Source organism: Notothenia rossii (genome assembly GCF_949606895.1).
Source record: "Notothenia rossii genome assembly, chromosome: 11".
Lineage (NCBI taxonomy): Eukaryota > Metazoa > Chordata > Actinopteri > Perciformes > Nototheniidae > Notothenia > Notothenia rossii.
This window is the reverse complement of record NC_136910.1, coordinates 33,301,762-33,590,119: the sequence shown is the minus strand read 5'-3', so window position 1 is coordinate 33,590,119 and position 288,358 is coordinate 33,301,762. Positions and strand designations below refer to the sequence as shown.

At 42.1% G+C, this 288,358-nt stretch overlaps 4 protein-coding genes and 2 long non-coding RNA genes across 12 annotated transcripts; 3 read left to right on the top strand and 3 right to left on the bottom strand.

The window, feature by feature from the left end:
- Positions 1 to 42,798: 42,798 nt before the first annotated feature.
- On the top strand, positions 42,799 to 47,795 carry psmd5 (proteasome 26S subunit, non-ATPase 5). The gene is made up of 10 exons (XM_079659628.1): positions 42,799 to 43,009; positions 44,652 to 44,796; positions 44,878 to 44,991; positions 45,072 to 45,200; positions 45,396 to 45,505; positions 45,656 to 45,798; positions 45,898 to 46,089; positions 46,236 to 46,345; positions 46,445 to 46,585; positions 47,001 to 47,795. The coding sequence occupies exons 1-10, from the start codon at positions 42,837 to 42,839 to the stop codon at positions 47,256 to 47,258; spliced, it is 1,515 nt and encodes a 504-aa protein (XP_079515754.1). The 5' UTR covers positions 42,799 to 42,836; the 3' UTR covers positions 47,259 to 47,795.
- A 5,695-nt stretch (positions 47,796 to 53,490) lies between these two features.
- kcnt1a (potassium sodium-activated channel subfamily T member 1a) lies at positions 53,491 to 169,335 on the top strand. Its single transcript, XM_079659799.1, has 31 exons — positions 53,491 to 53,737; positions 57,682 to 57,849; positions 80,635 to 80,714; positions 81,872 to 82,001; positions 82,350 to 82,397; positions 82,725 to 82,773; positions 83,117 to 83,176; positions 83,481 to 83,555; positions 88,669 to 88,752; positions 103,249 to 103,343; positions 103,515 to 103,695; positions 104,142 to 104,306; positions 104,654 to 104,790; positions 137,586 to 137,649; positions 137,778 to 137,886; positions 141,232 to 141,340; positions 142,414 to 142,563; positions 144,385 to 144,614; positions 145,324 to 145,525; positions 146,436 to 146,541; positions 146,677 to 146,849; positions 153,268 to 153,339; positions 153,562 to 153,696; positions 161,345 to 161,456; positions 161,735 to 161,836; positions 162,037 to 162,120; positions 162,209 to 162,337; positions 162,786 to 163,080; positions 163,873 to 163,935; positions 164,043 to 164,127; positions 167,863 to 169,335. Exons 1-31 carry the CDS (start codon positions 53,571 to 53,573, stop codon positions 167,978 to 167,980), a joined length of 3,777 nt encoding a protein of 1,258 aa, XP_079515925.1. The 5' UTR covers positions 53,491 to 53,570; the 3' UTR covers positions 167,981 to 169,335.
- On the bottom strand, positions 162,612 to 169,710 carry LOC307025186. Its single transcript, XR_013804106.1, has 4 exons — positions 169,587 to 169,710; positions 163,887 to 163,928; positions 163,627 to 163,680; positions 162,612 to 162,875 (listed from the first exon to the last, which is right to left on the bottom strand). It is a non-coding gene; the product is annotated as an uncharacterized lncRNA (long non-coding RNA).
- A 461-nt stretch (positions 169,711 to 170,171) lies between these two features.
- Positions 170,172 to 197,331, top strand: LOC307025782. 2 transcript variants are annotated; one of them, XR_013804264.1, is made up of 4 exons: positions 170,172 to 170,343; positions 171,568 to 171,689; positions 172,652 to 172,753; positions 196,560 to 197,331. It is a non-coding gene; the product is annotated as an uncharacterized lncRNA (long non-coding RNA). The 2 variants fall into 2 exon arrangements; XR_013804265.1 differs by lacking the exon at positions 196,560 to 197,331 and having other exon boundaries at positions 170,176 to 170,343; positions 172,652 to 173,424.
- On the bottom strand, positions 175,190 to 222,062 carry camsap1a (calmodulin regulated spectrin-associated protein 1a). Of its 6 annotated transcripts, none has more exons than XM_079660653.1 (20): positions 221,781 to 222,062; positions 220,141 to 220,310; positions 208,783 to 209,045; positions 200,228 to 200,389; positions 200,066 to 200,146; positions 197,947 to 198,006; positions 196,565 to 196,706; positions 188,859 to 188,998; positions 188,684 to 188,780; positions 187,911 to 188,037; positions 186,671 to 186,756; positions 185,749 to 185,830; positions 182,716 to 185,020; positions 180,711 to 180,847; positions 180,004 to 180,212; positions 179,761 to 179,823; positions 177,951 to 178,038; positions 177,743 to 177,864; positions 177,182 to 177,300; positions 175,190 to 177,076 (listed from the first exon to the last, which is right to left on the bottom strand). In XM_079660653.1, the coding sequence occupies exons 2-20, from the start codon at positions 220,307 to 220,309 to the stop codon at positions 176,786 to 176,788; spliced, it is 4,743 nt and encodes a 1,580-aa protein (XP_079516779.1). In that variant the 5' UTR covers position 220,310; positions 221,781 to 222,062; the 3' UTR covers positions 175,190 to 176,785. The 6 variants fall into 6 exon arrangements, with proteins under 6 accessions (XP_079516779.1, XP_079516780.1, XP_079516778.1 ...); XM_079660654.1 differs by lacking the exon at positions 197,947 to 198,006 and adding an exon at positions 198,428 to 198,460 and having other exon boundaries at positions 220,135 to 220,310; positions 221,781 to 222,061; XM_079660652.1 differs by having other exon boundaries at positions 220,135 to 220,310; positions 221,781 to 222,061.
- Positions 222,063 to 222,492: 430 nt separating this feature from the next.
- On the bottom strand, positions 222,493 to 263,195 carry notch1a (notch receptor 1a). The gene is made up of 34 exons (XM_079660111.1): positions 262,970 to 263,195; positions 260,125 to 260,206; positions 248,116 to 248,378; positions 247,544 to 247,882; positions 244,549 to 244,671; positions 244,220 to 244,453; positions 243,791 to 243,946; positions 243,122 to 243,307; positions 242,893 to 243,006; positions 242,209 to 242,322; positions 241,891 to 242,124; positions 241,434 to 241,544; positions 237,390 to 237,582; positions 236,849 to 236,994; positions 236,648 to 236,761; positions 235,780 to 235,899; positions 235,490 to 235,642; positions 235,175 to 235,403; positions 234,886 to 235,087; positions 233,209 to 233,362; positions 232,915 to 233,099; positions 232,569 to 232,701; positions 232,228 to 232,485; positions 232,038 to 232,150; positions 230,298 to 230,869; positions 229,384 to 229,824; positions 228,924 to 229,069; positions 228,199 to 228,412; positions 228,006 to 228,090; positions 227,737 to 227,899; positions 227,357 to 227,655; positions 226,552 to 226,699; positions 226,341 to 226,438; positions 222,493 to 224,900 (listed from the first exon to the last, which is right to left on the bottom strand). Exons 1-34 carry the CDS (start codon positions 263,025 to 263,027, stop codon positions 223,722 to 223,724), a joined length of 7,359 nt encoding a protein of 2,452 aa, XP_079516237.1. The 5' UTR covers positions 263,028 to 263,195; the 3' UTR covers positions 222,493 to 223,721.
- Positions 263,196 to 288,358: the final 25,163 nt, after the last annotated feature.

Below are 288,358 nucleotides of genomic sequence, written 5' to 3'. Positions count from 1 at the left end.
TTTCGAGGAAAACTATAATGCGATCTATAGCATAGGTCCGTGAAAGGTCCGTGAAAAGGTCCGTGAGGTAAGCCGATACGTGGTCTTCGTGAGACAACGAACTGACAATTAACAGGAGGGAGCTAACACAATATATACACAGGTAAAGGGGACACAGTTGGAAACAATCAGGGCGGGGAAAATAATCAAGGACGCAGGAGACAGAAAAGGGGCGGGGAGCGTGGAGGCCTGAAATGAGAGGAAGAAATAATTAAGGGTATAGACATAAAGCACAAGACAAAGGGACATGACAACTCTAACATAAAGAATAAACTTTCACAATAAGTTTCTTGGACATGACACAACAGTTAACCATAGTCGACTATAAAGTCAAATATTACGTGAACAGGTTTATAGCTAGTGCGTAAGGGTTCCTAACTTTAAGTGATGATATCAATAAGATAAAGCCCATAGTCGACTATAAAGTCAAATATTACGTGAACAGGTTTATAGCTAGTGCGTAAGGGTTCCTAACTTTAAGTGATGATATCAATAAGATAAAGCCAATTGTTTTCATAGTAAACTAGATAGAAATGTTGTTATTTTAAACTAAGTGTTGTTTTGGCTTGGATTTCAGGGTTTATAATACCACACCAGTGGTTTACTTTGTTACGGTTCGTTTAAAGATCACCTCGCCATTGTTTAAACTCCCACCTGAGAGCCGCATGGACAAATCTCTTTGTCTACAGGTCAGAGTGCGAAATAATCGGGTGCCATCTTGTTTACACCCCACATGTGGAAAAACAAAGACAGGGCAATCGCCATTTCGTGAAATGCAAATTCAAAGCACTCCTTTCTTTGTTCTTATGCAGCTGGTTTCACTCCAATGAGGCATTTTCCTGACCTCCATCTTGTGAAGAACGAATAATACTTCTTGTCACAGTTGGAACTAGAAGGCTGAATCAATTTTTGGATATTAAAGGGAAGGATTGTTGTATTTTCAAAGTTTTGAAGTATTGCTGCTGGCAAAAGTGTATTGGCGGATTATTTATCTAATTCTGCTGGCAAATGTGTTTTGGCGGTTTTTGAAATATTCCTGGTTGCAAATATGTTTTGGCGGTTACGTGCTGTGTTGTTTAACCATAGTGTAATGTTCTTCCTATTTTAAAGATATTTTTAAGGAAAATAAGTTTCTCCTTGTTAAAAACAACTCAGTTTTGCAACAGCTATTCCCTAGTGGATTAAGCTAGGAAATTAAAATAGCGCACTCTGGTGGTAGTACAGAATTATTACACAAATAGAAGAAACACCATACCATGTGAAGTATAATTTTAAGTGTTATAAATAAACATAAGCTTGATCGCCAGAATAGAATTGCAAAGTGGTTTCTAATTATAAGATGAGAAACTTTACATAATAACATAACCTAGACTGTAGAATATTCAAACACCACTTTATTGAAGCTAACACAAGTTGAGACATTTGCATAATTTCATACACTTCAGTATGCACTGTACACAGTGGATTTCGATTTTTACCAAAGATTTCTATTTTCATATTTCAAAGTCAAAACCATACTGCACAAATTTTATATTTTAATTTACTTTAATAATATTTACATACAACAACAACAAAAAAACCCTGATTTAAAGTTAAGATCGGAAGACATAGGATATTATTTATCAGGAACAAAGGTGTTAGTCGGAGGATTAGTGCTTCAATCTTTGATAACTTCATAATTTCATTCGAATAGGAAGAGAACATGCCACTTAAACAAACTAAGTTGAGACTAGACGCAGAGCCAGGCTCAACAGCAGATATCAAGGGAAGGATAAAAATCAGATCAGATGCTATAACAGTTCCAAATCTTAGACAAAAGACATGGAACCACATGGAGAAACTGTTGGAACAGTGGCAAACGAGAGGACTGTTTCCAGCAGATGATCAGCCTGGACCAACGAAAGCCCATAGAAAAGCTGTAGTTGAACATGAGAATGCTGAATACCTACAACAGGAAAAAGCATGGATCAAAGCCGGACAACCCTCTTGGTATGGACCTGAAAACATTGCTATGAACAGAGCTGAAAAAAGAAAATCTAGAGTTACAAGTCTGGTACTCCATCTAAAATATGTCAGCCAAGAATCAACGAACAGCATGTATATGGCTCAAGGAGCAGAGCTCACAGCAAAGGAAGATAAGAAAGAAAAGACAGAAGAAGCTCCAGTAATCCAACCTTCAAAGCTCCTTCCAAGCCTGACAAATGCGCCTCCTCCCTACATGACAGAAGAATACAGTTTATTTCAACCCCCAATACAAGCTCCAACTCTAGGTGTTTTAGGAGGAGTATTGGAGTTGGACGGTCTCCCCACAGCTACACGTGTCAAAGACTTGGAGTATGAGGTAAGACTCCTATCTGGTGAGCTCAACAGAAGATTGAAAGAACTAGGCATAAGAATGGAAGAGGAGCTCAACAGAAAGATGGAAGACCTCAGCAAAAGTATGGAAGCACAACTCAAGAGAAGAGAAGGCGAAGGTTCTCCAGACACCACAACCGTAACTGAAGCTGGAAGACTCCAGAACTGCTCAACACTCATGCTACCGCTGATAGCGGCTGGAGAAGGAGGATTGAAATACCAATCATGGACTCACAGCGACATGGAAGCATTAGCGGCAAAACTGCCTCCACTTACACAAGGAGGTTAGAAGTGGGTGAATGATCTGGAGAAATACACAGTCCAAGACCACCTGCGCTTGGGAGACATGAGGGCACTGCTTGGACGGATAGAAGGAAGACTAGAGGCAAGAGCAGTGGATTCCAAGGCCAAATGCACCAACTCTCCAGATTACATTTTCTTCAACAAAGTCAGGTCGAGGTATTGGGCTGCCATTCGTCAAATCTACCCAACAACACGGAGTTTACAGGCCCTCAACTACCTGAGAAAAGAACCGGGGGAAGACATGTATGCCTTCCTGAAGAGATGTGAAGGAGTGTGGGAGGACTGCACTGGAGAACGACATGACGTTTCACCGTCTGTCGTAATGCTGTGGAAGAACGCGGTCATTAACACCCTTCCCCAATCAGTACAGGCAAGCCTGGGAGATGTGGTGGCATTAGATGCTATACCCATTGAAGAATGGGGACAACATCTCATTTACCACGATATGAAATACCAAGCAACCCAGAGGGAAAAAGACGAAGAAATTAAAACATTACAACTAAGACTCTTGAAGATACAAATGGCTGAGAAAGATACCGAAGCTAATAAAAACAAGAAAGCGGCAAGGCAAATGGCAGCTACATCAGAGAAGGCAGGGCAGATTCCTCCAACAATTCAAGCTCAGGAAGAACCACAGAATGCAGTGCAGACATCTCAAACAGTTGAATCTCAGATAGTGCCAGAGAATCAGATGGAGAACCAACAACCAGGAGGTTTCCGAGGAGGCAGAGGCAGAGGAAAAGTTCTCCGGTTCGAGGGATGCTACACATGCAATCAGCTGGGCCATTGGGCTAGAGATTGTCCACAACAACAAATGAAATACCCACCACATGCACCAAACAACGGCCCACCATGCAGTTTCCATGATGACGACGGAGGCAGGGGGTCCCAGAGATGTCAAAGACGTACAGGATTTCCAAACATGAACCAAATGCCACTGACAGCCTGGTATCATCCACAACAATGAGGAAGCTTAAAGGACCGGACCATCTGGTGATGCATCTTCAGCACTAGAGTATTTTGAAAACCAGCTACATAGAGCCACATATGTCACCACAGGAGGGAGAGGTTGAATGTTATTTAAAAGATAGTGAGTAGAATATTGCATTTACATAGAGCATCCACCAATTAGAAGTAGCAGAGTAGAACATTTAGCAGACTATTTTTGTAATTATGAGAAGGAAAATACATTACGAGTGATGTTGTTCCCCCTCACATAAAACTATTGTGTCCACACAACTAGTGAGGTCAAGAAGACGGGCTTCCACCCAAAATATGCAAGGGGCGGCGATACACCTGACGTGAAGCTGTCCAGACCTGAAAACAGAAACTCGATTCTGCTGTGGTGAAGTCTGGCTACAAAGGGAGGTGTTCCAATAGGGTCGCTTGTCTCAAACCAGTGAAGAAGTCAACAAGAACCCAGCAGAACTAGAGAGTGACTGTTAGTGGGAGAACTGTGACGGAGCGACAGAGACTGGCCCAACATTTTCCAGCCAGTACATAGATAGACCCCGTCAGAAGACCGGGGCTGTTTTAAAGGGGAACTTCATTTATTCTTAGCCAGAAGTGCAGTTTTTAATCAAACAATTATGTGATTTATGGAGTCAGATTACATTTTTCTCATAAACACAATTTTATAATCGGTCTGAAGTATCTGTTTTAAGGCATGAGCCGCAGATTAAATAACATAACACTGATTAAGAGCTTGGATGAAGAAGTTGTAGGGTTTTTACAACAGTTTCAAGAATCAGTCTTTATTTATTTATTCTTGAGTAACTTTACTGATTTATAGTGTAGTGCGTAAGGCAATATCTCATTTGAGTGAGGGGCACCAGCCCTTCATGCAGGTCACTCTCTGTGAGAATAGTTCATATTTTCCCTCCAGTTTGGAGAAAGATTATTTTATCATATGTTAGTTCAGCAGTGTCAACCAATCCTCTAATCCTAGAATTATTGAGACGCATTAGCAACACCAGGGGTATTGGTTTTCGCAGCAACGATGATGCATAATACCATGACAAAAGCCATTATTGAAACAAGTAAATTATTAGAAGTGCTAATGGAAAATGTTTTGTGAATATGCATTTATACCATCAGAAAGCCATACATCATATGATATTTTTGTACGCCTTGTGGGTACACGGAGAATTTATATTTATTTAATGCAACGTTATGGGTTTTACATGTCCTGTTCATAATACGGTAATCATTGCAATATTAATTGAGCATTTTATGCTCAAAGGAGGGAGTGTCATGATTATACAGACATGTTGATTCGGTGACGTTGTAGTTAATAAATAATAAAATGTAGTCAACAATAGGTCTCATACCAACAAGAGGTATGCCGAAGCTTGGGCCTTCTCCAAGGAGGGAGTGGTCCAGTTTTAGATATTAGACAAATAGAAGTGGATGAATATGTCAGAACTCTGAGTAATATTATGCAAGTTTTGTCTACACAGGCTAGGAAAACTACAGAGATACCAGACGAGACACCAGAAGAGACTCCTGTTCGGCCAGGTGAATGGGTGAGGGTGAAAGTTCACAAAAGACAGTGGGCTCATCCCCGGTGGACGGAAGCGTGAAAAGTTGTAACAAACTTCACACGCGCTCCGGTTTAAAGGTAAACAAAAAGGAGCAAATTGACACCACCTCACACATTGTCACCCTTCACTGGCAACTTCCAGAACATTATTGGGAGTTAGGACTGATTTGGCAGAGCTGGAACAAAACAATAAATAGAAATAAGATAAAGATAGAAACAGCTCAAAAGACAAATTGTCTATAGATTTTTATAGATTGTACATTAATGTGAAAACCTATTTTTTTTGTTTTACATCTGAAAAACAGTCCAATTTTTTGTATGTTATTTTTGTACTCATTATTTAAATTTTGTAACGGACACAACCAGGGATAACATAGATATGATGACAAGAACAAAGCCAAACCAATTGTGGGGTCCCCTAGGGATAAGAGTCAGAATAGCATTGTTGATTGTGCTCATTACACTTGGCACCTTGTTGGTTGGATGGGGAGTACAATATCATGTAAGACATGGATCCATTAGTTCACTCATAGAGAATGCCCACATCACTAACAAGACTCCAGCTGAGTTTCAGAGACTTTCACTTATCCCCAGAGCCAAAAGATCAGCTGAGCAACAAGAGGGGGAGTTAGAAATACTCGGTCCCAAACAAGAGGCGGTTATAATCAAGATGATTCACCCCCCCTATATGCAGTTCTTGTATCAAATGATGAGATGGGTTTAAGTGATCGGGATATGTAATTGATGGGGATTTACAGATTAGGGGAATCTCTAAATACACTGGATCCATGTTTTAGTCTGTACCAGAAACACCCCCTGTTAAGTTTATGAACAACCGACCGGTGACCTTAGTAGAGTTATTGAAAATGATTACAGTTGAAACAGGCTACTAACCCAAAAGTACAGCTTTGTACGTACAAACTCTATGAACAAAATTTCCCAGCAGATAGTGGCGACATTGCAGATATGTCCAGTCACCAAAGTTACTTATGTTCTAAATAACAGTGAGATTTAAAGTGATGGAGAAAATATGGAGACGTTCCTTTATAGTGTGTGAAATATGTGGTGCTTGAAACATCTAGGTATTTAAATGTATGGAAGAAAGTGGTTTCCTGAAAGAGTTAATTGGAGTAAACATGTTACAGTGGGTGAAAACAATGTTTAGGGATATGGTACAATTATTAGAAAACATTAACTGGGCTTAGATGACATTTAACATCAAAGAAAGATAGTATGGTTAGGAAAATGCAGTGGGAAAGATTGGATTTATTTGACCTCAGTGTGTTAGAATTAACTATAGATAATGCGTCCCGAGATCTCTCTCTCTCTATCTCTCCGCCTGTCAGAACGCTACGACCCCATCGTCCAAGCAGACAAAATACCTCACCACGGAAGACTCCTCCTCCTCCATCGAACAGACAGAGAAGCAGAGCTGAACCAACAATGACAAGACTTTATCCAGAACCATCTCCACCTGAGGAATCCAGAACTACAGGCGACATAAAAAGGCACACTCTCATCGGTCCCCCACAGGACATGAAGTTCCAAGCTGAGCCACAAGATTTGGACACAAGAGCAGAGTGTGGGACATGAGAGCAGAATACGCCCTCCATGCAACAAAGTAGAGACTGTAAAGGAGGAGATGAAAAGCAAAGCAGATGGGACACTGAAGAGAGTTACAGCGGAAGGATCCAAGAGCGAATGGACTGAGGAGAAGGTGGACGGAGAAGAGGAAAGGACGGAGGAGTTGGCATGGTCCGGCAGAACGTGAGGGGGTCGTGGCTTGACAACCAGAGGGGGAGAGAAGGAAAACGGGAGTGAGGGAGTTTACACATAAACACACTTATTCACCAACGAGAAATAGAAGAAAGAAAGAAAAAGTTTTATTAGCCATGAATTAATCAATTGGTTAATTTATAAAGAGGAAACTATTAAATAACCCTAAAAACACACTGAGGGTAGAACATATTATTCAATCTTTTCATCATATGAACAAATTATTCTTTAAGAGTTTTTTTTATTCATGTGTGAATTTGGGTAAGATTTAATTTGTTACAGTATAGACCTACAGTTTAAAGGGATGGTTTTAGTAACCACTCTATAAAAGCAGACAAATCTTTATTTGTATGGAAAATGTTAAAGGTAGAGCTAGTACCAAGCCAAAGATAGTATTCCAATCTAGAGTATTGATTTCTCCATTGTAGCATGGTTATTACCTCAGGAGGGAAGATTAAGGTGGAAATAACATTTGTTTTTCGTCCAAGATGTAGAGTTTTAAAAAGACAAAAGAGAGATTGCACATTTTAATTTAAAAAAAACTAATATAATTGGGTGTAATACATGCGGGGCCTTGGATCACTCATTGTGATGGTGCATATTTTACAACAAATATCGTTCAGGGAGAAGGGGGCGCTCGACCCACCCTGCAGATGTTTTAAATCTTACTTGCAGCTTCAGAGGGAGCGCACGGCACCAGAATATGAGTTTTAAAAGAGCCCATTCAATCAGTGATGACCTGACATTTAGAGATGTTATTTAAAAGAGAAACATATCTGCCATAAGTGTAAATTCCTGAATTGAACTACAAACCATTAATGAAATGACTTCAGTTTTTAAAATCCTTGTTAAATGAGGAAGTAATTATCACATGCTCGGGCACCCAAGGTTCCACACACTGTTAAAGGGGTTAGCATAGTTATTTAAGTAGACCATAATTGAAGATAAATCAGTATAATGCGTTATTGATATTCCACCGGTTCTCACACCATTTCAGGGACTTTATCACTGCATTAGAACAGACCACCCAAAGGTAATGAGTAGGAACTTTTAAGTGATGAAACTCTACAACTGTTGTAACTGACCAAAATCTTCTCCCAGAAATGACTGTCTAGAATGCCGTACCCCAGAGTAGAACGTACCGATTGATCACGACGGCCCCTTCTAAAGAACATATTACTTTCATACCTTAAATGGTATGAAAGTAGGGAGGGTACATTTCTCATGAGGAGACAATTACAAATGCTAGCAGAACAAGACGACCAACCCCCGTATACAGATGTTGATGACAATGATGAGATTAGTTTAAATGATATGGATGTTCGGAGATGAGATTGATCAATGAATGTCCAGCTGATGTGATTCTTTACATTATGAAATCATGTGAAGAAGTGAGCAAAATAAAATGCTAAAATGGAGTGAATCCATTTCAATTTACTTTACACTATTCCAAGATAGTTTATTTTTATTTTTCAATTTACTTTGCCAATCCAAGATATTTTATTTTATTCTTTATTACTTTATACTATTCTAATATGGTGGATCTCATGTTGTAAAAATCATTGCTATTCTAAAATGGTTTGTTTCTTTTCACTTTGTAAAAACAAGTGCCTTAACCAGGGCAGGAATTTCACGAGGGCCACGAGGGCCATGGCCCTCGTGGCCTTGTGCCCTTAAAAATGATATCTGCCATAAGGCCACAGTGGCCTTGATGCCCTCTCTGACTAAGTTTTGTGGTTTAGCAGTCTGCCACTTTTCTGACACGGCTTCAACACCAGCATATTTTGAAGGAGGAAAAAAAAATCGGCGGTGCGCTTGATTTGAGCCTGGAATGCACCGCTCGGACGGTCTATGATGACAGTTGACATCAGTCTAGGACAGGGGTGGGGAACCTCCGGCCTCCGGGCCGTATACGGCCCGCGAGACCATTTGGTACGGCCCTCGAGGTAATTTATAAACACACGCAAAAAAGAAAAAAATTCAAGAAATCTAGACCGCAAAATAATTAAACAAGCTTGTTTTTCCTGGCCAAGGTCAGGGTCCTTGAACACAACACGAGCCTAACGTGTCATCACGTGGTATATGTCTCGTCTGACAGGAGTGTAGTTCTAACGGAGAGCACCAGAACGCGGCTCCGGCCCGGGACTTCACAAATTGCAATACCCATAAGGAGCTGTACACATGCCGCAGTTTTTGCGTGGCTGTGTCTTTAGTTGAAAGCCCAGTTGCGATCTGTTCATCTGTCAAACTGATCATACAGTCAATAACGTTGTTGTTATTAGCATCTCGTTAGCTAGCTATGCTAACGAATATAAGAAGCTTTTTCTCCAACCAGTGAGGTAAAGGCACATATGATCATTATAGTTATAGAAAAATAAGAGAATAAAGTAAACAGGTATACAATACTAATATGACAGTAAAAAAAAGTTGTTATTAATAAACAAGAATACAGTTTAAAAGGGAAGTAATTTGTAAAATATCCATAAAGAAATAAATCTGCTTACAGTTCTGTTTCATATGGGTGTTGAGAGATGTATCCATAGATCTCTTCATGTTGCTCTCAAAGTGCACCAGATTGATGCTTTTAACTTCAACATTTAAAAAAAAATCTTCCTGGTGGTGCATGCCCCAAACCCCCCGAGATGAGGTTAGATCCGCCCCCCACTTAAATCATGTCCACATGGATATGAAACTAAATACATTTGCACACATCTTGTGTCCATATCTTTCTGTTTTGGTGGTCATGCCCAATGCATGAATGTGCGGGTCATGGTCAAATATCTGGATTAAGAGGTTGCTTTTTCTTTGCACAGCATTAAAGAAATGCGAAATGAATGGGCTGTGATTTGAGTTTTTTAAGCAGACGTTGAGTTCAATCATTTGTACGGCCCTCGAAGGATGTTGTCAAAATTGAAATGGCCCTTGAGAGGAAAAAGGTTCCCCACCCCTGGTCTAGGACCTATCTCCGCCCACCCCCTCACGCGTCCGTGTGCGTAGGACGGTCTAGGACCTAGCTAGCTGATTCTCCGCTCAAGAAAAGGCTGAGGTGAGGTAAGGTTTTGTGATGATCCTGTTTGCCGTTAAGTTTTTCATTTGTCCGGCTTTAAGTGTAATTTTATGGATAACATTAATATTTCTTGCTCGTATGGTAATGCATAATTATAATATTTTGAAGTGTTTTTGTTACTACTTGGATAAGTTATGTTGCAGTTGTGTTCTTTTTTTATTATTATCTAGTGCTAGGCAGTATCTACCAATTGGATTTTCAGTGTTGGCGGCAGTTCTTCATGTTTGTCTAGAAGTCTTCTCATCAGGGCTCTATAAATAGAGAACTACGGCAGATATGTAATATTTAATGCAGCCGAACCGTGTATTACAATGCCGTTATGTGATGACTTTCAAAGAGAAAAGCAAGCACACTCGGAATAAAGTATTATTTTAATTTTTGTAAATGTTTTCCGTCTGTTTCCGGTATTTGTTAATGACGATGTGATGTGAGATGTGAGACTGGAATTGCACAGGGGAAAATAACGTATCTTTAGATGCAGATTTTGTTAAACTAATACGTTTGCGCTGTGGACCAACACTATTGACGGGGATTGGGGTAGCAATAAAGATAACACCTTTAAACAGTTACACAACATAACAGAAATAATATCGATAGTAGCGTCCCTAGCAACAAGTAACAAGTAGTTAATAAGAATAAAAGACATTAAGAAAAAGGCATTTTAAACAGTCATTAAAAAGCAACACAATCTACCTGCATTGCATTACTCTAAACCAGGGGTCGGCAACCCCTGGCACGCGTGGCAGCATTGGCACGCGGCACCGTAACCAGTGGCACACTAGGAATACGTGGAATAAGTGTGCAAAAATATTTAAATTAATTTTCGGATCCTGAACGCGAGACCGCCGCCAGAGCGCGTCTCCCCGTTACCTGCAGAAGGAAGCCATGCACGCAACGCAGCCCCGCTCTCTTTATCTCCAGGTGACTTTCTGCCGCTTTCCTCCGTGGTGCAGTGCTGATAGTTTCACTACGGAGGAAAGCACTTAACTAATTGCAGTACCCATAAGGAGCTGTACAAATGACGCAGTTTTTGCGTGGCTGTGTTTATTTAGTTGAAAGCCCAGTGGCGTTCTGCTCATCTCTCATCGAAATAATATGCTACAAAGGGGCGGACTGGCCATCTGTGTGTTGAACTTTCGTGTCGGCTCCCAGACCGTAGTCGAGGAGGGCAGAAGCAACAAGCTTCAGGTTCAATAACCCACTTTAGCTTAAATGACTGTAGAGAGGCGAGCTCTTCTTGGGAGGACGTTGCATTTATTTAGCTGTTCTTCTGTTTCACAAAATACATCACAGACCTCTGTTTTTCTGCTTTCCCGTTTCAGTTCAAGAAACATACACACGTTCCCTCACTGTCGCTCTACCATCCACAAACACATATGCACAAGCCACACCCCTCACTCTCTCTCTCTTAAAGGGACAGCGATCTCATCTCACTCTGCATGACCCTAATATCATAATTTGTGTGTTCTGGAGAATCACAGAACGGACGATCGTCCTTATTATTATGCCGTTTAAACCAATTATTTAAATGTGTTTGTTAAATTCGGCATCATGTAAGTTGCGCTGACAGGTCCACACACTTTTCCCCCGCAGCGAGAATCCCCCGCCCTCCTGCTGATAGTTGACGAGCGTCAAGCTCCTCAAACCGCCCCCCCCCCCCTCCCCCTCCGTTGACAATTCTCGATCGTTGGCACGCTGATAACATTTTTTTTTTTAAATGGCCCTTCATATCAAAAAGGTTGCCGACCCCTGCTCTAAACCAATAACGTGCTTTAACCAGTAGTGGTTTGGGTTAAAAAGCTGTCAAGTTTACATTGTTAACAAAATAAAATATACTGCTGTTCCTGGTTTAGTTTATGGCGGATATATTTAGTTATTGTTTTGATATTTGTAACACAAAAGCGATGGAAAAACCCACAGCAACACATAAAAGATGGTCTTAACATGACCAAGTGGTCTAGTAGTTAATAAAAAACAATAATATCAAAACAAAATATTACTGCAGACAAACCATTTATTACAATGCATTCATGTGATGACTTTCAAAGAGTAAAGCAAGCACTGCTGAATAAAGAATGATTTTATCTTTTACGAAACGTTTTTTTTTCATATGGAATGCAGTTGGAGGTGAACCAATCACAGAGCTTGAGAACTAATCACGGGGTTTGTCAAACAGAGCACATGGTGTAGTCCTAAACGATAGCTGGGGATTCTGGGTAGTGTAGTGTCTTCTGCCATCCTTTACTCCGAAAAAATATTTGTTTATACGAATCGAAGGGGAAAAATATAAAAGCATTGCACACAATTTAAACCAATCAATGTTGTGTAATTAACAAGGATAATCTGGTGTTTTTTAGTCGATGAGTAGTGCAGATATCACAGTAAAATCAATCGACAGTAAGGGGAATACTTACTTCTGGGTGTAGAATTCTCCGTTATCCAATGGGAATGGACGCTCACATTGCCTTTAAGGGCAGCCGACACAAACGAATGCCGTGCTTCCATGAGCGTCAAATCCCGCTGCAGTTGAAAGCTATAGAGAGGCGAAGTCCCTCCCCTTCCGGGAGCCTCCATGGGACCCCGGAAGCGGAAAATTATACATTGAATTCAATGGAGAGAGAAAACGTATCTTTTGATCCCGTTTGAATTGTGCCACGAATGACACATATGATGTTTGTCAATTTAAAAGAACATTTTGCAATTCAAAACCTTTTAAATGTGTTGTAAAACTGTGAAGTAACACATTTTGTTGTGTTAAGCCGCTCAGTGAACTACATGTCTCTGGTCCCGCACAATACGCGTCACCAACACAAAGATGACCGTCACATTGGCACATTTCACCTCATTCTTTCAGAATGAGAATAAAAGTATAAAACGAGGTGAAAATTACTACAAGTCTGGGCACGTTGAGAGCTGTACATACACGAAAGGGGAGTTAGTCGGTTCTGTAAGAGCCAGCATGCAGGACCGGCTTTACAAGGTTTCGGTGAGTAATATGAGTGCAATGTTTAAGGTTAATGTCAGTCAATAAGGAGGAGAATGAAAAAGAAGATGATGAACCACAGACCCGGCATATAATGACTGCAGTGTGCAGGGCTGTGTTAATTTATGTTACTGTTATCAATAGCATTAGTTGACTGAGAAAACCGTCAAGAAAAAAAGTTTATCGATGTTACGAGTCGACTAGCATAATATGAACCACGGCTGTGATTGACAACCTGGACAGCCAGTCAGAAGCTAGAATGCCAACATAGAGAGCCAATCAGAACCTAGAACGGGTGTACTGTATACGGGTGTGTATGCCGTGGATAACATTAGTGTTCACAAGAACAAGGTACACTCCCGTGTTTTGTTTTAGTTGCTCTTCAGATTGAAGCGGCCAGTTTTATATCGACTATATGTGTGATCTCCTTTTTACATCTCGTTGTGTCATTTGAGTTTATTTGCTGTGTGTAGATTCAAGGATTTTGGTTATCTTGTCAATTTGTTTGGTTATCTAGGCACAGCTGTGTGTGACTCCCTCTGGTACACTGGTATGTGTTTTCCTAATGTAGAGAGCATTGATTAATTCATAAACTACACACTGAGTCTAGATTCTGACCAGATCCTTTTTTGTTGATCAAATGTTTTTCAAAAATGTAATACACATTTAAAAAAATACAATGTACAATCACAACCAATACAACACAAATTACAAAAAATTCAGAAAAAACAAACAACAACAATCAGACAAGAGGACAAAACTATGGAAAAATAAACCCTCCCACCCCCAGATCTGGACCATCCTTGTATTGCTCATTCAATCTATTATAGCATGTTAACAAACATGGTACTTACTTTATTTGTACAGATCTACATGGGAGAGGATGGCGCGATGCAGAGCGCTGTCTGTGGTTGTGCACGGGGGATGTACAAATGCAGCCACGCTGCAGCATTGGCAATATTTGCCATGTGGCAGATCAGCTCCACAGAAGTTGAGTGCCAGTGGAGGAAGCCTGGCACTTCAAAAGTAGTCCAGCCGGTGTATCAACTCTACCAACAGCAAGAGGAGACATACAACCCACTGGCCAGAGACATCGCCACTGAGGAAGTAGACTGGTTCAGGTCTGCACTGAGGGGCGCAGCGTGGCATGGCATGGCTTTTGTCACCTGAGCCAGAGCTGCAGCCTCAACATCAGGCCATTTTCAACGTGCCGGAGCTGGTGAAGGAGCATGGGGGTCGGGGGCTTGAGGCAATTCTTGCCTCAATGCGACTGAGCAGAGACCAGCAAGCTGCCATCCAGACAGCCACCGTAGGACAGCAGACAAATCCTCAGTGGCAGTTACAAAGGCAGGGCAGGTTGACAGCCAGCAATTTTGGTGCTGTGCTGAGGTCGGGACTTTCATCCACTCCATGCGCGTCCCTCATGAAGAGGGTGCTTGGGGGGTACAATTTAGACGGAGTCATGGCTGTCAACTGGGGAGTTGTAAACGAGGTGTGTTTGGCCAGTGTGTTTGGCCTTTTAAGTGTGACACATATGTAGTGATAAATGCTTCACCTGACCACTGTTCCTAAATAAAAAAAGTTTTCTGCATCGTCAGTAATTTTTTCCAAATAATTACCAATATTTCACAAATTCTTTATGTCAACTTAAGAGCACAGCTTTGTGTCAGCTTTGCTTGGTTCATCTTACTGGGGGGCAGCTACATGGATGTTGGTGCAGTCCACAATCATTTTGCAGTTGAAGGCAGAATTAATTTATTATTGACTCAGAATGAAGCACAACTTCATGTCATACAATACATTGACTTTATTTGTAATTGTGTAAAAAAATAAAGCATTTATTAGCAAGCAGGACCTGCAGGAACAGAGAACGGTGATGGATGGAGCTGGGAAGAGAGAAGAATAAAGAAAACAGATCAACTTTATTATCGGATATTAAAAATTCAATTTCAAAACAAGTTGCCGCTCCTACAGTTTTCTAGTATGTAAAGATGATTTCACATGACCTATGCAAAATATCACTCAATACATGTGTCTCTCTGGGGGGCGCATTGTGCCTTTGATGTATATAAATAATATACCATAACCAAATACTATTACGTACAGTGGAAATCAGGTTGCCAGAGCAGGTCAGTCCAGTGTGCATGTTCCTCAGGGTCTCAGCAGTTACAGGTGAGGTAAAGAAAATAAGAGAAAAAGGTCAGTAACAACACTCTAAAGTAACAACACTGAATAATTATCTCTTTTAATAATTTTCTCTCAGTAATCACTCAACTACTGTCTTTCCAACAAACAGATTGACTCACCCTCACTGTCATCACAATGACACATGTCCAGAAGAATGTCATGCAAAGCTCCCTGCCTGCCTGCCTTCCTTCGACTCTCCCTGAACTGCTTCCTTAGCACCCGGTGGAGGGCGCAGTAGGCTACTCTTCAAATGTTTCACGAAATACTTACCATGATGACTACTCTTACTGTTTAACATTTTGGTGTACTTCATGTAATAAAATAATAACTTCATGGTAAGGCTACTAAAAATGACAAGGCTAAGTAATGTAATGCTAACTAACGTGCTCGCTACTAGCTAGGTAGCTAACTTGACTATGTTCCATGCACAACATGTATATTACCTATGATATTACCTGATATGTCTGATCCAGCGACTCCTGGTCCTTTCATAAGACGGGAAGCGATAGAACGAGCAAGTGGTATGATCACTTTTGTGATTACAACATGGTACAAAGCACACAGGCATCTTATAAAAGTGAATTTATTGGAGCAATCTCTTATATTTATTGGAGGGAATAAATCAGTTATGAAATCTTCTTCTTCGCTTTAATTACGAGTCGCAACCACTTGGAGCATTATCGCCTGTGACATCACATGCGCGACCCAGAATGGGATTTGGGATTTGTAGTCTTTGTAGTCGCGTATTTTTCATAGTCTTATATTTCAACAGTTTTATGACAAAATGTGACTTTTTTGACATGGAAATGATTGTTTAAGATTGACAAACATCATATATGTAGTTCGTGGCACAATTCAAACGGGATCAAAAGATACGTTTTCTCTCTCCATTGAATTCAATGTATAATTTTTCGCTTCCGGGGTCCCATGGACCGGAAGTAGATGGGCGTGACTTCGCCTCTCTATTTGTGTCCCTTTATGAAGCTGAAGAAGCCGAGGAGCGTCACAACTGCACGCCACGGGACCCTGACCAAACGTCGCCCCTGGACGATTATGGAGTCGCTGGCGCCGCTGCGTCAAGTAATCCTAAAATTGAAGACACTGCAATTTTGCAGATTACAGATTGATCAAATCACAACTGTGAATTTTATACCTTAGCTGGATCTCTTAAGATCCTGAGTTTAAAATGTTTTTGACTAGTGATTGCCTTAAAGTAAATCTTTAAACTGCAAGCTGGTTCTGATTTTATAGTTTGATAAGTGAGATCAACTAATGATTAAATGTTAAAACATATTATTTTAAAATAGATGTTTTTGCTATTATGCATCTGTGTTTGATATGTGTTCATTATTGTGCTTTTGTAAGAGATGATTTTTCTATTATGATTGGTTGTATCAATCATTGTGATTGAATGTTTCAATCTTATTCTACTTTGTGATGTAATTGATGTTGTGTAAGGCCACACTCAAATCTGAAGACGCCTATTGATTTAAGTATTGACCAAATTATTATTAGACTAATGTTTTAAGGTTATCATAAATGATAAAAAGAGAGGACTGTTAGGGATTAATTTTGTCTTACTCCTACGAGTCTAATCTTTTCTGTGTATTGACGTTTACGACCAACCCTAAGTCTGTTATCTGTCTTAAGGAATGGGAAGTCTCAGCTATTGTTGACATTACCAGTTTTATGACCGGTCAACTCTCGGTCACAGAGCCTAAGAGTCAGATAATTGATTCAGTGTCTCCAGGTGTTAACGCCCCATCCCCCAATATGGGGTTTAACTCTCTGTAAACTAGTTAAATGGTCTATCGAGAGAAATACTGGGCAGATTTGACATGGCAACCCACCTGTGCAGTCAGAACCTTTGACTGTGTGACTTGTGATGTAAATTTCTCCGGCCGACGCTTGTATTAAAGATCCGTGTTTGACATCAAAGCTCTGACTCTCCTCGTGTCTCTCTGAGTCCTAACTCTCCATTGCTGCAGAAGTTTCCCTTACATATATGATATGTCAATAAACCTAAGAAAATGTTGAAAGAGATGTACAAAACAGCAATTATATACAGTTTTTAATTAACTATTAGTAGAGAATAACGATTAATGAATATGCTTTATAGGGATCTGCAGATAAATGTTTAGTCTTCTCAAGCACCAACAATCAAATATCTCTCCTGATTGTTGGCACTTGACAATCACCTTTCCCTGAATTTTACACAGGTGTAACTAAAGGCTGATTTAAGGGTTGTTTATATTTCACATCATTAATCAGAATCTGCAAAGTAAATAAAATAAATGTAGTGGAGTAAAAATACCAGGTTAACCTCTGAATTGTAGTGGAGTAGAATTACAAAGTAACAATGAGCTGTCATGTGGGTATATATTAATGCTGCACATTATGGATACAAGCAATTATAACCCATTTATTAATTATATGTTTTAAATGTGATAACACCAATGTGTTTTTTATCCCCTAAACCTCCAGGGGTGTACACAGTTTAATACTGGCAACTTCTAATTGTGGGAAAAACGAAAACGTCTTTTAAAACTACAATTCCCAGGGGCTGGACCCGTTGGAGTCCAGTTTTGGATAGTCTGCCATGGTTTCATTCCATTTGAGCAGTTTGACGGTCGGCGTAACCCTGGCACACTGCCACTCCAACATCCAATCACAGAGCTTGAAGATGAATCACGGGGTTTGTCAAGCAAAGGGACTGTAGTCCCAAACGATAGTTGAGGATTATGTGTAGTGTAGTATCTTCGGCCATTCTAAACTCCGAAAAACTATTTGTTTCTCCGAATCGAAGGGGGAAAACACAAAAGCATTGTACACAATTTAAACCAATCAATGTTGTGTAACTTAACAAGGATAAACTGATGTTTTTAATTGATGAGTACTGCAGATTACTGTGCAAACTTTGAGACCGAAAATACTGTTTTCACCCCAAGCTGTTGCCTGGCAATGCAATTCCAACGTGCATTGTGGCTAAAACATCCAATCATCGCGCTTCAACCATAGCTGAGGATCTTGGGTAATCAGTTCAGTGGGTGTGTATCGCCTAATTCTGTTTCCGGTGACTTTATTTTGTAATTCTGTTCCTGAAAAAAAAGCCCGATATTATAGAATTAAACAAATAAATAAAAACAAGGATAATTGTGTGTTATTGAGTCAATAACAGTGTGTTATTTAGAAAAGAATAACAAATTAGAACGAAAAAAGATTGAAAAAATACATATTTCAGTATTCTGAGCCCCATTTATTTTCCTTGTGGACGGCAAATAAAGTCAGACATTATACGACTTAAGATAAAAACAATAATCGTGGCTTGATATTGAGTAAGAAAATGTTTTTATGAACCACACAGCTTCCGATCTTCCAAGACCCGACCGGACAAAAAGACGTGGTGCAGACACAAAACATACTACCAATAGAAATACATTGCTTTTAAAATCGTATGACAAAAAAAAAAAAGGGGGAACTAGTGTTGGTGAACACGAATCAATAGATTAAATGTTGTGACTATAACACGAAATGCCGTGAGACTGGGTATATATATGTATGGATATATAATACATATAATGGCTCATATAATGGCTCTGTTCTAGCAGTAAACACTGAATAAAGAACATGCTAAGCAATGTGCTGTATCAGAAACAATGTGAGACGTGTTTTGAAGTAATAATATGGTCTGTGTTTACATTAGCAAGCATTGCTAACACTCAGAGCCAGACCCGGCGCCAGAACAAATCTACAGAGAGGGCATATGATTTTCATTGGAGGGCACACAAAACCGTCATGTGCCGCGGCACACTAGATCCAATCAAACAGCATGGCCAACAGCATTGCGTAAAGACGCACACCTATCCCAAATAAATACACAAATAAATACACAAATAAATTAAAAATAAAATATTCTCCCGCCCGGTGGGATCCCTGGTTCCATCGACTTTAATAGAATACACCGCATCCCCTATCTCTTTGACAATATGCTCAGTCACTAAGGTGCTCATTAGTTTAATTATAGCATTTTGCATGTCGTGAGAGATGTATGTCGCTGTGCTGAGAATGGTTTCCATTATTTTGGCCAACTCTGCGTCTTAGTGCAACGTATACTAAAACAGCGATAGGAAGAGCCCACTGCCTGACTCGGACATGCTGTGGAGTGATTCGTGGTCACCTCTGAGAGGGAGTTGGTTGACAGCTAAAAAAGCTATCATATCAACCACAGCTGACACGTAATAATGGTTTTGTGCCAGCTGATCTGTGTTAGAAATTAAAATCAATGTTTTATGGGATACATTTAGTTTAAACATACCGTCAGTTTAAATGCTGTTTTATACTGTGTTACGTTCCCTTCTGAGCTAGGGGAATCAAAGAGAAGCAATACAACCAGAATGGGATTGGTAAAAGTTATACCATTTTAATGCACAACAGGTGAACAAAATGGCAGGCAAGCAGCCTGAAACAAACAAAAGAGCCAAAAACACCGGTTTAAATAACAAACAATAGAGGCCAAAAAGGCACAAGTTTAAATGGGCAACCAAACTAAGGGAGGACTCTAAAAAGTGAGTCTAAACGCATACTGGGAAAATAAATACTAATATAAAGAACGAAACAAAACCTCACTTTAAAAGTGGTACAACTAACCAAATAATCTATACAAAACACAGCTAAACTAAAGGCAACAGTCACACAATACTAACCACTCTAAACACAGACCACACAAGTTAACCACAGAACAAAGAGCAAGTAGCGAGAGGCGTCTGTTCACTCAACAGAGCCTCCAGAGTGATAACAGTCCGCGGCCTTTGTACTCCTCCCCAGCAGGTGTGCGCCGGCTGTGCGCTGCGATTGGCTGTCGTCGATCCAATCACCCTCTTCAGAGGCGGACCAGGAGATGACAGCCAATGACGTCGGGGCACCCATAAAGCTCATTTACATATCACACACACACACACACACACACACACTTCATTTACATAGAACACACACAGCTGAAAACACTCAGACGACCAGGAAGGCAGCAGCAGTAACACTCCCCCACTTAAGACACAAACCCACAGCTTTGTGAACCAAACACACTAACGAACTCCTAATAACACACATTAACATCACAAACTCAACCTAACACACTAACGAAGCTACCTATCACAAAACAAACCTACCTAATAACACACACCAAGATCACACACTGAACCTGGACAGAGCATCGGCCAACACATTCTCTGCGCCCTTTAATGACGGGTGTCTAATATCGTAGTCTCGCACAATCAGAGCCCATTGCATGAGACGCTGCTTGTGCTTGGACACGCTGGGGCAGAATATGAATGGATCGTAACATGTAAACATCACAATTGGCCAAAGGCTGGGTCCAACATGAATCTTAAGATGTTGTAGAGCTAACACCAACAACAGGATTCGATAAACTAGCTGACGCTCTCGGGTTACCGGGAGTGTCGAGAAGTCTAGAGGCTTATCTGAGCTGGCGTGTTGTGCTGGTCTCATGACATCCTCACGAGGGGGAGCCACTATTTCTGGCTTCTCCTCAGACACTGCTTTATCTGAAGACACCGGTACAATCACAGGATCAGACAATGGGACATCCGAAACACTTTTACTCGCCTGTGCACATGTATGGGTGATCAGGCCAATACCGTTTGGCGCTGTTCTTTACGCTTCAGAGCTGCGCAATTGGCGATGACATGTCCAGGTTTGTGACAGTAAAAGCACTCCCTCTCCTCTCTGGTTACATTACACACATTCAACGGTTCAGTAGATGGTGTGGCTACCTCACGGCGGGATCTGTGAGTAAAGACAGGGGAAAACACAGATTTATGCGTTAACACATACTCATCGGCTAACACAGCAGCAGCAGAGAGGGTATTTACTTTTTGCTCATTTAAGTAAACAACAATGTGCTCAGGCCAACATTTTTTAAACTCCTCCAACATGATCAATTCCCTCAGTGAAGAATAATCCGTAGCATTACATGAAGCAATCCACTTAGCAAAACACATTCCCTTTTTCCTAGCGAACTCTACGTGCGTTTGATCAGGACTCTTCCTATAGCGTCTAAACTTTTGCCGGTAAGCTTCAGGAACTAATTCGTACACTCTGAGGATGGCAACCTTTACTGAGTCATACTGCAGGCTGTCCTCTAACGTGAGAGCCGCAACTGCTTCCCAAGCTTTTCCATGTAATTTGCACGTTACCATCAGAGCCCAAACTTCAACCGCCCACTGCAACGCTGCGGCAATGCGCTCGAATGCGCTAAAATAGGCATCCACCTCAGTCTCACAGAATGTTGGCACTAGCGAAATGTTGTTACTCACGTCAAAAGCAGGTGGAGGAGGTGGAGATGGCCAGTTTCTTCCGGCAGAGTCGAAAGCACCGGATGCGCGCAGTTGGGAGTCTAGCTCCATCTGCCGTATCCGGACTTCCTTATCTGCTTCGATTTTTTTTATTTCCTTCTGAAAGTGCCTGTCTTGCTCCCTGTCTTTAGCTTCCAACTGAAGTTGCCTGTCTTTAGCTTCCAACTGAAGTCGGGCGAGGCGAGCTTTAAGTTTATTCCCTTCCCGGGGATCAGGACTACCAGGAGACGGTGGACTATTGCGAGGCAGCGCAGACGGTGCTTTACACTGCTCGCTCCCCTCGCTGTCACTACCCTCTCCTTTAGCACGGTCATTTGGCACAGTGAGCTCAGCTTGTGCAGGCAGCGCCAGAAAACCCCTTTCCACCAACTCATCCACCACAAGAGCCTTTAACTCTTTTTTTAATAATTATTTTGCCACTGGGAGACCAAAATGTTGCGCTATCTCATACAAGTCGTCTCTACGACACTGAACTAACTGCTCATGAGAAGGACAGACCAAAAACGACTCCAAATCAAAAGTTGCCATACTCAGCTAAAACTGCACACAACCTTACCAAATTGTTTTTAGCTGTACACACCACTTATAACCGCAGGAATTCGTTATTTATCCCGGACGAGCCCCCATGTGTTACGTTCCCTATTGGGCTAGGGGAACCAAAGGGAAATAACACGACCAGAGTGGAATTGGTATTAATTATAAGCGTTTATTTAAAACAGCTGTAAACAAAATGGCAGGCAAGTAGCCTGAAACAAACAAAAGGGCCAAAAGGGCACCGGTTGACAAATAACCAAACAAAAGGAGGACTCTAAGAAAGGAGTCTAAAGACATACAGGGAAAATAAATACTAATATACTAAATAAAGAACTAAACGAAACCTCACTTCAAGAGTGGTACAACTAACCGAGGGAGTCTACACAAAACACAGCTAAACTAAAGGCACTCAGACGACCAGAAGGCAGCAGCCGTAACATACTGAAAAACCAGAAGTTCTCGCGCACAATGTCTGATGTCAAGCTTTTATTCTGAAAATCCTTCATCTCCGGTTAGCATTTAGCATGTGGCTAATATTCCTTTTCCTATAGAGGTGAATTTAGAACCCAAATGACACGGAGTGATGCACACCGAAACGTACTGATTTTACACTACATCTATAGACGTTGAGATATTATTATTGCTGAATATTAAATAAAGGTAGCCTACAGTTTATTTTAATAAGTTTTGTTTACAGACGTGGGTAGCATATGACAACATCCGGAACTACCGGAAATGATAACTGCCGTGAAGTATTTCCAGTATTTTTTTAAAGTATTGATTACAGCGTTTAAAATGCAATAAATGACCAGTCATGAAAGACAATATGAGGAGGAAAGGCGTCTTTAGTTATATATTGAATGTAAAATGTCTGAATCCTCTGTTATGCGAAATAACGAACATTGAAGATCGGAGGAGGGAGGTCCCCCTTCAGAGCCAACCGGCAATACAAGGACGAGCTATAGGAGGATATTTAAACGGCGGTGAAGTATTATTTGAATTATTTGAAGTATTAAAGTAACGTGTTATGGCAGGAAAGTTCAATCTGGTATATTCATTTTAATGTCACCTTATATATATTCATGTGTGTTAAATTTGAAGAGACAAAGTATATTTTCCCTCCCCAATATATTGAGGTGAAGTCTTTGTGTTTAGAGAGGGATGTGAGCAGGGGACATCCTTATTTGGGGATAGCTCCAAAACTCTGGAATGTTTCCCTCATAAAAGAAGAGGGTGCGTTACACATGCTTAGGGCAAATGTGTGTGTTTTCATTGCAGTAAATATATGTGCTGCGTGATTACTGTTCAACTATACCTCTGTTTTTATTCTTTCATGTGTGGGTACTAAATGGCTACAAACATTGTGGAGAAATTAGCTTAAACATGTTTTATTACTTTATATGAAATGGAAGCAGCTTTTATGACAGGGACAAGAGAGCTGGGGGAGGGGACATTCTTCTTAAGATTTTCAGCATGTCAATTATCAGGGAAATCTACTTGTTTTAAATAGATGTGTGTGGTTAATTACTTTGTATTAATAATAACAGTATGTGTAAAGGAAGCTGGAAATATGCAATGTGAAACCTTTTATTCGAAGTAAAGATGTGAACAATAGCTCAAATGGCTGGAAAGGCTGCAGGACAAATGAGTGTGTTCTCTATATTGGGCCTGTGTGAGGTTTGACTATTTGAAAAGCATCTCTAATACTGCTTAAGAGCATAGGTAATGTGTTCCTCGTTATTATTGATATGAAAGTCATTTACATGTATTACGTATATTTAGCCAATTATAACAACTATATCTTAAAACATACTTTTAACTGGTGTGTGGTAACCTGAGGGGGGGGGGGGGAGATGGCCACAGGGACAAAGAGCCATAAAGGGGATGTGTGTGTGCTGGCTGCAAGATGTGAAATAAGATAAGGAAACTTGTTGTTTAGAGCAGGTTCGTTCCAGACACCAAAAGGTATCTGGTTTTCGTCAAACTGAAAGAGACTTTTTGTTTCCGGGTTTCTTCTGCTGTGTCGCGCTGATTGGGTACGACAGGCCATGTGTTGGTCTCTCCCAATAAGATGACCTCTGGGGAAAGCAACCCACACACCTCCTCCTGTGTTTTAGTATGAAAGCCTGTGTTTTCCTTTGGTTCGCTCTCTTTTTCTTCAGGCTGACCAGAGAGTAAGACAGGAGAAAGAGCAGGAAGTACTTCCTTTGTATTTGTATTGTTACTTTGTATCATTAAAACAACATTATTGTTTAACTTGCATTCTGGTGTTTCTTAATCCCTTCCTTTTTACGAATTTACCCAGCTTACCAAACGACACGCGTAGACGAGGTTGGTTTTAAACATCCTCAAATCTCCAACAGCGGATGTGTGTTTTCTCTGCCATTTCCTTTACTCTCGAGAGCCCGAGAACACAGCTGTCTTTCTCACCGAACCATATCTCTGCTTGTAACATTATCGCGCCATTTTAATTAAAGTACCCATTTGAACCTTCTCAGAGACTCCATTGGTCTCCTTACTTTTAAAGCTTCTCTCCTGGACGCGAGAATAACGAACAAAGCTAATATCTGTGTGTAGTGAGGGCAAAATGAGGCTTTGAATGAAGCATCGAACCACTTGGACAATTGTGTCGGAAATAGGTTCATTTCTCGAAGATTCAGTTACAGCGACCTTTCCTGGCGAAGTGCAAGGCTGCAGTGGGTTTAACGTATCTTTGCCTTGAAAAATATTCGATGCACATACACACTAAGACTGATCATGTTCTATTTGCAATTAAAGATTGGTAATTGTTGATAATATATTGTTGGAGCACCACCCAATGGCGGTGGTGGAAGGTTCCCCTCTGCTCCGCGCGTCCCTTGATGAGCATGATGAGCTGGTCAAATTATAAGAGAGGGGACTCAAAGCACCAGAATAAAGGTTAAACAATAATCTGTTTCAATGGTGAAAACAACAATACATAATACACAGCACTCTGCAATAGTACAAAATACAGAGTACTCCAGGCTCAATTCCACCACTGTGTGATAATGCATATCACGACAGCCAGTCAGAAAGGGCCCCGAGCATGAATATTGGACAGCTTACATACAGTTTCTGGGGGAGGAGTTGTGTCGGTTGCTCCTCCCTTCATATTTCTAATTGGTTGCTTCACTCCTGGGCGGGGCCCTAGGCAATGAGTCAGCGGTCGTTGATTCCGTCTGTTTCGCCCCATCTCCTTACAAGGAGATGTTAACAGATTACCAATGTATAGCTGGGATCACACACACACACACACACACGTGCCTGTGTCCTTATAGGGATGTTTCACTATATCGTTGCACATACTGTACATAGGACTCTTTGACAAAACGCACACACATTCTCCTTAAACATCTTTAACGCACACACATCTTAGACATGTAGCCTTCCAGATGCTTGACATGCTGTGTCCAAATAAGGATGTCTCATCTCCCACATCTCTAGTCTCCTGCCATGCAAACTGCTCCTACTTCATACAGAATAATTAAACATGTTTAAGCCAACTACTCCACAATGTTGTAGCAATTTAGTACTCACAACATGAAAGAATAAAAGAGAGAAATCAATAAAACACAAAAACAGGTATAGTTGAGCAATAATCATACAGTACATATAGCCACTGCAATGAACACACACACATCTTCCCTAAGCATGTGTAACGCACACTCTTATCCTGCAGCATTCCAAAGATTTGAGCTGTGTCTAAATAAGGATATCCCCTCGCTCACATGCTCTCCAAATACAAAGGTTTCAATTCTCATATTTCCAGCTTCTTGTTACACAGACTGCTATTATTGATACAAAGTAATTAAACACACAGATATATTTAAGCAAACTCATAACTGGACACTGTGAACACAGGTTACTTTAATAATCAATAATCCCCCTTTTGATCTCACCTCAAGAGATCAACATAACCACTGACATTCTTTTCTACTGTGTCCGTCCCCCAACATTATATAAATCTATCAGAAGCAAGGATTTAGAGCACCTTAAACATTTGGGAACAGCCCATCATAACAACTTCCTGTGACAGTGGAGAGAGACCAAAATATGTTAAAAAAACTGCGTCCTTGTCTGCTGAGCCATCATACTCATCCTCTCCCTCCGCATAAGCCAACAGGGGCATTTGGTACGGAGGGGGAGAGGCAGCTTTTCCTTCAATGGTGGAACTGATTAGTCTTATCAGAGAGAAGTAGACTCCTCTGCTTCCTTGTGATGTCCCCCAGACTGCTGACAGCGGCTTCTGGGCCGTCTGCTGTAGGGATGTCCTCAGGATCCTGCTGCTCCAGTCCACTGATGGCGGCTTCCGGGTCGAGTCCTAGACGAGAGCCAGGTCAGTCCTGATGTCGTCCAAGGTCCTAGCCGGAGGTTTCCCCCGCCCGCAAACTGGCTCAAGTGGTACCAGTTGTTCCCCTTTCCTCCTAGGCGGACAGCATGAGAGGTCCTCTGGGTCACTCGGTAGGGGCCGGAGAACCTGGGGTTGAGCCACTTAGGCCTGATGACCTTCAGCCAGACGAACTCCGCTGTGTTGGCCTCGTGCTCCTCGGGTCCCCCTTTGGCGTCAGCAACCTGTGTGGAGAAGTCTGATACCAACCCCTTAAGTTGTTTGTTAATCATATCGGTGTAGTCAATGATGATCACTTCCCCTGCCATCTTTTAGTCCTAAAAGAAAGAATCTTTAGATTTTAGTTTGAGCTTCACATTCTGCAAACCGCCAACTCCTGTGGGAATAAAATATCATCAAGTAGATTAGAAACGGGTCACATGTGCAATTTCTCCTTTTTGTGGAATTTTAGGAAACCTTTGTTTCCATTGGAGCTCCAAAATAATATGTTAGTCCAAAAACATGCTTGGTTAGTTATTGTTTTTGAATCATGCAGTTACACTGAACACATGCCGGCATTCATTCACACTCACACTGTCCGGTTGTCAAGTCAGGTTTGGTCAGGTTCACCCCAGAGTCAGTCATTGACAGTGCTTTTGTCACACTGTCAGTCAGGGTCATTTGGTCTCAGTCTTTTTGGCCATGTGTCGTGCTCTGCAGAGACTTTGATATTCTACCAGCTGGAGTTTTTACTAGTGACATCATTGTGTTGATGTCAAACAATGCAACAAAGTGTTTCCCGTGTTCGCAGCACAATGTTCTTCAGATGTTTAAAAAAATAAATTATCAATAAACTTCCTTAATATACTGCCCCTAGGAAACACAAAGCCTGACAAATGTTCATGCAAGGCATTCTTAAGTGAACCTGCGGATAACGGCCTTTTACATTAATATTCCAAATTAATCAATAAAAATAATCAATTTGATCAATTTGTTTACGACATGCAAATTACTCACACATTTTTCCAATTTTAGCATAGGCCAGTATCCTTTGTCAACAAAAATCTGTCATATGGAGCGCCATCATTTATTAATTCACGATTACAACTTTAATTTTCAAGATATCTCTAACTTTTCATCGGGACAGCTGCTTCCCACATTTCCTGACATTTGTTAGCCAAAAGTGTAACTTCCTTATAGTACTACTACTGCTGTTTATTGACACCTAATCTATATTAAAATGTCTAATATATATATTTCAGAAACTTGTGCATATCATTATCTTCTTGAATCAAAACATTATTAGGATCTGTAAAGCTCTGCCACGTAAAAAACTCATTATATTGCTTTTCCAAAATTAAATTAGCTGTTTTAAATTTAAATTGTATTTTAAACTCTACATTTTCGACGACAAACAACAGTTATTTCCCCATAAAAAGGTCTCCTGTAGTAATATATGCCACAATGGTAAAACCAATAGCTCAAATTGAAATACTGTATTTTGTTTAGAACTAGCTTTCCCTTCAACATGACCTATATAAATAAATATTTGTCTGATTTTATTGAGTGGTTACTAAAACTCTCCCTTTAAACTGTAGATGAATACTGTAACAACTTAAAACACTACCAAATCTCACATGAATAAAAACTCGAAAAGAATAATTTGTAAACATGATGAAAAGATTGAAGAATCTGTTCTACTCTGTACTCCTAACTCCAAAACACCCACTTCTGAAAGTGTAGTGAATATTTCCATCATGTTTCCCCCTTTATCCCACAGTACCTTCAGTGTGTGTTAGGATTATTTTCTCCTTTTACTTTAATAGTTTCTTCTTTACTGCTATTTTTAATTTACCAATTGATTGATTAATGGGTAATACAACTTTTTATCTTTACTTATTTATCAAGTCAATTCAATTTCTTTAAATTTGGTTCTTTAAAATACATTAGTAAATACCTTGTGAAGTATTCACAATATAACTAATCCTCTCTAGGATATGAAATCCGTTCATCTTTAAGCAGATACTATTTCCCTATTTATGTTTACTTCATGATAACAATGGTATAACGACCACACGTTTTACCCATAGCTAGTTTCTATGTCAAGATTATTATGTGTGACATAATGATCAGATGTCTTGTATGCTGAACAAGGATATTAAACTTGAATCTTTTCAGCATTCCAAACCATCATTTAAACAATCAGCCTCTCTTCTTAAACACTAAGCATAATGTTCTACACCACCCTCTGGAAGAGTCTTGCACAGTTATGCTGTAAAATCCTTGCATGATTTCTTCAGAGTCCGAACAGTCTGAGACAAGCTTGTCTCAAGATCTTGTCATAATGAGAACAGTCAGTGATGCGTTGTCCTCTGCAGCTGTAGTCAGTGGGATCAAGGAAACTCTTGTGGCACTGGGATGTCCTGAGGGGGAAGGAACCTCTGGATCAATGTGGTACAATCAGCAGACACACGTTGTCCTCTGCACAGTAGAAATCCCCAAAAACTGCAGTTCCTCTTCACACCACTGTTGCCTTGACAACGAAGCACAAGCAAAATGTCAAAACCTCCTCAAAGATGCGTTCTTTGCACAGTTCTTCTGTTTCTGTAGTGAGCAACTTTTCACCAACACACTGATTCAGAGAACCCAAAAGGTGGTGCACAACTATCCAATGCTGCTGTAATCACAGCAAATCAGCGACTGAGAAAAATTCAATTTAAATCTCTCCCCCAACGGGTTACAAAATAAAACAGCTGAGTGTCTATACGGTCAGGAATGCTGAAACATGTGAATGTTAAAACAAACTAACGGTGGTAGTCTACCTATTCTTCATTATTTCAGTTCTAAGTTAATGAGCAAAACAAGGAAACCCTCCTTAACCACTATAGATTCATCTTTAATCTTCTTGCTTATTCTATTCTTTTTCAAATAGTTTATCTAAGTCGTGTTACAAGCATGGTTAGATTTGTAACAGAATACAAAACTAACTGTATTTAGCGCTATATTTGAAAAACAAGTAATCTGATTACAGTTAATGAATATATTTTTGGAACACTTAAAGGAATTATTGGTGGAAAAGTTTCCTCACAAAATATAATATTCATTACTACAGCTAAAACCTAAAGAAATCATCACGGAACAGTTTTCTTTCCTTACTGTGCCCTGCAGCTGCCTGCTCCTGCACAAGCCTCTCATAAATCACACTTAGTCTCTTTGTGTTGTCCAACAGTGTGAGAGGGCCTGAGCAAGCAGCTTCAGCACCTCTGTCATGTTTAAACATTAACAGATTTCTTCTGACTGCCAAACTTATAAAAACCTCCTGCTTATTACTTACTACTCTTTCTTCATAAACCTATATACAATTGTGGTGAATCATTTATGTTTTCAGTTTCCTATATACTTTGAACAACCACCAAATGAGAGTCCCTGTTGTATGATAAATACAAATCCTAAATAACATTACAATATATATTTCTTACAGTGAGTTTGTTATTTAATGTTTAACAAATTATCCTCTTTCTATGACTTATTCTAGGTGGAAAAATCCACTATTATATTTAATTTTAATAAAACCTTACCCTTAATGTACTTCATATACTCAGTAAACCTCTTTTTACTTTCCCTTAACGTTACTGTATGTAATATAATGTTTTCCCTTGAAGTATAATTAAGTACAATTCTTAGTTAATGACAAATACCATGAAATTCACAATGCAATGTAATGGTAACAATCAGTTCTCAAAACTTCTCATAAAAACCACAATGTGACGTAACTGTATCCTACAAAAACTATGTTAAAAACAACACATTATAGTTTCTTATTTATTTCAATATATCTACTACTTCAAATCACTCATTGATCTATTAATTTTCAATGTATTCACTCCAACTTCAGATCACTCGATCTTTCACTCCTTGTTTTAAATTCAACACTCAGCAGCCTTCTTTCAGGCATATAGACGAAAGAATAGGCAGACACACTCCGGGCTGCTGCTCTCACAAGAGAAGGGGGGGGACACATTCACAGACAAAGACAGCACACCCCGGCTGGAGCTCTCAGCCTTTTCAAGAGAAGGGGGCTTCTTTCAACAATTTACAACAAACTATGGTCTACCAAAACATTTATCAACATAAAACAAGACCTTTACGAATCAACACTGACAACCAACAGACAGAATAATCAACAAACAGATTTCCGAATGTCTTGTCGGCTCCTACTCTGTCTTCGGCTATCATTTTAATGCGTAGGAAACGGAGATCTGCGGAGGACTTTTTACGATCCGCCGTTTTAATCCCAATACTAATCAATTTTTCCTGCTTGAGCCCATTGGTCCCTAAGGGTCCCTGGTACTAGGGCTCCTGACTCACGCTCTTCTCGTTCAAATTCTCCTTCCCTTATGACTTAGTTTCTTCTTATTTGTGTTCACCTTTTATACTATTTTCACAGAAAATTATTCCCCGTACAGTCTATCCAGTTTTTATAGTGCGATACAGATTGAGAGACCTTCAAAAGCGCTTCTACAAAGCCAACTACTCCACAATGTTGTAGTAATTTAGTACTCACAACATGAAAGAATAAAAGAGAGAAATCAATAAAACACAAACACAGGTATAGTTGAGCAATAATCATACAATACATATAGCCACTGCAATGAACACACACACATCTTCCCTAAGCATGTGTAACGCACACTCTTATCCTGCAGCATTCCAGAGATTTGAGCTGTGTCCAAATAAGGATATCCCCTCGTTCACATGCTCTCCAAATAAGGTTTAAATTCTCATATTTCCAGCTTCTTGTTACACAGACTGCTATTATTGATACAAAGTAATTAAACACACAGATATATTTAAGCAAACTCATAACTGGACACTGTGAACACAGGTTACTTTAATAATCAATAGTATTGGGTTATTGAGAAGAGAGTAGAGAGTGCTGGACATGTTTTTGGGCGGAGAGGGCCTTTTATCATTTATTAAAGTATTAAAGTTGAAAAGAAATGATTAAAAGTTTAACTATTCCGGGCACTGAAACAGCTGCACGGAGTACATCGCCTCATCCCGGCCGCCGGCTCTATCCACTGGGCTATCTATTCCTTAGACAATTGAAATGTTTTTATATTACTCATTGTCTTTTTGTTCACAACTTCTTCACATTTCTTAGTGTTTCACGAGCCAGAACGACCTATTTTTCTTCCTGGCTTGCTCTATAATGATCCAATTCAAATGCAATACCAACAATAGCTCAACAGCAACAACGCAAACTACAACAACAACACATTGCGCATTGTTTAGAGCGGTTATAACGTGTTGAAGCGCTCAAATCTGAACCTGTTTCAACCTGTCAGAATCGAGACGAGGCAATGCATTGAATCGCGTGATTGGACCGCGAACCAGTGAGTTGATTCATTCAGGAAATGAAGCAGTTGCTGGTTCGGACGTCACATGTCACGTGATTTGAAGCAGTTGCTGCTTCGGACGTCATATGTCACGTCACGTGATTTGAAGCAAGCTTCGAAGCACTGCTTCTATGGAATAGGTTGAAGCTCCGTTCGAAGCTTCAGTGTCAAACTGCCATCACTATCTGTGTGCACCAAAGTACTTATTTCCTTACTTGTTTCTTCGCGTATCTGTCTCTCTCTCCACAAACTCTCACATGAAATGTGTTCTTTTGATGCGGCATGTCTTAGCAGTCCTTTATCAGTCTGTAATGCATGTTTCCAGTCGCAAAAACCTTTGACAGTAAAAGCCAAATAAGATGAAGACATATTTACTTTAAACTGTCTACAGGGGAAACTGCTTTAACGAATATTCAAGCCATGGTCAGTTGTTGTACCATGCAGTGGCAAAAGTGCGCTTCTTTCATGAAAATAATTTCCCTGGATAACGATCCAGTTTCAACTGTTTGGGTTTATTAACCCCAAGATCATCTGGGGCTGTTGGTTTATGAGCGGTTGCTGGCCCAATAGTACCTGTTGATGTGCTGCTACGTAGCGTCTGTAGTGGAGGCACCGGCACGGAGGAGGAGGATCCTGGCGGGTGTGGTACAGGGTGTGGCAACGCTGGTGGTGATGGTAGGGGGACAAGGAGCAGTGCCTCGGAGGACAGCGTTAGTGGTGGCCGCTTTGTTGGGTCAAGGATCAGTGGCGTTTTCTCCTGGAGGCCAAGGGAAGTCAGGCTTCCCCTGTTTTTTCGGATTGTAGTTATAATTTTAATAAATAAATAAAAACACTTCGTTTAGTTTCGGAAATTCTTTGTTGTGTGTTGCTGCCGGCCCGTCTCTCCCCCATTCTCATTGAGTATTTTACAAGGAGTGAAACAGCGCCCCTCTAGATGTTATGGTGAACCAGTAGATTGCACTCTCTGTTGCGAGAGGAGGCCAGCCGAAATGTGCTTCCCTTGGTGAAAAAAAATGGAGGGATTGACCAATCAGATGAGGCTCATGTCATGCCCCTGCCAACCTGTGATTGGTCAGGGCCATGCCAAGGGAAGCCAGAGGCGGCTGGCTTCCCTTGCCTCACAATCCAATCAAATCGCATCAATTTAGTGGTGCAGTGACGCGTCCCAAAAAGTGGAAGTAAGCTGCGCTCGGTTTCCCTCGACAAAATAGCAATGGGATTTCTCCATAGGATTTTGGAAAATAGCTCGAAAAAAGGTCAGTGGAAAACGAACCTGTTAGGTAAATGCACGTTTTGTTCAGTCGGATAATACCCACATGTCTACCCTACTTTTATAATTTTCGAATCATAAATCTAATCTATAGAAGATAGATAGCGTCACTGCACCACTCTCACCGCCGTTAGAAAGTAGCAAGCAACTGAAGCAAGTGCAATTATGGAGGGTGGAGATTTGGAGTATTTAATCAAAAATAATTGTACTAAACTTCCGCTGCAGCAGCAACAACAAATACAATCTGATGACAGGCCAATGCCCAAACTGTAGCTGTGTACAGCGAGGAACAAAGGAGCGAACCGTACGTAAAACGTTAAAGGTCTCCTGATTTAGTTTGTGAATGAATGCCTATTAGAGTTTCGGCTGGAGAGTGCGTGCGGACCATTCGGTCAGATAACAGGCGTGTGTAAGTCCTGCATCTGTATGATACAAATGTGTGTAAAATGATACCGGGCGCTGTAATCACTCATCTGGTTACGTTATTACATTGACCACCACACCACACCCCCCCCCCCCCCCCCCCCCACCCCAAAAGAAAGAACGTATTATTGGCTTCCCCTCATTTTTTCCCCACGCCACGCTACTGTCAAGGATTGGGCTCGCTAACTCAGCCCCGTCGTTTGCGAGATCAAGTAACATTAAGGCGTGCTGCTGCAATGGCAGGTGCAGGGTCGCCAGCAGCACAATCGGCTGCAGTTCTTTCATCGCGATTTATTTTTAATAAATCCTTAGAGCAGTGACCACCAACTGGCGGCCCGCGGGCCACATCCGGCCCGCCAGACATTCTCATCCGGCCCAGGGCGCCGGAAGCAGGGGGGGCCAGGGGGCCATTGGCCCCCCCACTTTTCAGCCCTGCCCCACATTTTCGCAGCGACAGATGCCGCGGAACACTGTACAAATCCTGTTTCAATAATTCCCCTCTACTCTAAAGTTGCATCTAAAACACGATCTGATCTAGCTGTGTATATTTTGTTATGTTTGATTGTTATATTCAATCTCATTAGCTAGAGGCATTTTTGAAGCTTGTAAAGGGAAGATGACAGCTCTCACTCGCCACTCTGCTGTTCCTCAGCGCCGCTCCCCCTCCCTCCCGCTGAAATTATGAATGTAAGGCATATAGTAAAAGATAACACGGCAGGGTCCGTTACAGTTTGTTTTTATCTGATTTCAAATAAACAAAGGCTTGGCTTTCAGAATATTAAACTTGTTTCGGCAAATTCAGATGATAAATAGCCTACAACTTTGAAGCTTGTAACGGCATAATTACAAGCGGAGAACGGAGTAACTTAAAGTCACAGCAGGCATAACAACAGCCGGTGTTTCTCGTGAGTGTTTTCCCCAGGAAACAAACACAATAAACACACAAACTCAAAAAATAAACAAACACACACACGTATACACACAGCGAGGAACACTAAAAATCCCGTCGCATCTAAAACGCGATCTGATCTAGCTGTGTATATTTTGTTATTTTGTATTGTTATATTCAATCTCATTAGCTACAGGCATTTTTGAAGCTTGTAAAGGGAAGATGACAGCTCGCCTCTCACTCCCCACTCTGCTCTTCCACAGCACCGCTCCCCCTCCCTCTGCTGAAATTAAGAATGTATAAGGCATATAATCACACGGCAGGGTCCGTTACAGTTAGTTTTTATCTGATTTCAAATAAACAAAGTCTTGGCTTTCAGAATATTAAACTTGTTTCGGCAAATTCAGATGATAAATACAACTCTGAAGCTTGTAACGGCATAATTACAAGCGGAGAACCGAGTAATTTAACGTCACAGCAGGGATAACAAATGCCGGTGTTTCTTACACAAACGCAAAAATACACAAACACACACACGTATACACACACACTCGCGGGTTTCCCCCAGACCAGTAATCCAAACGAAAATATCTTCCCTCCGTACTATTTTTGATCATTTGCTCCGCTAATAATCAATCAGATCGATGGATTCCAGAGAAGAGGAAACTTTAAAGGCCTTTTTCTCAAAATTATGACTCGGTGACAGTCATTATATAATGTGACATGTTTTGCTTAATATTTGGAGTACAAAAACAATCCTGATATCATTAGAAAGCTAGGAATCTCCTCTTTCCAACAGTGTATACAACTCAAAATGTGTCTTCGGGTCAATGCGACTGATTTCGATATAGCAGCAGGTCACTTTGCATTGTAAAGTGACCTTTATTGGTAAAATAAAGCAGGCAGACATAACAGGAAGTATACGTACATTTTAACCCAATCAAATAGGACATTGTCACACCATTCGAATGTATCCATGTAAATTACAACCAATAAAAAAGCTTATTTGTTACGTTGTTTAGTTTATTTGTTACGTTGTTCTGTGTGTGTCAGCCGTTAACCTATAGAACAGTGGCGGCTGGTGGAAAATATTTTTGGTGGGGCTGTTGATATAGTGAGTCAACATTTTTTTTGGGGAGAAATGACCCCTTAAATTGGGACTTCTGGTGATGTAATGGCCCCATAAAATCGTGGTTCTAGGACCAGGAATAACCAGGCTGAGTCGGGCTGAGTATGCTAAACTAGAGAGAGAATCGCTGTCAAGGGGGCTACAACTACAACAAGATGAACATATTTGACCGTGATTTAATTGTAATACACGTTTCAAAATGATGCCGAAGTAACAACATACTGATACCGGATAGTAAAAACCATGAATTAAGGCTTTGACAAGTCTGCAGACAGACGGCAGGCGAAAAACCTTTTAAAATGCGTGTTTTGTAATGGAGATTTGGCTAAGCTAACGTTGTAAATGCTCCGACCGTCCACACTCACAACAACGGCCTATACAGACATAAATAAACCAGCGACTGTATTCGCCATGACACAGACAGTATGTGGTTTGTACTTGTTTAACTTTTGTCTAGTTTCTGAACAGATATGAAGAGCTGTGAGCTCTGAGTGCTAAGAGCTAACGGCTGTGTTGTTTTTCTGGGGAGCTCATTGAAGATGACTTCACGGCTCCGCCTACACTGCGTTACTATACTACCCCAGTTCCTCACGAGTCTAAAAAACAACTCACGTCAACGCACGTAAGCAACGTGGGCGCCAATGTGAGCGCCCTCGTGACCAAAATATTTGACGGCGCTGATTGGCTGAAATTGTGTTTCGGCGGCACAGTTTACTATTGAGACTTTTGCAACGTGCTGGTTGCTGCTGTTTGGCTCGGGGGCAGCGCCCCGTAATGATAAACTAATGCCAAGGGCAAGGCCAGGCAGGAAACATATGACTTATCAGTAACTTTAGACATCGTAACACAATTTTAAACAAGATTTTATTGTAGATTATACATTTTACTGATACCAATTGTATGATATTTACCTTGTTCATTAAAAATAAAAAATATAAAATATATATATTTTTGAAATATATATATATTTTTAAATATAGCCTATTTTTTAAATTTAATATTTTTTTAAATATTTTTTTTTGTATGTGGGAAGAGGTGGGGCGGCGCCCCTAGCGCCCCTATGGGCTGGCCGCCACTGCTATAGAAAGAATATATACACTTGCAAACATGTCAGAAGAACCAGCGCCGAAGAAAACAAAATGCTGTCAAACTAAATTGAAATTCAACAACTTGAATGTCACATCCCTTACATCCGCATCTCCGGAGCTTGGTCCTTCAACTATAGAACTAGCGCAGCCAGATGAACCCAAAAGCAGCAGCTCTGCGCTGCGGCCGCAAAGGCTGTCAAAACCGCCGCCGCCGGCATCGTTGAACCGAAACAGGCTGGTTCCGACTGCATGGAGGTTTGTTGTCGGGACATTGAGACGGGCAAATAAAAGCTTATTTGGGCAAAGAGAAAGGTACTTCAATGCAGAATGGTACAAAAACAGAGAGGGGTTAAATATTTGCAAAACCACTAAACGAGCCTTCTGTGAAATATGCAGATTTGCTGCTGTCATGTAACTTTCCCCAGACGTGGAGATGACAGCATTGTAAGTACCGAGTTAATAACTGGAACTTTTCACAGAGCTTACTTCAGTCAAACACCAGTCAACATTCAGCTTGTCAAACAAGAGTGTAGGAAAAAAGAAGAGAGGGAATGAGCAACTGCGCTGTCGTGTGGGCTGCTGTATAGTTTAATTTACAGGAAAGGAGGTAGCAGAGGGTTGAGTTGTCCATTCTTGTTCTGTTTTCTCTGACTATCTTCCTCCTGAACACCCTCTCAGACTTTCATTTGCTAGCGCTACTAAGAGACACGTTACCATGGAAACCAAACAATGGTGTAGCTGTATTGAAGTCCGAGTGGAAACAGTAACATTTGGTGCGTTATGTTAGAATGAAACAAATCGGATTTAGTCATGAATCGGGAGAAATGCGGAATAAATATGACCCCGGGAGGAAAAGGGGAGTCTCCCGCAAAAATCGGGAGGGTTGGTAAGTATGTCACATACACACGCACTTTTTGGCCCCCCCTCTTCTGAAATGAATCCTTTTACAACGTCTCGTGAGTAAGGTGCAGTACCGGAGTCCAACAGAGAGGCAGCAGCTGCGGGACAGTAGACTGCGTACTGCGAAACCTTCCCTGCCTTGAAGAAGAAGTGATCCTTCGTTGTGAAGAGTCTGCTTTGTGCGCTCCGCACCACAGCAGTAGCCCCGCTGCGACAGAGTCCAACAGAGAGGCAGGGGCTGCGGGACAGTAGCCTAGAAGCAGGGTTTGTCACACTCCTAGGCTCATGTCACGTTGGTAGTTTTGTATGTTTAGGTTATGTCACGTTCTATGTTAGGTTTGGGTGTTTTGCTGTTTTCCCTGTCATGTTTTCCTCCGGTTTATTGTCTGGTCCTTTTCCCTTTGTTTTTTCTCCTGTCGTTAGTTTCCCTGGTGTGTCTAATTGTCTGATTATGTTCACCTGTGGCCCCTGTGTTTCCTCCTCCCTCCTCACCTGTGTCTTGTTGTGTGATTAGTCTTTTCTGTATTTAAGTTCTGTTTTTTTTGTCTGTCTTTGTCGGTTCGTCTTGTGCCATGACTAGTTCTGCGGTGAGTGTTGTTTTGTCTTTGCTTATATCATAGCCTTGAAATAAAGGAGTTTTTTCAGTTTATATCTGCATTTGGGTCCTGCTTCCTTCACAATCCGTAACAGAACGAACCGACCAGTGATATGGGCCCAGCAGATCCGTTTGAGCAGGAAGTATTGGATTATACCTTTTCTTTGTCTGCCTGCGCTCATCGATGGATGGGAGCGGTCAGGGTTCAGCAGCGAGAGGCTGCTCTGGCAGATGCATGGAAGCTTACGATGAAGAATCAACATTTGGTTAAATTCTTACCTGCCTGGCTTTTGGATTACCTCACGGTTTGTTTTCCCGATTCTGATAGACCCAGGTCTCCCAATTTCCTTTTTGATACCACACGCATCGGTGTGGTCCGTCTGGCGTCAGCCCCTGCTTCTCACCCAGTGTTGGCTCCAGAACCGGTCCCAGCAGCCATGGTTCCGGCCCTGGTTCCGGCCCCAGCAGCCATGGTTCCGGCTTCAGTACCGGCCCCAGTAGCCATGGTCCCGACTCCAGTTTCGGCTCCAGGACTGGCTTACCGGCCAACGCCAGCTCCCCGAGTCCTGTCGGCGGACCGGCCGACTCCAGCACCTCGTCTCCTGTTGGCTCTCCAGCCGACGCCAGCTCCCCGTGTCCTGTCGGCGTACCGACCGACTCAAGACCCTTCTCAAGGCCCTTCTCAAATCCTCTCTCAAGTTCCCTCTCAAGTCCCCTCTCAAGTCATCTCTCAAGTCTCCTCTCGAGTTCCCTCTCAAGTCATCTCTCAAGTCATCTCTCAAGTCCCCTCTCGAGTTCCCTCTCGAGTCATCTCTCAAGTCTCCTCTCCAGTTCCCTCTCAAGACTCCTCTCGAGTCCCCTCTCGAGTCCCCTCTCAGGTCACCTCACCAGTTCCCTGTCAGGTCACCTCTCGAGTTCCCTCTCAAGTCCCCTCTCGAGTTCCCTCTCAAGTCATCTCTCGAGTCTCCTCTCGAGTTCCCTCTCGAGTCATCTCTCGAGTCATCTCTCGAGTTCCCTCTCAAGTCTCCTCTCCAGTTCCCTCTCGAGTTACCTCTCGAGTCACCTCTCGAGTTCCCTCTCGAGTCACATCTCGAGTTCCCTCTCGAGTCCCCTCTCAAGTCTCTTCTCCAGTCTCCTCTCGAGTCCCCTCTCGAGTTACCTCTCAAGTCACTTCTCGAGTTCCCTCTCAAGCCCTCTCTCGAGTTTCCTCTCGAGTCAACTCTCAAGTTCCCTCTCAAGTCACCGCTCGTGTTCCCTCTCAAGTCTCCTCTCGAGTTCCCGTTCAAGTTCCCTCTCGAGATCCTTCTCAAGTCACTTCTCAAGTCAACTCTCAAGTTTCCTCTCGAGTTCCCTCTCAAGCCCTCTCTCGAGTCCTCACTCCAGTCCCTACTCAAGTGCCGTTGGAGGTTCCGCTGGGGGTCCTGCCAACTCCATGTCCTGTCCCGTTGGGGGTCCCGCCGACTACTCTTCTACCGGGGGTCCTGCCAACTCTATGTCCCGTGCCTTTGGAGGTTCCGCTTGGGGTCCTGCCAACTCCATGTCCTGTCCCGTTGGGGGTCCCGCCGACTGCTCTTCTACCGGGGGTCCTGCCAACTCTATGTCCCCTGCCTTTGGAGGTTCCGCTGGGGGTCCTGCCAACTCTATGTCCTGTGCCGTTGGAGGCCCCGCCGACTACTCTCCCGCCGGGGGTCCTGCCAGCCCTATGTCCTGTGCCACTGGAGGTCCCGCTGACTACTCTCCTGCCGGGGGTCCTGCCAGCCCTATGTCCTGTGCCGTTGGGGGACCCGCCGACTGCTCTTCTGCCGGGGCTCCTGCCAGCCCTATGTCATGTGTCACTGGAGGCCCCGCCGACTACTCTTCTGCCGGGGGTCCTGCCAGCCCTATGTCCTGTGCCGTTGAAGACCCCGCCGACTACTCTTCTGCCGGGGTTCCTGCCGGCCCTGTGTCCTTTCCCGTTGGGGGTCCCACCGACTACTCTTCTACCGGGGGCCCTGCCAATCCCATGTCCTGTTTTGTTGGAGGCCTAGACATCACCTGTATCACTGGGGGTCCTGCCAACTCCTTGTCCTCTTCCGTGGAGAATCTTGCCAACACCCGTTCCACCGGCTCCGGTTCCTGTCCGGTCAACACCGGCTCCTGCCCGGTCCCCTGAGAGCTTTGGTCTTCGCCCCTCCTCGAACTCTGCCTTGCCCCCGGGCCGTCCGCCCGAGACCCCATCCATGAACTCTGCCTTGCCCCCGGGCCGTCCGCCCGAGTTCCCCTTTTTGAACTCTGCCTTGCCCCCGGGCTGTCCGCCCGAGACCCCCTCCTCGAACTCTGCTTTACCCACGGGCCGTCCGCCCGAGACCCCCTTTTTGGACTCTGCCTTGCCCCCGGGCCGTCCACCTATCCATGTGAACATATTTTAAGTGGAGGTGGACCTCAAATTCTCTAGGGGGGTCCAGGGGAATGTTGGACTTAAATCCATCAATCTGGTGCACTTTTAGGGGGAAATGAAGAGACTACACCCATATGAAACAGAACTGTACACATTTAAATAATCATGAGAACATGGCCATAACCAATAACATACCATATCCAATATGAAAAAACATTGAAACTTGTTTATTTATTTGTTTTTGGTTCATTTATAGTTGTAAGTGTGTCTGGGCTCCTGAACCAGCCTCACCTGTCTCCCTCCTCTCCTCCCTGCTCCTCTTGGAGGCAGCAGCAAAGACTAGTTTTAGCTCTCAACAAGTTTTTAAAGTTTATCTTACCTTTTTTCAACTAGTTATTTTTTTTTTTGTATTACTACCCCTTTAAATGGAAATATGTGTTTACATAAATGGTGACCAAACCGTTTGAGACCCACTGAGAACTTAGACTAAGTTAACTATCTAAACACTCAGAGAGTCCTTTACCTCATCTGAGCTGTAGTTATCAGTCTCTCAGTCTGACAGGAGAGGACTCTCCTCCATAGGGTTGCCAACCGTCCCGTATTAGCCGGGACGCCCCCGTATTTGAGCCAAAAGGGGCGTGTGTAAAGGGAAAAATAAAATATATCTTTCTGTTTGCGCGCAATGCAGTGTGTCTGGCTGCGTGCCGGTGCTGACTTTTCGTACAATGTCCCACTTTCTGGCTGCCTGCATAAAGTAAAGTGCTCGGCGCAGTTGTCGGCGAAATCTCGCTCCTCTGTTTTCATTTAAACAGCTCCTTATATCTGTAAGCGCTGCTAGCTAGTACCAGATGCTAACAACAACAATACACGTAAGGTCTCTCTCTCTCGCGCCACACATACACACACCCTCCCGGTCCTCCCGATGGCCAGTCGGTGCCTGCCGGTGAGCGTGGAAGTGTGGTCTGGCGCAAGCAGGCAGCTGGAGCGGGGCTGTCATCATCAGCTTGTAGATTGTATTTTAAAGTCGATGCGCTCTGAAACTACGGGGCGACCGAGGACAAAAAATACATATGCGTTAATCGCGTTAAAATAATTACTGGCGTTAAATTTTTTTTGCGTTAACGCGTTATCAACGCGTTAACTTGACGGCCCTAAAACATATTAGTTTAAAATAAATGTTTTTGCTATTATGTATCTGTGATTTCATATGTGTTCATTATTATGCTTTTCGACAAAAGATGCTCCAAACACTGACGAGAGATGATTTTTCTATTATGATTGGCTGTTTCAATCATTGTGATTGAATGTTTCAATCTTATTATGTTGTTATTAATGTGATTGTTATTGATGTAATTGATGTTGTGTAAGTCCACCCTCAAATCTGAAGATTCCCATTGATTTAAGTACTGAAGAAATTATTATTAGACTAAAATGTTTAGGTTATCAAAATTGATAAAAAGAGAGGAGCTGTTGGGGAAATATTTTCCAAGGCCCACAACTTTGACCCAGTTCATCAGTTCATACTGTCCTGACTGAGCACACGCACCTGTAGCCTTATCTGCTGTGCTCTCAGTGTTTTGTCTCCCTGTTCCTGCCTGTTGGCCTCAGCTGATAGAGGTGTTATCATTCTATCTTGTTATGCAGCATGTTGATTATTCTCTCTGAACTAGCTAAATACATGGGTCTGGGGTAGAGTTCTTCAGAATGTATTGTGGCATCTCAACCGTGTGGTCAAACCGTGGCCCGTGACCTGTCGTGTGAATTCTCCGGCCAAAGCTCCAAATAAACCATCAATGTTTTCCATCAAAGCTCCAGCTCTCCATCGTGTCTCTTTGAGTCCTGACTCCAATTATTTCAGAAGTTTCCCCCACAGGTATAACATACTGTATACGTGCTGATATTTAAATGGTTTGTGATACTATTCACAGGTGAACAGTACGAATTGGCCAACTGTGTGTTGTTTGATTACATTTGATTTGACCATATTGAGGGTTAAAGGACAATGTAGGCTACTTTGTCAAAGTTGCCCTCCAGGACACAAAAGAAGACATTGAATAGTAATAAAGAATTTAGGGAATAGTAGATTTCAATGTATTTTTAACCAATATTCATATTAGCCCATAGTGGACAGGTTGAGGCAATGTGAAATCACATGCAGTCCCTCACTCTGTGCAGCTGGTGGCAGTAATGCGACATTCAAGATAGATGTTAACTGCCTAATTTATGACGTAGAAGAAGAAGTTCCCACAACATTGAAAGTCATGGCGGCTTCCATCGAGAGTTTACTGGAAGAAATCTCCGGCGTCGATGATCCAATTGAAGAACTACAATGTTTAAAAACGGCTTTATCATCCATTCCTCTGCGGGACCTGAGAGACTCGGTGAGCGGGCAGAGATTCAACGTGATCTTCTCTCTGTTACACTCAGAGGACAAGTGGGTTCATCACAATGCGTTGTGTTTACACTGTAAATAATGCTGAGTCAGTCAGCTGTTCGTGTTTAATGTTGTTGTCGCAGTAGGTCCAAAAGAGGAAGATAATTTTTGTTAGTGGGGTTTCTAGCTGTAAAAGGCGTTATTTTACCTTTAGTAGTAGGTGTAAGCAAGCTAGCTAGCTTACTGTTACTACAATGCTACAGCCCAGATGTAAACACTGACACATGTAATCTGTATTATTGGCTTTAAAACGGAAAAGCAATCACTGACTCAACTTTATGGTGTTTTGAATGTGTTTGGATGTACAACAGAGCAGAATTAGATGCCTTTTTTCAACACGGTCCCCAAAATAAATGTATTCAGTGCATATGCAGAGAAATTGACTGCTACTGTTTATTTGATATGATATTGAGATTTACAGACTGTGCGGCACCCTTCCTTTGCTTTGACAAAATACTCTTAACGTAAATAATCGCTTAATTTAAAGTTATGTTTGATTACAGAACCAATCAATAAAAACATGATGCTAATCTTTTAATTAACCTTACATTACATGTCACTTGTTAGATTATTTTATCCAAAGCGATTTACATACTCAATACTGTGGACAATCCCCACATGAGCAATTTGGGGTGAAGTGTCCAGGGACACAATGACATGCTGCTGCAGTGGGGTTTGAACCTGTGACCATCTGATCCCCAGACCAAGACTCTATCCACTGCGCCACACGCTGCCATGGCAAACTTAACATCATGTTAATAAAAGGGCCATATCTCAGCGGTTTCACTTTCTGAAATGTGGACACTTGCTGGTTTTTACTATCTATGTCTACTATGAGAGACACACTTTAGGCCTTAATGCAATTTAAATAGGCCAGTTTAAGCTCTTAGTTTTTGTGATGGTACTTTTCTTTTTTTTAATGAACATTTCATAGACCAAGGGATTGTGGATTCTTTTAGAACAGTGTTTCTCAAACTTTTTCATACCAAGGACCACTTAACCAATAAAAAAACACTCGCGGACCACCTAACTCCACAAATATAAAAAAACACATCGTTTTTCTAGAACAGATTACAAATCGCCTGAAAATGGTACAAACAAGTGGCAACATGTGTGATGAAGGTGTTGCGCTGGGCTATATCATGCAATCGAAAGTTAAACTTAACCTCGCCCCATTGCGAAGATATTCCCGCGAGAGTGCTTAAAGCTTTAATTAATTAATTTCAAATGTTACCAATATACTCACGGACCACTAGGGGGCGCTCACGGACCACCAGTGGTCCACGGACCACACTTTGAGAAGCACTGATTTAGAAAATAATTGGAAGGCAGCCGTTAGATACATTTAATAATTGTCTTTAAATCCCCATGCACCAATGTTATAACAATGCAGTTATACCTTTCTTTTATTCTTCTTGATTTTTATTTCATTGCCATTATTATCATAATGTACACAGTTATGTTTGCACTATCATCTCATTCATCATCTTTATAATCATAATTTGTACATCTTGTTTTTACATTTACATGTTATACTACTAATATTTTGTGGACAGCCTCTCCTTGCATATTCATGTTTTTTTTATTCAAAATGTCCCCAGGAGATAAGTTGAGTTGTTATTGACACGAGCTGTGTTTACAGGGAGCAGGTTGAGCTGTGTGTGGGAATCCTTGAACGCATCTTACTGGCCCTGGGCCCCGTGACCCTGGCCCAGAGCTACAGGGCAGAGCTGCAGGGCGGGCTGACTCACCCTAATGACACCGTCAAGATACTGGCTCTGACGCAGGTAGGCTGCCGTCACACAGCACAGAAATATATTGTGTTGCTTTTAAACCGCTCACCTTGAACATGTATGTTTTTTTCTCAGATTGGTCGAATGGTGGAGCATCCAGAAGCTTCCACAGAAATCCTCAACAACCACGACATTCTTGCAGCAACCATCTGCTGCATTGGGGAGGAGAAGATGGACGTGGCAAAGCAGGTAAGGACCCAAGCAAAGAAATATGTTGCATGGGTTTTCAATGATGCTAGAGTGGGTGCAATCATTGTTTTGTTTTTTAGGCCATTCAGTCGCTGTCCAAACTGAGTCACTCCAAGCCCGGCTTAGACAAACTGTTCCAAACCGACCTGCTGAAAGTCATCAAGGATGTGATGGCCACAAGTGACATCATCAGATACAGGATATATGAGGTACGTCAATTATTTGATTGACAAACAATTGTATTGCAAACTATATTTATTTTAATGGAATTGGTGGAAATGAAGACGTATCACGTGTAGAAATGTCGCCAGAATGTGTAATCTTAGAATCAGTAATATTAATATACACACGTATAACATCTCTCCTATTGATTCCCTGACAAATACTTTACATTCTGGTTGCAGCTGGTGGTGGAAATCTCGTCTGCATCTCCCATTTCCCTCGGTTACTGCGCCAAAAGCGGCTTTATTGCTCCGCTGCTTGGAGAACTGACAGGAGACGATGTATTGACCAGGTGATCAAATGAATCATAAGAGACAGCAACTGAGAAATGACTGCATGATAAGTGATGCTACAGACTGATGCAAGTTGGCCTGACTGCTTCCACAGTATTTACTTTTCTGACATTCTGTTAATGTGTATCTGTTGTTGCCTCTTTCTCCAGAGCTACATCCATTGAGATGGTCACGTCTCTAGCGTACACTCAGCATGGCCGCAAGTATTTGACCCAGCAGGGAATAATGGACAAGGTCTCCAACATGATCAAAGGAGCGGACACCGACCCCTTCTCTGCACTCTACATTCCTGGTGAGTCTCTTATAGAAAACTGCTCTCAGAAAAAACAGGAATACTATGTTTAGGTGGCGTATTCCTTCATTTAATACACACTGAATATAACTCCTGTAGGTTTGGTGAAGTTCTTCTTAAACCTGGCCATCATGGACAGCCCGCAGCAGGTGTGTGAAACCTACCCGGTCTTCCAGAACAAGGTTTTTGAGATGGCTCTGGATCCCGACCCTGCGATGATCGGGGTGGCTCTGGACACTTTGGGACTACTAGGATCTACTGTGGAGGGCAAGCAGGTCTTTCTCAAAACAGGTTAGCTTGGCATCTTTTACTGAAGTTCTCCCAGGTTTCATTTCATAAAAAACAAATGAGAAATGTCCCCTTTAAGAGGGTTAAACCTCTTGTATTTATAGCTCTCATTTTGGGTCCTTTGTAACCGTTGTTCTGTTTGTTTTAAGGAGAAAGGTTTAAGGCTGTGTGGTTGAGGATGAGTAAGATTGCTGGCGCTGGAGCTACAGAGCTCAGAGTACGCAGCCTGGACGCCATATCACAGCTTCTCACTCTACAGGTATAAAAAGAATCATAATCTTAAGTAATTTCCTTAAAAATAAATCATTTTCTGAAGCAAAAAAGTGGTTACTTATGCATCAATTATGTTTTATTGCAGCCGGAGCAGCAGACAGAGGACCTGTTGGCCCTGACGGAGTCCTGGTTCCTTCTTTTGTCTAACCAGCCCATGGACATGATCCGCAACATCAGCACTCAGCCGTTCCCAGAGCTGCATTGTGGGGCCATGCGGGTATTTACTGTGAGTAATCAGCTGTTTATAACACTGTCCCTGTGTCCCTGACCCGTTAATAACCCGTACAAAAACAAAGACTATAACTGTAACATTTGAAAGACTTTAATAATAATAATAATTCATAGCATTTATTAGAGCGTTTTTCTGAGTGCTCAAAGTGCTTTACATTACATATTAGACATGTAACAGTGAATACTCTGGACAATACCCACAGAAGCAAATTGGGGTGAAGTGTCTTGCCCAAGGACACAATGGCTTGTCTCAGTGGCGGCTGAGGCGGGTTTTGAGCTGATGTTCCCCAACGCCCCCTGATCTGATGATCAACGCTCTAGCCCACTGCGCCAAAACCACTTTAGTCTTGCATAATGCTATTTACAGTGCTGCAGTAATATCTTCATCATGTGTATTTGTGTCTTTCCAGGCCATTTCCACTCAGCTGTGGGGTCAGAAGTTGATGATCAGCACTCCCAGCTTCATGGAGTTTATTTTGGATCGTTCCGCGGGGCAGACAAAGGATGCCAAAGACGCTAAGTTTGATCTGGTGGGCTCTCTGGTGTGTTCGTCGACGGCAGCGGAGATCCTGGGCAGCCAGCACTACATCCGTCTGAAGAGTTACCTCCGAGAGGGGGCGTACTACATCTCTGCTGTGGCCGCCGTCTGCACCGAGGGCGCAGACTGATCCAACACTCAGAAACTTCTTCAGAAACAATCAGAGTTTCTGCTTAATGCTTAAGTACTCAGTAAGTGCCTTGTGCAATCTAACTGTGGGTCAACATTTTATACTCAGCTATTGTTAAGTGATACATTATGCTGTTTTTTATTAAACAGCAATAATATAATTTTTGGTAGCAAATAAAATAACTTTTATGGTATGATTGAGGACATTATATTAATAAGTGAACTTATAATATATGACAAAATCAATGGAACCTGAGTGGTTATTATAATTGGTGTTGTAGGAACATAATGTTTAACACACGATTAGTTACTGAGTCTTTACTGAGTACTTAAGCAATCATTAAGCTAGAGGCTTATAATTGATGTACGCTCAAATGTTTACCATTCAGGCACAAATCCATACCCTCATATTTTACAGTTCTTTTAATCTCATTAATCAGACTCCCACACTACTAATTCTTCAGAATTGTTTTGTGTCACGAATATTTTTGTTAATTAAACGGAAGGATTTTTTTGTAATAAAGAAGATGCATTCTGACGCCCTACGTGTTTTTTTACTTTGATTTTGTACAATAATTGAATAACTAAAGTTCACCCAGAAAAACAGTTCTAGAAAAAGAAAGAAACACCACACTAAATAACTTATATAACTAATAATGTAATGTTGTAATTGAGGAGACTTTTCTCTTAAGTACAAGTTTAGTCTCACGTCAGTAAGTTAATTTAAATATAAAATCTTGTAACAATAATTGATAATAATAATAATAAATTCGATTTTTATAGCGCCTTTTAAGAAACCCAAGGACGCTTTACAATGGGAGATAAAATAACCTGATTGAACCTGGGTGATTCTTAAGAAGCTTTGTTGCCCTGTGAGGACAGAAACATTGCAAAATACTTATTGTTGACATTTTTTCTGAGTCTGCTTCCCCCTCTTTACAAATGGGTATATAGCATTTACACTTCTTTAGGTGATCATCTTCAATTGGAAGTGCATTTGTATTGTATCGTGATTGTTGGAATGTAGCACCTAATGGTCCTATTAGCATATGAGCAGTTATTTGTATTCGCACCTAATGGACATTCCTCACATCTTCCAGAATCAAACTCTTATTTTCTATATTAATCTGCTTTTTAAAACCTTTATCTTTATATAACTCAGCTCAAATAATTATACAGACAATAAAGAGTCCTTTTCAACACTTTATTACACACAGTGTACAAACATTAGTTACAGAGGTTTATTTGGCTTGAACGTCCTCCCCCCTTGTACTTAACATGTGGTTGTATTTAACCCCAGATTGTTCCACATAGGTTGGCCAATATGTGAATGGGAGTGTGGGAAGCTTGGTCAATATGAGCACCTTGTATGGCAGCCTTGTAAATGTAAAAGCACTTTAAGGGGTCGTAAAAGCAATTTAGAAATGACCAAAACCAAGACGTTTGGCCTCTGGGTCAACTTTTCGGGGGCTCCTCAGTCTCTCGTTGATCTTGTTCCTGATCCTGTGCCACTGATCCCCTGACAGAATTGGAAACCTCTGGTACACATAGAACTCGAGCTTCTGCTTCACAGAGTGAGGGATGGCCATCTTCCCGTTGGACCCGCTCCAGTTTGTCTTTTTGGCCCAGCTCTTGTAGGCCTCAAATGGAGTCAGAGCCATGAACAGCTGAGCAGCATACCCCTCAGGACGAGCTTCCCCTTTCACAACACAGTTCCTGTATAGTATCTCCTCGCGTGCTTGAGAAACGGTTCTGATTTTCACATCTGGCAAGGAACCTCGGACTGGTTTGGGACCTTGGACTAGTGTGGATATTGGAACTAGTGTGGAAACTGGGACTAGCTTTGGACCTGGAACTAGCGTGGGACCTGGCATTGTTGTAGTAGCGACGAAGCTAGCTGGGGCAGCAGGCTTGGATGCTGCTGGCTCTAAAGGTGGAGATTCTTCTGTTTTGACCGTGAATAGCTTCCTCCTGGTGAGGGTACTGGCGTCCAGCTGCTGGGGTGCTGGGGGGGTTTGTTTCAGCCTGCACTGATCCTGAAGCCCCTGAAGATTCCGTGTCTGGGCCTCCAGCGAGGAGCTCATCTCCTCCAGAGAAGACATCAGGAACGCAACCTGCTGCTCTGTGCCACTCAGACGTCTCTTCAGCTCACAGATCTCTGAGCTGTCGGGGGGGTACGGGCAGGACCTCTGCATTGCACGGATTGCAATCCCTATGGAAGCCTAAAAAAATGAAATGATTAGTCCCACTGAGAAAACAACACTTTATGCACTTGATTGAGTTATGGTATTTTTGCTAACCTGTGCTGCATGACGTCGTCTACGCTTGTAAAACATGGATGACCCCCTTCTTCTATTGTTTGCTTCTAGCTTTATGGCACTGTTGACAACAGATTGGTCCTCATCTTCTGTTGTCTCATCCTGCAACATCTCCTCACATTCGCTCTTTTGAAGCTCTTGCATTCGTCTTTCTTCTTGGCTTTCATCTCTTGTCCTCGAGGTGAAGCCCCTCTTCTCATATTTCCAGCCCAGCTTCCTGCGGGCCAAGCGTATAGTGCTCAGGCCGAGGAGAACTCCAAAATCTGCTTTAATGAGGTGCTGCAGATCCTTTGCACTCAACGTGTTGTTTGTTTGGTCATCAATAGCCGCCAGGATCTTACTTTGGGAGACAATTAAGTAAGTTAACATCAAGTAAACTTTGCTCCTCAGTGGTGGAGTATGATTGAAAACAGGTATTTTACTTTAGAACCAACACACTGCTACTACAAATGTAAGGAAGTGGTTTTCACTAGGCAAGGGAAGGGGAAGCTCAAATGTAACCCTGAAAATAGGTTTAATAAATGTACTGAAACGTTGACTTTAATTAAATGTATAATGTCATCACATAAATGTATTAGGTTCATTGGAAGCAATACTTTTAAATGCTTTCAACTAACTCAACTTTGTTAGGATAATACATTAAATCAAAGTAACCGTTTCAGTTTTTCAGTGTGTTATAAATAAAGTTCTCACCGGTGCAGTTTGCGCGGCCCGGTGCGGCGCGCTGGTTTCTCCCTGAAATGGTTCCGCAGAGCGCTCAGGGAAATGTTGATATCCAGGCTGACGAAATGCTGCTGGATCTCCCAAGTGGATTTTCCATTTTCCCTCATCAGACGAACGTCTTTCGACCTCTCTCTGTTGATGCGAGTCATCTCTGCTGTTTGGTGATCCTGAGTTATGTGAAGCTATAGCCGCTTTACGCACATTAAATGATAGCGAACAATAGTGGGTGTATTCCAACACAGCCTTGTGATTGGTTAATATGTGCAGGAAAAGCAGTTTTTCCTCTCTTTTCAAATGTATATAAATAATTATACCTGTATTTGAGTGATCAGGTTGACTTGAAGGTATAGATAGGCCTAGCAGTTATTTTCTGTTGATAACGATGAACGCTGAGAAACAGAAATAAAATAGTAGGCCTATTTACTTAAACGACGACATGCCTCTTTCCAATTGAAATGTAGGCTTCACATTATGATCTTCCTCAGCTTGATTTGGATATTAAGATATTGTCTGCTGCTTTAATATTGACTGAAACTGTGGAATTTAAAACACATGTTCATAACCAGATTAGTTGACGAAATATTCTGTTTATTAAATCAGTGTTATCATATTTGATTGTATGGAAGGAATGTTTATTTAAATAGCATATTTCCGTTACAGGGGAATTACATTTTTTTATAACAAATATCTTAAATGCCTTTGTCTGAATGTCTTTCATTTTTGTAAAGCACCTTGAATTGCCTTGTGTTGAAAGGTGCTTTATAAATAAACTTGCCTTGCCTTGCTTAAAAGCATTAAAACATATGAAAGAGAAATCCATTACTGATTTTAAAGTATTTGTAGAAATAAAACAAGACACAACAGGTAACAATACAAGAATTAAAGATAGTGGAAATATGCATAGTCATAGGTTTAAGTAAAAGAGAGCAGCAAACACAAAGTCTAAATGTGTTTCCCACACAGAGCCTTTCTTTTATTTGAGTAGTATAATCTAATGTAATCAGTTCATGGAAATATTACTATACTGAAACTTATTTAGCAAATTGGTCATGTTATTCTCAGTGATTCTGACACAGTTTGATGAGCCTGAAACCCTTCATTAACATTACAGGTCACCTTTTAGTCGGCGGCGGATGGGCCATCAGTGTGGGAAGTAGTGATATACAGTGCAAACATACACTACCATGTCACACTATTAGCATCAAAATAAAGCCCACCAAAAGCAAAAGTATTCATTGGGGAGAGAGGCTCATTTCAGAATCAAATGGGCCATCATGGAAGATGTGCCAGATACAGTTGGACATTTGAGCTCTTTCAAATCCTGCAGCCCATCACAAAGACTGATCCTGTTTTGTTGTTCAACACTGAATTTCATACATTAATGCTTTTGATTGGTAAGATAAGATAAGAAAAACCTTTATTGATCCCCGTAACTGGTAAGTGCATGCATGGTGTTAAATGTAAAAGTGTGTCAGAAAATTATTATGTCAACATTGTGGCAACTGGCAAAGCATATATAACACATAACTAACAAGGGTGATAATGCAAATATAAGTTATCTGCAGCACAGGCAGTATGAGAAAAAGGAAGACTCTTTTAATAATAATAAAATAATAAAATAGATTTATTTTGTTAGCGCTTTTACAGGTGCTCAAAATCGCTTTACAGAGATATTGAAAAGAAACCTTTTGAACCTTAAATCATGGAAACATGAAGAGTAGAGGCACAACATACTGATATGAACCTGAACATGAGCAGTGTAGGCCCCTTTAAGCAGATGCTGATGCCAATACTTGCATACAATATTTTCTTGTGCAGGTTCAGGCTTTCTCTTGTGTTATAACCACATCCTTCAAGTTTTGCATTATGACAATTAAAAGTAGGCTAACCTAAAGAAAAGAACCCAAATAATCATATAAAAGTAACATGGCTCTATGAAAATATACAACATTTTCTTTGAATCTGCTGGCATAACCCATACCCTGCTGGGATAATATCACAGATGTGACTCCTATTAGCAGAAAAATGAAAGAAAAATACTTCCCACTCCAGTCACAGCCTGACTCAATCCCAAACATCCATCATGATGTTTAAACTCTTCAACCTCATGCCACCATCACCTCAGTGAATCAGTCTCCTCTCCCACGTCTCCTCCATACTTTCTCCAGTTTGCGTCATCAAATAGGCAAAAATAATAATAATGAAACCTCCATTCAGTCAATCTTTCCTCCTGACGTCTTATTTGTATTTCTCCTTCTCGCAGTTCTGTGAGCGTGATGTCATTCGGCTTCTTTCCCTTCTCACATATTTTTATTTCATTTTCATCACTGTCGCTTAGTGATTTTGGCTCTTTGCTGAGAGATGAATTTCTAAAACAGACACTGAAACCATTTAATATTGCAAAAACATTTGTACACCCAGTTTGTCTGAACATGTCAGCTGTTTCTCTTGTTAGGATTTACCAAAGTGAGGCTGTGGTTCTGCACTGAATGATGCACCGTCAGCATTATCTCTTATCCCCAGAGCAGCCTTAACTCGGGATAATATTTCTTCAGAGAGCATGAGATTCCTCTGGGGTTTCATGTGTGTGAAAGGTCAGGAGGGATCATCTCTCCAACACATTTTTATGTAAAAAACATCTGCTATGGATTCTACATTATTAAGGCTCCGTTTTACATTTATAGATAGGTCTGCATGATAAAAACAATATGCGCTGGGGTGAATAATAACCTGTTGTAGCTCATAGTGTTTTTTTATTTCAAGTGTTGAATCAGCTGTGCTTTTTAAAATAATGTCATTTCGTGATTCATTTTAGGCTGAACATCATTTTCTCTTGTGTGACATCTTAATCGTATTGTTCCCATTTGGAACTGATGTTTCCATCCCAGAGAACTGGACAGACTCCTGTCCTCCAGCAGGTGGCGCTGATCCCTCTCTGAGCTCCAGGGTGAATGTGGTAATTCAACAGTTATGCGATTAGTTGTTCAGATACCTCAGTCAGCTCCGGTATGTTCCTGCTGCAGACCTCTCTGCTCCCCTCCTATCAGCCTCACTCACTGACACATCTTCACATTTGTATCTTTTAGTTGGTCTGTAGATAGAGTTCCTCATCCGGGGGTCACTTCTTGCAGCCTCTCCATCTGCGTGTGCTGAAAAACTCTTCCTCCAACATGCACCTGAGTAGGTGAAGGGAGCATCCAAAACGAAGCAGTTATCATCATTTTTTCCCCTTCTCTCCGGGTCTGTACTCCTTTCTGGCAGATCACCCTCCGATGCAATTAACCCAGGAAGAAGACTTTGTAAAGGGAGACTCGACGCCGACCACCGCAGCTCTCCAGTCCGACGGCAGCGCCGAATCTCCGGCCAAAATGTGCAGTGAATGTTACGTGAACCAGACATTTGTGCACGACGATGGCACCGTGAACGACCACAAGCCACGGTAAGAGAAAACACAGGGGAAAGTCGGGGTGCAAACTTTAACTATCATAATGCATGTGGACAGTCATGCTTCAGATGCATAAACTATGAAAAGTGAGTCATATCTTTGTTTTGTGTGAAAACATGCCTTTTTGTTGTATCAGTGATTTGCAGAGCTCCATTCATACACTGTGTGCTCATGTTCTGCTGTCACCATGCTGTGTCCCAGCTGCCAGTACAGACCATTATCTCCTGCAAATATACTAATGCAACTCAATTCAACAGGGACGTGCACTGACATTTTGGGGGGCAGGAGCTCAAGTGAGAAAAAGGGTACTTCCCATACTAATTTAAAGGTGACCTATCATGCAAAATGCACTTTTGTACGTCTTTTATACATGAATATGTGTCCCCGGTGTTCCAGGGAACTCACCAAGTGTCAGAAAACACAACCCTCTTTATTTTCCTCCATACCCAAATCTCTTAAAAAGGGGCTGCAACGGATCTGATACAGACTGATCCAGATTTGAACACTTCTATGACGTCACAAAAGTGGCGCTACGGCTATTGGGCCAACTTCACCAATCAGGAGGAGACAGCCACGTACATTGCCGTTCGAAAGCACTGGAAACGCATATGCCAGGCCTGTAGATGATGCTGTTCTCACAGAATCAGCCCATGCAAAGACAGTGTTAAATTGAGCGAAATGAGGAATGGCTAAAATGCATGATCTGTTTGGTATTTTGAAAAATAAAAAGTATAAATATGCCTTATATAGGTATGGTCCTACACTATATTATTCAAATATAGCATGATAGGTCCACTTTTAAAAATAAAAAAAAATAAAAAAGTTAAATATAGTTGCATCTCTGACTTACTGACCGATTAATTTTAATACCCTGACACTCAACCAATTGTTTAAAGGTCCCATGTCATGCTTTTCCGGTTATTACCCATCCCCTTGTGTGTTATGAAGGTTTTTCTGCATGTAAACGCTCTGCAGAGTGACAAACCCTCAAAGTACACCCTGTAGCGAGTAAAACTCAAACACAGAAAATACCTGTCTGCTGCCCCAGAACGCCTCGTTAGAGATTTCTCTTTTTCTTCCTGGGCACAGTGACGTGCCCATACCCAAATGGACCCATTGGTCCAAATGGACCAATCCGTGGAGCCATTAAGTTACGTCTGCGGAGCCATTACGTTAAGTCTGTGGATTGGTCCAAATTGACCAATCAGCGGACTTCCTCACACACTCGATCTTTTCTCAGCTGCAGCAGTGCCGATTTCTCCTCCCTGAGACGGCGGGACGCGGCGAGGCTGTGAGTCGGTGTGTGAGCACACACACAAACTCCCAGCCAGGCTGCGGGTGGGCATGTAGGACAGAGAGTGAATACACGTACTATACAGAGATTCTGTATGAGAAACCAATGTGATTTTGGAAAATTGCACAATATAAATATATTCTAGTAGACCTCAACAATGGAATTATGATCAGTAGAAATGGCCATGACATGGGACCTTTAATACTCAACATAATTCTACAAAAGAATCAGCTAACACAGAGACAATGGTCTTCTTTAGTATTCACTAAGCACAAGAGCAAACAACAAAATAGTAAAAGTAATAGTTATTAAATGAGCAGCCATCAATCAAAATTATGAATGACTGTTTAAGGACATTACAGGCAAAAAGATAGTTTTTTCATGTACTTGTAAATGTTGTTATTTTTGGTCTATTTTGTTTCCATGTTTTCTTTCAGTCTAATGAAAAGACAACTTCAAAGAAACACATAAAAATGGTGTTCGTTTTACTACCATGTCTGAAGTTATCTATAGATTTAAAGCTAATCGGCATTTAAACATAACATTTCAGGGGAAATACTGACTTGACTTAAGTAACTATCTGGGGAAGTTGTGCGGTGATTTTTGTTTTGTTTTATCCTTTTCACCTGAAATGCCTTCCATGCAAAATTGCGCATTTTAATTAGGCCTAGTTAACGCCTAATTTGCATATCAATGTGGCGATTGTGATGACGTTATTATAGATACACATTTTACTGTATTCACCTGTAGTGTCTCCCCTTAAGTACAGTACATTAGCCTGTATGCCCATGGTAAATTGCCTTAGCTATACCTTCAGCTAACTTACCCATTAGCTAGTAGCCTACCTTAGTTAAAATATTTGTTTTTGTCTTTTAGCTAATTAGCTGTAAACTCGAGGCACTGGCAGTTTAGTAATTTGTTCATCACCACTCACCTTCAAAATAAGCCAAGAAAAGCCGGCATAACATGGGACTGTAAAGTGGGAGGTGCTGCTACCTGTCTGTCAAGTGACTGTAAGGTGGGAGGTGCTGCTACCTGTCTGTTAAGTGACTGTAAGGTGGGAGGTGCTGCTACCTGTCTGTTTGAAGTGACTGTAAGGTGGGAGGTGCTGCTACCTGTCTGTCAAGTGACTGTAAGGTGGGAGGGGTGCTGTTACCTGTCGGTCTGAAGTGACTGTAAGGTGGGAGAGGTGCTGCTACCTGTCTGTCTGTCTGAAGTGACTGTAAGGTGGGAGGTGCTGCTACCTGTCTGTCTGAAGTGACTGTAAGGTGGGAGGTGCTGCTACCTGTCTGTCAAGTGACCGTAAGGTGGGAGGTGCTGCTACCTGTCTGTCTGAAGTGACTGTAAGGTGGGAGGTGCTGCTACCTGTCTGTCAAGTGACTGTAAGGTGGGAGGTGCTGCTACCTGTCTGTCTGAAGTGACTGCCGATGTCCGCACCGCTGTGCTCGAGACGTGGAGGGAGGGAGGGTAGAGAGAGCATCGGAACTTCACAGTCTAATCTCCTGACCTGATATTTTCCTTTTGTATTCAATCAATATATTTTTGGAAAGAGAAACTGTGTGCAAACAGCAGTAGATATATATTCATTTATTGGAGAGAAAAAAAGAAGAAAAGAAAGCACCCCAAAAAAAAGGGCAGGGGCTCAAGCCCACTTTGATGTCTATGTGTGCACGTGCCTGCAACTCAACATATTAAATAATGTTGTAATGTGTTCAACTCTGCATCTGTTTCTTCTTTGGGACGTTCGTGTTACTTTTCCATTAAAGTCCCAAGGAAGACAAACTAATGTTTTGTTTGGCATACAATCTGCAACCATAAAAACTCTTAGCATTGTCTTCTCTCTTGTGAGAACTCGGATGCCTTAAATGACCCGTAAGCTCCGGTGTGTTTTATGAGACTGTCGCTCTTGGGTTTTTTGTTTGATAGATGGATTTCACTATCCTCATGGGAAATGTAGCCTTCATCTTTAATGCAGTCGCCTTGACAAGCTTAATGGAGGGCTTTAGCAAACAGGCAGAGTGAGGGGAGAGAGGGTTAGAGCTGATAAGACTTTGTGATCTGTTTACTGGAGACTCATCATCAGCAGTCTTTAACACCATAACACTTCATTTGAATCGTAACATACATCTGTTGCATCTCCTTGATGAGCAATATTCAAGCAAAGGATGCAAGGAGGTATAAGGCAAAACACTCAAAAGTTTATCAAAAGTTTTAGGATAAAACATCTCTCAACTTGGGGTGTCTAAGTTATGTGATTCCTTTCACCAACTCACACACACATCCCACTGTACTGTGTTTCTCTTTGCTTGATACACAGACTGTGATTGGATAAGACCTGGAAGAGATGACTCAACATCTGCAGTCACCAATGTCACACGTCTGTCCTTCAGGATAATTACATGAGTAGGCGCCGAGGCTCAGAGACTTCTTACCGGGCGAAAACAATTTCTCTCAGATTGTGACGCTATCTTTCTTCTTTCCCATTTCCTTTACTTTTCTGCATTTCCGCATCAGACTTTCTGCATTTTCCCACCCCTTGCTCCTTGTTTCTCTACAGCGTTGCCTGTCCTCCTAGTTGCTTTCTCCTCCTCTTCTCCCTTTATTTCCTTCCTGCTCCTTTACTGTCCTCCTCTCTCTCCTGCAGCTCCTCCTCAGCTCCTCTCCAGACCCACAGCAGCAGCAGTGGGGTGATCCTGGACATCTCTGCCCTTAACATGGAGCAGCAAGAGAGCGAAGAGGTGCCTCCGCTGCCCCCCCGCTTCCGCTTCCGAGACCTGCTGCTCGGGGACCAGAGCTTCCAGAATGATGACAGGTAGGCAGCAGACAAAGAGACAGACACCTTCAGATTATGTTGTGTATTTGGTGATGTGCAAAGTGAAAACAAATTAGAAATTGTGAGAGACATACCAGAGTTTAACGGCCTACTAATGCACTGCTGTTAAGGCTTTAAAGCTGCAACAATAACCTCATGATCTGTTTGGCCAGTGACCTTTTTGTCAGATGCACACTTTCAATCAACGCTGGCTTCCCTTCTTTATCCATACACTTGATCATCTAAATGCAGTAGTCCAGAGTAGTGTTGACCAATCACATTCAAGCAGTTTGTGTGGAGAGAAATCCATAAACATATTCACAGAAAGTACAATAAAATCCAGTAAAAAAATGGTACTTGCCCCGTGTAGTTATACAATGCTGCATTGACTTTGAGTCATAAGGTCACATGGCATGGGAGCCATTGAAAATATATGAGAATTTAAAAATAAGAATTAAAATAAAATGTTCTAAAATCCAATAAAAAGAGGTGACTTCATGGAGTCTTTAGGGTGCATGATGTAGAACCTAGTGAAAAAATCCAACCTTTTCATATCATAAAAAGACCATACAGATTAAAGGTCCCATGTCATAGCTATTTCTACTGATCATAGTTCCATTGTTGAGGTCTACTAGAATAGATTTACATTGTTTAATGTTCCAAACTCACATTGGTTTCTCATACAGCATCTCTGTATAGTATGTGTATTCACTCTCTGTCACTCACCCCCCCCCCCCCATGAGCCCACTGTGCTCTGATTGGTTAGATCGCCCACTCTGTTCCGATGAGTCCACCACCGTTACAGCAGAACATCAGTGATTATGTGTTACAATGTCGTTTGTTAGCAACCAGAAAATGACACCAGTAATGACAAACGGATGAGAATGCTGCATGGGGTCTGGGTGCTGTGTTGGCGGGACGTTGCGGGCCTCGCTGCTCCGCCCTTTGAGGCTCGAGGAGCGGACAGTGTGAGCTGGGTTAGTGGTGTCGTTTTCCTGGTTGCTGCGTTCGGTCAGCGAGACAGCAGGACACCGCGGAACTCAGCCTGAGCACACACTCACTGTGAATGTGTGTGTGTGAGGAGCTCCACGGATTGGTCCATTTGGACCTGGGCATGGTTACGTCACTATTCTCAGGAAGAAACAAATGGAAACAGAGAAATCTCCAACGAGGCGTTCTGGGGCAGCATAGACAGGGCTATTCTGTGTTAGAGTTTTACTTGCTACAGGGTGTACTTTGAGGGTTTGTGACTCTGCAGACCGTTTACATGCAGAAAAACCTTAATAACACACAAGGGGACGGGTAATAACCGGTAAGGCATGACATGGGCCCTTTAAGCAAAGTAAATAATCAGCTATTTATCTACACTTCCCGTTGGTTGCAAATCTAAAACACTATATGGTAAAGGAAATGACTTGCAGTAATTCAAAATACAGCTACATCAAATTCAAATTCTGTTCCTTTTTTGTGCTGCCATGTGTCCACAATCCAAAATAAACTTTTAGTTTGAGCAGTGAGCGATTATTTGACGTCATCCCATCTATCTGTTATCTAATGCTGCTCTCACCTACCAGAAGAGCTGATTACTGGACCTCTTCAGTTCAAGAGCCCTCGACCCTCTTCAGTGAAGGTGTCTGCACTTCCTTTAAACTAACATCAGAGCAGGGAGGGTTTACCTTCCTGCAGTCTTTAGCAGCAGTACAGGGAGGACTGCTCGTTGAAAACATGCTCTTTATTGAATTTGACACATTCTAACACAACACAATGCACGACACCAGGGTCCTTCTTAATTTTCTTTTTAAATATCGCACTTATTCCCCTGGGAATAAATGCCCAGAATATACGAATTGACATACGAATTGACATTCCCAAAAGCAGTGGAAACTTGTCCCTCTATGAACACATACAGGGGAAATGGAACAGTCTATGTTAGGTAAGGTGACAGGAGTAACATGCAGTCTGTGAAGAATGTTATACTGGGTTTCCCTCAGTCTGTTACATATAAACGTGGTTCTTATTAAGTTTATAGATGCTTGCAAATCATCTTCAATATGTTCAGTTCCCAAATCATTCTCCCATCTACGGGAAATATTTGGCAGTTGGTATGTGCAAGCAGAACCAAGGAGTGAATAAAAGGATGAGATAAAAGTGCTTTCCATTTTGCCGATAAACTTCTCTGAGTCACTGCAAGGGAGGAATCAATGATGTCTTGTAGCTGTGAGGAGGAGAGTTCTTTCATCCGGTTATAGGTGTAAGTGCTCTTTAGATTTGTTCAGTTTTGAATGAGAAAATAAAGCAAGGAGTGTGTAGAGCTGTCCATGGAGCTGAAAATGAGGACGTTTCTGAATCACTGCAGTTTTTTAGAGGTTGTGAAGAAGGCTGCGCTTGTGTTCGATACATTTCCCTCGAGAATGTATTCAAAACTTCAAAAAGGTCTGACAGGAAACACGCTTTCCTGCAACAACACTGTGACCTAATTCACTGTGAGAATTTGAAATGAGCTCTTGTCACCATCAGTCCTTCTGTTGTCTGTTTTCCTCATCCTTACTGTCTCCTCTTTTATATTTAGTTTGCAATTTCATTGACAAAATCAATAGCACGATTATGTTTGATATTTTAGTTATGCTTATTTTTTTCATTCTGAGATTTGAAACGCTGCAAGCTGAGCTCTTTTCTAAAAGTCTTAAAAAAGAGAGTCACAAATATCCTAAAAAAAGACAAACCTGTGTGCTTTTTTCTGTTATAGCAGAAAAAAGAAGAGTGCCTGAATTGAACCGTCTCGAGGAGTTTGTAATATGCTCATAAGTGCGTCCCTTTGAGATATGTATTCTGTATTGAAGCTGCCAGATGGACCTCAGGAGAGTAAAGATCAAATACAATTTTGGATGAGATTACAGCAGCCGAAAACCTTTGAGACGGCAGTGTGTTTTTGGAATATTTGCGAGGAAAAACAACAAGCTCTGCAAACGCTTTGAGTGAAACGTGATCCCCTCACCTTGCAACAAGCACTGTTATAGCCCCAATGAAGCGCTCCACATTCCCAGCTGCTGTTTAGACACCAGCTATAATCCCTCTGCCGTCCGTCCAGGGCCGGCCCTAGACTTTTGGGGGCCCTAAGCCAGCTTTGGCTTGGGGGCCCCCCTCACTCTAGCGTGTTCTCACTACACACAACACGGAACCAACTTTTGTCTTATGATGTTAGCATAAGCACACATATTGTATACATAAGCATGTAAACACCGTGGACCTAACCTCCTCTAGGGGGGTTCTCACCTCCTCTAGGGGGGTCCGGGGGCATGTTCTCCCTGGATCTTTTTTTAATTTTTATATTGAAGTTAAAAGCATCAATCTGGTGCACTTTGATAGCAAAATTAAGAGATCTATGGATACATCTCTCAACACCCATATGAAACAGAACTGTAAACCGATTTTTCTTTATGGATATTTTACAAATCACTTAAACTGTATTCTTGTTTTGTCATATAGTATTTCATAACTGTTTTTCATTTATTCTCTCTGGCTGTCCATCTCATATTGTTCACATAGAAACTAGCTCTCAATAGGAATATCATTCAGAAGAATTATAATTTCTTGCAAAAATCTGTCACAAAAAGAGGTTGCACATTTAAATGCAGGTGTTGTTATGGCAATGTCAGTGGCCAAACAGCAACATTTACTGCTGCAAATACGTTCAAACAGGCTGTTGACACACAGTTGCAACTATGCCACCATTTCAGCTGACTTTTTCTCAGAAATACTGTCACATAACATCCATGTATTTCAGTGCTAGGTTGATGCTTAGCTAAGCTAACTATGAAACACTTTAACTGACAGGACTCCGGATCAACTGTGTACTGTAAGGTAGCTTCTAGCTTCATGTCGAACAGTAAGTCAACATTTCCCAGAGATCTTTCTTTGAAACGCTAAAAAACATAACATTTAGATTATATGACAAAGTGTTTATTTAATATCTGGCTAGCTATAGCTACTTGCTAACGGTTTAGCTTGCCCCCGCGATTCAAAGTAACGTCAACGTAGCTGTAATTTATGCTTTGCTTACATGTTCGCATAACTTGGAAGTTTACTGACATTTACATACCTTGTTTACCTGGCTCAAGTGGTGGCTCTGGGGTTGTTGAGCCACCATGAATTGTCGTCTTTTTTAAGAAAATGTTTTCTTATGTCCATCTTCAAAAACTCTGAGTCCGACTGACAGTTTATTTTAAACATTGTCACAGCTCACAGGATAGGTACCTGTCAGCCAATAAGACAGATGTTTATTTCCATTTAACTTTCTGGTTGGTCTGGTGTCTTGCCTCTGTTGCATTCAGTGAACACGGGAAATTACAATCCTCCCATCCTCTCATGATGAGGTTCAGGTAAAGCACGGTTAATGTATTATATTATTGACTAAATAATATAATACATGACTTTGAGAGTAGGCAATCTACGCATATTAACACAATTAGTTAAACGTACTTATCACGGCGACTGTGTACTGTTTTTTCTTTGTATATATATATTTAAAAAAATATTTTTTGCTAGGGGGCCCCTTAGTGGCTGCGGGGCCCTAAGCGGCCGCTTATGTCGCTTAATAGGTCGGGCCGGCTCTGCGTCCGTCCCCGGTAGATAGTGTTCAGTGGACAGTCTTTTGTGCGTCTGTGAACTCCCTAATGTCACTGAACACATCTTCCCAGGATCATCAATCACTCACAGCTTCCTCTTTCAAAGTCAGGCATGCACGAGCAGAAAAACAAAAAAGTGTGTATGCACAATATTGACAAACTGTCTATATCTAAAGTCAGATACGCTTTCTCTGAGGTTAATTTTGAAATGTTCATGTTTTCATCAATGTTTTGCTTTCTGTCATCTTCTGTCCAATTGACTTTGTTTATAACAATTCTTCCAACATCCAAAGCTAAGTGGAGTCTCTCTGAGCATGAGTCAACGATACATCAATGCCTAGTTTTACATGCTATAAAGTTCTCTTCTGTCAATTGACTAATCAGTTTTATCATTAAATATTTGATATCAGGGCTTCAACTATTTATCATCACATGCAAAACCCAAACATATTTAAACAAAAAAGCAGCAAAACCTCACAACTGAAAAAGCTGTAGGGTAAGGTTAGGTTATAACTGCTTCAAAATAACATGAATTAAGTAAGGGATAATGTGCAGCGACTTGGTCATTATGGGTAAAAGAACAGCCGACAGGCTGATCAGGTGCTGACGCGACGCGGAGGGATCTTGATCAGCATGAAGGGTGTTCTTTTACCCATAATGACCAAGTCGCTGCACATTATCCCGCTTATTACAAGGCCACATTCTCAACAAAGTAACCATATGACTCCAAATATTAATTGAAATGCTTTTATAGATTTAGAAAATGTTTTTATTGATTTTAAATGACATGTATCCGCTAAGCAAAATGGTCCGTTGTTACTGCTTGAACTACGTAGCAACGGCAGGAACTGCTTCGATAGCGTTTTTGAGGAGCTTTTTGATTACAGATTTGAAAACATCGTTTCTTGCTTTAAAAGTAGCACAATTCATTATGTCAAACCTTGGAAAGTATCTAGATATCCCTGCCCTAATGCCAAAGTAACTGCACACTGGATATGTTTTGCCGTTTGATGTCTATGTCTGGACCGCTGCGTAACAAGGACCGCAGCTCCGTGTTGAGGGTTTCTGCCCGTTACTTCTCCGCTGTTTTTTTGTCCCTCTTATATTTTTATTTTCTTCGCTGGGGACTCATCAGCCACTAACCATTCATCCAAATTACTGTGCTCTCCAAATGTATTAAAGTGGAGTGTGGCCTCTTCTGTATTTTCAAAAAGCTCTGACCCATACAGGAGGTAATCTACATGACTACTTTAGGCTTTTTAAATTAAGAGCAGACAAAGAGGTGGAAGGGAGACAGGAGGTGAGAAAAGCCTCTTTTTATGTTGAATTAATGTCAATTATTTGTATTTATCGACTTAGTTCGTATACAGATGCATTTCGTTCAGAATACAAACTCGTGATTTTACATAAAATAAAGGTTAATAAATAAAAATAAATAAAAAAGATTAATAAAATACTGATGTCTATATACTGTACATACACACGTACTCATATACATACACATATTTACACAGACGCAGTAAGCAGAACTGAAAGAGAGGGAAACATGATCAGTGTTCTGGCCCTTAAAGCATTCAAGTTGTATTTTAGTTTAAGTTTTTGCAATATGCAATCAATTTTCTCCATCTTATCAGCTGTGTGATTTTGGTTTCTAATTTGTTATGTTATCTTTTCCATAGTGTACACTTGATTGATCAGACTACCTGTGTGTGTATGGCTTGTATGTCGGGCTCCAGTTCCTGTATGTGTTATCACTTTAAGAGCAGTAGTTCTAAATGTTCTTGCCAATCATTTGTCTTGTTCTTCCATTATGTTTAGAGAACTCATAGCAAGGAGATTTTCTGAACTCAAAAGAAAAAGTGTCTGTCAGATGTGAGGCTAAAACGTCAGCAGAGGCTCTCATGACAGAAGAACAGACTGGCTTTTAAGTCACAAACACTTTACATTCTGACATGCTGCAGCTGATGATGCCCGACACCGTCTGTACATCTATTTCATTATATATTTATATGAATAATAAAAAATACACATCAGTGTTTATCATCCACTGATTTGATGGGAACATTCCTCCAGTGTCACAGTGTTAACAGCTTTCATCAGAAGCATCTATATTATTTAGGGCTATTCCGGCCATTGCAACGTTGCTGTGGCAACACAGAGAGAAAAGGAGAGAGATTGTGTACTGTTCTAAAAATATTCCAATAAGCAGTCCTCAAAATAAATCATTAACCGAATACTTGCTTCGTGTTTTTGATCTCTTTCAAAAACAGATTCTCCTTGTTTTTGGAGAGTTTGGATTTTGTATCATTTAAAGTAGAGAAAGTAGAGCCCGCTGCCAAGAAGCTCATCCAGTGTAGAGACTAGGAGAGACTAGGAGAGACTAGGAGAGACTGCACGACGCAGCGAGGTGCACTATGGATCCGAGGATCGTCCTCCCCACCTGGGGGAGTCCCCCCGGGGGTGCGTGGAGGTCGGACCTGCTTCACGTGGACGCCGGGCAGAGGTAGGGCCGCATGGAGTCTCTAGAGGAATACACATGGTGTCCTTATGATAGTGCTTTGGTGCTTTGAAACGGGAAGCAAGGGTTGAACATCGCATGAAGATTTTATAGATTTATTTGAGCTTAAGCCTATTTAAATTACGTAATGCATTTGCAGATTGAGGAAGCAACGTGGGCTGCGAGCAGCGGTTTGATGAGCGCGCCTAAAAGCTGCTGAGATGCACAGACATATCTGCGTGTGTAATCCTTTAAAGAGAGCTGGCAGTTAGTTATTTACTTTGTGGACACATACTGTATATGGGATATAACGTATCGATTGTCATTATCCATGCACAGTAAACGAATATTTCTTAAGGCGTCAGAAAGGAGTGAAAGTTGATTTATTAAAATTACTTTTTGTGTTTCAAAACAAAGATCTGTAATGTATTAGAAGACTAATCCAACCAGAAAATGGTCACATGCATTAAGCCACAACAAGTAAATTTTCTGACGGTTATTTACAAATTCTTTGCAAACCTTTTTCTTAATTCATCATGAAAAGTGTGGTATATATAATGTCAGAATTTCTCTCTAAATATTGCTTATTTTGTCCAACAAAAAGTCACAAACAACAACAAAAATAATAAATAATTTAGTAGCCAAAACTAGTGGAATTAGTGGAAAGTAGTACTTTCCTGTCCATTGACTTATTTTTCTAATAAAATATCTAATGAGGATTATCTCATGATGAATCCCATGCGAAACCCAAAAATCTTTTTTAAATTTGACAAAGAGAAGCAACAAATCTATGCAGTATAATGGAGATGGAACGAGGTAAAGATGGGTCATTTCTGCCTGAAAAAATAATGTAAATTAGTTGTTGATTAACTTAAACTTGATGTTAATGTTGCCAACTAAATATGTTCACTAAAGTCAAATCCCTGGTGTCTCATTGTATTGGCATGTGTTCAGAGAACAGGTCTCTCTGGGGTTGAAGAACACCTCCAGAGCTCATTGGACAAAGCAGTACCGATCCAGAGCTGCCAGAAGATTTCACCTGAGAAACTTCTGCAGAATTATTCATTTCCAAAGACATCATTACCCCCGGCACCTCATGGCCATGATGTGAAACTGAATTATGACTAATATCAGACCTTCTCTGCCAGTAATTGTGTGCTCAGAAGGAATTAAGGGTCATTACTTACACAGTAATGTGTATGTGGGTGGGTGGAGGGGGGAGACAGACATCTGCAGGACGCTCATGAGTGACGGCAGCTCTCAGGTGAAGAGCCTTTCTCTGGACAGCTGCTTATTTTAAATATATTTTTGAAGGGTATTTTTCTGTTATATCTTACACAGGCTCCGCCCTCTACTGGACTCTATGGGTACTACCCAAGCGGCAAACTCCGGGGCAGAGCCCGGACGCCAATAAGGAAGTGCCACAAACTGCAGGTCATCTATTGGCTGATAGGCGATGACTGCAGAAAGGATGAATTTCCATAGGCCCCCATGTTAAAATGCCCAACTTTACAGCAGAAATAAACATGTTTCTACCCCTGGATGCAATAAAAATTATTCGGGATATAGTTAGATTCCACCTTAATGATTATTAATTGTTGAATGAATTATTTTATAACGCAACCCTTTTATTTATATTAGGTCTTGAAGTGTTTGCATAAATTAGGGCGTGGTCACTAACAGCAACTTGTCCACTCTGCTAGGCTACAACGTTAGCTAGTTGTAGTTACTGTACTTGAGCCTTTAGCTGTTTTCGTGGTGATTGTGCCTTTTAGGGAATATTGTTACAAATACCAGAAAATTAAAATGTCGTGCTGTGCGGTTGAATGTACTAACAGAACTTCCAAGAAGTTAATAAAGCGTTAACGCAAAAAAGAATTAACGCCACTAATTATTTTAACGCGATTAACGCATGTGCATTTTTTGTCCTCGGCCGCCCAGTAGTTTCAGAGCGCATCGAGTTTAAAATACCATCTATACAATCCAAACACACTGCTGATGCCGACAGCCCCGCTCCTGCCGCCCGCTTGCAGCAGACCACACTTGAAAGTGTGCGAGGGAGACACCTGGACACGTCTACAAGCAGCAACTTTCAACAAAGATCGCTAAATGGGTGATGACAGCTTGTGTTGGGTTCAGAATTCCAGAAAAAACAGACAACTTCTAAGTTCAACTATTTATTGTAAAGAGAGCAAAAGATATATTTTACCTGGCCAAGGACTCATCACGTCTTTGGGAATCACAGGCAGCAAAGCTGTAATCTGTAACCACCAAATCCGTCAAAAGCCTCGAACCTCGTGTGACAATACATTTTATTGCACAGGGCGTTGCCCGTACATTTATGATTGGTCAAGACTAGCTGAAGAGATACCATGGTTTAGACTTGGTTCTCTTTGGTTGGTGCGCAGACTCAGATAGAGTCTCTTGGCAACACGATCCTCCAATCAGCATTCGGCCGGCCTGTGGAAGTCCCTCCCTACTCTGGCACCATCATACTAATTTGTTTTATCTAACGTTTCTTCAGATATAGTGGGGAACCATAATGTTGCTTCCTAGCTTTGCGGGGGAGCGCGGCTCCCATACAAAGTGAAGGCCGGTGCGATGTGCTGTTCTGACTACCTCTTTGTGTTCTCTCAGTCTCTGCACTCGACCTTGCTACTTTCAATATTGCAAGCTAAACTTTCTTCTGACTATTCCCCTCGTTGGTATCTAACCCATCAGAACCTGGGATTAGTGATTGTGTCTATTTATTCTATAGTCATAGCAATCTCATGAGCACAATGAGCATATAATGTAATAATAAGAATCAGTCTTGTAATGTTATATAAAAATAGACTCCACACTTGCAGGCCAATTAACATTGTGGATGATTAGGGACTGCGTGAGACCTCGTGGTCACAGCGGATTATTTTGACCCACAGTGGGAACTGTGCCGACACACGCACACACACACACACACACATAATGTTTTGTATTATTGTATTGTACGAGAGAGTTTCCAGGTTGAATTGAGGCGAATATTTGTAATGTTCTGAGGTTGTTGTGTTTATTATTCATTAGAATATTTGTCAGTGTTCAAAACTTGAAAAATATCCCTCTAAGGTACATTTAGAACAGTTAAAAAATGTGCGATTAATTTGCGATTAATCGCGATTAAATATTTTAATCGACTGACAGCCCTAGTATATATATACATCATGTATAAAACACGGACTTGGTACGACTGCAGCCCACTGCAGTATTAGCTAAAGAAATTATGTTGAACAAGGCTTATTAAGTGAGCATGAGCATGTGAGCATGTTAGCCTAGCTTGGTAGCTTCAGCTAGATCGGGAGCTTGGAGCCCGCCTTGTGCTTCAGCAGCAGGTCCCGCCTCAGCTCCGCCTCTTTGCCCTTATTTGGAGCAGGCTGGAGCAGGCAGGAGTTAGACTCTGACGTCACTGTCGAGCCGTTAGTGGCCGACTCTGCCTACTAAGGGCTTCTCTGCAACTCTGCGGAATCCTATGGGTGACGTCATGGACCCCACATCCATTTATATATACAGTCTGTGGTACTACCTCTGAACCATACTATGCGAGCATTCACCTACTGAGATATCTATAAACATAGCCGGCCCCTCGGGGCGGGCCTACCTGAATGCGCGCACAAGCCCAATGTATATAAGGCGGCTTCGCCTACTGACTGTCATCCTTTTCTCTTCAGCGAGCAGGATAAAACAACTGAGAACGTAAACGTGAAAGAAAGAGAAGAAAGAAACTGAAATCATGGACTCACCACTCCTTGAGCCCCGGCCCTGTCCTACATGCACTGGCTTAATCGCAGGTGCCGATCCCCACAGCCTCTGTTTTGAGTGTCTGGGGCCTGACCACGCCGCGGACCGCCTGACCAAGTCTCCGTCTTGCAATGCCTGCTGTATGCTCCCACGGCTCAGCCGCCGGCACCGTCTGGAGCACTTCCAGGCTTATTATGTCTCGCCGGAGGAGGCGGAGGACCAGGTGGACCTCGAGGTAGTGGAAATGGAGGAACAGGATGTGGCCGGGGAGGTGCCATTCGTTTTCGCCATTCCGGCAGGTCGGGCAGCCCAGTTTGTCGAGGAGGATGACGACGACGAGGATGACGACGAGGAGGATGTCGAGGAGGACTCTTCGATGTCTGGTGCTTCCGAGTCCGGCGTCCAGGAGGGTCCACCGCACAGGTCTGCACGTCAAAACTTCCCCATGGTGATTGCCATGGCGGCGGAGCGTGTCGGGCTACCGCTCCCCCACCACTGCCACCGAAGCCGGTGAGCCGCCTCCGTCAGGGGTTCTATGGCCGGTTCGTCCGGCGCAGCCGGCCTTTTGTTCGCCCCCGTTGCCAGATATCTGGCAGTCTGTGGAGGCGACGTGGCGGCAGCCACTGAGGATGAAGGCTCCAGTGGCAGGTATGGTGGGAATCCTCAGGGTGCAGGACCGCTCGGACACAGCGCTGCCCCCTCTACCTCCTCGGCTCGTACCGCGGAACCAGCTCAATACTGGCATTTGCAGGGACGGGCTGTCCGACCCCGACAGGCTTCTGCTCCGGCTCCACCTCAGCAGAGGGCTTCTGGGTGGGGTGCACCGTCCTCCCGGAGCTGACTGGTGGTGGGAGGAAGCGTCCTGGTGGAGAGAGTGACTTTCTCCATCCAGGACGTGAGGGTGAATCCCGCCTCCTCCCTCTTTGATGCAAAAATTGTGACATGCACTTTTATTTTTAATAAAAATGATTGCATTTATCCCAGTCTAAGTGTAATTCCTCTCCACAATTCCACACTTCCACATAATATTAACCATACTGATTCCACACTCGCTGCCCCAGTTGTAACTCCAGTAAAGGAAGCAGCTAGTGGGCATGCTCATGTGAGGGTAATGAACCGCAGGAAATGTTATCAAAGCTTTATGCGGGTACAGGGACATGGCCGGCATGTTATTGTCAGGAGACACACCGCGCTTAGCGTAAAAACTCAGATTAATGCATTTTACCGTCTGGGTGAAGATTGCATTATGGCAGAGCGCGCGCTCCCACGAGAGTGCACCGCGGTGCGTTCAAGGACCTCAGTAGAAAATCGGCCCTTTTATCGGCTGTAAAGTGAGGGGGCCAATGGCCCCTTGCCCCCCTGCTTCCGGCGCCCATGTTGCCAAGAATCGTTGTAGCATTTCCCTCCGAATAATGGTCGAAGACTTGACTGATGATATGAATTTATTGAAATCTCCAATATCAACGTAAGAGCTATAAAGAAACAAAAATAACAAATACATTTAGGCTCCATCCGTATTAGAATCACTTTAGCATACTACCAAAAGTTAACTGTAAAGCTACAAAACAGCATATAAACGAATTAGGACAAAACCCACATTTTTATATTATAGTTAATACCAACCTTGTGCCTCTTTGGGGGGTGCTAAACTTAAACATAAACTTTATCCTTTACTTTCTCCGTCTTTATATGTAGATTAATCTCCATTCCTTTTCTCCGTCAAGTTTCTTCCATAGCAACAACTTCCTGTCAACAGCTTAAACTCGCCTTCAAACTAAAAGCATCTAAATAACACAGAAAGTTAACCTAAATGACATTTAAGACATACAGATGTAGCGATTCATTTCAGACAGTTTGAAACGCGAGGGCCGTGATTGGTACGTGATCTGCCCTTGCTCAAGGGAAAACCTCCAGCTTGACTTGAGACCGCCCCCGTGATAGATAAATGTAATTATAATGAAGCCAGCTGCAATGGATCATTGATCCACCAGGGGGTGCAGTGGGGTTCCACACTGGAGCTCATGTGAAATAAAGTGAGATACAGTATGCTGGATGTACAGCGGAACTTTGTTAAGATCCATATGTCACGGATATCATACTACTGTGCTAAATAAGAGACATGTAATCATTTACAAAACATCACCATGTTGTTATTTAACAAAATAATTTTGTTATTCGAAAAAAACGAACGGGAGGAAATGCAGCCCGGCTCTCGATTTTTAATCCTAATTTAATCATCATCTTCACCACGATCATTTATGTTTATGTTCGCCGAATTGACATGAAATCACTGACACATATGAATATACTGTATTCAACTTCATTAAAACGTTATTAACGTGCCTAAACTCAGTAATTCACCAAAAATATGTATATTTTAATGGAGTTTCGTCGGTCGATCAGGATCCCAAAGTGTAGCGGAGGGATCCTCATCTGGATGAAGGGTGTTATTTTCCCCATAAAGAACAAGTCGCTGCAAATTATCCCGCTTATTACATGGCCACATTCTCAACAAAGTAACGACATGACTCCCAATATTAATTGAAATGCTTTTATGGATTTAGAAAATGTTTTTATTGATTTAAAAAATAGTTGTATGTATTGATTTAAATTGACATGCATCCGCTAAGAAAAATAGTCCGTTGTTACAGTTTTTTAAACAGTCTGAATGAAATGGCAGCTCTCAGCTGTGTATTTACACAACTAATGGCCCATCAACCACAGCTCTCTCCCCCCCTCCCCCCCTGATCTTTCTTCTCCAGCAGCTAAATTAACAGTAGGTTACTCTGATTGACCATAGACTGTATGTGACAAGCTTACAGTTAGTGACGTAACAACACCATAAAAGCTGGTGGGTTGAAAGCAATACGGGAGGTAAAAATAACTAGAATAATTGTGACTTATTTATTGTGGCTTTTATGTTTTTAGGTATAACATTTTATGTAATTCAGGCTTATAGTTCACCCTTCTCTAAAAGCCTTCAACAATGACAATATTCATTGTAATTTAATAAATCCTTCCAACACACATTGTAAAAAATAGCCTACTGTAAGTTAATAAATCATTTCAATATGTACATCTTCTGATGTAAAAACAATAACATTATAAATAGTAACATAGCTGAACATGGTATTGCACATTTAGCTTTGAGTGTTACTGACCTGAGATGTTTTTATTACATGAATTAAGGTGACTGAGGCTTTTTAACATACAGGGATGCAAACTCATCAGGTATGAAAAAGGTGACAAGGATCCGAGCCCCCGGCTCCCCCACCCCACGGAATGACAGAGGATTTTAGCAGTCAGAACAACTAAAGCAGCAGTGTTAATAATAACAGAAATGCCAAAGAGTCACATCTAATAGGAATATATAAAAGCATTTATTTTAAATTGTGGAGCAGTCAGTTTATAATTTTGGCAGCACTGTTGAGCATTTTGAAAATGTATTTTCATGCCTCTGTGCAAGGCTTAAGTCTTTTTATCTTTATAGCCACATGGTGTAAAGTAACTAAGTTCATAAACTCAACAAGTACTATACTTGGGCACAATTTTGAGATACTTGTACTTTATTTAAGTATTTCAATGTTTTGCTACTTTGTTCTTCTACTCCACTACAGTTCAGAGGTACATGGTGTACTTTGACTCCACTACATGTATTTAATACCTTTAGTTACTTCACAGATCTGGATTAATTAAGTGAAATATAATCAAGTGTTAAATCAGACTTTAGTTCCACCTGGAGTAAATCCACAAGCTACCCTGCAGTATACAAAGTCATTCAAACTGGCTGCACCTTTAGCAGCTTTGAGAACACTTTCATGATCAATCATTATAAAACATATCATATCTATTATTCTGAAATGGACCAATCTGCACAATGACTACTTTTACTGTCGCTACTTTCACTATATTTTGATGATAATACTTTTTTACTTTTACTTGAGGAACATTTTGAATGCAGGACTTTTACTGTAACAGAGTATTCCTACACTCTGGGAATATTACTTTTAGTCAAGTACAAGATCTGAGTACTTCTACTTTTACTCAAGTACAAGACCTGAGTACTTCTACTTTTACTCTAGTACAAGATCTGTGTGCTTCTACTTTTACTCAAGTACAAGACCTGAGTGCTTCTACTTTTACTCAAGTAGAAGATTTGAGTACTTCTACTTTTACTCTAGTACAAGATCTGTGTGCTTCTACTTTTACTCAAGTACAAGATTTGAGTACTTCTACTTTTACTCTAGTACAAGATCTGTGTGCTTCTACTTTTACTGAAGTACAAGATCTGAGTACTTCTACTTTTACTCAAGTACAAGACCTGAGTACTTCTACTTTTACTCAAGTACAAGATCTGAGTACTTCTACTTTTACTCAAGTACAATATATATACTTATACCACTTCTGTTTATAGCCTATGAAAAAAACTATTAGAAATAGAAGGCTAAAGCTAACGTTAGCAGATAGTGACAATGTATGCTAGCTAGCTAGCTCAACGATTCCTTAAATAATATTGCCATAGAAAAACTTTTCAGTTCACATCACGCTCTGCCGCTCCGACAGGGAGCTCTGCTCTGAACACCTGAACAGCCCGTTCTAACAGCTGTTCACCAGCGGTCCAGTCTGTGCCACAGTGACTCCGGACGCACAGTTAATATTAACGAACGCACCTGTAGGTAATGTAGCTGCTGAAGCTAGACCATCATCTCGGAGCAGCATAGCCTTATTATTAGGGATGTAACGATACCAAAAACTCACGGTACGATAATATCGCGATAACAAGTCCACGGTACGGTATTTATCGCGATATTGAATAATAAAGGGAAGAAAAAGAAATTCATAAAAATTTTTTTTAAATAAAACATTTTTTTCCTCGGAAAATGTTTCTTTATTACATAATAAATCTGATTTTTACAGCCTTTTTGTAGGATAGCACTATTTTAAAGTGTCAAAAACAAAGTGACAGTAACAGACTGGAACAAGAAAACCAGTGTTTTTGTACCTACTGGTACTACCAAACAAAGTAAGCATTTTCTTTATGCCACTGCATCTCACAAATAAACAAGGACATTTAATAATCAGACCCTGCAATAAAATAAATCAAGTTTCACTTTAGTTTTTCAAGTAACTCAACTCAAACTCACTAGTCACTCACTCAGCATCATCAGACAGGTTTTTAGGAATATGAGATTGTCCACATTTCCAGGTATTTATAAGCTGGGTTGTTTGGGCATTTACAATATCCCCTGCTCTGGAAACAACTCTCTCGCTTGGTACTGATGTTGCTGGGACACCAGTGGTCGCGTTAACCGAATATTTTATTTAACAATGACGAAAAAATCTGAAAGCAGTCTGTCATTTTGACAGATTAGAACAAACTCGGAACAGCGCCAACGTTTCCCCGCAGCGAGGCTCTGGTGTTATGCCGTGTTATGCATGCCCTCCAAAAGGAAATGATATAGTTCCCAAACCGTACTTTGCCGTACAGATCAATACATGTCTGGGAGGTTTTGCTTCACGCTGTGCGCGTCCCGCGAGGTGCATGTACCCCCCCCCCCCCCCCCCCGTTGACAGTTCACGAGCATGCTCTATCGTGAACTGTTCAGACCCGACGGGTAATAAGGGATTATGACGGATATTTTACGATCCTGTCTCTCAAAATGACGGACAGCGAAAAAGTCTAACGCCAGGCTTATTGACATGGCAAGATATAAATATATGGTTGGTACTTGTCAATGTCTCTAGGTGTGTAAATGTAGCCCTGTAAATACGATGTCCTTTTGTGTTATCTGTTGTTTTATTTTCATGTTGTAACCTACTTGCTGCCATGTTGGACAGGTCTCTCTTGAAAAAGAGATCGATGATCTCAATGGGACCACCTGGTTAAATAAAGGTTTAAAAAAAAAAAGTGTTTAAAAAAAAATATATATATTTTTTTTAAATCGCGGTAGATTTTGTCAGTCTCACGACGGTATTGGGAAGTTTATTTACCGCGATACCGCGATATTCGGTATATCGTTACATCCCTACTTATTATACATCCATGAGCAGAGCCGACAGGCAGGAAGACTCGAGCACACAGCTCGTACTTCATTATAATATATAAAAAAAGAACACCATGCGTGTCATGATGGCACATAACAGCTCACGGCCACAGATTACTCCGGGTCCCAGCCCCCCCCATACCCCAAAAATATTTGTATTGCAAATCTACATGAATCACACAAACGACTTATTTTGGTTTCAAAATGGCGAATTTTGCCGAAAGGTGACAAGTTTGCATCACTGAACATAGACAGAGCACAACTGAAACATAACATCTGAAACGATGTAACAACATAATACACTTGTGGGGATGCAGCTTGGGATGTGAGGAGTGAGGGACACGGCTTAGAACGGGCGTGTCGCCTGGCAGGACAGGAGAGTGTGTGCACCAGTCTGCCTTGATCTATGAATTCATGTCCGTGACACTCACTGCTGCCCACAGCTGTTTTATAGAAGGAAATTCCTTCACTTCATGAAAGTGTTTTAACCACACACACCTCTACACACACATGACGGGTGTTATTTTCCCCATAAGGAACAAGTCGCTGCAAATTATCCCGCTTATTACACGGGCACATTCTCAACAAAGTAACGACATGAATCCCAATATTAATTGAAATGCTTTTATGGATTTAGAAAATGTTTTTATTAATTTAAAAAATAGTTGTATGTATTGATTGAAAAAATAGTTGTATGTATTGATTTAAATTGACATGCATCCGCTAAGAAAACTAGTCCGTTGTTACAGTTTTTTAAACAGTCTGAATGAAACGGCAGCTCTCAGCTGTGTATTTACACAACTAATGGCCCATCAACCACAGCTCTCTCCCCCCTCCCCCCTTGATCTTTCTTCTCCAGCAGCTAAATTAACGGTAGGTTACTCTGAGTGACAAGCTTACAGTTAGACACAACACTGTCATTGCAAGTGACCCTCAGTTAGTTGACTTTTATGTTCAACTGCTAAATTCGTTACTGATAAAAAAGGGCTTCTACTGTACCTAATTACCTTAACACTAGAACCGCCAGAGGTTTTTGTATAGGCCTACCTAAACCCGTCAAATCCCGCTATTAGAATGCAATTTTTAACAACATAGGGTGCTACATAACACACTTTCAGGAAAAGTCACGGACTGGGAGACTTTAATATTTTATTGAAAAAAAGTTACATTGCACACACACAACACACATCACACAAATTGACCCGATTGGCGGTTCTCGTATTAAATAAACTCACTAATGAATGAAACCAGTTCAATATGCATTATTCTTATTCTTATCATTCTTTATGAGCGCAGAAATAGTCTTAAAATCAGATCTGTTTTTTAAATGAAATCTGACGGCAGGCAGTTAGCTCTGATCACCTATGATAAATGCGCCGCACCTAATCGCTGGCCATTCAGCCACAGACACTGTTCGAAATGGGGGGGAGCTAGGGGGAGCTTGGCTCCCCCGAAGAGGGAGGGAGCTCCCCTGAAGGCTGACTTTGAGATAAATAGGGGGAGCCCAAAAACAATCGTGCATATTTGTGTCACACAGATTAGAAATGTTGAGTTTCTGTAAATAACTGTTCTTGAAATAAATAATAGTTATTGTTCATTACAGTTTCTGAATATTTGTTTTATATTTGTGAATATGTCTGGGTGTTGCCATCTGTACGTGGCGGCGCTGCATTCTTACTTACGTTGCTATGGTTATGGCGGTGGTGCCGGCGTGGTATTTGAAATGTTCATATTGATATTTTTTTAACTCTGGCTGTGTAATAAAAAAATATGGCAAAACGAAAACAGCCAAGCGTCACAGCTTTTGGATTCACAAGCAAAGAAGCAAAGGAGTCTAAAAATGACAACGTGAACAGAAAACAACTTTTAGTTGGCCGGCTGTAAGCGGCGTTAGGGTCGAGTTTAACAGCTCCACACCGAGGGAGAGGCCTGCCGATGCGGAGCCTGAAGAGGCTTCAACAACGGCCACATCCGCCGGCATAGTGACACCGTCTGTATTAGTAGAAGAGTGTTTTTATAGCAATTGATCGCATCCGCGCTGCTGCGCCAGTCAACAGAGCGTGCGTGTGACATATTTAGTAGCAGGATGTGCTCTGAAAAATAGGGCTCCCCGAAAGCAAATGGGTAATTCGAAAACTGACAGAGCTCCCTCTATACAAATCAAACTCTAGACGGTGTGAAAGCACCTATTGTTTTAAATAATGGTCGGAATGTGACCTGTGAGCCTTCTGAATTACCGTGGGACAGCACATTCTAAACTAAAATGTTCAATCAATAAAGTAACATCTTATCTTATCTTAATAATATCTTCATATTAATAATAATAATAAATCATACAGTATGTGTCCGAAAGGGAGCAGGAGGAAGCAAACAAAAATATACTGCATATTAAAGCAAACGATTGTAAAGGTTAAAGTAGGAGCATAACAAATAAAGAAGTGTAATGTAAACATTTACATTATAATTATGATTATTTAATATATAAAGACTATATATTATTGAATTACAAGATTAGATATACTTTAGTTGATCTAAAATATTGATGTGTTCAAATGCTCTTCAAAACACAACTGAAAGTCCATGAAACTTGTCTTTCTGTATTTGTGAATGAAGCGCCATCTCCTGGTTAAAACCTGAAATTGAAAATCTGGCAACGCCCTCTTGGAAAATAGTGGGAGGGCTTAATATTCCTCTATACTGGTCTTTGGCAGGCCGTAGGCAGGAAGCTGTAAACTGGAGTCCGAAATTCAGTGCTACATCTGTACAACATTAATTCAACTCGATATTTGTTGACTTGAATTTCACTTTGAATGCTTGAATATTCTCAATGGGTGAATGAACAAATGTATAATAATAACAAAAAAAATACAAATTACACCGAAGCTTTCTTTGTGCGGGCCAATGAGTAAACTGGAGGGGAACTCCGCTGGGGTGAGTGACCTCCTACATCACGGTGTTCACAGACGCATCCGTGACAGGCTGGGGGGGGACCTGCCTAGAGAGAGCTATAGGTGGTCGCTGGTCTGTGACAGAGACTCGGCACAGCAACCTTCTAGAGCTACGGGCAGAAGTGTTGGTCCTCCAGCACTTCAAACCCTTAATACAGGGCAAACATGTGCTTGTGATGAGCGACGACCGCACCACAGTGGCGTACATCAACAGGCAGAGAGTCCGCTCTGCCGCCTTGTTTAGCACAGCATAGAACCTTATGGGCTTCAGAGAGTGTGTCGTGTCTGAGAGCCCTCCACATCCCGGGACTGGAGAACAGGGGGGCCGACCTCATGTCAAGAGGCGGGCCCCTGCCAGATGAGTGGGGGCTTCACCCGGAGGTGGTCAAGCAGATCTGGGCCCAGTTCGGGAGAGCGGAGGTGGACCTGTTCGCCAACTGGCGCAACAGCCACTGTGCCCTGTGGTTTTCCATAGCTCGGCGAGACAATCCGCCCTTAGGGGTGAACGTGTTTGCACACTAGCCATGGCCAAGAAAGCTGCTCTACGCCTTTCCACCGCTGCGTCTCATTCTCCCCCTCCTGGAGAGGGTGAGACGAGAACATCTGTCAGTCATCCAAGTGGCCCCAGATCGCTGCGGGGCGCCGTGGTTCGCAGAGGTGACACAGATGATGGTGGGCCAGCCCTGGGCGATTCCTCAGGTCTGGGGGGCGATGTCTCAGGAAGTTGGTGCAATAGGGGCGTTACCCACTCTGGGCCAACCTCTCCAGGCTTGGCTCCTGAGAGGGACAGCCTGAGACAGGGGGGATTGTCTGACGAGGTTATTCAGACTATCCAGGCAGCAAGAGCAGGATCCACCACAGCTTGTTACAGGACGAAGTGGTTGGGATTCCAGCAATGGTGTGAAGAGGGGAGTCTAGAGCCTCTATCTTGTACGCTGGGCTCTATTCTGTCCTACTTACAGATACTGATGGACAGAGGGCTGGCTCATTCCACAGTTAAAGTGTATGCAGCAGCCATTTCTTCCTGCCATGAGGGATTTGGCAGCAGGTCAGCCTTTAGTCAGCCGCTTATGACTCGGTTATTGCAGGGGGTCAGGAGACAGCGCCCGGTGGTGCATGCCTCCTCCCCGCAATGGGATCTGCCGTTGGTGCTCGAGGCTCTGGTCACAGAACCATTTGAGCCTCTGGAGCTGTCCTCTCTGAAGGCACTGTCATTGAAAACAGCTTTGCTGCTTGCCCTGACTTCGGTCAAAAGAGTGTCTGAACTGACCGCTCTGTCGGTGCACCCGAGTTGCCTTTTGATGGAGCAGGTCAGTGAGGTAGGAGGGGGCCTGGTGATGGAGCAGGTCTGTGAAGAGAAGGGGGCCTGGTGATGGAGCAGGTCAGTGAGGTAGGGGGGGGGGGCTGGTGATGGAGCAGGTCAGTGAGGTATGGGGGGGGGGCTGGTGATGGAGCAGGTATGTGAGGTAGGAGGGGGCCTGGTGATGGAGCAGGTCTGTGAGGTAGGAGGGGGCCTGGTGATGGAGCAGGTCTGTGAGGTAGGAGGGGGCCTGGTGATGGAGCAGGTTTGTGAGGTAGAAGGGGGCCTGGTGATGGAGGGCTTTGTAGGTAAGGAGAAGGATCTTGAAATGGATGCATTGTGGGACGGGGAGCCAGTGGAGATTTGCAGGACGGGGGGATGTGGTCACGGAGAGGGTGAGGGTCAGGAGTCGGGCGGCAGAGTTCTGAATGTACTAGAGTTTATTGAGGAGTCTGGATGGTGTAACAGAGTGGATGCTGTTGCAGTAGTCTGGTCAGGTCAGTATTCATAATGATGAACTGCTGTTTCTGTTTTATTTCACCTGCCTGCAGTCTATAACACTGCAGAGAAATGAAGTGTGTTGCTAGGCTACCTACTGTATGAGTTGTAATGTTTTACAAATTACAATGATATATTTTTCACAATTAAACATACACACAACACAAAACAATTCTTAACCTACAAGTTACTCCTGATGGCTTCCCTTCATAAAGCGACTTGCTATGCTAGCAAATCCATAACAACACAGCACTCTAACTTGACTGCAAACCAAATGTTGTTTATTATTGGTGTTTACAGTTTATTCTGTAATCCTGAGTAAGATTTGTATTTTTCTTTTGTCTCTATTTAATTACACTTGCATATGTAAGGAATGAATAATGAAGTTTGTATGATACCAATAATACAAATAAAAGGAAAGATGGTGAATACACAAAAAATGATATTTGATCACTTAGTATGATCAGACCATAATTAAATGTTAAAACTAAAGTTGTATTTTTTTAATTGTATTAAAATTAAGTTGCAGTTTTGAATAGTGATGGAGTCAAATTTGTATTTCTGAAATGGAAAATAGAAAAAGCTAAGATGAAAAACTGAAATGCAAATCAGAGAATCAGCACTTTGGAAACAGGGCTGAAACAGAGGGGATTATGGGATGCTGCAATACACGAGCCAAACCCTTCAGAGACATGTTTGTAGATATCTGAGACCTATAATATATTGATGAAAAACAGTATTATAGGGGACCTTTAAAGTTCTGGTGAAATGCTCCTCATCAGCTGCTCTTTGTCTCCTTTGGGTTCGCTGCGTGTCCTGCAGTCACCGTCTTGTAATCAGAGACAGATAATCAGAGACAGATAATCAGAGAAAGATCATCAGAGACAGATAATCAGAGACAGATCATCAGAGACAGATAATCAGAGACAGATAATCAGAGACAGATAATCACCAAACTCTCCTCGGGTGATTAGGAAAATGACATTATGAATATTCATGATGTGTGAAATGTCATACTTTAAAAACTGCCTGGAAGAATATCCGTGTGTCTCTTTGCTGCAGATATCTTTTGACTTTTCCTTTCCTTTTTCCTGTCCGTCAGGGTGCAGGTGGAGTTCTATGTGAACGAAAACACCTTCAAGGAGCGGCTGAAGCTTTTCTTCATCAAAAACCAAAGATCAAGTATGTTGATGGTGCAAAACATCTTCTCACATCCATGAATTGGCTGTTTCATAATGGACAGGGTGCATTAAAGGTCACCAAAATAACAAATACAGACACATTCCGTCCTAATGAAACCCTCATGCATATAGAAAAACATTTTTAATGCTTAGCAACCATATATTTAAAGAGAAATCCACACTGGTTTTGCTTATGAGTCAAAAGAAATAACATTATTGCTGCAGTGCTGATAAGTTCAAGGTAAAATGTATTTATAGAGTGCATCAAAAGTCATCCGGTTTGTGCCGAAGGGCTTTACAACAAACCTTGTTGTAAGTAAAGATTAGAAGTGCAGACACACAAACACATGCAGAGGCGTGCAGACCTTCATGCACATCAATGTGGAATGCAAATCATCTCAAGGGTCATTGCAGGGGAGTAAAAGTGGCTCTTAAGACTCTTTTCAAGAGGAGTCAAGGGATTATACTGCACTGATATTTTCAGGGAGTGTATTCCAGAGTTTTGGAGCAGCTTCTTACCAAAAGCTTCTTAGAAATCCCTGTCTCCAAAAGGTTTAGGACGAGATGATAAGTACTGAAGTGAGTTCTTCCATACAAAACAAGGAGACAGTGAAAAGATGCTACATGCACAACATGTTATTGTTGTTTGTGTCAGTTTGTTGTAACTTTTATGAGTCTCTTTTACCTGTTGCTAGCATTTAACAGTAACATGGTTGATACTAAAGCATAGAAGTTTGCAATAATGGAATTTGTCTGGAATGTAGTGCATGGATAACCTTGTGTTACTAGGAGAAGCTAGATATGACACATTTGCTAACATTTTTATACTACATTTATTTTTGAGATAGTTTCTGATGTGATTGGATAACTAGAAATCAGAAATCCTTTGATGCAATTATTGAATTTTGAGCAATAGGAAGGTTCTACTCATGGATATACTGTAATTCAGAGCTGTAAGAAGTTTTTTTGAACATCTTCGGTAGCCTTTCTATCAAACGTATATTGTATTGAATATTGTTCAGTACTGACTGATATTATTCCAAGGTTTTTGCAAAGGGTCTGGTGGAATCGAGGGGCTGGGCACTGTTGCTGGAGGAGTGTGTTGGGTGATACAAAAGCAGTATTTCGTTGTAAAACGTGTCCCTGTCTGGTCCTTAGGCCTCCGTATCCGTGTGTTCAACTTCTCCCTGAAGCTGCTCACCTGTCTGCTGTACATCATCCGGGTGGTAACCGATAACCCGGGTCACAGCGCAGGACAACAGAACGCTAACAGTGGCAACGTCAAATGGTTTGTCCATTTTGAATAGAAGCACTAATGTACAGTAGAGCACCAATGGTAGAATAAAAGATAGATACATGTTGAAACAATGGCAGCAAAGTTGCAAATATATCATTCAAAGAGTAAATGCTCTTCTAAATGACACACCCACCAAGCAACCAAAGAAATTACTTATTTTAGTAAGCTTTTCACTTTTATTCATTCATGTTAAACATCACAGTCAGCTTACATTCACTATAAATGTTTAACAGACTTATTGATATTGAAAACCTAAGGAAAGACTCTTCTTAAAGTGCTTAAGCAAAAATAACTTGACTACATTCATTTATTCACTTTCTGTTTTTCACTCTCCTGCAGTGTTGACTGCCTGTGGAACGGATCAATGCAGGACAGAGAGATTAACTGGTGAGCAGCAGGAGGTGGAATGACTGTTCATTCAGGGTCAAATGAAAAGAAAATATTATGTAGCCTCTGGTGAAAGCAACATATTCTGTGAGTGCGCTTCCAGCTCTTTTCCTGCACTCAGCTCATTACCTTACCTGGCCTGAGATGAATGTTGCACATGTTCATTTGACATATTGTCACATGTATTATCTCTAATGATACCCATATAATGCAATAATAACAGTATTATTTTGACTTTATTTACCTCAAATATTTAACAATGATAATGCATTTTGTGACGGATTTATAGGTATTTGTTGTGAATGAAAGAGTTGCTCTGTTTGACAGGGGGTTGATCTTCTGGGTGGATAGAAAAGTTCCTGTCTGGGCCATCCAAGTGAGTCACAATACATCCAGGGGAACAGGCTTTACGCGTTACAAAGAGGCCATGTTGTGTTGTGGGGGTTTCCCTTTACTGTAGAGTGCTATGTAGGTTTTGTGCATGTCAATGGTTTACAGAGGCTAACATCCCTGTGTTCCCTCCAACGGGAGTGTCTCTCACACACATAAATACTAATATGAACCTGAAAATGAGCCTGTCTTATTGAAACAAGAAAAACATTGTGTTTTTCAAAAAGTGCTTGACAACACTGTGGGTTTCATTCTCAGATAATTAATTTTAAAATGATTCTTCTGTTAACAATTGATCAGCTTGTTTCCTGTTCTTTTTTCTTGCACAGGTGATTGTTGCCATCATTAGTTTTCTGGAGACTATGTTACTGATGTATCTCAGCTACAAGGTAACACACACACACACAATAAACAGACGTCATGTGTGTCAGTAATACAGCCCGTCGATGCAATTAGTCACTTCCAGTCTGAGAGATTGACAGATGATAAGTGGCGTAATTATCCCAGGACTTTTGTCACGGCTACATTAAGGACAGGCGTAATGACAGGATCTGGTGGAGGTGAAGAATGAAGTGTTCGCCCAAATTGACAGACTACACTTAGGACCTGCATCTCTGCAGTGACTCACTCTCAGTCTATTGTGTGCCTACAGGTTCAAACGTCTGCTCATGCTTTTATTTGATTTCATTATAGGGCAACATTTGGGAGCAAATTTTCCAGGTGTCATTTCTTCTGGAGATGATTAACACAGTTCCCTTCATCATCACGGTAATGCTTCTACCACTCTCAAATAATCATTATCTATAATAACACTTTAAACTATGGTCTTTTTGTACTTTTTCATTATTTCTTTAATCTAAGCTTTTAAGAATTGAAGACATAAGCATTATTGAGACTCAGACTTACATCAATGTGAAGAATAACAATTCCTGCTATCCCACCTTTTAGCCAAAGGACCAAAGTGGTGAACATGGTGAACATGCCACCGCCTGCATTTTCTTTTTATTTAATATGTTATTGTTGTCTTTATTCTGCACTGGCTTTTGCTGTTGTAACTTTGTAAAAGTCCCTGTTGTGGGACGAAAAGAGGATGAAAGGCTCTGTCATATGAGTAGCCCAACTGTACGCGTATTAATTACATGTCGCTGTCCGTGGTGCTGAAGTAGAAAACTTGTTGATTGATTTTTAATTGATTTACATTTTTTCTCTCAGTCCCAGACTTCTGTCAGATGAATTGTTCTTACCCATTCAGCCTTTAACACATTTCTTGTGCACATGTAAATGGTTAGAAACTGAAGACTGCATCGATGTGATTTTGGGTGTCAAATTGAAGTTAACAGTGATGCAAACACAGGTATGGTGAAAAAAGAGAGAACTATTCGAAGCAGAAAAAAAACAGCGCAATATACCATCTGACAAAGGCCTGTGCTATAAGGCTTAAATTAACTGGCTATTCTTTATAATATACTCAGATCAATAGGAGACAGAGATGTTAAGTTATAAATCGAGGGTTTTTATTATTATTTACAGCAGGGGTGGGGAACCTTTTTCCTTTCAATTTTTACAACATCCTCAGAGGGCCGTACAAATGATTGAACTCAACCTCTGCTTGAAAAAACTAAAATCACAGCCCATTCATGTGGCCTTTCTTTCATGCTGTGCAAAGAAAAAGCAACCTCTTAATCCAGATATTTTACCATGACTTGCGCATGCATTCACGTGCACGGTTGTGGCATGACCACCCAATACAGAAAGATATGGACACAAGATGTGTGCAAATGTATTTAGTATCCTATCCATGTGAACATGATTTAAGTGGGGGGGACCTAACCTCCTCTAGGGGGGTCCGTGGGCATGCTCCCCCGGGAAGAGTTTTTTTAAATATTGAAGTTAAAAGCATCAATCTGGTGCACTTTGAGTGCAACATGAGGAGATCTATGGATACATCCTTCAACACCCATTTCAAACAGAACTGGAAGCAGATTTTTCTTTTTGGATATTTTACAAATCACTCCCCTTTTAAACTGTATTCTTGTTATCTTTAACAACTTTTTTGTTACTGTCATATAGTATTTTATACCTGTTTTTCATTTAGTCTCTAAAGTCTCATTATTAACTATAATGATCATATCCATGTGTGCCTTAACCTCACTGAGGTTATTTGAGCCTCTCAGGAGAGAGCTCTCTTCCACCTGGTTGTAGAAAAGCTCTTTAAATTCGTTAGCATAGCTAGCTAACCAGATGCTAAAAACAACAGATCGCCACTCTGCTTACAACTAAAGACACAGTCGAGCAAACACTGCGGCATGTGTACGGCTCCTTATGGGTACTGCAATATTTGAAGAGCTGGAGCGGCACTACACTCCTTTCAGACGAGACATAACCACGTGAAGACACGTTACGCTCGTGTTGTGTTCATGCAGGGTATATGCAGGAATCCTGAGGTCAAATTTAATACCTTTTAAGACCTTTTTTAAGACCCTTTCCATACATTTTAAGACCTCATCGCAACTTTGAGTTCTAACCGGTTACATTGGCGACACACTTTACTTCACATTTACTATATTGATTGTAAGATAGCACAACTAAACAGAGTGCAGACAGACTACTGAAGCCTCCTTACCACATACACTTCAACCTCTCTGTGAAGGTCAGGTTTAATGCAGTATGCTGCTTTGTTGCTTCTGTACTCTGTGCTCTTTCATTCCAGTAAAACTCCTCAGAAACCATTCGAAACTAGTATTTGACCAATAAACAAAACAATTGACAAAACTTTGAACTATGAAATATATTAAACTTTGGTGAGCTTCAGCGGGGTAATGCCATATAGGAGCTCCCTCACAAATACCCAGGGGTTAAATTGGGCTGGGGCTGTCCGGGGCTAAGCCCTGGCACATAGGCCGATGCTCTGACGTCATCCCCCTCACACATTTGTCGTATATTTACAAAAAAGGATATATATGTTAAGACTTTTCTCGTTCTTAATATAGACTATATTTAGGGTCAATATGTGTTGACTTTACTTTAAAATAGCAGATCTCTGTGACCAGATATAGTTTGGCTTGGACCCCGGCCCCACGAGGACGCATACGGTAAAACGCATACGCAAGCGCAAAAAAGTCTTCCGTTCACACGCATTCGATTCATTAACGTCTCCGTTCACACTAGACCGCTGGAAATGCTGGAAACGCTGTAGTACATATGCCACGCCCGTAAGTGGCGCTGCTCCCGCCACAAAATACACCAAAAGCAGCGAAGAAGACCCCGGAGCATGGTTGCCATGGTTGCCCTTCTGTTTATTCTCCGCGGTGGACGGCGTGTTCTCCTGCTGTATATCTCTCAGGTAGTCCACCAGCAGATGAAAAACACCCACCTCTCCGCCTCTTCCAAGGAACGAGGGGACCGTGCGGCAGAGGTTCCGTAAAAAAAATGTTCCGCCGGTCAACATGTCCGTTAAAGTTTAAATCTTCCGTACAAAATTAGAAAAGTGCCGGTCAGAGGTCTTCTTTGTTATTTATTGAGCTTTAAAACAAATTGATAACGACTCTGTTCTCTGTATAATAATATAAGAATATGTTATAAACAGTGCCTGCCTCTCTTTTCCTCCCCCTCTTCTGACAGCCCAGCAGCAGCAGGAGACGTGGGGAGAGGGAGGCGGGGCTATTTCATCGTTATCAGAAAATGATCATATAGGGCTTACACACGGAGCCTTTGGACCCCCCAGAGCGTTGCGTATGCCGGTCTACCCACCTTGGGACCTGGGACCCGTTATCTTTACCGTAGTTGTTTAGTGCCCCCCCTCCCCCTCCCCCACAGAGCGGAGCAAGGCAACAAAACTTAAAATAAGTAGCAGCATTTTACGGCGCGCTATGCATGGGGCCGCCTTGAGGGGGTTTCCCGACATGTCGTTTCAGTAAATTAAAGGGTGTTTCATGTTGTCGTTGCTGTGGGACTTCTTAATACCTTGGAAAATGCCGTTTAACACTTTTTAATACTTTTTAATAGATTTATTAACTTTTAATACTTTTTAAGACCCCACGGACACCCTGTCATGGAACCTGTCAGTGTTTCCCCTAGGATGGAGTCATAGCAGCGGTGCTAAGGCACGTGGGCCCAGCATAATGTGAGCGCGGAGCGCGTGGAATTTTTAGTGTGTGCGCGTGCAAAGTGCGCCCCGCCAATTTGTTTCTATGTGTCAGCCATTTGTCAGCACAAGAAAGGCTCTTGAGGCCTAGTACCAGGGCCGGTTCTAGACAATTTGCTGCCCTAGGTGAGATTTTAGGCGACATTTTATGTGTAAAGAATAAATGAAAGATCTCTACAAAAGACAAATACACTGCAAAAACAGAAACTTATTGACATAGGTAATAGATGTCAAAATGGCTTCAAATGTATTCAGTATTGTATGAACATGTTTGAATTGGGGGGTGGACGTCACATCCTCTAGGGGGGTCCAGTAAAATGTTTCAATCTGGTGCACTTTGAGCACACAATTACTAGAGACCTGATCTAGGGGGTACAACTCTAAAACGCCCATATGAAAAAGATCGGTTTACATTTTAATAATCAAATAAGTATGTGAACATACCTAAATAGTATGAATAACCTACCATAGCCAATAACAAATAAATGTAGCTTATTTTATTTTTGTTGTTCATTCAAATCTTCTTTTACCTAGTTAACGTTTATTTATTTATGCATATTTTTGTATCTCTCCAACTTTAAACGATATTTTTGGTTAAGTATACATTGGAATGATTTCAAACCTGTTTTTATTTATCCTAATAATTATAAAGGAGTGCCTTGGAAATATGTGTTTACATAATTTTTGGTCGAAACGTTTGAGACGCACTGAGATAACTTAGACTAAAATGAACTATCTAAATACTCAGAGAGTCCTTAACCTCACTGAGCCTCTCAGTCTGACAGGAGAACTCTCCTCCACCCTGGTTGTAGAAACATCTACTTCTTATATATTATATAATAACAACAGCGCCGGTACCGGTGCGCCCTCTCCCTTGCTCGCTCTCTCGCTACCACGCTCGCACTTTGGCTGTGAGCTGCGGGCGCCTGATAAGCCAACATCCCCCACTTTCATCACTTACAGCGCCCACTGTACAGGGCAAATTAAACGTGTAACCGGGGTGAAAAGGGTGTTACATTTACTTAATTATGAATGTTGTTACATCAAGGCCGAACATTTGGATGAGCGCCAACGGTCAAAAATGTTTTTTCCCTCCCAGAGCTACCAGCGCAGCGCCCCCCAGATCTGGCGCCCTAGGCGACCGCCTGTGTCGCCTATGCCAGTAACATAAATACTACAAATCTACATAACAAACAATCAAAAATGAAAAAGGGTCGCCACTTATTATTATTTTAAGAAAAAAAAAAAAGTTAAAAAAAGTTTTTTTTTTTTTTTTTTTGGGTACCTCACCTGGCTGGCGCCCCCTAGCAGCGGCGCTCATATTTCAGCAGCGGCGCTGCGCCGCCACTATTTGTATATAGGGGAAACACTGCCTGTCCTTGGCCAGGAAAAACAGGCACTCGCTTGTTTAATTATTTTGCGATCTAGATTTCTTCTTCTTTTTTGAAGTTCTCCGTCAGTCGGACGGACGGACACCCCCGTCCCCCCCCAAAACGAAAACTCTTCGGTTCTCCACGAATTACACAAGTCACCCAAATCAGCGTTAAAAAAGCGGGAGGCGCCGAAAAGCGACTAATTTGCATCACTGAGTTAAGAGCATTGAAGCTATCACCTTGAGCATATCAACCACAATGCACACAGCCTTTTCTGTGCAGCTTTTACCGTGTGATTGCAGAAATATTGAGATGATACTGAAAAAACCTTATACTTTGATTTGAAATGTGTCTTTGTCCTAAGATCTTCTGGCCCTCGATCAGAAACATCTTCATCCCCGTGTTTCTCAACTGCTGGCTGGCCAAGTGTGCTTTGGAGAACATGATCGTGAGTGGAAACATGAACTGAATGGATTATTATAAAGCAACATTTGAATGTTATTGTTCTGTCGTTCATCATCCAAGAACAGCAACATACTGTTGTTAGCTCAAGTACACTATTGAAGTACATGTACTTTGCTTGAGTGTTTCAATATAGCGGTACTTTACACTTCGTCTCCTGAAAATGTATTTAAAGGTCCCCTATTATACTGTTTTTCATCAATATATTAAAGGTCTCAGATATATACAAAACATGCCTCTGAAGTGTTTGGCTTGAAACACCAAACAGATCATTGCAGCATCCCACAATCCCCTCTGTTTCAGCCCTGTTTCCAAAGTGCTGATTCTCTGTCCCCTCCCCACGCCCCTCTGAGAGAGATTTGGTTAGAAAGAAATCAATGGTGCTCTAGGAGGAGATTCAGGTGATAAGGGGGGGGGGGGGGGGGGGGGTTACCTTGTGTAACACTTCTTATCTTGGGCTATGCTATCTGACTAGAAGGATTCTGGATTCTACTAGAGTGGATAGACAGGTAAGTAATTAGACCAGAGACCAGGTGGTTTGAATAGAACAGCCGGCAATTTACTGACGAAATAGACAAATAGACAAAACATTAAACATAGACAATGAATATTTTCTGCAGTATAATCAGAGGTAAGTACTTCACCTTTCCCTTGTTTTCTGATTTCTGTGACTTAGCAAATGGTATCCATATAGGATGAACCAAATAAAATAGCCTATTTTATTTTTAGACCGGTCTACTAAGTATTATTTATAGATTTTTCCTATTTTAATCTCTTCAATATCCAATAGACTTCAATAGAGTTAACTTTTTTTTTTTCCTTTTCACAGGTAAAATATATCTAATTCAATGAAAAAAACACAATTGTACCATCAATTAAATCAAATGACAAATGAAAACCTAAAGTACAACATATAGTGTCTCTTTAAATCCAGGGACAACTTAAATCCAGTTCCAACCTTATAATTTCTTCAATACTCCTACCACTCTGGCAGTGAGTTCACCTATTGTCTCTTGAGAAACCAGCAAGTCCTCTCACTGGCGCGAAGATCAAAGCAGTCCGTGGGTCTGGCTCGCCATCTTGTATCAGAGCGTGTGTGTGTGTTGTTCTCTCACTCGCGATCAACTTTCTTATCCAGTCCAAAAAACCTGACCTGTACGACAGGTCATGAAAGAATATAAATATAATCTAACAATATAAATTATATAATTACATTTTCAAAACTACAGCAAACTTAGCTCTTTTGTCAATACAGCTTATAATGGGGCTCAAAATGGCAGCTTTACTCTCCTCTACACGTGTCATTTATCCTGTTCACACAAAATAACACATATTTCCCCTTGTAAAATACACATTAAAGCCACGTAGTTTCAGCCAAACAAAATAACAAATACATGACATTGCAAGCCATGTTCATAGCTTCCCTTACAGCTCAACAACATGAAATGCTAACAATGAAGCTAACATTAAATCACTCATACAAAACTTTTCTATGAAAAGGTTTTACTCACCAAAACACCGTTGGTTAATGTTCTATACCGTCTACTGGGTTTCCCGACCGTCTGGATGGTATTTTTATCTTTTTTAAATCAACTTTGAATTTACTCCGCTCGTCTCATCTGCGTCTTGCTCCGTTTTCTCTTTTCTCCTGCTACGCTGCGCGTGCCTGGTGGTGAGCAGAGATCCCTTAAAGGAACAGTACCTTGTAATTTGTCATACTAATTTTATTTATTATATTTTTAAAAAGGGATTGGTCAATGTTATCATTGACCAATTTTAAACGTGTATCCTTTAATGAAATCACTTTGAATGACTTTATGCTTACTATGTTTTAATGTGGGTTACATCCTCCCCACTTTACCTAATGCGCGTCCCTGTGCATTGTTTTAGAAGTCTATATTGTTAGGACTCTTTGTGTTTCTAATTTAGGTTGTATGAGTGAATCTGTTATGACTTCAGTAAGGCTCTGAAATAAAGACTGTACTATCATAGCTAATGGATTTCCCAGCTCAGGGTAAGTCAGTCTTTTAGGGGTCTTTCTGTCTCTGATGGATCTTCTGAGGGTTTCTTTCTCCATTTCCGTTTCAGATTGATTGATATTGCTTTCATTTTCATTCTTCTCCGGAGTTGCTTGAGTTGGTGAATGGACACTCAGGACCTGTTCAGGTAGGTATGCTGGTTTCTGTCCAGCAGGTGGACTGTTTCCACAGGGATCAGGTAGGTCGCTTTCTGCAGGGTCTCTAGCAGATAAGTCACAATCAGAGGTTTCCAAAGGCCCGTCTTCAGGGAAAGCTTCGGCTACATCTGAAGATTTTTGCTCAATAGTAGATACCATTTCAAGAGGTTCTTGTTCAATTTCACTAAGGGGCTGTTCTGTAGTTTCGGAGATGTTATTGAAATCTACAGCCTCCACACTTAGGTATCTGTGACCATCGTGATAATATTCATCTGGGTCAGATTGGGATTCGTTCTCATTAGCTCCATCAGAGCTTTCTTGTCTTGGTTGCTGTCGAGTTCTTGGCCGTCTTGGGGGCCCTTGTGTGTTAGTTCCATCTTCCACTGGGGTTAAAGGAAGGAAACCACATGGCAGCAAAAGGTCACGGTGTAGGGTTCTTTGTGGACCTTTTCCATTTTCAGGCCTCACAACATATACTGGAACGTCTCCAGATCGTCTTAGGACGATGTAAACGTCTGTCTCCCATTTGTCCGCTTGCTTATGCTTACCCCTAAGGCGAATGTTTCTGACCAAGACTCTGTCACCTTCTTTTAGAGTAGATTCAACGACACGTTTATCGAATCTTGTTTTGTTTTCGATCTGCTACTTTCTTTGCATTTTCAGAAGCAACTCTGTAGCTTGTTTCGAGATGGGATCTCAGGTTTTGAACATACTGAGAGTGTGAACCTGGTTGGTGATGAACAGGTAAGCCAAATGCCAGATCGACTGGCAATCTAGGCTGTCGCCCAAACATTAGCTCGTAAGGGCTAAACCCAGTTACGTCATTTTAAGTACAGTTATAGGCGTGTACTAAAGGTCTGACATGTTCTCGCCAATGGCACTTCTTTAGATTCTCAAGAGTTCCCAGCATGTTAAGTAGGGTTCTGTTGAAACGTTCAACGGGATTGCCCCTTGAATGATATGGAGTAGTCCTGATTTTCTGGGTACCAATGAGCTCACACAGTTCTTTTATTGTTCGAGACTCAAAGTCCCGACCTTGATCACTGTGAAGTCTTTCAGGGATAGGCCTGTCATGATAATTAATTTTGTTGGACGATAAATTTTTCTGGAAATTATTGCGATAAACGATAATATTGTCGGCACCGTTTTAAGACCATTTTAGACATAATGATAATATATAATAATAATTCAAGTACATCCTTTCAAACATAACTTTTTATTGAACATTCAACATTGCAAATGAAATGTGAAATAGTATTAAAATATATCAATTATATATAATAAATAAAACAAATTAATTAAATTATAATAAATTAATTAAATCACACAACCAAAACAATAAATTAAATAGAGTCAGGCTGGAAAACAGAGCTCTCTCTCTCACATATATATATATATATAAATAAATAAAAATAAATAAATATGAGCACACATTATCTCACAAGCAAAAAAAAACTCCTTAAAACAACTGTCAAGTGTACAGTCCACTGTCAAAGACCCAGATGCCTCAATAGGCCATATCCAAATCTGTTTTTCTAAGTTTTCGAGCAAGGAACACCAACATGTTTGCATTGTCGGGCGGGGGCTCTCCATCTCCAGCTGCCGTGTTTTCTACCAGCTGGAAAAACGGAATGGGGTGGTTGTGTTTTAGGTGGTTTAAAATGCTTGGAATTGCCTGCTTTTGTCGCTACCTTTTTTAAACCAATGCAACACACCGCCCGGCTCATTCAAGTCCGTAGGTTTGCCTCGTTGATTTGGTTTGAATCCAAAATACTGCCACACCGGAGAATCGAGATGTGTAGTTAGGTTTTGTAACCAATTGCATTTCACTTTAAATTCCCCGCGAGTAAGTCACACGTTGTCTCCTGCTTGTTGCTATATTATTAATTTTGGCTGCTACGCTGCTGCACGTGCACGCGGAGTGTCCTGACCTGGCTGTGTGTCAGCCCAGCCCCTCACAGCGCGCCTGGCAGCCACAGCGCTCCAGGCTAAAATGATGGTCACATCTTTATGTAAACGGCAATTTATCGAGCTCAGAAAAGTTATCAAGTCCATTTTTATTTATCGTACGATAAGTCAATTTATCGATTATCGCGACAGGCCTATTCAGGGATGCCATAGTGCACAAAGAAGTGTTCCCATAAGCACTTAGCTACAGTTTGCGCTTTCTGATTCGTGGTTGGGATGGCCACTCCGTACTTAGTAAAATGGTCTGTGATGACCAGAATATCTTTGGTGTTACTCGAGTCTGGTTCTACAGAGAGGAAATCCATACACACAAGTTTGAGTGGCCTTGTAGCAGTGACGTTCACAAGTGGTGCTGCTCTTTCAGGTAAAGACCTCCGTCGTACACAACGGTTACAAGTTTGAATTTTTTGCTCTACATCGGCTGACATTTTAGACCAATAGAAACGTGCTCTGACCAGGTCCAGAGTACGTTCAATGCCCATGTGGCCAAGGTCGTCATGAAGGCTCTTTAATACAGAGGGCCTCAGCTCCTCCGGCAGTACAAGTTGATAAGACATGCGTGCACCTTCTTGTCTTCTGCGGTACAATATACCATTTATTAGTTCGAGTCGGTTCCATTCTCTCAACATCAGGCAGATTTCTGGAAGTTCTTTTCTGATAGAGGGTGGGGGTTTTTCTCCAGACTCTATTTGGTGGATTACTTCCCTGATGCAGGTATCAGCTTTCTGCTTTTCAACCAGCTCAGCAACGGTGAGATGAGGAATGACAGGTAAGCCACCAAACTGTTCCTCAGCTTCATAGCTTGCTGGTATGGCGTTTGGATTTTGTGCTAGAGATAGGACTAAGGTGGTGCCGGACAATTCCTCTGCATGTTCACCATTGATGGTGTTATGGACAAGGTGCTTATCACAAATGGCCTTGACTGTGCTCTCCGCAATCAAGCATGACTCTTCATTTCAGACAAGTGCCTTTGAGCAAATTGCCGTATCCTCTCCATCTCTTTTTCCGAGATATGATCATCTGCCAATCCACTGTGTGGCCATCTAGACAACCCATCTGCGTCCTGATTCTGCTTTCCTGATCTGTGTTGCAGTTGGAAGTCGAAAGTTGACAGAGCGGCTAGCCATCTGTAGCTTGTGGCGTCAAGCTTGGCAGAAGTGAGGACGAAGGTCAATGGATTGCTGTCAGTAACAGCTAGGAATGGGCTTCCATACAAATAGTCTTGGAGTTTTTCTGTGACTGCCCATTTAAGGGCAAGGAACTCCAATTTGTGTGCTGGGTATCTGGCTTCACAAGGTGATAAGCCACGACTCGCATATGCAATGACACGTTTCTGTCATTGCTGTTCCTGGTACAGGCTAGCACCTAGTCCTATCGTGCTTGCATCTGTGTGTAGGACGTAGGGGGACTTGGGATCAGCAAAACCAAGGATTGGAGCTGTTGTTAACTTGTCAATGATAGTTTCAAATGCAGCTTGGCATTCTGTTGTCCATCTATCACCAAATACCTCTTTAGGATTGTGATATTTCTCTGTTTTCACATTGGACTTCTGATTTTTCTGTGTAGGTGGATACCCGGCAGTGAGTGAATTGAGAGGTTTCACAATCCTTGAGTAGTCTTTTATGAACCGGCGATAATAACCGCACAATCCCAAAAAGGTTCTTAGCTCCTTCAAGTTGTTTGGTTTTGAGTGAAGCGACCTTTTCAGGGTCTGTTTCAATGCCTTTTTCGACACAATGTGGCCCAGATATTTGACAGTCGTCTGGAAGAATTTACACTTCTCAGGAGACAACTTCAGGCCATATTCTCTCAACCTTGTGAATACATTTAATAACCTTTCTTCATGTTCTTCAAGTGTTGACGAGAAGACAATGACGTCATCAATGAAAACAAGGGCTTGTTTGAGATTCAAATCTCCCATGCAACGCTCCATGAGCCTCTGAAACGTGCTAGGGGCATTTGTTATCCCTTGAGGCATTCTGTTGAATTCAAAGAATCCAAGTGGGCAGACAAATGCAGTTTTTTGCTTGTCTGACTCTTCCACCTCGATTTGGTAAAAGCCAGACTTTAGATCCAATACTGAGAACCACTTGGACCCGTTCAACACTGAAAAGGACTCTTCCAGGTTTGGCAAGGCATATGAATCCTTCACTGTTTGGAGGTTGAGTTTTCTGTAGTCGATACAGAGTCGGACATCACCGTTCTTCTTTCTGACAACCACAATCGGTGAAGAGAAGGGGGATTCTGATTTACGAATTATTTCAGCACTCAGAAGTTCCTGGAGATGCTTACGCACAGCTTCGATGTCTTGTGGGTGTATGGGTCTCGCTTTGTGTTTGAATGTGGTTTCGTCACTGAGCTTTATGTGGTGTTTTAATTTGTCAGTGCACCCAAAGTCGAGATCATGCTGTGCAAAAACATCTGACATCGAGTTCAGTTTTTCGGTTATGCGTTCTTTCCATTCATTGGGAACTGAGGACTCTCCAAAGTCAAATATTTTCTTTGGCTTTTGGTCAGGTTTCGTTTGAGTATCTGAGTTGTTGTGAGTGACAGGCTGGACACTTTGAATGGCTTTGACTCCAGCTATCACGCTCTAGGGGGAGATAGTGATATCGTGGTCCGATTCATTTTTGAGGATCACTGGTACACAACGAGGTAGTTTGGGTGGGAGACTTGCTAACCCATTTGTGACCATTATGCCACTTGGCAAAGAGGATGTTTTTGATGATTCGATTACCACCCACTTTCCGGCATTGGGTATTGAGGCAGCTGACTGATCCTTCCACCACCTTGGTCTGACCAGGGCCAAGAGTCTCGGGGTCTTTTCCAGACAGTCTCACAACTCCTAGGCTGGAGTCCACTTCCTGTCTTTGTCTCAGTTCGAGGGTTTGGAGAAGCACTCTGTACCCATAGGGCAATGACTGGGAGTTCTGAAGTGCAGCACTTGTGTACAACTCATAAAGAGTGTCAAGGGTGTTAGTACCTATCAAAACTGTTGACAGGGTTGACTGCATATCAGGGACGATCAAGGCTAAAGTGGGCACTTCAAAGTCAAGGCCAAGGGAACTCCTAGGGAATGTGATATTAACTTCAACATATCCCAAATAGGGGACATCTTGGCCATTAGCGGCTTCTACTTCAAGTAGGTTGTTTAAAGACTCAATAGGTAAGTTGGATAGATTCTGTTCGTAGAATGATTTGGGAATTGTGGTTACTTGTGAACCTGTGTCTAACAAACAGTTACAGTCTTTCTCAGCAATTGTCACATGTTCAGTAGTTTTAGCTCCTATGAGCCCTTTTGGTATGGCTATTGCTCTCTGTTTCGAGTTAGAACATGCTAACCATTTACGTTGCTTCCCTTTGGGACTCTTAATTTGTTTCTCAACCTCCATTTGTCCCTCAACAGTGGCTGGTGTTAGTTTAAATAATCTGATGGTGAATGACCATTTTTCATCTCCCATTCCATCTGTTTCTCTTTCAACTGTTTCCTTTTGAAGGCTACGAGAGAGGGGTTTGCTTCAGCCTCACATTGGGGCTTTATGTGTCCGTCTTCGCCACACCTGAAACAGTACCAGGGTTTTGGCTGTTTACTATGTCTGTTATTATTGTTATCATGGATGCTGGGCAGTGTTTTCTTCTGTTTAGTCCCATCAGTTGAAGATTTGGTAGTGGCATCTGCTTTCTTTGAGCTGGTTTTGTCCTCTTTGAGTATAATCTGTGTCAGCTGAGACTGCAAATGAGCTATTTGTTTTTTCAGGTCTTCCATTTCAGATCTTGACTCATTGTGTCTTTGTGGTGATGAGTTGCATTCTCCTGTGCACTCAGAAGAAGCCGCTTGGAAGTGTGAGGACACCTTCTGTCTTGATACACCGAAGTATTGTTTAATTCGGTATTCTTTAGAGTTGCGTTTGTCTTCCCCAGTGCGAAGCAGCAAGAGGAGCTCTGCAAAGGTAGGTGGAGCTTGCTTCTTTTGTTCTAACTTCAGCTCTGAAATTAGAGCATTATCCCAGCAGCCAGCAGCCTCTGCAAAATTGTTTCAGGAGCTGGCTGTCCAGATCAGTTGCTTTTACTCCACCTCTCCTGAGGGTGGTGTTCAGCATTACTTGTAGTCGTTGAAGGTAGGCGGAAGATTTCTCACCGTTGTTTTGTAGTGTCAGGGCTCGACATTTAGGACTGCCCGATGGCCCGGGGCCATCTAGTATTTAGCTCGGGCCATGAAGCCTCACCTGCTGGTTGCCCGATCGGGCAATCTATTATACCAGTATCATGCAGCTCGCGGATCCAGTAATTAGTGACCCAACAGTAAAACTAAACATATCTATAACTAGTTAAGGTAGTTTGAGAGGTAATTAAAATAGCTACGTGTGATATTCTAACCTGAAGTGTGTGTTTTGTTCCGCTCACCGCTGCATGTGATCATGCAGAGCTGCATGTCGACTCGTCAGCAGCAGCTGATCTCTCTCTCCGGTCAGATTAGACTTCACTCGCGTTTATGTCCATATCGATCAGATCCAGCTAGTTTTAGCTAATGATATGACTACCTGCTTATTAAAAGACACCGTGACCTAAACAATAAATTACGCTATGCAACTGGGTGAGGCCACAAAGTATAGCGCAGCATTATGCATTTGTTTACATGCCCACCGGAACCCCGAGGCATTAGCAACAGATCAACGCACAATCAACCCATAAATCACATCTCTTTCTCCACATTAAGTGTTACACATTAGAATTGACTACTCTTGTCTGTCACATACTCTTCTTGTCTGTCACATAAGTGGCGCAACTGAAGCGGTATTGCGCTAAAGGGAAATTATTTTGACCGGACATTTTGACCAAAGAGATTTAGATTTGCTTGCTAACGGGAACTCTGACGTCGCCATTGTGTGTGCTTCGCGGATGCACTCGGCTGCTCGGTTCTGCTCGGTCAGCTTCTGGATGAGGAGGCATTCCTTCGAACAACTTACAGTAGATAACATTACAAACATTTTTAACAGGGGCCATAATAGCGTAAATAATGTTTGTTTTGGCAGTTTAAGTGAATTTAATGTTTTCTACTTTTTTTACATCTGGGAAGGCATTTGCCTTCAACAGATGGAAAGTATTTATTATAGCTATGCAGGGCATGCAAGCGAGCAAACACAAACAAGTGAAATTAAGAATACAATTGAAATTGTAATATTGTGGTTGTTCATCTTATAATTCAGTCTATAGAATGCACCAGACAGCATCTAAGACCTGCAAAAATCTAAATGTTCTAGGGGGAGGTCCCCCAAACCCTTCGTGCGTCATTTCGTCCGCGCGCATTTTTCAGGGAGATCTCTATTGGGCTCAGGGCCATCTGTAAATTAGCTTAGATGGCCCACAAGGCCATCTCCCAAAATCCTTAATGTCATGCACTGAGTGTGTTTAGAAACATGGCATAGAGGTCGTCTCCATCTTCAACTGTGCCATAGGCTGAGTCTAGAATGTTCAAATAGAGTAATGGGGATGAGTTAGGAGTTAGATGTTTCACTATGTCAACTGCAGGTGACAAGAGGCTTTCTAGTATTCTTCGTGATTTGTGAAGATCTGACTGTTGAGCATCTCTCAATAAGAAATCTGCGTTAGAGCGCCAAGTCTCATAGTCAACTTCGTTGTTTGGACGGGGGCAGCGTCCAGAGAAGGGTCGGAGTCTTAATGAAGCATGCATTTGTGCTGTAGAGTCTTCACTCTTGACAATATGTTCAATAACAACCTTCTGCAGATCAGATGGATAGAGATCAGTGAAGCTCAGAGTAGGCTGAGTCTTTTCTTTGGTGTGTTGTTGAGATGATGCTAACCTGGGCTCAGGGATATGAACACTTTGTGGAGGAAGAACACTAGGCTGTGGAATCACCTGTTTTACAATGTTGAAACTTTCCTCACGGTTTGTTTCAGCATCATCATGTTGACTCTCACGATCCTCTTGTTCAACAGTTTGACTGATGTGATGGAGCTCCTTTCTCAGCACCTCTGCAAGGTCTTTGCCACTGTGCTTTGCAATTTTCTTCAATTCCTCAAGGTACTTTTGTGTAGTGGATTGGCCAACTGTAGAAATGTACACACCTGCTAAGGCTTTGATATCAAAAGCAACATCTGTCTGAGTCTTGCTTGCAAGTTTGTATGGCAAAATGTCCAACAGTGACTGTACAGCTGTGCCATATGTAAACTCTACAATCATTTGCAGGCTGGATCCAGCCTGGGGCAGGTCTACTGGGATTCTTCTCTCAATCGAGCCATATTGGTTTAAGAAGTCATTAAGCTCTTCGTCTGTCTTTGTGTCTGTTAGGTCACTAACTAAGAGCGAGTTAGGTATTTTGACGCCTAATGCCTGAATTTCATCCATATTGATGAAAAGGCTTCCATCTGGTCTCTGATCGCTAATCTTAAATCTGTTTTATTTGTATCCACTCCTGGCTAGCTTGCCAATTTGTAACACTTCTTATCTTGGGCTATGCTATCTGACTAGAAGGATTCTGGGTTCTACTAGAGTGGATAGACAGGTAAGTAATTAGACCAGAGACCAGGTGGTTTGAATAGAACAGCCGGCAATTTACTGACGAAATAGACAAATAGACAAAACATTAAACATAGACAATGAATATTTTCTGCAGTATAATCAGAGGTAAGTATTTCACCTTTCCCTTGTTTTTCTGATTTCTGTGACTTAGAAAATGGTATCCATATAGGATGAACAAAATAAAATTGCCTATTTTATTTTAGACCGGTCTACTAAGTATTATTTATAGATTTTTTCTATTTTAATCTCTTCAATATCCTGAGTTAACTCTTTTTCTTTTCCCTTTTCACCGGTAAAATATATCTAATTCAATGAAAAAAACACAATTGTACCATCAATTAAATCAAATGACAAATGAAAACCTGGAGTACAAGTGTCTCTTTAAATCCAGGTACAACTTAAATCCAACCTTATAATTTCTTCAATACTCCTACCACTCTGGCAGTGAGTTCAGCTATTTTTTCTTGATAAACCAGCAAGTCCTCTCACTGGCGCGAAGATCAAAGCAGTCCGTGGGTCTGGCTCGCCATCTTGTATCAGAGCGCGTGTGTGTGTTGTCCTCTCACTCGCGATCAACTTTCTTATCCAGTCCAAAAAACCTGACCTGTACGACAGGTCATGAAAGAATATTAATATAATCTAACATATAAATTATATAATTACATTTTCAAAACTGCTGCAAACTTAGCTCTTTTGTCAATACAGCTTATAATGGGGCTCAAAATGGCAGCTTTACTCTCCTCTACACGTGTCATTTATCCTGTTCACACAAAATAACACATATTTCCCCTTGTAAATTACACATTAAAGCCACATAGTTTCAGCCAAACAAAATAACAAATACATGACATTGCAAGCCATGTTCATAGCTTCCCTTACAGTTCAACAACATTAAATGCTAACAATGAAGCTAACATTAAATCACTCATACAAAACTTTTCTATGAAAAGGTTTGACTCACCAAAACACCGTTGGTTAATGTTCTATACCGTCTACTGGGTTTCCCGACCGTGTGGATGGTATTTTTATCTTTTTTAAATCAACTTTGAATCACTTTTAATAGAATTTACTCCGCTCGTCTCATCTGCGTCTTGCTCCGTTTTCTCTTTTCTCCTGCTACGCTGCGCGTGCCTGCTGGTGAGCAGAGATCCCTTAAAGCAGGCCTATTCAACTGGCGGCCCGCGGGCCAGATGCGGCCCAGAACCAACTCCCGAGTGGCCCAGCCTCCCGTAGCCAAATTCCTACACTAGTACAGACCATGAACGCAACACTCCGCGTTGCATAGAAACCACCAAACCACAACGCAGCACATTTTTTGAAAGTGCATCTAGTGGTGCTAGTAACGGTGGTCCTATGATAGCAACTCTAAAACATGTCTCTCTCAACTCTGAAGCGTAAACAGAGACAAAACGGTCATTGATCTTGTGGAGCAGATCCAAGTCAAGCTGGATCTTTTTGCGACCGACTTGAGCACGGGTCGGATGCTGCATTTTCCGACGCTCCCCAAACACATCACATCTCCGGCACAAATCACGGATGTGATGACAGATTTCATTGCGAGGTTGAAAGAGAACTTTGCCGGTCGATTGGATGGACTTGCTCTGCCCACAGAGGTGATGGGCTTTGCCAGAGACCCCTTCACTGTTGCAATAGAGGGGGACATTTCAACCTGAGCAAAGGAAGTGGTCCCCTGCATCGACAAGGGGAAATATACACTGGAACTTATTGACATGCAGCGCACTAACGGGCCAGCGAAGTTTTGGAGTGATGTCAAAAAACAGCAGTTCCCTAACGTTCAGAAAGTAGCGATCTGTGTGCTCGGTATGTTTGGATCAACATACACATGTGAATCAAGCTTTTCACACATGAACTCAATCAAAAGTAGCACTCGCTGCTCCCTGACTGACAGCACTCTTCACCAATGTCTTAGGATTGCATTGACATCCTATGAGCCAAAAATCACTGCTCTTGTTCAAAACTAAAAACGTCCCTTCTCCCATTGAGAAAGTCAGCGATGACAAATCACAAATGAGGTGATAGTAAGCACCTAGTTTACTATAGTAGACGTGTAGTGTAGTATTCATTCATATAGTTACCCGTATCCCTTGTTATGGGTTTGTGCACTGAAGGGTTTGACAGTTCTTTCTGTATTCATTTAAATGCACTTTGTAACGTGTCTGGGTCAAATGTGACCAAAACGTATGATTTTTTTGTTATTACTTGAAAAGTGAAAAAATAGTATTGCTACAGTACTACCTCTTTGTGTTGCATTGGAGCTCTTTTGCTGTTTTCTTTGTATGTGAGGACATTTATTAAGACTGCTATTATTGTATTCAGTAAATGCACTTTGTGATGTGCCTGGTTAAAAAAAAATAACCTGAATATTTGACTTCTAAAGCAAACAAATGTAATGCTCCAACTGTGCACTTTTTTTTCAGATTCTGTTAAATTAATGCTAATCTGTTATGTTTTAATGCACTTTTTGACCTACCTTTGTTAGATGAACAATGAATAAAAATTGCATGTTTTTCATCGCAGTAATATGTGTTTGTTTAAAATGTGTCGCTACCCGCTTTTTACAGGCCGCTGAATGTCTGGCCCAGCTGAATTTTGTAGTTATAAAATCTGGCCCAACTGAATGTGTAGTTGAATAGCCCTGCCTTAAAGGAACAGTACCTTGTAATTTGTCATACTACTTTTATTTATTATATTTTTAAAAGGGATTGGTCAATGTTATCATTGACCAATTTTAAACGTGTATCCTTTAATGAAATCACTTTTGAATGACTTTATGCTTACTATGTTTTAATGTGGGTTACACTTGGTTGCTGATTGGCTAATGGTTACACAAGACAACACATCGTTATGACATCATAAAGTGGCCAAAATCTGATCAGCTCATTTTCAGACAGGTTTTTATAGAAATGGATCAGGACAAAAAGAGGGAGAATCTTTGTTCCTGAAACTTTCAGAGCCTCTTTCCACAGAAGGGACACATGTTGATGTAGAGGAGACATGGAGAAGAGGGGACACATGTTGATGTAGAAGAGACATGGAGAAGAGGGGACACATGTTGATGTAGAGGAGACATGGAGAAGAGGGGACACATGTTGATGTAGAAGAAACATGGAGAAGAGGGGACACATGTTGATGTAGAAGAGACATGAAGAAGAGGGGACACATGTTGATGTAGAAGAGACATGGAGAAGAGGGGACACATGCTGATGTAGAAGAGACATGAAGAAGAGGGGACACATGTTGATGTAGAAGAGACATGAAGAAGAGGGGACACATGTCTCTTCTACATCAACATGTGTCCCCTCTGTGTAGAGAGAGAGTCTCTTTACACAGAGGGCACACATGTTGATGTAGAGGAGACATGAACAAGTGGATTTTGCATAATAGGTGACCTTTAAAGCTTTTGCTTTTGCATTGGGACCATTGATACACGTTTAACATATTGCATCTTTAAAGATGAAGCAAGTCAATTTACTGAGATGCAATGTCAAATTATCCAATATACTACAAAAAGTGTTTTAAAAGTATGTAATTTATGTAGCAGGAACATTTTTGTTAGCAAAAGTGAAATGTTACTCGACACAACAATATTAAACACCTAATAGAGTCATACAAATAATTTATATTAGATATATTATATGTATTATAATATCCACCACTAGTAGGGATTTAACTACTGGAAGAAATGATCCCTCCAACGAGTCAATATCTTTCCTCAACACAAATAGAGGTGAGTTTTTAGCTCCCCATGTTGAAGTTCACTGTTGTTTTGTGGGCAGAATGACGTCCACAGAGCCATCCAGCGGACGAACTCGGCCATGTTCAACCAGGTTCTGATCCTGATCTGCACGCTGCTCTGCCTGGTGTTCACCGGGTGAGGAGGATTTGAGCTGTTTGTAAAATCTGTCTGTGTTTCTGTAGTGTGAATTAAACCTCTCAGATTCAGATGGATATGGATACCAACATTACTTTTACATTATTCAGTGTCTCTGTGGTGGTGCATTGTTTTCGGTTATTGAGTGTTTGTTCTAATTTTTCCACTCAGCACATGTGGGATCCAGCACCTGGAGCGGGCGGGGAAAAATCTGTCACTCTTCAACTCCTTCTACTTCTGCATCGTCACCTTCTCCACGGTGGGCTTCGGAGACGTCACCCCCCGCATCTGGCCCTCCCAGCTGCTGGTGGTCATCATGATCTGCGTGGCTCTGGTGGTGCTGCCTCTGCAGGTAGGGAGATATGGAAGAGGAACTACGACCCCTAAACATTTAGTTTCTGTGCTTCACAGATCTGGATAAAGCTTCCTGAACACATGAGGCCTTCCCCAACCCTGAGTTTTTGTTTAAGTCGAGCCTACATTTTTTTTACTGCTGCTTTTCCAGAGGTCATCTGATAAAAGCATTGTTATTATATATATCTTCATTTTTTATGAATTGTCTTGTTTTCTTTTTCATTTGTTTTTTGTGTAAATGCTTTACGTAAAGCACATTGAAGTGCGTTTGAGTCTGAATATAGATAAAATAATCTTAACCATACATTCCAAAGACATATTAAATGATGTTTCTCAAAAACTAAAGCATTTTGGGGGGTTTGTTCCTCTATTAATACTCTTGGCTATCTGCTGAATTTTTATTTGTGTGTGTGAGCGTTACTCAGTGATCTTGCTGTGTATCAGTTTGAGGAGCTGATGTATCTGTGGATGGAGAGACAGAAGTCCGGAGGGAACTACAGCCGGCACCGCGCGCAGACGGAGAAACACGTGGTGCTGTGTGTCAGCGCACTGAAGATAGACCTGCTGATGGACTTTCTTAATGAGTTCTACGCACACCCCCGGCTGCAGGTACCAAACATCACACACTTATATACTGAAGTATACACACATTGGTGTGACGAGGCAGTGATGGACTGTAGCCCACTTCAGTTCCACTTCAAGGTGCCATTACTTTACTTTAGTATCTGCGTTTTCCGCAGCTTTATACTTTACCTCCACTAGATCACTGCTTCACTACTTTTAAAGAAATAAAAAGATCTGAGTATTTTGGCGACATCTTGAAAATGGTGTGTTTAAGGATTTTTAAAAGAAAAAACATGTGGTAACTAAGAGACATTGGTGTATTTGCAACTAAATGTTGTGACATTAACATCTTCCATAGTGGAATATACACGTGTTCTTGTGTATTCTTAAAGGACTACTACGTGGTGATCCTGTGCCCCAGTGAGATGGACCTGCAGGTGCGCAGAGTGCTGCAGATCCCTCTGTGGTCTCAGAGGGTCATCTACCTGCAGGGCTCTGTCCTCAAAGACCAGGACCTGCTCAGAGCCAAGTGAGTGACTCTTAAATCAAAGCAAAAATGCATTACTTTCCTAGAATCTAGATTTTTTTGGTGTCAGTTTCAAAGTGTTGAAGTTATATGCCCTAGTGTAGTCTGCCTTCACTTAAACGTAATGGAACTGGATGGAATTCAGGTTGAGGGCTCAAAGCAACAACAAATTACAAATAAAACACCCAAACCTTGTAGAACTGAATTCTCTTTGTCTTAAGTTTGTGTTTGTAAAGTTAAATGTGGCTGATGATAATCTTAGAGCTGCCAGCAGCTCATTTTATACAGTGAGTTTTAGTTTTAATAAATGGTATCACTACAGTTAAATGACTATTTGGGGAATGTTTAGATCCTATTCACTCCAGCTACTTTTCAAAAGTCTGGACAGCAAATAGGTCTCAAAACACCTTAAAGATCAGAGCTTCTGGGCTGAAGGTATCTGCAGAGTGAGGTGTGAATTGTGTGAAGGTAGTGCAGTATAACCTGCATCCACTCTCAGATCAATTCAGGGAATTAAATTAAATTAAAACTAATTACAGATAGAAGGACAAGAGTAAATGAGATACTTGTAAAATAATTTAAAGAATGAAAATAAACGGAAATGATACAACTAGTGCGGGTAATAAAATGAATAATAATAAGTCAAATGAATAAATAAATGAAATGGTACGTTTAAGTTATGTATTCCTTGCACATTTTACTTTACGGTTTAGTTTATTTCTTACATTTTAGTTCAACTAAAAGGACAACTTTTCTTCAGGAAGGTTTGTGAAATAAATGCAATCTCAGTTGTTAGAAGGAGAGGCCTGATTGATGATTAATGGTTTGGGAAACCTCATATGTTTATATGTTTACACTTATCTGTGTAATTATTATCATTTCAGTCAGACAACTCACGTGTTTCTTTAACATGTTTATAAGAAGCAGCATATAGTTAAGTTTGGCGACTAGGCTCGGGCATCATCACTCCATAGATAAACATAGCTCGATGAGTGATGATCGAATAACTAACCCCCGAGCATACAGGTGGAAGCTGGGGTGGAAGCTGGGGTGGTGGTGGGGCAGGCAAGCAGCAGCGACGTGGAAGTAGCTGCAGCAATAGCAGCAGCAAGCAATGCATAGAGAGAGATCTGGCAGGTTAAATAGAGCTGCATATTAAGGAGACTCTGTTTGGTTGGTTGTAGAGTGGCAAGGGGCGTTATGTATGAATGCAGCATAAGTGCTCGAGTTGACTGCCTGAACTAGCTCGCAGGCTTCGCCCCATTTCAGTCAGACAACTCACGTGTTTCTTTAATATGTTTATTCGAAGCAGCATATAGTTAAGTTTGGCGACTAGGCTCGGGCATCATCACTCCATAGATATACATAGCACGATGAGTGATGATCGAAAAACTAACCCCCAAAACTGCGTGGGGATTAGATACTATCCCCCAAAACTGCGTAGCCCGAGCCTGACGCTGGTGATGTAAATCTGATAAGTAGAGGGCCTGGCGAGCTGCCATGTGGCCATTCCCCCTAAGCACAGCGGCTTTAGGGGGAATATACTACTTAGTGAGACTGCTATGTGTAGGCCTGAGGAATAGCCCAGAGCCGATTCTTCCCCGAGCACAGCGGCTTTGAGAGGAATATACTACCTATATACACTACCTAGTGAAACTGCTATGTGAAGGCCCGGGAACAGCCCGAAAAGCCATCCCACTTAAGCACCGCGGCTTTGAGGGGAATATACTATCTATATATGCTACCTAATGAAACTGCTATGTGAAGGCCCGGGAACAGCCCGAAAACCCATCCCCCTCAAGCACCGCGGCTTTAAGGAGAATATACTACCTAGTGACTGCTATGTGAAGGCCCAGGAACAGCCCGAAAAGCCATCCCCCTTAAGCACCGTGGCTTTAAGGAGAATATACTACCTAGTGACTGCTATGCGAAGGCCCGGGAACAGCCCGAAAAGCCATCCCCCTTAAGCACCGCGGCTTTAAGGAGAATACTAGTGACTGCTATGTGAAGGCCCGGGAACAGCCCGAATTCCATCCCCCTTAAGCAACGCGGCTTTGAGGGGAATATATTACCTAGAGCGACTGCTATGTGTAGGCCTGGAAGTGACCATTGCCGACCCCCCCCCCCCCAGCACCACGACTGTGAGGGGAATATACTATCTATCAGACTGCTGTGTCTAGGTCTTTGAGGCAGCGACAATGAGCTTTCCCCCTCAAGCATGCAGCTATGAGGGGAATATACTATAATAAACAAATATATATATAATCTAACCCAGCAACCACCTGGTATGCAATAACAGAATTCTACAGATATACATCTTTGAACGTTTACTCATCATCGAGTAGTGCAAGAGTTCATGGTTGTTTGTGCTGAAAGGATCTCATTCCTGTGAGGCATGATATAGCGCTGGTGGGCAGAAGATGACCGACGGCCCAGGATACTCAGGGTTGAGGTAGGTTGATATAGAGCTGCGGTTGTGGCTGTGCAGATTCTTAAACAGTGGTAATAGCGATCTGGGGGCAGATCGCAGCTTAGGCAGAGATCACGCAGCTTGGAGGAGAACCCTCGTCGTTGGGTTTGCAGCCATCGAATAAACATGGGTGCCGACCCATGTGTCGGAGGGCAATGGTGCGAGAAGTTCAGCATGGAAGATAAAGGACAAAGAAAACAGTGTTAGTTTTAGCAATGATTATTCGGGGTTCCTTGACTCCCCAAACAGAACTGTCAGACATTGAATGTTTCAAAACAGTGTGTATATTTGATCTCCAAAGTTAATTCAGTAAGGGTGAGATTATGCTGAGGATTAAAATGTGAGAGGTCTGTGTATATTCACCACCTGAGAAACCCATAGAAAGCTGTAACAACTGCATCTGACGTTTATCGATGTATAGTGAAACCCAGTGGCGACTGGTGGAAAATATTTTTTGGTGGGGCTATGGAAATGGTGACAAAACCATGTGTGTGTGTGTGTGTGTATGTGTGTGTGTGTGTCAGTCATACTTGCCAACCCTCCCGATTTTAACGGGAGACTCCCGCATTTCTCCCGATTTCTGACAAAATCAGATTTACTCAAGACTGTTTCCACTCGGGCTTTAATACAGCTACACCATTGTTTGGTTTCCATGGTAGCGCGTCTCTTTAGCAGCGCGCGCAATTCAAAGTCTGAGAGGGTGAGGAAGATGAAAACTGAACAAGAATCGACAACTCGACCCTCTGATCACTCCTTTCCTGTAAAATACAGGTCCAGCCCACACCTATGCTCCATGATGCCACAGGCATTGCCCTTACAACTACAATAAGCATGCAAATGTTAATCTATAGCTCCGGCGATCCACTAGCACCGGAGTCTACACCTGCAGACGCAGCCATCCCCTACTGTAGCGTCACCTTGGATACGAGTCTAAACAACTCACAGACACACAGGGGAATATACTACCTATATATGCTACCTAATGGAACTGCTATGTGAAGGCCCGGGAACAGCCCGAAAAGCCATCCCCCTTAAGCACCGCGGCTTTAAGGAGAATATACTACCTAGTGACTGCTATGTGAAGGCCCAGGAACAGCCCGAAAAGCCATCCCCCTTAAGCACCGTGGCTTTAAGGAGAATATACTACCTAGTGACTGCTATGTGAAGGCCCGGGAACAGCCCGAAAAGCCATCCCCCTTAAGCACCGCGGCTTTAAGGAGAATACTAGTGACTGCTATGTGAAGGCCCGGGAACAGCCCGAAAGCCATCCCCCTTAAGCAACGCGGCTTTGAGGGGAATATACTACCTAGAGCAACTGCTATGTGTGGGCCTGGAAGTGACCAGTGCCGACCCCGCCCCCCAGCACCACGACTGTGAGGGGAATATACTACCTATCAGACTGCTGTGTCTAGGTCTTTGAGGCAGCGACAATGAGCTTTCCCCCCCAAGCATGCAGCTATGAGGGGAATATACTATAATAAAAAAAAAATATATATAATCTAACCCAGCAACCACCTGGTATGCAATAACAGAATTCTACAGATATACATCTTTGAACGTTTACTCATCATCGAGTAGTGCAAGAGTTCATGGTTGTTTGTGCTGAAAGGATCTCATTCCTGTGAGGCATGATATAGCGCTGGTGGGCAGAAGATGACCGACGGCCCAGGATACTCAGGGTTGAGGTAGGTTGATATAGAGCTGCGGTTGTGGCTGTGCAGATTCTTAAACAGTGGTAGTAGCGATCTGGGGGCAGATCGCAGCTTAGGCAGAGATCACGCAGCTTGGAGGAGAACCCTCGTCGTTGGGTTTGCAGCCATCGAATAAACATGGGTGCCGACCCATGTGTCGGAGGGCAATGGTGCGAGAAGTTCAGCATGGAAGATAAAGGACAAAGAAAACAGTGTTAGTTTTAGCAATGATTATTCGGGGTTCCTTGACTCCCCAAACAGAACTGTCAGACATTGAATGTTTCAAAACAGTGTGTATATTTGATCTCCAAAGTTAATTCAGTAAGGGTGAGATTATGCTGAGGATTAAAATGTGAGAGGTCTGTGTATATTCACCACCTGAGAAACCCATAGAAAGCTGTAACAACTGCATCTGACGTTTATCGGTGTATAGTGAAACCCAGTGGCGACTGGTGGAAAATATTTTTGGTGGGGCTATGGAAATGGTGACAAAACCATGTGTGTGTGTGTGTGTGTGTGTGTGTGTGTGTGTGTGTGTGTGTGTGTGTGTGTGTGTGTGTGTGTGTGTGTGTGTGTGTGTGTGTGTGTGTGTCAGTCATACTTGCCAACCCTCCCGATTTTAACGGGAGACTCCCGCATTTCTCCCGATTTCTGACAAAATCAGATTTACTCAAGACTGTTTCCACTCGGACTTTATTACAGCTACACCATTGTTTGGTTTCCATGGTAGCGCGTCTCTTTAGCAGCGCGCGCAATTCAAGGTCTGAGAGGGTGAGGAAGATGAAAACTGAACAAGAATCGACAACTCGACCCTCTGATCACTCCTTTCCTGTAAAATACAGGTCCAGCCCACACATATGCTCCATGGTGCCACAGGCATTGCTCTTACAACTACAATAAGCATGCAAATGTTAATCTATAGCTCCGGCGATCCACTAGCACCGGAGTCTGCACCTGCAGACGCAGCCATCCCCTACTGTAGCCTCACCCTGGATACGAGTCTAAACAACTCACAGACACACAGGCCAGGGCGCTGAAAGGGCGCCCTTTGAGCCTCAGATCTGACAACGCTGATTGGCTAAAATTATGTTTCGGCGGCATAGTTTATAGATAGTAACAGTCAGCTTGTCGGCTGCAGCTGCTCTGGCTGAGGGCTCCTTTCTACCGCCCGGACGAGAGAGTGTAATGATACACGCTGCGGCCAGGCAGGAAACATGTGACTTATCAGTAACTTTAGACATCGTAAAACAATTTTAAACGAGATTTTATTGTAGATTATACATTTTAGTGATACCAACTATATAATATTTACCTTGTTCTTTAAAAATAAAAATAAAATATTTTTTGGAAATATATTTTTTTATTTCTTTTTAATTTGTAATGACAATCAAACATGTGGGAAGAGGGGGGCGGCGCCCCTAGCGCCCCTATGGGCCGGCCGCCACTGGTGAAACCCCTTTGTCTGAACTTATACATTAACCTTTGCACGGGTGCAAAGTTAAGAGGCAGTCTTTATCATTGCGTGGAGGACGTGCCTTCTTAAGGCCCTTGAGGAGCAAATGAATTAACCCTAGCATGGCTTAATACTTAGCACTTGAAGATTGCAGGATTTGAATGAAAATACAATTAATGCATGAACAACTATTATATGAATTGCATAAGTAAACAGAGGAGGTCGGGACAGAAGAAGATAAAGTACCAAGCTGAATTGTATGCTTTGAATCATGCTCTTGGTTGGAGGCAGAATATGGGAAATCCTTGAGGGGCTTGACGTGTAGATCCAGAGTCATTTGGTTGAATAAAGGGCATGGCAAGCTGGTGGGGCAAACCACTCATTGTGAAATCCCCCGAACCAGCAGAAGCGCAGCATCTGTAAGTAACTAGAGAGGATCTGAAGACACCGCAAGGTCATTATAAAAGAATGAACATGACATTCCACTCGTCGCAGAGGGGCTAAGGACCAAAGATCTGAGCAATAACCATCTCTAAGGTTGCATTCATGCCGAATAGTCCGCGTCTTTATACCAGACACAAGTGTATTACATCGTTCATTTGCAGAAGGTTGGGTTTGTGATACCCAGCAACCTCAAACAGACTATGAACTGTAAACTAAAGTCATTGTACGGAGATGATTTTTCAAAATTGGCGTGACATTAAGCGGATAAAATGCAGATCCCTGCAATTTCTACAGTAATAATAATAATAATAATAATAATGCATTTTATTTATATAGCGCTTTTCACAACTCAAAGACGCTTTACAATATGAGGGAGGGTAGACAAACAAGGACAGGCAAACAAGTAAGTATAGTAAAATAAGTAAAAAGGCAGTCAAGAGGAAGTTGATTGAGAGGAGGGGGGCTTATGGGTAGACAGAGTTGAAAAGATGTGTTTTGAGGCGGGACTGAAAGACTGTGAGGGACTCAGAGTCACGGAGATCTTGGGGGAGGGAATTCCAGAGCCTAGGAGTTGCCACTGAGAAGCCTCTGTCCCCAAAGCTGCAGAGTGTGGATGTGGGAATGGATAGGAGTCCGGCTGCGGTGGATCTGAGGGACCGTGGGGGTTGATAAGGAGTGAGAAGGTTTGTGAGATAAAGGGGGGCCAAATGGTGGAGTGCTTTGTAGGTGAGGACCATCATTTTGTAATTGATGCGATGGGAGACAGGAAGCCAGTGGAGCTCTTTGAGGACTGGGCTGATGTAATGCCATGATTTGGTATGTGTGAGGAGACGTGCAGCTGCATTTTGAACCCGTTGGAGTCTGTTGAGGGATGTAGTGCTGATGCCGTAAAGAAGTGAGTTAAAGTAGTCAAGGCGGGAGGAAATGAAGGCATGGATTAGTCGTTCGGCTGCGGGGCGGGTGAGAGACGGTAGGATTTTTGCAATATTGCGGAGGTGGAAAAATGAGGTTTTGACTGTTTGGCGGATGTGAGGTTCGAGGGAGAGGGTGGGGTCAAAGATTACGCCAAGGTCGCGTGCCTGATTGGAGGGGGAAACAATGGTGCCATCGCTGGTGAGTGTTATGTTAGTGACCTTGCTGAGGGTGGATTTGGAGCCAATTAGGAGGAGTTCTGTTTTGTTGCTGTTCAGTTTGAGGAGGTTATGTTGCATCCAAGTTTTAATAGCTGTCAGACAGGAATCGATGTGGGTAAGGGGTGGGTTATGGAGGGATTTGGTGCTGAGGTAGATCTGAGTGTCATCAGCATAGCAGTGGAAGTCCAGGTTGAAGTGGCGGAGTATCTGACCGAGGGGCAGGATGTAAATGATGAAGAGGAGGGGTCCAAGTACTGACCCTTGAGGAACGCCTTGGGTGACTGAAGCTGTGGCAGAGGAGTGGTTGGGGAGGGAGATGAAGTGGGATCGTTCAGTGAGGTAGGACTGGAGCCATCTGAGTGCAATACCTTCAATACCAATGTCCCTGAGTCGGGTGAGCAGGATGTTGTGGCTCACGGTATCGAAGGCTGCACTCAGGTCGAGGAGGATGAGAATATTGAGGGAACCAATGTCAGCAGAGGTGAGGAGGTCATTGAGGACTTTGACGAGTGCAGTTTCTGTACTGTGGTGAGGACGAAATCCAGACTGAAGGGGTTCATAAAGCTGGTTGGTTTGGAGATGGCAGTGAATTTGTTTGGCTACAATGCGCTCAAGAGTTTTTGAGAGGAATGGTAGGTTGGAGATGGGGCGGTAATTAGTGAGGGAGGAGGGATCAAGACCAGGTTTTTTGAGGATTGGAGTAACGGCAGCAGTTTTGAAGGCAGAGGGGATGGTTCCATGGGACAGCGAGGATTTGAAAAGGTTAGCAAGATAGGGGCAGAGGACGGGGAGGCAGGACTTCAGGAGAGGAGTGGGTAGGGGGTCAAGGGAGCAGGTTGTGGGATTTGAGGAACCGATCAGATGGAGTATTTCAAGTGGGGTAACGAGGTTGAACTGGGAAAGGCGGCGCTGGGGAGGAGGAGTCAGGAGGTCAAGGGAGATGGGGGGAGAAATGGTAGCGGTGGAGGTTGGGGGAGATGCTTGTATATCAGATGGAGCTGAAAAGGAGTGGTTAATGGCATTAATTTTGTCAGCGAAAAACTGGAGGAATGAGCTGCAAGTAGCGGAAGTAGAAGTAGGGAGGTTATCAGCACGAGGTTTGAAGAGCTTGTTAACTGTGGAGAAGAGGGTCCTGGGGTTACGGGAGGGGTCAGTGAAGATGTTGGAGAGGTAGGCAGATTTAGCGGCAATAAGAGCATCTCTGTATGCATTGAGATGGAGTTTGTAGCTTATGTAATGGACTGTGAGGGATGATTTCTTTGAAAGACGTTCAAGTTGGCGGCCTCGCTGCTTCATTTTACGCAGTGCGGGTGTGAACCAGGGTGAGGAGGTCTTGAAAGTAACAGTTTTATTTTTGAGGGGGCTAAAGTGTTGAGGGAGGTGAGTAGGGTGGAGTTGAGGTGGTTGAGCAGATCATCAGGTGAGCTGAGGGTTGCGTCCAGGGGGAGATTAGACGATAGCAGTTCGGAGAGATGGTTATGGTCAATGGAGTGTAGATTACGGAAGGTGCTGTTTCTGGGTGGGCAGGGGTTTCGGGTGGGGGAGGCAATGGTGAATTGTATGAGTTTGTGGTCGGAGAGGGGAAATGGGCAAGGGTGGAGGTCAATCACTGGGAGGTTGGTAGAGCAGACGAGATCAAGAATGTGTCCTTTGTCATGGGTGGGGAAGGTGACATGTTGGGTGATAGAGAAATTGTCCAGTAGGGTTGTGAATTCGGATGCCAGCTTGCAGGTGGGTGAGTCAATGTGAATGTTGAGGTCACCAAGTAGTAACATACGTTGAGACAGGGATGAGGCAAGTGTGAGGAACTCAGTGAAATCGGAGAGGAAGGAGGGATGAGGTTTAGGAGGCCGGTAGATGAGGATGACTGTCAGTGAGGGAGGGGCTTTGAAGGCAATGAATTCAAAGGATGATACTGAGGGGAGGGTTAGTTCTGTGATCTGGATGTTCTGATTGTGGATTACAGCAAGGCCACCACCACGGCGGGAGGGGCGGGGTTTAGTGATGTATTTAAAGCCAGGGGGGGATGTTTGGTTGAGGGAGAAGAAGTCATCGGGCTGTTGCCAGGTTTCGGTGAGCAGAAGGAAATCAAGGGATTTTTCCAAGATTAGTTCATGGAGGATGAGGGCTTTCTTGTTGAGTGATCGGATGTTAAGGAGGGCAATATTAGTTGAGTGGGAGGGGCGTGGTATGGTCACAGGCTGAAGAGGTGAGAGGTTGTCCAGGTTGACAGTGCGGGGAGGAATGTGAGATGGGGGGGAGGAGCGTCATATAGTATTTTATACCTGTTTTTCATTTTGTATAACTATAATGATCATAGGCGTGCCTTTACCTCACTCAGCTGAGGTTATCAACCTCTCAGTCTGACAGGAGAGAGCTCGCTTCCACTTGGTTGTAGAAAAAGCACCTCATATATTCGTTAGCATAGCTAGCTAACCAGATGCTAATAACAACAATCCCCGGTACCGCTCTCTCTCTCTCACACAACATACGCTCGTGCCACACACACAGAGCCGAGCTTGAATGACACACAAAGACCAAGAAGTACTTGTACTGTAATGTAGCATATTATTTTCGATGGCGTTATTGTATAATCAGTATGACATATGAACAGATCCCCACTGGGTTTACAACTAAAGACACAGCCATGCAAAAACAACTTACTTTCGTGTTGTGTTCAAGGAACCTGTCCTTAGCCAGGAAAAACAGGCAGTCACTTGTTTAATTCTATTGCGGCCTAGATTTCTTTAAAAAATGTTTGTGTGTTTATGAATGACCTCGAGGGGCGTATCAAATGGTCTCGCGGACCGTATACGGCCCTGAGGCTGGAGGTTCCCCACCCCTGATGTAAAATAAGGCATTAATAAGTGTTTTATAATGACTAATAAAGAGCCAATATACTGCTATGTTAATTAGACCCTCCAGAAAAACGCGGGCAAAAATCCTTGATTATGCAGGCTAAATTCCTTGATTATGCGGGCTAAAATCCTTGATTATGCGATTAAAAAAGCGGGGTTTTTATTTGATTTTATGCGGTGAAATTGCGGGCAGTTGCGAAATATGTGGAAAGTTGCGAAATATGCGGGGGAAAAGAATAACAATTTTTTTTAAATATTGGGCTGTCTTATTTATTCTCTCTCACACACAACCTGCCACTAACGTTAAACCCCTTTACTATTCCATTAAACACATTCAATGTTTATTTATTGTAAAAGCAATTGGGCTTTTTTAATCTCACACACACCCCCCCCCCCCCCCCCCCCCACACACACACACACACGCACACACACATACTTCTCTGCCTCATTCCGTTTTCATTTACTCGTTCGTTATCTGACCAGCTTCAATCTTGTAGGCTACTCACCTCGCTTCTTGTAGCCCTCGAAAGGGTTTTGGAGGTTGATGCCTCGGTGAATGAGTGGTTTGGCTTTCTTGTCCGCAGCAGCAGAAAGCATTTTCAAATGTTTGAATGAATCAAAGTGGGTCGTCACCGTAGATTTTCTCTTATGCTCCAACACACAGTTGCACGGGGTGCAGAATAGTTTCCCCCCACTTTTTGCCCGGTCTTTAGTAGAAATGTTCGTCGGTAAATGAGATGGATTAGATTTTTTCATCTTGGTGTTTTCTCTATCGTGTGAGGTCCACACGTTCACTCTATACAGTGTTGTTTACCTTCTGTGATGCGCGAGCTGATGACGTCACGTCAAGATGAGTCAACTTTTTTTTCCTCAACTTTGTGTGGAAAAATGCGGGGATTATGCGGCCTTTTGATAAATATGCGGCCTTTTAAAAATCTGCGCCATTTGGTTGATTATGCGTTAAATTCTGCGATCGCAGAATCGCGTTTTTCTGGAGGGTCTAGTTAATTAACAACTGGTTGATGGTTAATTTGTGTACCTTAATATAAAGTGTTACCTAATTTCTATAATTGCAGGTGAAACAAATCCTCACATTTTAATGTTACAAATAGGGTTACTGGGAGGATGATGGATTTTAGATTTAATTTGACCCCAACACTGTTTACATAGTTTATAGGGAGCAGTATCAGGCAGAGGTGTGGACTCGAGTCACATGACTTGGACTCGAGTCAGACTCGAGTCACCAATTTGATGACTTTGGACTCGACTTGACAAAATCACAAAACACTTGCGACTCGACTTGGACACCAATGACTCGGGACTTGACTTGGACTTGAGCCTTCTGACTTGAGGTGACTTCATAATTTAATTCAGAGGTCTCCAACACGCCGATCGCGAGATGCCGCTAGAAGAGCGGAATCCCATCGGGGAGAGCAGAATCTTCAGCCTCTCCAATTCTTGCTGTGAATCCATGCAGGCAGGGACGGGACTTTATTTTGCTGAGCCACCATATGCCAATCATATGCGAGGACACACTAGGATCATACCACTATTTGAAAGAAGGGTGGGGAGCTGACGCTCCAAAGACAGCAAGTGTAGTGGTACAGGCCAGCTACACGAAACATCTTGCAATGTGTTTGATAAATGCACCTGTATGCTCACCAGCAACTTGCTAACAGTGTCTGCTGCAACTGCTCATTTAAAATATAAATATCTACAGTAGGCGTATTGACTCAGGCTAATGCAATACAAACTTGTAATAAAGGATTACATAATTTAACATCAAATATTAAGCCCTACACGACCTTATTGAACAAATCTCTGACCTGTTGATCCAGTAGAAGTGGTCTCCCGCAGGTCTCCCTTGAAAAAGAGATCTATGATCTCAAGGGACAATTTGGTTAAATAAAGGTTTGAAATGAAATGACACAGAGCCACGGGGAGCCGGATTGAAAATGCAAGTGCGTCGGAAAAAAGTCAAGAAATTAGCGGAAACCGAAAAAAGAAGCAGCATCTGGCTGCATTTCAATGATATTTGAGAAAGCAAAGCTGAGTGCAGGATTTGTAAAATGAAAATAACTTTCAGAGCAGGTTTTTTTTTTGGTAACCACTACTCAGTTACAATAAAAAGTCCTGCATTCAAAATGTTACTCAAGTAAGAGTACAAAAGCATTAGCATCAAAATATACTTAAAGTACCACCTGCAGAGGGATCTAGATTCAGGTGTTCTTTTCCACATAGAGACCGCCTCGCCGCACATTATCCCTTAAGATATATTGTGGGTCCCTTATAACATGTTGTACATAGTGGAAATAAACATTCTGGTTACCTCAGCATCAGGGATCTTATACATTAAACTCCTTCTGAATCAAACTGTCACGGTAGCCTTACTTTACTGATCCCTCTTAAAATAGAATAAAACACGTTACTTTACCAATAGAGAGAAAATAGATTATTAAATTATTAATGTGACTAATAAAGAGCAGTTTGATTATTAAGTATTATTCTGTTGATCGATTACATTTGTTGAAAATCATTACATTTGTTGAAAAGCACATAAGGACTTGTTTAAGACTCGTTTTGTCAAAGTTTAGGACTTGGACTTGAACTTGTCCATCCTGACTTGAGAATTGAGCGCAAAGACTTCAGACTTGACTCGGACTTGAGCGCAAAGACTTGAGACTTGACTCGGACTTGCAAAACAATGACTTGGTCCCAACTCTGGTATGAGGTGTGATGTTTCAAATTAGCTAGAGTGAATGCTATCTTTTTGTATTTTGCATTTTATGGATGTATCAATAAATGCGGGATATAAACCTGTATGGTCCCTCTGCTGTTGTGCGATGCTGAGACAGAGTTTTAATTATTGATTGAAACTATAACCATTTCTTCTAAGACTCACCCCTAAAATGGACCACTTTTTCTGAGGATAGCAAACATGATCTGTCTCACATTTTCCTGAGAATTTTAAGTCATGAAAGTGAAAAAATCACATAAAAGTGAAAATGTTAATGAAAGGATTGAAACACCTGCTGTGGCTTTGGTGGATCTTTCTCCAGTCTGAGAAAATAACAGTTTAATCTTGGATTGATTACCAACTTCCAGAATACTGCTTCAATTTAACATTTCTTTTATTCGCCTTCTATTTTCAGTCCCCCAAATTCACATGCAATACTGAAACCAGTGTTGTAGTCAAGTCACCAATTCATGAGTGCAAGTCACTCTCGAGTCACCACTCCCAAGTCAGAGTCCAAGTCTGAGTCACCTAGGGAGAGTCGTAGTTGAGTTCGAGTCCAAGTTATCATTACCTGTGTTCAAGTCCGAGTCCGAGTCACCCAAGGAGTGTCCGAGTCGAGTCGAGTCCGAGTCATCATTATCTGTGTTCGAGTCACCCAAGAAGAGTCCAAGTCAAGTCCGAATCACAAGTCTTCATGTATTAATCTTCGAGGATATATGTGTTGAAATGTAACTTCTCCTCTACATTGCTTTTATCCTGTCATGTTATACTAATCTGTCTATTGAACTGCTGTGAAGCGAGTTTGGCGACAATTCTTGTAATAGGTGCAAAATACAAATACAAATATAAAGCTTATTACTAATATTAACATTATTATTAATTGTATTATTGTAAATGACCTTTAATATGTCTAACTATATTTAAAATGAGTTGACTGCAGAAAGGATGAACTTCCATAGACCCCCATGTTAAAATGCCCAACTTTACAGCAGAAATAAACATGTTTCTACCCCTGGATGCAATAAAGATTATTCGGGATATAGTTAGACTCCACCTTAAAGGGCCCATGTCATGCTTTTCCGGTTATTACCCGTCCCCTTGTGTGTTATGAAGATTTTTATGCATGTAAACGGTCTGCAGAGTCAAAAACCCTCAAAGTACACCCTATAGGGAGTAAAACTCTAACACAGAAAAGACCTGTCTATGCTGCCCCAGAATGCCTCGTTGGAGATTTCTCATGTTCTTCCTTGGCATTGTGACATCTGGATACCCAGTAGCCACGCCCAGAGCTATGACGCACCCTCTGCCAGCCAAGCATACTGTTGGAATCTCAGGTTCAGTTCAAAACAGGGCTAACGAAGTTGCTAGCGTTTACATATATCAACTACAATGTCAGCAGATGGCCTTACATGTTTCTCATAGCACGAGACGAGATTGTCTGCATTCACAAACAAAATAATCATAGACAGTATGCTCCGGGTGATTTACCCTACGGTCAGTACATTATAGTTGGCGTTCCTAACCGAGCTATTGTTCATAGCATGTATGCTACAAAGCTAAACAACAAGGCTACCTATAGCTAGACATGCTAGGAAAAACATTGTTTTTATGCAAGCTAAAAAGAATGACCGACACGTAGCAGACTACCGTATAAGATTGCAATTGTAAACACGTTATTGCTAGCCTAACATGAACCACTAGATTTTGTTCATAGTAGGTTGGCATATTACACTGAACAACTAGCAAACGTAGGTTAGCTTATGCAAAAACTGATGCTCCGCTCAGAGCCGAAAAAACGCTGTGTTAGACATGGGCGGAGCCTCTCTGGTGGTTGACTAATCAGAACAGAGTGGCCGAGCTGACCAATCGGAGCACACTGGGCTCACAGGGAGGGGGGGCAGGAGCTCAAACAAGCCGTTTAGGGCAGAGAGTGAATACCGATGAAAACACATACTTTACAGAGATGCTGTATGCGAAACCAATGTGAGTTTGGAAAATTGCACAGTATAAATCTATTTTAGTATACCTCAACAATGGAATTATGATCAGTGGAAATGGCCATGACATGGGCCCTTTAATGATTATTAATTGTTGAGTGAATTGTTTTATAACGCAACCCTTTTATTTGTATTAGGTCTTAAAATGTTTGCATAAATTAAGGTGTGGTCACTTTGATGGACAGGTAGGTGCCTCACTGTCAGCTAACGGCAACTTGTCCACTCTGCTAGGCTACAACGTTAGCTTGTTGTAGTTACTGTACTTGACCCTTTAGCCGTGTTCTTGGTGATTGTGCCTTTTAGGGAATATTGTTACAAATACCAGACAATTAAAATGTTGTGCTGTGCGGTTCAATGTACTAACAACTCCAACTCCAAGAAGTCTAAAATGATAATATTATACATGTTAATCCCATTAGCAGGTGTTTGTGTGCTTGTTAACTTAGCTTGTTGCATAGCTTATTAGCCAGCTAAGGACGTAACCCTTTATACATGTGTATATATATATATATATATATATATATATATATATATATATATACAGGGCCGCCCCTCCCTACAGGCCAATCACGCAGGCTGCATGGGGCCCCGCCTTGCGCAGGGGGCCCCGCCCAGAGGGCCTCAGCTGCTGTGCACAGTTCTCCCCTCAGTTCTCCGCGCACCCCCCGTGAGAATGAGAGTAACAAGACAAGGGGAGCACGTCTGTAACCCGACACCGTTGCAATAAATGACATCTGACCAATCACGGCTTTGATACGGCCAATAGTGCAGGTGAAGAGATGTCGGTGAAAAGACAGTTTCAGTCCGGCACAACCAAAAGGGAAAAAAAAAAAAAAATGAAGAAACTAGAGCATCACTCGAAGGTGGGTTATTGTATGAGTCAAATGTACAACTCGCGAATGTTGTATAAGTCAAATTTCCAATTGCCATATTAAAACATCAGCTGCAATCCAGGACATGAAGAAGGCAGTCTCTGCATAGCATATAGGCTAATGGAGATGCAGTTATTTCCAGCATTCTTTATTTAACATTCATTCAAGTATTTTATGTCTTTTATCTGCTAATGTACAGTACTCATCTCACAATGTCGCTTGGGGCCCTAAGTTGGCCAGGGGCGGCCCTGTATACATATACAGTTTAGTTTATGATTCAGCCTTGGATAAGACTTTTATAGTCCATGGCTATGACGCCCATAATGCTAAACAGGAGCAAATGTTAAAAGGGGACCCAATTATCCCAGTGGTGGCCGTCGGAGTTAACGGAGCCGCAGGGGGCTAGCTCCAGCCGGAGTCCGGCGTTATAACTGAAGATCAAGAAATGCAGCGAAACGCGGACTTGGTTCGCCTGCAGCCCGTTGTAGTATTAGCTAAATAAATTATGTTGAACAAGGCTTATTAAGCTGAACATCGCCACAATTGTTCTGCTATGAATCGGTACTTATTTTATTTTATTAACGTGTGAATGACAAGCATTAAGAACAACAAAAAATAGCTAATTCTCTTACAGATTGTCTCGTTTGATTATGAATGTAACGTTTATATAGTGGAACTACACTGTTTTATCAGAACCAAAGTGCCACGCAGTAACTTGGTATGCATGTATTTCATGTTAGCTTAGCTTCTTAGCTTGAGCTCTGTTACTTCCAGCTCGGTGGCAGCAGGTCCCGCCTCGGCTCCGCCTCGTTGCCCTTATTTGGATCAGGCTGGAGCAGGGGCTCCGCCTCTTTGTCCTTATTTGGATCAGGCTGGAGCAGGCGGGAGTTAGACTCTGACATCACTGTCGAGACGTTAGTGGCCGACTCCGCCAACTAAGGGCTTCTCAGAAAATCTCCAGAATCCTATGGGTGACGTCACGGACACTACGTCCATTTATATATACAGTCTACGATAATGACCGATAATGACGGATAGATAACGAATAAATTAACATATACTAAATAGTTGCATTCGATTTTTAGCACCTGGCTGATAAGGGCACAAGCTCTTAAGTTGGTAATGATTGTATGCAAGCAAGGGTGTGCAATATATTGATCCCATCAGTTAGAAAGTCTGACCATCATTCAGCCGGGGAAGCTACAATTATTAAAGTGAATGTTGAAATTCTATCAATAAAGATTAAGCCCCAGAAAGCACATGGCTACTTAGTATGCAAAATGACAACATTCTGCATGTTAAGTAGCCATGTACTTTCGCGTTATCGGCTGAATCATTATTTATTGATTAGATCACGTTACTCTGATGATAGTGTTCAAGACAGCCTATATGTCTGAACTCGATCCTTAGAGTAATGTGTTACGGAGCCTTCTCTTCAATCTTTTTTTCACATATGTTGGAGATTTGGTGGATGTTTAAAACCAACCTCGTCTCCGCGTGTCGTTTGATCAGCTGGGTAAATTCGTAAAAAGGAAGGGATTAAGAAAACACCAGAATACAAGTTAAACAATAATCTTGCTTTAATGATACAAGGTAACAATACAAATACAAAGGAAGTACTTCCTGCTCTTTCTCCTGTCTTACTCTCCTGGTCAGCCTGAAGAAAAAGAGGTCGAACCCCTGGAAAACACAGTGTTTCATACTAAAAACACAGGAGGAGGTGTGTGCGTGCTTTCCCCCAGAGGTCATCTTATTGACCAACACATGGCCTGTCGCACCCAATCAGTGCGACACAGCAGAAGAAACCCGGAAACAAAAAGTCTCTTTCAGTTTGACGATGACCAGACACCTTTTGGTGTCTGGTACGAACTTGCTCTCAACAACAAGTTTCCTTATCTTATTTCACATCTTGTAGCCAGCACACACACATCCCCTTTATGGCCCTTTGTCCCTGAGTCCATCTTCCCGCCTCAGGCTGCCACACACAAGTTAAAAGTATGTTTTAAGATATAGTTGTTATAGTTGGCTAAATATACGTAATACATGTAAATCACTTTCATATCAATAATAACGAAGAACACATTACCTATGCTCTTAAGCAGTATTAGAGATGAATTTCAAATAGTCAAACTTCACACAGGCCTAATATAGAGAACACACTCATTTGTCCTACAGCCCTTCCATTTGTTTGAGCTATCGTTCCCACCTTTACTTCAAATAAAAGGTTTCACATTGTATATTTCCAGCTTCCTTTACATATACTGTTATTATTAATACAAAGTAACCAACCACACACATCTATTGAAAACAAGTAGATTTCCCTGATAATTGACATGCTGAAAATCTTCGGAAGAATGTCCCCTCCCCCAGCTCTCTCGTCCCTGTCATAAAAGCTGATTCCATTTCATATAGAGTAATAAAACATGTTTAAGCTAATTTCTCCACAATGTTTGTAGCCATTTAGTACCCACACATGAAAGAATAAGAACAGAGGTATAGTTGAACAGTAATCATGTAGCACATATATTTATTGCAATGAAAACACACATATTTGCCCGAAGCATGTGTAACGCACCCCCTTCTTTTACGAGGGGCACATTCCAGAGTCTTGGAGCTATCCCCAAATTAGGATGTCCCCTGCTCCCATCCTTCTCTAAACACAAAGACTTCACCTCAATATATTGGGGAGGGAAAATATACTTTGTCCCTTCAAATCTAACACACATGAATATATATAAGGTGACATTAAAATGAATATACCAGATTTAACTTTCCTGCCATACCACGTTACTTTAATACTTCAAATAATTCAACTTAATCCTGCATTTCCCCCTTTTGGTCTCCCTTCACGAGACCAACACACATAAGACATTTGAAACAAAACTACTGTCATTCTTTGATACTGTGTCTGTCCCCCTTCATTAAACCCTTGGGAACAGAAAACAACCTCCAATGACAGTTAAGAAAGACCAAACTATGTTAAAAAATGGTGTCCTTGTTTGCCGAATCATCATACTCGTCCTCTCCCTCCGCATATGCCAACAAGGGCATTTGGTACAGTGGGGGAGGAGCAGCTTTTCCTTCAATGGTGGAAATGATAAGTTTGACACACAAGGAGCGGATGCACGGCACACAACAACAACCACATGTTATTAAAATGGCCACAAAAGTAGCTACAGAAATAAAGAGAGACATTATTAAACCTTTCCATTGACCAAACATGTTAGCAAACCACTCCTCTAAGAAATGTTGTACCCCTGATTGTTCATGCATAGTTTTAGATAGGGTGCGAAGGCCTTCTAAAGCCCTTGTGACGGAACCGACTGGAGCCGTGTTATTGGGAATAAATGTGCAGCACATCTCCCCAAACATTGCACAAACTCCACCCTTCTCTGCAAGAAGCATATCCAACGCCATCCTATTTTGCACAGCCATAAGGGACGTTGGACCCAATTGTTCAGCCAGGCCCTCTACCGCGTCCCTAGTGAGATTGGCCAATCGGAGTATGTTGTAATGTACATAGTTGATCCTTTCTACATTTTTGATAGGGGTCACAGGGAAGAAGGCAGAGATAATTGGCAAACTTTCAAACCCTGCAGCTATTTGATCAGCTAGTTTGTATGCGTTAGGGACCCCTCGTGGGATTCCGATGGAATCGATGTAGGTGGGAGAGTCGACAGACAAATCGAAGGAGCCCGGGGCGTGGCGTTTGGACAGCGCGTGTCTCCTACGTCGAGTGATTAGGTTGGTATTAAGTGTGTCTTTAGGGTCCGTGAGCCCCAGTTTTTTGCCTAATAACATTAGGGGTGCCTGGAGGCGCACCATAGCACACAATCCTACAGATAGTTCGGGAATACGGGTGAACAGGCGGTGACCCCCACAATAATAGTAGAGCCCAGCTCTGGCCCAATGTCCTATATTAGTGCTAGACATGGTGAGGTTACACCAATCCGTAGAGACATTTCCTAGGTCAAAACGTGGGGCTTTTTGAACCAGGGAAAAACATGTGTACCCACCGGCGCCTTTGTCAGGCGTAAATGGGCCTGTCCTAGTGTCATTATCAATTGGAGGGAAAACTTTGGCTAGGGTGGCACAGTTAGGAGGGCTGGCCATCCTAGTCAGTTGTAACATACAGTTGTACCCCCAGGTATCTGTGGGAAACAGGGGCGCAGGGTCAGTGACTAATTGCGGGCGGGCCGTAGCACAGGCTAGGCAATCCCCTGCCATTTGTTCTTGGGCTGTTTGGGCAACCCATTTTAACCATAGGTTGTCATCTGTGTATCCTGTGGCCATTTGGATGACGTCTAGAGGTTGAAGTTGGCTATAATCCCCCGTGCATTTATCCGTACATGTAATTTTAGACAGGTATTTAATATTAGATGCTGCATGAGGAAGGTTTCGTTCCACCTTTGGTTTAACTTTAATTTCGAAGAGGCCTTGTGGCGAACCCCCCCCTGCATGTACCGCGAGGACATGAAGTCCAGCGTCGGAGAGCACTACATTTTTTAGCGTTATGCGTACTGGATTACAAAACCTGACAACGCATGGGACGTTTGGGTTTCTCCGAATCACTTTCATTCTATGTTTGAGAGATTTAACAATTTCCGCCGATCGGTAAGGTGGCGTGTATCCCCAGTCATCAGGGCCCAAATTTGCTAGGACACCGGACCAGGACTCGCAGGTGCACCCGTATGTGTATGTGACAGACACATAAGGGTCGCCTTTGGTCCTGTATGTGCAATTTTGCACAGGTCGAGTTGTATTATTCCATCACTACCTGCATGGAGAGTGAAGATTTGTCTAGGAGACATTGGGGTAACTACTGTCTCATAATGGCCCCGTTTGACTCTAGTTACGGATTCATTTGGCGGAGGACTGGAGTCTGGGTGGTCAATGGAATCACATAAGATTAAAATAATGGCAACAATCACAGTAGAAACCAGGGCTAATCCTGCTAAACATTTCCAGTTACCATACATAGTTATACTGTGAGCTCCAACCCTTCTAGTGTCAGTATACGTCTATTCTAACGTCTGGTGTTAACACCCAAGTTATAAAAAATGCTGTGAACCACTGGGTCACTCAACCATGATTTTAAAGGTTACAATGTACATACAGCAGGGCGAACAAGTAGATTATTACTCCTAACACTAGTAGCGACCAACAGGTTATCAGGAAATTCAGGGCTCCTTCAGACATTTTCTATTCTGCTCTGAGAGGTTTTGGTCCCTGTGTCAGTATTACATGAGGTAAAAAGAAAGACAAATCCCTTAAATATGGTTTTTTTTAGAAAACAACTCCCTAAATTTGGGTTTATAAATGGGGTCTTCTTATAGGTTAATAGATGACTCTAAACTGTGGATTAAGATACCACTTCCCTCAAAAAATGGGTTATTAAAAGAGCTTTAAACTGTGGGTTAAGATACCACTTCCCTCAAAAAATGGGTTATTAAAAGAGCTTTAAACTGTGGGTTAAGATACCACTTCCCTCAAAAAATGGGTTAGTAAATGAGGTGCTATGTGTAGCTTATAGCAACCTGATCAGAGGGGAGTAGGTTCCTCTGTCTTCCCGTGAAGTCCTGTGTCTTCGTGCTCCGGCCCGCTGATGCCTGCGTCCAAGTTGTCTGCTGTAGGGATGTCCGCGAGGTCCTTCTCCTCCAGTCCGCTGATGCCTGCTTCCAAGTCGTCTGCTGTAGGGATGTCCGCGAGGTCCTTCTCCTCCAGTCCGCTGATGCCTGCTTCCAAGTCGTCTGCTGTAGGGATGTCCGCGTTGATGATAGGTGATTTCCCCGCTGCACACTGGCTCCAGTGGTACCAGATGTCCCCCTTTCCTTCTAAGCGGACAGCATGGGATGTCCGCTGGGTCACTCTGTAGGGGCCGGTGAACCTGGGGTTGAGCCACTTGGGCCGGATGACCTTCAGCCAGACGAACTCCGCTGTGTTGGCCTCGTGTTTTTCGGGTCCCCCTTTGGCATCAGCAACCTGTGTGGAAAATCCTGACACCAATCCCTTAAGCTGCTGGAAATAAGGTTTCGGACTAAGGACCTCTACTTCCTTTCCTACACTCAAGGCCCCTGGGCCAGGAAATTGATGGCCATGTGTCAGCTCAAATGGGGAGAAGCCTGTCCCTCTGTTTATAGAGCTCCTAATTGACATGAGAGCCAGAGGCAAGGCCTCCAACCATTTCATGCCTGTCTCCTCACATGCCTTGCTGAGTTTCTGTTTGATGTTCTGGTTCATCCTTTCTACCTTTCTAAGTATCTGAACCCTCTTACTTTGTCAATCATGTCAGTGTAGTCAATTATGATTTCTTCTCCTGCCATCTTAGGTAAAGGAAACTTTCCCTGGTGCGGTTTTACAGTGGCTCTGATGTTATGGGTTGAGCAAATTACACATTCCTCTAGGTAATTAGCTATCATGTCAGGTAGGTAAGGGTGCCACCAGTGAGTCAGGTGTCTGTTCATTTGAGTTTTGCCGCAATGTGTTGGGCCGTGTGCTTCTTTAAGCATTGATCTTATCCATCCTGGGGGTATCACTGGTCTCCCATCTGGGGAGTACCATATCCCGTCTTTGTTGGTAGCTCCTCTGTCTAACCATACTGTCTTGTCTTGAGGAGACCCTGTTGCTTGAGCTTCTTTAAGAGTATCATCTGTTACTGCGGGCAGTAAGTCAGCAGATTTTAAGACCAGCATTTGAAACTGGGGCATATACCCTGCTTTGGCTTTAGCTGCCTTGTCTGCTGCATTGTTACCCCAAGCCAAATAGTTGTCCACCGTGCTGTGACCTTTACATTTAAGTAAAGCTAGTTTGTTGGGTAACATTACTGCTTCTGCAAGCCTTTTGATCTGTTTTTCGTGTTTGATGGGAGTATTGGTGGATGTTACAAATCCTGCTCGCATCCATTGGCGCATCTCCACATGTATGACACCATGAACATATGCTAAATCTGTATAGATGTTTACATCTTTTCCCTTTGATAGCTCTAATGCTGCAATGACTCCCATTACTTCTGCCAACTGTGCTGAGACTTTCCCTGTTACTTCTCCTGTTGATCTTTCCTCAAACTCTCCCTCAGCTTTTTGACTCACGACTGCGTAGGCCGCTTGGAGCCCTTTGGTGGGGTGTCTAAAACAACAGCCGTCTGTGAACAGGTTTTCTGCATGTGGCATAGGCTCGTCTCTGAGATCTATTCTTAGCTTCACATCCTGGATGATTCTTTCCTCACACCTATGGGGTTCTCCGCTGCCAATGGTGTCTGCGCTGTTAACTCCTTCATGTGTGTAGGTGATGTGTGCTTGCGTCAGAGTTTTCTCTAACCTGGTCTGTCTTGTGGAAGTCATTGTGAATGCACTTGAGTTCACAAAAGAGACAATGCTATGTGTTGTCAGTACTGTCAAAGGGTGTCTCATCACAATGTGTGAAATTTTGTTTAAGATACGTGCTGTACCTGCTGCATGTCTTGTGCATGGAGGTTCCCTGTTCTCCACCATGTCCAGTGTGACACTAATGTACATCAGTATTGACCTACCACCCCCCTTTTTCTGAAATAGAACACCATTTACTGTGTTCTCATTTTCAGAAACATCAAGGAAAAATGGCAATTCATAGGATGCAGAGGCGAGAGAGGTGACCTGGGACATGGATTGTTTGAGAGAAATGAACGCAGCTTCTGCAGCTTGTGTCCAGTCCAGTGTGACAGTGAGATTGCGCATGCCTTTCTCATTGATCAGTGTCCTCAGTACAGCTGTTCTTGGGTTATACTCTGGGATATAGTGTCTGCTGTAGCCTGTGAGACCCAGAAAAGATAACATGTCTTTGACTGTCCTGGGTTTTGGGTGATGCAATATAACCTCCTGATGTGTTGCTGACATGCCCGTACCTGCTGGAGAGATAACTCTGCCCAAAAATGTCACCTCTTTACGGGTGCATTGTAGCTTTTTCTTGGAGACCTTGAACCCTGTTGCATGGAGGCGAACCAGTAGGTTCCTGGTGGCCTCTAAACAAGAGGCTGCGGAGGGTGCTGCAATGAGAAGGTCATCTACATACTGGATCAACACCACCCCCTCTGGTAATGAAACGCCATCTAGCTGTTCCCTGAGTATTTTGTTAAATATTCCTGGAGACAGACTGAAGCCTTGGGGCAATCTCGTGTACTGTAGTTTTTCCCCTCCCATTGTAAAGGAAAAAATAGGCCTCATCTTCTCCGCCAGAGGTATGCAGAAGAAAGCGTTGGCCAGGTCAATACAGGTGAACCAGGTATGTTCAGGTGTGATATTACAAATAGCCGTGTATGGGTTAGGAACTGGTACCAGAGCTGTAGTTGTAATAGCATTAATGGTCCTTAAATCATGAGCCATTCTGTACTCCCCGCTAGGTTTTGATACCGGGAGTATTGGAGTGTTCCACTCGCTTTGTGAGGGTTCCAACACCCCTGCTCTCTTCAGACCCTCAACTGCCTTGCTGATACCCCCTTTTGCCTGTGGTTTAACAGGGTACTGTGGTTGATATACAGGCATAGTGCTACTCACTTCAAATGTTATCGGTGCAGCCTTTGAGCAGAAACCTACGTCATGAGAGTCAGATGCCCACAGGTCAGGTGGGAGGTCACGCAACATGTCAAAAGTGAATGAATGGTCAGTTTTTTCTCTACCGTGATGTCTCTCCACTTCGTGTCTTTCCATGGAGATGCATTCCTGTGTGCAGATTTTTAGAGCGTAAGCCTTGTGTGAGGGAGAGTATGTGAGTGCTGCTATTTGTGTTGGTTCCCAATCCTCGACTTCTAGCAGTGTCTTTACCATAAGACCAAGTTCCCTGGCTTCATAGCCCCTCCCGATAGCTAATGAAATGTGTGGTGTGGCTTCAGCTGACATACGGTACCAATAGAGTTGCTCATCAGTGAGTTCAACAGATGCAGCCACCCCCGCTTGACCCATAAATAAATTGGTTGTGGCTACGTCCCAAATGGACATAGCCACCTCTGCGTCATACGCATATGCATAACTTTGGTCGTCCATTCTATCATAATTCAGCGTCAGATGGGGAGGATCTGGGGGGGAACCATAAGGCCTGAGGAGGTTAATCCACGGCTTCCATTGTTGAAAAATGGAAAATAGTCCCGGTGTCTTTTCTTGGGGCCGGTCGAGCAACCCCCAGTATATAGTGGCATACTGAGTTGCTTCTGCTGCAGTGGATTGGGCCAACATCATTTGAGAAGCTGACTTTATTGTTGATAGCGAACAATTGAGGCGAGTGCCATCTGGGAATGATAGTATTAGTCCGTCGGGGGAACAGAGGATGGAGGCATTAGCTTTGATAAGAACATCCCGCCCCATGAGGTTAGCCGGACTTTGGGGTGCCAGAATGTACTGATGTAAAAATAGCTGGCCCGCCATTCTGGTGGTTAATGGCGTAGAGAGCGGTACTTGCTCTATTTCTCCCGAAAACCCTATGACTGACACTGTATTACCGGACTTGGATGTGTTGAAAACGGGGGAGTTGATAGTTGAATATCTAGCTCCTGAATCAACAAGGAATGGTAATTTCGCGTTCTTTACAGTCATGTCCATGTAAGGATCCGCCAGGCCCGTACATTCAGGGTTCCCTGGGCGACCTCATTGTGGTGGGTAACAGTCTTGTTCGTACTGGGGAAACTGGCCATAGGGAGCAGCTACTGCATTTGGTGCAATGTGACCCTGGTCTTGGTGTTGGGCCTGTGGGGCTGCCTCTTGGGGTTCCTGGAAATACTGCATGTCTGCTCTGTGCTCTTGTACATGCCCTCTCTGTCCCCCTTGTCCCCGCCCTTCCTGTGGAGGGGTTCCCTTTGGGCACTGCTTGTACCAGTGGCCGGCCTGTCCACAGATGAAGCATGCCCTCTGTTGATATTGGTACACTCCTGAAGCTGTTTGGAACCCTCCTCTACCTCTAGCTCTGCCTCTGAACCCGCCCCTCTGTTGCTGAACACCATTATTGTAGCCATGTCGGGGCTGGTTATAGAATGGACCTTGGTTGGGAAAACCCACTTTTGGGTCTTGCGGCCCCGGTGCCTGCTCTGCTGGTGCCACAGGATGAACAATCAGCTGTTTGGCACTTTTCTTCTCACTTTGAACTGTTTTACGTGCTATTTCTAGCTGAGTACGGAGTAGTTGCACTCTCAACTCTTCCTCCTCGGTTTTATTCTTTGTGTGTTGTTTGTTAAATTTGCCTAAATGATGGCCCAAATGACGCTCCCATGTATGCGTGGTTAATAGATCCACTTCTGGGTTGTCCTCCATAAGAGCTTTAATCACGGCAGGTACTGCTGCCAATATTGCTTTACGGAACATCTGCATATGTTGGTCACTACTTTCTGGACTACTGTCAGTAGACACTATGTATTGTTGGCGTGACCTGAGCAACATGGTTGCTGCGGCCTCCCCAGGTGTGAACGTGAAAGACAGTGAGCCGTAACCTCCTCCCGTCTGTGGGAAATGTTCTCTCATTGCCAAGCTCAGCAAGCTGTGTATGTTGTTGGAAGAGATAGGCTGGTTATCGTTCATCCTTACTGTTCCTGATCTTTCCTCAACCTTCTTTACGTCATGGCTGGAAGTCTGTTGTGCTAATATCCTCCTGAAATCTCCAAGGCAGATTGTTTGTCCTACTGACATATCAGCAAACTTCCTCATCCAATGTCTCCCTCCCTCAGTAGGTAGCGGCATTTTGTCAACCAGTGCATGCACATCTCCTAGTGAGAAAGGGTGGTAAGCGGTATTCCCATTGGGGAGTGCCACCAAAGGAGCTTGTAATACTGGAGCAATAAAGGCAAGAGGTGTGGGGTTTTCTGAGGTTAGTTGGGATCTCAAATTCCTACGGGGAAGTGCAAGAACCTGTGTAGCAGTCAGTTCAGTGATTATTCCTGTCATATTTATGTGCTTAACCTTGCTCTTGCCCATCCTGCCGTTGACCTCTCCCTGTTCTGCTCTAGAGGAACACTCACCACTATCCTCCCCCGATGCCCCTCCCCTGCTGGTGGAGAAACGGCCTGTTTGTGCCTGCCGCTCATGGAACGGCATGTCACACAAACCGCCCTCATTATTGGGAGAACTGTCACCATACCATTCCCCACCTGTTTGTTGTGGGCCACCGCCATTTTGCTCTCCATTCATTCTGATCTGACTTTCTCGGTCTATTTCTTCCTTCTCCCGTCTCAGTAATTCTTCCGCTTCCTGGTGATAGTTCCCCTTACTATCCTGACTGTCCTTACTACCATCCTCTCTGCTTTTCTCATCATTTGCTCTCTCTTCCCGTTGCTGTCTGTAATCGCCGGCCCGTGCTTTCTCCTGTCTCTCCCTCTCGTCACATTGTTCTACAATGGCGATCAATTCTTCCGGTGTGGGGCTGCTATCGCCCTTTTTAATGGAGGTCTTCCTTAAAGGAGTTAGCGAAACATTACCCACTATTTTAAAGTTACCCCCCCTTACACCTGCTTGTTCTAGGGCTGACCCAGAGCCCACTTGTTTCAGTGGCATTTGTAGATTATACCTGGGGGGTGCGATTAGGACAGGGGAAGAGTATGGAGGCGGTTGTGTAGATAAACCGGATAAATCCGGGTAAATCAGGGGGGAGGTAATTGGGACAAACTGATCCTCTACATTTCCTGTCTGAGACCTCTCTCCTGAACCAGCCCTTCTTACAGTGCACACATCATTTACAGCACTGCTGAGAGTTTGTTTCCCCCTGTCTGAGGCAGAGGTGTCCTCTTGAGTCATATCCCTATAAAATTTGATACGTTTTGCAACATATTGATGTATGTCGTCATCTGTGGGTGGTGGTGTCAGCACGCAAGTGTCCTGAATGTCAACGAGGATCAGGAGAGTGCCAACGTCACTAGAGCGTTGAAACTTCCCCCTTTGTGTTTGGGCTGCTACCAGGACTGGGGGATTTTTGACTGGGGGGAGAACAGCAATTATCCCCTTCATGACAAGTGCTGCGTTGTGGCAAATCCTCCTCAATTTATCCACCGCCTCTTTCTCTTCCTTTAATTTCTGACGGCCAAACAATCCGGGTTTCTGCTCGTTTAGGTTTCCCAGTTTCTTTACAAGCTGTCGCTCATAAAGATTCAGAGCTGAGCCTAAATTTCCTAGAGTCTCATCTCCTCCCACTCTATCTTCTTTTATCATTTTATCATGGAGGAACTTAAGGTCGCCACAAGCCTTCTTCTTGTCTCCCTGTTTTGTTCCACTTAGAATCAATCCCTCAATCTGTCCCCATTGTTCTTGGAAACTTCCGGGAATTGGGACGTCTAAATCACCTTTTTTGAACTGCCCTTCCATATTGACTTCGCGTGTATTTATCTGACTAGGTTAATATGTGTTCACTAGTAATTTGTGATATACAGGACAATGCTCGTTGTCACTCCTAATGTAGTTATTGTATTTATTTAACTGCCCTGCCTTTGTCTAGACGTGTAAATAGTTTGAGTGTATAAACACATGTATTTGAACTCCACCTTGAGTGATAAATGTAATAACAGAAAAGTACCAATAAAGCACTTATATAGGAGCAGCGGACTGGCTTATTGAAAGCCAGTTGAGTAGCACTTGAAATGTTTTGGCACTTATAAAACCTGATTATAGTTTAATGATCCTGTCTTCTTTGATTGTATGTTCCTGGTGAAACGCAGTTATTGTGAGTTGTTTTGGATTAAAGCGTCTTCCAGGTGTAACGCAATATTGCAAGAGATACTACAAAATACGTCCAGCAGATGGAGCCAACAAACTATACTATTAAGCGATACTCGAACCGCTAGTCTGTCTTTTCTGTGCCACACCCTGTTGGCCACCAGATGGCGGCACCCGACCAGGAATGAGCTCCATCTCACTCAGGAGAGAAATGATTTTGGAAGCAGCAGGCTTAAACTTCGGTTCTCTATCTGACTAGTAAATATTCACAGAAAAAATTCCCCGTACAGTCTATTCAGCTTTTATTGTCCGATGTTTATTTCAACAAGTTTAGCAAGCCTCTCAGCGCGCTTCAACACCGTCTTTCAACGATGTGACGCTGACATGGAGCCGTAACCCAGGCCTACAGAACTTTTTATCGTGACGTTTGGCTTTATAGATTCAACCCCAACACACCAAAGGATATAGTGAGGCCCGGTCACTTCAGAATGACTTTCTGAAGTTTGCGTTACTCTCCTTTGGATCACTTATAAAAAATAACTCATCTCCAGCCCCGTCAAGCTGTGGATTCGTTATTTTGAGTCAGTCTTATATGGAGACTTAATACTACCATTCGACTACTCCAGACAGGCTACCTGTGGGGACTCTCTACCTCCACTTTTTAAGCCAGGGACTCCAATACCCTTCCAACTGTAAGAACTTAATATCCTACCTTTTAGCTAAAACACGTATCCGTATTGTTACCAAAAAAAACCAATGTAAACTTCGTCTGACAACCCTAAAATTTGGAATATGGTCAAATCACAGATTTTGAATTAAGCTGGCATCTGCTCACCTGTTATTGTCAGAGCTCTGTTTTTAGTTGTCAGAAGAGGCCGAGATGTTTAGCCCTGGACTATTCCGTCCGCTTGCTGCTGGTGGTCTCTTCCCCGAAAACACCCCACTCAGACACGTCGGGTCACCACTTGTTGGAGATTTGGAGGATGTTTAAAACCAACCTCGTCTCCGCGTGTCGTTTGATAAGCTGGGTAAATTCGTAAAAGGGAAGGGATTAAGAAAACACCAGAATACAAGTTAAACAATAATCTTGCTTTAATGATACAAGGTAACAATACAAATACAAAGGAATCACGAAGCACTCTGCAGAGTACTCCGGGCTCAGGTTCTACCACGTGTGAGACAGGTCTCAGGAACGGCCGGTCAAAAACAAGAGCGCGAACCAAAGGAAAACACAGAGTTTCATACTAAAAACACAGGAGGAGGTGTGTGCGTGCTTTCCCCCAGAGGTCATCTTATTGGCAGAGACCAACACATGGCCTGTCGCACCCAATCAGTGCGACACAGCAGAAGAAACCCGGAAACAAAAAGTCTCTTTCAGTTTGACGAAGACCAGATACCTTTTGGTGTCTGGTACGAACTTGCTCTCAACAACAAGTTTCCTTATCTTATTTCACATCTTGTAGCCAGCACACACACATCCCCTTTATGGCCCTTTGTCCCTGAGCCCTGAGTAAATCACTTTCATATCAATAATAACGAAGAACACATTACCTATGCTCTTAAGCAGTATTAGAGATGCTTTTCAAATAGTCAAACTTCACACAGGCCTAATATAGAGAACACACTCATTTGTCCTACAGCCCTTCCATTTGTTTGAGCTATCGTTCCCACCTTTACTTCAAATAAAAGGTTTCACATTGTATATTTCCAGCTTCCTTTACACATACTGTTATTATTAATACAAAGTAACCAACCACAAACATCTATTGAAAACAAGTAGATTTCCCTGATAATTGACAAGCTGAAAATCTTCGGAAGAATGTCCCCTCCCCCAGCTCTCTCCTCCCTGTCATAAAAGCTGCTTCCATTTCATATAGAGTAATAAAACATGTTTAAGCTAATTTCTCCACAATGTTTGTAGCCATTTAGTACCCACACATGAAAGAATAAGAACAGAGGTATAGTTGAACAGTAATCATGTAGCACATATATTTACTGCAATGAAAACACACATATTTGCCCCAAGCATGTGTAACGCATAGGGATGTAACGATACCAAAAACTCACGGTACGATAATATCGCGATAACAAGTCCACGGTACGGTATTTATCGCGATATTGAATAATAAAGGGAAGGGGGAAAAAAATCAGAATTTTTTTTTTCTTCAATAAAACATTTTTTTACTCGGAAAATGTTTTTTTATTAAATAATAAATCTGATTTTTACAGCATTTTTGTAGGATAGCAGTATTTTAAAGTGTCAAAAACAAAGTGACAGTAACAGACTGGAACAAGAAAACCAGTGTTTTTTTACCTACTAGTACTACCAAACAAAGTAAGCTTTGTTTTCTTTATGCCACTGCATCTCACAAATAAACAAGGACATTTAATAATCAGACCCTGCAATAAAATAAATCAAGTTTCACTTTAGTTTTTCAAGTAACTCAACTCAAACTCACTAGTCACTCACTCAGCATCATCAGACAGGTTTTTAGGAATATGAGAATGTCCACATTTCCAGGTATTTATAAGCTGGGATGTTTGGGCATTTACAATATCCCCTGCTCTGGAAAAAACTCTGTCGCTTGGTACTGATGTTGCTGGGACACCAGTGGTCGCGTTAACCGAATATTTTATTTAACAATGACGGAAAAATCTGAACGCAGTCTGTCATTTTGACAGATTAGAACAAACTCGGAACAGCGCCAACGTTTCCCCGCAGCCAGGCTCTGGTGTTATGCCGTGTTATGCATGCCCTCCAAAAGGAAATGATATAGTTTCCAAACCGTACTTTGCCGTACAGATCAATACATATCTGGGAGGTCTTGCTTTACGCTGTGCGTGTCCCGCGAGGTGCATGTACACTCGGCATAACACCACCCCCCCCCACCACCCCGTTGACAGTTCACGAGCATGCTCTATCGTGAACTTTTCAGACCCGACGGGTAATAAGGGATTATGACGGATATTTTACGATCCTGTCTGTCGAAATGACGGACAGCGAAAAAGTCTAACGCCAGGCTTATTGACAGGGCGAGATATAAATATATGGTTGATACTTGTCAATGTCTCTAGGTGTGTAAATGTAGCCCTGTAAATACGATGTCCTTTTGTGTTATCTGTTGTTTTATTTTCATGTTGTAACCTACTTGCTGCCATGTTAGAGAGGTCTCTCTTGAAAAAGAGATCGATGATCTCAATGGGACCACCTGGTTAAATAAAGGTTTAAAAAAAAAAAAGTGTTTAAAAAAAAACCTTTTTTTTTAAATATTTTTTTGGGGAAAATCGCGGTAGATTTTGTCAGTCCCACGACGGTATTGGGAAGTTTATTTACCGCGATACCGCGATATTCAGTATATCGTTACATCCCTAGTAACGCACCCCCTTCTTTTACGAGGGGCACATTCCAGAGTCTTGGAGCTATCCCCAAATTAGGATGTCCCCTGCTCCCATCCTTCTCTAAACACAAAGACTTCACCTCAATATATTGGGGAGGGAAAATATACTTTGTCCCTTCAAATCTAACACACATGAATATATATAAGGTGACATTAAAATGAATATACCAGATTTAACTTTCCTGCCATACCACGTTACTTTAATACTTCAAATAATTCAACTTAATCCTGCACATAATGAGCATTTTGTGCTGCTCTTTTCCAATGTGGAAGCAGAATGTGTGAAAGCATACAGCACGATGCAGGATGTGTCTCTAGACATCTTTAGACTGGAATAGCAGGGCCCAGTACGTGAACTTGCCTTGCAGTTGCACACGCCAGGATAGAGGACATCAGACTCCAGAGAAAACTTGCTCGAGTCCAAGTCAGAGCGTCAATGTACAAGTCGAGTCCGAGTCATCGTGGGGGGGAAGATTCAGGAGTCCGAGTCCAAGTCATAGTGCGCGAGAATTCAGGAGTCCGAGTCCAAGTCATTGTGCGCGAGAATTCACGAGTCCGAGTCCAAGTCATTGTGCACGAGAATTCACGAGTCTGAGTCGCGTCAATCATTGCGCGAGTCTGAGTCGAGTCACGACTCCCGAAAATCGGCACTCGAGCCTGACTCGTGTCCAGGAGATACAATTGCATTGGAAAATGGCCTTTAAGTATTGTACAACAGTGGTAAAATCATCTGTGGAGCACCATACACCAAACATTAATTTCACTGAAATTGGTTATATAACTTCACTGTAAACATTTGGCAGGTTTGTGATAGAGCAATTAGAAGTGGAGGACAGGGTCTGTGTCGCGCTCACATCCTGCATCTGGCACCGTTTCAATCCTCCCACTCTTGTTTTTCATTCTCCTGTCTGTCATAATCATAAAAACAGCTCCACGTTTACAGACCAAAATATACAGGGCAGAGCATATCAGGCTGCTCTTTGTGTGTTCATCTATACGTTACATTCAATATTAAATCAAAGGATGTCTCTGTTGTCTCTTCTGTCTGGTTCAAGGTCATAACTGAATTTGACTTTACTGTTTCTGCAGAATGGATAATGCTGAGGCCTGTTTTATTCTGAGCAGTCGTAACGAGGTGGATCGCATGGCAGCGGTAAGAAAAGTTGACGTTCATTTGTTTACAATGAACAAGTCATTAATACTGTCAGTCATCAGGACAGTTAACAATTAATTAGAGGAGATTAATTTAATAATGCATTATCTTTGACTGTTTTCCCTTAGGACCATCAGACCATCCTGAGAGCCTGGGCTGTGAAGGACTTTGCTCCCAATTGCCCCCTTTATGTTCAGATACTCAAACCTGAAAATAAGTTTCACGTGAAATTTGCAGGTAAAATTACTCACCAACTTGAAGAATGCAAGAAGCTTTAAATTCAACGCAAACTGTCTCTGTCAGTCTGTTTTCATAAATATTAGATAGCTAGCTTACAGCAGATATGCAAAAATATGGAAAGATAGGTGCAATCACGTTGTTAAAATATAACGGGAAAAAACAGTTATATAGTAAGTAAGTTACCAACAACAGTTACAGTTTGCCAAATGTATAATCCCCAAACGTCACTAAGTGGTCAAAAACAGCCAACCCAGTCTCATGGCATTTCGTGTTCACCAACACGATTTTTAATCTATTGATTCGTGTTCACCAACACGATTTCCCCCTTTTTTTCGTGTTGCACAGCACGATTTTACAAGCAATGTATTTCTACTGGTAATGTGTTTCGTGCCTGCAGCACGTCTTTTTCTCCGGTCGGGTCATGGAAGACCGGAAGCTGTGTGGTTCATAAAAACATGTTCTTACTCAATATCAAGCCACAATTATTGATTTTATTTTAAATCGTATAATTTCGGACTTTTGTTTCCATCTGTGAGGAAAATAAATGGGGCTCAGAGCCTCAGAATACTGAAATCTGTATTTTTTAAATCTTTTTTTCCTTATAATTTGTTATTCTTTTCAAAATAACACACTGTTATTCACTCACCAATAACACACAATTATCCTTGCTTTTATTTATTGGTTTGATTCCATAATCTCAGGCTTTTTTGGCTTCCGTCAGGAACTGAATTTCAAAATAAAAATAACCGGAAACAGACGTAGGCCTCTAGGAGTTTAGGATGGCTGAAGACACTACACTTCCCATAATCCCCAGCTATCGTTTAGGACTACAGTCCCTGTGATTAACCTTCAAGCTCTGGGATTGGATGTTGGAGTGGCAGTGCACCAAGGTTACGCCGAGCGTCAAACAGCTGTTTGAAATGGAACGAAACCACGCCAGACTATCCAAAACTGGAATCGAACGACCCCCCAGAACTACACATGCTGGCTATTGTGTTTCGCAAAATGTTCTATGGGACGTCTCTACTGAACGTTTTCGTTTTTTCCCACAATTAGAAGTTGCCAGTATTAAACACATTGGTGTTATCAAATGTAAAACATATAATTAATAAATGGGTGAAAATCGCTTGTATCCATAATGCGCAGCATTAATATATACCCACATGACAGCTCATTGTTACTTTGTAATTCTACTCCACTACAATTCAGAGGTTAACCTGGTATTTTTACTCCACTACATTTATTTGAGTTACTTTGCAGATTCTGATAAATGATGTGAAATATAAACAACCCTTAAATCAGACTTTAGTTACACCTGAGTAAAATTCAGGGAAGGTGATTGTCAAGTGCCAACAATCAGGAGAGATATTTGATAGTTGCTGCTTGAGAAGACTAAACATTTATCTGCAATTGACATGAATGGAAACGAGTAATAAAGTATATTCATTACTTGTTATTCTCTACTAATAGTTCATTAAAGACTATATTATGGCTATTTTGCACATCCCTTTCAAGATTTCAAGATTTTCAAAGGTTTATTGACATATCATATACACAACTACGGTGTATGCAATGAATGAAAATCTTGGGTCACAGGTTCCTCAACAGCGCATTACAAGACATCTATCAATATGTGTGTATCTCCACCATTAAACTGTCATATTCTGCACATTTCTTATACTATCTACATACATAAGAGTATAATTAATGTTTATAATATCAGTTAAAATAAGTGCTTCAACATAGTTAACATTGCAGGAAAGCAATATATTAGACGTTAAGTACTTTGTCAGGCTTAATATTTATCTGTAGATAGATACCCCATCGTTTTTTTCTTATTTAAAAGAAGACCTTAATCTAAAGTATTATTTAATGTTTAAATAAAGGTTCATTCGTTTTTCTGTTTTGCACCTCCTCCTATTAATATCTTTGTACATCCAGCACTAAACTGTTTTATTGTAGAGATCACTTATAGTATCTTCTTGATTTTTTATATTCTATATTTCTATCACAGACCTTCTACTTTCCCCCTATGAAAGTATGTACTCTTAATATTTTTTTAATCAAATATAACACATAAAAACAATAATTCAATAACGTGCTTTAACCACTAGGCGGTGCACACAAGGTACACACAGCCATAATAACTTTGTATTATTAGTGTAGGACACTTATGTATGTATTCATGCTTTCACATAATTTTACAGCATATTGCTATACTATTTCAGACTCAGTATGTACATTCTTGTATTCAAAGAAAATCAGTAATATCTTTAAAAACTACAAGTCCTTTTATATCAGCTGTGCACTGTTAGGGTGTAAATATAAGCTATCTATGAATTAGATCAAATGTAAAAGTCAGCCGAATTAGTGTTGATACTGAAAGGAGACTTATTGTGTGAAGAGAAATTGAAGATGTTGATTAATTGTTGATATATTTATGATCCACGTCAAGTATTCAGTTTTTGCGGCATTTCTTCCAGTTTTTCCAAAGTTCTTCTCATCAGGGCTCTATAAATAAAGAACTACGGCAGATCTGTAATATGTAATGCAGCCGAACCGTGTATTACATTGCCGTTATGTGATGACTAGAAAAGCAAGAACACTCGGAATTAAGTATTCTTTTAAAATGTTTTCCGGATTTCATATCATATAAACCCCAAATCCCAGCATGCATTGCGGCTAAAACATATAATCAGCGAGCTTAAACATAGCTGAGGATCTTGGGTAATCGCTCGAAATTCCTATGTCTGTTTATGGTTATTTTTATTTTGAAATTCAGTTCCTGACGGACGCCAAAAAAGCCAGAGATTATGGAATTAAACCAATAAATAAAAGCAAGGATAATTGTGTGTTATTGATGAGTAAATAACAGTGTGTTAATTTGAAAAGAATAACAAATTAGAAGGAAAAAAAGGTTTAAAAAATACAGATTTCAGTATTCTGAGGCTCTGAGCCCCATTTATTTTCCTCACAGACGGAAACAAAAGTCCAAAATTATACGATTTAAAATAAAATCAATAATTGTGGCTTGATATTGAGTAAGAACATGTTTTTATGAACCACACAGCTTCCGGTCTTCCATGACCCGACCGGAGAAAAAGACGTGCTGCAGGCACGAAACACATTACCAGTAGAAATACATTGCTTTTAAAATCGTGCTGTGCAACACGAAAAAGGGAAAAATCGTGTTGGTGAACACGAAATGCCATGAGACTGGGTTGAAAGAGCATGATTTAATATGAGGCAAGAGCTGAAAGCTCATTAGCTTAGCTTAGCATAAAGACTGGAAACAGGGAAAATGTTGTGCTAAGTAACTTCTACGTCTTTGCCTTTTTTCAGATCATGTTGTGTGTGAGGAGGAGTTCAAGTACGCCATGCTGGCCCTCAACTGTGTGTGTCCCGCCACCTCCACCCTGGTCACGCTCCTCGTGCACACCTCCCGCGGACGGTCAGCCATCTTAGTTTGGCTTTTTGATTTCTTCTCAGTGTGAAGTTAACATTTCTTCACATGTTTATGTCTGATGAAGTAAAGAGAAGTGTTTATGGAACTCGCACAGAGAGGTGATTAACCCTGTGCAAAACAAAAGGCACAGGAAGTAAAGAGAGATTCAAATTAGGCAAGAAGATAAAACAGGCAGTGACTAAATGGATTTCTTTGGATGTGTTCTTTGTAAAACAGTGTGAAAAGCTCTCTGCTGGAAAATGGGATATTGACGGATCACTCTTAAAAGCTGATGTCAGTGACTAAGTGAAACTGCAACAAAGGGGAATCACTGAGCTACAGCACTTTCTTTGTTCCTGCCAGCTCTTAAGAATAGAAAGCCTGTTGTATTTGTATTCGACAAAGTCAAACAGGCTTTGAGATTGCATGATTATTATAGCTTTTGTGATTGTGGATTGTGTATGAGGAAGTTAGTTTGTTTTCAGAGGGGTGAATCACCAGTAGACCAACAATACGATATTATTAAATAGAAAGGTCATTACTGAGCTTTACAACATGTTTAAGATACTATGCTGTTTTGAGTTTGCATTGCATGTGTGGACATCCTTGAGTACATGAAATTGAATTTGGGACACCAAAGAGGTTCATGGTCAATACATTTAAAAGAGTCTAGGAGATATTGATTATAATGAGCAGGCTTTTTTTTGTCTCTTACCTTGTGTTACAGTAGGGAAACCAGTGAGTGTGCCACACGTTGGATAAGTCTTCTTATGTTAATATAAATTACTGCTTAGAAACAAGTACATCAACTCCTACCTCAGGGTTGTTCTGAGCATCTCTTGCAGCCCATCAGACTCAATAAAAGCACTTGAGCCAATTATTAGCAGAAGTCATTACAACAACATTATTAGAGACATGCCGAGTCAGAGAACCCCGGAGACTCAGGAAGGTGTTAGAAAACCCTTTTGGAGTAGGATAATGATTTAGCATGACTTCATGAGTATGTGTCAAATTGGTTTAACCCTTTAGGCTCATTGATCTGTTGTATGTGTGTTTGTGTTTTTCCTGTGTGAATGCAGAGAGGGACAGCAGTCTCCGGAGCAGTGGCAGAGGATGTACGGTTGCTGCTCTGGAAACGAGGTGTACCACATCCGAGTGTGTGACAGCAAGTTCTTTGGAGAGTATAACGGCAAAAGCTTTACATACGCCTCCTTTCATGCTCACAAGAAGTGAGTTGACATGCAAGCTGAAGCATCTTCTTCAGATGCTGAAAAGTTGAAAATGTACAGAGACAGTCACAGGGCTGTCAGATTATTATTTTGTATGAATATGTGAGTTATTTGTCTAAAGCGTGATATTTTCATCTCAGTGCTGCAAAATTTGAATTGAACTCTTTCATGACAAGAAAACCCTTTCTTGTGTCGTTTGAAGAAATAGTTTGAATTTTGAGACTTATTTGACTTCTTATTTACTTCCTTTGCCCACAGTGATCTCCAGGCAAATATCATTTGAATTATTAACAATAAATAACTTTCTACTCCGATCCAACCGCACCCGATACCGCTTTACTGTAATGACGTTAACCTTTTGTCGATTTAGATGGTATGCAGAGGAGGAGCAATGTCTGCAGTTTGGAAATATTTTAGGATAAGCAGTGATGACAAAAGTAGAGCAGGCTGCAAACATCATGATGTTCAGTATAATGTGCAGCAAGGCGGTCACTATTAAAAAAAGAACACCCAACAGATCACGGAGCACAACGCGAAACAGATCGATCTTTATCATTCTGAAAGGTGTTCAATAACGACTGCTCGCTGCACAATATCCTGCTCATTACACGGCAACTTGACTTTGAAATTATTTTACTGACTTGAAAATGATCGTATTGCTTCTGCTAAGGAGACACAACTCTGTTTCACGGCACACCAAAGGCTGGAACTGCGGTAACAAATCATTTAAAATGCACAGCAGCTCTGATCGATGTTTTCTGTAACTGTCCAGGTCTGTTCACAGTTTATGTTCCACTTACAAGTCCTTAAACACTACATAGCCCATTCCGTGTTCCTGTTAGTGTTCACTTCCTGTCTGTAGCCCATACCATGTTCCTGTTAGTGTTCACTTCCTGTCTGTAGCCCATACCGTGTTCCTGTTAGTGTTTGCTTCCTGTCTGTAGCCCACACCGTGTTCCTATTAGTGTTTGCTACCTGTCTGTAGCCCATTCCGTGTTCCTGTTAGTGTTCACTTCCTGTCTGTAGCCCATACCATGTTCCTGTTAGTGTTCACTTCCTGTCTGTAGCCCATACCGTGTTCCTGTTAGTGTTTGCTTCCTGTCTGTAGCCCACACCGTGTTCCTATTAGTGTTTGCTACCTGTCTGTAGCCCATACCGTGTTCCTGTTAGTGTTTGCTTCCTGTCTGTAGCCCACACTGTGTTACTATTAGTGTTCGCTTCCTGTCTGTAGCCCATACCGTGTTCCTGTTAGTGTTCACTTCCTGTCTGTAGCTCATACCGTGTTCCTGTTAGTGTTCGCTTCCTGTCTGTAGCCCATACCGTGTTCCTGTTAGTGTTCACTTCCTGTCTGTAGCCCATACCGTGTTCCTGTTAGTGTTCGCTTCCTGTCTGTAGAACACACCGTGTTCCTGTTAGTGTTTACTTCCTGTCTGTAGCCCATACCGTGTTCCTGTTAGTGTTCACTTCCTGTCTGCATTCTTCTCTTGATTTATCTGACGTCCAGCGCTCTGACTTGAAATCTCTTTTCTTTTCTCTCCCTTGATCCTCCTCCCTTGATCTTCCTTAGTTAATGACCTCTGAAATGTCAGAATTGACCAATCAGAATTGAGTATTCAACCAAGCCGTGTAATAAGCTTTGCTAAATTGTGAAGAGGAGGGGTGAAAAGTCAACCTTTAATGGTATTATTAAGTACTCATATCAGTACTCGGTATTGGCAAGTACTCACATGTACTTGTACTTGGTCTGAAAATGTGTGGTATCGGTGCATCCGTATATTATCCTAAAGTATATAATGCTAACAACGAGTTTGTGTGGTGCAGGTACGGCGTGTGTCTAATCGGGATAAAGAAGGACGACAACAAGAGCATCCTGCTGAACCCCGGCCCCCGCCACATCATGGCCGCCACCGACACCTGCTACTACATCAACATCACCAAGGAGGAGAACTCCGCCTTCATCTTCAACCAGGAGCAGAGGAAAGGCCGCCCAGCGGGGGGGCTGTACGAAGGACCCTCGCAGCTTCCTGTGCACAGCATCATCGCCAGCATGGGTGAGAGGCACAGGAGCATTACGGGACAAAAGGCCCCACATCACCTAAACTGGAGAAATATACACAGACTTAAAAGTTATTGTGCATCTCTTTCTAGTTTTCTGATCATGTATTTGTGTCTTTTTGGTATGTATCTAACTTTGTTTAATGTCCATTTGTAATTGTTTTGTTTTTTTTGTAGTTTTTGTGCAGTTATTTTGTGTTACCTTGTAGTTGTTAAAGGTCATTTTGCAATTGTCTTCCTCTGTTTTTAGCTTTCCTGCGTCTCTATGAAGTGATTTTATGTCTCTTTAAATTTACTGTACTGTATGTCTTGTTGTATTTTTGTCAAGAAAATTGTTTCTGTATTAATTTGGTATATTCTTATAGTCTATGAATGTCACTTTGTAATTGTTTGTGGTCTTTTTGCAATTGTTTTGTGTGTCTTTAATGTCATTTTATGTCTCAATATGTGAGTGGGTGGGTATTTTTGTAGTGAATTTGCAGCTATTTCTATCTTTATGTGGTTGTTTCAGGTCATTTTTGGGTCATTTTGGGTCTCTTTGTGGTCATTTTGATCATCTTTGTATCATTCTGTGTCTCTGTGAGCTCTTTTTGTGCATTTTTTTTCATCTGGCACAGTGAGTTCTGCTGTGTCTCGTCAGGCATTCACTGAGGGATGAGTTGTTCCTTATGTGTGATATAAAGCTGGAGAGAATATAATTTACAGGCACTGTTGCCATGGATCTTCACAACACGAGTCCCCCTGATGGGGGTAAACTGGTCCCGCCCTCAGTAAACGGAGCAGGGGGTCGCCGGCCGAGCATCGCTCCAGTTCAGGAGATCGCCGACTCCTCCTCCATTCTGCCATGTGACCTTCTCAGCGACCAATCAGAAGATGACTCTGTCTTCACAGATGAGAAATCTACTGAGTAAGGTTTCTGTTTGAACATTAATAATCAAACCTTAAAAACAAAATGACAAGGAGCAAATAATGCCGGCTATTAGATAATGATAACATCGACTTTGAATGCAGAAAGACTAGTTACCTGACTTTCAGTTTTCTCACGTTGCAGTTAGATTTCTTGTGTTGAAAATTACATTTGTACGTAGTTTCTTCTGATTACTTACAGTAACAGTTATTTTATTATGAATAACCTTTAAGTCTTTTTCTTCCAGTGATGAAAACGAACGAGTAGTTTAGAAGTTAAGTACAAATAGGATGTGCTTGTAACTTGCTTGTTGTTGTTACCTGTACATCTTATATAATCCTGCTTACTAGGGAAATACTGTGCTTTATCTACCCTTCATTTGTGCAATAGCTGTAATTATTTGTTACATAGCAGTTTAACATTTTACAAACAACATAAAATCTGTTTATACCTAGGGGCACATATTTCTGCACAAGTAACTTTTGCTTTTTTAGTTGATGTAAATAAGTTTCACTTGTTTGTAGTTCTACACATCAATTAATGAATGCTGTCCCATTTCTGATTGAGCCTAAAATAATTGAAACAACAGTCATTTAATATATGCTAAACCTGCAAAATGCAAATCAAATGAACAATCATATGTTATCTAAATTACTCTTGTTGTGTTTTCCCATTATGCAACCTAAGACTATCTTTACAAAGGAGACATTACCTGGTATCTTTCTTTGAATAGTTTGCCCAGCATGCAATAAAACCTGAGTGCCCTGAAATCTTATTTCTAAAGGTCATATAAATGACTATAGGTGAATTCTAGGAAACTAGCTTTTTCTTTTGGTACTGTAAATCCTTTTTTAAACACAGTCTGTTTCCATGCAATGTGTCATTCAAGCTTTTTTGGATTTGTTTGCAGGTATGTGAAAGGTTATCCCCCCAATTCTCCGTACATCGGGAGCTCGCCCACCTTGTGCCATCTGTTGGCAGAGAAAGCTCCGTTCTGCTGCCTACGACTGGACCAGGTGGGCAGTCGCTGTTCCAACTTAGTCACTCAATTACTTACTGCCTCCATCATTTCCTATCCTCCTCTCCCTCTGTCCTTCACGACTGAAACGCAAACCTAAAATACCTGTTTTTTTATTTTTTTTATTATGCAGGGTTGCAGGCACAACAGCTTTGAGGATGCTAAGGCTTATGGTTTTAAAAACAAGCTCATAATTGTGTCTGCTGAGACAGCAGGGAACGGTCTTTATAACTTTATCGTTCCTCTCAGAGCTTATTACAGACCCAGGAAAGAACTCAACCCCATTGTCCTGCTGCTGGATAATCCGTGAGTTCACCTTCACACACACACACACACACACACACACACACACACACACACACACACACACACACACACACACACACACACACACACACACACACACACACACACACACACACACACACACACACACACACACACACACACACACACACACACACACACACACACACACACACACACACACACACACACACACACACACACACACACACACACACATTCTCGCACGCACGAACGCACATACACACACACATGCTCACACACATACAATTCGTTTTCATTTTAAAGGTCCTCATACCCATAAATGTCCTCACAGAATGGGTTGTTTTTCAAAACTTTGTCCCAATGAGTACAGGAAAACAAACACACACTTCTCAATATAATAGGGCAAGTGTCCACCAATGTAAAGTGCCTTAAGGGAATATTGAAGTTTATAAAATCAGATTATGGCTTTTATTTGCTACAGTAAAAGATTTGAAGTAACATTTGAAATAATATGATTTTTTTTTCATTATGTGAATGTAGTTATTTCGTAATTTTCTTAATTTTGGTGACGTGATTTTCAATTTCAAGATTTGTTTTATTTCAGTTTAATGTATTGTTTCATGGCTTGCGTTTTCTATTACTTATAAGATCTTGGGACTATAGTGTTATAGCTTTAACATTGTATCCTTTATAGACTTGTGTTTCTTTGTCTGAAAAAGAATAAACACGATCTACCAATCCTTCAATCAATGGCATACACACACACAAACACACACAATCTTTTCTTTCAACCTTTCACTCAGGGAAACATAATTTCTCTGAAAGCTTCCGTCGGTGTGGCACAAGACTGTGGAGGTGGAGGTCCATTGTTAGCCCTGATGTGAGGTTACTGCTGCTACTCACAGTGATTTGTGTTTTTGAGGGACAAAGAAAAATAAAACGCTGCACTCTCCAGACAGAAACCATAGCAACTTGCATTGCCTTGAACCGCAATTCTACATATTGCTACAAGCAGAGAGAAGAAAAAAAAAAAAGATGAAGTAAAATATTTCTTTGGAGAACACCGAGCGGGCTTTCATCAGCAACCCTGATGTGTCCCTTTTGAGTCCCCACATGCGAGCTCTCAGGACTCTCATAGAAACACACAAATAACAATAAACTCTCTGCCCCCCCACACATGCAGCTTTCCCTCCCCTCTTCCATCGGTGTTGCATAAATACAAACACCCACACACTTTCTATTTGAGCGCTTACGACAGCCTTGGGTATTGACAGATGCATGAAGAGTTGTTCTGTGTGTCGGGGCGCGGGGGGGGGGGGGGGGGGGGGTAATAACTACGTTGGTCCACAACTCGGGACGTAGTATATCTACAAAAACGCCTCTGAAATTGTAAGATCCCTACGTTTTTTTTCACCATTCATTTCCAATGGCTGGCGTCTATGTCACGTGATCTTCAAATTTCTCCCTGCAGAAAAAAAAAACATGCCCGACATTCGTTTTATTCTTGGTGGAAAATGCCTATTTTAAGGTTAGTTTGGCCATTAAAATACGTTTTGATGTCATTTGATGCGAGAAATATGAGTTGTTATTTCAGATTATGTGTGCAGTGGATGTACATGATCTTTAGTTTGCTAGTTATTACGAAGATTACTTCAGGAAATTGTGTCCATTCAACGTTTTCATTGTTACCAAGGTGGTTGCTAGGGACGCTGCTATCGATATTATTTCTGTTATGTTGTGTAACTGTTTAATGGTGTTATCTTTATTGCTACCCCCTTCCCGGTCAATTTATAGTGTTGGTCCACAGCACAAACGTATTAGTTTAACAAAATCTGCATCTAAAATTGTGGCATAGATACGTTATTTTCCCCTGTGCAATTCTCCAACTCAGTCTCACATCTCACATCACATCGTTATAAACAAATACTGGAAACACACCGATAACATTTAAAAAAAATAAAATATATATATCAGCAATTAAACAACATCTTCCATTTCTTTTCACACAATACGTCTCCTCGCAGTATCAACACTAATTCGGCTGACTTTTATATTGGATCCAATTGGTGGATAGGCTGTATTTACACCATAACGGTGCACAGCTGATATAAAGGGACACCTAGTGGTTAAAGCATGTTATTGAATTTCATTATTTTTATTATTAGATATTAATAGGATCCCTATAAAGTATATTCATGACTCGTTATTCTCTACTAATAGCTAATTAAAGACTGTATATAATTACTATTTTGCACATCCCTTTGAAGATTTCAAGATTTTCTAAGCTTTATTGACATATCATATACACAACTACGGTGTAGTTATGCATTGAATTAACAACTTGGGTCGCAGGTTCCTCAACAGTGCATTACAAGACATCTATCAATATGTGTGTATACCTCCAGCAATGTTAACTATGTTGAAGCACTTATTTTAACTGATATTATACATATGTATTATACTCTTATAAGATGTATGTAGATAGTATAAGAAATGTGCAGAATATGACAGTTTAAAGAGCCTGTGACACGAACCCAACAACTGTTGTGCAATGAAATAGTGGGCTACTAGTAATCTCGAATCGTCAGTTTAAAAAAGAAAAAGCGATATCGTTCCGATAAATATCAATAATTTCGAACATCGCGGGAAAATTCCTTCGACTCATTTTGAGGTTTTGGGGGAAGCCGGAAGTGACGTCAATGCGGGAACGCTTCACTGTGCGGAGAGAGAGCCAAACACGGACAAAGTGTGTTGTCATGCGGAGAAATTGTGAATTACTGAGTTTAGGCACGTTAATAACGTTTTAATGAAGTTGACTACAGTATATTCATATTTGTCAGTGCTTTCATGTCAATTCGGTGAACATAAACATAAATGATCGTGGTGAAGATGATGATTAAATTAGGATTAAAAATCGGTAGTGAGAGCTGCTGAATTTCCTCCCGTCGGATGTGATATAAAAACAAATCGATTATTTTTGTAGTTGTAAACTCAAGTGGATGAAACTACATTTATTAGTGCTTTCATGTCAATTCGGCGAACATATGATACATTAAATGATCGTGAGGATGATGATTTAAAAATCTTTTGTTTGAGCCGGTCTTCATTTCCTGATGAGAAAACAAACCTTAGCTTTTTGTAGTTGCAGTCAATGGTGTAGTGGGCGTTGGACGCGGGGGTACGCCGTATCCCCACTTATTTGAAGCATGATTTCTTTTTTTAATAGTCTAATACATCTAAAATCATTGCCAGTGTTATCAGTTGCAAGTGTGTGTTTGTTGTAATAATGACGACAACATAATAGGCAGATTTCACAGTAATTATAATAAAAACGTAGCTCAAGCATTTATGCAACTTGATTTGAAGCGTGTGTGTGAGGGGCAGAACTGTGTGTGTAGGGTGACCAGGTGTCCCGCACTGTGCGGGACTGCACACACAGCATTTTTATTATTTGTCCCGCGTCCCACACATTGAGACTATGTCCCGCATTTGAGTGATAGTCGCGCAGAAAGGCCGGATCAGTTCGCTGACAGCCGGCACCGCCCTTTATTATTATATTGTCTAAACGGCATCATGTAAATTGCGCTGACAGGCGACACAGAGGTCCCCAAGCCCCCCCCCCCCCCCCCCCGTTGACAGTTCACGAGCGCGTCCATAGTGTCTCCCGTCCACCCACCACCCCGTCCACCCAGTAACCACTGGTTGTAGTAGTACACCAACATGGATTAAACGTGTGTTTTTTTTTTACCACAATGTTGGGGAAATTAATGGATAAAATGCACGGATTATTATTATTATTATTATTCCCAGTCCGATCGGGACACTAGGTCCACCGTTTCCCCGCAGTGAGGCTCCCCCCGTTGACAGTTTACGTGGGCTGGGCTGGGTGCAGTGGCGGACTGGCCATCGGGACGAATCCCGATGGGCCGGTACCGAAGCGGGCCGGTCGGATAAGTCACTAGCACATCCCCCACTCCCCCCGTTGACAATTTACTAGTGGTTCCGAAGTGGGCCGGTCGAGAGTCCCGGGCTGATTTTTAGTCCCAGTCCACCACTGGCTACATGACCGTATGATCGCCCATATTGACGCACCTAATTCCTAAACTTCTAACAGATACTAAACCGATCCTTCAGCCTCATATAAGCTCTCAGACACGTTCAAAACTAAACTGTCATCGCTGTCTGAGCTTGCTGCTGTGTGCCCCATCGTGCGTTTACATGCAGATGCTGGGATCCTGAACGGTGCAGCTTGAGCGCTGTGTCCGCAATGACGTCACACATAATTTGGCGGGACTTGAAGAATCCCCGAGAAGATCTAGAAAATTGTCAACATTGAAGGGCAGATTAATGGTTATCAAAGTACAAATATCCAAAATCAGTTCAGTAACGGTTTTCAAGGGGACAATATTTACTCAAATTGATGGGTTTGGATGATGGGGGAAACTCGTGTCACAGGCTCTTTAATGGTGGAGGTACACACATATTGATAGATGTCTTGTAATGCACTGTTGAGGAACCTGCGACCCAAGTTTTTCATCTTCGACCTTGTCAGGTATTAAACAATCAATAAATAAAGAACACATAATTATGAAATATAAAACATAGAATTTGTGTGACATACTAAATGATTTACAAATAAACACCACTTCATATTTACAACTGTTACACATGCTGATGTAATGCAAATGTTTCCAACTTGGGATCAATAAAGTATATCTTATCTTAAGATGATCGATGGCTACTTCCATATTTGCAAAATTTGCCTCTGAACCTTGACAAGTGCATGTTTCAGGCTTATCAATTAACAACAGGAGGGGTCACAGACATAAGACCAGCTGTTAAATAAAGCTCTTCTGACCTTAGCTGGCATGTGGGTATATATTAATGCTGCCCATTATGGGCACAAGCAATTTTCACCCATTTATTAATTATATGTTTTAAATTTGAGTGTTCCTATCCCCTAAACCTCCAGGGATGTACAGAGTTTAATACTGGCAACTTCTTATTATGGGAAATACGAAAACGTCTTTTAAAACTACAATTCCCAGTAGAGACGTGCCGAAGAGAACATGTTGCGAAACACAATAGCCAGCATGTGTAGTTCTGGGGACGGGGTGGGGGAGGGGGGGACCCGTTCAAATCCAGTTTTGGACAGTCTGCCGTGGTTCCATCCCATTTCAAGTGCTGTTCGACGCTCGGCGTAACCCTCGGAGCACACTCAAACATCCAACCACAGAGCTTGAGGACTATCACGGGGTTTGTCAAGCAAAGCGGAGAGAATACTTACTTCTGGGTGTAATATTCTCTAAAGCAAATGAGCTGCTCCGAGCTGCTGATCCTGACGGACTCCAACTTGTGTTTATTAATCAAACAAATAGATAAACACAAGGATAATTATGTGTTATTGTTGAGTAAATGGAGAATTGCACAGGGGAATATAACGTACGTTTATGCCACAATTTTAGATGCGGATTTTGTTAAACTAATACGTTTGCGCTGTGGACCAACACTATACATGGACGGGGAAGGGGGTAGCAATAAAGATAACACCATCAAACAGTTACACAACATAACAGAAATAATATTGATAGCAGCGTCCCAAGCAACCACCTTGGTAACAATGAAAAAGTTGTATGGACACAATTTCCTGAAGTAATCTTCGTAATAACTAGCAAACAAAAGATCATGTACATCCACTGCACACATAATCTCAAATAACAGCAGATATTTCTCGCATCAATTGACATCAAAACGCATTTTAATGGCTAAACTAACCTTAAAATAGGCATTTTCCACCGAGAACAAAACGCAGTTTGGCCATGTTTTTTTTTTCTGCAGGGAGAAATTTGAACGTCACGTGACATAGACGCCAGCCATTGGAATGAATGGTGAAAACAAACGTAGGGATCTTACAATTTCAGAGGCGTTTTTGTAGATATACTACGTCCTACGTTGTGGACCAACGTAGTTATTACACGTTTTTTTTGTGAGACTGGGTTGGATGCACTGTGGGTAATATTTGTAGCAAAAAAGAAAGAACAACACCTGTCTTCAGCAGGCTTTAAAAAATAAAATATGGATCTATGGTGGTAGTGTGTCTCTTTTAGCAATGACTCAATACTTCTATCAGAAAACATTAAAATTGCATTTTAACCAATTTAGTTGGTAGTCAGTTCCATCATTTTGTTCCAAATAAGGTTTCTGAAAGACACCGGTAACCAGTGCAGTGATGCCGACAAAGGGGAAATGTGATCCCTTTTTTGTTTTTGTTTCCTGGCCGCAGCGTTCTGAATTAATTGCAATTATTTTCAGGGAGACCAGTAAAAGAGAATTGCAGTAGTCCAAGAAACTAGTAATAAAGAACTGCTCATCACTGCTTATAAAATTAATCTATTTATAAATAGATCTATCATATGTTATTTATTTCCTGCAGGCCGGATAATCACTTCCTGGAGGCCATCTGCTGTTTTCCTATGGTCTACTACATGGCTGGGACCATCGACAAGTAAGACTGTCATATGAGCTTCTGCATTTCATTTCAAATTGCTTTTATATATAACATTCATTCAACATGTTGAAGAAGATTATGTACTCATCTGAGATTTCATTGGATGTGCAGCATGTACCAGGAAAATTGATGTCCTGATGCGATAGTTATTGTTGTGTGTGTGCGTGTGTGCGTGCGTGCGTGCGTGCGCGTGCGTGCGTGTGTGTGTGTGTGTTTCAGTCTGGACAGCCTGCTGCAGTGTGGAATTATCTACGCTGATAATTTGGTGGTTGTGGATAAAGAGAGTACAATGAGTGCCGAAGAAGACTACATGGCTGATGCCAAAACTATTGTCAATGTGCAGACCATGTTCAGGTAATTCTGCAGATTTTATCACAATTATTATCATATATTATTAATGGCATGGCACATTATCACTTTGTTCTTAAACTTGTATAAATCATGTTTGGACGACAGAAGTATTGCTAAAATGATTTTTAAAATAAAAGCTTTAGGTGTTACCAGCGAAACAGTTAGAAGAAACAGAAAAACATCATTGTATTAATCTTTTATTACATTACATGTTACTTTTTAGATGCTTTTATCCAAAGCGACGTACATACTCAATACTGTGGGCAATCCCCACAGGAGCAATTTGGGGTGAAGTATCTTGCCCAGGGACACAACGACATGCTGACTGCAGTGGGGTTTGAACCTGTGACCCCCTGATCCCACACCAAGGCTCTATCCACTGTGCTACACGCCTCCCTATAATCTTGTATATGTACTACTAATGTGATGGTCATTTAAAGATTGAATTGCATGATATTTAGAGTCAGTTAAAAGTATTAAGTTGAATAGGGTTCAAAAAGAAAGAAACAGGAATACATACCTTACATAATTATGAGGCTAAAAAACTATATTTCTGCATAAAAATTTGAACTTTTTTAAAATATTACCCAAATAATTTTCGGTCAAATGTGTCGATTTGGCTACTAATCAGAACACGTCATGAATCTGATGTAGATTTCTCTTAAGACCTTTCTTAAGAGCAATTTGAAAATCAAAGTTATGTATTGGTAAATTATTCAAATATTAAGAGGCTTTGTTGTCATATGCATACATTTTGGAAATAAGAATACTGTCTTGGAAATGAAAAGTGTAACAGGGAGGCTGTGGCGTGGTGGACTAGTGCGTTGGTGTTCGGATCAGGGGAGCACAGGTGGTAACACTTTACAATAAGGGACACAAAATGTGCTTAGTTACTGAGTAGTGAATAAGGAACGATTTCCTGAGCGACTGAGATTGAAGAACTGATGGTTCGTTACTGGTAAACAGACTGGGGGGGTACTGTATTAATGAATAATTTGTTAATGGTTAGTTAATGAGTTACTTTGATTGAAGAACTGATGGTTTGTTACTGATAAACAGACTGGGGGGGTACTGTATTAATGAATAATTCGTTAATGGTTAGTTAATGAGGAGTTCCTGAGTGACTTTGATTGAAGCAATGGTCCGCTGCAGCAGGGCACTTTTAAACCGGCCATCTTCGGCTGGCTTGGGTCCCACACTGGATCGACTGGTGGAGGGGGATACGACTCACGTATTACTGCTTAAGTCATCATTACTTACCTTACCATTACTTCGGCAGTTTGGGTACAGTAAACTCAAGTAACGCATACAAAAAGAGTAGTTACCCATTACTTAATGATTACCTTACCGTTACTTAAAGTGGACCTATCATGCTATATTTGAATAATATAGTGAAGGACCATACCTATATAAGGCATATTTATACTTTTCATTTTTCAAAATACCAAACAGATCCTGCATTTTAGCCATTCCTAATTTCGCTCAATTTAACACTGCCTTTCACACTCGGATTCATTGAGAACAGCACTATCTGGTGGCCTGAAATATGTACTACAGCGTCTCCAGCGCTTTCGAACGGCAATGTCCGTGGCTGTCTCCTCCTGATTGGTGGAGTTGGCCCAATAGCCGTAGCGCAACTTCTGTGACGACATAAAAGTGTTCAAATCTGGATTAGTCTGTATCAGATCCGTTGCAGCCCATTTTTTGGAGATTTGGGTAAGGAGGAAAATAAAGAGGGTTGTGTTTTCTGACACTTGGTGAGTTCCCTGGAACACCGGGGACACATATTCATTTATAAAAAACGTAAAAAAAGTGCATTTTGCATGATAGGTCACCTTTAAGCAGTTTGTGTCCCCCAAAGTAAAGTAATGCATCAAAAATAGTAGATACCCATGAACTAATAATGTCTTCACCATTATCTTATCATTAGTTAAGCAGTTTAACAAACAAAAACTGTTGATGACAATGACAGATCTACAGCCACTCAAGTTTACATTTGAATTGAAACAACTTTTTAAATGTTTTGAAAAAATAATACATGATTATCCTCTTAAGCCCCATGCAGGAAACAACGTCTAAGGAACATTAATATTTAATAAACTATGAATATTTTATATCCATATAACGGGAAAAAACTCATTTAACTGATCTTTTTCATTTTTTTTTTTCGAAAAAAACTATTACTGCACCGAAAATCACTCCTAGCTCCCTTATTACTTATCCTAGCTGCACATCCAACACATCGTTTATGATCGTAAAGCAGAGTCCTGCATCGGGTAGGGTACCCCCGGGTGACCCACAAAAAACGCTTTTTTCCGGGTTCGGTTCTGGGTAAAACAAAGATGATGCAGGTCGGGTCGCGGGTGTTGCATAATAAATTTATTAAAATAATGATAATTTAGTTTAATGTTTAAATCCTCAGACCTCTCCCCCGCGGGACCGCGCATAATCATAACCTCTGTAGCGCAGCAATCTGCTTCTGAGCACGCAACATTCGAAATGGCTGAGGTGAAGCTCTCTAGTGGAGAATACAGTATTTTCAATAACACTTCCTCAAGAGCAAAATCCAAGGTCTGGGAGGCTTTTGGTATCATCCTAGATGCAGAAAATAACCAAGATCCCATGCTTTTTGAGACAAATATGCAACTGCGTGTGTTAATAATTGCACGTTTTCACTGCTCATATACAGTTGCAAGAAAAAGTATGTGAAGCCTTTGGAATTACCTGGATTTCTGCATAAGTTGGTCATAAAATGGAGGAAGCCACTGCTGTCCAGAAAAAACATTGCTGCACGTTTGAAGTTTGCAAAAGAGCACCTGGATGTTCCACAGCACTACTGGCAAAATATTCTGTGGACAGATGAAACCAAAGTTGAGTTGTTCGGAAGGAACACACAACGCTATGTGTGGAGAAAAAAAGACATCCCAAGAATATTGCTGAACTGAAACAGTTTTGTAAAGAGGAATGGTCCAAAATTCCTCCTGACCGTTGTGCAGGTCTGATATTCAACTAAAGGAAACGTTTGGTTGAGGTTATTGCTGCCAAAGGAGGGTCAACCAGTTATTAAATCCAAGGGTTCACATACTTTTTCCACCCTGCACTGTGAATCTTTACATTGTGTGTTCAATAAAAACATAAAAACATATAATTGTTTGTGTGGTTTTAGCTTAAGCAAACTGTGTTTGTCTATTGTTGTGACTTAGATGAAGATCAGAACACATTTTATGACCAATTTATGCAGAAATCCAAGTAGTTCCAAAGGGTTCACATACTTTTTCTTGCAACTGTATACAATAAATATGGTCATGCTACAGATGTAGCACATCATATTCTACACTTAAAAAAACCTCTTTGTTTCGCATAGATCTGCACAAATATCACACAATAATCATTTTCAACATATTTTTCAATGCATTAGATATTTATTCAAACTTGTTCAGCCCTATTATCTTCCATAAATCATTGTCAAACTATGTACTGTATCAGCTTAAATGAACAAAGAAAACATCCTTGAAGTGCTACAAGACAAATTAGCTTCAAACAAGAAACAAATTAACAAATATGCTTCACCTCAATAAATGAGGGTTGAAAAAGCACTCAACATGTCTATACTGGGTTCACTGTGTTAGTCCACAAGCCCTGAAAAAAGGATGGAACACTTCTAGACATAGTCCGGTAGTCTACAGAGCTTTCCAGATATGTTTGTACTCAGGCCTCTGAGGTGGGCATTGCCTCCTTGCTTGCGTGGCAGAGCGATGGCTTCTCAGCCATGTTGTGACGTACTTTCTTGGCTCAAAAAGTGTTACAGGGGGCCCATTGATGCTGATCATCATCAAATTACTTACATTTGACAACAACAGTGTCGATCTCTTGTCTGTGCATATATTGTTCATGAGACTGAAGCCCCTTTCACGCTCAGCAGTGCTGCAAGGGATGGTCTTCATGCATTGTATGAGTGGCTTTAAGCTTTCAGGCTCACTGTCTGGGTGCTCAAGGAAATCTCTCATACCAATAACTGCTTGCTCTTCACCAAGATTGAACCGCCTACAGAGTCGTTTCACTTGTGCCTCACAATGCCGTATGCAAGGGGTTGATGGCCAGTTTCCTGTATCCAGAACACTGAGATCATGAAGCGTTTCACCATCAAATGAGAGACGCTTCTCCAAGTCAGACTTTGTAGGAATTGTTTTGCGTTGATTGGTGTGAGCTTTGCATTTGACTCCAAGGGAACAGATCCTAAATGTCCCAACGCTTGTGCAGTCAGTGCCTCCTCTAATGTCTCTCCTTGGGTATCTTTGAATGATGCCAGCACTCTGATGGTGCGCTTTAGAAGATGGTCTGCTCTGAAGAGTGTGACAGAATGGGCCTGGAGTTGCTGAGACAGGTTTGCAAGTTCAGACAGTGCATCAAACATGAGTCCGAGGTCACACAGGAATTCCTTGCTTTGCATTCGACGTGCCAGTCTATAAGTTTGTCTCTCTTTGCTGCTTCTTGTTTGGTCGCCTGCAGTATTTTCAAAATGTTTATTGAGTGCTTCATATGATGTCCACACAGCCTTTACAGAACGGAAACTGCTGGCCACCCATCGCGTACTTAAAACTCTGCCAATTTTCAGGACTTGCGATTTACATTTTTATGTGACTTTTAACTGCCAGTGACATTAACAATAACAAAATAAAAGAATGAACAATGATGGAAAAAGCCCACTTATCATCTAGGGTTGAACAATTAATCGAAATATTCATCAAAATCTCAATAGGGCCTACTGCAATTTTCAAGTAATACAGTTGCAAGAAAAAGTATGTGAACCCTTTGGAATTACCTGGATTTCTGCATAAGTTGGTCATAAAATGTGTTCTGATCTGCACGTTTGAAGTTTGCAAAAGAGCACCTGGATGTTCCACAGCACTACTGGCAAAATATTCTGTGGACAGATGAAACCAAAGTTGAGTTGTTTGGAAGGAACACACAACGCTATGTGTGGAGAAAAAAAGGCACAGCACACCAACATCAAAACCTCATCCCAACTGTGAAGTATGGTGGAGGGAGCATCATGGTTTGGGGCTGCTTTACTGCCTCAGGGCCTGGACAGATTGCCATCATCGACGGAAAAATGAATTCTCAAGTTTATCAAGACATTTTGCTGGAGAACTTAAGGCCATCTGTCTACCAATTGAAACTCAACAGAAGATGGGTGATGCAAGAGGACAACGACCCAAAGCACAGAAGTAAATCAACAACAGAATGGCTTCAACAGAAGAAAATACGCCTTCTGGAGTGGCCCGGTCAGAGTCCTGACCTCAACCCAATTGAGATGCTGTGGCATGACCTCAAGAGAGCGATTCACACCAGACATCCCAAGAATATTGCTGAACTGAAACAGTTTTGTAAAGAGGAATGGTCCAAAATTCCTCCTGACCGTTGTGCAGGTCTGATATTCAACTATAGGAAACGTTTGGTTGAGGTTATTGCTGCCAAAGGAGGGTCAACCAGTTATTAAATCCAAGGGTTCACATACTTTTTCCACCCTGCACTGTGAATGTTTACATGGTGTGTTCAATAAAAACATAAAAACATATAATTGTTTGTGTGGTTTTAGCTTAAGCAGACTGTGTTTGTCTATTGTTGTGACTTAGATGAAGACAGAACACATTTTATGACCAATTTATGCAGAAATCCAGGTAGTTCCAAAGGGTTCACATACTTTTTCTTGCAACTGTATATGCGGGTTCGGGTCGGGTTGCGGATCCTGTGCCGACGGGTCAGGTCGGGTTGCGGAACTAATTGGCAATATGTGCGGGTAGCGGGGCGGGTTCGGTATCTCACGTTGTGGGTGCGGGGCGGGAGCGGGTCTTGAAAATCAGACCCGTGCAGGACTCTGTCGTAAAGACACAGAATCTAACGGTGCCCACCTCAACACTGAAAGATACAAACTTGCGACGTTATCAACAAAAACGTACATCTAAACATGTGGGTCTAGGTAGCCCACAACGCTAAGATGGCTTACCTTGGTTTTGTCTGATCAAAACTGGTCTTCAATGGCATTAAAACGATAACAACGATGATGTAGTTAATCCATAGGTTAATATCCAATGTGGCTGTGTCCCCTTTGAAATGTTCTGATAATCTATAAGCAATAAAACTGCAATTCCGTTTTAAAATAGTAGAGCAGACCACCTGTAGAAAGACTGAATGCGCGAAGACGCCACCTTTTTTTTTTAACATGAGTGTGCGGGACGATTTCCCTTCGATTCTATTGGCTCTAACGGTCAGAAAGAGAGGTCACATGTCAAAATCGAACAAGGGGGGCCAGAGATAAGGAAAATCCACCCAAATGGCCCCAGAAGAGGTTTTTTTTTGCTAAATCTGTCTAAAAAGGTCAAATATCACTTGTTTTGCATCAATCTTGATACAGGGTACTTATTATATGTTGTACTTTGGATTCTTAAAGCTTTTAGTCTACTACCCCATCATCCAAGGTTAGTTTTCACTATAAGTACATAATATATTTTGGACTGACACTATCATTTACAGTTTTTTACCATGTTCAATCTGAATTTTCTTTAAAATAAAAAACATCTATTTTGATTCTGACTTTTTTACATCCAACTCACAGGTTTATCATTACTTTGAGAAAAAAGATTATTAATTTAACCCTTTTAGAAGGGAAGACATGGTCATTTGTTCTGGGAATGTCATTTTCGAGCCTGAAACCTGAAAAACAGGCTTGGGGCTTAAGAGGATACTATTTACATGAGGATCATTAGAAAGAATGAAACATTTAAATAAAAACAACCTTTTATAAAAAAAAACACAAAACCAAAAGCTGCACTCTTCTGCACTTTAATTGTGTAAAATCTATCAAAAAACAAAGAGAGCATCAATGTTTTAACGGGTCACAACTGCAGGTGACTCATTATCAATAGAGTATATGGAAGAATTGACAGCAAAGCATCTCCTCTGTCATCTGGCATTTATTCTGAGGACAACAAACACACATGTCCTTTAACAACCACGTTGCACGTCACATCACCACATCACTGCTCACGTCACTGTCATAGTATTACAGAATTGCAGAATAACTATGAAATTGCCAAGATAACATTACCATATTTTTTGGACTACAAGTCGCACCTGAGTATAAGTCTCTCTTGTCAAAAAACGTGTCGTTAAGAGAAAAAAAACATATATAAGTTGCTTCGGTGTATAAGTCACATTTATCGACTGAAGTCTTCATCCTCTGTGTCGCTGTGAAGGTCTCACTATCACCGAGCTAGCTATCCATCCAGTTCAACACTTTCAAAGAAACTCCGGCACAGACGTCAGCTTTACTGAAGTTTAATGAATTGGTACAGCGACCTCTGGCGGCTCTAGTGTTAAAGTGTATAGTCCTTTTGAGTTTTTATTTGAACGCAAACCGAACCTTCAAGAAAATTAAACAATGTAACAAACTTGCTTCTGGTGCGCACCAAAGAAGCGCACTGTGAATGCGACCTAATAGTGCAAGTAAGATGCAACAATAACAATATATACATATAAATCCCAGGTGTTGTGACTATGGCCATAACCAGAATGCTGTGGCTGTAGTAAGATACGTTTAGGTTTAATACATCGTGTTTTTGTAAATGAACACCCTTCTCTCTTTCTCCAGGTTGTTTCCCAGTCTGAGCATCATCACAGAGCTAACTCATCCCTCTAACATGAGATTCATGCAGTTCAGGGCAAAGGACTGCTACTCACTGGCCCTGTCCAAACTTGAGAAGGTAAAACACAACATGGTGAATGGGGCAGAGTTATAAGATAAGATAAGATAAGATGGTACTTTATTGATCCCAATTTGGGAAATTGTTTTTGTTGCAACAGCATAAAAGACAAGGCATTCGTTATGAGCATGAATATAAAGAGGAGTTGCAGAAGAGAGTGTTTTTCTTTTTGTACCACTGTTTTTTATGTTTGCCACTTCCCTCTGACTTTCTATCAGAAAAGTGACAGACCTTTAAAATCATTGCTGTTTTCAATTTGTCTTGGCTCTCCCATACAGAAAGAGCGTGATAAAGGCTCCAACTTGGCCTTCATGTTTCGCCTACCCTTCGCTGCAGGGCGAGTGTTCAGTATCAGCATGCTGGACACCCTGCTGTATCAGGTAGGTACACACAGCAAAGCTCCTCCAATAACACTTTCAATGCCAGGTAAAAAAATGAAATCCTACAGCAGCAGTACTACCTGAAGAAACTGAGAAGCAAAGCAGAATAAAGCAAAAGTGCCCTCTTGTGTTCAGTCATTGGTAGAAAACCAAAGTGTTTTGTTTGTTCTGTTAATGTAAAATGTTCTCTGTGATTCCAGTCCTTTGTGAAGGACTACATGATCCTTATTGCAAGGCTGCTGCTGGGGCTGGACACCACTCCAGGGTCAGGGTACCTCTGTGCTGTGAGTTTAATCAAATAAAAAACATCTCTAAGAAAAAATGAATAATCGAACACAGTGCCATAGTTTACCCCTGCGTTCCTCCTTCCAGATGAAGGTAACAGAGGAAGATCTGTGGATCAGTACTTATGGCAGACTGTTCCAGAAACTCTGCTCCTCGAGTGCCGAAATTCCTATTGGGATCTATCGGACAGAATCCCACATTTTCCCAACTTCTGAGGTGAGATCCTGAGATGATGATGTAAGTCTTAACAAGCTAAACATCCAGCTTTGACACAATAACACTTTGCTACCTCCGCAACGGAAGCTTTGAGCTGCAATTATATGACAACTTATAAAGTAGTCCATAGATAGTGGAAAGCTTGACAATAGATACATTTAAAAAATATTTTTCATGCAAAAATGGTCGACACATTTGTGTACATCCTTTAAAATAGGTTTAATATCATGACAACAAAAATATACTGACACAACAAGATATTTTAAGACATCATCATGGGCTTTGAGAAAGGTGACTATTTTCCAAAGAGGAACTCATTTAATTTTGGAGCAATTCTGATTTGTGGAGCAGATTGTGCGATGGAGTATTTTCGTTCATATAAAACATGTTACTATCATAAACACACTTCAAGGTGATGTAAAGGTTACTTCCTGTGTCTCCGCCTCAGTCTCAGGTGTCAGTCAGTGTGGACGAATGTGAGGACACCAAGGAGAAAGGGGAGGAGTCTCGCAGCAACGAACAGTCAGATCACCCCCTGCTGAGGAAGAAGAGCATGCAGTGGGCCCGGCGTCTGAGTAAGAAGAGCGTGAGGTGGCAGGGGTCCAGCCGGGACTCGAGCCGGGACCACGGCCAGCGCATCGCCCAGCAGCGCCTCAACCTGTACCGCCGCTCAGAGAGAGAGGAGCTCTCCGAGCTGGTCCGCAACCGCATGAGGCATCTGGGCCTCCCCACCTCAGGATATGGTGAGGAAGGTCATGAGGCAACTGGTCAGAGCGAGGTTACATTCTCCAAAAAGTTTAATACTTATGATTTAAGCAGCTAGAACGGAACTTTTGTATTGATTTTAGCCGTCCCTGTGGACAAAAGCGGCAGTTTTTTCAATGAGCACCACCTCCTCTTGTCATAAAGATCTTAATCTGGCTATCTGGACATTTGTTTAGACGCAACTTCTTTATTATACAAATATTGCAGAGGAGAATTGCCACATCTTTCATCCCACAAATGCATGTTCCTCACAAATGCCGCACCATTTGAAAGGTAAATATACAGGCTTTCCAACGGTATAAGATGTATTGCCTAGAAGCATTGTTACAACCAAGAAATAATCTACCTAACACAAATGTCCTTACTTTTTGTGTTAAGTTTATTTAGTTATCATAGTTATTTAACAAAATAACTATGAAAATGAAATGATGAAACAAAGTTGACTTTGTCTTAGCCACCAACGTTAATTCACGCATTTACGCATTCACACAATGGATTCTGTAAATAAAATAGACATTACATACCAGTCTCGAAGGAAGACGATCAATTCTGGATCTCTTTTGAATCCTCTCAAATTCCTAAAGATGTGAAATAGGCGTTCATTTTGAATCTTAATTTTGCCAACCATTTTTTCAGTTTTGCTCAGTTCTTCAGTCAATCTTTCGTTATACTGCTCCAATATCAGCCAAAACCACAAATATATATTCCCAAAGATAACCCCCTAAAACAACCGTGAGTAGAACCTTAAAAAGTCTGTTTCTACTGTGCAGAAGACCTCACTAACCTGACAGCCAGCGACGTCATGAACAGAGTCAATCTGGGATACCTACAAGGTAAAGACATAAATCACAGTCCTCTAGCAACTAGAAATGATATCATAACTGCATAATAGAAACCCAACTAATCCAGTTTTCTGATTGAGGAGATTTTCCTGTTTCAGATGAGCAGAACGATCACCAGAACACCCTGTCTTATGTCCTGATCAACCCCTCTCCTGACACCAGGCTGGAGCTCAATGACATTGTGTAAGCGTTTCTCTTTTGTGTCGCTCCTGTTGTGTGCGTGGGCGAGTGTGTTTATCAAGAACGGTAATCTGGTGAAATTTGAGTCACCACTGCTTCTGTTTATTTCTCAGCTTTCTCTAAGCTGTCTTATTTGTGGGTGTTCTTGCAAACGTATTATACTGTGTGAATCTTGTCAGAAATTATTCCAAGTGACAATCAAAGCAGAACTGTTTTTTCAAGGTGGATTTGAAGGAAATCAATAGTGATGTAAAAAAATTAATATTACTTTGTCACTGTCATTTGACAAACTAGAGTCTCTGTCAAGAATGTTTTTCGGTTTGTTGTTGTTTGTTTGTTAGTGCAGTCTCACGCGAAACTTTGGTGGAAAGGTATAGATTTGGCCATGGGTGGATCCGAATTAAGGATTTAAAGGAGGGGTATGTAATTTTGGAGAAACCAGCTCAAGTAAGCTAGAATTTGAAAATACACAACCGGAAAAAATCTGCCTCTTCCTTCAGACTTCCTTACAGAGCCCCTCCTCCAACACACACGAACGCGCACATGACCAATAAGGGCACGAGATAAGTTTGTGCACAGATGGAAGGCTGACAGGCAGGTAGGCCATCCAGTTATTTTTGCCGGGCCGGTCTTGCTTTTTACAGCGCTACGGCTTCCACAGATGAATTGTTTTTAATGTATTTATTGTCAAAGCATTTAATATATTCATTGCTATCGGGATGTTAAGAGCATTCCATGGAATATAACAAAAAGTGTTTCTGAAATAAATTACATACCCCACTTTTAATACACACATTATTTTTCCCCTTCGTTAACATTGCAAGATAAGGCTTTTCTTGTCTCAACAACACAGTCTCACTCCCTGATAGTCCAATAGCTTGGCCAGGGTCCTTTGGCGTGCAGTTGTGACGCACCGAGTGTCCTTCAGCTTCATAAATGGACGCAAAGAGCTTTCAACTGATTGCAATGTATTCCCATCGGCGGCGGTATTTGATGCTCAGGGAAGCACCGCATTGGTCCCATGATCGGTCCATGTCGGCGGCAGTTAAAGGAAATGTGAACGTCCATTCCCATTGGATAGCGGAGAATTTTACACCCGGAAGTAAGTACTCCTTACTGTCGATAGATTTTACAGTGATATCTGCACTACTCATCAACTCAAAAACACCAGATTATCCTTGTTAATTACACAACATTGATTGGTTTAAATTGTGTACAATGCTTTTGTATTTCTCCCCTTCGATTCGGAGAAACAAATATTTTTTCGGACTCTAGAATGGCAGAAAACACTACACTACCCATAATCCTCAGCTATCGTTTAGGACTACACCAGCCGCTTTGCTTGACAAACCCCGTGATTGAGACATGGACCGATGCGGTGCTTCCCTAAGTGTCAAATACCGCCGCCGATTGGAATACATTGCAATCAGTTGAAAGCTCTTTGCGTCCATTTATGAAGCTGAAGGAGACTCGGTGCGTCACAATTGCACGCCAAAGGACCCTGACCAAGCGTCACTATTGGGCTGTCAGGGAGTGAGACTGTGTTGGTCTCAACAGTGAATACTTATATAGACATTTTTATTCATTGGGATAAACCCCTTGAGATGCACCATCTCGTTTTCAAGGGGGAATACTTTCGATGTGGATCCCTAATTAAAATGAAGCAGAGAACTAGAATTGCATTGGAAAGCAGATATATCACTTCTAAGGCTGAGGGTTAGGTTTAGGCGTTAACCCTTCATTTTCATATCTTGCTATCTAAAATAAATGTTGGGATCCAAACCATGATTCGGACGCGCTCCTGTATGTAATGGAGCATTGGTGAAAATGTGATCAGTTTTTCTGCAATTCCGCTGACAAACAGACAAATCAAATCAATAACATAACCCAATCCGCGTGCAGATAAGCGTCCTTTGTAGTGATGGGATTTCCGGCTCTTTTTAGTGAGCCGGATCATTTGGCTCGGCTCACCAAACGGCTCTTCATTTTACCACATATACCTTTTATAATTCAATCAAATTTAGCCCTGTTTTGACTAATGATGTATATGTGTACACATATCACTTACATCAGGGATGGGCAAATGGCGGCCCCACCTCCTCTTTTTGCTTTTTATTTTATTTTTTTAACTTGTAGTACTGATACGGCTGTTATGCCTGCTGTGACGTTAAGTTGCCGCTTGTAATTATGCCTTTACAAGCTTAAAAGTTATTTTTATCATCTGAACTTGGCAAAACAAGTTTAATATTCTTAAAACCAAAACTTTGTTTATTTGAAATCAGATGAAAACAAACTGTCACGGACCCTGCCGTGTTATCTATGATTACTACGCTTTTCATTCATAATTTCAGCGGGAGGGAGGGGGAGTGGCGCTGAGGAACAGCAGAGTGCGGGCTGACAGGTGTCTGTGTTGACATTCCCCTTATTTTGGAATAAGGGGAATGCAGAGACTGGCTACAAGTGTTTTAGGTTCAAGTTAGACAACTAATGTCTGGGTTAGTGTTTATGACTTCATGTGTATGTCATCGTAATGGTTAATCTCAATACACACACATTTTCCGTGCTTTCCAATAGTTTAAAATTGTTTTATTCCACTGTTTAATAACCTGTTCAATACAAACATGCCACTTGTAAAAATGAAATAACATTTCTGTGAACTGATATTTGTTTAGTGAGCTTATTAGAGGATGTTCCCATTTTTTGGGGATGTTCCCTTCGATTGTAAAATGTCAATGAAGATGTCAGACTTAGTATATTTGTTAATAATTACATACAACACATGGAATTTGTGTGTGTGTGTTCCAAGTGAATCTGCGGCCCCCTGGTGGCCAGTACATCAATGATGTGACCCCACCACCATCAAAGTTGCCCATCTCTGACTTACATTATTCAATACATCCTTTGTACTGAAGTATTCAAAAGTAAAAAATGTGATTTAAATGATTTGCTGTGGCCAATTGTTTTCATTGCATTTACAGACCCTTGTGACTCTCTGATACCACCCAATGAATGCACTGACACAAAGCAGATAGTAACACCTATAAAAACTTAAGCATAGACAGTTAAAAAAGGGGCTACTGCATCAACATTTTAAAATTGTATTTAAAGAAAACGCCCTAACAAAACAGCAGCGCTCTATTTCAGTGTTAACTAAAGAAAAAAAGACAGCAACAGCTGACATCAAATCCTAAAGATAATCATAAATAAATAACATGGTGAAAATAAATATATTGCAATGCTCAAAACAGCATCTTGGCTTCATGCCGCATTGAGCACATTTTACAGGATTGAACGGAATCCCGCCTTCAACGCTGTATCCAGTTATCTTTATACATCCATGAACATCACCCTTTTGTTGGAGTTATTCATCCTCGTAATCGCAAACTAGCAAGAGGTGCAAACGCCACCAACAAAACTGGAGCATTCCCACTCACCTGCTTGCTATGTATACATTCTGCATGATGCACACAGACGTCCACTTAAAGCCTAGTGGACATCTAGTTCAGAACGAGCCTTTCATCAGCATTGTGTGAACTCATTTGAACTCAAAAGAACGGACCCTGACAATTCTGCAGCCTATTATTTTGGAAATAATAGACAATTACAGTCAAAATAGGAATTTCAGCTCATGTGACTTCTGCTCTTAAGGGGATTCAGAAAGCAGCTGAATCCCACGTGGTGACTCTTTCAAATTGATGCAGTTTCTCCTATCTTTATCTGTCCTCTTTTCTCTCTCAGGTATTTGATTCGTTCGGACCCTCTGGCTCACGTCCCAGAGGAGCCTCCTCTCCACAGAAGCAGCCTGAAAGAGAGACACGAGTCTGAAACAGAGCCCAGAGAGGACACCCAACTCTGAGGAACACGCTGACCTCCACTGATACACTCCCTTTCTATAAACACCCCCTTCAGCTTTTCACGGGGGTCTGGTTGCATCCGTGCAGTCTGAAAGAGGACAATCTGTGCTTCGATGTTCCAGCACTGCAGTCTGCAACCGTGTTTTGAGTGCCTTCTGTTGGCCGGTGGCATTTCACCGTCTCCTGCTGTGAAAGCTCTCTCAGATGAGCATTCAGGGACCAGCTTAAAAAACCAAAAGGAAGATTTGAATCAGGTCCATCAAACCTGCTTGATTAGAGTGAATTTCACTGACCACTGTCTGGAGATGTTTAATATTGGTCATGCTCTTTTGGGTTGTGGCACCCCTAAAAAAAACATGGAGTTGAGAGACTTTGGCCCAGGATTGATCTGTCTTTTCTTTACTTTTTTGTTCAGATGCATTTATTCTAGTTGTGTCTGGTCTGTCACTTACCTATTCACCTTCAATCACATCAAATAAAACACAACACTCAACACTATGTGACTCAAATAAAATATGTGCATTAAAGCTTTCCTTTAAAGCTTATTTGTAGCTGAATCATAGTTGCTAACGGAGCCCGGCATTAGAGAAAGAAAGGACACTATTCACATTTGTGAGCACAAGATATACTTCATTTAATGAAATCATTACCAGATTTTGTTTTTGTGTCTACAAATTAAATCTTTGATAATTTAAGCCGTGGACAAGGCCAAGTCATTCATTCCAGTCCTTCGTTTATAGAGAGATGTGAATACATACTCTTTAATGAAGCTTTACTTTAGCTCTGGGAGGAGTTCTCTTGACGTGTTTACAAGACTTGCTGATATAGAGGGATTGTGGAGGATATTATGAACAATGCACAATTTATCAAGGATTGATGAACTACTGGAATTAATAAATAGCGTCCTAGGTTTGTTAACTTTTTTCAGTGGCGTAGGGGTTTTCGATATTAAATCATGTACAAATATTGTTGTTCCTCTGCAGCACATTTCTGAGGTTGGATGAGGTTTTTGCAATACGCAATACATAAGTGCTCAGTTTAACCCTTTTAACAGTCTGTGCAATATATTCAGTATTGTGCCATTCAGATTTATTTGATTTGTACTATATTAGGAATCAGAATTTTTTTGACTTTAAGCACTACTTAATTAATAAATGTGCTTGTACATGTATGGCTCTTTGGACAAGGTAGGAATTTCTAAAATGCTGCATCCTGTACTGTAAGAATATTTGACTGTAATTTGCACAATAAAGTGCTATATCATGAAGTAAAAACACATTGAAAGGGCCTTTGTATTGATGCATGTCTTCAACATAGAAATGGTGATTAATAATTTGGGGATTTTTGTTGACCATAAATATAAAGCTCTTTGAAAAAATATATTTTTGCAGATTTGTCAGTTACCAGCCTACATGGAAGGACCAAACATGTGTAAAGCTTGGTTCTGTTTAAAATATACTGGTCGTCATGCTTTAAACAAATTGGAGGCAGCTTTTCACCTACCCCAGATCTGATCATCTTCATGTGCAGAGTTTATAGACTATTATTTTTCAGTTTAGTTGCAATACAAATATGTTTGTTAAATAGCCAACGTTACGAGTAACTTACCGGTCCAGAAGACACGTTGCAAGTTCAGCACCAAACCTCCTTTCTACACTCCATAAGAGCGGATGTTTTTGCTCCTTTCCCTTATTGTTGAACTTTGTTGCCAAGGGCTTCAGACGAATTCAGGTGTGCTCCTAACTTCAACTACCTTACATGTGATTATTAACAAGCCCTCAGGGCCAGTGGCGGAGCTGGGGGGTGGCTGGGAGTGGCCATGGCCACCCCCAGCTGAATCCTGGCCACCCTATTGGCCACCCCAAACACCCTCACCACGGGGGCCCAAACAATTTTAGAACATTCAGAAAAAAATGTTTAAGTAACCTTTTCATCATTCATCAATAATTAACATTAATATAACGTTATATTGATAATGTACTCACTAAACTTACAATTCATTTGACTTATTTTCTTCCAAAAGTTAATTATCCAAAGCCTCTGTACACCCCCCTCTATTTACATGTAATGGTTTGGTCCCGCCTCCACGTCCTAACGGCACTTTCTAGCAGAGAGTGAGAGCATGTGAGCATGTCAGGGATGCTAGTACTTACGTGTGTGCCATTGCGACAGACAAAACTAGTCTATTCTGAGAGATAGATGTATCCTACTGTATGGGCTGATTGTGCGTTAATCTGTTGGTAATGCCTTGGGGTTCCAGTGGGAGGGATCACTGCGCTCTTCCTCACTCGATTCAGACGAGCGAAGGCGGGAGCTGCGTGATTGTATGTCTTCACTTCTCTCACTCACTATTTCCCTTTTTAAGGTAATTACAGTATACAAAGCACTATACATCTATCAACCCATGTTATATATGTCATCTGTATTACATCACCGTGGTTCGTTGTGAGAGGAAAGTGTGTATTTTGCACTTTGTTGTATTGTTTGAAGGTTCTTGCGAACTGGCTAACTTTGTGGTCATTGAAGCTAGCTGCTGTATACCTTGTGGTGCCGCTGAATCTGACCGTTTGTCATGTTATTAGCAGCTAAGCTAGGCACTGTTGCATTCACATGTCCATACATATGTTTTTTACCACTGTTAAAGAGCTAAAGATAAAGGAGAATTTAGTCATAATTATTGGTCCTGAAATTTGAGTGTATTCATTGTAAATGTACAAGCTTCATTTTAAAGATGGCTCGATTCAGACGAGTGAAGGCGGGAGCTGTGTGATTTAGTGATGTGTCGGTCGCGAACGAGCCGATTCTTTTGAACGGCTCTTTGGTATGAACGAGGGGAACCGAGTCGTACTTGGTGAGAGCCGTTCTTGTTATTGTTCAATTGTTAGTCCGCACTCACTGCCTGCCAAAATCCACTCGCCTGTTAAAAAGCTTGATTTTGTTCCCCAAACGTATTCTTTGAAGACCCGCCCCTACTCTGATTAGTAGGTTTCAGCAGGAGGAGTGAGATGGGGTGGGTCTTAAAGGAATACGCGAGAGAGAGAAGTCATAACAAGTGGTAGGCTACAGGACAGGTAGACGACGTGTTTTTCGGATGGAAAATGAGCCAAACGCGAAAACGCAGCAGCATTTTGATGCACTTCAACCAAAAAAGCGCACCATTTGTAAAGGCAAAAATATCCTTTAAAGCAGGGCCAACAAATGATCTCCATCGCCACTTAAAAACACAGTATCTATATTAAGAGTTGCGTGAATTTCATTCAAGGCAAGGCAACTTTACATACGGAGGGTAAATTCAAAGTAGTACATTCACGGACATGAATGACATGGATATGGCGCCACCTTGTGTCGTGTTTACAAAGCAGATTATTGACATTAGGTCTGGCAATACAGTCAATCATTATCCTGGTGATTATTTCACAGACAAACCAAGTAACCCCGCCAAAAAAACGTCTCTTTTGAACGGCTCTTTTGAACGGCTCTTTGAAAGGAACGGAGCCATAAGATCCGGCTCCCTTCAAAGAGCCATAAATCCCATCACTAGTGTGATTGTATGTCTTCACTTCTCTCACTCACTATTTCCCTTTTTAAGGGTACAACACCATGTCTCAATGACTCACAAAGTCAGGCTTTCAAAAAGAAAAGAAAGGAGAGAAAGAAAAGAAAGAGGGACTAAAGGAAGACAGTATGTCACCCAGTATTTCAAGAGAAAAGGTGAGTGTGGTCCATGAGTGGTGGAAATTAGTCTGTTAGCTAAGCGTAGTCCATTGTAAATAATATTTTTTATGTTTTTCTTTTTACGAAGCTGACATTAAGTAATGTTAATATCTATAAAGAAAATGCAGAGGTTTTTAATTTCACTTTGAAGGAGGTGAGCAGCATTGTGTTGAATTACATGCCACTTAACATATCTGAAGGGAGACTGGAATACAATATATATAGGCTATATATATATATATCAAAACAAAAAGCTAACATCTCATTTCAATTATACATTTCAAACACAATATTTTCCCACATATTTAAGTTATATTTATTTGGATTGATGCATTCGTGTTGAGAATGTTCCATTCAAAAATGTTATTATTAAAAAGGCATTTACACCAGAAAAGATGACTATTGAGATATATTGTCAGGAATGTTAGTCTTATATGTATGCTCCAGAGGGCAGGACCTATAAATACATTTACTACCCAATAGCATTGTGAGGCTGAACAAAAGGACCTTTTGACTATGTAAATGTAGTCTTTTAAAAAAAAAACTTTTACTGACTTTTTTGGATAGCTTAAAGTAATGTTGTAAGATTACAACCGGGGGCCTTCAGGGTTAAGGGCTATAGTTTATTGTTATTTACTTTAATATGTTTATTCTTAACCAATAATTGAATTTAAAAACTGTTATTTAAATGATGTGTGTGTGTGTCTGTATTCCTGATGATACACTGAGAGAATGAGCTCATAGGGCTGCTGATCACCATAAGCTAAACAGCCGGTATATTGCACTAAATTTGTATTATGTAAGCTTCGTTGATACTTTGCCTGCGGGAATATGAAAAAAATAGTTACATATACTGAATATGATTTGATCTATTCCACCACTTAATCCCAAATAATGTAGAGGTGTGTTGTAGGTGCCTTAAATAATCCCTTGTTTGTATTTTTATGTTCATATAATAGTGATTTCAATGCCACCCCAGAATGATCACTGGTTCCATCCTGGCCACCCCACTGAAAATATCCTGGCTCCGCCACTGCTCAGGGCAGCTGGACTTCCTCTAAGTAAGACATCTCGAGTTGGACTGAGGTCAGATCAACAAACGGTGACTCATTATCGCCCTTAGAGGAAAAAGTGGTCTTACAAGAGAAGACGGGCCGAGGCTAGCTGTTCAACATGCTCATTTCAGTAGATATCTCAGCAACACAATACATATAGACATATTTATTTCATTACTTTTTCTTAATAGTGTTAGTTACCTTTGAATGTTTAAGACTAAATATCTCACCATGTCTAATACTGCTGCTTTAAAGAAAGATGTCAACATTTTGGGAGATACTGTATATTTAATTACTTCCTTGCAATTGTTCTTGTTATTAGCATGACATCTTGCAGAGAGCGGCTTTCACGTTAAACAGTACAGTACATGTAACTTGTAAATGTGTCACTTTAGGAGTGATATTTCCCATGAATCGCAAAAGTCCTTGAAATCCTAAAACATTTGTGAATGTAAGGTTAACTAACCAAGGCCTTAAACATTTTTGAAAATAGACCTTAAAAAGGGCTTTGATTTAGATATATTTTATTTGCAAGGATATCAATTGGAGTTACTGAAATTGTGAATACATATTTTTCTCTGCTGCAGTGTATTGTTTTGCTGTGTTGTGTTAGAGAAATCAACTGTTGTATGAAAGCTTCTGTTGTAACTGTGTCCTAAACTATGCTGTATTAGGTCCTTGAATTTGAGGGAATTGAGTCCTTGAATCTGACTTTGGTCTGAGAACCCAAGTTAGAGTTGTGCTTTTTCTTGAAAAAATATGAGTGTGACAATGGTGTTTAGTAGGGGTGCACCGAATGGGAAATTCTTGGCCGAAACCGATACCGAAAATAGGAAACAGTTGGCCGAAAACCGAATGCCGAAAGGCCGAAAATGATTAATAAAAAAAAAAATTAATAAAAAAAAAAAAATATATATATATATATAATGTATACATTTTTTACCAATGTTGTTCAGCTGCCTGATTATGGAAAAATAAATGATTATGGCAAAACTTAACTTAAATAACAATCACTATGATGGGTCCATAAAACATTTATTCAGCACTTTTGAATGCATACAGTACATTAATTCCAAGTCAAGTGCATTTTCTTTTCTCTGTAGGATAACTACAACAAAGTGCATTCAGAACAAAGCCAAGGTGCTTTAAAACTGCATAAACATCTAGGCCAGTAGGCCCACAACAAAATAGTGTAAATAAAGACTGTAACAGCCAGGCCTTCAACAACAACAAATGCACCTATAAGTGCATGCATACAAATGTGCAAACTGGATAAATCCACATGAATGTAACTATTTACAAATGAAATTACAATTGAATTTCAAGAATCTGTAAATAAGGCTGTCTGTCCTCATAAGCAAAGTAGTAAACATTGTATAAAGATACATAAAGTGAAAACTGGATACAAAATCCACAATCAATTACAAATTAAATTACAATTTCAAGAATCTGCAAATAAGGTGGTCTGTCCCATAGGTCTGTCCTCATGAGCAATGTAAACAACATTGTATCATTTCGATACCGAAAGTACAATATATTGAACACTGCTGCTGTCATTTCCCCCTAATGATAACCTGAGATGGTGAATTATAACTCACAATGAAAATTGTTCAGGAAAGTGGGTATAGAGTAGACATGTAGAAATAGATAAGCTTATGATAAGCCAGCCTTGTCTACTTATTAAGGAAAAGTGGGAAGTTATTTTTAATGAACAGTAGCTTCTCTGCTTTATCAGCCATAAGTCTGTTCCTCTTCTCATCAAGCACATGAGTGGCAGCGCTGAACAGTCTCTCGCTGTCAGTGCTTGTGATTTGATCTTACTCCGCATATTTGTCCGGGTGTTTTGATTTCAAGTGGTGGAGTAATCCCGAAGTGGTGAAAGTCTTTGCAGTTACACCCCCTCGAGAAATGTCAGCTGAACACGTTTTACAAATCGCAATCCGCGCCTCTTTCTCTGATATTTTTAAATATCTCCAAGCGGCAGACATGTTGGCTGTCAGCCAGCCGCGAGCATGGTCGCGCGCCGTGCTTGTCGCCGCGTTTTGATTACGTCATCACAACAACACTTTAGCTTACCAACGTAACCCTGTTCTCTGACATTCGGTGATATCTTTTCGGTGCTAGAACCCGAAAGCCGAAAGGGCCTTTTTAACCATTTTCGGCCGATAATTTTCGGCGGCCGAATATTCGGTGCATCCCTAGTGTTTAGGGATTTAAACAGGCATACAAACGTTTTATACAGACTACTTTTCCTCCACCATGCCAAAAAGAGAAAGTAGGAATAAAGCAGCAGTAAAGAAATAGAGACAGAATGGAAATGAAAGAGGAGAGTGAAGCAGGAAGGCAGGTAGACAAAGTAAGAAAGCTTTAAGGAACAATTGCACCTACTGTATGTACATAATAATGCACACAGACTCAAGCAAGCACACACACTTCATCAGAAAACATAGCTAGTAACATTTTTATTATATCTCTTCAAAATAAATAAAACATACAGTGTAAGACAATTAAAATAAGACTCATTACATCTCTGAAAGCCTGTAACAGAATAAACCTCAAAATAGTGCCTGCTTTTTAGTAAACATAACTTGTACGTAACATACAAAGAAATACTACTCAAACGTGTACAAAATGCAGCAAACAAATATCAAGTATTGTGCAGTTCCCCCCCACATAACACCAGCCGCTGACAGTCAGTCATTAGAGGGAAGTTACTCGTGTTGAGCGCCAGAGGCTACGTCGTACGGGAGGAGGAATGTAAGAATGAAGTTAATATAATATAATGCATTACTGAGAGTATGGAAGCCCTGTGAAGCAAATGGGAAAACATTTTATGATTCTAAATTGTTTTTCTCTCCTGTGTTTATGACTCAAGAACAGGTGAACATTTCTTTCTTTAAAAGATATCTGTAAAAGAGGTGGAGGAAAAAAAGTTTGGCTAGTTAAATAAACTTGCCTTGCCTAAAAAAAGGTTTTCTGAACATTTTTTCTAAATGTCTTTTTTTTGTTATCTGTAAAAATACGGGGGATTTCCTTTTTGTTGTCAAAATGAAGTGTCTGTTCTTGTAATAATAATCTGGGAAGATTTTAAACTAAAATATTAACATGAATGCTTTTGCTCTTACATACATAAACATAGAGTTGTGATACACTTCGGTCTCTTGTGGTCCCAAAAATGTTCATCTGTTTTCAGATATAAAAAAAGGAACTGAGAAAGATCGTCCTAACAAAGCTCTTTCATGTGTTCTGTATAAACACAGAAAAAAAAACTATTTAGAAAAACTCACTTGCATCTCATGGCTACTGCAGAAAAGTATAATGCACCGTCTGAAAAGGACTCGTGTTTGTAATACAAGTACAATTTCCCCTTCTGTATAAACATCATTTCCCTTCCATTTCTGTAACAGCAGCTTTGAAACTAAAAATAAATAAAATGTTGTTGCTTTGCTCCATAGTTCCATTGCAGTATTAAAGCATAATTTAAGAGAACACATTCAGAGCATTTAGCTCAAACACAAATACACACACTTCCCAAACACACTAAATATAAAACAATACTGGACATGATCACTCACTAACATCCACTCCATACTTACATAAAAAAAGTTAGTTCCTTCTTCGTAAAAGCACTGACCAGTCGGAGTGACTGATGAATAATAGTTTCCAGGAATAATCACAGCAGTAGGGTATTTTTTTGCCAAGCTGAAGTTATAGTTGCACTTGGTATCGTACAGTAGTAGGTGCTTTAAGTAGATCCATTAGTATTCAACTTTAAGGTCCATCTCCTCCTTACTGCTACATTATAATCAATCCGCCGTTAATACTGCCTAATAATGTAGGACAAATTAAAAGTGTCACATGCAGAATAAACGAGACGAAAAGAAAACATTCAGTTGGCAGCGGTTCTTTTTCTCACGCTGCCACAGTCTGATTTAACTGTCTAAAGACCTGTCACATGATCACATGTCAATCAACTCAGAGATTATTGGGTCCTGCCCAACGTTAGTTAGATAGAAACTAAAACAAGAGTGGTGTGTGTCACTTCCTGCGTGCGCTGCCCGGTCTCTTGACCTGCCACAGGTGGTTGTGGATGGTGAGCGCGTCCACGGTGGCCGACACTGACTTGGCGGGGATGACGTTGAACTGCTTGCGGTCCGAGCTGTATTTGTACAGTTTGTCGATCATCTTCCGGCCGATGGAGCGGGGCCCGGTGCCGGTGAACTTCAGGATCTCTTCTGTTTCCGGAGAGAATGAGTAAATGCCTCGGTACTGGCACCCGCCGTCACGGAAGAGGATGATCAGGTGATTGGACTCACACTTTTCCAGCTCCTGTGATCAGAGACATTGACAAAAGAATAGTTAGTAAATATGAGAAAATAAGTGTGAGAGCAACAACATAGATGTTTCAAAAAGTTCTTAAGTGATAACACTGACCTCCAGGATAACATTCTTCTGGCTCTCATTGACTTTTCCAGCCAGGCAGCAGTGAGCAATGGCGTTGCTGATGATTGGCTTGTTGGACTTAGAACTCGGCTCCTTGAAGAGTTTAGGACCTTTCACAAATATAAAAAATAGATAATTAAGGTAAATGCATAATCCCTAAAGAGTCTAATCTAATGTGTAATGAAATCGTTTTGGGAACATAAGCACACTAAGAGCGTATTCCATAGCATTTTCAATTTGGAATAATTAGAGATAATTAAGAAACTTCTGGCTATGTGTTCTCGATTATCTTATCTAACTCTCGCAAAAAAGTAAATAAGCCAGTTCATAAAAGTTTAAACTATTTCTCTACAGAAAGTGACAATATCAGAAATACTTTTTATCCACGTTTAAAGAAATGTTTGCATTTTTAATTTGTTAAATTCAATATACAGCGCTAACCATGCGTGTATACTGCAACCCTAACCCTAACAATAACAATAGGGTTTATGTATTTGAAAAATGCAGTTTAGTTTTGAGAGAATTTAGCAGGCAAAGCTGATTTCTGCTCACCATTGTACTCCATAGAAGTGATTGAAGAGGCAATGGAGCCGTTCTCCCAGTCCCGCTCCATGTTCCTGCTGGACGCTCTGCTCAGCAAGGGGAACGACTCCATGGAGCACACAGATCCAGCCCTGAAAACACACGTGATGGTCAGTCAAAAAACAAGATGGGAATAGATCATATCCTCTGATCTAAAACACAAGACAGGAAGTCTCACCTCTGTGACTCCGCCCCTCCGGAGATAACGCTGTCGGCCTCCGTCGCCAGAGAAAGCATCGACCCTCGATGACTGCAGCTCAGATCAGCTGAAAATGAGACAGAAGGATTACATGTTGGTTACATTACTGAACAAAATGAAGCACTAAAAGTTAATAAACCATGAGTCAAACAATGGTAGTAGCTGCATGACAGGCAAGGCAAAAAATCATAAATCGATCATACTAAGTCATTTCTAAAAAGATTAATGGATGAGTATAACTTATTTTGGGTTTGTAACAAATTATTTTAAATGTAGTCTAGTTGCCAGCATAGTGGACCTGGAAATGTTAAAGGTCCCATGTGATGCTTTTCCGGTTATTACCCGTCCCCTTGTGTGTTATGAAGGTTTTTATGCATGTAAACGGTCTGCAGAGTCAAAACCCTCAAAGTACACCCTGTAGCGAGTAAAACTCTAACACAGAAAATACCTCCCCAAAACGCCTCGTTGGAGATACGTCACTGTCCATTGATTCTTCCGGGTACCGCATGATGTCATGCGTTACCCGGAACCAAATGGACCAATCCGTGGAGCCGTTACGTTACTTCCACGGAGCCGTTACGTTAAGCCCCCGCTGATTGGTCCAAATTGACCAATCCACGGACTTCCTCACGCACACACTCAGTGCAGGCAGCTCTGCTGATTTCTCCTCCCTGGCTGCAGGCTGATAACATACAGTTGAGATCGCGGCGAAATTCTCACAGCGTTTATCAAACTTTTTCTTTCTCAATATCAAGCCACACTTATTGTTTTTATTTCGGCTGTGACTTTGTGTGTGCTCAGGATGAGTTTGGATGTGTTTCGCTGTGTATCGTTAAACAAGGAAACCACACCTCCACGGAGCTCAGCGCGATTCACAACGTACCGACCAATCAGAGCACACTGTGCTCACAGGGAGGGTGGGGGCTGGAGCTATTGGAGCTATAATCAGCCGTTAAAGGCAGAGAGTGAAATTCAGTGAATACACGTAGTTTACAGAGATGCTGTATGAGAAACCAATTTGAGTTTGGAAAATTGCACAATATAAATCTATTCATCAATGGAATTATGATCAGTGGAAATGGCCATGACATGGGACCTTTAAGTACACCAAGTGCAATGTTAGCAATGCATAGTAGGGTCCCCAGTACATATAAACTGCTGGATGCTAGCTTGCATATGTTGGGCAATTTGCAAAATTTGCAAAATTAGCATAAGTTGTATTAATTTAAATTAAAATGAACTGCATTATATCCCCGATTTGGAGTCCATTTCTGGTATTTTCAGGATAAAAAAATTTCAGTTTTAACCAGAACGTTCTTTCAAATAAATAGGCCACCGGTCCAATCCAAATTATCCAGTCCCCTAAATCTTCCAAATCGACCCAAAATGTATCAAAATCAGTCCACAGAGAGTACAAATATTGGCATTTTCTGGTTAAAACTGCCATTTTCGATCCTGAAAATGTCAGAAATGGATTCAGCATCCTCAATAACCCCAAGAACCACTGAAAAACTGCCCAAATATGCCAAGCCATTTTGTCACTATTGTCCACATAATGCTAATTATTGCTAATGAACAATTACAATTAACCAATTTATGCAAATGTTGCAAATTGCCTATGCAAGTTAGCATCTGGCAGTGTCTATGTGCTTGGGAACCGTACAATACATTTCTAACATAAAACATTGGGGTCCTCATTCCGGGTTCACAATAGGACTCTAAGAGCTGGCAGACAGAGGCTGTGTGTGTAAATATAAATCTGGTCATGCAGAGCAGTGAAGAGGTTCACCTCCCCTGCAGCCTGCTGCTGAGCGCTGGGCTTTGATCAACAAGGACGTCTTCAGAGAATGTCCTGCACAACACACATGTACACACTCAGAGGATGGCAGATGGCAGATGTACACATGTGAACTGTTGAACAATCATGAGCACATTCAGAATGAAGATGAACACCGCTATGAGCTGACAACAGACAACAAAAAGACAACATTGAGCAGACAGAAAGTAACCGCTTTAGGAAAGGTCTTCTTACTTGTGGCGCATCCTTTGGAGAGGCTGCTGGCCTCCTCTCGGTGCAGGGATCTGGGTCTGCTCCTCCGGGACTTCATCCGTGGGCGGGGCTTCACCAGACCCTGCTCCTCCATCAGCACCTGCTGCTTCCTCTGCAGGTACTCCTGCTTAATGATCTCTCGCCTGGCCTTCTCCTCCTCCTTGCGAATACGGTCCTCTTCTGCCTTACGCCTGGAGGTTAGGTCAGGTAGGATTTAATTGGAAGATAAAGTTTACCCCTGCCCCCATGACCGCAGACTCCTACATTTTCAATGTAAGAGAGCGGGGTAGGCCTCATCAACATTGTCAAAAACAGTGGAATATTCAGCTCTGCTCACTTTACTCCAACACAACAAACTCTTTCCGGCATTCCATTCTCTAAATATGACATTTCCACTGTTGTCTTTCCTCAAAAAGTCACCATGTACGAGACTTCTCTCCATAACAAGAAAACAATATTAAGAAAAAAATTGTATTTCTCCTTTCCAAAATGTTGTCAGTCTCTTATATTAACAATCTGCGTTAGTCAGTGTCAAAAACGAGCACTTTCAATGGTTGACATTTGTGTTGTCTCCATACTGGACCAATTCCAAAACATTATTGTCCCCATGAATCATTTCGACACAAAAACATGGCTAAAGAGGGAACCTTTAACCTTTGATTGAGTGAGTGTGTTTAACTAACACCTACCTGGTCTCATCCCGTTTCAGCTCGCTCTCCACTTCCTGATGCTGTTTGCGTAGCCTCGCCTCTTCAGCTTTACGCTGCCGTTTGAGAAGGAAGGCAGCGCGGCGTTTCTCCAGTTCATCCTCTGCTTTCTCCTCATCCTGCAGGACGGAAGAATGCTTATTATTATTACTGCTCACTTAATATCCCGAAGTATTTAAGATGTATTATGATCAGTGGCGACTGGTAATTAGGAGCAGGTGCACAGCACCACCTAGTGTCAGCAGAAAGTATTACAAATAATGATTACAAAAAAATGCAAAGAAATGCAAAATAATAAATATATAAAATATATTTTAAGATCAAGTTTAATCATCTGATTCGTCTGTACATTGCTGTTTTAGTCTGTGTTCTTCTAATTAGTGTCGACAGTACAGTGTGTGCCTATTGAGCTGTTCAGAGCCATGTGGGATAAAACCCGATCAACGGTGACTATAAAAACTACACTGCGCACTCAGAGCATTTTCCTACTTAGGCCCAATCCCAAACCACTCCCTCGGCCCTATCCCTCTGTGACGGAGTGAACTCCGTCTGTAGCCACACTCGCAGCTCAACGAGGCTCCCTCCTGTCAGATGGAGGGAGTAAATACAGCAGCAAGCTTTGGGACGGCCTCCCCTCTCTCCGGCAGAAACAGGAAATGCCGTAACTGTATGTAACAACGGTTTCAAATCAGCATCTCTTTGACAACATTTTTTAATTAATAACTCAAATAAAACTCCAAACATCTTTAATTGTGTTACTTTTTTGTAAAGCTCTTTTAGTTTTAAACCTGATGTTTATAAGCTTCTTAGTTTTTGAGACAGTCTGTAAATATACACAACTTTATAATAAAATGCACACATTTACCTTTTCTAGACTAAACACAGGTATGATCCTAAGTTAAAACATATGAGGCTATCATGAGGTTGTTAACATCGCAGTTTATCAGTGGATGTTTGCTGGAACTACTTGTAAACAGCGTGTTTCCTGACGGACACACACAGCGTGACTCCGGTCAGGTAGAGACCGGTCTCAAGTCAGCACCGCTGCAGACTCGCTGTTTGAGGGCTTGATAGCCCACTCCCCCTCCACACCGCTCCACACTCGTTGGTTTGGAACAGCCCTATGATATGATATATAGATATGGCGGACCCTCCGCGTGAACGCGCGAACGGAGGGGTAGGGTGTAGGGGGCGGTTTGGGAATGGGCCTTAATGTGTGTGGCAAAAAAATAATGACCATAGGGGCACTGAGCTGCGATCCCCATCACACGTCATCTCACATAATTCAGAGCTGATTGGCTGTAAATACGTGTGCCGCGAAAAGTGTGGTGTGTGAAGAGGAGACGAGAGAGGTGCAGTGACGCGTCCTAAAACCCGGAAGTAAGCTGCGCATGGGTTCCCTCCACAAAAAAAGAGATGAGATTTCTCCATAGGATTTAGAAAATAGCTCAAAAATAAGATCTGTGGGAAACGTACCTGTTAGATAAATTCACGTTTTGTTCACCCGGATAATATCCACATGTCTACCCTACTTTTATAATTTTAAATATAAATCTATCGATTAGATTTATGATTCGACTTTTGAAACTACAAGAAGATAAGGAGGACTTTTACAAAAAAGTAATAGAGATTTTTGTCCAGAAGGATAGCATGGACTTCATCTTCAAGTCAAGGTAAGACCACAATTTTATTGAGAAAGGGATCTTACAGAGAGAACAATTCAATATGTAAATGATACATTTACATTTTCTGTTTAAAATTAATCGAAGCTTTTGAAAATAATAGAATATTTTGATTTAGGTCAAAATATAATATTTGTAAACCTGAAGAGTCAGTGCCTGTGCCTCACCAGCCATGAACCTCACTGCACCTCACTGCAGAAGCTTATAAACATCTACGTGTGTTATGCCCCACCACTTTTGTACATATTTAACACACAACCATTGTAAAGAAAAATGTCTAGTATAATCCAGAAACCCAATATTACCTTGAAGAAGTAACCGAGCGTATTCTTCTGCTCTCCCTCTGCAGTGCACTCTGTGACGTCTGCACTGACGTCCTCCAGCCGATCCTTAAGCTCAGATAGGTCCACCTCCATCAGCTGACCTTTGACCCTGGCGGCCTCCTCCCTATCTGCTGCCTCTTTCCCTGAGTTGGTGACTTTGTTCTCTAGTTCTGGTGAGGGAAACGCTGAGGAACAGTCAAAGAAGCAGTTATTGTCCTCCTCGCTGCTGCGCGGCTCAGGGTCATCGCCCACTCTGAAGGTTTTGTTTCTCCGGATGCTTCTCTCCGGCCTGGGTTTCTCCTCAACACTCTTCTCCTGGAGTCTCCCTGAATCTTCTCTGCCTCCCGGGGGCTGAGTAATAGGCTTGACAGAAGCCGCCTTGCTGTTCTCTCTGTTTTGTTTTTGCTCCGAAGCTTTGTTGCGCTGGCTTGAGCTGAGTTTAGGCGGCCGGCGGGACGGAGTGGAGCTGCTGCCACTGATCTCTACGAAGTGAACTGCAAAAGACCTGGGGTCCGAGGCAGAGGGCGTGGATTGTGTCGTGGTGGGGGTCGTGATGGGGGTTGTGCTAGTGCTCGATTCTTCCTGTTCTGCAGGCGAGGAGGCGTGTTTCCTCAGCGGCTCTGGAGGAGAAACTGCACGATTCATTGGTTTTTCTGCAGGTGAAACCACGCGCTTCATCAGCAGGTTCTGCTGCAGAGACAGCTGCATCATCTGCTGCTGGATGGAGCTGATGGCGTCGTTGAGGAGGTCTATGGAGTGGGAGCACTCATTCAGGTCCGGTTCTGCCACGTTATCCTGGGACAGGGTGTTCAACCGGTTCTTTCTCATCTGTCCTCCCTTCGTTTCCCTCGCCTTCAGAGCATCAAGACAGGAGTCGTCCTTACACAACAGGGGTTTCATTTTACCCCTGTCAGCTGTTTCTGAGGATTGTTTTAGGGGCAGAGGAAGTGTGTCGCTCTTCTCTCCTCCCTTCTTAACAATGTTCAAGAACGCAGCCTTCCCGAGCTTCAGCCGTTGCTGTGCCGACAGCGTCTCCATCTTCTTCTTCTGGTGCTCGATGGCTCGCCTCTGCTCCTCCAGCTGCATGTGAAGCTGCAGCAGCTCTGAAGGCACTACGGAGGGACTCAACGCCAGGTTCTTTCCCAGCAAAGATCTGGGCTCCTTGGCGAGCCAGCCGGAGGTGTAGTCGCTCCTCAGTTGCCAGGGGGGGCAAGGCGTGACCTCAGACCCGTCCGGTGTGGTCTTCTGAGAGCTGCTGGGGCTCGAGAATTCCTCGCGGAGCCCCAGTTTGAGGAGCTTCCTCTCGGCGAAGCTGGTCATCTTGACGCTGGCACTGCCTGACGCGCTGCTGGCCCAGGACGCGGTGCTGAGGCAGGGGCTGGAGCGCCCGCTGCCCCCCTCCTTATCGTCCCGCTCGCTCACCTTCGAGTCCTCTCTCAGCTTGGCCGACTCACACTCTAACTCCCTAAACTTACACACCTCTCCCTCCTGCAAGTAAATCCCCTGTGCTCTCTTCACCACCTCTTTAGTCAGATCCTCGTCCTCCTCGTCTTCCTCCAGGTCTGCGATGTCAGAGTCTGAGTCGTCTCTGACATCGAGCGCAGAGGGGATAGGGCAGTGGGGGTCTGGCTCTCCTGACATATGTAGGAAAAAGCCTGGGGAGAGTTTCTTCTCAGACTGAGGGGTGACTGCAGACCCCTCTGTGGGTGGCCTGATTCTCCCTGACTCTGCCAGCTGTATGGGTGTGAAGATGCCTCTGTTGGACTCAGGCGTTGAGGTTTTCCTCTGTGGAATGCTGCTTGCTTCTTTCCTAGCAGCTCTGAAGCGACTCTCCCCGCTCTCCTCCTCTTTATTCAGGCTGATGCTCTTCTCTTTGGCTGGCTTAGGGGTGGTAGGCATCAAAGGCTCCAGATAGTAACTGTCTGTCGGGCGCTCGGGTGTAAAGGGAGAACAACGAGTATTCAAAACCCTGGAGGTGGACGCTGCACTTGGGATCTCCAGCTCGTCCTGCTCCATGTCACTCCCAAGGCGACGGCGAGACAATGCAGAAGGGTGGGTGACAGCAACCAGCTCTCCCTCTTCTATTTCCTCCTCTTCGTCCTCTATGCGCATGTGGCTGAGCAGGCTTTGGCCGCTGAGTCTGTGTTGGGGGCCCAGCATGTGTTTGGGGGTGCTCAGGATGTTAGAGGCAAGGCTGTCTTTGCTGATGGAGCGGGCGAGGCTGATGCTGTCAGCGTCTTCCTCCAGAGGGTAGTGCAGGGCGTAGGGAGCCTGCACGGAGAGATGCCTGCAGGGAGAGCATAGTGTGAATAATGTGAGATTTCATGAAGATAGATAGAGATCATCCCAAATTGTGGAAAATGAAGTTACAAATATTTAAAAGATAGAATAAGATACAAATATATAACAAATACAAATTAACATTAACCGCATATATATATATATATATTCACAGTAGAAAATACATTTACATTACAGTGCTGCCAGCATTGTGAACCCGGAAATGTTGGGTAGCCCAAAGTTTTATGATATATACATGTATAGTAGGGTCCCCAGCACATAGAAACTGCCGGATGCTCACTTGCTTTTGTTGGGCAATTTGCACAATTAGCATAAGTTGCATTAATTCAAATGAATGGCAATATAACACATGTAAACAACAGTTTATAAGTGACAAGTCCAATTTTTACAATGTTGTTTTAGTTTTGGGGGTTATTGAGGATGCTGAATACATTTCCGACATTTTCAGGATCAAAAATGGCAGTTTTAACCAGAAAGTGGCCATATTTGTACTCTCAGTGGGCTGATTGTGACTACCATGAACAGTGTTGCGACCATTGATGATTACCTCTACTGTGGACAATTATTTTTCAAATAGGCATTTTACAATTTCACCAAGCAACAGAAATAGAAATATACTACAGAAACATGAAGCATGAAACAATTTGCTGTTATATCTGTACCTGCTATAAATTGAAATAAGTATTTGTAAAACGTTGTAATGACACCCCTCACCTCCCCCTCCTGTCGGGCCAGGCCAGGATGGAGCCCTGGTTCTGCCCGTCCGGTGTCAGAGAGTTGGACCTGTTTCTCAGCACTGTTCAAAGACAAGATGATGCAGATTACAAACAAAAACTCCAAAAACATGTAACATTAATTGTGGACAAAGTTTGATAATCTACACCTGGGACAATCTGATATATATGATGTGTATTAGGGCCATTGTAGGTAAACATTTTTTTTTCTTCAAAAAGAGTATTAGAGAGCACAGGCAGGGGATTATTATTTAGAAAAAGAACCCTTTGTTTTTCTTTTAGTTTAATTTGAAATTTTACAGAAAAAATACTGCGATATTCTCTTGAATAACAGTTGTAAATGTAAAAGAAAAAAGTGGATATTCTCTGAGATAACAGTCATATATTTCAAAATAAAATGTTTATATTCTCTGAGATTAAAGTGTCAGGTTTAGGACCAAAAAATTATATTTGTTGAGATTGTATGAGAAAATCTTCAGTGCTATGAGGTTGATCATTAATGCGTGTGTCTTTACTCACACATTTCTATCTCAATACCCAAGATTTTCTTATAGAAGAATTACGACTTTAATTGGGTAAATTGAGGACTTTTCTGAATTTTAGCCCCTTTCTTGGATGTTTTTTTTCTTTTTTTTAAAACCTACAATAGACCTAATACACCATTGTAGATTACAAATAAATGTACTGGTTTGGCATGTTACAACTCTTTTTATTGTTGATTCAATGAAATGGTTTAATTAACTACTCATCAAACCCCTTGTTTTTTGTTTGTTAGATAAGGACATTCAAATAAGGAAGGATAAAAGAACACTCTTCCTGCCCTCTATCTTCCCGCTCCCTTTTCTCTGTTTGAAGAAGTTCCTTTGTGACTAGAGGCGGTAAATAAATATGTAATTAATTACCTGAAGAGCTCTCGTCAGCCACCTTCTGTTGTCTCTGTCTCAGGGGCAGGAGACAGTGAGACGGGCTTAGGGACGTTGGTTTAGTGCTGGAATGGAAATAAAGAGAGGGTTGGGGTTTATTAATGTTGCTTCTAAAAAACATTTCAGTATCAAGAAAAAGACAAAACTCTGATGGTGTGTATCCAAAGCTAATGGTAGTCTGATTTATATAATAACACAAATATTAGGAAATATGCTACTATGTACTTTAAGGGCAGATGCGTGATCTGTGCTAATATACTCTTTATTTGGCCAAAATGTTTTTGTCTTAGAGTAAGAAAAATAAAATAACTTTTTTTACGGATTTTAATGTACATCACAAGCAAAGATTGTTCAAGGCTGTGACTTTTACCCTATTAAGATGTGAAGTATGCATTAAATCCTTTAAAGTGGACCTATCATGCTATTTTTAGGAAATAGCATAGGTCTCAGATATATAAAAAACATGTCTATGAATTGTTTTGCTCAAAATACCAAACAGATCACCCATTCTAGCCATGCCTCATATCCCTCTATTTCACTTCCTGTTTCAAAAGTGCTGATTTTGGGTATAAAGCTTTAAAAAAAAAGGAGGAGGGGGCTGAGCTCATGCCGGACCCGGCGGCTACTGTCTAAACTAAATACTGCCGTGATGAAAGGCCATATCATGGATTATCAAGGATTATTTCTGAAACAGTATGGAGCTCAAAGGCTTTCTCTCTTGCCGGTTATACCACAAGGTGAGTTCCTTTTTATTTCCTGCCTCTTCACACACATGGTCTCCAGTACAGGTTAGCTCTGAGTGTTAGCGATGCTAATGTAAACACTGACCATATTACGTCCCAAACAGTCGGGCATTGTTTCTGATGGCAACGTTTCTGATTGGGCCGTGGGCGTAAAGCCAGCCTACATTTCTGATATTACGTCATATCGGACGCAAATCTGAATCAGCTCCGTTGTAGCCCCGTTTTTAGAGATTTGTGTACGGAGGATAGGAGCGAGGGTTTTATTTTCTGATGCTGCGTGAGTTCCCTGACACACCGGGGACACATATTTATGTATACAAGACATCAAAAAGTGCCTTTTGCATGATAGGTACTGTGTTCTATCGTATGTTTTAAATTATAACCATGAGATTGATAACGTTAAAATATACGGGACGCCTAACTCCTTAAATTATGTGTGTTTTATATCACGTGAAAAAACTGCCTTTGGGTGTTACCTGAGGTCGGGGCTCAGGGACGTGGTCAACATGTCAGCAGAGTTCGATGTTGTCAGGAAACTACGTTTGGTGACGTTAGAGATGGGAATATTAGATCTTGAACTCTTGGGCTGCAGGAGCAATCGCACTGGAAAATAATAGCACGGGAACCGTTAGAAAAATACCTATAACATACGATGCAATCTTTAACACTAGAACCGCCAATGGGTACATTTTACCCGCAGCTGTTTCTTGATTGTATGTAACTTTTTTTACAATAAAATATTGGAGTCTCCCAGTCCGTGACTTTTCCTGAAAGTGTGTTATGTAGCACCCTCTGTTGTTAAAAATTGTCAATATGAAGTCAGATTGAAAAAAATGGCCAACAAGAATTGCCATTTATATACCCATCAGCGCCAGCGGGTAATATTTACCTTATAGAAAAGGCAGTGATTGTGAGTGGTTGTTTACTGCGGTTCCTTATAGATAGAGAGATAGATAGATAGAGAGTGAGACGCTTTTAGCGATATTTTATACTTCATGCTATCTATCCACAGAATATACTGGTATAAGTTTCATCACTGTGCGATCAAAACTCACTGTTAACCCTGTGTTCAAGTATGATAAATAAAAGAACATTGTACCTTGAAAATCAATGCATTCTAATAGCGGGTACATTTTGCCCGTTGGAGGTTTTATGTATACAGCGACCCCTGGCAGTTCTAGTGTTAAAAGAGCCAGTAGCAGTTTGATGAATAAGAAACCGGTATATGGAAGTAGAGTGTGTGTTATACCGTCTCTGAACTCATGAAGGTCCCTAGGCTGAACAAAGTCTGGTTTCACACTCTCAAACCACCAGAAGAGCTCAGCGATGAAGACCATCACGTTGTTCTGCAACGCACAGAGATCCCATTAGGAAGAAATGAAAGAAACCTGCTTTTATTTGTTGTTAATTTTCTTTGAGCTCACCTTTAGCACGGGTGGAGAATACAGCATGTCCTCAGGCTTCAGATAGAAGCACCTGTTCAGGTACTCGTTAGAGAACTCCTGCAGCAGCTGGATGTTGTACACACTATCTGCTATGGAGGGGACCTCCTTCAGACAGATATCTGCACACAGGACAACAATGGTACATAATCCCAGGCTCAAACGATATCATGTTAAAGTTAAATGCTATATCAAGACTTTTTAAAACCTATTTCTTAAGTGAGATGCTTAAAAAATGTTTGATAAGATAAGACTAAGAGCACTCATATGTGTATGCTAAATAGGAAAAAAACTAACTTTATCTCAGAAGAACTACAATAAATGTACTCAAAGTGTGTTAATAAGTTAATTTTAAAGGTGCCAATCGGCTGTTAACTTAAAAGGGACCAATCATGCAAAATGCACTTTTTGATGTCTTTTATACATAAAGATGTGTCCCTCTTTTACAACGGAGCTAATCCAGATTTGCGTCCGATATGATGTAATATCGGAAATGTGGACCCACGGCACTATGTCCCGCATGAGCTCAGCCCCCTCCTTTTTTTTTTTTAAAGCTTTATACCTATAATCAGCACTTTTGAAACAGGAAGTGAAATTGAGGGATATGAGGCATGGCTAGAATGGGCAATCGGTTTGGTATTTTGAGCAAAACACTTCATAGACATGTTCTTTTATATATTTGTATATATCTGAGACCTATGTTATTGCCTAAAAATAGCATGATAGGTCCACTTTAAGACTTTGAGTAACCCAGTTCTCATTCATAACACTCCGTTCGATGTCTCACTATGGGATGCGCCTCAACGCATATGCACCAGAAGCATCAATCTCATTACGCCAATCCTGATTGGCTGGTGATCTTGACGCCAACGTCAGGGAATCCACCAACCCTATAAGTAGCTTGCGCCACGACGCAGGCGTCATTCAAACACCTCTTCTCGCTTCGGAGCACATCTCGAGAAAGATCAGTAGCTAGCTAGCTTAACGGTCCACAGACTGATATACGAAGCTAACCTTCGGTCGACGGGCGCTCGCCAGCTACTTTTGCTTCGCACGGGAATTTACTTTATTAACACTCCAGTTAATATCAGAATCTACCCTGCCGTTTTTTTCCAACGGATAACGGTAAGGTTTTTGGATTTTTTCCCGCAAACGGTAACACGCCTGTTGCTCGTTTGTCCTTTCTACGCCGCACCAAGGCTAGCTAAGATGGACTCTTCCCTCCCTCACACCAGAGGAGACGGAGTGTCGGAGGCTCGGCTCTGCGGCTGCGGGCTAAAGATATCGAGTACTGACTCACACCAGGTCTGCTCGTCTTGCCTCGGGCTGCAACATGCCCAGGAGGCTATCGACACCCCCGGCGCGTGCGGGCATTGTTCCCGTTTTACCGCCAAAAGCCGCCGCCGGCGGCTAGCGCGCCAAGCTAGCATGCCGGTCCGAGACCTCCCCATGCCTGTAAACTCGCCGGCCGGCGAGCAGGGCATGGTGGCGACCGCCACGGGTGCCGGGTCCCGCGCTGTGTCAAGCTGGGACTCGGTGGCGGCGACAGCCGCGGGAAGGGGGCCCCGTGCTGTGTCAAGCTGGGGCTCCCAACTGGACCTCACCATGGCCTCACCCGCGGAGGATGTCCTGGAGCTGGACTATGAGGAGGAGGAAGAAGAATACGCCCCGGAGTTTCTTCTTTCCGACTCAGACGAAGGCGAAGATGACATCTTCGTCTCGTCTGCCCAGGCTGCCAAGCCTGGGGCCATGTCTGCCTCCCCGGGCGAGGACGAGCCACCGCTCCCCCGCCTCAGCATGGACCTGCAGGCCGTGTGTCAACGCGCTGCATCTAAGCTGGACATCCCCTGGCCTGAAGCGGCCAGAGAGCCCTCCAGGTCTAGATACGAGGGAAAGAACTTGCCCCAAGCCGCAAGGCTGACCAGGCAACTTCTCCCCGTATTTCCGGAGCTGCTGGACGAGGTGTCGGTCTCCTGGAGAGACCGCCCCTTCAGCAGCAAGGCCCCAATCCAGGGAGCCTCCTCTCTGGACTGTGAGGGCATGGAGAAGCTCGGGTTACTCCGCATGCCTCCTATGGAGCCGCTTGTGGCAGCCCACCTCCAACCGCGGGTGTCGGCGGCCCCGAGCAGGAACCCCACACTGCCGACAAAGGCGGACCGGTTCCAGTCCGCAATGACTGAACGGGCCTACAAAGCGGCTGCTTTGTCCGCCAGGGCGCTAAATGTCTCCTCCATGCTAACCGCGTACCAAGCGGAGCTGTGCGCGGACATGACGGTGAAGCCTGAACCGGCCGTGTGGGAGGAGATCATGGCGATCACGGATATTTGCCTCCGCGTGCAGCGCTGTGCAGTACAGGCCACAGGAAAATCGCTAGGGATGATGGTGGTGCAGGAGAGAGCCAGATGGCTGAACCTGACAAACCTCCCCGACCGGGAAAAGGAGGACGTGTTGGACATGCCAATCGTCCCTGAGGGCATATTCGGCTCAGCTCTTGCCTCCATGCAACAACGGTGTGAGGCCAAGAAGAAGGAGGATGAAGCTCTCCAGCTTTGCCTCCCTCGGAAAGCCCAGCCACCGCCCCCAACGGTCCTGCGACGGACCTTCTCCCAGGCTACCCCGCACTCGGCCCTGTTCAAGGTCCCGAGATGGCAGAAGCCACAGCCCGCCCCCGGTCTCCCACCGAGACGCGAGGCGCGGACGAATTGGCCAAGAAAGTCCCCGGTCCCGGCAGCAGCCACACAGGCGCCGCCGACCCAGACTTTCAGTCACCAGGCGAGGAAGAAGAAGAGGGCAGCCTGACAGCCTTCCCTCCCCCCCTCGGGGAAAGGGCTGGAGGTTTCCTGTTCTCTTTCAGCCCTGGATCGTGTTCCACACGTATCCAGCACCCATGTGTTTCCGGGGGACAACCACACTCCCGCCTTCCCGCCGCCTCGGGTGATGACTGCACGTCATCCTCCAGTTCGCGCCATGAGGGAAGCAGACTTCACAGCACTGGCAACAGTTCCTGCCAGTCGTTCAAGTCACACAAACACACACAAGGGTCTAAAAATAAAATGTTTGCCACTGTTGCTTCCAGGCTTAAAGCCAAGGGCACAGTCGAAAATATTAAAAAGACAAATAATAATGTCAATAAACAGTCAGGCGACTGCCCCGCTTCTGAGAGTGGCTATGAACGCCTCTCTCGGAATGCGGACGGTGGCCGGGTCTGTGAACGCACCATCACCGCGCGCATGCGCAGTGTCAACCGAGGTTGTCACCCTAGAGCGCCACCGTGTTCAGACACTAGAGGGCGCCATAACACAACCAATGCGGTCACAGGGTGCAGACAACAGAGATATGGTGACATCCCCGCTCGCTCTGAGGAGCGAAAGGTGGAAAATGCTCACATGCTCTGCTTGGGTTTTCAAAACGATATCACGGGGCTACAGACTCCAATTCGCTGTCACCCCCCCTCGCTTCTCGGGCATTGTGCAATCACATGCCCGGGGAGCGTCGGCTCACATTCTAGAGCAGGAGATTCTCTCGCTACTAGAAAAGAAAGCCATATCCATCGTACCCTCCAAACGGAGTCAGAGCGGCTTCTATTCCAAATATTTCCTCGTTCCCAAACGGGGAGGGAATGGAATTCGCCCCATCCTAGATTTAAGGGCTCTGAACGGGTATCTCAGAAAATACAAATTCCGGATGCTCACTCACACATCCCTACTGCGTCTCGTGCGTCAGGATGATTGGTTCACATCAATCGACCTGAAAGACGCGTATTTTCACATCCCAGTATATTATCCACACAGGAAATATCTGAGGTTCGCTTTTCAGGGTGTCTGTTACGAGTACAGAGTGCTTCCCTTCGGTCTGTCTCTCAGCCCACGGGTGTTTGTGCGATGTACGGAGGCAGCGATAGCCCCGTTAAGACAACAGGGGATTCGCCTGGCAACCTATTTAGACGACTGGCTCCTTCTGGCACAGTCGGAGCAGGAAGCTATTATGCAGACGAATATCCTCATGAAACACCTGCTCGACCTGGGTTTTGTAATAAACACAGAAAAGAGCATGTTGTCCCCAGCCCAGTCGGTGCTCTTCCTGGGCTTACGCCTGAGCTCGGTGCCCTTCACAGCCCGCCTGTCAGCGGAGAGAGTGAGAGCCTTCAGGGCTTGCCTCGCTCGTTTCCAGCCACGCAAATATGTTCTCTTCAGATCGTGTCTGCGGTTACTGGGGCTCATGGCGTCAGCCATCCTAGTAGTACGTCTGGGCCGCTTACACATGAGGGAATTTCAGCGCTGGGTAGCTGCCCTCAGACTAAACCCCACGCGTCATGGCGCGCGGAGAGTGATGGTCACTGTGCACTGCGTAACGGCGCTACGCCACTGGCTGCACCCGACTTTCCTGGTGCGAGGCGTGCCTATGGGTGCTGTCTTATCGCGGAAGGTGGTCACCACGGACGCATGTCTGACGGGCTGGGGGGGCATATACGAAGGTCGACCTGTGAGGGGTCTCTGGAGCAGAGACCTCCAACGGTCACACATAAATTATCTGGAGCTCTTAGCGGTGTTTCTCACCCTAAGACGCTTTCTGCCTTCTCTCAGGGGACATCATGTCCTCGTGAGGACAGACAACACGACCACGATATCGTATATAAACCGCCAAGGGGGTTTGCGTTCTCTACAGTTACACAGGCTGGCACGCAAACTGATCTTATGGAGCTGCGGACGTCTCCTCTCTCTGAGAGCGACACACGTACCGGGAGTGATGAACCTCGGGGCAGATCTGCTGTCCAGAGGTGCACCACTGTACGCAGACTGGACTCTACATCCAACGATTGTGAGTCAGCTGTGGGTGCGTTACGGCCGGGCCGCGGTAGATCTGTTCGCATCAAAAGAAAATGCTCAATGTCAGCTGTTCTTTTCAATGCGCGATCTAAATGCACCGTTAGGCGTGGACGCGCTCGCGCACGTTTGGCCCCCGGTCCTTCTATACGCGTTCCCACCCCTGGCTCTAATTCCTCCAACTCTGGCCAGAGTGAGAGAACAACGCCACACACTGATCCTGATAGCTCCACACTGGCCTGCAATGTACTGGCTGGCGGAGATATATCAGCTGCTGTGCGGACAGCCGTGGCAGCTCCCGCTACACAGGGACATACTATCTCAGGCGGGGGGAATGATTTTTCACCCACACCCAGAGCACCTGGCGCTATGGGCCTGGCCCGTGAGTGGTATAACCTGAGTACAGTGGGGCTCCCTCAGAAAGTGATAAACACTATTCAGAGTGCAAGGGCTTCCTCCACCAGGTCTCTCTATGACTGTAAGTGGAGGGTGTTTGAGGAGTGGTGTCTTCAAAAGAAACACATCTCTTTTCAATGCCCTGTCGGTGTGATTCTATCATTTCTACAGGATCTGATTGATAAACACAGAGCTTTCTCCACGATCAAAGTGTACCTGGCTGCTATTGCCGCATGCCATGTGGGCTTTGGGGGAAAGAAGGCTAGTCAACATCCCTTGGTCTGCCGTTTTATGAAAGGGGCTCGCCGGCTCCTCCCCGTTTCCAGGTCATTGGTGCCCCTGTGGGACTTGACGGTGTTTTTAGATGGGCTCGCTCGAGCTCCATTTGAACCCCTGGAAGACGCTGACATGAAGCACTTGTCACTGAAGACAGTGTTGTTACTGGCTCTGGCATCTGCCAAACGAGTCAGTGATATTCACGCGCTCTCTGTACATCCTTCGTGTACTCAGTTTGCCCCGGGGCAAACGAGAGTATTGCTGAAGCCCAACCCGGCCTTTGTGCCTAAGGTGGTTGGCTCATGCACTCCCATTGACCTTGAGGCATTTCCTTCACCGCTAGGTTCCTCTGGGGAACAGCGGCCGAATTTGCTTTGCCCGGTTCGTGCTTTGCGCACTTATATGGACAGGTCGAAAGAGTTTCGGTGCAATGACCAACTCTTTGTATCTTGGGCTAACCCTCATAAGGGCAAGCCCGTTACCAGGCAACGGCTCTCCCACTGGATTGTGGAGACGATTGCTCTGGCTTATACGAGTCAGGGTTTGCAGGCACCAACGGGCCTGCGCGCTCATTCTACTCGTGGATTGGCTACATCCTGGGCTTTGTTCAAGGGTGTTTCCATTCAAGACATTTGTGCAGCAGCGAGCTGGTCCTCGCCGCTCACTTTTGTCCGCTTTTACAGGCTGGATGTTTCTGCTCCAAGTGTGGCCCGCGCAGTGCTGGGCCCCGTATTGGGACAGGGTTCTACCTGTTAAGTTCTGTTTTTGTGTTGGTGATTTTCGAGATAAGCATGTCTGGCAATGCGGGAGTCTCAATATCCCATAGTGAGACATCGAACGGAGTGTTATGAATGAGAACTATAGGTTACTTACGTAACCCCAGTTCTCAGAGTAACATGAAGTGAGATGTCTCACCTGACGGCCCTTCTTGCTGAGGCGAAGCGAGAAGAGGTGCTTATTTTGAATGACGCCTGCGTCGTGGCGCAAGCTACTTATAGGGTTGGTGGATTCCCTGACGTTGGCGTCAAGATCACCAGCCAATCAGGATTGGCGTAATGAGATTGATGCTTCTGGTGCATATGCGTTGAGGCGCATCCCATAGTGAGACATCGAACGGAGTGTTATGAATGAGAACTGGGGTTACGTAAGTAACCTATAGGCTTCCTGTCTTAAAGCTAGGCTTACATTCTCCTGGATCTAGCTTTAGACATGTAAGTGGTATCTGTTCTACAGTCACTTGCACAGATTAGATTGTAGAACGGCAGAGAGTAGAGTCAGTGTTTTCCAGCATGTCCAAATATATTAAAACACAAGTTTCCAACCTGGGAGTCATTTTGCAAAAATAAGGTTGCAAAAACTTCATTTTTCCCCTTAAGGAACATTGCCAGGATGATTTTGAACTCAGAATGCTGCTGAAATGGATTTACATGCTTTTAATAAAAGTCGCTTGAACTACTGGAACTTTCTTTTTACTGGTGTCCCGGAAAAATCTTTAAATAAATTGCTATTAATTCAGAATGCTGTGGCCAGGATTTTAACAAACACAAAAAAAGGGATCACATTTCCCCTGTGGAGAATTTATTTTAAAGTGCTTTTAAAAATGTACAAGACCTTACATAAGAAATACTGAAAGTATTAAACAAGAAATCTGGGGAGGCTGCTTTCTGTTTTTATGGCCCCAAAATTGGGGTTATTTTTTACTTGTATCACTTGTTCATGTTTTATGGTTCTGTCATCTAACTCTTGCTGTTTGTTTATAACTTGTTTTTAATTATGTTCCTCATTTTTTATTTTTTACAGATTTATGTATCTGTAAAGCACTTGGGCTGCATCTTGCAAGAAAGGTGCTATATAAATAAAGTGTATTCATATTATTAGTGAATGAAAACTACCATATAGACGAAAAAGGTCTGAAATCAAGACAAAAAGACAACACAAAGAGACACAAACCACCTAAAAAGAAAAAACAACAGCCAAAAAGCAACCGAATAATGACAAAGAGATGCAAACGTTCTTTTTGTATTTCAAAATTGAGATAAAGTATATCTTATCTAATATCTCATATATAAAGCTTCCAAAGAGATGCATCTTTAGAGGGAAACAAAACAACCAAGAAAAGCTACCAAAAAAGACAGAATGAGCAGAAAGCAGTTTTTTGCTCATTGTCTCATATCTCATATCTCCACAGGTCACCTTCCAGCCTGAGGAGCTCAGGGCAGTAGAAGTGGACGACGGACAGCAGCGCCGTGCCGTCACTCACGTCCTTCAGCAGGTCGTCCAGCAGGGGGAAGTGCTGCAGGGTCCGCCCCGACAGGTGGTCTCTACGGTAACGCACCTGCACCAGACGAGAGCATTTTTATCCAGGTGCACATATACATCTAATCAGGACTCACATGCTCACACACCAACACAACATCCATCACAAATCATCCACTGGCTCCCTTTAAAGGGTCTCTTTGGTATTTATTTTAACCATAATTTCCCATGTCTTTCAGTCTAAGTGAGCAATGGGGAGGACAATTTATGAAATTGGTCCAGTATCGAGCGGGAGTGCTGAAGCTGGGAGCTTCTGGAGGGGCTGTGATGTCGCAACGTCAACAGGCTCAGATTATTGTTTAAACTTTCAAATTCATTCAACATTATAGAAGGAACCTTAAGTGAAATAAAATGTTTTAATGTAACTTTTCCTGCTACTTTTTTTACATGCTACTGTTGTTATTCTGGCTGCTACTACAGTCAGCTGTTATCATTGGTATGTGCAACAAATACATTATATACAATCTCAATAGCTTTTTATTTCACCTACCTTTTTAAAAAGCTGCTATGTATGTGTACAGTACTTAATTGTCTTTATTTTTATTAGCGTTTGCTTGCTTTAACTTGCCTTTTGCCTTTTGATTCACCTTTGCTGTAATGCTGTTTGTGCGGGACAAATAAAGGATTTCTGATTCTGGTTTGAATTTGATCCAGTCTATTTAAATTGTCCCGTAACATGTTGACAGAAGACAAAAGTGGAAACATCTCAAAAATCTTCAATTGTTGTGGCTAAATATTTAGATTTATTTTACAATGTGGATGTAATGCCAGATTTCAGAATGAGAATTTATCGTTGAGCAACACATGGTTAACAAAATAAAACAGTGCTTTCAGGCTAAAGGTAAAGAAACATCCCTTCCATAATGTTGTCCGACACTTATACAAATCTAAGCCTTTGAGTGGCAAAAACAAGAACTTTTAGTGGTTTTACATTATTGGTGAGTTAAGGCTGCAGTAATCTCTGTCAACAACTCTGGGGAAACAGGGTGCAGGTGGAGAAATATGGATGTTTTTTCTTTAACGTATACTCTGGAGTAGGTCTCTGTAACTGAAATCTGATGCTTGACCTTTGCAAATATATTTGAGAGGATCACATTGTGCATCACCCTGTCATCACTCATAAGGGATGACCACCATCAAGTATGATCACTTAGACTAAGGAGGGTTCAGTAGCTGGTGCATGTGATGCGTGATTACACAAGGGGAAATAATGAAGGTGAGGATTAATTAAAGGAAAGGTTCGATGGTGAGTACATTACCATTTGAGAGAACTCCACGGGCTCATATAAGCTGCTGGCCAGAGCATGCAACATATCAGGCTGGGGAGGGAGAGAAATGAATGGGAGGAAGTTAATGAAGTGATGCAAGAAAGAATGAAATGGTGCAAGCTGTGTGGATGATGGGACTCCTCTCCAGGCATTATGGTCACAATGCCCGGTGTGCCTATCGTTGCCACCAAGGGGCACTGTTGGCTCCTTTTTGCTTGGTCTGATTACACACACACACACACACACACACACACACACACACACACACACACACACACACACACACACACACACACACACACACACACACACACACACACACACACACACACACACACACACACACACACACACACACACACACACACACACACACACACACACACACACACACACACACACACACACACACACACACACACACACACACACACACACACACACACGCAGTTTTTTAAGCGGTTGCACTTACAGGTACAAGCTTCCAGTACCATTTGGAGGGAGACTAGTATCCAGGAGGCAGAAAGGAAAGGAGAATTTGGGGAGACACAAACAGGAAGAGCAGCAGACAGGTCAAGGGTCAAAAACAGTGACAAGGGCTGCATCTCACTTCGGTTAAATGGATTCCTTGCTTCCCTCACTTGCGTCGTTTCCCTGCGTCTAGTCCCTCCCACCAGGGAAGCATGGAGGGACGCAAGGAAACCACGAGAAGCAGGGAAATGAGTTTTAAGAGCAATGGGACGTCCTTTCCTCCGGAGCGTCACGTGAAGCGACGTCCGTTTGTGATGACGCTGCACAGCTGATCGTCTGACAGCAGCTCTGTCCCCATTGTTTTCACAAACACACCCGCCACACATTTACTGACATAAACATTTGTATCATCTGTTGTTGACCCCAATAAATAAAATAAGAACTCATTCTCAAAAAAGATAAACGCCATTCTTAAAATGTATAAACGAACAATAGTTTGATTAATATTGATTAGAGTGCACAATAGAAATAAAATAATTGAGAGAACAAAAAGAGATAGGAATGACTCTTGCGAGGTTCATGTATTTTCTTCACTCCGCTGGGAAACGGCTCTCATGTCAAGAAGCATGAGATCAGTGCATGCGCTGCATCGTCCAATCAGTGAGCGATACACAGTAAGGGGGCGGGGCGAGTGTCTGAGGATTTCACCGGAGGATGGTCTGGTGGTTCCTCGGTTATTATATTATTATATTATCGCTCCTCGCTCCTCTGGCACCAATAAGGCCACTGGGACGCTACTCAAGATGGCGCAGACAAATCAACTTCCGGTGAGACCAAGGCCGAGGAGTGAGGAAATGAAAAATAACCGAAGTGAGACGCAGCCAAGGAATCAGATTTTCTCCTGTTAACGTGGAGACACACCTGATTTGAAAGACAACTGGAAAGGGTTAGACAGATAAGAGGGAAATGACTGGATGCATTAGAGGTCATTGTAAGCAAATAACTATTATTCACGGCACTTGAATTATTACACTGAAATTAATTAACTGTTGGTCTATGAAATGTCTGAAAATACTGATGAATGTAAATCCCAAAGCCAAGTTAATGTCTTTAAATGCATTGATTTGTAAGTCCAAGACCCAAAGAAATTAACTTTAAAATGATATGATAGAGAGAAAAGAACATCTCTATGTTTTATAGCCTGAAAATAGCATTTTCTGCCATATCTGCATTACAAATGACGCTAACAAATAGTGATCAACACAATTGACAAAGTATTTCTGCCGATCAACTTATTGATAGTCAACTAATCATTGCTGCTCTCTCCATGGCAACATTTTACTTTATTTACATCCCCAAAGCCCCCATATTATGGGAACTGTACAGTATCTACAACTACAGTTCAGTACAGTACAGTAACATCAAACTAAAGTGTTACAAAAAATACAATTTAAATGTGTTCTGTGATCAGATTGTGATGTGAGGTGGTTCATCATAAACCAGCTAGATCCAATGAATAAACCTCCTCATGCAAACAGTGAGGACAGGATGCATGCATGTAGAATCCAGACAGACAATAAACAAAAGCACCAAAGAAATACACAATTGAACAGAGGAAGCTGAAAACACAAGCAGGTACCTTCTGGTGACTGGGCGACTCCATCAAATGTTGCTTCATCTTCAGCTCCTTCTCCAGGATCTCCCTCATCTTGATGTTCACCTGCAGCCACAAACACACTGTAGATCAGCACAGATAAAGAAAGCACAGATCCAACTCGTTAGAAACCAGCTCTGCTCTCACCTTGTTGATCCAGAACAACACGGCGTCCTCCAGGTCGAACGGCAGCTCCTTGGAGGCACTGACGTTGGAGAAGCGTCTGACACTGGACACCACCTTCTCCACGCTGATCATCTCCAGGATGTAGGCCATCATCAGGGCATCGATGAGGTGGATGTGGGAGCTCTGGAAGAATGACCATTACAAGAATTATACTGCATGTAAATATGAGTAAATACTAAAGCTGTACCAAACACTTGCAGCTTCATCCATACTGTTACATGTTTTCATTCTTGAACAAAATGTAAATGCTGCATAGCTTTTTTGGCAAGTCTATTCTGTTTTAAGCTGGTGCTTTTGTACACTGTTTCAATATTATTAGTATTATACTATTTGTAGGGGTAGATTGCAGTATTGCTGTGCATTATTGTTTACACATTTTTTATAACTCCAGAACATTGTTAAATCCAAAAGTCAAAACTCTTTGAAGATAATGTGATCACTTTCCAAATAAAAAATTGAATTAATGTTTTTATCTGAAAAAGAATGCTTATTCATATTCTGCTTCAAACTAAATTGTAAACAGTTTCTTTTTTATTGCTGAGGGCGGTCAGCAGAAATCTATCTCCATAAATCACATTCATATATGGCAATACAAAAATTAATATATACTGGAATGGCTGTACTGTTCAAGGTTTTCCTTTATTTCACTGTAATAATCTCATAGAATATTACAAAACTGCTTTAGAGAACCTCAATCCTAGCCTCGAATACAAATGAAATAAAGCAAAGTCACTGTAGCTTGTTGCCAGACAGAAAGGATGCGCCCTCATTTACATTACAGGAAACATTTTTCAGATTTTGAACGATCTAATGATTCTTTAAGCATTATGAATCGAGGAGGAGTGGAGCAGGCTGTAACTCAACATCCACATACTATCATTTCAAGTTGTTTTATGGTAAATGTTTAGGCACACAGTACGTCAGGAGTTGTGTATCTGATCACCTAATAAATGCCAATGTGTACTCTTTTTTAGTTTTGTTCCAGCCTACTCTTACTCTTGAAGGAATTAGCTTACTATTTTAATTATTAACTATGTTCAAAAAGGTATGCATTACAGCATGCAGACCACAAGAGCATATTTTTATATTTTCACAGGAAACTACATAACAAATTCTGAATAGGCCTTCTGCCTCCAGACTGTTATGTAATTAAATTTTCATTTAGTTTTACTTATAAAACAAACTGAGATGTGGTTTTTTAGTCAATATATTAATTTATATTAATGGTGGTGGTTAAAGCAAAGCTAGCTTAATAAATAGCTAACCTTAGTCGAATTAATGCTAATATTGGCTGTATTTATCAAGCAAAAGCTTTGTGTGATTTTGAGCATGATAACCAACAAACAGCATACAGCGAGCAGCAGTCACTGAGGGATCACTCTTTTACTCGCTTCCAAAACAAATGCAGTTCTTAGCAAAATCAAAACCTCACAACACAAAGTGACAGGGAAAAATCACAAAATGAAAGCTCCTTCTTCAGGGGTCTCCAAATTACGGCCCAGGGGCCAAATGTGGCACTGGGTAAATGTTTATCAATCAATCAATCACATTTATTTATAAAGCACATTTAAAAACAACCCATGTTGACCAAAGTGCTGTACAGAACAGAGCAGGTAGCTGACACGCCCTCTCGATAAATAGATAAGTAAGTCAAAACAAAAAAGGAACAACGACATAAACATACATACAGAAAGGTCATATGCACAACAAACATAGTTCCAGGTACAACCAGCCAGATATGGAGGAGTCAAACGCTAGAGAGTCAAAGTGTGTTTTTAACCTGGATTTAAAACAATCAATGGAGAGGGCCGGTCTGATAGGGAGGGGGATGCTGTTCCACAGTCTTGGGGCTGCAATAGAAAAGACTCGGTCACCCCTGAGTTTACGCTTGGAGCGTGGGACAACCAGGAGCCCCAGGTTAGTCGACCTGAGGGGCCTGGAGCTAGAATATGGGATAAGAAGGTCTGCAACTTAGGAGGGGCCCTGCCCATTTATCCAATCCAATCCAATCCAACCCAACTTTATTTATATAGCACTTTAAAACCTTCAGACCAAAGTGCTGTACAGAGAGATAAGCTCACAAAACATAAAATAAATACATTTAAAATAAAAGATACAAACACAAAACAAACCAGAATAAACATAATAATTAAAAAATAAAAGACAGCCATATGATAAAAACAATAGAGTAGACCACTGAAAGCAAATAAAAGCAAACAATCTACTTGTTTCCGAATGCTAAGGAGAAGAGGTGGGTTTTAAGACGGATTTAGAAACAGACAGTGTGGGCGCCTGTCTGATTAACAAGGGCAGGTCGTTCCACAGTTTAGGGGCGGCAGCAGAGAAATCAGGGTCCCCTCTGCGCTTAGACTTTGTTTTTGGCACCCTCAGGAGCAACTGATCAGCTGACCTGAGAGTCTGACCTGAGAGTGCGAGTCCAGTCTAGGGCGGGGCCAGGCCATTGAGGGCTTTAAAAGTAAATAAAAGAGTTTTAAAATGAATCCTCGAATTAACGGGCAGCCAGTGGAGTGAAGATAAAATGGGGGAAAATGTGCTCGTGTTTGCGTGTGCCAGTTAGGAGCCGTGCTGCTGCATTTTGCACCATCTGCAGGCGAGCAAGGGAGGATGCACTTATCCCCATATATAGTGCATTACAATAATCCAAGCGGGAGGTGACAAAGGCATGGATTACCGTTTCAAAGAGGTCACTATTTAAAAAAGGCTTTATTTTGGCTAGCTGCCTGAGGTGGAACAAGCTGTTTTTAACAACTGCCTTGATCTGGCTGTCCAGCTTAAGTTCAGGATCCATCTTTATCCCAAGATTTGCGATGGTCGGCCTGGTGGAGTGGCCCAAGGATCCTAGGTATATAGGAGTGGTCCGAGGGCAACCAAAAACCATCACTTCGGTTTTGTCATCATTTAATTTTAAAAAGTTGCATGACATCCAGGATTTAAAGGTCCCATTTCATGGCTATTTCCACTGATCATAATTCCATTGTTGAGGTCTAGAATAGATTTATATTGTGCAATTTTCCAAAATCACTTTGGTTTCTCATACAGCATCTCTGTAAACTACGTGTATTCACTGAATTTCACTCTCTGCCTTTAACGGCTCATTGTGGCTCCAATAGCTCCAGCCCCCACCCTCCCTGTGAGCACAGTGTGTTCTGATTGGTCGGGACGTTGTGCACCGCGCTGAGCTCCGTGGAGGTGTGGTTTCCTTGTTTAGCGATACACAGCCAAACACAGCCAAACTCACCCTGAGCACACACAAAGTCACAGCCGAAGTAAAAACAATAAGTGTGGCTTGATATTGAGTAAGAAAAAGGTTGATAAATGCTGTGAGAATGGGTCTGCAGAGAGAATTTCGCCGCGATCCCAACTGTCTGTTATCAGCCTGCAGCCATGGAGAGATCAGCAGAGCTGCATGCACTGAGTGTGTGTGTGAGGAAGTCCGTGGATTGGTCAATTTGGACCAATCAGCGGGGCTTAACGTAACGGCTCCGCGGAAGTAACGTAACGGCTCCACGGATTGGTCCATTTGGTTCCGGGTAACGCATGACATCATAAGTTACCCGGAAGAATCAATGGAAAGTGACGTATCTCAAACGAGGCGTTTTGGGGAGGTATTTTCTGTGTTAGAGTTTTACTCGCTACAGGGTGTACTTTGAGGGTTTTGACTCTGCAGACCGTTTACATGCATAAAAACCTTCATAACACACAAGGGGAGGGGTAATAACCGGAAAAGCATGACATGGGACCTTTAATGTCTTCAAGGCAGTTTAGCAGCGGTTTAATTGAATATGAGTCGTTCTTTTTAAGTGGCACATATATTTGGCAATCATCTGCATAGCAATGGAAAGCGATACCGTGCTTCCTAAGAATGGACCCAAGAGGGAGCAAATACAGGGAGAATAACAGGGGGCCTAACACTGAGCCCTATGGAACCCCACACAGGAGAGGAGCAGACGAGGACTCAGAGTCCCCAAGGCTGACGCAGAAAGTCCTACCAGTCAGATACGACCTAAAACATTCGAGGGCTTTGCCCCTAATGCCCACCCACTGCTCCAAACGAGCTATCAGGATCTCATGGTCCACTGTATCAAAAGCGGCTGTTAGATCAAGGAGTAAAAGGATAATGCATTCACCTGAGTCTGTTGCTAAAAGGATATCATTAAAAACTCTTAAAAGAGCTGATTCCGTGCTGTGCAAGGTTTTAAAACCAGATTGGAAGATCTCGAGTACCTTGTGCTCTTCCAGAAAAGCTAGAAGTTGACTGTATACAATCTGCTCTAGGATTTTGGACATAAAAGGCCATTTGGAAATGGGCCTAAAGTTTGCAAGAACTGTGGGATCCAGACTAGGTTTCTTAATAAGTGGTTGTACAACTGCATGTTTCCAATTTTACGGAACAACCCCTGTGAGCAGACTGCTGTTAAAAACTTCAAGAACAAAAGGTCCTATAGTGGGGAATACCTCTTTAAAAAATCGAGGAGGGACAAGGTCGATTGGAGAACCAGAGGGCTTTATTTTGGAGACAATCTCCTGCACAGAGAACAGAGTCATAGGCTCAAAACGGTCAAAAACAGCAAAGCAGGGGGCAGAGACAGAGGTGTCGTTTGATGGAGCAGTGATTTGAGTCCTAGTTGAAGTGACTTTATTAATAAAAAATTGAAGAAAATGTTCACAGACTGCAGGGGAGGTCTCCACACAGGTAGTCTGAGGGGCATTAAGAAATGAATCTATTGTCTGAAATAGTACACAAGGTTTGTGACAGTTTAAAATAATGATGTCAGAGAAATGTTTTCTTTTTGCCTCTTTTACAGTTTTCTGATAGAGACGCCAACACTGCCTCAGCATTTGAAAAGAGACTTGTAGTTTGTCCTTATTCCATATTCTTTCAGCTCTACGGCATTCACGTCGGGCAGCCCGAGTCGTGGCAGTTATCCAAGGCTCGGATTTAGTTTTGGGTTGCCTTGTTTTTAATGGAGCCACAGTGCCCATAGCAGCTTTATATGTGGAGTGAAACCATAAGCTAAGGTCCTCCATAGTGTTAAGGCCCTGACACACCAAGCAGTCACCAGAGAACTCGCCGACGCTGACGCCGACTGTTGCGTCGGCGTGTTCTCCAGCGTCTTGGCCATGTGTCGCACTGGAACACACCGCAAAGACTTCAGCCGAGCACGTGCGAACTGCGCATGCGTGAGTGGCAATAACTCTTCTTACCAGCAGGTGACGGTAGTGTGTATTCGTCATTCAAAAGAGGCAACAACCGGAAGACAGAGAAGAAGAACAGACTACGTGATATAAACAAACAACAAATAGCGTGTGCGTTCCATTTTCACTCTCGTCCATCAAAAACAAGTTTTGTGCGGTACTGGAGCTATCAGCCATTGGAGTGTTGCTTGTGGAAGATATTCTCAAGCAACCGTTTCGCTTCTCATGCACTGATTCGCTAGCTGAACAGCCAATCAGAGTGATTTCTTTGTCCGACTGCCTGTGGCCGACGCATGTTGAATCGGCTGTGCGTCGGCCATGAAAGGCCAAATAAGGCGTGTCACGGCCGACGGTGCGGGACACACCAAATTGAGTTTGGGCGACAGGGCACGCTTCGTCGTCCGACTAACGAAAACGGCCGATTTCGGCATAGTGTATCCGGGCCTTTAGACATAGGCTCATGGATAACACCGTTTTCATGATTAAACACGGCCGAAAACTGACCAGCAGTGGAAGTGTTAATGATACGAGATAGCCGGGCAGCAGCGTGCAGTTTGACAGTAGTACAGGCAAGTGTAACATCAAATAAAACAGGCATATGATCTGAGAAAACAGCGTCACATATCTCCAAATTAAGAACAGGCAAACCATATCATAAAACAATATCAAGTGTGTGTCCACGTTCTTGTGTGGGGCCAGACACATACTGAACAAGACTAAAAGAGTCAACGAGGTTTAAAAATTCCTTTGCCATAGGTTTCTCAGGACAACACACATGAATATTAAAATCCCCAACAATAAGGACATGGTCATATTGCGGCATAATTTCAGCCAGAAAGTCAGAGAAATCATTTAGGAAGTCCTTATTGTATTTGGGAGGTCTATAGACCACTGCACACAGCACTGTGTGAGAGTGACTGAGCTCGAACACGCTCAGTTCAAAGCTGCAAGGAGAGAATGACAGCGATAGTTGCTGACATTTAAAATCACTCCTGAAAACTGTAGCTACTCCTCCGCCTCGGCCCGAATTCCGTGGAGAGTTAAAATAGCAGCAATCTGGAGGTAAAAGTTCGGTAAAGGTGCTGGACTCACCAGTACCGAGCCATGTCTCAGTCACAAAGAGGAAATCCAGTCCTTTTGAAGTGAAGAACTCCAAAAGTCTTGTTTGTCAGAGATCCGGCGTCTATGAGGCCAAACCTGGCAGGAGCCAGTGAGTCCGCGGCGTTTGAGGTCAACGGAGTCCGACAAATAGACAGCAGGTTATTCAGATTCACCCCGCGCCTGCAGGGACGAGGGGAGCAGGGCCCGCGGCCGGGCTGGAAAGCTTCGTCCGGGCCGATGACAGGTACCAACCAGGCATCGACAGGGTCCAGATAGCGACGAGGAAGAGACAAGCGAGGCACGGCAAAGTATTCAGTCCTTGAGATAGGATAAGCTGAAAATTCCTTCATCCTCACCAGTCGACCACTGTGTTTTCCGCGATGGCGTTTGCGGCGGGGAGTTGAAGCTGGGGTGCGGCACAGGTAAGCTGGTACTCCCAATAAGAACGGGGGGAGCGTTTTATGGCCACGATCCGAATTCATAGGATTTAATGCCGAAAAACGAAGATCCAGAAGTGTTTGGCAATCGTATACTAGTAGAGAGTTGACATTTAGAGCAAAAAGTGACCACAACAGCCCAAACACACACAACGCACGCAGATACGGACGCACACACACACTGGCGCCATCTTGCTATCAGTTATTTGGTCAGGGCTTTATACACAAATAAGAGAAGTTTAAAGTCAATTCGGAGCAGTACTGGCAGCCAGTGGAGAGAGGCCAGAATGGGGGTAATATTCTCTTCCGGCTGCCTGTGAGGAGCCTGGCTGCGGCATTCTGGACCAGTTGCAGGCGGGACAGGGATGACTGACAGATCCCAGTATACAGGGAGTTGCAGTAGTCTAAGCGGGATGAAATGAAGGCATGGATGAGTTTCTCTAGATCAAGACAGAAACGGCTTGATTTTGGCGATGGTTCAAAGCTGGAAAAAACTGGCTTTAACGACTGCATTGACCTGTTTGTCAAACTTAAAGGGTCAAATATAACACCAAGGTTTTTGACATGGGGTTTGACATGGGAGGACAGGTTGCCAAGACTATTAGTAAATGCTTTGAGGGATTCAGGGGGGCCGAAAAGGACAACTTCCGACTTGCTTTCATTTAGCTGCAAGTAGTTTTGTGCCATCCAACCCTTAATTTCCTCAAGGCAGTTCATGAGGTTCTTAATATTGGACTGATCGTTTGTTTTCAGGGGGAGATAGAGCTATATGTCATCCGCATAACAGTGGAAAAAAATATTATATGTTTGCATGATTATGCCGAGAGGAAGCATGTAAATAGAGAACAGAATAGGACCTTGGATGGAGCCTTGTGGGACACCGCAGGGGAGACTAGCTGCGGGGGGAAGAAAAAATTGCCATGTTGACGGAAAAGCTTCTGTTTTTGGGGTAAGATGTGAACCAGTCTAAGGCAGTGCCATCAACTCCCACCGTTTTATTGGCCCTCAGTTAATTGTTAAAGTATAATGAAATATGGCCCACACCTGAGACTTGCGCTTGACTTATAATCTTCTTCTTACTTACCTAGTTATTTTACATTTTAAATATGAAGATCTATTTTCTTCAATTTATCTGGACTATACTTCTGCTGCTTTAATAATATAAATGTCCCGTTGCGGGACAAATAAAGGAATTCTGATTCTGATTAAATAATGTAAAAAAATATATTACAAAGTATTCATGTGTTAATAAGACCACTTTTCAATAAATTCAGCCACATATAACATATAACAAAAACATCTTAGTTGATAAAAGAATCCCAATAACTTATTTGCATAACAAGAATGAAATAGACCCTTCCCATTTCCCCTGACTGTCCTCACTTTATAAAGGTCTGTGAAGGGGGGGGGGCAGCATCCCGATTGAGGAGCAATTTGACGCTTCTGTTTTAAGGGAGGAGCTGCCAACATTCTTTTGTGACAAAATGAAAAACAATGAAACCCTGTTAACTGAGAGCTGTGATATAGGCTGTTTTTTTCCTTGAGCATATTCAATTATCAAGAACAATTTACCCTTATTTGATTGATTTAGCTAAATTATAACTTAGCTTAACTTATGAGGCAATATACCTCCCCTCTATGAGTGGCCCAGCCCTTCGTATGTTATTTTGTATGTGGCCCTCAGTGAAAACAGTTTGCCCCCCCCATGTGAAAGTGTGAATTGTTGCTTTAATGTTCTTCTATAATCTGTTCAGTACCCACCATCTTGATGGGGGAGGAGCTGAGGTCCAGGTCAGAGACAGGACTGTTTCCTGCCTCCAGGACGTAGACGCCCTTCCTGCTGAGCGCCTGCAGGACGGAGAGGTGTGTGTGCAGCGCGGCCGCCTGCCCCCCCGGCAGGATCAGAGCACACACCCGGCAGGACAGCTCCCCCGACAGTAGCAGCCGCAGGATGGGGGGCTTGATGTGCTCCTGGTCATACTGGTCCGTGTAGAAGGGGTCCCGCAGGTCTGCAGGGATGTGATCTGCAACAAAACACAAGCATACCATCATCAAACTATCACATTTAATTTATGTTGCCCAATACCACAAAACGTTACAAATGTTGAATGTCAAAAAGTAGTTTAGTGCTACTTTGACATTCTTGTAATTTACTTGATTATTACATAAACTTCAACTCAAAAACATTTTGGACGCAAATCTGACTCATTTATTTTACACGTATTGTTACTTTTCACATATAAAAACACACATATGATAGTGTGATATGATGCAGTACTGTACTACTAATCAACCAAGTATTTTAAGAAGTAACTAAGGTTGGAAAAACTACAATTTTTTTAAATGATAGATTACATTTATTTTTTGGTGATAAAAACATAATAATAATATTCTATAGAAAATCCAATGACTCCAGTAATTGTACTGGTAATGGGGTATTTTAAGACCATAGTATGTATACTTGTACTTAAGTTAAGCATCTCAGTATTTCTTCCATCTATGCAAATCATACATTTCTCTCAGCGGGCTTTGCAGCAGCCCAAAAACTCTCCAAAGATGGGGGAAATGGAAGAAAACTCAGAGAGAGCAATAGAGGTGGGGTCCCTCTGAAGGACGGGTAGACATGCAATGGTTTTGTGTAAACAACATAATAAAATCACAAAATAGACATTCTAAATGACAATGATAATGTTTGATTATGTGGAATTGAAGGGAATGTTAAAAAGCCAACAGATGCTGCCAGAAAATAATGCATACATAATAAGGCCGCAATATTTGGAAATATTACTAATAGCGATTATTTAGTTGGAATGCTGATACAGCACGATGTTGGTAGCTCCTCCCTTAAAACAGAAGCGTCAAGTGCTATTACTTTTATCATTCATAACTTTCATAATTCCAGAGATACATCCCATAATTCATCCCATTTTGAACCATTGAAGTCAATGGAGAAAATCTTCAGACTTGAACAATCTTCATGCGACTTCAACTGCTAACTGTTCCTTCATACTTTCACTCAGAAACCTCATTCCAACTTTAAAATGTTACACATCTTTCTGACATTATTCGTGTAACACAACTTTTAAATCTGATTCTCACTTTTAGAGATATTAAACATTGTTCAGACCTTGGTAAAGAGGCCTTTTTCAGATTTTAACATTAACTAGAGTGCGTGATCACACAGCTAGAGTGTAGGAAATCTTGAAATTTGGCTTCATTTTTTTATTTTTAAACTGCCATAATTCCTAAACCCTACATTCCTGACACATAATTGTTCATGACAAACGTAGGAAAACATCTCGTAACTTGAAAAATTACAAATAATTAGGCAAAAATAATTAAACAAATTGCCTTTTGCCAACGACTTTGTTGAAGTGACAAAAACTTTCAACATGTCTCCATTAAAGCCCATTGTAATTTCAGCAGCCGCACACCTTTAGTTAACCTGCCAAAAAGGCCACATTATTAACCCGAAAGTACACGAAAAGCACACTTCAGATACTGAAGGTCCTTGAGATGCTTCACGCTTTGAAATTTCACCGATATCTGTTACGGTTCTTCAACAAAACATTCTGTCGGTGACAGAGCTTTCAGTGTAGCATCCCCCACCCTCTGGAACTCTCTCCCCCCCGAAATCCGCAGCGCCCCAACCCTGGAAAACTTTCAAAAAAGCCAAGGCTTTCCCCACTATATAGTTAGTTTGATAGGTTTATTTTTCCGCTACTTGCCCCCCCCCCCCTAACCTGTCAGCCTCTTTTCCCCTACTCCCCCCCATACCCGACTTGTAAAGCGACCTTGGGTTTCTTGAAAGGCGCTATATAAATATTATTGTATTATTATTATTACATGTAAGAGGTTTACCTCTCATTCAGAACAATGGAAACCTGTGATCTCTGCACACCTCGTTAGCTCAAATATAAACACCTGTGTCATGGAACACGATGATGTCATCACTCCAACTGATATGCTCAGAGCAGCAGACTTCCGATAAAGATTAATGGTCCTGCCCTCAACAGCTCTACGTCAATTATGGGGTGTCATCATATGCCGTTTCCATTGAAGATCAAGAGGGCGATCAAGAGAAGAGAGAGAGGGCGATCAAGAGAAGAAAGAGGGCGAGCAAGAGAAGAGAGAGAGGGCGAGCAAGAGAGGAGAGAGAGAAGAGAGAGAGGGCGATCAAGAGAAGAGAGAGGGCGATCAAGAGAAGAGAAAGAGAAGGCGAGCAAGAGAAGAGAGAGAGAAGAGAGAGAGAAGAGAGAGAGAAGAAAGAGAGGGTGAGCAAGAGAAGAGAGAGAGAAGAGAAAGAGGGTGATCAAGAAAAGAGAGAGGGCGATCAAGAGAAGAGAGAGAGTAATGTAACCTCCTAATATAATGTATAATTCCTATGAAAATGTTCAAAAAGTGCTCAAACTTCATATGTGTGCTAACAGTCCAGCCGTGAAGACATCTACGGGACAGTTTTGAGATTTCTACAAATGCCGTTGCCATGGCAACACAATGCTCACCATTAAACACAGTTTTCTCTTTAGTGAAAATGCTCCAAACGGCCCAAAACTTCCCCGGTTTGGTAACGATGCAGCCATCAACCCATCTCAGCTTATTATGGGGTGTCATCAAATGCCGTTGGCATGGTGACAGATCATTCGCCATCAAGTTAGTTCAAAAGTTTGCAGTTCAAATATTCTGCTGCTTTTCCAAGCCTTTTTACTTTCTTTCTCTTCTCTCATCACACATTCAAGCCCCCAGTGTTCATGTATCATTTCAATCTAAATTCTTCACTTTCTTCTTACACATTACATTTCAGCATAGCAATTCAGCGTCAGCTTTTCAGCATAAAGCATTCCCACTAGCAATTTATTCAGGAATTGCATTCTCTAGTTGATATATGTTTTACAAAAGGGATTGATAACTTTCTCACCATTATTCTCATTATCACTGAAAAATATATCAAAAAGATTAAGAGATCATTTCTGTAACAAAAGCATTTACTTAGGTCTGCAGAATATGACATCTCAGCAGATCCAAAATACTTAATTGAACATTCTATTTAACAAATATTTAGCCTTTATCAAATATTTGCTTTCAGCAATTACATTTGAATTAATTCTGTAGACCTAATACATACATTTATGTCTACTTATTGGGATATTCATTGTTCTCCAGTAAGTATATTATATCTAAAAAGTTATGAAAAGTCACAAATCATTTCAACAACTTTTCCACACGTGTGCCTCAGCATGTAGCAGAGCTTCTCCCAGGACTCCAGGCATTAGACTTTCTCAGTCAACCAGCACAGAGACACAGAGGTCCAGAGGCTGTAAGTTAACAGGTCTTAGTGGGGGGGGGGGTAAGCTGCTGGTGTTGTCCCAGCCAGCGGGGGGGTTCTCCTACTCATGGACACAGACATGGGGCAGCTATTTATATAAACCTTGGACGTGTTAATGCAGAGTTAACGGCTGAAGCACTCACCAAATTGAGCTTCCAGCACTTTCTAGGCAGGAATAAACAAGATAGCAACTGGTATGCTAATGCATATGTTGAGGAATAGGGAAAAAAGAGGAGAGCAATTAGAAATAAAAGGAGTTCAGGAATATTTCTTAAATGATTAATTAACTTTAAGTTTTAATCAATAACCCTATGTAATGAAAATAATAGCTCCTTCAAAGGCATGTTTGTTTTAGTTTGAAAAAAGGTCTTATTTTAGTCGTTTTTCCATCAGTTTAAATAAGGGTGAGGATTACCTCCTTGGTGAGGATTTCTGCCAATATTAAAGGGGCCCTATTCTGCTTTTTGGGGTTTTCCTTCTCTTGTAGTGTGTTCTGGAGGGTTTTTGTACATGTAAATGTTCTGCAAAGGCTAAAATCCTAAAGTTGAACCTTTTTGAACATTAAAGCATGGACACATGTAAAGGCACAAAATACAAATACGAACCTGACAATGAGCCTCTAATAGGGCCTCTTTAACATTATGTTTAAACATGTACTGTTACAATCACCTCTACTTAAGATCTAAATGGATAAATATCAATACAGGAGGAAAAACATGTTTTATAGATATGGGGGGAACTGTCTCTTTAACAACAGTTTATTTTGTCATTTAGTTTCTCATTAAAAAGCGGCTGACTGTGATGAACAGACAAATTGAGGCATCCATCAGTGGAAAACACACACACACGCACCGGCTCAGATCAGAGCTACAGCACAGTGTGAAAACCTTTGCTGTTTTTCACAGCCGACTGCTTATTTGGCACAGAGTCCTCATACCTCTCTCACTGTGTGCGGCTCTGTGGAGCTGACATATGTGACCAGGATCCAGAACAGGTCAGGAAACTCTTCACACACCTCCAGGCTCACACCTCTTATTTATGTTTCTCTCAACAAGAGCCAATCTTGCAAGTCTTCCTCTGTACATTTCCAAACACATCTCTCTTTGCCCTGCCTCTCAGATATCCCAGCATGCACTCTCCTCCTCCCCGGATGCTGTGGAGATGAATGGATGCCAACTTGTCTAAAAGCGGGGGCTGGGTGGCCATCACATCACACACCCCCACCAAGGCATGCTCACTCAATCGTTGTATCACCCCTGACCTCAGGGATCTTGCATCTGTGTGTGTGTGTGTGTGTGTGTGTGTGTGTGTGTGTGTGTGTGTGTGTGTGTGTGTGTGTGTGTGTGTGTGTGTGTGTGTGTGGATATCTAGAGGAGGGGGTGCAGGGAAAGCCTTTGTTCCTATTCTTTCAGACACAAGGTCAGATTGATCAGCAGAGATGTGCTGACATGGCAGACTGAGGGTCTGCAGGGGGGCACTGGGCTGTCCTCTCCAAAAGGCAGACAGTATGCCTCTCAGCTATATTTATATAGAAACAGTCTGACTCTGCAGAACAAAAAAGAAATGTATCCTTTATATTTGACTATATATTATTATTTTTAATATGTTTCTAGTTCTCTACCTGTGATTTTCATTCTTGTTTTTATGCACCACAACACCAGGTCAAATTCCTCGTACGTGTAACCCTACCTGGTAATAACACTGATTCTGATCGGTCATGTTATTTCGCTGAATGTAGCTCATCATTTTGATCCTCCGTAGTTGATCTTCCACTCGTGCAGATATTGCAAGGCTGATCATTTAATAAAAACAATCCAATCATTAACAAATAACATTTGTTTGCCTACTGTAAAATATCCGACTCATTACTTCTTGTCATAATGGTTAATGATCAAATTATGTGGAACCTTGTGAAAAGTGTTTGTTTTTACTATTTATTTAACCTTTTTTAACCAGGAACGTCTCATGGAAACTAAAAATCTCAAAAAGCACCTCTAATCCTAAATGTTCCCTGGTTTCTAATACCATTTACAAACATTTGTTTGGTTCCTGAAGGACTGTTATAAAACTGTCAAGAGTCAAAACAAACAGGCTGTGTTGGAAAAACACACACACACACACACACACACACACACACACACACACACACACACACACACACACACACACACACACACACACACACACACACACACACACACACACACACACACACACACACACACACACACACACACACACACACACACACACACACACACACACACACACACACACACACACACACACACACACACACACACACACAGGCGCGGGAATGGGGGTGCTGAGGGCGCTGCAGCACACCCTAGCGGCAGGCAGGGGGTGCGGAGCTCCCCTGTCTGAATTATTATTTGACGGTTATTGCTGCTCCCGCTGTGCATAATCTGTGTAATATGTAGCCAATAAATTCCACATTGTTGGTAAAATAATATTTTGGCCTGCCCCGAATGTTTTTTCTGTAGCCCCGGACAATTCTACCTCAATAATATAATACATTAACCTTGCTTTACGTGAACCTCATCAAGACACTAGAAAGGACGGCAGGACTGTAATTTCCCGTGTTCAGTGAATGCAACAGAGGCAAGACACCACACCAATCAGAGAGTTGCATGGAAATAAAAGTGTGCTTGTGTCATTCAAGCTCGCGGCTCTGTGTGTGTGCGGAAATAGCGCATTTAGTGTGTGTGTGAGAGAGGGGGAGAGAGAGAGGGACCGGTGCCAGCAGCAGGGACCGTGTTGTTAGCATCTGGTTAGCTAGCTGCACTAACGGACATACGGAGCTGTTTGTTCCACAACAAGCTGGAGGAGAGCTCTCCTCTCAGACTGAGAGGCTCAGGTGAGCTAAAGGACTCTGAGTGTTTAAATAGTTAACTTTAGTCTAAGTTATCTCAGTGGGTCTCAAACAGTTTGGTCAAAAATTATTCAAAAGATTATTTCCGCGGCACACCTTCATATGATCATTATAGTTATAAAAAACATAAGAGAATAAAGGAAAAACAGTTATGAAATACTATATGGAAGTAAAACAAGAATACAGTTTGAAAGGGGAGTGATTTGTAAAATATCCATAAAGAAAAAGAACATCTGCTTATAGTTGTGTTTCATCTGGGTGTTGAGAGATGTATCCATAGATCTCTTAATGTTGCTCTCAAAGTGCACCAGATTGATGCTTTTAACTTCAATATTTAAAAAAAATCTTCCCGGGGGAGCATCCCCCCGGACCCCCCTAGAGGAGGTAAGGTCCGCTCCCCACTTGTAAAAAAAATAGCATTTTACCCCTGCCTATATGCCGTGAGCTGATTATCGAGCCTTCATTGTAACAGTCGCGGGTTTACTGTGTGTTTGCGTGTGGGGAGTTTTTTTGTGCGTGCTCTATAGTGCCCGTAATAGTGTTCACTGGAGTCCAGCACCTCAGCACCCCCACTCTAAATACCTTCCCGCGCCTCTGTGTGCGCACACACACACACACACACACACACACACACACACACACACACACACACACACACACACACACACACACACACACACACACACACACACACACACACACACACACACACACACACACACACACACACACACACACACACACACACACACACACACACACACACACACACACACACACACACACAGACACACACACACACAGACACACACACACAGTGCTGTGGGTCTAATGTAATAAACGGTCTCACTGTGCATCAACAACAGATACTGTTTCACAAGAGAAACATCATTGACAGATGTGGGGCTGGTTATTCTAAATATATTTAAATAATTAAATGGGAGTATAGCATGCTAATGATTTTTAAGAAGTTAGAAAATGGGATTCTGGATTTAGGAGGTTTAAATGGGACTAGGGCATTTTATTGAAACTGCAATATGGACTGGTGCAATAACCAAATCGCAATTTTTGATAAAGGCTACATTTGTGAAATATCTGAATGAAGTATTATGGAGCTACAGAGAAATACAGGTCTACAAACAGTATTCTACAGACTTAAATACAAATCCTTGTTTGATACAGACCCTTCTAAAAAACTAAAATCACACCATTATTTAAAATGATAATTTCCTAATTTCAGTCAATATAGTCGCAATTGGTCGTTTCTTTATCATTTTTATTTTGCAGCCCTAAGTGGGACCTTTGCCCAAATGCTGCTAAAGTTCACCAATATGATACCAAGAACAGATGGCCTGTATTATGTTCTTAAGCTCCAGTTAGTAGGGTTTTTTGCGGTACCATAACCTGCCAATTAAAACATTTGATTCAACCTAGACCTGAATCCAACCCCAGCTCTGGCGCTGCATCATTGTGATGGTATCACTGAAGGAATCAGCAAGAGGTGAGAGACCATCAGCCAAACACAAACTGAGCGGCATCCCAACGGTAGAGAAACAGGTATCAGCCATGACCTTACAAAACCAAAGAAAATGCTATTTATTTGTTCCACCATTATTTATTTCATCAATGTGCAAAACTATGTGTACTTTAACATCTCTACTTTGAGAACCTCTTAAAAGCTGTGATGGCGGTCAAACAATGAAAAGCTAGCCCTGTCCTTTCTGTGTGAAAAGGAGATAGTGTATTAGTAGAAGTGTCCCTGGCACAGTGTGACGTCAGCAGCAGCCAATCAGATTACAGGAGCAGCAGAAAGCCTGAGGGGGGAAAGGTGAGGCTCTGCTATTTATTACAGGCGTCTGAACTCTGCCCTGTTTAGTAACAGAGTGGTAAAGCTTTAAAGGGATAGTTGGGATTTTTTAGAAGAGTGATGAGGTACTTATTCATACTCAGTGTCACCTACAGAATGACAGTCAGGACACCCACAGTTCAGAGGAGAAGTCTGTAATAGTAGCGCAGATATATAGAAATGTACTGCAGCATTCAAACAAATGTAAGCCGCCTAAAAACTTCAATATGACTTTAATTGTGTGCTAGAACATATGCACCGCTTTAACTAGGTGTCAGACATTACTTTCCGACAAGGAACTAAACCCATTATTTATGGTCTCTTTAAAGTCACCAGACTCCATTGACAAAAAGTGTATTTCACTTATCAGAACACAGTTCTAATGACTAATCTACAGTGACATACATTTGTTTGTGTTATTGTGTGACTTTGTGTTTTAAATGGCTGGTTCGGATTCACAAAAGTTACACAAAAACTAGGATAAGTACCTCAACAACCAGGTTTATAAAATCACAACTTTCTCTTTCCCCAGCAGGACAGAGCTCATAATACTGCCATTGGCTCTGAACATCCAAATCCTCCACTTGTTTGCAGATGAATGTGATATCAATCATGCTGACGGTGCAATACTGGTTTCGGCTGTCACTTTTTATAAAAGATGAAAGACTTGAATCATCACGTTGCAAAATGAGACTCAATTCTTTCTTATAAGATCAGAGATGGGAAGTAACTAAGTACATTTACTCAAGTACTGCACTTAAGCACAATTTTGAAGCTACTTTGTACTTCTACCTCACTTTAGTTCAGTGGTACATGGTGTACTTTTACTCCACTACATGTATTTAATACCTTTAGTTACTTCACAGATGTGGATGAATGATGTGACATTTAATCAAGTGTTAAATCAGACTTTAGTTCCACCTGGAGTAAATCCACAAGCTACCCTGCAGAATACAAAGTCATTCAAACTAGCTGCACCTTTACCAGCTTTGAGAACACTTTCATGATCAATCATTATAAAACATATCATATATATTATTCTAAAATGGACCAATCTGCACACTGAGTACTTTTAGTTTTGGTACTTCAACTATATTTTGATGAGAATACTTTTCTACTTTTACTTGAGGAACATCTTGATTGCAGGACTTTTACTGTCACAGAGTATTCCTACACTCTGGTACTTCTACTTTTACTCTTAAGTACAAGATCTGTACTTCTCCACCTCTGCATAAGATGACTTCACATTTCAAGCTTTGACCTGTAGGCGTCAGTTCCCTCTCAAATATACTGAGTCATCCACTGCAAAACAGGAGACAGCTTACTACTGTAGGCATGGCTCATACAATGGATTTGAGGATGAAGGCTACTTCTTAACTGAAGGACTTGCAAATGCCTCACTGTGAACTCCTAATAAAATGACAGGGACAGTCACAGCTGACCCTCTGCTCACCCTGATGAGCGAGTGGCACAAAGCCCACATTCAGAGTGTTCTCCAGACATGTACTGGGACATGTAGAGCATTCACTTAGAATGTTTTAGTAGAGCGAGGTTAGTGGCCCGTGTATAAAAGGACTCTGGCTGAGGATGTCAGCTTCACTCGATAACATGAAGCTCTGCTCTGTTGCTACGCTGCTGACTTTTACTCAGGAAGAATGTTTATTATTGTAAAATAACCAGACAACAAAGCAATGCAAAGCTAAATGCTTCTCAATAAACACTGCAAAAACAGTATATTTGTCAAATTTCTAGTCAGAATATGTCTTTACACTACATAGAGGACATAATAAATGAAGAAGTAACACTGTTGAGATATATGGTGTTGTTTTTAGACAATGCATCTTCCCTTATACTGTAACAATGTAAATGTCCCCTCTGTGGGACCAATACAGGTATTCTGATTCTGATTTAGTATCTTTTGTAGTAAGTGGTAAGGTACTGTGGTAAGGCTCTCTTTTTGGACTGAATGCTGTCCAATGTCCATCCTAATTTCTTCATGTTCTAAGTGATGTCTTGTCTTGTCAATCGAAATCCACAAAGACATTCACTAGAATATGAAAAGACTGAGTAAGGCAAGAAATATCCAAATCTGAGAGGCTAACAGCAGCATGAGAAAGTGATCCAAATAGTTGGTGATTATACTCTGTTCGTGGACAATAACAACTCTATTTCCAAATCCATTAATGCATAGTCACAGTTCATTTCACTGCATCATCCAAGCATACTGCAATGTATATCATCGATTCCTGGAGTGTTTTATTGCGGAGGTGGGCACCACCTTGCCTTAAGAGAAAGCGCACAACATCCACAGCAGACAGTCCTCAACGTCACCACATGCACTTTACCAGCAATTAAAACAACCAAAAACAGCAAGTTCCCATATCTGAGAAGATATTGCAAGGTAATGTTTGTCATTTTTGGTGTAGAGGATCAATGTGGATCAAAATGGTTGTTTATTTTCTCTCAGCTCATGAATCGTTTCAGCTCTAAGTATAACTGCAATGTTTCTGAGCGGCGAGGTTTCATGCATATCACACCCTTTACTAATTTGAACTTCCAATAAAAGCAAAAAGCTAAAGTAAAACGTGTAAGCCTTTATTTCTTAATGCATGGCTACTTATTGTACTGTATTTGTCCTCTTGTTAATACCAGGTTTATACAATATCAGCGTATAATCCACGTGCTGTAACCCCTAACCAGCCTTTTGACAGTGATTTGTTCAAAACACAGATGTTATTATGTCCCTGGCTTAAAATGATGTGTTGGTTATGTTGCTCTCCAAGAAAGCATGCCAGGAAAGGAACTGATGCAATTGTTTTGAACATGATTTGCGTTGAGCAATGGTAAATCATAGGTACAGTCTATTTGACTGTAAAACAAACACCATGTAGAACACCACATGTGCAGCTGCCAATATGAATTAGAATACACATAAGGGAACAACTCCTTGGCTACACCAAAGAGCAAAGTGTTAAAGGACAATAGATATGTTCCAGCCGAGCCCAGTGTGGGTCAGAGCTGAACAGTGAGCAGGGAGTAAAGCCTTACCTTTACCGTAAGCTTTGGCAAACAGCCAGCGGAGATTTGCTTCTATTTTGGCTCTGGCAGAGTCGTAGAGCTCCAGCGGAACAACCTGAGCCTCCATGCTTCCTCGTCCTCCCACATCCTGCGCTGCTGCCCGCCTCCAGCTGCTGTCCCTGCCAGAGCTGCCCTCCACATCCATCCTGCAGCACACACACACAACCCTTATTATTGACTTATTCAAAGGTTCAAGAAAAAGGAGTTACATAAGGGTAATAATAAAAGTAATAATTATAATAGTAATGATTTAAAAAAAACATTATAATAATAGTAGTAACATTTAGAATAATTATAAAAATAAAGATAACAATTATTATTATTATTATTATAACAGTAGTAATAATAATAATAATAATAAAATAATCATAGTAAAATAAGAATAAGAAAGATAGTAATAAGAATAAAAACAATAAGAATAAGAATGTACAAAACAATACTACAAACAATAAAATTATGATAATCAATATAACAATGATTAATAAAGAATAAATAAATAGATTCATTTTATTCAAACAATATACATAAAGGTAATGTAAATGTTAATTAGTTTAATAAAATCATATAAACAAATAATAAACACTATTAAATACATTTAAAAAATAAATGTAAGCTAGTGACATTTATTTGTATTACACATTTCAGGCACTCAAAAAAGCATTCAATTTGAGTTCAAAACAGAGAAATAGTTTCATGAAAAGGGAATTTCTTTTATAGGATTGTTGTATTGTATTAGTATATTAACAGTTTATAATCACGTTTAAAGTTAGTGATAGTGTTACCATCAATACTAATGTTATGTGTTAGTGTTATGTTGCACGTATATAACAATCAAAGTCTTTCCAAAATGTAATATTACACAACCTTAAAACTGATACTGATTAATGATACTATTGTGCTCTTGCATGCAGAAGGTACTGTTTGCTGAAATATATTTGATATATTTTCGGATGTATTTGTTCTAGTGTTGGCTGTGATGCTGAATGTTAAAGGAACAGGCCATACCCTGCCCCAGGTAGTCTAACAAATCACACAATATTTACAAACTGGTGCTATTTTCCCAACATTAAAGAAACATTTCTGAATATAAGACAGAAACATTGTTACCCCCAGTATCAGCCCATCGCATTACATCATCGATATGATATGGAGAACAACAAGCAGGGCCTGCAGCCCCCCGACAGCACCTGCTCTGATCATCATGTTTTTTTATGAAATACTACACATAGATCCGCCTGATTTACCCTGCTGCTACTGTCTGGGCTGTCAATCAACATGATGTTGTACAATGACCATTTATGGATTCATTCAAGACAAAACACCTTTTATCTGCACAGCTGATGATCAGCTGATGGTGTGTAGGGTTGAAATGGAAGCAAAGCAGCACTATTAGACACACAATACAGCTGCTTTATGCTTATTACCTCTACAAAAATAATAAAATATACACAATTGTGACTGATAATGCATTTTCCAGGTAGTCGAGGCTGCAATCTGTGCTGACCAATGAATGACCTGATGCTAGCACCATTCAGAGCCTGGTATTAGCCGTGTTAGCTTGCTAAACTGCGCACACACTCTGGAAATAAAAGCTGGAACACACAACAGAGACTCACCTTTAATAGTGCATTGGCTCGCTTTGTGTTTGCTGTTAAATCGCCGACATGCTGGCTTGGTTTTAGCTCGGCTAGCGGTGAAACACAGGACTCCTCCCTGCACACACTGTTGGTCGGTAATCCAATAATGAAAAATCTGATTGGCAACCATCCGGAAGTCTGATTTCGAGGGAAATGTTAATGTCCCAAAGCCGGCTGCTTCACATTGAGGCTGTCATGGTTTCAGAGAGCATACGGGTCCTTTTGGCTGCCTGTCTCTATGGGGACCTGCTCGCCTCTGTCCTCTGCAGTGCTCAACCTCACCAGCAAAGGGCGCTGCAGGCACAATGTTGTATACCTGTTTTTATTATTTAGCTAGATCATCTGTACCATGTTTACTTTTTTATAATTAATACTGTTATTTGTGGCTGCTTCTTCACTGCCTAAGACTGTAACATTATTATTACTAGATGCTAGTTGAATACGTTCATATGTTGAATTACTTTTATAATGCTGCTACTTATTTATTTACCTTTCATGTGTTCTTAAATATGACTTATATGTGATGATGTTGTGCTTGTCTCTTTCTTGAATCTGTCTGCTTCTCTTATTATCTGCACGGCCCCTTTGCTGTAGAACATGTATACAATAAATAATAATATGCCTGATTAAGTAAACCTGTGTAAGTTTATATGCACTAGACTAGAGAGACTAAACAGGAAATGAAGCCATATTTTAAAGCTTAACAGCAACTTTTATTGAATCAAGATCATTTTTACAAACATTTTTAAATCAGGAAATACTTCTTTGCAAACTACAACTTTGCATGAACATTGATTTTGAATTACATCTTTTCTTAAAAACATCTTTCGTATCTCTGAATTAGTTTATAAAACGTGACATCTAGACACCTTAAACCACACAAAGTGCAGGTGGTGTGTTCAAACACACAAACAAAGGTCCCCATTTCATTCACAAACTATGTTCTTCACTTCAAAGACGTTTTTCTTTTCAAGAAATCTCACAAATATGTTGCTTTTCTTAGGAAAAACTCAATCACACTGGCACTATTTTAAACTGTGGCAAATGTAACATGTTCTACGACAGGTCTGCCATTGAACACTTTACAGGTTAAACATGGTAACCATTATCACTGGTTTGAAGTACAATATGAAATAAAGAAACGCTCTTGCATCATACATTATTACAAATCAATTACTATAATACTATCTATTATCAATTACCCGCCAACACCATAACTTCATCGAAAATAGGCTCAGGTTGATTAAGATACATTTTTAACTCTTTTCAAAAAAGCATCTCTCAACTCATAAGGGATATTTGTTCTGTGCTTTAAGGTCTCTGTTACCTTCGTTACTCTGTGAGAGCGAGCAACATCATGAAAGGCCACACTTTAAATATATATTTTATCATCCAACGCGGACTCAGTGATAAGACTTAGTGAAATGTAGTTCAGTAACATAACCTGTGTCATTTCAAAACACAAAGTAGGTTAAAATATAATTAATGAATACTGAACATTTTAAAATAATCTATAGAAAGTTGGGAGAAAAAATCTGTACAAACATAAAGCAATGCAAATCCCAAAAAATAAAACATGTGTGAAGACAAAGATAAAAATAGATCCAGTGAACAAAGCAACACGAGACACAAATAAATAGCCAGTGTACAGGAGTCTTTTTTTCTTATGATATACACTCCTTTTAAAACAGTTTCTAATCTTCCCATACATAACAAATACAAATACAAATAAAAAAGCATAAATATAAAAGCATCTTCTTTATATTTAAAAAAAGAAAAGCGGATAAATAAATACAACATTTCTAAAACTGTTCTTATCGTTAGTATAAAAACTGATAATAAAAAAGGTCTTTAGATAGGTTTGTCACTCTCTTTCTGTATTTCTTTGAATTTTTTCCCACTGTCCATTTTTAAAAGTCTCTACTTGAACTGCTCCGGGATAAGGTTCATCTGCGAATGGATACTCGTGGGTGGGCTCGAGATGCCTTCCGACCAATCAGACATGTTGGAATGTGGGGACGAGCTGGACCATTGGTCGGGTGAGCCGGGGGAAGGGGTGAGGAAGGGGTGATCGGGCACCTGCAGCTGGTGGTTGGGGGTGTTGTCCATGGGGCCAGAGTAGCTGTGTTGGGAGGGGGGGGTGAGGAACTGAGTGCCGAGGATCTGGGTCTCCTGCGGCATGACGGTGAGGATGGGCATGGAGCGCCCGTCGTTCAGATCCACGCTGGGGAAGCTCTGGTTGAGCCCCCCCGTGGTGGAGCTGGAGTTCTGGTGCTGGAGCTGCCGCGAGTGCTGCTGCTGCTGCATCACCAGGTGGCTGGTCTGCATGTTCTGGTAGCCCATGATCTGAGACAGCGTGGCCGTGCTGACCCCGTGCAGAGCCCCCATCATGTTGTGGGAGATGGGCTGGCTGTAGCCCCCCTGCTGGCCCACACCCGGGTGCATCCTTGAGATCCAGTCGCACTGACCTCCCCCTCTGCCCTGACTGTTGGGGCTGGAGACGGGCATGTGGGAGAGACGTGGGGGGTCGAAAGACATGCAGCTCATATCTTTACCCATCATCTGGCCCATGTGATCCCCATTGCCTTGGAGGTGATTTAGAGACATGGGAGGCGACTGCTGGAAGGGGGATGTCATGGGAGGAGAAGCTACGTCTGAGAGGTATCCGTGAGGAGACTCGAGAGAATCGACTGGGGAGAGGACGCCTGTTGAATCGAGCAGATTCCCCTTTCCATCCAGTGACTTCTTCTTCTTCATCCTGTTATCTTTACCTCCATCTTTTCCTCCTTTCCCTGCACTCAGTTTACGGACCTTCTTTACAGAGAGGTTGGGTTTGAGGTTGCTGAGATAGTCATTGGGGGAGCAGAGGGGGGGGGAGAGGCTGGAGGTGCTCAGGGGCCCGCTGTGGAGCCCTGGGCTCCGGACCACGTTGTACTCGTCCAGCAGGCGCACGATGTCGTGGTGCATGCGCTCCTGGGCAATGTCTCGGGGCAGCTGGTCCAGGTGGTCCGTGATCTCGCGGTTGGCGAAATGTTCCAGGAGAACTTTAGCTGTCTCGAAGCTTCCTTCACGGGCGGCAAGGAAGGTAGGTGTCTCCTCCTGTAATGAGAACAACAAAATAACGGTTAAACAAACAATATTTCATTTTCTGATACTAGGAGTTTCTCAATGACATTTGTTTTTGTTTGGAGGCGGCATAGAGTTGGGGATAATGGGAGTTTGTGGGATCAGCTTCTTCTAACTAATGGCGCTTTTCCACTGCAGGACCTCGCACGGCTTAGTACGGTATGGTTAGGCCTTGGTAGGCCAGGCTCTATGCTGCGTTTCCATTACAATTTAATAAAAGGGGTAGTAACTATAGTAACGCAGTGTAAGCGGGGCGATCGGCTGTTTAGCGGGCGGTGCGACGCTGCATAAAACTGCCGTGACGTCATCTTCAATGCGAACCACAAAACCAAAACATCAGCCGTTAGCTGTTAGCACTCAGAGCTCACAGCTCCTCATATCTGTTCAGAAACTAGACAAACGTTAAACAAGTACAAACCACAGACTGTCTGTGTCATGGTGAATACAGTCGCTTATTTATGTCTGTAGGCCGTTGTTGTGAGTGTGGACAGTCGGAGCATATACTGCGTTAGCTTAGCCTGATCAATCCGATCTCCATTCAGAAAAATGTTTTTAAAAGGTTTTAAAAGGTTTTTCGCCTGCCTTATGTCTGCAGACTTGTCAAAGCGTTAATTCATGGTTTTTACTAACCGGTATCAGTATGTAGTTACTTCGGCATCACTTTGAAACCTGTATTACAATTAAATCACGGTAAAATATGTTCATTTTGTTGTAGTTGTAGCCCCCTTGCCAGCGATTCTCTCCGACCATTCAGCAGTCGAGAGTGTTTACGTCACTAGTTTAGCATATTCAGCCCGGTTGTTGGCCCGGTAAGAACCTCGTTTTTTGGAGGGCCAGAAAAAAGGAGAAAAAGTAGCCCTGGGCCGGAACCACCCCTAGCGAAAAAGCGCTTAAACCGTGCTACGTGCAGCAGTGGGAAAGCGCCATAGGATTACTGTTAGCCAGATTATCTGCAGAGCTATCCTCCTCCAAAAGAAATACATCAGGGGGTTACCGCCAGTAAGAACTGAATAAAGCTGTTCATGTGGGAAAAGTGATCAGTTCAGTAAGGCAGATGCTTTGTCAGCTTGTTTCTCTGATGAATTAAGATACAGATGTTTTGATGACCTTCGTCCGGTTAAAATATACAGTTAAAACAACAAAGATCTAGGAAGAATATGGTTCAAATGTGGCCTAAACCTGAATAAAAGTAAATGTATGATGTTTTCTGTTTTACAAAAATAGAAAAGAAGCACATAATGCCATTGCAAGCGACCAAATGAAATTAGAAATTATTTTTTGCTTAAAATCCTTGGAATAATTTGGGATAATGCAGTAAACTCATAAAAAGGTCTGTTTTGATTTTTTTAATTTTAACCTTTTGAAAAAATATATGAACTTCTGTGAACGTATGGAGCTTCTGACTTCACACACCTTGTTGTCCTGCATGTCTTTGTTGGCTCCGTTCTTCAGCAGCACCATGGCGGCCTCCACGTTGTTCACTGCCGCGGCCCAGTGCAGAGCAGACTTTCCTGCAGAGAGAGGAGGAAGGTGAGGGATGATTATCAAACAGCTCGGCATACTGGGAGGCCTCTTTATGAACGGTGGAGAAGATTATATGATGATAGCATCTTAGTTAGCGTACCAGAGTCGTCGGTGGCGTTAGCGTCGGCGTGGCAGTTGATAAGCTCCTCCACCATCCCCTCCACAGCCAATCGCGCGGCGAGGATCAGCGGTGTTGTTCCGTCGTGCATGCGGGCGTCAAGATCAGTGGCGCGGTTTCGGATTAAAATCTGCAAAGACACATGGGTGTTTAGTTAAATGCTTTTAAGGTGCTGGAAAATGGTAAACAAGCACAACCAAAAACATGAAGTCTGAGTCTTTAAACTCAGAGATGGAACTCGGTCACAAAACGCTTGCTTGCTTGTTTTGTTCTCTGTGTTTTGTGTTTTGTGTTAATGGTCTTCTGTTTTTATGTGTAAGCACTATTTGCATAAACAAATAAAGTTTATTATTGTTATTATCATAATTAAAAGCAAATTATTCAATACTATACTGATAAAGTAACCCATGTTTTTTTATTTGACTCTTCATGAATTTTTGTCATTATCTTAATGTTTTATTAAAGTTTAGAATGATAATTATTCATGTTTTATGACCTTCTATTTATTTTGTGTTTTAAAAAGTTTTAAGAATTGTTGACGAAAAGTTTACTGTTTTTTATGTGAAAGCACTTTTAGTTTATTAGGTTCTTTTTTTTATTGAAATTGGAATATATTCAATACTATATCTGTATATCTGTAAGTGAACTTCTTGTGGGAATTCATATGCATGTATGCAGGTGAAGGAGAGCATAAACAGCCTTAACTAGATTTATGTGTTAATGGTAGCATCCAACATGTATTAAAGTCTCAACTGAAAAGACCCAGCAGGTTGATCAGACTCTTTACCTGGAAGACTCCCTGAGCGTCCGCAGCCACAGCGGCGTGCAGCGGGGTGCGTCCCATGTTGTCCTGGACGTTAGCGTCGGCGCTGGACTCCAGGAGGCGTTTGGCAGCATCGGAGCGGGCGTAGCGAGCGGCCAGGTGGAGGGCTGTCTCCCCGGTGCGATCCGTCTGGTTATGGAGGTTGGCGCCTTGGTAAATAAAGTCGGAGATGATTTCAGCCGAGGGATCCTCTTCCTCTTCGCTGTTGCCCGTCTCCAGCCCTCCACCGCTGCAGGAGGCGATCATAAGGGGGGTGAAACCATCTGCAAACGATGAAAAGGGATTATAATCAGCTCACAGTCACTTGTTTGTCAGAACTTTTTTCCAACAACAGCTGTACAAACCTGGTCCTCTGACGTTCACATCCATGCAGTCGTTTTCGATCTCTCCCTGAGGGGGAGTTGGTGCTATGGAGGCAGTGCGCAGGTCAGCTGCATCGAGATGCTGCTGTGTCCACTTCCTGTGATCTGTACGGTCACTCAGCTCCAACATGGCCTGCTCCTCCAACTGAGAGACACAGATCATCACAACATGAGCATCGAAAGCATGTAGAGAAATGTTTGCGAGAGTGATAAAACAAAGTTATTTCAGAGAAAAGGAGGTTTTTCCTTACCCTGAAGCGCCTGCATTCTGGATCCTCATCATCCCATTCGTTTTGATTGTCATCCATAAGATTGATGTCAGAGTTTTTCATAGGCCTGTTGAAAAGAGGAGGCAGGTTAGACTAGATGCTTTAAATCAAATACAAAAGGTGAAGACAATACCGAGCCGCAGGTAGATTTGATCCATTCTCAAAGTGTCCGTACCTCAACCCAACAGAGTCCTCTCCCAGAGGCTCTCTGCGCTTCTTTTTGGTGGGCTCTGAAGCTTTGAAGCCTTCAGGGAACCAGAGCTGGCCGTGCTCGCGTCGCCTCTTACGGGACACCAGAACACCAAGGCAAACGAAACCCAGAGCGGCCAGGCCCAGGAAGACCACGTACATGGGGTAGAGCTCTGAGCCGGAGGGGGCAGGTCTCACACCTGGAGGGAAAACATCTGATATTACTTGGGATTTAAGGATATTACTTCTGCCTTTTTACTGTTGCTGCTAAGACACCTGAATTTCCCTAAGGTGATCAATGAAGGCTCATCTTAACTTGGTGACCACTTTTAATATAACAGGCAGAGATGGAAGAAGTACTTAGTACCCTTTATTTAAGAAAATATACTAATACAACACTGTTAAAGGTACTCTGTGAAATAAATATATTTAATACAAAAACTTAATTCTAAATAAATTACTTGAAGGTGTATAAATGATAATGTATTCCTCAAAATCTCTCAAAAAGTTGTAATATAAAAGCTTGGCTTTGTAAAAAGTTAAATATTTCTCTTTGAATTGCACTGAAGTGCAGTAAAGAAAAAACTCAACTAAAGTCAAAGTCAATTTTGCATTTAGTACAAAACTTGATTAAATGTATTGAGTTACATTGCCCCACTGATTATACGTTGAATATATAGATATTTGTACAAAAAGGCTTTAGAGACTTACTGGTGACAGCCTCGATGTAGGGGACGTTCAGGTTCCCGCTGGTGGCCAGCGCTCCGAGGAACGCCGCTACATCTGTGGCGCTCTGGAAGCATTCACTGGACTGCTGATAACACTGACGGTTATCAATCTCCAGGTACACAATCGACCTGCAGCGGGGGGGAGGACATATTAACACTATAATACAGCTCAGTGAAACACAAAAATAGAATACAATATGAAAATGTTAAATAAAATCTAAATATGATTAAAAAAATAATATAGATTATTATTATTTGTATTTGAATCTTGCGTCCTCTATAACATTGTGGATTTCTGGGTGGAGGTTTTAAAAAAGCCCAGTGGGTTTTTCTGCCCCTTCCTGTATTGCATCATGTCTTAATTGTCCAAAAAGACGATAAGCTGAAACTAATCTGCTAATAAAACCAAAGAAGACGTAGTAGTGATTTCTCTGTGGTCCTACCCTTTGATTTGCACAGGGTCCAGCTCTCTGCGTCTGCGGCGGCTGACCATTGCGGACACGCTCTCCTGGACCTGACCCTGGACGGAGGCGGGCCTGGCGGCCCACTCCGGCCAGCCGTCTGCGGAGCGCTTCAGCACGTTGTGTTTCACCAGGTCCTGCTCGTTTCCGTAGTACGGGAAGATCATGGGTTCTCCTTTGGCGTCACGGCGGAACACCACGTTGGTGTGGAGCACGCTGCTGATCTCTCTGAGGAACGTTGAGGAGCGGTTCTTCAGCTGCTCGGGGGGGATGTGGACCACCAGGACCAGGTGCCCGTCTGCCAGCTTCTCCGGCATGTTCTCTGCACAGTCAAGCCCGTCCCACTCACACTCAGCGTTGTTGCAGCCCTGGTCACAGTGACCGTCAGCATAGTGGTCCTTACAGTACTGGTCATACAGCGGGCTGCAGAACACAAGGAGCTTTGGTTAGCATTAAATTAAGGCATGTCTTTCACTTCAAGATTAATTATTTTAATTTTGTATTCTTATTTGTTAGTATTATGTTTGTTTAAATACGTAATATTTAATTAATTAATTTGGGATACACTGTAATAAATAACAGTAAATGTTATGATGGCAAAAACATGAATGATAACAATACGTTCTTGATAGCTCATAAATAAAATAACGATGCTGTCAGTCAAACTCATTGATAACTTTTTTTTATGTTTTTTGTTCCTTTTTTGGGAAATACAAACAATTAAAACTGCGAGTACAGAGAGGTGGTTTGTACACAATTATTATTATTTATAATTATTATAATACCACTTTTAACACCAATACCGGTATATCACAGCACCCCTACCGACAAATACATTACACATCCCAAACATATTTGCTTGCCAAACATTCCTTTTTCTTCAGTTTCACACTCACTTGCAGGTCCCCTCCTGCCCCTGGCAGTCGAAGCCGTCATACAGACACCCCGGGCTGTTGCACTGAGCGTCACACTTCCCATCGTTGAAGTAGCGCCAGCACTGCAGCGCGGCCGAACAGTTCTGCCACGGGTCGTCGAAGTTCAGCGAGCAGTCCCCCCCGTCCCAGCCGCAGGCGTGGTTGTTGCACAGAGAGTTGCAGATGTGGTTCCCGGCCCACTCGTCACACTGAGGAATCTCGCAGCTCACCTCCACCTCCGGCGGGGGGATGATGTCCCGGCCGAAGCCCCCCACGAAGGAGTAGTCCAGGATGTGGCACAGCAGGCCGTTGAAGTTGATCGGGCAGCTGCACTTGAAGAAGGGCGCGTCAGGGGTGGTCTGGCACGTGCCGCCGTTGTAGCAGGGGTTGGAGATGCAGAGACTGTCGGTGGGGGTCTGGCACTCGGGCCCAGTGAAGGTGGGGGGGCAGAGGCAGCGGGGGCCCAGGTGGCCCGACACACAGGTACCGCCATTTCTGCAATTCAGACCCCCGCAGGAGCGAGAGTCGTACTCACAGGAAGAACCGGTGAAGCCCTGAGGACAGACGAGAGACAGATGATCATTGAGCTACACAAAACATTTATATTGTTCTTTATGTTTTACATACTTTTATTTATTTTTTTGAATAACTGTGTTGTTTTTTATTTCCTGTCTTGAGCAGCATGTTATATTATGAAAAGTGCTAAATTAATACATATAAAGTTCAGTGTTGGACAGGCTCAAAACTGTTTTATTGCTTTGCTTGTTTTTTTGATTATCAATTTGTTATGAAAGTGGACAACTTGAGATAAGAAAAGGATTGAAAAATGATGTCTTAAATTATAACAACAGGGGAATATTTGCAGATGAAACCATGAGGAGTGTTTTATATAACTTTTATTTTACTTCTTAATATCAGTTTTTTGTATGCGTTAATGATTTGACTGTCTTGACCATCACTTAACCTGTTAAACCCCGAGCCTGTTTTTCAGGTTTCAGGCTCGAAAATGACATTCCCATAACAAGTGACCAAATCTTCCCTTCTAAAAGGGTTAAATTAATAATCATTTTTCTCAAAGTAATGATAAACCTGTCAGTTGGATGTAGAAAAGTCAGAATCAATATAGATGTTTTTTATTTTAAAGAAAATTCAGATTGAACATAGTAAAAAAATGTAAATTATAGTGTCCGTCCAAAAGATATTTTGTACTTATAGTGAAAACTAACCTTGGATGATGGGTTAGTAGACTAAAAGCTTTAGGAATCCAAAGTACAACATATAATAAGTACCCTGTATCAAGATTGATGCAAAACAAGTGATATTTGACGTTTTTAGACAGATTTAGCAACAAAAAAACTTTTCTGGGGCCATTTGGGTGGATTTTTCATATCTCTGGCTCCCCCTGCTGGATTTTGACATGTGACATCTCTTTCTAACCGTCAGAGCCAATGGAATCGAGGGGGAACTCCCACATAGTCCTTATTTGGTCATGTGTGTGTATTATACTGCCGCATAGCCAAGACCGGAAGCAGCAGCCACTCTGGTGGCTACCATTAGCAGCTAACTTTTGCTCTGCGAGTTTTACATGAAAATGGAATTATGGATTATAAATAATTCCAATTATTGCCCAGATAATAAATAATAAAATCGCAATAAAATCAATACAAGTGTATAATATTATTTCTTGAGATACATCTGTAAAGTGTATTGAGTTGTACTCACAGGAGGACATTTGCAGATGAAGCCGTGAGGTGTGTTACTGGCAACAGCACAAGACCCTCCATTTTTGCAGGGTTTTCCTTTACAGCCATCAAACACTTTGTCACAGCGCTGACCTGGAGAACAGAACATATATGTTTTAACACCTGTACACCATTCCCACACAGGGATCCTGCTGCAGTTCTCTTCATACCTGTGTATCCCGTGCGGCACTCGCAGCGGTAGCTGTTGGTGAGCTGGACACAGTTGTAGGAGCCTTGGGGGTCGCAGGGGTCCGACAGACACTCATTGACGTCGCCTTCGCAGCGCTCTCCTACGTATCCCGCTGGACACACACACTGATAGCCTCCGATGCGGTCCACACACTTCCCGTTGTTGAAGCACTTTGGCTCGTTGGTCAGGGGGTCGCTGGAGGGGGTGCAGTCATCCAGATTCATCTCACAGTGCACGCCTACAGGAGAGAGGAAGGTAGAAATTAAATTGTATTTTGGGGACTTTTTGCCAATGTATGCCTGTGGATGTGTGGTGCAGTACCTTGTGTTCCTCGGGGGCAGGAGCACTTGTACGTGTTGATCAGGTCGATGCACGTGCCTCCATTCTGACAGGGCTGCGACTGACACTCATTGATCTCTTTGGAGCAGTTTACACCATGATATCCAGGTAGACACTGAGGGAAATAAGTCGACCATTATAGGAAATGTTTTTCAGGGTTCCTAAACTTTTTCTAGTCAAATTCCAGCACTTTTCAAGCATTTAAGCACCTTCCAGCTGGGATGATATCGTGCAAGCATTTAACTCATTACTTCACTTTTTTATCAAATATAATCAGATGTTAAGATTATTATTATTATTTATTTAACCTGGTCTCATTTGAACTCACCTCACAGCTGTAGCCTCCCAGGTAATCGGTGCATGCCGCTCCGTTCTGGCAGGGGTTGGGGGAGCACTCGTCCACCTGTTCCTGGCAGTAGCTCCCGGTGTACCCGGCCTGGCAGCGACAGTAGTGAGTGTTTCCAGCATCCAGACACTGGCCTGAGTTCCTGCATAGGTGAGCAACCTCCACCCCTGAAAACAGATAGGAAGGAGTTACAAAATAGACAAATCTCACACGAAACTTGTCGATATAAAAAGCTTTATCACGTGAGGGATCATAACTTTAGGCAGGTCCTCTTACCTTGCTGTTTGGCTGCGACCTCACAGGACACACTGGGAATGTCACAGTAGAGACCGGTCCACCCAGTCTGACACTGGCAGGTGTACGAGGCCCCCTGCTGCCAGCATGTTCCTCCGTTTTTACAGGGGGACGAATCACACCAGCGCACCAGATTCTAAGGAAATAATAGTTAGGTCTCTGAGAGGAAGCCCCTTCCCCGTGGTTCAGTTGCAAAGTTGAACACTCAAAGGCTAAAATGAAGCACCCACACAGATGTTCGCCAATTTATTCTCACGTGGTGGCCAAAACGTAATCATCTTTTTTTGACAATGAAAATGGTGAAATTGAGATTAGTCCTTTCTGTCCTGAAGATCTGTGTGGCAGCTTTTTACTTGAGTGTTCAAAGATGATAACAACTAGGCCTTTCACGATAAATAATTTTGTTGGACGATAAATGTTCCTGGAAATTATTGCGATAAATGATAATATTGTCGGCACCATTGTAAGACCATTTTAGACCACTGACATAATGATAATATATCATAATAATTCTAGTACATCCTTTCAAACAGAACTTTTTATTGAACATTCAACATTGCAAATGAAATGTGAAATAATATTAAAATATATAAATGATATATAATAAATAAAACTAATTAATTAAATTATAATAAATTAATTAAATCACACACAACCAAAACAATAAATTAAATAGACTCAGGCTGGAAAACAGAGCTCTCAATCCATCTATCTATCCATCTCTATATAGATATATATATATATATATATATATATATATATATAAATAAATCAATATGAGCACACATTGTCTCACAAGCAAAAAAAATCTAAGGAACACCAACATGTTTGCATTGTCGGGCAAATGCATATTTTATTGTAAACTGTCGGGAAGGTGGGGGCTCTCCATCTCCAGCTGCCGTGTTTGCTCCCAGCTGGGAAAACGGAATGGAGTGGTTGTGTTTTAGGTGTAGTTTAAAATGCGTGGTATTGCCTGCTTTTGTCGCTACTTTTTTTAAACAAATGCGACACACCGCCCGGCTCATTCAAGTCCGTAGGTTGGCCTCGTTGATTTGGCTTGAATCCAAAATACTGCCACACCGGAGAATCGAGATGTGTATGTTTTGTAACCAATTCCATTTCACTTTAAATTCCCCGCTAGTAAGTCACACGTTGTCTCCCGCTTGTCGCTATATTATTAATTTGGCTGCTACGCTGCTGTACGTGCACACAGAGTGTCCTGACCTGGCTGTGTGTCAGCCCCGCCCCTCACAGCGCGCATGGCCGGCAGCCACAGCTCGTCTGGCAGCCACAGCGCTCCTAGCTAAAATGCTGGTCACATCCTTATGTAAACAAACACGCATGTAAACGGCAATTTATCGAGCTCAGAAAAGTTATCGAGTCCATTTTTATTTATCGTACGATAACTCAATTTATCGATTATCGCGACAGGCCTAATAACAACTAAACAATATTTCCTAAAAGAAAAATGACTGCTAGCTTGAACTACTCTCTGTCCTAGTTTATTTTTCTTTTTTTATCCATTTCATCGCATCTTGTTTTTTTTCTTTTTTTAGGCATGTTTGTTTGTATGCTTGTATGAAATGTTTTTAAATTGAAAAGTCTCTTTAAGTATTAAAAAGCACTACAAAAAGCTATTATTATTATTGTGATTCTCACCTGACAGTTGATTCCTGTGTAGCCATGAGGACAGGTGCACTTGTATGTGCCGTAACTGTCCAGGCAGGACCCCCCATTTAGGCACGGCTTGGAGTCACACTCGTTGATGTCATACTGGCAGTAGCTGCTGGTGAACCCAGGCAGACACAGGCAGGTGAATGCATTGATGCCGTCCACACAGGTGCCCCCGTTAAAGCAGGAGCTGAAGAGACACAAGGACAACATGTTAAACCCTCATAAGACATGCTGGTTAAATAAGTAGAGAGAATATTTCTAAAGAGTGAGCTACCTGTCGGTGCAGTCGTTGGTGTTGATCTCACAGTTGATACCGCTGAAGCCCGGCCGGCAGGTGCAGGTGTAGCTGTTCACACAATCAGTGCAGTTTGCCCCGTTCCTACAGGGGTTACTCTCACACTCGTTTATGTCCTGCTCACATCGGCCGCCACGAAACCCGGGCAGACAGGTGCAGGTGAAAGAGTTGATACTGTCACGACACAGACCTCCGTTACTGCAGGGGTCTGAAACACAGGGAGAGGGGATACAATAAATAACCATTCTCTAGTTTTTAGGTTGAGAAACTTGAGAACTTGCATCTGTTCCTTACTTGGTTTGCAGTCGTCAGTGTCGGTCTCACACTTCTGGCCGGTGTAACCTGGCTGGCACTTGCACTGGTAGCCCCCCATGGTGTTATGGCACATAGCACCGTTGCGGCACGGGCTCTTCACACATTCGTTTATATCTATCTGACATGTTTGACCTTAATAGGATGGAAAAGATAGTTTAAAAAAAAGTAGCCAAATTGAAGACGTAAAAACCAAGGTCCATAGATTAATAGGACAACAAAGTGACTTTGTCCACTTCTTATATACATTTTAAGGTAGAAATGATAGATACCTTGCCATCCTTCGGGGCAGATGCAGGAGAAGCTTTGGTAATCTTCAGACTCTTTACAAACACCCCCGTTTTTACAGGGTCTTGGGCTGCAGGGCGCCAGCAGGGTCTCACAGTTATCACCTGTTAGCAGGGGAAACACATCAGTGATTGCAGGGCGCTGGATATATGGAGCAACTTCTTCATACTTCAATATTTAAAAGTCGTAGAATAAATGAATAAAAGTCCCTGAAAAAGATTACAGGAGGAGTGACATACATTTCTAAATCCCATTTTCTATCCCACTTCATTATCCATTTCCATGACAACTTAGCCAAACAGGAAGGGCCTTCCTGTTTCCTGCTATTGTGTGATCACAGACAGGAAACAGGACGTGGCGGAAGTGGGAATAGGGCCTGGAGTAGGCACCAGTTATCCGGCTTATATTAGCCGCTGTGGCATGTTATTCTACCACACACACACACACACACACACACACACACACACACACACACACACACACACACACACACACACACACACACACACACACACACACACACACACACACACACACACACACACACACACACACACACACACACACACACACACACACACACACACACACACACACACACACACACACACACACACACACACACACACACACACACACACACACACCTTCTGTTATTCCTGCATAGCAGATCTTTCCACACAGGGATGCCAGAAACAGACCTCACTGTTTGTGTGGTGTTTTCTCAAACAACACAATGATAAGCCTTCTGCGTGGAAGCCGGAAGACTGTCTTTACATTTTCAGACCTGTGCAAACAGCTAAGTAAATCAACCTGTTGATAGTGTGAAAGATGAGCAGCCACATGTCGTACCGGTGTAGGGCAGCAGACAGTTGCACTTATATCCGGCCACGTCGTCGATGCAGGAGCCCTGGTTCAGGCAGGGGTTGGAGGCACACTCGTTGATGTTAGTCTGGCAGTTAGGTCCTACAGATTAGAGAACACACTGTTAGATGTAGGCTCACAGGAGACACACTCAATGAAGGAATGGTGAAATGATGAGTTGTCACTGACCAGTGAAGCCTGCCCTGCAGGTGCAGTGGTACCCGCTGGTCATGTCCTTGCAGGTCCCCCCGTTCATGCACGGGTTGGACTCACACTCGTTGTTGTTGATGTCACAGTTGGGCCCGCTCCAGCCAGAGTCACAGGTACATTTGTAGCTGTAATGCCAAGGATATATCAGGTAAATCATGTTGCTTTTTTAGGATTTTTTGTGTCACTTTAAGCTGCTTATACATCTTTTAAGGAACAGTTTACCACTAAATCCAAAGAGATACTTCTCTTGCCTGTAGTGATATTTTATCCATCTAGAGTATTAGAGATAACGGTCATGGAGAAGGATAACTAGAGAATGCTGTATGCATTGCTGAAACCTGACGCTATAATGTAATGCTATCTTGGATGTGTAATATTAAATGTTACTTATAAGACGCTGTACCCAAACTGCTATAGTACATTGTTGATGAATTATGGTTAATATTTCTAGAATGATGAAAGTTATGAATGTCCGGGGTAATAGCACTCGTGTCCTAATTGAGATGTGTTCGGTGCTCACCCGTTGACGAGGTCCTGGCAGTGTCCATGGATGCAGGGGTTGCTGCCACACTCGTCCACCTGGGACAAGCAGGTGGGATCGTTGTAGCCCTCCGGACACAGGCAGGTGAAGCTGTTGGTGCCGTCTACACACGTGCCCCCGTTGTGACACGGGTTAATGGCACACTCATCGATGTTGATGTTGCACATTGATCCTGAAAGACAAAGAGAAACGATTTTGAGAAATGGGAAATATCTACTGTGATCATTATGGAGTTTGGACAGCTTTAAGTAAACTTCTGCTGTTTGCTGTGGTATTCTGTGAGCCTTTATCAGAGCCAAAATGAAGTTTATTGCCAGGTACGTTTACACACACCAGGGATCTGCTTTGGTGTATGGCAGTGACCACCAACTGGCGGCCCGCGGGTCACATCCGGCCCGCCAGACATTCTCATCCGGCCCGCACAACGGGGGTGACTGTGGCGTTGGCGGAGTGGTTACTGCGTTCGCCCCCCACCCTTTTTTTTACAACGTCTCGTGAGTAAGGTGCAGTACCGGAGTCCAACAGAGAGGCAGCAGCTGCGGCTCAGTAGACTTCGTACTGCGAAACCTTCCCTGCCTTGAAGAAGAAGTGATCCTTCGTTGTGAACAAGAGTCTGGTTAATGCGCTCGGCACCACAGCAGCAGCCCCGCTGCGACAGAGTCCAACAGAGAGGCTGGAGCTGCGGGACAGTAGCCTAGAAACCGGGTTGGGTAAAGGAATATATGTAACGGCGTTACGTAATCAGAATACAAAAATCAAGTAGGCTACCTGTATTCAGCTGGCGTTACATTTGAAAAACGAGTAATCTGATTACAGTTACTTTCGTAAACCTGAAGTGAATACATTTTGGAATACTTATTGGAATTATTGGTGGAAAAGTTTCCTCACAAATTGTAATATTAATTACCCGCAGAACTGTGTGCACACTGCACAGCGCTGCAGCATGTCTGTGAGCGAGAGAGATGGTGTTTGTGAGGCCCCGCCCCCGCACGCAAATGAGAGAGAGATCTCTTTTAAAATATATTGAAAATTAGAAACGGAGATGGTTAGATAAAATGTGCAAGATAACGTTTATGTAGCATTTATTTATTGTCGAAATTATGACATTTCATAACGGGATAACATCAAAGTGAATGCCTGTTGCTGCTGAATGCATGGGGCAAGTGACTGGAAAAAGTTTTAAAAGTTATTACATCGTTTCAGATAATAAATAATAATGATAATTCATTCTATTTAGGGGCGCCTTTCAAAGCACCCAAGGACACCTTACAATTCATAACATATTCAAAGGAAAGGTTTTAAGACAGTACAAAGAATGCAGTCCGGGTGATGTTTTTTATGCGGGGTGCAGATGAGAGGGAGCTGTCCAGAATGACACCAAGATGTTGTGTTTGAGTTCTTGATAAGCCATTAAAACAGTAAAATAATTGTCTCCTGTTCACCAAAACATACCCATCTGTTATGGAAAAATAAAGCATTCTAAAAGTAATCTGAATACGTTTTTAAGACACGTAACTGTAACTGTATTCTGATACTTTCCCGCTCTGCCACTGCTAACCTCCTGTCCCTCCCACACCCGGACAGACCTAAAGTCTTGGGGCGACAGAGCCTTCTCCGTTGCTGCACCCACCCTCTGGAATTCACTATCCCAATCCATCAGAGATTCTTCCTCCCTCACAGCATTCAAAACATCACTCAAAACCCACCTGTTCAACACTACATTCAACCACTGACCACCCCCCTCCCCCCTATTTTCTGTTTATCTCTTTTTGTATTTCTTTGTCTTTTTTTTGTTGTCTTTTCTTAATACTCTGTCAAAGCGTCTTTGAGTTTCATGAAAAGCGCTATAAAAGTCCCATGTATTATTATTATTATTATTACTTTCACAAATTTCTGGCCCGCGAAAGTGTCTATTGGATACATTTTGGCCCTTGTTCAAATGTAGTTGGTGATCCCTGGTGTATGGTGTTGCAAACGTAAACCATAAGAAAATAAGTTGCAATAGTAGGTCAAAAATATAACGATTATAAAAAGAAAATACATTTTTAAGTAACTATTAAGCATTAAAAAAGAGTTAAGACAAGTATTTACATCACTGTTAATATACAAAAGAAACTTAAAACACTTAGTATAATGAATATATGATCAAACTGCAGTGTATTATATTTGGAAAAGGAGGTTGTTTTTTTTACTCATGGGGGCTTTTCTTTTTTTTATCATTGCTTGCCTTTTTTTGACTGCCATGCCACTTTTACTGAAAGACAGAAGATGTCCCCGCTGTGGGTCTACTAAAGAATTTCTTTTTTGGAGAAATGTGTGCAGAAATCTGCAAAAAATACTTAGAGAGATGAACAGCTGCTAGCTGAGTTTCTTTTGCACAGTAAAGACTTTCTAAGCATTAAACAGGCAGACGCTGAGGCCGCTCCAGTGTGTCTCTATCCTCGCGGCCCCTGGAGGCCCTTGGCTTCGCTCTCATTGATCAAATGGGGCCCTGTTGAATAGGCAGAAGGAGGATTTCAGCTGGATCTGAGGGGGGGAGGGGGATGTCCTGCCAGGAGGGGAGGAGATGGGGGGGGGGGGGCTGTAGCTTCTATCCCTATTCACACACATACCACCCCCCATCCAGGGAGAGCTAACCTCACCCAGGGCTGTTTACAGGGGACAGAAGGCCAGAGCCATTTCACAGACGACAGAATAACAATTAAACCCCCCCCCCCCTCTCTGATCCCCTCACCCACCCTGCTCTTCATCAATCAGGAGGGGAGGGCCCAACTGCCTGATCTGCACTCACAATGGTCCTCTGTCCCTCTCCGTCCCGCCATGCCCTCCACACTCACCCAGTCAGCACACAAAGGTGGAGGAGAAGGAGGAAGAAGAGGGGGAGGGGGAGGGTGAACAGAAGCCTGCGCACTTGTTCCTGCTCCCCTCATGTTATTTCTCTTCATTCTGTTATTACATGTTTATTCTTATTTTATTTTATTCATTATTTTATCTCTTATCTTTATCATCAAAGGTCCATTTTATCTTAGATTTACTCAAGTACTGTACTTAAGTACAATTTCTAGATACTTGTACTACTTGAGTATTTCAATTTGTTTCCAACTCCAGCTAATCCCTGTTAATCCGTACAGTTCAGATTGCACCACAGTGGTGTAAAGTAACTAAGTACTTTTATGGTACTTGTACTTTATTTAAGTATTTCAATGTTTTGCAACTTTGTACTTCTTCTCCTCTACAGTTCAGAGGTACATGGTGTACTTTTCCTCCACTACATGTATTTAATACCTTTACCTAATAAACTTTACAGATGTGGATGAATGATGTGAAATCTAACCAAGTGTTAATTCCAACTCTAGTTCCACCTGGAGTAAATCCACAAGCTACCCTGCAGTATACAAAGTCATTCAAACTAGCTGCACCTTTACCAGCTTTGAGAACACTTTCATGATCAATCATTATAAAACATATCATATATATTATTCTGAAATGGACCAATCTGCACAATGACTACTTTTACTGTCGCTACTTTCACTATATGTTGATGATAATACTTTTTTCTACTTTTACTTTAACATTTTGAATGCAGGACTCTTACTGTAACAGAGTATTCCTTCACTCTGGTACTTGTACTTAAGTAGAAGATCTGAGTACTTCTCCCCCTGAGGTGAATTAAGTGTTGCTTCACTCTGAGACAGGAATTGGATTTGCAGTGCTGTTACACACTGCTAAACTTCAGATATGTGATAAAAGGCCAAGCTCTCTTCCTTTTAAAGTATCACCTTACTCCAGACTCCACGTCAGAATCTTTTCAAATGGCACACAAAGTAAGCGCTTTGTGTGTGTGTGCGTTGTTTTGTGTGTGTATCAGGTATGGGACTGTGTTCCTTTCTCTCCAACCCAGGATATCTGACACCATTGTTTCGCAGCAGTGAACCCGCCAGCCATCTGTCCTACCTGCCCCTCCCAAAGCTCAGGGGCCACCCCCCCCCCCCCCCCCCATCTGTACCTCCTTCCAGTGCTCACCTGTGTAGCCCGGCTCGCATGCACACTCGTAGCCGTTGATTTTGTCGATGCAGCGGCCGTAGTCGCAGGGTTTGCTCTTACAGTCGTCCAGGTTCACCTCACAGTGGAAACCTGGAGATTTGAAATTAAGTTAGCAAATTATATTAGGGAAAATCTCATTATATGGCAATAGTCTGTTGAATTAAAAAAGCCCAATTACTTATTTGCATAACTAGCATATATACCCTTCCTATTTCGCCTTAACCCCTCCCCCCTCTCAACACTTTTTGTAACAAACTAAATAAAACCTTATGGAAAGCTGTGATGTATGCATATTCAAGTAGCAAGCATAATTTACCTACATTTGATTGATTGTGCTAACTCTTAACTTCACTTATGAGGCAATATACCTCCCCTGTAGTGAGGGGCCCAGCCCTTTGTATATTTCTCTGTTTGTGGCCCTGTTCTAAAGTCTTGCCTGCTGTTCCTTGGGGACAGGCGCAGATATACGTGTTCTCCCGGTCCTGGCAGGTGCCTCCGTTCCTGCAGGGCTGGCTCAGACACTCGTTGATGTTGGTCTCACACAGGCGGCCGGTGTAGCCCGGGCGGCAGTAGCAGGTGAAGGAGGCCAGGCCATCCTTACAGGTGCCGTAGTGGCAGGGGTCCGAGTAACACTCGTTGATGTCCGTCTCACAGTGCTGCCCTTTGTAACCTGCACAAGAGAGGAAGGAGTGTTTATTTGGAGAGGAATTACAACAAAATGCAAGACATTTCCGAAAAAAAATAGTTTGTTTACCTTCAGCACATTCGCAGGTGTACTTGTTGGGACCATCAGTACATTTAGCTCCGTTCTTGCAGGGGGTGCTGGCACACTCGTCAATGTCCACCTGACAAAGACTCCCTGAAAAACCTGCAAATGTATTGAGGAAAACACAGGATTAAGCTTCAGGTATTTGCTTGAATGTTTGCAATTACAAGTTATATTGGGTATGTCATGGCTAGAAGCTAATTAGCATCTGAAGTAGGAATGCAGGTCCAAACAAACCATCCATAACACCCCCCCCCCCCCCCCCCCCCCCGCCCCCCCCCCCCCTCCTCCTTGGCTCTTACTGTGCAGGGAAAACTTTCTTTCAAACCCAAACACAATGGCCTCCAGCTCACCGGCCATATACAAATCCCTGCCCCCAATTGTGGCACTAAGCTCTTACACAAACCCGCCAAAAATGTTAATGATTCTGCGCCCTGCAATGTGTCCTGTTCACCAGAAACACTTTCACTTACATTATTAGAGGAAATAAATCATTCACATTTGATCTGTGGCGTGCTATACTCATTTACAGCTGAGTTAATACTTTACTATTTAATAGCCACTTATATTGTCTGAAAAAAAAGGGGTGAAAAGAGACCTGATGGATCCCAAAACTTATTTTTTTTACTCCATTAACTTCCTCATCTTTCAATTTCCCTCATTATTTCTCACCTTTGGCGCACTCGCAGTGGAAGGAGTTGATCTTGTCCACACACTTGCCATTGTTGAGACAAGGTTGGCTCCCACACTCATCTGTGTTGACGTGGCAGAACACACCCTCGTATCCTGAATTCACACACATGAGTTATTAGACAAATCCCAGGAGTTAGAAAATTCAATATTACGGAGATCCACGCATTATCTCCCCACGTTCCCTTCCGATATAAATCCATGCTGTTACCTGGCATGCAGATGCAGTGGAAGCCTCCGATCTGGTCCAGGCAGGTGGCATCGTTGTGGCAGGGGTTAGACATGCACTCATTGACATCCATCTCACAGCGAGGGCCCTCATATCCCTGGAGACACTTGCACTGGAACGAGCCTTTGGTGTTGAGGCAGCGCCCGCCATGCTCACAGGGGTTGGCACCTAACACAAGAGATAAAGGTTGTCATGCACATGTGGTAATGTATGCAAATATAACTGGGTATAACAGTATTTTTAAGATAAGATACCATACACTTTATTGATCCTAATGTGGGATTTTTTTTGTCAAGCTCCATGTAAACAAGGCATTGCACTCAATGTGAAGATGAAAAGGAGTACAAAATAAACAAACATAAGCATCAAATATAAACACCTCAAAATAAAAATAAAAACAGAACTTAAACCTTAAGAAGATATACAGTATACCAGAAGACTGTCATACATAAACTATAAAGGGCCAATTACAGATAGCAAAATAAATATATTAACATGGAGTTTGCAAAAAATACCATATTCAATTAAATACACTACATACAGATGGACGCATTATGATTTTTGGATGTAAAAATGTGTGATTTGAGTTCTGTTCTCTGGACAGAGTGATTGCAGAAAGCAGGAATGTTTTAGTTAAGTTTCGTCACTTACCGAGGGAGCACTCGTCGATGTCCAGGTTGCAGGCGGAGCCGGTGTACCCGGGGGGGCAGGTGCAGATGGCCTTGCCGTTGACGGGGTTGGTGTCACAGTTGGAGCCTTTCTGACACGGGTTGCTGATGCAGGCGTCATCGAGGTGGCACAGCAAACCTGAAGGCATCACAAGATAAGACTGAATCGAACTGTGTCATTGTATTTTATCACTTTGTTACAGGAATACTTCACACACAAGAAGAGGATAAATCAGACTTTCCCCCTGTGTTACCTTAGTAAAGTAATTCCTCTACTGTGAATGAAGGATTTTCAGATTCTTTATTCACCAGAGAGGCATTTGTTATATAATTCAATGAGAGTAGTTCATGTACAAAACATTTTTTGTGGTTGAAATAAAGTGTATGTGTGGGAAAGCCAATGTAGACGTACCTGTGCGACCATGAGGACACTCGCAGAAGAAGGAGGCCACACGATCGTGGCAGGTGGCGCCATGGTAACAGGCGGCGCTGGCGCAGTCGTCAATGTTTTCGCTGCAGTCGTCGCCCGTCCAGCCGTTGACGCAGACGCAGTGGTAGCTGCCGTGAGTGTCGTGGCACGTCCCTCCATTCTGGCAAGCGTTGGGCATCAACTCACACTCATCCACGTTTTCTGTGCAGTATTGACCTGCAAGAGTTCACAAAAACGAGAGGAACGGTTACAAATGTCTTCTTTACAGGTTTGACCTTGAAGTTGTATTTATTCTTAAAGCAAAACGTCACCTGTGTAATGAGGAGGGCACTGGCAGTTGTAGGTGTTCACACCGTCCACACAGATGCCGCCATTCTGGCAGTTGTGGCCCGGACAGTCGTCGATGTTATGCTCACAGTGCGGACCATTGAAGCCTGAAGAGAGAGACAAGAAGAGTGGTGAAAAACTGTGGAGGATTCATAAAAAGATGAGGCAACATTAGTCAGGCCTCTTTTTCCTCTCGATATCGCTGTGAACTTAAAGACAGATAACGTTCAGCTCTCTGCAGGCCGTCGTGCAGCTCCGCTCTCTCAATGCATTCCTGCACGGACCCCCGCGAGACACACAGCGTGGGTTCAACTTTAACACACAATATCTCTCGGTCATCTGCATATACAAACAACTCATTCTGTACACTCAGACAATAATACAAGCTGCATAATTGCCACATCAAATCTTTCTGAGAAATAGAAATGTGGCTAGTTTTCTACCTTGCTAATGTACCTAAAGATCTCAATAAAACCGATACAAGCATTTTAAAGGGTTATTATACACAAAATGCTGTTCATAATAACACACATAATGGAGAAGATACATTTAGCTAAAAGTGTGATTGTTGTAAACATTAAGGATAAATGTCTCATTGTTGGACCTCCCTCTGTTTTATGCATTGTGAACTCTACCTTTTATTTAAAGTGGACCTATCATGCTATATTGGAAAAATACATTGTAGGGCCATAGCTATATAAAACATGTCTGTGAAGTTTTTTTTTCAAAATACCAAACAGATCAGCCATTGTAGCCATGCCTCATACTGCTCATACCCCTCTTTTGAAGCCCTGTTAGAGAAATGCAGATTTTGGGTCCTTAGCTTGAAAAAAATAAATAAGAGGAGGCGGAGCTAATGCCTGATCAGAATTCTACCGGAGATAAAGTTAAATTCGGTTGTGATATTTCGCCATCCTGTTTAAACCACGTCAAGGATTATTTCTGAAACAGTATGGAGCTCAAATGCTTTTTCTCTTGCAGGTTTATCACAAGGTGAGTTTTTATTTCCTGTTTTTAAACACATGTGCTCTTCAATACAGGTTAGCTCTGAGTGTTAGTGAGGCTTGCTAATGTAAACAAAGATGTCCAAAACACGTCAGGCATTGTTTCTGATAGCAACTTTCTGTGGGTCCGCTGCCGATTTGACGTCAGATCGGATGGAATCTGTATCCGCTCGTTGTACACCCGTTTTTAAAAGATTTGGGTACGGAGGAAAAGAGAGACGGTTTTATTTTTCTGACGCTGCGTGAGACACATATTTATGTATAAGACATCACAAAGTGCAATTTGCATGATAGGTCCCCTTTAATTATCTTTCTTAATTTTTACTGATTGTGCTTTATTGTCCTCATTTATAAGTCCTCAACCAATCCATGCTTGAGAAAATGCTTCGTACAAAGTGTTCTTCTGAGGGGAGAGATTTCTCACAGCTGCAGGCCTGCCCTAACAGCAGTCACCACAGTAGCTCAAAATGAACCAAAGTTTTACACAACACTGCAGCGGCTTTAAGGTGACAACACAATGAAGAGACGCCAACCAGACCGGGGCTGCATCTAGCTGGTAAACAAGATAGGTTTGTGTGACCTCATGAATAGGGCGTGTTTATCTATACGTTTATGTTACATTATCAGAAGGAAACGTCTGTACGACTGCATCCTGCCAGGGGAGGTTGGCAGAGAGGGGGTGGGGGGGAAGCAGGGACCACTCGTCCACTCAATCAGATTTTACTATAACAACAAGCAGTTTTCTTCGGTCGACTGATGTAATAGGAAAAAAAAAGGTGTTTGTGCTGTTGCGGCACGAGCCATACACTATGCAACTCCATATGTCAACAAAAAACGATTGTTCTGATTGTTTACTCATGCGCTACAACCTAAATGTATTTAAACGTTACCCTAAGGAGCTGTTTTTGAGAATGCAAGTGTTCAAATCAAGTGGATCAGGCATATAATGAGGTGCTTTCACACCGGATTACTTTTACTAGGACTAGTACAGATAGTTTCTGGGATTTTGCGTTCACACCAAAAAAATCTGGAACTACAACTTAGTTCTCGGGAACCTTTTCAGTCCCTGCTAGAGAGGTGGTACTTTCCTGGGGAGGAAATGGTTCCAATTTCTGATTGGCTGGGCTAATTGCAAACCACGCCCCGTAAAACTCAGAAAAGTTTTGTGATGCCGCCATTTCATTTGCTTGCATTGGCATTATTAGCATTAGCATTAGCCCAGTGCACCAATGGAGAGAGACTAACTTATGGCAACACAAAATAAAACGTGGTTGCGCTGGAGTGATGAAGAGGTGTTGGCGCTACTGGCGATTTACTTGGGACTTTGGGTGGCGATTTACTGCCACCCGAAATCCCAGAGTCCGGGGGGCTCCGGGACTTCCGGTGGCAGTATACGCCGTGAAGTTGTTTGCAGCCTGCCAGTAAACCCAAAGCAGAAGAAGAAGAAGTGACGTCAGCGGCTTCATTTGCGTAATCCTCCCTCAGGGACTTATTCCGGTGTGAACGCGATCTACTAAATAGTTCAGGAATTAAAGAGTTCCCGGGAATTAAGTTCCGGGAACTATTCCTGGGAAAGCTACTTGGTGTGAAAGCGCCTATGGGCTTGCAAGCTCCAGACAATACGTTTGTGTAATGTACGATTCAGCGTGAAAACAGCTGCTAATTGAAGGCAAGCGAGAGGGCATGTTGCTGGTGCGAAAGCGTCAGAAAACAAACAACCGAGGTTGAAGAAGAGGAAAAAGAAGAACATCTACACAAAAAAGGTAAAAACAGCCAAAACGGTGGTTTATGACCAAGTTCAAACTGGTTTCCTGCCTCTCGCTCCGAAAGGAGTTTTGAAGTGAGCATCTAAAATGGACAATCTCCTGTTGGTTGCTACATGTTTAAAAAAGGAAAACTCCAGCAGATGTGCAGCCCTTATCTTTTCTGGATTTGGCCTGGAGTTTATATGAGAAAACAGTTGTTTGTGTGTTACCTGGAAGGCAGCTACAATCGTAGGTGGTGTCTCCCTTCTGCACGCAGGTGCCTCCATTCTGGCAGGGGGAGGGGCTGCAGGGCATGTAGGGGGTCTCACAGTGTTGGCCCCTGTACTCGAGAGGACAGCGGCAACTGTACGAGCCCACCTCGTTGACACACGCCCCGCCGTTGAAACAGGGGGAGGGGCTCTGGGCGCACTCGTTTACGTCTTGCTTGCAGGTTTGACCGTGGAAGGCGGGGGGGCAGGTGCAGATGTAGGTGGAGTCGAAGGCCGAGCACTGGCCCCCGTTTGCACATGGGTTGGACGCACAGGGGTTAGAGAGCAGGCAGGTTTTACCTTTAGAGCAAAACAAGAAGGAGTCATTCATCTTCACATTACTAATGATACACAACTGACAATAAGTGCAATCAACCATAGATAGATAGATAGATAGATAGATAGATAGATAGATAGATAGATAGATATAGATAGACAGACAGACAGACAGACAGACAGACAGACAGACAGACAGACAGACAGACAGACAGACAGACAGACATACAGTTATTTATGGATTATTTTCCACACACCTGACCATCCAGGGGAGCACCTGCAGCGGAACACGGTGAGGGTGATGAGGTCACATGTCCCCCCGTTGCGGCAGGGGGAGCTCATGCAGGCGTGGTTGTTGGGGGTCAGGCACAGTTCATCGGTGAAACCCAGGCGGCACACGCAGCGGAAATCAAACCCGTTGCCATGTAACACGGCGCGACATTCCCCTCCGTTCCTGCAGGGGGAGGGGCTGCAGGGGCTCGGGTACTGGCAGCGGTTACCCACGTAGTCACTGGGACACCTGGGGGGAGAGAAAACCAGCATCAGCACCAGAACTCAGTCATTAGTCTGGTGTTTCTCCAAGTGGGGGGCGCAGAGGCATGACAAGGCCCCCCCCTGTCATGCCTCTGCGCGAGACACCAGGATGAAACATGTTTTTGAAAAACGAAATCATAATTTGTCAAATTATTGATTTGAAAATAATATGATACAGTACAAATACGTCTGGGTCTCTGTCTCATTCAAGCTCGGTTCTGTGTGTGTGTTTGCAACGAGCCATTTTGTGTGCGTGCGCGAGTGAGAGAGAGAGCGCACCAGTACCGGAGATCGTTGTTGTTAGCTTCTTGTGCTAGCGAGCTACGCTAACGGATATAAGAAGCTTTTTCAACAACAAGGTGGAGGAGAGCTCTCCTGTCAGACTGAGAGGCTCAGGTGAAGTAAAGGACTCTCTCAGTGGGTCTCAAACGTTTTGGTCACGATTAATGTAAACAATTATTTCCAAGGCACACGTTTATATGATCATTATAGTTGTAAAAAAATAAGAGAATAAATGAAAAACAGGTATAAAATACTATATGTTTAAAAGGGGAGTGATTTGTAAAATATCCATAAAGAAAAAGTCAATCTGTTTACGGGGCATGCTTCCCGGGTGAGCATGCCCCCGGATCCCCCTATGTTAGGTCCACTCCCCACTTGTAAAAATAGCACTTTACCCCAGCTTACACCTATTTGCCATGAGCTGATTATCGAGCCTTCATTGTAACAGTCACAGGTACACTGTGTATATGCGTGGGGATTGTTGCAGTAGAACAATCCACTGTAGCGACTGCTACATTAATAGGAAACCCTAAATGTTTGAGCACCCTCTATGAAACGTCAAGCTACCCCACAGCACCCCAAAATAAATCTCTGGCGTCGCCAATGAGCCTGCAACCCCGTTTTGAAGAAATGTGCAGTGCCAAACAGGCTCATTGCAGCCACTAATGCTGTGATAAGACACACTTTTTTGCCAAATATCAGCTTTTTCTTTCTTTTCATTTTTTTGCACAGAGTGCAAAGTGGCAAAGTATTATAACTTATTGTTCTAGCAAAGGGATTCACAATTGTATTATGTATTTATTCTTTTGAGCACACAGACTTATGGAGCATTGTTTTATAATCACTGTTCTAGCAAAGGAAGGCTCACGCTCATATTGATGTATTTTAATAAATGTTAACTTGGCCCATTACGTGACTATTTTTGTTGGGGGGGACCGACTTTTTTTTTCTCCAAAGGGGGGGCCTGACAGAAAAAGTTTGAGAACCACTGCATTAGTCCCACAGCGGGACATTAACAGTGAATACAAAAAAAAGCAATAATAAAAAAGAAAAGCACACATAAGTAATAAAACACTTTTTAAGAAATAATAATAGTAGCCAGCAATCGGCAGACATTTTTTGTATCAGCCTTCAATTGATCAGCTTTCCTGCTTTTCCTCTTCTTCTGTGGCCGCTTTAACAGCGATCAATAAAGGTATACCTTATCTTATCTTTGCTTAATCATATAAAATGCAATTTCCTGGGGTTTTGGGCTGACAAAACCAGACATTTAACAACATCATTATGGAACTTGAGAAAATTGATTGATATTTGTCACTTTTTTCTGAAGTTTTCTAAACCAAATGATTATTGATCTGGAAATCAACCAATACATAAAGATAATAATAATAATGTTTAGCTTTTTTGTGCATAAAGGTGAAGCGCCCTCTGTCAAATACAGAATTCAATATCTTTGGGTTTTGACATTTAAAAGAAGACGTTTTAAGAAATCACATTTTGACTTTCTTGAACAGTTTTAAAGACCCAACGATTAATATAAAAAAGATCGACACGATAAGCCAATAATATATATTATAATAAATATATTTTAAAAATATATATAATAATATACATGTCTTTTCTTCCTTTGCTATGTTTATATATACACATACACACCTTTAATATTTTTTCATTTCATTGTGTTTATACTTTATTCAATTTTTCAAATATTGTAAAGCCTGAACACACTGCTGATGTAACAAAAGAATTTCCCAATTTGGGATCAATAAAGCATATATCTATCTATATATATCTATATCTCTCTCTCTCTATCTATCCATCTATCTCTCTCTCTCTCTATCTATCTCTCTATCTCTCTATCTATCTATCTCTCTCTCTCTATCTATATATCTATATATATCTGTCTATCTCTCTATCCAACTATCTCTCTCTCTCTCTCTATCTCTCTATCTATCTATCTATCTCTCTCTATCTATCTATCCATCTATCTATCTATATATCTATCTATCTCTCTCTATATATCTATCTATCTATCCATCTATCTCTCTCTCTATCTATCTCTCTATCTATCTATCTATCTCTCTCTCTATCTATCTATCTCTCTATCTATCCATTTATCTCTCTCTATATCTCTCTCTCTATCTATCCATCTATCTATCTATCTCTCTCTATCTATCTATCTCTCTCTCTATCTATCTATCCATCTATATCTATCTATCCCTCTATCTATCAATCCATCTATATATCCATCTCTCTATCCATCTATCTATCCATCTATCTCTCTCTCTCTCTCTATCCATCTATCTCTCTCTATATCTATCTATCTATCTTTCTATCTATCTATCCCTCTATCTATATATCCATCTATCTATCCATCTATATATATATCTATCTCTCTATCTATCCATCCATCTATCTATCTATCCATCTATCTATCCATCTATCTCTCTCTCTATCCATCTATCTATCTCTTTATCCATCTATCTCTCTATCTATCTCTCTATCTATCTATCTATCTATCTATCTATCTATCTATCTCTCTATCCATCTATCTTGCAGGTTTATTGCACAACAGTCTGTATTGTGTGTCTTTAGAGAAGGGAGAAGAAATGGTGATTAGAAAACGAGGATCTTTTTTTCTTGTATAACTCTCTGAGCAATTATCCAAACAAAAGGGGGAATAAGGGGGAGGGGAGGGGGGAAAGTTTCCCGCCCAGAAAAGTCCCAGTGCAGCGGGACAGGAACGGCCTGTTGATCTAGTGTGTCTCTCTGGATTAGACTCCCTCAGAACCCTGAACACACAGTGTTGGAGAACAGACGCTGCTAAACAGTCCACAGCGGTTCCCATCTACCTTTCCCTCCCAGGCTGTCCACACTCATCCTGAATGAGTGCAGAGATCAAGGGTCCGGGCCAGCTCTGGATGTCCTAAATGAAGCTCTGCATTCACACTCTAAGCCCTCACATTCACACTAAGGATGGACTGCTGCTACAGTCACATAACTCACAGAAATCAGGTCGGCCGCACTCTTCTGCAGCATCTGGGTAGTAATACATTGGCTCCAATAAAACTCAGCTTAAACATTGGAGGAGCATAATTGCACGGAACAACTGTCAGAAAAGCATTCGGCATCTTCAAGTGATTTCATGCAAATCTACAGACAGCTCTTTTCAGGCTGTGATGATCAGCTGTCCTGCTGTTGTTCTTTTTTTTTAAATGTTGTACAAAAAAGCTAAGTCCTATTTAAGTTAAATATCCTTAGTATTTGGCATAAAAAACATTTAAAGAAATCAAATGAGTCTTCCTTGGACTATTAAATAGACCAAAGGATTCATTTAGAAAATAATCTATTGACAAATCCATAATTAAAAACGACTTCTTAGTTCAAATCCTTGAAGATAACAGGAAGTCCTCTGTGTCACGTGTCATCTTTGAACGTCAGCGAAAGAAGTGTTTATGTTTGAATCGGGGCTTGTGAGTGTGTAGCTGTGTGCAGATGAGTGTGTGTGTGTGTGTGTGTGTGTGTGTGTGTGTGTGTGTGTGTGTGTGTGTGTGTGTGTGTGTGTGTGTGTGTGTGTGTGTGTGTGTGTGTATGTGTGTGTGTGTGTGTGAGGGAGGGCATCTGTTGGAGTGTCTCCACAGGGAGCAGGTGCGCATGTTAATGAAGGCAGCTGTTGGACAGGACTCCTCCCCCCCCCCTTATCCCTCCTTTCCTCCCCCAGCCCTCCCCTCTGTCCCCTTGTCAGATGGGGGGTGTGAACAAGCCAGCCTCTTCTCCAGGGACATAAAGAACCCATGTGAAGTCAGCTGTTGCAACTTCTGTGTCCTCTCCCCCACGCTTTTTTAGTTCCTACCTTTTCCTCTTCTCAATCCCTTTTTTCTGCACTAGTACCGAATATTTTCTCCCTCTTGTGATATATATCAATGGGCAATATATACACTTTTTGCGCAATTCTACTGTGCAAATAATCTTTATAGTATCTCAAACCTTATTATGTCCACTTCCCTATTCTAAATTCTGCTACTCATTTTGTTTTAAATGGATGAGTACTCATTTTTATTTATTTATTTCTAATGTGTGCATTTTCTCTATATTTAACATGTTAGCTACTCTTTTTTATTGCTTGCCCTTTATCTATGTCACTTTTGCTGTAGCGCTGTAGATTTCCTCGCTGCAGGACTACTAGAGGAATCGGATTCTGATTCTTCCTATCTCTGCTTTTGCTCTGTTTTCTATCCTGAATTTCCGTACAACTCCCAGCTGTTTGCTTTTTACAGCACTCCCTATATGTCACATGGGACTGCTGAAAAACTCCCTTGTTGACTTTGTGAGGTGAGACCACTCAGAGGGTTTTAACAGTGCCATGAGCTCCACAGGGAGCCCAGACAGTTGCAATTGGCAGAAGATTGTAAAAAACATTTGGGTTTGCTTTGAAGTCTCCTTGCTTCCTGTTCCACTTAACCATGAAAACACACTGAGGAGAATTCTCCGTGTTCATATCAACAGTGTTGTAAAGTAGATTTACTAAAGTACTGTATTTAAGTACAATATTGTGGGACTTGTACTTTACATTAGTATTTCAATTTTTTGTACTTCAACTCCACTACAATTCAGAGGTTAATGGTGTACTTTTCTTCCACTACATGTATTTAATACCTTCAGTTACTTTACAGATGTGGATGAATGATGTGAAATATAATCAAGTGTTAATTCAGACTTTAGTTCCACCTGGAGTAAATCCACAAGCTACCCTGCAGTATACAAAGTCATTCAAACTAGCTGCACCTTTACCAACTTTGAGAACACTTTAATGATCAATAATTATAAAACATATCATATATATTATTCTGAAATGGACCAATCTGCACAATGACTACTTTTACTGTCGCTACTTTCACTATATTTTGATGATAATACTTTTCTACTTTTACTTGAGGAACATTTTGAATGCAGGACTTTTACTGTAACAGAGTATTCCTACACTCTGGTACTTCTACTTTTACTCAAATACAAGACCTGAGTACTTCTTCAACCTCTGCATATAAAACCTAGTAATGGAACAGATGTTGTTAATTGTGTTGGTGTGTGTGTGCACCCATGTGTGTGTCATCCCACGCTAACTAACTGTAATAGATCCTCTTTGTCCTGAAGTCAGCCCAATCTGAGATAAAGATCCACCCACACGCTGAAAAGCTAAGCAGCAAACACACACACACCACGGCAACAGGTCTCTGTCTCCGCCATGCAATGTCCCCTCAGGCCGGAGCAGATGCTTCCCCGACCTCTGACCCCAAACACTTTTGTGACTGTGGGGACGGCCTCTTTGCCTTCTCTCCCCTCTCCCTTTTCTCCCCGCTGAGGCTGATCTACCATCTGCCACTCGGGGTGACTTTATCCCCGACACAAAGACCAGCCCCTACTGTGCGCTGGAAATGCCGCAACTGAGGAAAATGTCCTGAAAATGGCTACGATTGGCATCCAGTGACAATGTGTTGGTATTATTCTATTGGTGAGTCTTGAAACAGCATCTCCTGTGGTAGACCACCACACACATGGACTGCTGATCCCTGATGATGTGCAATAACAGTGCCTGTGAATATAAAGATGTATTTACAATCTGTAGACGGTACCAGCTATCTCTTTATTTGTATCTGGTCACTTTAAAAAGTTATATATACACTGCTACTTTCTTTACCATGGTGTACTTATCTGCTATTTGATTTGTTTACTTATTGTGTTTTTTTAACCATAAATAACGTGTGCTTTACTTTATCTGCACAATACTTTATCTGCACAATAATGGCAATGTCCCCGTTGCAGGACAAATAAAGGAATTCTGATTCAGATGTTTTCAAATGTCCAACACTCACTTCACTACTTTGTCTCTCTAAAGTGTCTTCTTATTCCTCCTCGTTTTTTTTGCTCAGTTAACTGATGTTCCATTGGATGTGTCTAACCATTAGCCAAGCTCTGACCCCTGGGGTACACATCTGGGAATAAGACATAGAACAAAACAGTGAGGCTCTTGAGAAAGGAAATGAAAAATGTACCGGGCATGGAAGGGACTGAACTCGAATCAGTGGGTTTGATACTACAGGAGATCATGTGAAAAGCTACATAATAGCTGTAAATACATGCAGGAGAGTGGGTTCCTATCAAGATCTCTCCTGTCTATCAAGTTGTACTATTCCAAAACTGCAAAGTAAAAAAAAAAGTGTGGTTGCTAAGTGGTGTTAAATCCTGAGAATCAAGAAAAAAGGAGGCTCTTGCTTGGTTTGTTTTGGCAGTGATTAAGCTACTTCCTGTCTCACACTCAAAAGAATGATGTGGGAAGATTTACGAGGCTCAGACACCTATGGGAGCACCTGCTTGACTAATGACTGCAAGATCGCTTTCACGCACAAATATATCCCAGTTAGCAAACACTGGGTTGTATCTTCAGTGTGTGTGTGTGTGTGTGTGTGTGTGTGTGTGTGTGTGTGTGTCTCTCTGTGTGTGTGTGTGTGTGTGTGTGTGTGTGTGTGTGTGTGTGTGTGTGTGTGTGTGTGTGTGTGTGTGTGTGTGTGTGTGTGTGTGTGTGTGTGTGTGTGTGTGTGTGTGTGTGTGGGTGGGTGGGTGTGTGTGTGTGTGTGTGTGTGTGTGTGTGTGTGTGTGTGTGTGTGTGTGTGTGTGTGTGTGTGTGTGTGTGTGTGTGTGTGTGTGTGTGTGTGCGTGTCTCTCTGTGTGTGTGTGTGTGTGTGTGTGTGTGTGTGTGTGTGTGTGCGTGCGTGCGTGCGTGCGTGCGTGCGTGCGTGTGTGTGTGTGTGGGAGAGGTGGACCTTGTTCTGGAGACCTCCCGCCTCACAGTCACAGGAGGAAACACACCTGCCTGCCGCTGCACTTCTGACAATCGTCATCTGCGACAACACATCTGCTAAAGTACCTCAGGTCACACTTTATCAGGGCGGCACATCACATGTAACATCCTCCTTTTAGAGCTGAAATGGGACCAGCTCTACGCAGTTGTTCTTGTCTCTTGTAGCAGAAATACTAACTTGTAACAAGGGGACTTTAGGGATAATGAGCAGTAACTGATAACATTTCCTCTAATGGATATTTTCAAAGCTGTAACTCACTTGGTAATGTCAGAAAAGCCCAATACAGGCATGCTCAAGCATCTTGTGTTGTCCATAACTTCAAAAATATTCTGTTTATTCTAATAGATGAGTAACAAAACCAGTAAGTGTTCACATTGAAGAAGCAGGAATCACTGTCATGTTCACTTCTTCTTTCTACAAAAATGACTCAAACTGATTAACCAGATGCCAAAATAGTTTTTGATTCATCTAAAAGTTGACAACTTTGATTAATCCTGCAAAACATGCACTTACACGCATTCCTCTCACCCGTTCACACCATTTCCACATGCTCCGTGGTGCACCCTGACATGCCAAAGTGGCTGGTGTTTCTACGTTTGACAGCCTGTGCCTGTGCCTGTCAATACCCACTACAGCCAAATGGCCTCTTATCTCTTCGCTGTGACAAGACTTTGATCGCCCCGCTCTGAGGATCTCCAGGCGCACAGGATCCCACTCTTCTGGGGCCCCGCTGACACTAAAAGTGGGGAAATATGTGTCCACGTATCTAATGTTTATTCCACACTGGAGGACTCGAAATCAACTACTAACTTGGCCTGGCATCTTGGGAATGGGCCCAACCAGGGGAGTGGCAGCCTCAGAGCTTAGACCCAATAAAAGCCCCACACCAACAGGCCCACTTGACCCAGCCTGAGTGCACCTGATTGGCTTAAGCCCACATGGAGCTGAGACCTGCTCCGTAATCCTGTAGGAGGACGAATGAAGAGCAGCATTCCTCCCTGAATGAGAGTGGAACGTCTCCTCAGTGGTGCTGTAGACGGTCTTCATGTGTGAGACATTTTAACATCAATATGCAACACCAGACAGCTCCATGCAAGGTCACATAGGTCGGACACACACCGCAACAGACTGAAGTTTTTCTGCCACGGGTCTATTTCTGTCAGATGTCTTGCGGTATTTGAACCACGCAGCGAGACAGTTGAGATGTTTTCTTTGTTTATTATTAACGTGCACCTTGCACCAAAACAGGGTCTATTTCAGCAAAGACGCATCAGCAGTCAGACGGCCCGTGAAAAAAAGCCGGTGTTCGAGGGGCAGCAACCTCTCAACCTCACCGTGCCCCCATCACCGTCCCACAAATGGAAACTAAAAATGTGACTCTGTGCCCCCACATGCTTTCAGAGCTGCCTGCATAGCGAGCGGCTTCAGCTGCATGGGAAACAGGAAGCCCCAGACCTTCAGATAACCTTTCACTTCACAGAATCATGAGCGAGTGCTTCCCTATTACGCCGGCTCGCTGTTGTTTCTGTGCGTCTGATATTACCACAACATGATGTAAGACAATTTAGATCTGATTCAGATTGGCCCCTCACTGAAGCCATTACTTGTGACCAATTGATTTGAGGCATAAATATGAGTTTGGGTTTCTTTTAAAGCACAGCAACCTTTAAAAATAGTTTGGCAATTGAAGACAAACCTGATGAGATGTCTTCAAAAAAAAGAAAAAGACACTCTCCTTTGTAAGGATTAAAAAAGACATACTGTTTGTTGATACTGTGTTTGTCCCTCCCATGACATGTTTTTCCAAAGACAGAGTCTAATTTATTAGCACTATGATTCATAGAATAACAACCTGTCTGGACAGCCTGAAAACGTTTTTGTTTGTCTAACTTTAGAAGCAGGAAGGACAGAAAGACATCCTTTCCTAAGGACGGGGACAATGGAATACCACTTTAGCCTCGAAGTGATTATTATCCCCCTAAATCCATCTGTAAGACATCTGATTACCACAGTTTACACCAAGCCTAACCTTGTTCTCTATGCCAGCAAGTGATTTTACCCTCTGCGCTCACACTCGTGGGAACTGTGCTGCAAGAGGATTTAAATCTATACCTTACCACTCAAATCTGAGTCGTTGCATGCCTGCAAAAAACTCCAAATCAGAGTATGACTCAGGGGCCAAGAACCACAAAAGTGGGTTTAAAACAATGTGACGCCTACTTTTAACAGGAACAATTTTAGGTCACAATATCTCAACCATGACCCAATTGTGTGGCATTGCTCTCACTATTATTGCAGTGTGAGACTATTTTTCTCCTATCGAGAAAAAATATATATATAGTAAGGATAAGAGGTATATTTTTAAAAGCCCCCTTTAAGAGTAGAAATAAAATATTGTGACTATCTGCAAAAAAATGAATTTTTATGCGAAGATGGCAGAAAATGCTGCTTTCTTCTGAATTTGAGATACCCTGTTGTTGTCAATGTTAATGTGAGTAGTTTTGGGTCTATTTCTCACTACTTTCTGACACATTAAAGACCAAACGAATAAATGAATCTAGAAAACAATGGTTATTGCCACCCTAACCCCCTCAGTAGAGACGCTACACCCTGACCCCTGTCTGTACCTCCGGTGACTGATGGCTGCAGGGACAGCAAGGAGGAAGAGGGAAAGTGATGCTCTTATCCTGTCTGTTTTTAATTGAACTGAGTAGAGATGGAGACCAAAATAACAGCTTTGTGGAGGGGGGGGGGGGGGGGGGACCAGTTGCAGTGCACATGTGCGGTGGTCTGTGTGTGTGTGTGTGTGTGTGTGTGTGTGTGTGTGTGTGTGTGTGTGTGTGTGTGTGTGTGTGTGTGTGTGTGTGTGTGTGTGTGTGTGTGTGTGTGTGTGTGTGTGTATGGAGTGTGTGGCGTGTGCAGATTAGAAATAGGTGGCCCTGGGCGAGCAGTATGGGGCTCTGAATGGCTCCCCCTTGTCCCTTGACCACAAGCCCAGAGGAGACACCAGGCCCCCCCGAGTTTCTTCTTCACAGATAATAAAATAAGGCTACCACAGCTAGAAATCACTATAAAAAGGGCAACAAATATTTTCCATCCTCCGCTTGTTTGGTGTGAATGCTGAGAAGCACACTCCAAATGTATGAGTGGCAGACATTCTGTTCAAACATCACAACCCTCAGCTCGATAAGGAATCCACTGCAATAACTCCTGACATTCAGAACATTCACATTCCCAGAAAGTATTAACCATAATTCATTCACATTTTTGTAATAACTTCATCATCAGCATTTCAGCATTCACACAACAATTTCTTCAGGAATGACAATGTCCAGTTGTCTTTTGTCGTCTTGCACAATAACTTGATGACTCACACACTTTCATATATAGTTCAGCTAAATATCACACCTATTAAACTGTTATACACACGCAAAGTCCAAACAGATATCCCACAATCTGCCTCCATTCCCACTTGTTTGCCTTTAAATGTCTGCACTTTATTCCAATTAATCCGACTCTCTTGACATCCAATCCACTTACATTTCACTGCCATCTGGCTTTTTAATGGAGATCACAGGCAGGGTAAGGTTAGGGGTGGAGGGGGGGGGGGGTTTGGGGTTGTCCATTCAGAAAGCAGGAGACAAGCCTTTTGCAAGGAGGGGGGTTATGGCAGGGGTTTGGTGTGTGCTGTGGTGGCTGTGGCATGATGGGAAGCCCCACTCAGATTAGTCACACAGCATTATTCTGACTGCGAGACAATGGGTGGCGGGCGGCGGGCGAGCCCCAGCTGTCGCCCATGAAAAGACAGAAAAACAAGATTTAGGAATGGACGCGTCCCCTCACTCTGCTGGGCAAGGGGTCTTGCATTCATTAACGGGGGAGGAGGGAGTGGGGGGCTTTTGTCAGGCTACCCTTCTCTCACCTCTCTGAAGCTGCACTCTTTGCTAAACTTGTATTTCTTCACTTCTTTAACAGACAAAAAAAGTGCTTCTTTCCAATTTCCATAAATCCCAGTCTGAGGTGTACACCAGTACATTAAGCTACGATGGCTATGTGTGATAAAGTGAAGAGGATAGACTTGCATATTGAAAGTAACTAAGTATGCACACGTTATGATCATGCTTAGGATGGTTATTTAAGCTGTATTATTTATGATTATCCTGTTATATCTCATTATTAATATATTTGAAAGGCAGCTACATTTATTTATTTTCTAAATATGTTGCACCAACGGGACCGGCACAAAAGAGATTTCGTTGTTCCTTAACAATGACAATAAAGTTCCTGAATCTTTTTTTTTTAAGGGGAATGTGTGCAGCCTCAGAAAGAAATGTGGCTCCTGTAGCGATGCAGAAGCAAAACCAGCCCCGGATCAAACTCAAGGGCCCCTGGTTGCTGGGCACAGGGCCCTCTCAAAAGCTGGAATGAAAAGGAAGAATATGTGGCCCCTTTTTTTCTTTTCCCCCCGTCCTAAAAAAGCACTTTCGAGTAGAGAAAACACGCCAGACTGCACCTCTAAGACGACTAGAAGATAACAGGAAGCTCTGTGGTGGTCTGCGTTTCAACATCTGCTGCATCAGACTCTGCACTTACTTGCACTCTCCATTTCCATTATGGCTGCCTTCACACCGTCCTCCATTCAGGCATGATTCAGTGGGAAGGGAGCATTTTAGACCTGTGGAGCACAACAATAAATTAATAATACTCATAAGACCAGAGGTGGGAGAAGTACTCAAATCTTGAACTTGAGTCAAAGTATAAGTACAAGAGTGTAATACTCTGATACAAGTAAAAGTCCTGCATTCTAAATGTTACTCAAGTAAAAGTAAAAAATAGGGATGTACCGAATATTCGGCCGCCGAAAATTATCGGCCGAAAATGGTTAAAAAGGCTAGCACCGAAAAAATATCACCGAATGTCAGAGAACAGGGTTACGTTGGTAAACTAACGTGTTGTTGTGATGACGTAATCAAAACGCGGCGACAAGCACGGCGTGCGACCATGCTCGCGGCTGGCTCACAGCCAACATGTCTGCCGCTTGGAGATATTTAAAAATATCAGAGAAAGAGGCGCGGATTGCGATTTGTAAAACGTGTTCAGCTGACATTTCTCGAGGGGGTGTAACTGCAAAGACTTTCACCACTTCAGGATTACTCCACCACTTGAAATCAAAACACCCGGACAAATATGCGGAGTAAGATCAAATCACAAGCACTGACAGCGAGAGACTGTTCGGCGCTGCCTCTCATGTGCTTGATGGGAAGAGGAACAGACTTATGGCTGATAAAGCAGAGAAGCTACTGTTCATTAAAAAGAACAACCCACTTTTCCTTAATAAGTAGAGAAGGCCGGCTTATCATAAGCTTATCTAGTTCTACATGTCTACTCTATACCCACTTTCCTGAACAATTTTCATTGTGAGTTATAATTCACCATCTCAGGTTATCATTAGGGGGAAATGACAGCAGCACAGTGTTCAATATATTGTACTTTCGGTATCTAAATGATACAATGTTGTTTACATTGCTCATGAGGACAGACCACCTTATTTGCAGATTCTTGAAATTGTAATTTAATTTGTAATTGATTTTGTATCCAGTTTTCACTTTATGTATCTTTATACAATGTTTACTACTTATTTACAGATTCTTGAAATTCAATTGTAATTTCATTTGTAAATAGTTACATTCATGTGGATTTATCAAGTTTGCACATTTGTATGCATGCACTTATAGGTGCATTTGTTGTTGTTGAAGGCCTGGCTGTTACAGTCTTTATTTACACTATTTTGTTGTAGGCCTACTGGCCTAGATGTTTATGCAGTTTTAAAGCACCTTGGCTTTGTTCTGAATGCACTTTGTTGTAGTTATCCTACAGAGAAAGGAAAATGCACTTGACTTGGAATTAATGTACTGTATGCATTCAAAAGTGCTGAATAAATGTTTTATGGACCCATACTAATGATTATTATTTAAGTTAAGTTTTGCCATAATCATTTATTTTTCCATAATCAGGTAGCTGAACAACATTGGTAAAAAATATATACATTTTATATATATATTTCTATTAATCATTTTCGGCCTTTCGGCATTCGGTTTGCGGCCAACCGTTTCCTATTTTCGGTATCGGTTTCGGCCAAGAATTACCCATTCGGTGCACCCCTAGTAAAAAAGTATTATCATCAACAAGTACCAAAAGTAAAAGTAGTCATTGTGCAGATTGGTCCATTTCAGAATAATATCTATGATATGTTTTATAATGATTTATCATTAAAGTGTTCTCAAAGCTGGTAAAGGTGCAGCTAGTTTGAATGACTTTGTATACTGCAGGGTAGCTTGTGAATTTACTCCAGGTGGAACTAAAGTCTGATTTAACACTTGATTATATTTCACATCATTCATCCACATCTGTAAAGGTATTAGATGTAGTGGAGTAAAAGTACACTATTTACCTCTGAATTGTAAAGGAATAGAAGTATAAAGTAGTATAACATTGAAATACTGAAGTAAAGTGCAAGTACCATAAAAGTACTTAGTTACTCCACACCACTGTGCAATCTGCAAACTGTAAGAATTAGCTGGAGTTGTAATACATGGGAAATGTTTCCTCAGTGAATTAAATTCTTTAATACAACATTCATTTTAATGTAGGCTACACATCCTTAATCTGTAATTGATTTGTTACACAGTTGTCCTGGGGGGGAAGCCTCTCGTGGACACCGGTGAGTCCAGAGCGTGTGGTGCGGGGGGGGGGGGGGGGGGGGGGGGGGGGGCGCACGCTTTTGCGGAGAGAGCTGCAGCAGCTGCGGGGCTCAGTGCGGGACAAAAGAAATCAGAGTCCAGCACGAGCCATAAAACACTCTCCTCGGGCATTGTTTATCGGCAGACGGGAATAACAGCACCTCCTCCACCCACAACACTCTCCCACCGTACAGACAAAAGGTGTCGTCCCCCTACCTACCCCCCCTCCCCTAACGCGTCCCCCACACACGCACCCGCTCCCATTATGTCCCATGTTATTTAAAACCGCATCTCAGCACAATCTACATCTAAATATGTTATTATAACTTTGGGATCAAATCCAAGGTACAACAGCCAATCAAATGACAGGTTTTGATCCATTACTTTTGTATAACTTTTTGTTGCGTTACAAGTGCTCATTATAGCCTACTTTCCTATACATACCTGTGGACCCTTAATACAAAGTAAAAACGTTCACACAGAGGGAATCAGCGGCATTTGGCTCATGCACTTGTTGTAAATTCCCACCAGCAAAGTAACTTCATTAAAGTTTCTGGGGGGGTTCCAAGTTGTGATCAGTCCACAGTTCGTTTTTAACAGCTCAGAATCCCACGGTACTGATATTTACAACCTTCTTTCAAACTTTAATTCAGCTGTATGCTCCTCTGCAGCGCATATTTAAACAAGTGAAAGTTTACCTTGTGTGAGGACGATTGCAGGAATCAGAAATGTTAGTTTCATAAAGAAACGATACATTCCTCCTGTTCAGCTTCACAAAATGCCGTTGACTCCCGCGAAGGGTTCGCATAGATCCAGGTCGGTCCAGGTGTTCCTTATAAATCCGAGCAGGAGGGAGGGTAATCCAGCAGAACACAGAGGGAAGGGTCTGGAAGAGGACTCAGTTCATAGATGTTAGCCTGGCGCTTTCCGAGTTCTCAATGAAGTCTGCAGGCAGCTCTACAAGTTCCCCCCTCTCTCTCTCACCCCCCCCCCTCACTCCTCCTCCTCCTCAGGCCATATAAAAGCTGCCTCTCACACACAGAAGGAACCAATAGACATCCCTCTCCCTGTCCAAAAGTGAAATTATTAACATTCCAAAAGATGGAAGTACATTTACTTCATTCTTTTTTTATTCTTGAACGTATACCTGAGGTAATATAAGAGCACCAGGAAAAGCGCTATATAAATACCATGTATTATTATTATGTATTTGTTGCACTTAACTTCACTTAACTACTTTAAGATTTTACAAATGGTTGGCTAATAAAATATGATGCTTTGTTTCTATTGTCCACCCAAACACTAAAAGCTAGTCCCACCTTTACTTTGATACAAATTATACTCATTTACTATAGATTTTATTTTAAGTCTACTTTATCTGGTTAAAAAAAAATCCATACAATAAATGCAATGCCCAGCAAATTATCAAAACACATACATAAAAAGTTGTTACACAAGCTCAATCAAACTGCTGAAGGCTGATTGCGATGGTTTTAGTATGCTCTAGTTTTTCTTTGGTAACACAAGACATGTTGTCAGGCAGAACACAGTTATACGGGAAGGTACAACATTAAAATAATCTTGCACAAATTATATATTTATTGATACTTGAAGTTACTTGTTCCTGATAATACTTCTGTAGTTATACGTAACATATATTTTGAATGCAGGATGTTCCCTTTTACATTGCTGTGTCAGTAAAATATCTGAGTGGTTCTTCCATCGCTGACATTGGAGAAACACAACATTATATTTTGTGTGAAATCAAATTGAGACACGAAAACGGAAGTCCATTGTGCTTTGGTTTCATTGCTACACAAATCTGTGCCTCTGATTCTGCTTTCATGTTGTTATTCTGATCAAAAACATTCAGATCACTTCCTGCTCCAGTTTGACTCTCGCTGCATGGATCCTTATTCTGGAGATGCATCCTGACCAGTCTATGATCCTGACGCATGAATACTGTGGTGTAAAGTAACTAAGTAGATTTACTCAAGTACTGTACCTAAGTACAAAATTGAAGTCTTAAATCAGACTTTAGGCCATGTTTACACGGAGACGGAACGAGTTGTATCCAGAGCCGTTTCTAGCTTTTTGGGGGCCCTATGCAAGATGCTGTTTGGAGGCCCTAGTTTTTAGAGTTTTTTAACTACAATGGGGGGATTCCGAAGCCTTTAAGATGATCTGTGGAGACGCATCAATCTGTTACACTTTAATAAGAAAACAGGCTAATTTCACGAAAACCAAGCAATTGAAAATTACAAAAAACGATATTAAAAAGGTAAACAATAAGGCTCCTCTATGTCAATAAATGCAAGAGATGCAGCATTTTCTCAACAATGTTTAATTTACATTTTTCATCTTCCTCAAACTTCACTTATTGGTTGACAGCCCAACGATGATTTGGACTTTATTACCCCAAAAACACAAGCCACAGCTTTGCTATCATTGCAGTTTAGTCATGTTTATATCCTACATTGGATTCACCGAACACAGGAGGGGGCTTGGCTGTCTACAAATAAAGACGGCTCATTTGAATTCTCCCCAAATATATTGAGGCTGAACCTGAACTTTGAATTCTCTGCTCCCATCATAATCTTGGCGATCTTCTTAAAATTGTGAATGCAGAATTAGAAATACTATGTAACTGGTTTGCAGTTAATAAATTATCCCTTAATGTGGCCAAAACAAATTACATGTTATTCAATACAAAGTCTGAGAGTAGAAATGACTGCATTATACGGATTTGCAATACCGAGATAGAAAAGGTTGGTGCATGTACATTTTTAGGACTGCTTGTTGACGAAAAACTCAATTGGAAGCACCATATAAATTATGTACAGACTAAACTGTCAAAAACAACAGGTACTTTGTATCATACTAAGAACATTCTTGAAGAAAATATACTCTTTATAACAGTCTATTTCTCCCTTACCTTTACTACTGCTCCGAAATATGGGGAAACACGTACTCAAGAAATCTACAAAAAATAATAACATCCCAAAAAAAATTATTGCGAATTATCTGTGGTGTTGGTAAATATGAACACACAACTCCCATATTTAAAAAAACTCAATCTATTAAAATGTGTTGACATAGTACAGCTTAAAGCAGTACTGATTATGAACAACATTTTCAAAAAAAATGCCTACTATTCAAAAGCAGTTCCAAACCACAGCATGAACATATGAACGTAAAAAAAGTCACTTGAAAATAAGTGTTCACAATGTTTATATGCAATTACGCATATATTATTATTATTATTCTTTTGCCAAGTACATGTGTACATATGTATATATTTATATATAGTATTTTCATTTCCAAAAAAAGATAGTTGAAACTGCTATTGACATGTGCATAAAACGACTCTATATCTAGTTTTCGTATATATATACAGTATATATAAAAATATAAATATGCATGAATAATTTCCTGCCTTAACTTTAATTTTTTCTCCTGTTTTCTTTATATATTTGTACTCCTTCATTTCTATACGTTTTTGACGCAATAATGCCGATGTTGTATTAGGATGATGCATGGGAGGGCTACTTTACATAAGCTATGCTTCAGCCTTCCCGCTTCTACAAATGGTGTTCATCTTTGTGTGTATGAATTATACTTTTTTAGTTTTTTAGATGAATAAAAAAAAAAAAGAAAAAAAATTACTTTCAGCTTGGGGGCCCCCTAGTGGCGGCGGGGGCCCTATGCGTCTACATAGTCCGCCTATAGGAAGAAACGGCCCTGGTTGTATCCACTACAGTTCTCTATCGTATGGACGGTTCCTTCACACGAGACCATAACGGAACCGCGGATATGGAACCCTCAAACGATAACGGGTCCCAAGGTGGGTAGATCTGCGGACGGAACGCTCTGGGGGGTCAAACGGAGACACGCAGCTCTGCATGATCACCTGCAGCTCCGCCCGCTGTGATGGAGCGTCGAGCGGAGAAAAACACACACTTCAAGTTAGATCACCACACTTAGCTATTTTAATTACCTCTCAAACTACCTAAACTAGTTATAAATATGTTTATTTTTACTGTTGGGTCACTCATTACTGGATCAGCCAGCTGCATGAGACGGATACTGACGGGCTGTCAGGAGAGGGGGAGGAAAAGAGAGTCTCCGTGTATTATTCTTATATTATTATATAGAGTCATTATTCATTTGTTTTAAAGCTCAATAAATAAGAAAGAAGACCTTTGACCGGCAGTTTTATAATATTGTCCGGAAGCTTTAAACTTTAACGGACATGTTGAGCGGCGGAAAAACGGAAACGCTGCCGCACGGTTCCCTCGTCCCTTGGAAGAGGCGGAAGAGGTGGGTGTTTTTTATCTGCTGGTGGACTAACCGGAGAGATTGAACGTCCTGCTCGAGAGCCAGGCTCAGAGTTAGTGGCAGTGGGTGCGGTGCACCTGCCTTTTACAGCAGGAGCACAGGCTCGCCTCGGGGAGGGAGAAAAAGAGAAACAGAGGCCGCCGAAACAGCCAGAGCCCTGCCTCTCCCCACCTCTGCTGCTCACCCAAATCTACAGCTCCTCTACCACAACCATCAGCAACAAGTGGACATGGAGAACTACATGTTGCTAAATCCACCGTGGAGAATAAACAGAAGGGCAACCAGGCCACCATGGCAACCATGCTCGGGAGGGCTTCTTCGCTGCTTTGGTGTATTTTGTGGCGGAAGTACAGCGCCACTTAAAGGCCCGGCATATGTACTACAGCGTCTCCAGCAGGTCGAGCGGTCTCGTGTGGACGGACACGTTTATTGAGCCGATTGCGTGTGGACGGAAGACTTTTTTGATATTGAATTCTGTTAGTTTTTGTTTCCGTGTAAACGGAGCCTTATATCAAATCAAATCAAATCAAATCAAGTTTTATTTATATAGCACATTTAAAAGCAATTTTTTTGTCGAGCCAAAGTGCTGTACACGTAATAAAAACACTTTACTACAATCACAATAAAAGACAATAATGATTTTTAATGATCTGAAACATGGCCAAGACGTGAGATGACGTGAGGCGACGGGAGGCGACGTTCCGTCGGGACATGTTCTTTGGTGTCAGTTTGGTGTGTAAAGGTAGGGACACACCAAGCTGACACCAAAGAACTGACAGACGGACCCGACTGTTGTGTCACCTCGCGTCTCCTGCCTCTTGGCCATGTGTCACACTGGAACACACCGCAAAGACATCCGCCGACGGCCAAGTATGTTATAGTTGTGAGTGTGTCTGTGCTCAGCCTCACCTGTCTCCCTCCTCTCCCCCCTGCTCCTCTTTGAGGCAGCAGCAAAGACTAGTTTTAGCTCTCATCAAGTTTTAAAAGTTTATCTTACCTTTTTTCACCTAGTTAAATTTTTTAATTTTATTATTCATGCATATTTTACTAATCCCCCTTCAAATGGAAATATGTGTTTACATAAATGGTGACCAAACCTTTTGAGACCCACAGAGAACTTAGACTACCTGAGCTGTAGTTATCAGTCTCTCAGTCTGACAAGAGAGAGCTCTCCACCACCTTGTTGACAGCTCATCATATCCGTTAGCGCAGCTAGCTAGCACCAGATGCTAACAACAACAATACACGTAATCGTTGCGCGCCTTTCTCTCTCGCTCGCTCGCGCCACACATACACACCCTCCTGAGCTTGAATGACACACAGAGACCAATCGAGGGCATTAGTGTATGGTCTGTATGAAAGTGGCCATGTCGGCAGGCCACATCATGTAGACAGCCAGTCCCCCTCTGTGAGGCAGAGTCAGACCCACATTTGCGCAGTGTTGCGTTCACAATACATACATAAAAAAGAAAATTCCTCAGGCCAGCAGGCCACTTAACAGGCCAGGCCATCGGGAAAACTCCCGATCCTCCCGATGGCCAGTCCGGGCCTGGTTAAGAGCATTCCATGGAATATAACAAAAGTGTTGCTGAAATAAATTACATACCCCACCTTTAAGAGGCTTTTAGACCCTCCAGAAAAACGCGGGCAAAAATCCTTGATTATAGAGGCTAAATTCCTTGATTATGCGGGCTAAAATCCTTGATTATGCGATTAAACATGCAGGGTTTTTATGTGATTTTATGCGGTGAAATTGCGGGAAGTTGCGAAATATGCGGAAAGTTGCGAAATATGCTAAATATGTGGGGGAAAAGAATAACAATTTTTTTAAATATTGGGCTGTCTTATTTATTCTCTCTCACACACAACCTGCCACTAACGTTAAACCCCTTTACTATTCAATAAAACACATTCAATGTTTATTTATTGTAAAAGCAATTGGGCTATTTTAATCTCTCACACACACACACACACACACACGCACGCACGCACGCACGCACGCACGCACACATACTTCTCCGCCTCATTCTGTTTTCATTTACTCTTTCTTTATCTGACCAGCTTCAATCTTGTAGACTACTCACTTCGTTTCTTGTAGCCCTCGAAAGGGTTTTGGAGGTTGATGCCTCGGTGAACGTGAGTTGTTTGGCTTTCTTGTCCGCAGCAGCAGAAAGCATTTTCGAATGTTTGAATGAATCAAAGTGGGTCGTCACCGTCGATTTTCTTTTATGCTCCAACACACATTGGCAAGGGGTGCAGAATAGTTTCCCCCCACTTTTTGCCCGGTCTTTAGTAGAAATGTTCGTTGGTAAATGAGATGCATTAGATTTTTTCATCTTGGTGTTTTTCTCTATCGTGTGAGCTCCACACGTTCACTCTATACAGTTTTGTTTACATTCTGTGATGCGCGAGCTGATGACGTCACGTCAAGACGAGTTAACTTTTTTTTTCTCAACTTTGTGTGGAAAAATGCGGGGATTATGCGGCCTTCTGATAAATATGCGGCCTTTTAAAAATATGCGCCATTTTGCTGATTATGCGGTAAATTCTGCGATCGCAGAATCGCGTTTTTCTGGAGGGTCTAGCTTTAAGCTCCTTACACACCAAGACGATTTTCGGTGTCGATAGATGTCGGGCCGTCGATGAGCGTTGTGTCGCCCTACTCAGATTGGTGTGTCTTGGTGTGTACTGCACCGTCGTATCTTTTCGGCCGTGCCGACACCTTCCGCCGCCGATTCGACATGTTGAATCGGTAGGCTGTCGGCCAAAGAAATCACTCTGATTGGCTGTTCAGCTTAGCGAATCAGTGCATGAGAAGCTAAACGGAAGTGAGGGACCCAAACAAACTATTATGAAGGCAAACCTGAGATTTCATTTAACTCCAGCTCTCGACACAGGTTCGGGAAAGCCCCATGAGCTGAGTGCAACTTGGCCGTTGGCTGAAGTCTTTGCGGTGTGTTCCAGTGTGAAACATGGCCAAGAAGCCGTGAGGTGTCAGTTTGGGGTGTAGAGGCTTTTACTTGTAACAGAGTATTGTTAAACTCTGGTTCTTCTAATTCTACTTAAGTAAATGATCTGAGTACTTCTCTACCTCTGCTTCTACTCATCAAACCCCATCCTTGCCTGACATTACTTGATATTTCAGTTACGGCATTGCCTCGAAACAGAGCGTGCATGACTGTGCCAGAATATTTTTCCTCTCTCTCAGGGCAAGTGAAACTGTCAGGGAGTATCTGCAGAGTTTCAGCACCCCAGGGCAAAGATTATTTTTATTATGAAGCCCACGCACATGCTGGCCTTCTGTTGGTGTGACTGCCAAATGGATCCGCGCCAAAAGGGGCTAAATCTCCCGAGGTGTGTGTATTGTGGGAAACACCGGGAGAAAGGAGAGGGAAACAGGGAGTGTGAGGAATCAGCTCCAGATGTATTGCATAACAGAAACGCAAATAAGTGTTGGAAGTATGAAATAAAAGAGATGTGCACGGGCATGCAGGGTGATAGTAGGAAAACACCTGACCCACCGTGAGAAAATGTCAGATCTGTCAGGCACACGCTCACATGCTGTCAACACATGCCCTGCTGCGTCCTCAATACAGGAGGAAGGTGTGGTTCGTTTTATCAAAGTACACTTGGAGAGGATAAAGGGGGGTTTAGCATCCCTCGTATCACAAAATGCACAGAGAAGTCCCTGAGTTTTAGCCTATACTAATGCATTGTTTGATTCTATCCACGCTGCAACTAATGATCCTTTCCAATTTAAAATGATTTGGATGTCACAAAAAGTGTCAGTTCAAAGCCCCAAAGATTCAGTGTTAGAAGCTCAGTATTCGAGAGACAGAGAACAGCATTCACTTTGGAAATCGATCAATTACCAGAGCCTTTAGTTACTGTTTTTATTTTGATGAACTTTTTACATATCACATTTTGGAATAAGTTGCTAAGCAAGTTTGGGCATATTTAAACAGAACGTTTTAAGAGTGTAAAATGTGTTCATATTTTTTAATTACATTTATGTCTCTTTTAATTATATTGCATACGTATTTATTTTAGCTGTGTACATTCTTGTTCTTTGTTATTCTTCTTCTTCTTCTTCTATTGTTGTTATTGTTGTTGTTGTTGCTGTTCTTCTTGTTATACACAATACTACAATACTGTAGCTTTTATATGAAGTGTTTCTAATTTGTAAATATAGTTTTGTGGTTGTGTATTGTGTGTAAACAACATATAACAATGATGTGAAAAAGGATTTGAAAGAAAAGGTGTTGTTTGGGCTTTGATGAGAAAGTGCTGATTGGTCCGCAGTGCTACAGAGCCTGCTGTGTTTTTATCTCTCCTGAAATCCGAGCCTGTGTTTCTACTCAACATATTTGTTTTTGCTGGGTAAAAATGTAAGACCATGAGAAAACGCTCTGCGATGGTTTCACAAGGTTGAAGAGGGGAAAGACCCAAAGCTCGAAAAACAAACTCTATCAAAGCTTAATATAGACACACGAATACCATGAGAGGTCCGCGCACATTGCAAGACAACAGTGTGTGGTTTCTCTGTATGACCGTGGCTCTGCAGATCTGCAGCTCGAGCATCCGACTCCTTCCTTCCTTCTGGCTGCAGGAATACAGCGAGGTCAGAGGTGGTGATAAAAAGCCTTTCTCCGTAACAAGGACCACATGATTTCTTCCACTATCAGACCTCAGTGTTAGATCCCATTTACACGCAAACGCATACGAAACGCAAACGAACCGAATACGATATCAAAAAAGTATTCCACTCACACGAGACCGCTCGGGAGCGCTGGAGTAAGGCCCGGACTGGCCATCGGGAGGACCGGGAGGTTTCCCGATGGCCTGGCCTGTTAAGTGGCCTGCAGAGGGTGACTGGCTGTCTACATGATGTGGCCTGCCGACATGGCCACTTTCATACAGATCATACACTAATGCCCTCGATTGGTCTCTGTGTGTCATTCAAGCTCGGGAGGGTGTGTATGTGTGGCGCGAGCGAGCGAGAGAGAAAGCGCGTGCACCGGTTACGTGTATTGTTGTTGTTAGCATCTGGTGCTAGCTAACTGCGCTAACGGATATAAGGAGCTGTTTCAACAACAAGGTGGGGGGAGAGTCCTTTGCTGTCAGACTGAGAGATAACTACTGCTCAAGTGAGGTAAAGGACTCTGAGTGTTTCGATAGTTAACTTAGTCTAATTCATTCTGATTCAGGAGCACAGACACACTCACACATATAAATGAACCAAAATCAAATAAATATATAAGTTTCAATGTTTTCTCATATTGGATATGGTATGTTATTGGTTATGGCCATGTTCTTAAGATTTTATGATTATTTAAATGTATACAGTTCTGTTTCATATGGGTGTCTCTTTATTTCCCCCTCAAAATGCCCCAGATTGATGCATTTAAGTCCAACATTTAAAAACAAATCTTACCGGGGGAGCATGTCCATGGACCCCCCTATAGGATTTGAGGTCCACCCCCACTTAAAATATATTCACATGAATAGGTTCCTAAATAGATTTTCAATTTTTTTTAAATAGTAACCCATCTCCATATGTTTATTTTTTCGGGTAGTAGATTTCAACTAGAGGGCTATCACTATGGGCAGCAACCGGCAGCAACGCTGTAAATATTGACAAATAAATACAGCAAAATGGCACAAAAAATTGGTAGTGGCCTGGCTGGGTGTATAATTCCCGGCCTGAATTATGGCGCGTTTCTACTGCAGCACGGAGCTCGCTTTAAGCGTGCCGAGCCGTGTGGGGCCCGTTTTTGGTTGCGCTTCCACTTGGCCTAGTTTTGGCCCGGGGCTACTTTTTCACCTTTTTTCTGGCCCGACTAAATCGTGGTTCTATCGAGGCCAACAAACAGGGCTGAGTCGGGCTGAGTTTGCTAAACTAGAGAGAGAATCGCTGTCAAGGGGGCTACAACTACAACAAGATGAACATATTTGACCGTGATTTAATTGTAATAAACGTTTCAAAATGATGCCGTAACAACATATATTGATACCGGTTAGTAAAAACCATGAATTAATGCTTTGACAAGTCTGCAGACAGACGGCAGGCGAAAAACCTTTTAAAATGCGTGATCTTCCTATTATAGACACATGCATTTCCAAACATTTGGTCTACCTACGCTGTAAAATGTATTATCTCTTTGATTTACAAACGGTATCTATTGCACGTCTGTTCGTCCTGGGAGAGGGATTCCTCCTCTGTTGCTCTCCCTGAGGTTTTCTCTCATTTTCCCCTTTAAACTGTGGGTTTTTCTCCGGAGGTTTTTCATTGTACGATGTGAGGGTCTAAGAACAGAGGGTGTCCTTTTCTCATACTGATATTCTGCACAAACTGTGCTGTTGTATTTGCAGTAAAGTGTATTTACTGTAGGCTATTTTTATTATATGTAGCCTACAGCACTTTGGCTCGACCAAAAATCGTTTTAAAATATGCTAAATAAAACTTGATTTGATTTGTTGTCTAAATGGAGATCGGCTAAGCTAACGCAATATAGGCTATATGCTCCGACCGTCCACACTCACAACGGCCTATACAGACATAAATAAACCAGCAACTGTATTCGCCATGACACAGGTAGTCAGTGGTTTGTACTTGTTTAACTTTTGTCTAGTTTCTGAACAGATATGAGGAGCTTGAATGCAAACAGCTAACGGCTGATGTTGTTTTTTCTGGGGTGCTCACAGGTGCTCATTGAAGATGATGTCACGGCTCCGCCTACACTGCATTACTATAGTTACTGCCCCAGCTCCTAAACTGTAATGGAAGCGCAGCATTAAAGTGAGCCAGGCCTAATAAGGCCTAACCAAACCGAGCGAGGCCAAGTGAGGCCAAGCGAGGCCTGCAGTGGAAATGCGCCATTATTGTCCCAGTCCAGCCCTGGCTGGAGACGCTTTAGTACATATGCCGGGCCTGTAAGTGGCGCTGTACTTCTGCCACAAAATACACCAAAAGAAGCGAAGAAGACCCCCGAGCATGGTTGCCATGGTAATGTTAACCCTAACCCTTCTGTTTATGCCCCGCGGTGGATTTAGCAACATGTAGTTCATGTAATTCTCCATGTCCACTTGTTTCTCCTCCCACATCGCTGTTTGAACATCGCAGAAACTCCGTTCAAACATCAAAACGTTCAGCTCGGTCGGGAATCGATGGCTATTACTTTTATCATTCATAACTTGCATAATTCCAGAGATACATCCCATAATAATTCACATTTTTAACGTGGAAGTCAATGGAGAAACTCTTCAGACTTCAACAATCTTCATGCAACTTCAACTGCTAACTGCTCCTTCTTACTTTCACTCAGAAACCTCATTCCAACTTTAAAATGTTACACATCTTTCTGACATTATTCGTGTAACACAACTTTTAAATCTGATTCATACTTTTAGAGATATTAAACATTGTTCAGACCTTGGTAAAGAGGCCTTCTTCAGATTTTAGAGTGCGTGATGTCATAAACTAGAGTGGACAGATTTAATTTTGGCTTCATATTTTTCTTTTAAACCTGCCATAATTCCCAAACCCTACATTCCTGAGACATAATTTTTCATGACAAACGTAGGAAAACAGATAAAAAAAATTAAGCAAAATAATTAAACAAAATGCCTCTTGAGGGCATGAAGTGACAAAACATTTCAACATGTCTCCATTAAAACCCATTGTAAATTCAGCCTCACCTTTCCCCACCACAGCAGCCGCACACCTTTAGTTAATCTGCCAAAAACGCCACATTATTAACCCGAAAGTACACAAAAAGCACACTTCAGATGCTCAAGTTCCTTGACATGCTTCACGCTTTGAAATTTCACCGATAGCTGTTACGGTTCTTCAACTAAACGTTCACATGTAACAGGTTTATCTCTCATTCAGAACAATGAGAATGCTTTGCTCTCACTAATCACAATGGAAACATTTGATCTCTGGACACGTTGTTAGCTAAAATATAAACACCTGTGTCATGGAACACGATGATGTCATAACTCCAATTGACATAATTAGAGCAGCAGACTAATGACGTGGTCACTGGAGTTTAACAGACTGTCTCAGCCTATTCTTTTCCGTCTGATGGAGACTTCATATCAGAGTCCTGCACGGGTCTGATTTTCAAGACCCGCTCCCTCCCCGCACCCGCGACGTGCAATACCGAACCCGCCCCGCTACCCGCACATATTGCCAATTAGTTCCGCAACCCGACCCGTCGGCACAGGATCCGCAACCCGACCCGAACCCGCATATATATGAGCAGTGAAAACGTGTAATTATTAACACACGCAGTTGCATATTTGTCTAAAAATGCCTGGGATGTTGGTTATTTTCTGCATCTAGGATGACACCAAAAACCTCCCAGACGTTGGATTTCGCTCTTGAGGAAGTGTTATTGAAAATGCTGTATTCTCCGCTAGAGAGCTTCACCTCAGCCATTTCGAATGTGGCACGCTCAGAAGCAGATTGATGCGCTGCAGAGGTTATGATTATGCGCGGTCCAGCGGGGGAGAGGTCTGAGGATTTAAACATTAAACTAAATTATCATTATTTTTATATATTTATTATGCAACGACCCGCATCATCTTTGTTTTACCCAGAACCGAACCCGTAAAAAAGCGTTTGAAAAAATACCACCCGCGAATCACCTTTTCTGCGGGTCACCCGTCGGCAGTGCTTGAATTGGAATAAAAAAGGTGCCAGTACTCTAAATCAGCAACAAGTATTTGGCACAAAGTCATAGTATATCCTATAATGCTGGTGGGTTTGTCTCTTTACTGTATATTTTAGAAAGGCTCACTGTACTTAAACAAAATGACTCAGGGTGCATCTGAGATTAGAGGGGGTGCAGTGGTAAAGTGCTATTTTTATAAGTGGGGAGTGGACCTGACACCCTCTAGTCTAGGTGGGTCCGGAGGCATGCTCCCCCGGTAAGATTTGTTTTTGAATGTTGGAGTTAAATGCATCAATCTGGTGCATTTTGAGGGGGAAATAAAGAGACTACACCCATATGAAAAAAAAATGTATACATTTAAATAATCATAAAATCATAAGTACATGGCCATAACCAATAACATACAATATCCAATATGAAAAAACATTGAAACTTGTTTATTTATTTGTTTTTGGTTCATTTATAGTTGTGAGTGTGTCTGGGCTCCTGAATCGGCCTCTCCTGTCTCCCTCCTCTCCCCCCTGCTCCTCTTTGAGGCAACAGCAAAGACTAGTTTTAGCTCTCAACAAGTTTATCTTACCTTTTTTTACCTAGTTAACATTTTGTTTGTATTATTCATGCATATTTTACTAATCACTACCCCCTCAAATGGAAATATGTGTTTACATAAATGGTGACCGAACCGTTTGAGACCCACTGAGATAACTTAAACTAAGTTAACTATCTAAAGACTCAGAGAGTAATTTACCTCACCAGAGCTGTAGTTTTCAGCCTCTCAGTCTGACAGCAAAGGACTTTCCCTCCACCTTGTTGTTGAAACAGCTCCTTATATCCGTTAGCGCAGCTAGCTAGCACCAGATGCTAACAACAATACACGTAACCGGTGCGCGCGCTTTCTCGCTCGCTCGCGCCACACATACACCAACACACACCCTCCCGAGCTTGAATGACACACAGAGACCAATCGAGGGCATTAGTATGATCTGTATGAAAGTGGCAATGTCGGCAGGCCACGTCATGTAGATAGCCAGTCACCCTCTGTGAGGCAGAGTCAGACCCACATTTGCGCTGCGTTGCGTTTACAATATATACGTATATTGCCGGCGGCTGAGTACCGGCATTTTACTGAGTACCGCCACCTTGCCGGTACTCAGTAAGAAGTGCCGGTACCACATGGGTAAAAATCAGAAGTGCCGGTACTGCGTACCGGTGAGTACCGGCCCAATTCAAGCACTGCCCGTCGGGTACCCGACCCGATGCAGGACTCTGCTTCATATTGACTTCAACATGTTCCACATATTGTAGACATTATTGGTGACCAGTAGTAGCGCCAGGGTATGGCTGGGGTAGGATACAGCCATACCAAAAAATGGCTTAGCCCCACCATGAAAAATGATGTTAAAGTAAGCAAAATAAAGTCCGCCAACTCGCGCGGAGTAAATTGCACAGACAGCAGTTAGTAAGATTGATTTCAGCAGCCACTTGTCTGGAAATACCGAAGACTAGAAACGGTTTTGAAAACTTTTGTCACGTAGTGATGGTCTTCTCGATAAAACATCTTTGATAATGTCTTCGGGCCAATCAGAATCACGATAAAGGCGTGGTGTTGTTGCAGGAAGTCCCGACGGAGAATACTTTTACTGTAGTAGTACATCTCTATATACATCGATACAATATTACGTGTTGATAGAAATCAACACGTAATGAAATAAGACCCCACGGTTTGATGATTGATAGGTGCGTGGGCTGTCTTTCATTTTGACACACAGAACAATGGGGGCTATCCACCCTTATCCACAATGTAAAGTAATTCACACAGCCTCTTCCCTCTTACCTCATTCACACCAACGCAACTCAGGTTCAAGCTCCGTGCTAGAGCTTTTCAGGTTCAGAACCGGTTCTTCGGTTTAGCTCCGGCTCTTTTCACACTGCCCAGACTCCGACTGGTGCTGCGTCATTGCGTCATCGTTTGCGTCATGACGTAACCATTTGCGTGCCTGCTTCATAAAGCCAAACCGCGTGGAAACCCCTCACAGCTGACACCGACAACAACAACAATGGCCGATTGTGCTCCAGCTTCCTCTGTACCTCTTCGGAAGACCAAATTCCCAGTCGGTAGCTGGTCTCTTCAGTGGAACACTGCTGCTTGTTAAGTTTCTCCATCGTTGTGTACAAACTGGATAAAACGCCGGCTTTTTGTTGTTGTTCAGGAGTTGATCCCGCCCCTGCCCCTGCCCCCGCCTCGACGTAAGCGTGACGTATGCGGTGCTTTTGCTCTGGCTGGACCATTTTTTGGTTCTCGAAATGAACCGGATTCCGGAGCTAAGAGGCTGCTCTGCTGCGGTGTGAAGAGGAAAACCCGGTTCGGAGCTGGAGCTTGAAAAGCACCGGGTTTTCCTGTTAATAGTATAAAACAGTCCATTTGCATCCCCAACCTGTTCCTGCGAATAAAAGTTTTAATCTGCTTCACACCTCTGTCTCTGCCGATGTTCAGTGAAGAGCTCACACTGAGGCCCCGGCCACACGAGGACGCATACGGCTAAACGCATAGGATTAACGCAAACTTAATCGCAAAAAAGCTTCCGTCCACACGCAATGTTCACCGGATAGTGTCTGTCCACACGAGACAGCGCTGTTTAGATCCAACCGCTGGAGAAGCTGCAGTACATGTGCAGGAGCCTGTACGTGGCACTGTAACTTCCTCCACAAAAGCAGCGAAGAAGCATGGTTTTCATGGTTGCCCTTCTGTTTATTCTCTGCGGTGGGGAGAAGGGTCTAGCTGCGGCCGCGGACGGTACAGTACACTACACGACACTACACGACACGCCCACCTGACACAACACTACGGTGGCTGAGAAGGGTCTAGCTGCGGCCGCGGAGAAGAAGCCCCTCACTGCAGTGCGCAGTGCCTCAATGAGTTCGATGTGGGCGGGAGCTCAACGTGGGCGGAGCTTCACAGATGACGCGTTGCATCCTGTTTCCCGGGTAACAGTTCTCTTCTCTCCCTTCAATCTAACCCTTCCCTTCCCCCCATCCTAACCCTAACCACTCCCTACCTTTTTACCTAATCCTAATCTTCCTTCCTCCCTCCCAAACCTAAACCCCAAAACCTCTCCTCCTGTCGTGTAGTGTCGTCAATTCGCTTTTAACGGTAGTGCCTCTCAGCCACCGTAGTGTCGTGTCAGGTGGGCGTGTCGTGTAGTGTCGTGTAGTGTCATGTAGTGTCCGCGGCCGCAGCTAGACCATATTGGTGGTGGGGGCCGAGGGAACCGGGCTGAGTTTTTCGCCAGTCAACGTGTGTTAAAGTTTAAATTTTCCGGACAAAATTATAAAACTGCCGGTCAAAGGTCTTCTTTGTTATTTATTGAGCTTTAAAACAAATTAATAACAAATGTATATAATATAATACACGGAGCCTCTCTTTTTCCTCCCTCTCTTCGGACAGCGTCAGCAGTGGCGGAGCCAGGATATTTTCAGTGGGGTGGCCAGGATGGAACCAGTGATCATTTTGGGGTGGCATTGAAATCACTATTATATGAACATAAAAATACAAACAAGGGATTATTTAAGGCACCTACAACACACCTCTACATTATTTGGGATTAAGTGGTGGAATAGATCAAATCATATTCAGTGCTTACATTATACAAATGTAGTGCAATATACCGACTGTTTAGCTTATGGTGATCAGCAGCCCTATGAGCTCATTCTCTCAGTGTATCATCAGGAATACAGAGACACACACACATCATTTAAATAACAGTTTTTAAATTCAATTATTGGTTAAGAATAAACATATTAAAGTAAATAACAATAAACTATAGCCCTTAACCCTGAAGGCCCCCGGTTGTAATCTTACAACATTACTTTAAGCTATCCAAAAAAGTCAGTAAATGTTTTTGTTTTTTAAAAGACTACATTTACATAGTCAAAAGGTCCTTTTGTTCAGCCTCACAATGCTATCGGGTAGTAAATGTATGTATAGGTCCTGCCCTCTGGAGCATACATATAAGACTAACATTCCTGACAATATATCTCAATAGTCATCTTTTTGGTGTAAATGCCTTTTTAATAATAACATTTTTGAATGGAACATTCTCAACACGAATGCATCAATCCAAATAAATATAACTTAAATATGTGGGAAAATACTGTGTTTGAAATGTATAATTGAAATTAGATGTTAGCTTTTTGTTTTGATATATATATATTGTATTCCAGTCTCCTTTCAGATATGTTAAGTGGCATGTAATTCAACACAATGCTGCTCACCTCCTTCAAAGTGAAATTAAAAACCTCTGCATTTTCTATATAGATATTAACATTACTTAATGTCAGCTTCGTAAAAAGAAAAACATAAACAATATTATTTACAATGGACTACGCTTAGCTAACAGACTAATTTCCACCACTCATGGACCACACTCACCTTTTCTCTTGAAATACTGGGTGACATACTGTCTTCCTTTATTCCCTCTCTCTTTTCTTTCTCTCCTTTCTTTTCTTTTTGAAAGCCTGACTTTGTGAGTCATTGAGACATGGTGTTGTACCCTTAAAAAGGGAAATAGTGAGTGAGAGAAGTGAAGACATACAATCACACAGCTCCCGCCTTCACTCGTCTGAATCGAGCCATCTTTAAAATGAAGCTTGTACATTTACAATGAATACTCAAATTTCAGGACCAATAATTATGACTAAATTCTCCTTTATCTTTAGCTCTTTAACAGTGGTAAAAAACATATGTATGGACATGTGAATGCAACAGTGCCTAGCTTAGCTGCTAATAACATGACAAACAGTCAGATTCAGCGGCACCACAAGGTATACAGCAGCTAGCTTCAATGACCACAAAGTTAGCCAGTTAGCAAGAACCTTCAAACAATACAACAAAGTGCAAAATACACACTTTCCTCTCACAACGAACCACGGTGATGTAATACAGATGACATATATAACATGGGTTGATAGATGTATAGTGCTTTGTATACTGTAATTACCTTAAAAAGGGAAATAGTGAGTGAGAGAAGTGAAGGCATACAATCACGCAGCTCCCGCCTTCGCTCGTCTGAATCGAGTGAGGAAGAGCGCAGTGATCCCTCCCACTGGAACCCCAAGGCATTACCAACAGATTAACGCACAATCAGCCCATACAGTAGGATACATCTATCTCTCAGAATAGACTAGTTTTGTCTGTCGCAATGGCACACACGTAAGTACTAGCATCCCTGCTCACATGCTCTAACTCTCTGCTAGAAAGTGCCGTTAGGAGGCGGAGGCGGGACCAAACCATTAAATGTAAATAGAGGGGGGTGTACAGAGGCTTTGGATAATTAACCTTTGGAAGAAAATAAGTTAAATGAATTGTAAGTTTAGTGAGTACATTATCAATATAACGTTATATTAATGTTAATTATTGATGAATGATGAAAGGTTACTTAAACATTTTTTTCTGAATGTTCTAAAATTGTTTGGGCCCCCGTGGTGAGGGTGTTTGGGGTGGCCAATATGGTGGCCAGGATAGAGAACCGCAGTGACGCGTCGTAAAACCCGGAAGTAAGTTAGCATTTTTAGCACTTCCGGTTCCTTCCTCAAAAAGCAATGCATTTTTTCCATAGGGTTTTGGAAAATAGCTCGAAATAAGGTCTGTGGTTGACACAAATTTAAGAGGTAACTGACGTTTTGTTCTACGACATTAAATACATCAGCAGTGACCCCACTGGGGATTTTTGAAGAGTTTACGTGTCTGAAAAACGATGGTTGTTACCGAATGGCTGAATAGGACTACAGAAATTGTCGAGGCCGTTGTACGTCATTACGCCGAACACGTAAACACTCCCGCTAAGTTTGTTTTCCCCTGTGTTTTGCTTGAAAGCAAGTACCTGCCTATCTTTAGTATCTGTATATCTATATCTGACCATTAGAATCTGTATTTTTGAAATTGTCGTTTTTAACACCGTAGTTTTACAAATTATAGAATAATTAATTACCAGTGTTTTCCAATTTTACTCGACAGTTCGTTTCGTTGGCTAACGTTAGCTAAAGCTAGCGCTACTAGTTAGCTACGCAATGGTTTGTTGCTTTGCTCCGGGTTGCAGCCACAGGTCTTCGCATGAAACGTGCTTGTTCTATCGTTTCCCGGCCAATGTTTTCCAAAGGAGAGTCTGGATTCGTGCCATGAGGTAAGCTGACGTTACATTTTTGTCCATGTCACGGTGAAATGTAAATAATGGGTAGTGACTGTATCGCCGTTATAGAGATGGCGCTGCTGAAAAGACCGCAACCAGTGGTTAATTTGAGCCGGATCCTGCCGGAACAGGATCCGGCACCTCTTCATTTTGGCCACCCTGTGTTCCGGCACCTATTTGGGCAGATCCGGTACCTCTCACAAAAAATAAAAAATAAAAATGGTTAAAATGAAATAAAATATGCATATATTAATTTACAGAAAAAATCCCAAGAATTTTATGTCGTTTATTAAGATTAAGATTTGAAAGAGTCGGAGATCTGTGTTGACGCACTGAAAAGCTGGACCAACGGACAAACGTCTTTCACTTTTGAAATTCGCCACATGAGGAGCACGTCGCAGAGAGGAAGAAACGGTGATTCAATGCAAGCATGTCAAAAAGACAGTTAAATTTACTGTCTTTCTTCAAAAAGAAGGAAGAGGTAATAGACACTTCAAAACGAGTCAGAAAAGCCTCCACAAGCAGCGACGAGGGCAGCTGCAGCGGTCATGTTGATGGTCAAAACCAGGAGGAGGTTAGCGCCGCAACAGCTAGCCAGCTAGCTAACCGACAGCTAGCCAAGCCCGGGCAGCGGGTCAGGTTTACCGCCAGCCGGAACAGGAGCCAGCTACCGTCAGCCAGGTGGACCACCAACAGCAACGGGTGGGTACCCTGGCATCAACTAGCCCGGTACAACAGCCGGAGCAAGAGGCGAGCGGAACCGCGACATCAGCTGGCTTACAGCAGGAAGATTCAGTAGGAGAGGAGAGCGCATTGAGCGTAGAAGAGTGTGGGACGTCCAGCGACAGGTCAGTTTTTTCTAACTGTGGCCAAGAACTTGGAGGACCGTATGTTATCTCAAGGAGGCCGGATGCCAGATAAAACTGGATATAACAAGTTCATTGAGGAGTTGAAGGTGCTTTACGCTCAATACTGGCCCGAGGACGCAGGTGCGCTGTATGGAGAGACTGAGGTCGAGTCACTGTGTCAGCGCTTCAACATTGCCAACCCGCGCGCAGTCATACGGGCCTACAGAACGTACAGAGAGTCAGATGGTAAAGACACCCCCGATGAGCTGATGGAGTTACTTGTTGCTGTCAACAGCATTCCCATTGCAAGTGCTGAATGTGAGCGCGGATTTTCTCAAATGAACTTGATTTGCACTCCCAACCGTAGCTCTTTGCTCACATCCACCATGTCATCTTTACTCTTCCTAAATCTTGTTGGACCCCCCCTGGCTAAATTCAATCCAGTCCCATACGTGAGGTCCTGGGTGGCCAAAGGACACAGAACTGCCACAGACACACGCAGTAAAAGCAGAAAAAAAGAGATAGAGGACAATCCGGATATGCTCGTGATGTGGGGTGTTTTAAACAACTAAATATGGTGAGCAAACATACTGTCTATTAATAGGCCGCCGTGCCAATCTTTGAATAGGCCTAATAAATATTTTTTTTACACGTTAAACCTGTTGAGAAATTAATTGCTGGCTGTATACTGAAGTCCCACCTGTGGTGATGTGGGCATTTGCCTATGTTGTGCGTACTAGCCTAAACATTTTTAAATTATCGTCATAACATTTATACCATAGATACTATTTGAAATTGAGGCTTGTAAGTCCCACAGCGTTGCAAGTGGACATGTTCATGTTGTTTTCAGCACCTTTTCTGTATACGTTCCGGGACCTGTACGCGTCTCGTCATCCCTGAGCTGTCATATGTACTTTGCGTTCTGGCACCTTATGATTTACAAATTAAGCACTGACCGCAACATAAGTAAAGATAATGAATACATCCTATTAAAACCTGTGTGGCTTATATGATAAGTCTTATTAGTACAAGCAGCATAACGTTTCACCATGTAACTAAAGATTGTAGTCAGGGAAATCAGTTTGACATATTGAACTAATAACAAATCACCTCTGGCTGGCAGAGAACTCTCTGCTCCATAGCTTCTCTTGGACGTAAAATCACATGTACATTTTACATTTATATTCAATTTAATATTCCATCCCTCACATACTTTTGTATATATAATAACTTATATTTTGTTTTTCTTGTTATGCTGCTGCAACACAAACATTTCCCAAATTGGGATCAATACAGTAATATCTTATCTTAATTAATTAGGGAAAATATAATTATTATAATTAGTGTAGCAGCTGACACCTATTTTCAATATGGATTAATCTACCATTTATTTCTTTAGTTCAATTTTGATCTATAAAAATGTCAAAATAGTGAAAATGTTCACGAGACTTATCAAAGTGCAAGGTTATATCTTTAGATGTTTTGTTTTAGCCTATGTACTGTATGTCTTAATGCTCTTACAGTATATGTGACGGTGTGACTTCCATGAAACTATATTTTATATCTTCCCAACAGACGAGCTGACAGGAAACCTAACTCTCTAACAACCACAACATTGCAAAGGCGAGTAAATGTAAATTAAAAACAATTCAAATTTTTTTTATTTCTTCTTCCTTGCAGTGAGGTGAAGCTGACCTTGCACTTGGTGCCAGTAAGGATGTTCCTCACGCAGGCTGAATGTTTCTCCTTCCTTACTGACAAAGAAGCCCTTGATTTGCAATGCTTCACTAATTGTCATTTCCCTGGCTCTGTAGGGACACTTTACCTCCAGCACAGCGGAAGATCCTACCAGACCATCCGGAGATGTCCCCAACAATCCTGATAGGGAGAGCCACAAATCTGACTCATGGACCTGCATCTGAGTTGTAGTGGTGAATGCCCTGACGCCCTCACATTCATTCATAGTCCCCCACTGTACAGACAAAACACCATCAAGGGCCTGTTGTTGCCTTAGCACCCTGGCAATAAAGGAAGCAGTCACACGCTTTGACCTCAGGACAGCTCCAAAGTTGCTGGCAGTCAACCTTCCTTTCCTGAACAAATGCCAGTTTGGGTTGGTTCGCTGACCAGTGGTAGCCACCTGAATTGCCCTCTGTTGCTCTTCAGACAATGCCATGCTTGCCACAATTGCCTCAGGTCCCTGATGCCCAACAGATTTGATCATTTCAGGAACAGTAAATGTTTCCAAGCTGTAGTGTTCCTCTTCTGGCTCGGGGGAGAGAAGCCAAGAAATTCCTGAAAACCTGCCCCGAGTCTGTCCCTCAGCCAGTCATGATCTTCGGACGTGGGCTCTCTTGTCAGCGGGTTAAATTAGTTATTGGTTTCAACAGTCACATTAAAACAGTTACTAAATCAGATTACTATCACCTAAAGAACATATCTAGGATTAAAAGACTAATGTCACAGCAGGATTTGGAAAAACGTGTCCATGCTTTTATCTTCAGTAGACTGGACTACTGCAATGGTCTCTTCACAGGTCTCACTAAAACATCTATTAGAAAGCTGCAGCTGATTCAGAACACCGCTGCTCGAGTCCTTACCAACACTAAGAAATTGGATCACATCGCTCCAGTTCTGAAGTGTTTACACTGGCTTCCTGTGTGTCAAAGAATAGATTTCAAAATACTGCTGCTGTTTATAAAGCACTGAATGGTTTAGGACCAAAATGCATTTCTGACCTCCTGCTAAATGATGAACCATCCAGATCTCTCAGGTCTTCAGGGACTGGTCAGCTTTCTGTCCCCAGAGTCAGAACTAAACATGGTAAAGCAGCGTACAGTTATTATGCTCCAAATATCTGGAACAAACTCCCAGAAGCCTGCAGGTCCGCTGCAACTCTTACTACTTTTAAATCCAGGCTGAAGACTTTTCTTTTTGTCGCTGCTCTTAATTGAACTATTAATATCTTAGACTGCACTCTAACTTTTATCCATGTATTTTTCTTTTAATGTTTATTTTATTAGCTTTTCTTTTTAATGACTGATTTTAAATGCCATTTTCTTAATGTCTTTCATTTTTTGTAAAGCACTTTGAATTGCCTTGTGTTGAAAAGTGCTATATAAATAAACTTGCCTTGCCTAATAAAGATTTCATGTGACACATACAATTGATTTGTTGATGGGAATTAATGTGAATAAATTAACTCGGTCTTAAAAGGTTAACGGTACTCTTGCTATCACTACTCACCGACACTATAAACCTTGTCCCTCATGCTAGCCCTGACAACACCGGTAAGCACACCTTCATCTAGGCTGCACTGAAACGTGTCCTGACTTGTAGTGGTTCTCTCCTCTATCTACACTCTTCTTGTCATCTTTGTAAAACGAAATCAGACTGGTAATTAACACAGCCATGACTTCTAGTTAAATTCAGTGTGGCTAAAATGAAAAGCTTTGTTAAAATATGTAAGCACGCGAAAGTCAAATTCAGCTTTATTGTCAAAAATTCTACATGTGTTATACATCCAGAAATATCGAAATATCGTTTCCCACAGTGTGACATGTATACATAAAACAAAAAGGGCCTAGATAAACGTGGTATACATTAAACAAAACGGGCCTAGATAACCGGGGTATACAGTTTAAAATGTTCAAAGTGCAGTTTCAGTGCAAGTCAGTTAAAACGATCTTAAGTTGGCGTGACGTTGAAGTCGTGCGACCCTGCTGCTGTACTGGCTTGTAGTTCGTTTATAGCATAACGTTAGCATTTTGCTTCTGCCGACTAGATTTATTATTCAAAAATTATAAAAGTAGGGTTGACATGTGGATATTATCCGGCTGAACAAAACGTGATCCATCTCTTAAATATGTTTCAACCACAGATCTTATTTCGAGCTATTTTCCAAAATCCTATGGAGAAATTGCATTGCGTTTTAGACGAAGGAACCGGAAGGAGTTTACTTCCGGGTTTAAGGACGCGTCACTGCGGCTCTCTATTCAGCTGGGGGTGGCCATGGCCACTCCCAGCCACCCCCCAGCTCCGCCACTGAGCGTCAGTGTCTGTCTCAAGCAGCAGCTGATCCAGTAATGAGTGACCCCGCCGACAGTAAAAATAAACATATTTATAACTAGTTTAGGTAGTTTGAGAGGTAATTAAAATAGCTAAGGGTGATGATCTGACTTGAAGTGTTTGTTTTGCTCCGTTCACCGCTGCATCACAGCGGGAGGAGCTGCAGGTGAGCAGAGCTGCGTGTCGCCGTCCTGTCAGATTAGACTTCACTCGCGTTTATGTCCATATCGAGAGAAAGATAAATAATCTGAATTCAGTGTGCAGTTTACCTTGACGCGGGGGTGAGTAGCAGAGGTGTGGAGAGGCGGGGCTATAGAGAGCCGCAGTGACGCGTCCTTAAACCCGGAAGTAAACTTCTTCCGGTTCCTTCGTCTAAAACGCAATGCAATTTCTCCATAGGATTTTGGAAAATAGCTCGAAATAAGGTCTGTGGTTGACACATATTTAAGAGATGGATCACGTTTTGTTCAGCCGGATAATATCCACATGTCAACCCTACTTTTATAATTTTTGAATAATAAATCTAGTCGGCAGAAGCAAAATGCTAACGTTATGCTATAAACGAACTACAAGCCAGTACAGCAGCAGGGTCGCACGACTTCAACGTCACGCAAACTTAAGATCGTTTCAACTGACTTGCACTGAAACTGCACTTTGAAAACTTTAAATATATTAACATTTTAAACTGTATACCCCGGTTATCTAGGCCCGTTTTGTTTAATGTATACCACGTTTATCTAGGCCCTTTTTGTTTTATGTATACATGTCACACTGTGGGAAACGATATTTCGATATTTCTGGATGTATAACACATGTAGAATTTTTGACAATAAAGCTGAATTTGACTTTCGCGTGCTTGCATATTTTAACAAAGCTTTTCATTTTAGCCATACTGAATTTAACTAGAAGTCATGGCTGTGTAAATTACCAGTCTGATATCGTTTTACAAAGATGACAAGAAGAGTGTAGATAGAGGAGAGAACCACTACAAGTCAGGACACGTTACAGTGCAGCCTAGATAAAAGTGTGCTTACCGGTGTTGTCAGGGCTAGCATGAGGGACAAGGTTTATAGTGTCGGTGAGTAGTGATAGCAAGAGTACCGTTAACCTTTTAAGACCGAGTTAATTTATTCACATTAATTCCCATCAACAAATCAATTTTATGTGTCACATGAAATCTTTATTAGGCAAGGCAAGTTTATTTATATAGCACTTTTCAACACAAGGCAATTCAAAGTGCTTAACAAAAAATGAAAGACATTAAGAAAATGGCATTTAAAATCAGTCATTAAAAAGAAAAGCTAGGATTTAAAAGTAGTCAGAGTTGCAGCGGACCTGCAGGTTTCTGGGAGTTTGTTCCAGATATTTGGAGCATAATAACTGTACGCTGCTTTACCATGTTTAGTTCTGACTCTGGGGACAGAAAGCTGACCAGTCCCTGAAGACCTGAGAGATCTGGATGGTTCATCATTTAGCAGGAGGTCAGAAATGCATTTTGGTCCTAAACCATTCAGTGCTTTATAAACAGCAGCAGTATTTTTGAAATCTATTCTTTGACACACAGGAAGCCAGTGTAAAGACTTCAGAACAGGAGTGATGTGATCCACTTTCTTAGTGTTAGTGAGGACTCGAGCAGCGGTGTTCTGAATCAGCTGCAGCTTTCTAATAGATGTTTTAGTGAGACCTGTGAAGACACCATTGCAGTAGTCCAGTCTACTGAAGATAAAAGCATGGACACGTTTTTCCAAATCCTGCTGTGACTTTAGTCTTTTAATCCTAGATATGTTCTTTAGGTGATAGTAAGCTGATTTAGTAACTGTTTTAATGTGACTGTTGAAACCAATAACTAATTTAACCCGCTGACAAGAGAGCCTACCTCCGAAGATCGTGACTGGCTGAGGGACAGACTCGGGGGCAGGTTCTCAGGAATTTCTTGGCTTCTCTCCCCCGAGCCAGAAGAGGAACACTAC

Excerpts from the sequence above, each read along its gene's own strand:
- camsap1a (XM_079660652.1), bottom strand. The coding sequence starts at position 220,309 with ATGGATGTGGAGGGCAGCTCTGGCAGGGACAGCAGCTGGAGGCGGGCA. Across the intron at positions 200,147-200,227 it reads TGTTGTTCTGGATCAACAAG|GTGAACATCAAGATGAGGGA; the intron begins GTGAGAGCAGAG and ends TTGTGGCTGCAG. Across the intron at positions 196,707-197,946 it reads CCGTGGAGTTCTCTCAAATG|GTGCGTTACCGTAGAGACCA; the intron begins GTAATGTACTCA and ends CGTCTGGTGCAG.
- psmd5 (XM_079659628.1), top strand. The coding sequence starts at position 42,837 with ATGGCGGCTTCCATCGAGAGTTTACTGGAAGAAATCTCCGGCGTCGAT. Across the intron at positions 46,090-46,235 it reads GCAGGTCTTTCTCAAAACAG|GAGAAAGGTTTAAGGCTGTG; the intron begins GTTAGCTTGGCA and ends GTTTGTTTTAAG. Across the intron at positions 46,586-47,000 it reads GGGCCATGCGGGTATTTACT|GCCATTTCCACTCAGCTGTG; the intron begins GTGAGTAATCAG and ends GTGTCTTTCCAG.
- kcnt1a (XM_079659799.1), top strand. The coding sequence starts at position 53,571 with ATGCAATTAACCCAGGAAGAAGACTTTGTAAAGGGAGACTCGACGCCG. Across the intron at positions 82,774-83,116 it reads TTCCTGTCTGGGCCATCCAA|GTGATTGTTGCCATCATTAG; the intron begins GTGAGTCACAAT and ends TTTCTTGCACAG. Across the intron at positions 161,457-161,734 it reads CCCTGTCCAAACTTGAGAAG|AAAGAGCGTGATAAAGGCTC; the intron begins GTAAAACACAAC and ends TCTCCCATACAG.
- notch1a (XM_079660111.1), bottom strand. The coding sequence starts at position 263,027 with ATGTATCGTTTCTTTATGAAACTAACATTTCTGATTCCTGCAATCGTC. Across the intron at positions 243,007-243,121 it reads CCACTGCATCTGCATGCCAG|GATACGAGGGTGTGTTCTGC; the intron begins GTAACAGCATGG and ends GTGTGAATTCAG. Across the intron at positions 226,439-226,551 it reads TAACGCCACCGACGACTCTG|GAAAGTCTGCTCTGCACTGG; the intron begins GTACGCTAACTA and ends CTCTCTCTGCAG.